Here is a 260,004-nt window from a genome sequence, read left to right as displayed (position 1 = left end):
GGAGGAGGATGTTGAGCACAGCTTTAATGCTGACTCTGGTGCTGCCAAAGCCTGGGAGCTGCTCGGTGAGCATTAACTGCACTCAGGTGTCCTGGGGAGCCCTTTGTCCCCTAAAAAACGCAGAGCTCTTCATTTCCCTGCAGCCCTTCCTCCACAGGAGCCAGCCCAGCCTGTCCTGCTGGAGGAGGTGACAGTGAGGCTCACAACTGACACCACAAATGCCTGGAATTTGTGCCTGAATTCAGGCTGAAAAGGAAATTTGATGTTGGCAAAGCAGCTTCCCCCAGCTGGGGCCGAGCCACAGTGGCAGGACAAGGCTGGGATAGGGGAAGGTGTCCCTGCCCATGGAATGAGATGGGCTTTAAGGTCCTGTCCAGCCCAAACCATTCTGGGATCCTGTGACAGCTTGGGCCTGAGCAATTCCATGCAATCCCTGAAATCCACTGGAGGGCAAGCTGTGCAGGAAATTCCAAGTTTACCAAATTTAAAGTATGAAAAAAGGCACTGCACACTCTCGTTGACCTCTCATGTCAGTGGAGTGTTCCAATGAATGGCCCAGGAAAGAGCCTGGATTTATTACAGAAATGAATCAAACGGACTCCAGGAATTCCTGTACATTTACCATAGGAAGAACGAGCAATTGAAGGAATTCCCAGCTGGAAGGAGGAACCTGCACCCCACACTGAGAGCTGTTCTCCTGCAGGTCAGTGTGTTCAGGGCTCTCAGGAAAACCAGGCTTGTGCCTTGAGTTTCAGCCACCAGAGCTGCCCAGAAACTGAAATTTCCTGCTCGTACAGATCCTTTGCCCACCAGCCCTTGGAGAAGTGAGCACAGCTCAGTGTGACGCCACCAGGAAATCACCCCTGACTGCAGGAGAAAAGCAGCTTTAAAAGAGAAAAAACACCCCATAACTGGCCTGAGAGCAAACTGCTTTATCTCTCCAGAGCCATCCCACAAGCACAGCCATTGTCCCAGCTCCACCAAAGCCTCTTTATCTCCCTTGTCAATTTAATAGTCTGCATTAATGGAGACTTGAATGGTTAGTTGAATTATCTCCCTTAATGGAGAAAAGCAGGTGAGAACGTCACCCAAAAGCCCCATCCTTCAGCCATGCCCCATCTTGGGTTTTTGGGAGCTGCTGCTGCTGTGGAACCAGCACTGGCACTGGGCAGGAGCGACGGTGCAGGTCTAATCCAGATCTCAGGGAGGCAGTGGAAGCATTCCCAGACTTTGTGGGATTTGGATTAGGTCATCACACAGCACAGCACCTCACACCCTGGATCCTTGCTTTGTTTAAATGGAGCCTGGCCAAGGCCTGCAATTTCCTTACTGAAATACGAGTCCTGAAGAAAATAAATAAACCTTTCCTTACCCTGAGCGAAATTCAGGCACTCTGGCCATGGCTGGGCTCAAGCTCAAACCTGCAGCAGTGTCTTGGTTTGATCCCAAACTTTCCCCAGGCAGGTCCAGGCTCACCCAGGGAACACCCCCCCCCCCCCCCCCCAGCCCTGGGCTGGTCCCAGCGTGGGCAGCAGGGCAGGGATTGGGATTCTGCCCCTGTGCCCAGGTGAGACCCCACCTGCAGAGCTGCCCTGGGCCCAGCACAGGAGGAGCTGGAGCTGCTGGAGGAGCCCAGAGGAGGCTCCAGGATGAGCAGAGGATGGAGCAGCTCTGCTGGGAGCAAAGGCTGGGAGAGCTGGGAATGTTCACCTGGACAGGAGGAGATTTGGGGTCACCTCATGGTGTCCTTGCAGGACCTGAAGAGAATCTGCAGGAAACCTGGAGAGAGACTTGGGACAGGGGATGGAGGGACAGGACAAGGGGGAATGGGATCAAACTGACAGAGAATAGGTTTAGGTTGGATATTGGGAAGGAATTGTTCCCTGGCACAGGTGCCCAGAGCAGCTGTGGCTGCCCCTGGATCCCTGGCAGTGCCCAAGGCCAGGCTGGACAGGGCTGGGAGCAGCCTGGGACAGTGGGAGGTGTCCCTGCCATGGCAGGGGGTGGAATGGGATGAGCTTTAAGGTCCCTTCCATCCCAAACCCTTCTGGGACTCTGTGGCCCTGCAGGCTGCCTTTGTTGCTATGATCTCACCCACTCCATTCTCCTCTTTCCTCATTAACATCTCTAGGAAGTCTTTGCTAATGCAAATCCAGAGGCAGTAATTTATTTGGGCCGAGCCAGTTAATCCTGGCAAGGCTCTCTCTTGTAAGTATAGACCAATATCATCTTGTTTTAATTGCTTCTTTCAGTGTTCCTCAACAAATCAAAAACATTTTAATTAAAAAATTCACCACGAGTATCTTCCGGATCTTTTCCCATTTGTTCTTCTTCCTACCAAAATTATCAGGACAATTGTGAAGTTCTAAAGAAAGTAATTACAGCAGATGTTGATCTCTGCTGTAGCACCAGGCTTGCTGAATGCTGCACATCAGTCCCCTGACTTCTACTTTTTTTGCAGCTTTGTGAAGCAGAAATTTCCATCCTTGGTCCTCCCTCAGAAACGAGGTTGACTGTGTAGGAACTGGGATTATTTAATTCCATCTTTCAGGCAGCTGCTAAAGCTAAGGGGAAATTTGGAGGGAAGAAAGGGGAAGAAAAGAGGAGCTAGGATTAAGGAACTGCCAGGGATACAGGGATTTGGGCACAGAACAGTAAGGGAAGGCTGACAGATGTTTTATTTTACTCTAATACCATTCCTGGGCAGAAAGGCCCTGCTCCACCATCACCTCCCCGAAAAGGAAGATGATAAACCCACTGGAAGTGGCAGCATCAGGCTAAGGATGCCAAGTGCCACGCCTGGCACGCTGCAATAAATCTCTTTTAACCCCAATTACTGTCTGAATTTCCCCTTGCCCATAATGAGCTGCTTTGGAATAAGCTGTCAGAAATAACTGCCCACGCAGTGACAGACAGCTGAGATGATCACAGGGGTGTCACTGCAGACAGGAATTAAATGCCAGCGTCAGCACATGGCCCACAACCTGCAGCAGGATGCTGGTGGCCTAGGAAAGCCAATTTTCAGCATCCTCAGTCTGCTCAGGGCCACAGAAGGAGCAGCTTTTAATTGAAGGAGCAAAGTCCCCCACCCACAGGGCAAGAAAAATTTAAATCCCTTTGTTGGAGGCAAAATGCCTCTAGGTCTGAGCTAAAAATATGAACAGAAAGAGACAAAACTATGGGAGTTTTCTGGGAGCTAAAGTTGTGCAAAAGCTCCAGCTCTTCTTTCTCTTTATCACGAGTTTCACAAAAAATTCAGGTGTGTGCCTCCAGCCTGGACCTGCCAGGGAGGTCTCTCTGCACTGGAGACTCTGGGCACATCCCCAGCAGGTGCAGGAATGGGCCCCACATGGTTGGGTTTGAGACATCAAAGATTGTAAAATCCCAGAGTGGCCTGCACTGGGAAGGACCTCAAAGCCCACCCAGTGCCCCCTGCCATGGCAGGGACACCTCCCACTGTCCCAGGCTGCTCCCAGCCCTGTCCAGCCTGGCCTTGGGCACTGCCAGGGATCCAGGGGCAGCCCCAGCTGCTCTGGGCACCTGTGCCAGGGCCTGCCCACCCTGCCAGGGAACAATTCCTAATTCCCAATATCCCATCCATCCCTGCCTCTGGCAGTGGGAGCCATTCCCTGTGTCCTGCCATGACAGCTGGGACAGCAGCAGCTGAATTTCACACACACAGATTGAAGGACAAGAGCACAAACACTGCAAATAAAACAATAACAAGCACCAGGGGTGCTGCAAACGCCCAGCACTGGGCTCTCTCTGCAGCTGGGGTCACCTTCTATCGTCAGGGGTGATCTGGACAAGGCTTCACTGATGTCTGCACTCCTGGCACTGCTCCAGGGGCAGAGCAGAGATCCCAGAGGCACCTCAGCCCCAAGGAGAACACGATGCCACCGAGCCACCTCCCCATCCAACGAGCTCCAGATCACAGAGTGCTTCACAGCAAAGCACCAGAACCTCCTTGAGGTGAAAGATGTCACCTGGAGGGGCTGAGAGCCCCCAGTGCTGGTGGAAGAAGGGTAATCACTGCATGTGAGGCAGGAGAACTCTCAAGTGATTGCTGTTTGCAGAGGCTGATTAAATAGAAATTAAACTCATCTGCATGTGAGAAATGTGAATGGAATAGCAAGAGCATCCTTCCCACTGGCCTTTGGGGAGCTCATCCCTGGCCTGGCATGTCCCACTCATGGAGCTGTGGAGCTTCCCGGCCTCCACCAGCAGACTGTTGAAACTGAACTTCCAGAGAGGTGGTTTCAGATAGAGAATAGCAAGGAATTCATCAGCCTCAGGTTGCTCGTGGGGAGGACACAGTTCCCTGTTTGCCACATTCCAGCTCCTGCTGCACTCAGCTTCCCCAAGCACTTCTCCAGCTTGGGATGGAACAGAACAGAAGAAGACAGTACAGGACAGGACAGGACAGGACAGAACAGTTCCATTTATTTCAGCTGAAATGACCTGCAATAATTTCTGATCAGTCCAGCTCTGACCACTTCAAGGCTGACCAAAATTTAAAGCAGGTTTTCAAGGGCAATTTCCAAAGCCTTCCTAAACACTGACTGGCTTGAGGCATTGACCATGAGGTGATCAGCCTGTCCTGGTGTCTGACCACCCTTTTGGTACAGAAAGGTTTCCTCAGGGTCCTGGCAATGCCCTGAGGCCTCCACAAGCCCTTGCCATGAAGTTATCACAAGGACCACGGGTGAGGAATTCTCCAAGCACCCCAGGTCTCATTAAGAAGAGATTTTTTTCATTTTCTCCCCCCAGTATGAGGGGATGGAGCCTCATTTCTAAATCTGAATTATCATCCAGAGCCCCCTGGGCTGGCACCGTGTTCCTGCCACCGTCTGTGCCTGGGGAGCAGCAGGGACCTCCCTGGTGCAGGAGGGACCAGCCTGGAGCATCCTGCACGTGGGAGGTGTCTGGGACACCTGTGGGCATCTCCTGCCTGGCTCAGGATGGGTCTGGAGACCTTGGGCTGAAGCCAAGCCTTGCCCTGGGGAGGGACAACTGGTTTCCTGAATTCAATGGTCAGGAATGGCAATCACCCCCCAGGGCTGTTCATTATCAGGATGCCAGGATGCAGCATTATCACAGAGCCCAGGATGCAGCATTTTTTTCTCACATTTCTAAGGGAGGCTTTTTGAGCACCAGCAGAAGCCTGGAAGGGCTGTGAACAGACGGATCCAGGAAGATGCGTGAAGAACCCAGTGACCAAAGCCCTGGGATCTGAGGGAGAGGGGATGCTGTTTCCTACCACACTGTGTGAGCTCCCACTGTGCTGCTGCCAATTTTAGTGTCTTCTCTCACTTTGAACTGGAGAGAACCTAAAAGCCTGAAAAATACTGAAAATGGGGATTGCTTCTTATGGTGAGAGAAATCTCCACATACTCCAATTTAGGACCTGTCAATGCAGACCTGTCAAAATTAAATCTATTTGAAAGTGCATAACCTATACTTTAATGCTAAAGATCTATGACATTCTGCTTTGAATATTTATTATTTCTTATATCCATTTCAGAGAGGATTTTTAAAATCAATTAACTCCTGTCCTATTCACGTGGAGAGTGATCACAGCGTTCACTCCCTCTTGGAGAAATTAACTTTGCAAGTAGTTTAAAATTATTGTCCCCTATAAGGAGGACAATCAAGCATCAGTTCAGAGGGCAGAAGGGAAGAAATGAGAGGGAAAAGACTGAGATTAAACTGAAAAATCTTTGAGGACATGGATTTGCTTGTGATGGTCTCAGTGACAGGCTCAGAGAAAGATGTGGTACATCAGGGGTGCTAGAAAGTATTGGCATTTCTTGGGAAAGCAGTTTCTGCCATGATAAACTGCTTAAACCATTCAGGGCATGTCAGGCATGAAGCTGGAGTTGAGTTCAAAATTGCAGTTATTGCAGCATTTTCAAACAAATCAGAGTCAATGTCCATGAATAAAGAGTCCTTTATGGAGAAGCTGGAGAAGATGAAACCATTTCAGGTGATCAAAGAATATGGGAAGGAACCTCCAGTTAAACATCATCTCTTCCAGACAGATTTATTAAAAAAATATGGATATTGATCTAGTACTGATACCAACTGTGATGGACAAAAACTCTGTAACAGTTTAAAGTTAGAAAGTGTGTGTTTACTAATTATTAAAGAAATGTGGATATTGATCTAGCACCAATATCCAGCTGTGATGGACAAAAACTCTCCAACATTTTAAAGTTAGAAAGTGTGTGTTTATTGTATTTTGGGTGTTCAATACTTGGATGGATAAAAGGCCTCTGTAATCACCCCCAAATACACACCGTGACTTCCAGGTGATGACAGAGCCCTTTTATCCATCCAAGTATTGAACACCCAAAATACAAATAGATTTCATAATTTTTCATATGCTAATCACTCCAAAAGCTATTAAGTATGCCTAGTTTGTCCCTTGAAATGGGTCAGTGGTCCCTTTCATGGGGAGGGGTCCCAAAATGAAGAAGTAAATGAAGTCTTCCTTGTTCTGACCTTTCTACCTTTTCAATGCAAATCTGACAAATGAACTCTTGGTAGAACTCCCATTCCTTGTCTTCAATTAGTTTCAGAACAGAGGAGGCCCACAATTGTCTGATGTTCCTAAAAGCAATTTGTCAGCTTGTATATTCTTCGTTATAAACCCAGCTAACTCAACATTGTGCTGACAAGCAATCAATTATTAGTTAACTACTAACTCCTAACTTCATCAAGGCCTACTCATTTATTTTAATTAACTCTAGTAAGGCTTTTCTCTAACTAAAATCTTAGCTCCTCTAAAACCTTTAAAATTTACATTTTTAAATCCTTAAAATTTATGTTTCAAGACAAAGTAGCAGGGTTTGGGAAGGGGCAGGGGAACCCAACACGTGAAAGTCTGCTTGTGCAGGTGGTGCTGAAGGTTTGGGATCTGAGGATCTCCCCTGGAGCAGCTGGATCTGGTGGGAGGTGATAGCATCCACCTGACCTCATACCACAGGCAAAACCAGGGTGTGTGTGGGATTTAGGAGGGGCAGGGAAATCCCTGCCCAGCAGCCGCTGACAGGAGCCCCGGTGGCCCCTTCTCAGTGGCACAGCAGCTGCTGGACACATCGATGGCTGCAGAGATGATTTTCCCTCCGCATTCCCAGGGCATGCCAGGCATTGCAGAGGGGCTGTGGGAGCTCTGGCTGGGCAGGACCAAGCAAGAGGCACCTCAGGTGAGTGTCCATGTGTCCACACAGGAGACTTGTCGGAATCTGTGATATTTAAATGATGTTGAGATTGTAAAAGTCTCTGTCTGTCAGCCCTGCTGCCAAAGCAGAAGCCATAATTGGTCTGTGCTGGTTTCAAGGTTGTTTATTCTGTTTATCTCTCACATGTTCTGCTGCCCTGCCCAGCTCTGTCCTGCAGGGCAGCGTGTGGGGCTCTGCCCTCAGTGGGATGTTACAAACATTAAATACCAGAAACTCCCTGGGCTGCATTTACAAGAACGTGCCAATATCTGTCACCTACGTTGGACAGTGTGTCCCCAGCCTGAACCAACAGAAAAATGCCAACAACACAGTGAAACATGGAGGGCATGAAGAAGGAGAAAAAGGACAAGACACACCCAATTTCCTGCATCTTGTCCCCTTTGAACCCCTAATCTAGAATCCTAAAATTTTACTTTTGCACCCGTGCTACACTTAATTATTACTGATATCAAACACTCAGAGCTTGTAATTCATCCTGTAAGATTGAAAACTCTTCCATGGACAGAGATCACAGCCAGTGTCTCTGGGGGCTCTGTCCAGGGGGGTTCCTGACTCCTGCCAGGGTCCCAGACCTGCCAGAGCAGCCAGAGGGAAGCTCTGGCCTGCATGATTGGGGAGTAGGTGATCTCCGGTAGTTTAGAGGAAAAAAACAGAGCAATTAGCTAATTAACATTTCAATATCAGTATTTAGCTAGAGCTAGCAACTGCTCCAGGGTTGGCATGGGATCTAGGAAGGCCCTGTCCCACTGGGGACCCCGGGGACACGGGGAACTTTGCTCATCCCTGTCCCAGCAGTGGGGGAATCCCTGTCCCAGCTCTGGTGGTGCAGAAGATCCCCAGGAGGACAGATCTGGACATGGTTTCTGAGGGCAGTCTCACAGGAGGGGATCTCCACGAGCACAGCATCCATGGCTCCTGCTCCTCAGCTCATCCCTGACCAGGAAATGAACTCCCTTGGACTCCTGGAGTGGGGACATGCCGGAGCCCACCTCTAGGTCAGGGGTGGCTCTGTGTGGTGGAAAAGTCTCTCCTCCAACCCAAGCTTCCAAAGAAAGGCTCACTAGTCTTCTGTTGTCTGGTCTCAAGGCAGTTTATTGCAAGTTATCTAAAAGATTTTCTCCTCGGGCTGCCGTGGTTTGCTCACAGCTCAGGCAGAGGCACACACACACCCTGACATCCTCTCTGGCTCCCAACTGCTTCTCCTCTCCCCACCCAGTTTTCCCCAATGCCTATTACCTATATTAAATGGTGCCTTTCTACTCTAATCCAATCTGTGAGTGCCAACATCACCAAGAACATGGAGGTAAGGAAGGAGAAAGAGGGAGGACAGGGCAGGCCCAAATCCCAAATCCATCTTAAAACTTCTGACCCCCATGTACAAGACCTAAAATCCCCCCTGTACAGGACTCAAAAATTCTTCCCTCTACTTTGTGACTACTTCTACTCTAATATCTAAACTTTTGTGACTTCTTGTTCTTCCTGCAAGGTTGGTAAATCATTCCATGGCTCAAACCCAAAATCACAGCTGCTTTCCAGCTGCCTGCCAGGGTCTCAAATGCTTCTGACCTGGGCCTGGAACCTCCAAAAATATCTGGGGGACATTTTGCGTTCCACAGGGACGGTGGCTTTAGCTCGGTGGGGCTGGAGTGCTCTGTGCCATCCTGGGGACATGTCCCAGTGGGGGCAGCTCCAAAGGGCCCCAGCAGGTCCCTGCAGCCTGTGCCAGTGCTGAGTGCTGGGGCAGGAACCCCACGCCAGAAGGCAACAGAAATTCCTGCACTCTGTTATTGCTGCAGTTCTACCACTGCCACCCTTCCAAAGCAGTATTAACATTTAATTCTTTTGAATCTTAGCTTAGGAGACACTGACATCTTGATGCCCTCACAGTAACTGATGGAGACATCCTTGACACCCTGGCAGAGGGAGCTCAGTGCTGTTTATACTCTTACCCTTTCCGCTGGGTTTGACTATGAGGATTCCTGATGGAATTGCTGGAGAACGCCCCTGGCTGAGCTGAGTTTCCAGCAGCAGGTAGAGCTAAAACCCAGTGTTAATAAAAATCAATGAAGCATCCTCACAAGGCAAACAGTTTCCCTTTACAGCTCACGGGCCCCTCACGCTGATAGAAGATGACAAGCACCAGATGTGGCAACATCAGCTGAGGGCAGCTCCAAAAAGCTGCCAATCCAACACATCCCTTTCCAGTTCCCACTAACTTATTTATACAGCCACAGACATTTTTTTAATGCTTTTGGGACACCTTATCTCACCGGCTACACAAATCCTCTTCTGTCTGCATCATGTCCAAGTGTGAAATAATGCATTATTAAAGTCACTGTGACCCCGGGGACAGAAGAGCCCTTCCATCCACAGTGACCTCATGAGTGAAAATCCTTTGTATCCAAAGGCTCCAGCTCTGCAAAGCTCTGGTTGCATGGCAAAGCAATCCTGGGCTAACAGCATCCTCCTGGCATTCCAAACACAGCCTGCTCCAAGACATGATCTCACCACAGGGCTTTAGTGCCTCTGGCTGAGACAATGCTGCTCTCTGTGTCCCAGGGAGTCGCTCCTTCCCTGGCATGCTGAGGTAGGCTCAGGAGCAGGGCTGGCTGCTCCCCCTCTGTCCTGATCCAAACCAGGAGCACTCTGCTGCCTTCCTGAGCCACTGCTCAGCAGGAGGGATCTGTCTGCCTGCTGCCTCTGGAAAAAGAGATGAGGAATTGCTTTTCCATTGCCATTTCCAGCAGGAATTAAGCTGCAGAAGTGTCCAGCCATGAGCACCTCACAGGCCACCACAGGCCCTGAGGTGTCCCCAGTGCCACTGAGGTGGGGAGGGCAAAAAACTGAGACAGTCCCTGGATTATTCCAACCACAGCACTAAACATCTTTCCTCCAAGATTTTATCCTAACCATGGTTACCCTGGAGCTGTCACTGGTTTTTGACAGTGGCAGTGAGACATGGGCAGTGCTAATCAGCAGTTTTAATCAGTTTAATGAGTTGCTTGTCCAGGCAGTGTCCTACACTCTGCTGGTCCAGGATAGCCCATCCATTCCTCCCTATCTTAAGGAAAAAAATGCTGGGAAAACTTAATGATTCTTCCCAGCCTGTGTGAACCTGTGAGTGTCCCAAGCACCAGGAGAAACGTCCCTGTTTAACAAACAGCTCAGTCCTCTCCACTCACCCTCATCTCTCTGGTAGAGCTGACAGCCACCAGAAGATTCAAAGGCCCATTTTGGGGAGGGATCCCCATTTGTCTTCTAATAGACCCAAACACTTTTTTCCCCCAGAAATCTGATGCACAACTTGGTACAAATTTGGCACAACCTTGGTTACCTTGGTGCTTAGCCAAGTTCTTATTTCCACAAATCTTTCACTGAATCAGAGGCAGAGCTGCCCTAAACATAAATAAAGAATTCCTGGTCACTCTGAGTCCCAAAAATTCCAGGTATCATTTCCTTTTGCAAAAGTAAATGAGTGTAAACAGCACAGTCTCCATCTCTTCTGGAGCAGGAGAACATCACATTCCTCTTATTTGGTTTGGTTTTCCTATTGCTCTCTGCATATAGAAGAGCTGTCTTAATTAATGTAAGCTTATTATGAAATTAGAGCACCAATATAATTAAAACATTGATTAAAAAGCCAATAAAACAAGCAGCTCAAGCTCTTTTGAAAGAGAAGCAGTATGAATCCTTCTTGATTAAATATTACAGCTCAGTCAATATTTAACCATTCCATTGTATTGACTTAATTTCTCCATCGAGCTGGGAATAAGCATCCCTTGGGACCTAATTATGGCAGGTTTGCTTCCCTTGTTGTTCTGAGTTTATGGGCTTGTTTGGTTTATTTTGATATTTCTGAAACTTCTGACAGAGCAGATCTTCCATCCTGGGGAACCACACTCCATGGAGATAATTCATGGGTAATGAACAGTTCAGATAATTGTGTTTATCTTGAGAAATTGACTCCAAGAAATCCATCCCCTCCATGGGAACCAGTCCTGCCTCCTTCAGCTGGCTCCCAGAATGAGGTTGTGAATGGACTTGGCAGCCAGGTCAGACCAACAGCCTTGCTGCACACCTCCTGAAGGTCTCTCTGGGGCTTAGTGGAGACAGTTCCTCTCCTCCTTTCCACATCCATCCACAGAAACACCCAGGGCAACCTTCAGCTCCTCAAGTCATTCATCTCCATCCATTTCAGAACTGACTCCCTAAAATGACAATTCCTTCTTCGTTACCACTCCAAAACTAAAATCCCACATGTGGGGCCAGGCTGTGCCCAGAGCCCTGCCTCAAGCCAGCCCCAGGAATGGGGTCAGGGACTGGAGCTGCTGCAGGACACAGATCCCGAGGCCACACCGAGGCCAGGGACACGCTGGGGACATGGATTAGGGGTGGCTTTGGCAGTGCTGGGTTCACAGCTGGACCTGAGGGAGCCTGAGGTCTTTTCCAGCCTTACTGAGCCTGTGGTTTTATGAGGAACTGTTGGTGCCTCCCTGGGAACACCAGCAAGCCCCGAGAGGTGACATCCCCAGAGCCTTCCTGCAGCTGTTTGGGATGAAGAGAAACCTGTCCAGGCTGTCAGGCACTCCTGAAGCTTTCCAGGTGGCTGTTCTGGAAGGACCAAGGTTGGATTTCAGTCCTTGCAGCCTGTTTGCTCTGAAGAAGCAGCACAACTTCATTTGCCTTTTTCTCCTCTTATATTCCTCAGTTCTTTTTCCTTAGGGAAATGGAACAGCTCTGAGGAAGCACCACAGATGAAAGAGCAGGAAGAGGTTTTTCTAGCCCTTAATTTTATAGCTCAGCATTTGTCTTGGATCCGTAATTGGGCCTTCAGGAATGTCTGATCTCTCCCAAGTGTGCAGGAGCTCACCTCACATACAAATATGTGTTTTTGCATCAGGGATCCAGAGATCTCCCAGAGACAATTCAGGTGGAGTCTTGGCTGTCTGTTAGGCCAGCTCAAAGCAGGGGATTTGCAGTGCCTGTCCTCTGACTAAACCAGGGTGAAGTGTGGGAATTGATTTGTCCTACTTAGTCAGCAAAGTTCCTCCAGCTCTGAAAAAGCTGGGACACTGAGAGAATCATGGAATGCTGTGGATTGCAGGGACATTAAATCCCACCCAGTGCCACCCCTGCCATGGCAGGGACACCTCCCACTGTCCCAGGCTGCTCCCAGCCCTGTCCAGCCTGGCCTTGGGCACTGCCAGGGATCCAGGGGCAGCCACAGCTGCTCTGGGAATTCCATCCCAGCCTCTGCCCATCTTCCCAGGGAACAATTCCTAATTCCCAATATCCCATCCATCCCTGCCCTCTGGCAGTGGCAAGCCACTCCCTGTGTCCTGTTCCTCCATCCTTTGTCCCCAGTCCCTCTCCAGCTCTCCTGGAGCCTCTTTAGCCTCTGGAAAGGGCTCTGAGCTCTCCCTGGAGCTTCTCCTCTCCAGGGGAGCACCCCCAGCTCTCCCATCCTGGCTCCAGAGCAGAGAGGCTTTTTTGGGCCACTCCCTGCCAGGAACCATCACCTCTGCACAAAATGCAGCTCCTCTGGGAGGGCTGGGCTGAGTTTTGCCTTCCCAGGCTCAGTACAGAGCAGACACACAGCCAGCTCTGAGCTGGACTTAATGGAGAAAAACTAAACCTCACCATTTTTTCCTGCTCAGCAACAGAACAGGAATGTCAGCACCACTTTCAGGGAAGATGCTGGAGCAGGCTGAAAGTTAAAAATGCAAATCAAAGCCCAAAAGAGCTCTGAGCCTGCAGCAGACGTGCCACAGTGTGGCATTTGCAGCATGGCAGCAAGAATGTGCTGGCACGTGTGTGCGAGGTGGGGAAAAAAAGCGTGAAGCTAAGCATGACTTAGAGGGAAAAAAATGCCCAAAAATCCAAAAAAGAGGAGTTTATTCAGGGATTATCAACGTGACTGCCTTCATCAAGTGATGGAGCAGCTGAAAGCACGGAAAGCAGGTTCTGAAAATGCAATAAAAAACCAGTTTATGACATCTAGTGGTAAGAGGAGATGTCCCCCTGCGTGCAGCCCTGGCTGTGCCAGTCAGGGCTGATTCCAGAGCAGGTTCAGTGCACTCCCACTGCACTCCTGACAATAATCTGTGTGCAAAGTGTGAGCCTTGCTGGGCAGGGCTTTACATGTGATGCCTGAGTGACTCCAGTTCCAGGCTGGGCACGGAGAGCAGCCCTTTGTGTGGGCTGCTATCACACCAGCAACAGCCCAGAGCTCCCAGCTTTTATCACAGCCCTTGGAGCTGCTCTCTCAGAAATGATTTCTGCCTGCATCCTGTGCTGCTTTGGAAAATGGCCAAGGCACGGTGAGAAAAGAGCCCCAAGGTGCCAGAAGTGAGCAGGATCACTGAAATAAGAATGGGGCACCCCCAGAGGCTCTGGGACATCCCCGAGCACTCAGTTCCTGCTGTAGCTGTGCTCTTCTCTGATTGCAGCATGAAGAGATGGCACCTTTGGGCAAAAACATTCCTTTTGTGCCCTCAGTTCCCACCTTGTCCTCCAAAGAGTCAATTCCTGGGATTCCTTCTGGGCTCTGCAGCCACAGGAGGCTGTTGATGCAGGATAATCTCAGCTTTCCTGGGTCATGCAGTGCTTCCCTCCACAGCAGAGCTGCCTCAGCCCTGCAGGAGCTGCAAGAAATCCTGTGGAGCTGCACAGGCTTTGTCCATAGGAAAAGGCTCTGCCCCAGCAGGGCCTCATCCCTGTCCAGATCCCCTCAGAAAGGGCTGATACAGAATTGAGGGGGTGGAGGGGACCATAAGGATGATCCCCTGCCATGGCAGGGACACCTCCCACTGTCCCAGGCTGCTCCCAGCCCTGTCCAGCCTGGCCTTGGGCACTGCCAGGGATCCAGGGGCAGCCACAGCTGCTCTGGGCACCTGTGCCAGGGCCTGCCCACCCTCCCAGGAACAATTCCTAATTCCCAACATCCCACCTAACCCACACTCTGTAAATTTGAAGCCACTCCCTGTGTCCTGTCCTTCCATCCCTTGTCCCCAGTCCTTCTCCAGCTCTCCTGGAGCCCCTTTCAACACTGGAAGCTCTCCCTGGAGACAGAGTGTGTTTTCCTTCAGGAATCCACTCCAGATCTGAGCTCTTCAACAGCCACCACCTAAATCCAGCTCTGCCTCTGTCCCCTCCCTGTCCTCAGGCTGTCACCCCTCCCTGCACCCAGCACCTTTGGTGGCTGAGCGCTGCTTCCCACAGCTCTGCTTGGATCCCAGAGTCCAGCAGGGATTCTGTGGGCTCTGAAAGTGAAAACCCCTCACTCAAGGAGCCTCAGGAGCTGAGGCCAGAGTTTTCCTGCTAATGATGGCATCCACGTCCATGGGATCACCGTGCCAGGGGTGCCAGCACCTTCTCCAGCCCAGGAGACGTGGGCTGAGTTCCCAGCTGGAGCACCCAGCCCAGCCTGCTCTTGCTGTGACACACGGAGAGAGCAGAGGGCAGGGGATCCCCACACCCTGGGCACCAGGGACTCGTGAAGCCAAGGAAATGCCCAAAGAGGGGAAGAGGGGCTGAAAAGGGGAGGGAAATGCTGCAGTGCACTGCTGGCCACCTCACAGAGCCTTGGTGAGGTTGAAATGCCACTGGTGCCCCAGTCCTCAGCACAAACCACAGCACTGCACTGGGTCAATGAACTTTTAGGACAATGGGGATTAACTGGATGGGTTTCATCTTTAGTTAAATGTTCTTTATGGATTTTTATTGTGATTCTTATTGTGTTATGTTCTCATGCCTTTTATGTTGCTTTAAAAGAACTGTTGGTGATGCCTTTTTATTAAATATGGGAGAAGCTGTGGAGACACAGAAGCATGCCAGACCTCTGCCTTAGAGAGATATCCCTTGAGAGGGCAGTGATAAAATCACCTCAGCCCTCCTGGACTGAGAAATCCTCCTTGGCCATGGTGAGTTCGAACTCCAGCCCTTTTCCCTGGGAAAGAAAACACACCAGTCCAGGTCCCTGATGTCACTTTGTAGGGCTCCCTTGGGTCTATCAGGGCAGCACAAGTTTGAGGTGGGGGCAGCTGGCGTCTGGGATATATCCTTGGATATTCGGAGTTTTTGCAGGCAGCCACCAGCTCAGGGCCAGGGGTCCCATGTAGATTCTGTGTAACCCATTGGTTTTTCCCCTTTGTAGCACCCTTGCTTTCCCCATAAAAATCCAATTTCTGCTCTGTTCAGGGGCGAGCTGTCATCTCTGGGTGCTGAATAAAGGAACTCTGTGGAGCTGCCAAACCCTGCTCCTGTCTGATGCTGTTGAGGCAGGATGGGAATGAGCAGACTCTGCTCAGAAGGCTGCTGAGAGTAAAACTCTGATTTTATTCAAAATCCATCGCTCTTTATACAGAGCTTCGTGCAGACCAACTCCATTGGTCCTGAAGTAAAAACAACCCACACCACTGGGGCAGAGTGTTTGATGCACAGTGATAGAACTATAAACAATATGAACAACAAGAGAGATAAAGAATTATTTACATTATTTTCCAACAGATTCCCAGGCTTCTGCCTGGTTAGAAACTCTCAGTTTCTCTCTTTGACTGAATCTGAGAGCTATTGTAAATGCAGGCGAACCCAATGGGCAGAAATGCTGATGTCTGACTCAATTCAGAAGGCTGAATTATTTCTTTATTATAACTATGCTAAAATACACCAATGTACTATATAAAAGGAGGATACTAAAACTACATGCTACTTTCTCTAACTCTCACACAACTCGTGACCCTCTCTGAGTCCAGCCCCAGGTGGGTTGGATTGGCCATCAGGCTCCAACAATCCTCACCAGAATCCAACCAAGCCATCACCCCAGGTAAACAATTCTTCAAACACATTCCACATAGAAAAAACAAGGAGCAGAAATAGAAATTGTTTTCTCTTTCATTTCTCTCTGTGCACCTCTATGAAAATCCTGAGAGGGAGAGAAATGTGCTTACACAGAGACCGATGCCCGTCTCTTGGGCCCTGTGCTGGGCACACCTGAGATCACAGCTCAGAGCTGAGCTGGCCCAGGCTGAAGGACTGCCTGGAAAGTTGTCTCCTGTGGCTCGGAGGTGTCCAGGTGGATTAATGAGGTTCAGAGTAGGACAATAGCAGTGTTTACATGGACTAAGCTCTGTCCCTCGAAGCCCTTTAAAGCAATTCTTTCAGCTGCTGAAGTATTGATTACAAAGGTCGGGAATGACTTCCACTGCTACAAACGCTCTCTAAAGAGTTTCAGACAAAGATCAGCACAAATCCAGAGTTTCTGCTTTGGACTCCCAGCCAGTATCTGTGGGAGCCAGGGGAGCGTGGAGATGCCAGGGGAAGGACAGGGTGACCCATCCACAGCCCTTGGCACAGAGGGACTTTCTCAAATGCCATTTCCACCAGGGCAGGTTGGGGCCGGATGTGAGGAAAAATTTCTTCAGTGGTCTTCAGTTTCTAGAGGAAAGAAAGCAACGACTGCCCACAGCACCAGAAAGATGTGGAATTAATTCTGTTGGAATGAATCCAGGAGAGGCCATGGAGATGCTCCAGGAGCTGGAGCCCCTCTGGAGCCAGGCTGGGAGAGCTGGGACTCTTCAGAAGAGACATGAAAAGGTTTTAGAGAGACCTCAGAGCCCCTTCCAGTGCTGAAAGGGGCTCCAGGAGAGCTGGAGAGGGACTGGGGACAGGGGATGGAGGGACAGGACACAGGGAATGGCTCCCACTGCCAGAGGGCAGGGATGGATGGGAGATTGGGCAGGAATTGTTCCCTGGGAAGGTGGGGAGGGGCTGGGATGGAATTCCCAGAGCAGCTGTGGCTGCCCCTGGATCCCTGGCAGTGCCCAAGGCCAGGCTGGACAGGGCTGGGAGCAGCCTGGGACAGTGGGAGGTGTCCCTGCCATGGCAGGGGTGGCACTGGGTGGGATTTAAGATCCCTCCAATCCAAACCACCCCATCCCAGGATCCTGTGTTAGCAGGAATGTGTTTATCCTCCTAAGGAGGTTGTGGGCACAGAATGAGCTCCTCTTGGCTGGGAAAGGGGAAAAAGCTGAAAATTGGACACTTGATCCCAGCCACTGGAGACACCCTGAGCACTGAGGAGGAACAACCTCACCACAGCTGCGTTGGTGCATCCCTGAAAAATTTGGTTTCCCCCTAGTTTGAAGAGTTCCCACAGCACCTCAGCTTTCCCACAGCTGCTGGGAAATTTGGGGATTTCACCCCAAAGAGCCCATCCCAGCAGCCAGGGGTGTGTTGATGATCTCACCTGGGAGAGGACGAGACCTTTCCTCCCCAGCTCCCTCCTGGATGCATTTTCCAACTGGATCTTGGGTTTTTTTTTCCTTCGGTTCCTGGGGACCTCTCGTGGTGGGAAGTAAAACCACGTTTATTTGGGAAGGGCAGGAGAGGTCCCGGCTGGATGAACGGCTCCAAGAAAGAAAGTTTGGGATCAGAAAGCAGGAGAGGAGATATTCCCAGAGAGCAGCGGCTGAGCCCCCCTGTGCCAGGTGAGCTCCCTGCAGGTGCCAGGGGGTGACTCCTGGTTTTGCAGCACAAATGCACAAGGCTGGAGCTGCAGGGGTGCCAGGCCAGCTGTGCCATCCTTGGAAGCCAGCAGGAACCCCCAGGAATTGGATTCTGATGTTGTTTCCTTGCAGGAGCCTCCCTGGGGAAGCAGAGCCTGTGGCTGTGCACAGCTGGAATTCTTTGTGCTGCTTGCTGGTGTTTTTGACCCTCCTGTCCCGTAAATCCCATAAACATCTCTGCTGGATGTTTAATTTGAAGCTTTTTTTCAGCAGGGAAAAGCTCCAGACCTTGTGGGAAATGGATTTGTAGAGAATTTTAAAAGTTTAATAGAAGGTTCACGTAGTGTGCATTTGTATGTAAACCTTGAGATTAGAAATCCTGACTCAGAAATATTATAAAATAGGAGAAATATTTTAAAAATAGGAGAAATATTATAAAAATAGGAGAAATATTATAAAATATTATCGAGAGAAATGGAATTAGAAATAAGTTTCAGAAGACAGTTTTATAAATACGACTAGATATTTTAGAGAAATAGAGCTATAAAAGATGTATTGTAGTAAGACTTATAAACAGTAATTTTAGATAATTAGTTTTAAAGTATTTACAACACAGTGTAACAAAAGTTGATAGGCTGAGAAACACTTATAATGTATTATAATTGAGAAATAGTTTTTGATTGTGATAGTGTAAATTATAACATTTGTTTTATTTTATTTCTATGAGACTAAAAATAGAAAAGAAGTTTTTAAAACACACTTTTTGTTGTTGTTGTTGTTATGAAGTGTTATTTTTAACACTTTAATTACCTTTATTTTTTGTTTTTTGGCTTAATCTGACAGAGCTGAGCTGTCAGTGAGTGGGGGCTGCTCCACCTCTCCTGCGGCTCCCAGTTCCTGAGCCTGGAGTTGGGCGAGGTCAGGCCTGAGACCCCAGATCAGGCAGCTGCTCCCCACAGGCACTAGGGGGGCAGGCTGGACATGGCAGGAATTGCTTCCTGGAAAGGCTCTGGAAGGGGCTGCCCAGGGAAAGGTTCTTCCCCAGAGGGTGCTGGCACTGCCCAGGGAATGGGCACAGCCCCGAGGCTGCCAGAGCTCCAGGGATGCCCAGGCTGGGATTGCTGGGGTGTCCTGAGGCCAGGAGCTGCACTGATGATCCCTGGGGATCCCACCCAGCTCAGGAAATTCTGTGATCTACAAGGACTTTCTGACTATGAAAAAGTTCTAAAGTGATTGAAAGGTGTTTTGGTTTTTTTTTTTTTTCCAAATGGATGCTCCTGCTCAGCACCTCCAGCACAGCTCAGGTTGGGGATGCCCCTTCCTTGCCCCTGGAATTGCCCACCTTGGCCCCAAGCGGGTCCCAGCACCGGGAGGTGCTGCTGAAGGCAAAGCCCCTTCAAGCAGCCCCAAGACCCCTCCCTGCCATGCAAAGCTTTCAAAGTGAAGCTCCAACCCCAGCCCAGCCCCACGCCCTCTGCTCCTCTCTCATTCCCAAGGGTTGGATAATTACCAGCTGCAGAGGAAATCCAGATTTTCCTGGGGTTTGTCCCTGAGCCACAGGACAGGATCATCCCTCTGCATGCTCCAGAGGTGTTTGTTTTGGGATTTCCAGGCCTTTTGCCCCAGGGGCTCTTCCCAAAGGGCAGATTCATAATTCCTCCCTTCTTGTTCCTCCTCCTGGGTTCCTTTTCCCCCTTTTTGAAGCCCTCCCTTGTCACTTGTGGTGTGCAGAGATGTCTCTAATAAAGAGTTACCAAGAGTTCAGGCAGAGTTCTGGAAATTCACAGCATTTCCATGCTGGAAAAGTCCAAGGCTCTCAAGACCCAGGAATTCCCAGTGCTGATGATTTTGCAGCTTGCACAGCACCGGGTCACCTCTGGCTGCCCAGATTCCTGTTTTCCTGTCCCTCGTGTCCCACCACTGAGTTCTCAGAGGTCAGGCTTTCCTCCTTTCCCATTATTGCAGATGAGACAGGCAGGACACGGAGATTTTGGAATCCTGAGGAAACCATGAGGATGCTCTGAGCCTGCTGGCAGGGCTGGGGCTGGAGTGGGGAAGGCTCCAGAGAGACCTCAGAGCCTGTTCCAGGGCCTAAAGGGGGTTCATAAAAAAGAGAGAAAAGGACTTTTGACATGGACAGATACTGACAGGACAAAGGGGAACAGATTTAAATGAAAAAAGGAGAGATTTAAATTAGATCTTGGGAAGAAATTGATCTGGTGAGACAGGGAAGGCCCTGGCACAGGATGCCTGGGCACAGCCTCCAGCTCTGTGCCCCCTCCAGCTGGGTTGGACAAAAACATTTTGAAACCTTTAGCAAAGGTTTAAAAGCTCAGCCTGCCCTGGTAAAGCTGCACCTAAAGCCACGCTCCCAGCAGGGGCTGCTCTGGGGGGAGCCTCATCCAAAAGTCATTTTTGGCCCCATTTGGGAATTGCCAGCCCCATAGGGATGTCCTGGGCTTTGCCATCCCCCTGTGACAGCCCTGCAGACCTGCCGGGCTGTTTGGTTTTCAGGCACAAGGTGGCAGTGAGGGAGCAGCTGTCCTTTCCCTTTCCCTTTTCCCTTTTCCCTTTTCCCTTTTCCCTTTTCCCTTTTCCCTTTCCCCTTTCCCCTTTCCCCTTTCCCCTTTCCCTTTTCCCTTTCCCTTTCCCTTTCCCTTTCCCTTTCCCTTTCCCTTTCCCTTTCCCCTTTCCCTTTCCCTTTCCCTTTCCCTTTCCCTTTCCCCTTCCCCTTTCCCCTTTCCCTTTCCCCTTTCCCTTTCCCTTTCCCTTTCCCTTTCCCTTTCCCTTTCCCTTTCCCTTTCCCTTTCCCTTTCCCTTTCCCTTTCCCTTTCCCCTTCCCCTTTCCCCTTTCCCCTTTCCCTTTCCCTTTCCCTTTCCCTTTCCCTTTCCCTTTCCCTTTCCCCTTTCCCCTTGCCCCTTTCCCCTTGCCTCATCCCTGGCCAGCACAGCCCAGCCTGGGCAGGCTCCCGGTGTCCCCCATCCTTAAACCCCAAATCCCACCGCACAGGTTCAACTCTTGCAGCTGGCGTTTCTGACTGGTTTGGGGGAGGTTTCACTGGTTTAAACTGAGTTATTTTCTGCCTGCCAGCACCTCAGTGTTTCCCTCTAGCAGGGTTGCAGTGCTCTGAGCACTGTCCTGGGGCACGGGCCACCAGCACCTGCCCGGGGCCACCTGGGAGAGGGAACAGCCCTGGGGCCCTGGCAGGGATGGGGACACTCAGGAGCCTCCTGCAGAGAGGACAGAGAGTGGATTTGGGAGGACAGCAGTACCTGTGCAACCTCCCAGGTGAGAGTTTGGCAGAGGTGAGGGCTGTAGAGGGAATATGAAGCACAGCAGGTGTTTAGAGATCCCCGTGGCTCAAGGGGATGCAGGGCAAGGGGACAACCCCAAATGCAGCAAGGAATAAAGCACCCACCTCCTCCCTGGCTCTCCAGGGGACTCCAGGGTGGGAAGTGAGGTGAACACGTTGCTCACAGGCTTCTCCTTGGGGCAGGACCAGCTCTGCCCTGCTCCAGGAGCATTCCCAAATGCCCTTCCCAGCTCCCATCCCTCCCTTCAGGTGCTGCCGCTCCATCACTCCCAGCCTGTCAGAATCTGAGGTATTGATGATCCCTGGATTGTAAAAAGTCTCTGTCTGTCAGCCCCGCTGCCAAAGCAGAAGTCATAACTCATCTGTGCTGGTTTCAGGGTTGTTTATTCTGTTTATCTCTCACATGTTCTGCTGCCCTGCCCAGCTCTGTCCTGCAGGGCAGCGTGTGGGGCTCTGCCCTCAGTGGGATGTTACAAACATTAAATACCAGAAACTCCCTGGGCTGCATTTACAAGAACGTGCCAATATCTGTCACCTACGTTGGGCAGTGTGTCCCCAGCCTGAACCAACAGAAAAATGCCAACACCACAGTGAGACATGGAGGGCATGAAGAAGGAGAAAAAGGACAGGGCACACCCAATTTCCTCCATCTTGTCCCCTTTGAATCCCTAATCTAGAATCCTAAAATTTTACTTTTGCACCGGTGCCACACTTAATTATTACTGATATCAAACACTCAGAGCTGGTAATTCATCCTGTAAGATTGAAAACTCTTTTCCATGGACAGAGATCACAGCCAGTGTCTCTGGGGGCTCTGTCCAGGGGGTTCCTGACTCCTGCCAGGATCCCAGAGCTTCCAGGGCAGCCAGAGGGAAGCCCTGGATTCCCACACCAGCCCAGGAGCACCCGCCCAGCCCAGGTCTGTCGTGATAAACACCCGGAGCTGAGGCAGGCAGGGGAGCTGGGAAATAACACTCCTGAACTGTTTTAAACACTGCTGAGAGGAGCAGGAGCCTCGCAGGCAGTTTTCCAGCCCAGTGGTTCCAACAAGCTCGTGGTGTGTTTACACACAAATAACAATAATTAAAGCAAACTCAGCAGAACCCTGGGTGCTCCCACCGCATCACAAGCAGGAAAATAAAACTCTCTGGAAAACAATCACACCTTTCCCGTGCTGCTCAGAGTCTCACACGGGTCCAGGCATTGAGCGAGGCGTTCTAGGATGCAGTTACACAGCTGAACTGACCCCACATCTCCAAGGAGCAGGCTGCCCATGGAATGGGCACAGCCCTGATGCTGCCACAGCTCCAGGGATGCCCAGGCTGGGATTGTTGGGGTGTCTGTTGAAGGCTGGGAGCTGCACTGCTGATCCCTGGGGGTCCCTTCCAGGGTACTCTGTGGTTCCAGGAAAACTTCATCCCTCTTGCCCAGGATGGGAGCAGGAGGAAATTTGGCTGGGTCTCCTCAAGGAGCAGGAGCAGCATTTTTGGCTGGATGTGTCCCAGTGCAGCCCAACAGCAAAATCACAGAGAAACAGGGGAGTGGATTACTTTCCATCATTTCCTACACAAACTCGTGGGGTGGGGGAAACCCCTCCATAAAACATGAAAAGCAGCTGGTTGATCCCCAGGTTTTAAGGTTTAAAGGCTCAGGTAATAAATATGTTTTACTTCCTGCCTCTTCCTGGGGAAATTTGGAACACTATGGGCCCCTCATTCCATGGGCCATCAAATACCAGAATAAATCTCACAGACTCCATTTTCTTCATGGTGGAAAAAGCCCCTCCTTTATTCACATAACTGGTTTTTATACAGTTTTACAGACCTCGAGTGGGACTCCAATTAGTCAGGAGCTTTCTCACTAATTACTTTATTGGTCAGTAACAAGTTGTTGCCCTGAATTGATTGGTCACTCCAAGCCCCAGTGTGTACGTGCAGGAAAAGTTGTTTGTGAGAGATAGTTTTCATTTTCCTATCTGACAGTGTAAAACCAGTTTCTACAGGTGCTGTTCCTGGTTTTTACCCAGGAACAGATTGTTGTGTCAATGAACTGCTCACACCAGGATTGCTTTAACACGGGAACTTGCAAAGCCTGACAAGGCCAGCCACTGAAATAACAGAGCAGACCTGATTTTTATGAGGTCTTTTTCTTATAATTTTTCTACCTTACTGCAACAATCAAATATTAAAGTAAATTTTAAACAGCATTTTTCCCTCCTCACCCTGCAACTCCAACTCTTCTGTAATTCCTGTCAGACTGAGAAGTGAATCCCCCTCTCTGCCTGCTGCTGTTGCTGTTCCCTGGAAAAGGAAATTGGTGCTAACAGGGATGGGTGAGAGTTGGGAGAAGATTTCAGGCTGCATTTCCTTCTCCCTGGCAGGACTGGTGAGCAGCCAGCTCCACATCCTGCCCCCAGCACGCTCCCCACGTTCTGGTTTTGGGATGTGCATCTCGGGAACGTCACGTTGTGAAAAACACGTTCACTCTCCGTTGAAAATGTAAAAAGTTATAATAAAGGACAATAGGAAACAAGGACCACAGAGCAAAGGTTATTATGACCAGGTGCATCTTGGCGTCCTGTTATCTTAAATACCTTTTAATTCCATCAGCCTGCTGCATATTCATAGACTCTTATGCATATCCATAAGCTAGTTTGCATTTTCCAGGAATATGTATTTACATGGCCCCTCCTCGGGTCTGCCTTGTTAGAGTATTTGTGTTTTTTGGTTGGGGTTTTGGCTCCTCTTTAGCACTTCCAGCTTGGTCCTGGCCCACGCTGCCTTCAGTCAGTGAGTGCTGATGGGTGGCACATCTGTCCAGGTGTTCTCATCCTGTGTCCATTGGATGTTATCCCATTCCAGCAGCATTTTAACACAAGTATATTTATATCAGCTATTGCACTAATCTTAATTAACAAGAGAAATAAAAGCGATATCTTTAGAACAAAGTTACTTTAGTATCACACATATAAAATCCATTTTAACGTTTGTGAAAAGCCAATATTATCGTGTGTATCTATAACAATGTTCTGCCGTTGTCGGCGCTCGCTCAGCCAGCAGCTGATTAATCTGCAATCACTGTTAGATATCCATCAAAGGCCCGAGGAGAGGGCCCGGCGCTATTGAAGCAGTTTAACCACTGATGGCATTGCAATTATCTCGCTATCAACTGCAACAAAGCAGCTCGGCAGGAGCTGCTCCGCTTAAACACGGGAGGTCAAGGGAATTACCCGAGCAGCGGGAGAGGAGTGCCGATAATTAATGGCATTTATAATTGATCCTGGGGCCACTGGGTCACACACTCAGCAGCTGGATGGGCTCTTCCCAGAGAGGGTTTGGGATGGGTGAAGGCTCTGCACCAAACGTGGAGGCTTCCTGGCTCCAGGGGCTGAGGAATGATACTCCCAAAAAATTTAGAAGGTTTATTAAAACCTTATCAAAACTACAACAGAAGAGGGAATAGAGAAAATATTAAAGCAGATTTTTCCCACCATGTGCTCACCCACACAATGGAGGTTTCACCTTTTAACCCTTTACCCCTCCCAAAGTTCTGTCCATGGACTCCTTCTCTGTCCAGTGCTGGGATCACTTCTGACATCCTGACTGGGGCTCAGCTGTTGCCATGATAACAAGCCAACCTTCCCAAATATCCCAAACCCAGAGCACCCCTGATAACAACACAAGGGGGGTAAAACATAACTCTAAATCTATAAAACTTCTCCTAACATATATACAGGATATTTGCCTTTTAACTGTGAGTCAACCGTTGGCGTTTCTCATCTATCACAAGAGGTTGTGGATTTATTTCACATATATTGGAATGAAATTCCTCCCTTTGAGGGTGGTGAGGTGCTGGAATGGATTTCCCAGAGCAGCTGTGGCTGCCCCTGGATGCCTGGCAGAGCCCAAGGCCAGGCTGTGGGACAGTGGGAGGTGTCCCTGCCCGTGGCAGAGGGTGGCACTGGATGGGCTTTGAGGTCTCTGCCAGCCCAAACCACTCTGGGATTCTGTGATTCCACGATGACCAGAGGGTTCTGCTGGTTTGGGGCTGGGAAACACAGAGTTGTGGCTTGATCTTTTCTGGATCAGAAGAAACACAACACGGGAAAGAAGAACAGAAGGAAAGAACCCATCCAGCCTCCCTGTCAGGGCTGGGGAAGGGAGAAGGACTCAGGACCCACAAACCCCATTTCTGCCAGGGAGGACGGGGTGCCTGAGAAAGCAGTTCAGGACCAGATGGGATGAAAATCCCCCAGGAAGGGGCTGTGTTTGGGCATCCTGGGGACCGAGCAGCTGCCCAGCACCTCCCAACCCAGCCATGGTGGCAGGGCTGACCCTTCCCAGTTCCCTGTGCCGGGTCCAGCACCTTCCTCTGGCCAAAGCCAGCCCCATCCCAGAGGCAGCAGCCCAGGGATGAGCCCAGTGCTCATCTCCACCAAATCTGGCCTGATCCCTTCATTTCCCTTTCTTGATTCCCCCTTTACTGCCCCACATTTCCTGGTTTTTCCCCTGGAAGTCCCACCACCCCAGGGCACACCTGGGCAGGCATTTCTTCTGCTCATTCAGCTCAACAAGAACAGCATAAAAACCAATGGAACTTTGAGTTTGGTTTTTTTTTTTTCCTCATTAGAAAAAGAGACTATCCCAGCTTGTAGCAAATCCAGGTTGTAGCAAATCCACTTTGTCCCATCCCACGACCCAAAGGGATCATCCCTTTGTCTCCTGGATCTCCATGGGTGATCCAGACCCTGCACAGGCTCACCCCACACCTCAGAGAGACCTGTCCCCAAGCACCAGGGATTTCTGCTGCTTGAAACCAGGATCCACCCACTGTCTGCACCTACCCATGGCAGGGAGGGCTTGGAATCTGGAAAATCCAGGGCTTTGGCCATGGCATCCCCACTTGCCAGCCTGTGCCAAGGCACTGCAGCAGGATGGGCACCAGTTGCTGTCACGAGCTGTGCTAATGTTTCCTTCTTAGCAATAAAAAGAGAAAGAAAAAAGATCTGGATTTGGATTTTAGGCAGTTTGGTTAAAATTTAATCAAAGGCTGGTTTTCCACCCAAAGTGAGAATTCGGGGAGGGAAGCAGGAGGGGAGGAATCAAAGCACATACAAAGAACAAAACCATCAGGAGAGAGAAGAAAAAGGGGGAAACAAAGCAAGAAGAAAAGAAGAAGAGAGATGAAAAACAGGAAAGAATGAGAGAGTGTGAAAAAAAATCTGGAGTGGAAATAAGCAATCAAAAGGAATAACAAGGGAAAAGGAGCAAACAAAGGAAAACACACAGAGAATAAAGGAGCAAGAGGGGACAGGGATGGAGCAGACTCCTGCAGAGAACAAAGAGGGGATGTGAGGCAGCCCAAGACACAAAACTGAGACAAGACAGCACTGAAGACAAGGGGAAAGTGGAACAAAAATAGCACCAAAGTGGAAACATGAAGGGAGTGAAGGTCCCTGGGAGCTGACACTGGGCAGGGGGCAAAGCTGAGCCCGGGGCACCCACGGCTCCAGGGCTGCCCCTGCACTCCCAGCCAGGGGTGGGAGGGCATGGCCGGGGGGCAGAGGGAGCAGAGGACAGCAGAGCCCCACTGGGGCTGTCCCCTCCCCTCCCAGGCTTTCGGATGTTTAAAGGATTGTTTAAGTTTGGCAGTGCCAGGGGAGAGACCTCAGTCCTTCATCAAGTCAAGGGAAACTCAGGTTGGATATTAGGAAGAAGTTTTTTACAGAAAGGTGATAAAGTTCTGGAATGACTGCCTGGGGAGGTGGTGGAGTCCCCATCCCTGGGTGTGTTAACAAAGCCTGGATGTGGCACTGGGTGCCAGGGGTGAGTTGAGGTGTTGGGGCTGGGTTGGACTCAATGATCTTGAAGGTTTCTCCCAACCCAGTGATTCTGTGATTCTGTGAAATCATCCCAGTGTCCTTGGAAATCCAGCTGAGACTCCTTGTGGCCACAGAGCTGCAGGCACAACTTTCCCAGGCATTGCCCTGGGGAAGGCTCTGAGGAGATCAGAGAAAAGAATGAGAAATAATTCTTATCTTCACTTGTTGCGCCTGTTGCTGTGCACATGTGGAATGTGTTATGGAGATTTGTTTACCAAAGGGTGATTTCATAACTGGCGATGCTGTTTGGATTGAAGGATCAGTCTGGTCTGACTGTACTGAACTGGCTGTAAGGGTGTCCTGGTTTGTAAGATCAGCATGGATTCTATTTGCCATCTGTTGGAGGTGGGGCAGTTTTCTTATCTCTCCCAAGAACAATGTCTCCCTCCGGGGAGATATCTTCTGTTAATGGGCCATGGAATGACTCCCTGCGTGACTGGTAAAGTTCCATCAGCCCATGGTGAGATGCTCCACCCAGAGGGAGGAGCCAAGCATTCCTACCTGCATAAAATCAGCATTTTTGGGACACCAGGGCAGCCCTTCACTGGATTCCCAGAGGAGCAGCTTCTTCCCTGCTGGATCCCCAGAGGAAGACCAGGCCCAGCTACTCCATCCCCAGACCTCCAGAGAAAACTCCACCCTTCTACAGATCCCTGCTCCAGCAGCATTTCATCTGCCCCTCCAGGAGGAGCAGCCACCATTGAACTGGACTATCACCAACCCCCTGACTCCTCAGGGTGTCAGGTTTCTGACTCTATCACTAGTTTTGTTTGTACTAATTACAGTTTTTTTAATTTAGTTTTTCTCCTAGTAAAGAATGGTTACTCCCATTCCCATATCTTTGCCTGAGAGCCTTTTAATTTTGAAATTGTGGTAATTCGAAGGGAGGGGGTTTTACCTTTTCCATTTCACAGGAGGCTCTTGCCTTCCTTCACAGACTCCTGTCTTTTCAAACTAAGACAAAGGGTGATGAGTTTCTCAATTAGTACAGTATAATACAGCACAGTGCAATAAAGTGATGGATCAGCCTGCTGGAATCATGCAGTCAATGCCAATTATTCCCACGTTGGGGATGTCACATTAGGGTAACTCCTGATGGCCACAGATGTTTTTCCAGTCCCAGCCCAAGCAAGGATGGCTTCCCACCTGCGAGGAGGAGCTGCAGAGTTCCCAGGGCCTCCTTCCACCCTGGAGTGCTCAGCTCCGTGGCCATGAGCAGTGGATTTGTGCCCAAGCAGAGGCTTTGCCGTTGGGAGTCCATCAGTTCAACTTTCCATGTTGAAATGAGAGTTTTGTGTGATTTGAGGGCTTAGAGAGAACCTTCTGGACGTTCTGCTCTCTGCCCTGGGCAGCACAAAGCTCCTGCAGAGGAGGAGTCCCTGCTGCCTCCAGAGGGCTGTGGTCAATGGCTCAGAGTCCTGCTGGACATCAGTGACCAGTGGTGTCCTCAGGGTCAGATCTGGGGCCAGTGGTATTTAAATATCTTCATCAATGACACACGAAGGATCAAGGGCACCCTCAGCAGGTGACACCAAGCTGAGGGTGCAGTGACACCCCTGGAGGATGGGGCCATCCAGAGGGACCTGGACAGCTCCAGGAGTGGCCCTTGGGAATCTCAGGAAGTTTAAGAAGGCCAAGTTCAAGCTGGGGCAGCTCCCAGGATCCATCCAGGCAGGGATGAGCAGCCCTGGGAGAAAACCCTGGGGTTGCTGTGGGTGACACTGGACATGGCCCAGCCCTGAACCCCCGGCCCTGGGCTGGTCCCAGTGTGGGCAGCAGGGCAGGGATTGGGATTCTGCCCCTGTGCCCAGGTGAGACCCCACCTGCAGAGCTGCCCTGGCCCAGCACAGGAGGAGCTGGAGCTGCTGGAGGAGCCCAGAGGAGGCCCCAGGATGAGCAAGGATGGAGCAGCTCTGCTGGGAGCAAAGGCTGGGAGAGCTGGGAATGTTCACCTGGACAGGAGGAGATTTGGGGTCACCTTAACTGTGGTCTTGCAGGACCTGAATGAGCTACAGGAAAGATGGAGAGAGACTTGGGACAGGGGATGGAGGGACAGGACACAGGGAATGGCTCCCACTGCCCGAGGGCAGGGATAGGTGGGATATTGGGAAGGAATTGTTCCCTGGGAGGGTGGGCAGCCCTGGCACAGGTGCCCAGAGCAGCTGTGGCTGCCCCTGGATCCCTGGCAGTGCCCAAGGCCAGGCTGGACAGGGCTGGGAGCAGCCTGGGACAGTGGAAAGGCACTGGATGGGCTCTGATGTCCTTTCCAACCCCAACCACTCTGGGATTCCACGATTCCATCTGTTCTAAAGCAGATTGAGCCATTTTCCAACATGAATCTTACCCCTGGGGAAGCCCTGAGGGTGGGAAATGCCCCCCACAAGGGTTCCACAAGGTTTCCATCCCGTTCCATCCTGCCAGAGCCCAGCAGGGTTGGATGTGCCCCTGCCCAGGTGATGCCCACCTGGGTGCCCTCACCTGCCGTGCCCCACAGAGACCCTTCCCTCCACCAGGAAAGCACCAACCCGGTGCTCGGAACAGGGGTGGAAGGAATGGGTTCAAGGGGTGCCCCAAGCTCCAGAGCTCCAGGTGTCATTCAGGAACATTTAGGGACAGCCAGCCTGGGCTTGGGAATGCAAGTATTGCTTTATTGACCACATTACATCTCCTTCCAGCTTGTGGGGTGTAACTCTTACCCTGGTGAGTGGCAGCAGCAGGGGTGGATGGAATTACAGTTAATCTGTGCCCACCATCTCTCTTGAACTCTCCTTCATTTCCATTTCTTTTAAAGATGGAAGTTTTATTAAAACAGCAGCGCTTTGCTATTAAATGAGTTACAGAGAGGAATGGCTGCCTCTGTATCTCAGCAGCAGAGAATCTTTTGAAAATCACTCAAGAGGCAAGGCTCAAACCAGATATTTAATAAGAATCACTTGGAGATCACTTCTTAAAGCAATTAACAGATGATTAGAGATAAGCGAGATGCAACAACGAGACCCAGATCTCAGACAAGATTTCTCCCGGGGTCACTAACAGCGTCAGGACAGAACAGCAGAGCCAATTCCCACTTTTCAGCCTGATTTTGCTCCTGTTCCCAGCGGTTTGGAAGCTGGAGCAGGGAGAAGGGGCCAACGCCTCCCCAGGGCTCTGCCCCAGCTGAGGGTCCTGGAGCCAAGAGTTCATCTGCACCTTCCCTTCCCTGTGCCGAGCCAGGGGCTGCTGCTCCTCCTGGAGCACGAAGGAAAGGCAGAGCCTGAACTTTCCAAAGGATCCCAGAGCTCAGCAGCAGCAGGATCCTCGTGCCACCTGGCACAGGGACCACAGTGGCACCAGGGACAGCAGGGACTGGGACAGAGCCAGGCCCTCCTGGCCAGGGGCTCAGCACAGCCAGGATGGAGCCAGGGAGCAGCCACTGGTCCCATCCAGCCCTGCTGTGGGACCTCACCCACCACTGTGACATGGGACAAAAGCCATCTGCTGCCACCCTGGGCACTGGCAGGGCCTGAGCTGGGCTGAATTACAGCACAGGTGACATCCAGGGGCTGTCTGGCTGCTTATCCTGACCCACACAGTCTCTCCCTCCAGTATTTGCTCAGTTTAAGGGCGTTTCACCAGCTGGACCAGAGCTGTGGGGTCTCAAAACCCTCAGGGTGTCCTGGAGTCACCAGGAAATTGCTTCTCTTAGAAGGCAGCAACAAAGGCAAGGGGAGCTGGCTCATGCATCCACAGAGCTGTGGTCATTTTGGGTTTGGAAGTGCTCAAATTTATTACACAAGGGATGATGCAACAGCGAAAAAGAGAGCAAAATTCTACATTGACTCTCTACTCTGCAGGTCAGGACAACTAAGAGGTTTTACTTCATTAAGGGAGGCAAGGGAAAAAAAAATCAGAGACAGCCCCAGTGGTTGAGGGAGCCTTGTAAAGCCTAAATGAACAATCAGTCCTAGGTGATGCTAGCTGCTGCAGAAGGAACAATGAAATATCTGCTTCTGTTCAATAAATTACTAAAACATCAGTTATAAACCTGCTGCATGGCATTGGAACTTCAGCTCGTTAAACATCCAGGGAGCTTCATCCTGATGCAAATGGAAGACAGGCATGAGTGCTCTGCAGCAAAGGACTCTGTGCACATCCCAGCTTGGGAAACATATTTACACATCCATCTCATATATTAATCTATTTTAGTGCACCCTAGCCAGAGGGCAGCCAAAGAGGATTATTCTGGGAGAAGGACAGGAGATGGGCTGGTTTCTCCTCCCTGCTGAGCAAAGCCTGCGTCCACCCACCTACAGAATTCTGCAGGATCCTGTTTCCTGTCTCCAGGCAGGGCCCCAGGCAGAGGACTCCCAGGTGGATTTGGCAGCCAGGATTACTGTGAGCCAAAAATAAATCAGGTGAGATCCCTCCACCAGAGCAACAAACCTGAAGTGGCTTCAGGGCCAAGAATTTCAGCCAAGCTGCCATTTGTTGGTGCCTTGGCTTCCCTCCCTGTCCCTTCCCCAGCCCAGGAAGGGCTGCAGTGACTCTGGGGGGACCTTGGCCACGCCTGAGCAGGCAGGACAGGGGTGCTCAAGCCTCAGAGAACATTCCTGCTGTCACCCAGAAGGGCAGGCAGACACCCCAGGCCATTCCCAAGGTGCCCTTTGGGCTCTCCAAGGAGGGAGGTGCTTGGCCAGCAGTGCGTGGGTGATGGAGAGGGGGGCAACGGGAGGTCAGGGGGTTTATTCCACTGCATTGTTTTGGGTAACTTCTGTGATTAAGGGTTGGAAAGATCCCTGGGAGCTGCTGGGGGGGTGTTTTGCTTCTCCAAAACTCAGGGAAGGGGCTGCTGGATGCAGGGGCAGGAAAGGGAAAAGGGAACAAGGACCCAGCAAAACACCACATCCTTCAAACTCGGCTCCTCTGGGGGCTTGGAACCTTTTCCTCTCCCAAGTTCCTCAGTTTCCACACTTGCCAGGCAGGTCTGTCCAGGGTCGTGGTGCAAGCCTCCCCAGCCCTTTGGGAGAGCTTGGAGTTGTGTGGGAAAGCAGAAATTCCCTGTCAGTAAATGCTCGCAGACTGCTCCAGCAGGGAATGCGGCACCTCTTGGAGTGCTGGCCAGAGGGAACAGCTCTGAGGCAGCTCCACACAGCTGGGATCAGCTGGGGGAGACTCAAATACAGTAAAAATAAAGCCACAATTGCCCATCTCCCCCAGGTCCTCTCCCAGGAACACAAATAAAGCTGTGGTTGATATTCCATCCTTTCCAAAGGAGTCCAGGCGGATCAGTCCCCGTCAGCCGTGGCTCAAGTCACACTTCCCTGACTCTTTCAGCCTCTACTTGATGAAGTTTTTAATTGTCCACCTCTGCCCCGTGCAGCTGCGAAGGATCAGGTCAATGCCAGCCATGCCCCTGTTCTCCACCTCCAGGCACCGGCCCGTGCCCTTGTTCAGGATGGCTCCATTCTGCAGTGAGGGCAGGTGGGGAAAGATGGAAAAATGAAGATATTCATTGCCTGTGAAGCAAACCAGGACCAGGAGGGCACTGCTGGAAGGGGCACCCAGCTGGGTGGGAATGCAATGCAAACAATAAAAGAATCCCCCAAATAAATGGGCTGAGCATCCACTGTCCCTGACAGCCCCCAAGGGACACCTGTAACCTTTAAATCCTGCTGAGAAGAGGGACCCTTCTGTAAAAGCTGTATTATTCACACTCTGCTTTGGGACACAAGTGTCTGAATGAATTTCACTCTGCCTCCACAAGACACAAAGGAATCTGGAAGTCATTAGACATAACCAGATCCACCTTTCTGCTACCAGAGAGGAAAACTTTGATTAGAAATTATCCTGGTAATGATGCCCTGATCCCTCTTAACCCCCTCCCTCTGCCCCAGGACCTGGAATTCGCTGTGCCGTGGCACCGTTTCCCCTTTGTCCCAGGCTGGGCTGGGACAAAGGGCTCCAGGCTTGGGGACCCAGCAGAGGAGCCCCGAGGGCAGCCCCAGACACACCTGGATGAAGCTCCAGCGCTTGTGGAGGCTGCTCTTGACCTTGTCACAGTCCAGCAGCTGCGGGAAGCGGCTCTTGCCCGTGTCCACCAGGCAGCGCGTGTCGGGCAGCAGTGTGGTGGTGCCCAGGGCCCCCAGGTGCAGGAAGCCCTCCTTGGTGTATCGAGCCAGCTGGGGACAGAAAGGGGACAGCAGGGACACCCTCAGCACCTCAGAGCATCAGCACAGAGAGACAGGACGACACAGAGCCCCTGGGAGCTTTCTGTGGGGATGCACGGGGAAAGCAGAGCTGGATGTGGGGTTTTTCCCATCCTTTTATCCCTGCTTGGGTTTGTTTTTTTCCCAGCCTTTTATTCCCTGCTTGGGTTTGTTTTTTTCCAGATGCATATGAGGAATTGAGACAAGGGGTAGGAATAATCCCAAGCCTTAAAGCCCTGCTGGAGCAGACTCCTGCAGCCTCCTGGAGCGAGGTGGGATGGGGCAATGGATGGTTTTCCCTGGCTGGTCCTGCTGGCCCAGCTCCTGGCGTGCTGGGTGAGCCAGCCTTGGCTGGGCTGGTGCCTCTGGGTGCCTGGCACAGCCTCCAGGGCTCCAAGCAGGCAGCAGCACCAGAACTGGGATGGGAGCCTGGATCTGCTCTTAGGAAAGGTCCAGGATTCCAGGGCCATTCCCACAGGATCCAACTGCCCAGGGCTGCCAGGGGCTGCCAGGGGAGGCAGGATGGCAGCAGCAGGCAGGGGTGATGCCCTTGGGGACAGCAGGCACACAAAGGACTCCTCCATTTCATGGAATGACACCAAAATATTTCCCTAAACACATTGAAATTCTGGAGTGAGGAGAAAGGCACGCCAGTGTCCTGCCTTCTATAGTTCAAGGGAGAGATCTCCACAGCTGCTTGTTTAAATTATGAATCAGGCCATTATCCAGCAGACAAATAAGGAGGATTCAGCACGTTAATTAACTGAGCATATCTGTGACCCAGATGCCAGGGAAGAGGCAGTAAATCCCACTGGGAGTTTGGGTTATCTGGGCTGTAATAATTAAACACTGGAAATCAAGTTAAAACAATGTAACAGGGTTGGACTGCAGCTCATGACCCCAGACCCAGTCAGGGCTCCCTTGGGCTGGGCCTGGCTCTGCTCCCAGGTGCTGCTGGAGTTACACCTGGAGTGAAAATGCTGTGTACCAGAGCAGAAAATGTTCTGTATCTCCCTGACGTTCATTCTCCAGTTGCTCCCCACAGGAGGGGTCAGGAGCAGCCCAGACCTTGATCATAGAATCCCAGACTGGTTTGGGTTGGAATGGACATTAAATCCCACCCAGTGCCACCCCTGCCATGGCAGGGACACCTCCCACTGTCCCAGGCTGCTCCCAGCCCTGTCCAGCCTGGCCTTGGGCACTGCCAGGGATCCAGGGGCAGCCACAGCTGCTCTGGGCACCTGTGCCAGGGCCTGCCCACCCTCCCAGGAACAATTCCTGCCCAATATCCGACCCATCCCTGCCCTCTGGCAGTGGGAGCCATTCCCTTGTCCTGTTCCTCCATCCCTTGTCCCCAGTCCCTCTCCAGCTCTCCTGGAGCCCCTTTAGGTTCTGGAAAGGGCTCTGAGCTCTCCCTGGAGCTTCTCCTCTCCAGGGGAGCACCCCCAGCTCTGCCAGCCTTTCCTCACTGGAGAGGTTAATTCCAAGCCCTAATTCCTCTTCTGTTATTCTGCTCCTCTCCTGGCCCTAACACACCCTGGGACAGGACAAGAAGCAAGGGAAAGACCATGATAAAGGACCAAAGGAAAATGGTTTAAAACTATTCCCAAGCCAAGCATTTCAAAGTGGCTCAAACTGACGAGTTCTTTAACCAAAGCCACATCCCCAGGCAGAGGCACTGACTGACAGCCCCTGGAACAGCCTTCCATAAAACCTTCCATAAAATCCAGGAAACTGCAGCTGGCCACATTCCCACCTTCAGCTGTCCCTGGGGGGAATCCCGGGATCCCTGGGGCTGGAAAATCCCTCCCAGCCCATCCAGTCCCAGCTGTGCCTGATGCCCACCTTGTCCCCAGCCCAGAGCACTCAGTGCCACCTCCATTCATTCACTGGGCACCTCCAGGGATGGAGACTCCACTTCCAATGCCTGGCCACCCTTTCCAGGGAGGAATTTCCCCAAATCCACCCTGATCCTCCCCTGGCCCAGCCTGAGGCTGTTCCCTCTCCTCCTGTCCCTGTTCCCTGGAGCAGAGCCCGACCCCCCGGCTGTCCCCTCCTGTCAGGAGCTGTGCAGAGCCACAAGGTCCCCCTGAGCCTCCTTTTCTCCAGGCTGAGCCCCTTCCCAGCTGCCTCAGCTGCCTCAGGGCTGGGGCTGATCCCCCCTGGCAAAGCTGCACCTCCAATCCATCTCCCGTGGCTGTGATTTCTGGCTGGCTGCATCTCAGGGATGGCAGAAAGTTAATTAGACATCCCAGCACCTGGGAAATAAAAGCCTTGATGACCTTCATTGACTCTATTGGAAAATAATTTCAGGTTGTTTAGCTTCCCTTCTGCTCTGAGCAGAGCATCAATTAGCAGCCATGAGTTAAATGTTCAGGATTTGCCTTTTGCCACAATTTGATCTGATTAAAGGGTGCTGTTTCGTCACCCCTGCTCCTGCTGTGTCCCCCATGAGCTCAGTATTGATGGCTTTGTCCTCAGCTTCTACTGCTTAAATGGGCAAAACATATTTTATCCTATAATTAAATGAAATGCTCTGCTGGGTGAACATTATCTTAAGTTTTATAGCATTATAGTGCTTTCTATCACCTTAATATATCACCATAGCTGTGTCACTGCAATGAGCTATGGCTGCATTATTAGTGTAATACATCATTACAGCAAGGTGCTTCCATGAGGGATTGCCTCAAAGATGAAGCCATCAAGCAGGGGAAAAAATCCATCAGCAGCCTCAAGATAATTACAGGATAAAAGGATGATGATGGAATCTCATCATGATTTGACCTGGAAGTGAATGGAAGCAGAGAGAATGGAAAGATGAAGGGAAAATAAGAGAATAATCCCTAAATTTTTATTCGGTGGGGGATGAGTGAGTAAAGGCAAGATCTCACCTGCCTTCAGAGCCACCACTGAACTGCATCCAGGCTGAGCTGAAATCCATGGGCAGTCACAGGAGAGCAGAAATTTGGGACAGGACACGAAGTGTCCTTGAATGGCACCGATCCCTCCTGGCACACCCAACACTCCTTCTGGGGATCCACAGCCAGAGGGATGGGCTGGGACTGGATTTAGGAGGAGGGAGGGCTTCCAAGAAGACCCCTGGTGTGGCAGGAGCAGGAGGCATGGCCCTGCTGTCCCCAGGATGTGCCAGTGCCAGCAGGGAGCCCACAGCTGCCCCTCTCTCATTCCTGCCAAGGCTGGCAGTGAAACCATTCCTGTATTCTGGAATAAGGAGTGTCTGGGATGTCACAATGTCTGGGGTGGGCCCAGGATCAAGGAGAGAAGGGGGGATTTTAGGACACCACGTGTGCTTTGGGGTGTGAGCAACTCCAAAGGAGCTCAACAGTTCATTGTGGGGTTGCATGCACGTAAAAATAAATAAAAATTAAACATATATATGTGTATATATATATATATATATATATATATATATATCCAAACCAGAGTTTCCATTGCTTCTAATTCCATTCCCAGCCCTAAATTACAACCTGCAGCCCATTAATTAAACAGTTGTAGGGAAAGTCCAATTTCCTTCATGGTGCCATTTCAAAGCTTCTGCACGCACTGATAGCTCCTTAAAACCAGCATTTCCCAGGAGTTTCAACAATTGGATGTATCAGGAAACAAAGGAGCTGCCAAGAATTGGCTCTCAGCTGAAGAGGGAAGGGCTGATATGGAGAGGGAAGACCAAGAAGGATGAAATGGGCAAGCTCCAGGCAGCCAGAAAAATTTGACTTCAGAACCTCACGTAGGGAAAGAAAACATTGTTAAACTTAATCCCAATAACACCGAGGGGAAAATAAATAACCTGTTCTCAGCCATTCACCCTAAAGCCCAGGGTGAGCAGCTGTGGCAGCCCAATCCAGTTTCTCACACAATAATGCACTTTAGAGGCTCAGATTTCCAGCCACAAGGTGCAAAAGGCAGTTGGTGCCATTTAAAAAGAAAAAGAGAAAAATGGGGTTTTTGGGCAAGAGCAGGTTCTGTGTAGCAGGGACTCCATCAGCCCCAGGGACTGATCTTTGTTTAAGGCCGGGGTAACCCAAGGTGGGATTTTCTCCACCCCACAGCTGCTTCCCAGCTCCTCAAGTTCCCAGCTCAGGCTCAGATGAACTCTGGGATCACTTAGTCCAGGGTGACTGTGGAGTGAGAACAGGATTTTTATGCTTTCCCATTCCTTGAACTGTACATTTTGTTTTTAGCTGAAAATGAACCTCCTCGAGCCTGCTGGGCCCCAGATGCTCCAAAACTTTTAGTGAGGCAAAAGAAGTGCTGGAAAACCAATTCCAGCCAAGCTGAAATGGCTCATTACCACAGCACTGTTTTCTTTACCCCATTAGTCTGGGTTTATTCTGCTGGGTGGAAGAGAAGTAATCCTACAATGGGTTGGGTTGGAAGGAACGTTAAAGATAATCTTATTCCAACCTTCCATCCAACCTGGCCTTGGGAAGGAAATTCTCAGATTTATCCCTGCTTGGTTTTGTTTTTTTCCAGCCTTTTGTTCCCTGTTTGGGTTTGTTTTTTTTTTTATTCCCTTTTTGATTTGGTGTCCATCCATGATTATTGTTATCTTCCTTTGTCTGGAAGATTTGATTTTAAACTACAAATTTCATTTTTTTTTGCTGCAAATTGCAAAAATTTCAGCTTTCCAACGTTTTCAATTCACAAAGGTGAATTGAAAGCTTCCCTCAAGGCTTTTCCCTGCAGCTCTGGCAGGATGATGGGAATCCAGCAAACACTGCAGGGAAAAGCCCCGAGGTGTGTTTAACACTGCAGAGCCAAGGGCACAGCCCCAGGCTGTCCCCTCTGGTGCCACCTGGCCCTGGCAGTGCCAGCCTCACCTGGGGGCCCCAGCCATGGCACGGGTACAGGATTGCTGTGTGGTTCTCCTGCGGGCCCTGGTCCAGGCACACGTCCTTGGCCTTGTTGTTCCGCAGCTGGGAGGGGAAAAAGGGGCAGAGTTAAGGCACAAAAAGTGGCAGAATTATGGCAGAAAAAGGGGCAGAATTAAGGGACAAAGGGGGAGACTTGTGGCACAGAGGGGGCAGAGTTAAGGCACAAAAATGGTAGGATTATGGCAGAAAAAGGGCAGAGTTATGTCAGGAAAAGGGAAGAGTTAAGGGACAAAAGGGGCAGAGATGGCATAGAAGGGGCAGAATTAAGGCACAAAAAGTGGCAGAATTATGGCAGAAAAGGGGGCAGAATTAAGGGACAAAGGGGGAGACTTGTGGCACAGAATGGGGCAGAGTTAAGGCACAAAAATGGCAGGATTATGGCAGAAAAAGGACAGAGTTATGGCAGGAAAAGGGAAGAGTTAAGGGACAAAAGGGGCAGAGTTAAGGCAAAAAAAATTGGCACAATTATGGCAGAAAAAAGGCAGAGTTAGGGCACAAAAATGGCAGAAAAAGGGTGGAAAAAAAGGCAGAGTTATGGCATAAAAGGGGCAGAGTTTTGGCATAAAAGGGGGAGAGCTGCGACAGAAAAAGGGCAGAGTTAAGGCAAAAAAAATGGCACAATTATGGCAGAAAAAGGGAAGAGTTAAGGGACAAAAGGGGCGGAGATGGCATAGAAGGGGCAGAATTAAGGCACAAAAAGTGGCAGAATTATGGCAGAAAAAGGGCAGAGTTAAGGCACAAAAAATTGCAGAAAAAAGGTGGGGAAAGGGCAGAATCATGGCATAAAAGGGGCAGAGTTATGGCACAGAAGGGGCAGAGTTAAGGCACAAAAAAAGGCACAATTACGGCAGAAAAAGGGCAGAGTTAGGGCACAAAAAATGGCAGAATTATGGCACAAAAGGGGCAGAGTTATGGCACAAAAGGGGCAGAGTTATGGCACAAAAGAGGCAGAGTTATGGCACAAAAGGGACAGAGTTATGGCCCTCTCTTATCAGAAAGAAGCAGGAAATGGATGCTCAGCCCTCTCTACCCTCTGTAGCTCTCACTGCTGTATCACCAGGAATAATCAGGAAAAGAAAACTTGCAGATCACTAAACCTTTCTGTAAATCCAAGGCTAATGATGACTGGTTTTGTATCATAATCCCCATTCCAAGGAGCAGCATCCCTGGCCACAGCTGGTTCTGTGTTTGGTCATGGTGGTGGGGACAAAGGCAGGTTTAGGCTGCCAGAAATCAATGTAGAACCCCTCAGATTTCAGTGAAATCTCAAAGTGCTCAACAAGGAAGGGAAAAAAGCCCAACTCGAACAAAGATCACCTTGGAATCATCAGATCCTTGTTCCAGCTGGGCTTTTTTTTACCCCAAACCATCCTGAAATTTCATTTTCTATGAAAACAGGATTTTTTTGGGAGGTTTTAGCTTGAAGGCCCTAAGTAACTTTGGTAACAAATCTTTCCTAAAATGAATAACCCATCTGGAGTGCCCAGGCTTTGAGAAGCTTACTCCAAGTGCCACTAGTCCATCAATTCCATTGCAGCAGAGTATTTGTTATTAAAAGTTCCCATAAATGACTCTTTTCTGTATTCCCAGAATGGTTTGAAAGCCAACAGAGATTGAATTAAGTCCCCTCATGTTATCTTGTCCTTAAGCTGTTGTGACAAGGCACTGAATCCTCCAGAGACCTTGTCAGGAATCAGGCTGAGTTCAAGTCACAGGGTTTTAGAAGATGCCTGTGTATTAAAAATACAAATAGAGCTGCTTAATCCAATGGAGTCGATAGGAAATATGGATAATTTCTGTCAATTCACTAAATGATGTATTAACATCTTTTACTTTATACAGTCAAGATCAGCAACAAATCCCCAAACTGGTTTTTAGAAGAAACTGGGAGCAAATTTATGCAAATTTAGGTAATTACACATAAAAAGTCAATTTTGATTCAGACTCCTCTCCTTTGAGGCTGTTTCTCATCAGGGACTGTAAATATTAGCAGGCTGAGCTAAGGGACTAAATTACCTCTCCATAAGCAATGGTGTTGTTGTATCTCCTCATTTCTGGATAAACATGGTCCAGGTACCACTGGAAATTTTTACACTTCAGGCTCTTCCTCAAGGCTTTCCTCTCAGAAACATCCCCAATGTCAATCCCTGGATTCTGAAAAACAACAACAGGACATCACTGAACGGTCACATTTCCAAAAAAAGGTACAATGAAAGTATTTCCCAGAGCTTTGAGATCCTTTTCAAACTGCCTGTGGCTGAGTAATTCCAGGAATTCTGGGATGTGTGTCCGGGGCCAAAATCATCAGAAGGAAGATGTGGGTTCCAGAGGGGGGACACCAACTTCTCTGCTGGTGCTGGACAGGCCCCTGGGGATAATTGACAAAAGAGGAGCCAAAGGGAGAAGAAAAGGTTTGGAGGAAGGTTGGGAAGTGCAGTGAAACTGGGAGTCTTCTCCCGATTCTCCTGGGTTTGGATCCATCTGATCTGTATTTTTAGACAAGGTATTTTTAAAAGATTGCTCCTCCTGTTTGGGTTCCTGAGGCACAGGTTTAGCAGCAAGTGGATATCAGGATTTAAAAGATGGAAATGCAGACCCTTCCTGGGCACTGAGCACCAAACCTTTTCCCTGAGCCCACTGAGACACAGCCCAGAGGAAGGGAGGGGTAAAAGGTGTAAAATAAATGGGAAAAGAATGAAGGAAAAAGAGAAAAGTTTAAGATTCAAATATAGCAGAGGCACACAGCTGAGAATAAAGGATAAAAATTGCATGAGAAGAAAAGCTGAGGCTGAACCTCAGCAAAAGCTCTTGGCAATTTGGGCAGTTCCAGGGTGGAATGGTCTCCCTGGAGACATGGCAGAGCCCCACTGCTCTGCAGACAAAGCTGTCCCTGAGGAACAGCCCAGCAGGAGCTGGGAGCAGGGCTGGAGAGCTGCCCCCCTTTGTTCCACCAGGGCATTTGGGGAGCTAAGGGAAGCCAAAGGGAGCAGCTCCTTCTTCCTACAGGCCTGGGCTTCCACTCTGGTCAGCTCCTGCTCTTGTCTTTCCCAGAGATCATTAAGCACAACTGGGAAAGCAATTTTCCATTACAATGCTTGTAATGATCTCCTAATGAATTATTCACTCTGCTTTAGAAGAGACAGCGTTTCAATGTGCCCCTGGTAGCTGAGAGGTAAAAATAAAGATGATTATTCAGTGGAGAGGGGCAGGACAGGCTGAGATCTGAGATGGGAGTGGGTGAGGTGGGGCCCAGAGCTGCCAGGCAGCACCTGGGATGGGCAGGGCAGGGCTTTGCCTTGACATCACAAAATAATCCAGTGCACAGCCATAAAACCTCCCCCTCCCAACAAGGCTTCCCTCAAATTAAATCTTGATTTGATTGGGCAAAGACCAGTATGAAAATCTCAAATGGATTTTGGGGGACCCAGACCTGCTGGAAAGACTACATAAAAATCTCAAGCTGATTTTGGGTCACCCAGGCCTGTTCCCACCCCGTGTGCTGATCCACGTGATGCTGCCTTTTGCAAGCACAGGATGGATTTTAATTCTTTCTGCAATGCTCCCAGTCTGTTCCTGAGCAGGAGAATGATGCCTCACCTCTAAAAAGGAATCAGCCCAAGGATCAGGACTTCTCATCCCTGCCCATGAGCACTTGGATCTTGAAGCCTCTTTTTAAGATCCCCAAATTCCCTCAGTCCTGGAGGCAGCTCCCGCTCTCCCAGCCCCTGGAGTGGTGCCTGTCAGAGCCAGAGCCCTCCTGCAGCTCCCTGGGAAAGCAGCTTTCCTTTCCATCTCTATTCCTGTATTTCCTGCTATTTTTGTACCACCTGGCTCTGGTCTCCCACCCCCAGGACCACAAACCTGCAGCTCCTGCCCCTTCCCAGGCTGTTCCCAATGCAGCACAAAGCTGTGACTGCTGTCCCCAGGTGTCACCTTCCCTCTGCAAGCTGCAGCAGCAGCTCAGGATTTTGTGCTTTCCAGTTTTTCCAGAGGCCTGCAGCAGACTCCAGCTGGGGGTGCTCCCTCAGCAGCTCCAGGACTCAGCAGCTCTTTGAGCCTTGGCCAAGCAGGAATATTTTGTGCTCATTTGTAGCACCCAGTGGGGCTGGACACTTGTGGCACCAGTCTGACCTCCCAGGGAAAGGAGCAGCCCCCAGTGCTCATTCAGCTGCTCATCCCACCCATGACCCAGGGGCATCCCTGCCTCCCCTGCCCACCTCCCTGGCAGTGCCAGTGCAGGAATGGGGCATGGATCCTGCCAGCGCTGCTCCAGGCAGGGCTTGGAGCCAGGAACCAGGAGATGCTCTTGGCTTCCAAGATCAGACACAACCTGCAGGGAGGGCAGAGCCCCAGCAGCAGCAGAAATCCCTCCTGGAGCCTGAGGAGCTTTCCCAAAAGTGCAGGCAGTGATTCCTGTGCAGGATGTGTCCCTGGACATGCTCACCTGGTGGAACCTTGTGGTTTTCCAGAGTTTCACCGAGCTGTGACGTGGCAGGATTTACACCAAAATTAATGTGTCAGATCTGAGAAAACCTGACCATTTCTGGGCAGAAATCAAAGGAACCACCAAAACTTTTTAAGGAGAAGGTTTAAGAGCAAGGGAATCCCTCCTGTGAGCCACCAACCTCCAATCCTTTACCTTTAAACTTTCCAGCACTGGGAAAACAAACAGCCCCAGCCCCTGGGGAGCCCTGGGAGGGATCTGTGTCCATGAGCTGGGAACCTGAGCTGGGCTGGAAGGGACACAGGAGCAAAGCTGAGGCACCAAGGATGCTGTAATCTGTCTGCAGACAGACTCCACCTGCAGAGCAGCGTCAGGACATCCCCCACGCTGGGTGAACACTCAGGAACAGGGGAGATGGACACCACAGTTGTCGTGGTTTGACGTGGAAGTGAATTTTCTCAAGAAGCTGGGGTCAAACCAAGCAGTGTCACGCTTGGATATTGGCACCTGGAGTGACCACTGAAGGCTGGACACATTTCTGAGAACACAGGGGTTAAAAGCAGAACTCCCTGAGATCTGTGTCTTTGGAGAGACCTCCCTGCCCAGCCACGGGCTGGGTGGGAGAGGGGAAGCCATGCAGCCTGGAGAAAGACTGAATTTTTAGGAGGATACAATAGTGAGCCAAGAGACCTGCTTCAGCAACTACCAGCACAGGAATGGGGTGAGCAGAGAAAGCTGAGGAGGGTGTGATGATGCCCTGCCAGAGCTCACCCCTAGGTTGGGGGTGGCTCTGTGTGGTGGGAAAGTTTCTTTTTTAACTTGTGCTTTTAAAAAAAGACTTAGTAGTTTTTAGTTGTCTGCTTTCAAGGTAGTTTATTGCATGTTATTTAAAGAGGTTTTTTTTGAGCTGCTGTGATCTGTTCAGCAGCTCAGGTGAAGGCACACATGCACCCTGACATCCTCTCTGACTCTTGTTTTTTCTTGTCCCCTCTTGTTTAGGGTTGGTGCTATCTTTTATATTATATGTTATGTGTTAGATGTTTATAGTTTTTCTTTAATGCTTATTATTTATATTAAATGATGCCTTTTTACTTTAAACTAATTTGTGAGTGCTAATATCATTAAGAATATGGAGGTAAGGAAGAAGAGAGAGGAAGGACAGGGCAGGCCTAATTTTTTTTTATTTTAAAACTTCTGATTCTTATGTATAAGATTTAAAACCCCTCTGTATAGCACTTAAATTTTTTTTCTCTTTATTTTGTGACTACTTTTACTGTAATATTTAAACTTTTGTGACTTTTTGTTTTTCTTGTAAGGTTGGTAAATTGTTCTATGGTTTAAATCTAAAATCACAGCTGTTTTCAGCTGCCTGCCAGGGTTTCAAATGTTTCTGACTTGGGCCTGGAACATCCAAAAATGTCTGAGGGATATTTTGAGTTCTGACAATGCCCTGTCTTCAGGAAGATGAAGATCTCTGTTTTCACCCTCGGCCCCAGGGTGGGAGGAAAATGGGGGCGACTGTGGTCCCAAAAGGAGACACTGGACACTGTTCCTGTTGGTCCTTGGCAAAGCATCCTTAAAGGGGTCTGTCCATGCACGGTGGTGAGAGCACTGTGACATGGAGAGTGTCACCATGGCAGATTCTCTCCGGGCAGTGCCACGTGTGACATGGAAACACAAGAGGTGGCAGCTGTGTTTTCTGGGGGTTTGTGGTGCAAGGGAGACTCCTCTCTCCCCTGATGGACTCAGTATTGCTTATCTGAAGGGTGATGACTTAATTAAAGGTCCAAATTGTGTCTCACTGTAGGAGTTTGGGTGAGGGGAGGAGGAATGTTTTACAGAGTTTTCATTCTAATGAATTTAGTGTGTGTCCTTCATCATAGTCGTAGTTTAATAAAGTTCTTCCTCCTTTATTTCTAAGCTGGGCTCTGCTCTGCTCTGACAGCACTTATTTAGGAAGGTGCACTTTCATGAGGACACTGGCATCAAACCATGACAACAGTCCAACTCTAATTCTTAGAACCACACTAGGAAGGCTGTGGGAGCAGCAGGAACCCCTCCACACCCTGCAGCTTTTGGAGCCTGTCCCTCAGAGCCTGGGGAGCTCTGCTGGGGCTGACACCGGGTGGGGGTTAAGGCTGAGCTTAGGGACGTGAGCTGCTCCTTGAATCAGGCTTCAGAAGTGCCCAGCAGGCCAGGCTGTACCTCCAGGGGCAGGTTCCAGGCGATGTAGACGTGCCACTTGTAGTCGTCCATCCAGACCTCGGCCACGCGCAGCGCGTTGCGCTTGGTGTAGAAGCCGATGTTGTTGTTGTAGGGCTTCTTCTTGCGCTCGATGTGGGCCACCCTGGAGCAGGGCAGCACCTCCATGCTGCCCCCGCACAGCCACACCTGCAGCACAGCGGGAAACACGCCAACCGCTTGGCTTTTAACATGTTCAATAGCAATAAAGTGGCTGTGAAAATAGCGACGCAATTAGAGTATTAAAATTTAGAGTTAGGACACTTACAAGGCAATAAAAAGCAAAGAATTACGGATGTCCGGATGCTCTGGGACACTAAGTCATGAAAAGCATGCCTTCTGAACAAAGGAATAACATTAAAAGCAATAACAAAGGAATAACCTTAGGAGTTCCTTCTATACTTTTTAACAAAAACTAAATATAAGTGTGTGGGTCTCAGATTCAGTCAAAGAGAGAAACGGAGAGTTTCTATCCAGGCAGACACCTCGGAAAGAGTTGGAAAAGAGTGTAAATAATTCTTTATATCTCTTGTTTTTCACATTGTTTATAGTTAAGTTCTGTCACTGTGCATCAAGCACTCTGCACCAATGCTGTGGGTTGTTTTCACTTCAGGACGAATGGAGTTGGTCCTCTGTATAAAGAGTGTTGTATTTTGAATAAATCGGAGTTTTACTCTCACAGCCTTCTGAGTCAGTCTGCTCATTCCCGTCCTGCCTCGACAGTGATGTAAGTGTAACTAGCTGTAAGTATAATGTAAAATCAGCACAATTAATATGCATTAACCTATTGTAAAATCCTATGTATCTAGAAATTAATACAAGTAATAAAAAAAAAGATCAAAGGTTATCAAAAGTACGCATGTCCATCAAAAGGCAGTAAGTCCCGACATGCTTCCACAAGGATATAAATAAACATACCCATAAATAAACATACCCAGCTTCTTCCCCTTAATCCTGGTGGTTCCATAAAGATGGAGAGAAGGTGGAAGAATGTTTGTCTTTCCTGATGAGGAGGCAGTAACTATGGGCCCCATCTCTGTGTGAAGAACTTTTTGATTATCTCATCTCTTGCTTGAGCTAGTAAAATAATGCTGCATCACAGATTTCTATTTCAACATTATGTTGTAACCTAAAACTACATTTAACACACTACTTTAGAGAATTAATACAGCATAACTTTCTAGCATTACACATATAATATTCATTGTAACATTTGCGAAAAGCCAATCATAAAATAAGCATTTTTCACACCAGCCACGGCTCCCTCAGCACGGGTAGGAGCCGTGGGAGTGAGAGAAAGGATTCTGAGCATTCTGTGAGACACACAGGGGGCATTTGTGGGGTTGGAACTGCAGGATCTTTATGGCCCTTCCAACCCAAACCACTCTTGGGTTAACCTGTGCCCAAAGCTTTAGAGGGATCAGGTCTCTTCCTCACCCCGTGAAGGATCCAGTGCTGTGTTCCCCCCCAAAATAAAAAGCATTAGTGGCTGCAAGAGTTCAAACAATTCCAAGATCCCTTCCTGCAGAAGGGATGAGTCAGTCAAACATATGGCAGGGACAGATTTCTCCCACTTGAAAATATTTGTTCATTATTGTTCCTTCATGTGCTGCTTCAAATTCCCTTAAATCACAGTTTACAACTTAAGAACATCTTGTCGGAGCCTCTTTTGATCTCACACACAGGGGATTTGCAGGAGGACATGCCATACCTGGCTTCTTCCCTGCCTGTTGGTCACCAGCAAGAAGTTTTTTCCCTTCCAGACAGGACTCCAGGCCCTGGGCGATCACTCCAAACCCACATTCCAAGCAGGCCTTTAAGCAGGCTGCTCTGCATGATCATTGTGCACAATTATTGTAGCACCCAGAGTTTCTGGGGTCCCTTCCAGGCTCACCACCCTTTCCTCCCACCTCTGGGCCCTAATTTTCGTGGAGCCTGCTCAATTTTCTCTTCCAGCAGCACCAGGAGTCCCCAGCCTGGAGCAGTGCCCGGTGTCACCTCCCAGGGGTGGCTTTGGCCCCTCCAGCCCAGGTGACAGCAGAGAGGTGACAAATCCCATTGTGCTGCTGCCCATTTGACCTTTCAGAACACTTTAAAGACAATTTCATGCCCCAGAGTGGATTCAGAGCTGGTCTCAAACAGGGACCTGCCTGTCCCTCCCCTCGTCCTCCCACCCCAGCCAACTCAAGGTCCACTCAAGGTTTGCCACAGGCCACAGGCAAAGCAAAACAGAGCTGAACCAGGCAACCCCACAGAAAAACAGATCTATATTTTTAAAGGAATATTCCTAAGGCAGAAACTGCCTGTGTTTCTTTGCCTGCTCAATTCTTTAAATTCTCAATATCTTGGTGAAATACAGGAATGAGCTCTGCCCCCAGGTGCTCCCAAGGTTACTGGGCTCAACCAGAATGCTGAACAAATGTTCCAGCCCAAAGTGACCCCCAGCATCTCCTGTTTTTGTACTTTTTGGGATTTGTTAGGTTTTGTCCTGATTTAAAATCAGAATAATTCTTTTGAAACCACTAAAATCATAATTAACATGATTTTCCAGCAGCCTGCCCCGAGTCACTGTTACCCTTCTGAGTTTCAGGTAAATAATTCATGTCAGCTTCCTTACATTTCAGGAATATCTGTACAAGCCACCTGGAAATCCCCACGTTGGAATAACCTGGGTGAGGCAGAGAGCTGGGCACTGAGCAAAGGGCACTGCCTGGGGGCACATCCACAGCCTGGTCCAGAGAGATCAATACAAACTTAATTCAGGAATTATCCAAGGAAAGATCATCCATAGATCTACTTCCTAAACAGAGTCCGAATTTTGAGGATTTTAAATGTATACTATATTTTTATTATATAATATTTATAACTGCTTAGGATTTTTAAAAGTCATAAATTTTTAGAACTTTTGTTTTTATAATGTATTTATAAATATTTCTGCTAGGAACAACAGCACCAAAGAGAGCCGTGACCCAGGAATGGCCAAGTCACACTGGAATCTCTTTCCAAGGAAGTTGTTTGCTCCTGCATGGCCCCACAAGGAATTTCTGCCCCTCCTGCACCCAAAATGCAGGAGAAGATTTGCACAGGGAGCTGCCACCCGAGTGACCCCCCATGGCTGTGGAGCTGTGCCTGCCCCACAAGCTCAGAGTGAGGTCTCAGCCCTTACCACGGCTCAAGGGCAGAATTCCTTCTCCTGCTGCCCACAGGACCTGCCTGGTGTGCCAGCCCTGACTTCACCCCGTGGCACCCAGCCTGGAGGGTCCTTGGAACCTTCTGTGTCCCAGCTGAGCAGCCACTGATCCCAGCAAATCCCTTTAACAGAGCCCCTTCTTGCTAAGGAATCCTACTGGATTTGTTATAGATACACACGATAATATTGGCTTTTCACAAATGTTAAAATGGATTTTGTATGCGTGACGTTCAAGTAACTTTGTTATAAAGATATAGTTTTTATTTCTCTTGTTAATTAAGCTTAGGCATAGTAGTGCAATAGCTGATATCAGTGTGCTTGTGTTAAAATGCTGCTGGAATGGGACAACACCCAATGGACACAGGATGAGGACACCTGGACAGATCTGCCACCCATCAGCACTCACTGACTGAAGGCAGCCAAAACTGAGGTGATGATAAAAAAGGACAAAAACCACAACCAAGGAATGTGCATGCTCTAAAAAAGTGAACCCAAGGAGGAGCCAGGCTAAAGAGTTCTTGGAAAATGTAAAATAGTTTGGGGAAAAGTTTACTGCGCATAAGGGTCTATGAATATGCAACAGGCTGATGGAATTAGGAGGTATTTAAGGAGTATCCCTGAAGATAACAGGGTGCCAAGATGCACCCAGCTGTAATAACCTTTCCTCTGTGGTCCTTGTCTCCTGTTGTCCTTTATTATAACTTTTTACATTTTCACAGGAGAGTGAACTTCTTTATCACAGATTTTTCATGGAATCACAGAATCCTGGAATGGTTTGGGTTGGAAAGGACCTTAAAGCCCACCCAGTGCCACCCCTGTCATGGCAGGGACACCTCCCACTGTCCCAGGCTGCTCCAGCCCTGTCCAGCCTGGCCTTGGGCACTGCCAGGGATCCAGGAGCAGCCACAGCTGCTCTGGGCACCTGTGCCAGGGCTGCCCACCCTCCCAGGGAACAACTCCCAATTCCCAATATCCCATCCATCCCTGCCTCTGGCAGTGGGAGCCATTCCCTGTGTCCTGTCCCTCCATCCCTTGGAAATTGTCCCACTCACACAAAGCCCTGCTCAGAGGCTCAGGGTGCAGTAACTCAGCAGGTTAAATATGATGAGCAAGGCTCCAGTTTTCCCTGTTGTCTGACATTCCCATTCCTACACAACAATTAAATTGCCACTCATTCACCCATGAAATGATACAGAACTAAAAATAAACCCGCTCCCCTCAGAAAATGAGTGTGAGTCAATAACATCTCCATCAATGCACACACAGGAGGAATCAAACCCATGGGAAATGCTGGGATTTATAAATAACAGTTAACACCAAATCCTAGTGAAGGAATCCCGGAGAAGCAAACAGCAAACAAATCCATCACCCAGAGATCTTTGATGTGTATTGTGAAAGCTGCTGGGGCATACACTTACAAGTCTTTTCCAAGGAAAACATGACAGTCCTGAGGATTCAGCACAGAAAACCAGTGACTTGTCTTGGGGAGTGAAGCACAGCTGACACTGCACTGCTGAATCTGCTTCCCTGGAGCTTTGGCACGTGGGAGGAGGCTCAGGGGGACCTTCTTGTTTTCTGCCTGAAAGGAGTTTTGTTTTGGGCTACAAGATGTGGCTGGGTGTGCGTTCTGTCACCATCTGTCAGAGCTGGGACAGTTCTCTGCTGTCCATGGGGCAGTTTTCTTTATCTCTCCCACAGCCAATCCTCCCTCCAGAAGATCTGTTAATAGGCTATTAATTATTAATTATCTTCTGTTCATGGCCACTGAGTGTCCCTGCATGGCCGAGAAAATTCCATCATCCATGGGGAGATGCTCCACCCAGGGGAGGAGCCAAGCATTCCTACCTGGATCCAATCTGACCTGGGAACAGCACAGCAGCCTTTGCCCCCTGCATTCCCAGAGGAGCAGCTTTCTTCCCCCTGCATTCCCAGAGGAGCAGCTTCCTTCCCCCTGCATTCCCAGAGGAGCAGCTTTCTTCCCCCTGCATTCCCAGAGGAGCAGCTTTCTTCCCCCTGCATTCCCAGAGGAGCAGCTTTCTTCCCCCTGCATTCCCAGAGGAGCAGCTTTCTTCCCCCTGCATTCCCAGAGGAGCAGCTTTTTTCCCCCTGCATTCCCAGAGGAGCCCAGGCCCATCTCCCCCAGCCCTGGAGCTCCAGAGGAAAACTCCCCCCTTGTGCAGATCCTGCTCCAGCAGAAGCACAGCTGGCACTGCAGGAGGGCTGAGCCCCCCTGGGATGGGGCTGTGTCACCTCCCTGACACACGGGGGGACAGGGCATGTTCTGACTCTGGCAGTGGTTTGTTTTTGTTTGTACTATTGCATTTGTATTTTAAATTTTCCTCATAAAGAACTGTTATTCCTATTCCCATATCTCTTCCTGAGAGCCCCTTAATTTCAGAATTGTAATAATTCAGAAGGAGGGGGGTTACATTTTCCATTTCAGGGGAGGCTCCTCCTTCCTTAGCACACACCTGTCTGTTCAAACCCAGACAAGTTTAGAGACAGCTGGAGGGGGGTTGGTCTCTTCTCCCAGCCGACAAGTGACAGGACAAGAAGGAAAGGTTTCAGCTTGTGCCAGGGGAGGCTTAGGGGGCACCCTGGGAAAATTCCTTCCCTGAAAAGAATTGGAATTGGCTGCCCAGGGCAGTGGTGCAATCTCAATCCCTGACATCGTTGTGCTTGAAAATGTTCAAAGCCCAGTGGACGTGGCACTTGGGGACAGGCTCAGTGGTGGCCTTGGCAGTGCTGGGGAATGGTTGGACTCAGAGGCCTTCTCCCAATTCCTGTTTCCCTGTGGGAGGCAAACTTTGGTTACCACGAGGTGTCCTTGTGCCAGGCTGTGCTCCAGGGCTGGGATGAGCCATCTTTGGCTCCCAGCAGCCTCTGGCAACAGCGACAGAGCTGCTGTGGGTGTTTGTGACACGGGGGACCTGCCGGGGCCAGCCCAGCTGGGACAGGGCTCAGCACTGATGCCGTGGGGCAGCAGAGCCCCAGGTGGCTCCCACCAGCACCAGCAGCTCCTGTGCCAGCTGCCAGGCCTCAGCTGCAAAGGGAAAATTGCTTTTTTCCAGTGCTCTGGCAGAGCTGGGGGTGCTCATCTGGAGAAGGGAAGGCTCTGCAGAAAGCTTAAAGCTTCTCCCAGAGACTGAAGAGGCTCCTGGAGAGCTGGAGAGGGACTTGGGATGAGGAATGGAGGGACAGGACACAGGGAATGGCTTAAAAATGACAGAGGGCATGGATGGATGGGATATTGGGAAGGAATTCCTGGCTGTGAAGGTGGGGAGGCCCAGACAACAGTGGGGACAGTGACCGTCCTGGGTCCTGGCCATGGTGTCCTGGCTGGAGCATGGTGTGACATCCCTGAGGAGCACTGGCAGCTCCCATGAAACCCTGCCTTTATTTGCTCAGAGCTTGGCCAAATTTTAACTGTTCCGACTGAAATCTATCCTGGAGTAGCTCGAGCTCTGCAGTTAATGCAAAGAGACAACATCTAATGGTGTCAGGACATGTCTGAAAGGGAAACTTTGAATCTCTCAATGCATTGTGACAGAAGGAATTGGGGGAAAACCCTTCCCTAACTTTCATTCCACCCACTGCAGGCTTTTCAGCTAATAACTTTATTTCTAAGGTGATTAGCAACCCTCTGCCTTAATTAGCCATAGATTTCCCATTTAGCAGCTTTGCCTTATCTTTGCTCCCCTCTCTCCTTTGAAAAGTAACTTCCAAAGTTAAGGGGACAACAGAATTACTGGGCAGCAGAAATCATTCAGAATGGACCAGCACAAAGAGCTAAATAATCGAAGCCAGAAACAGCAGAAAAGGCAAAGAAAGAATAATTTCTCCTGTAAAGTTCTGAGAGACTTTACTTCTCCAGACTATTGCTTTTGTGGGAACAAACAACATGCACAGCCACATTGCCAGCATTCCCATCCTTCCTGTTCCCACCTGGGCCGTGCCCATCCCACATCCCCACAGGACACCAGGGAGGAGGTCCCCAAGCCAAGCTCGTGCTGCCAGCAATGGGATGGAGAAGCTGCTCCCCAAAGCTCTGGGCTCCCCTTGTTCCCCTGGCACAAGGCGTGTGGAATGCAGCAGTGGGACGCCCCATCCCAGCCAGCCTGCTCAACCCCAGTTTTGGCAGGTAACACCTCCCACCATCAGCTGGTGGCCCTGATGGGTGACAATCCCATTCCATAACCCTCAAGCCCAGCAGGCTGGCTGGTATTTGGCATTTTTCACGGATATGTTTATACAGAGAGAGGTGTTGGACCCTAAATCAGCACTGGAGTGCCCCTCCAGGCTCTGGGAGTGCCACTGGCTCCTGTCCCACCCCAGCAGAGCTGCAGCAGTGCTGAAGGGGAGCTGAGGGGAACAAGGGGAAGGAAATCAGCTGCCTTTGGGAACTCTGGAACTCTTGATCTCTGCAGTGGATGAGAAAAATCTGGATTTTCACAGATCACATCAGGCCTGGGGGCGTGGGGTTGATCCAAAGCAGGGACTGTGCCACCTCTGAGGCTCAGCAAGGTCACACCCAGCAGGAGCACAAGGACCAAACCCTGTGGCAGGTCCTGGCAGAGGCAGCAGCCCTGGCTGGACCCCCCGAGCATCCTGCTGGAAATCCCTGCACAGCTCCACCCTGAACAACTGAGCAATTGTCCTGGAGACCTGCAGGGAGAACTCAGGGAGACCCCACGTCCTGCCGATGGAACAGGAAAAGGAATTTCACTGCTGCACCTGCAGACTTCTTTCCTCTGTCCTGAGGCCAAAGAAAACCTTTCAGGGAGTGAAACATGGAGAAAAATTAAAACTCTAAAATTCTAATAAAGATTTGAAGGGAACAGTGTGTTTATTTACAGTGCTGTGGACGCATGTGGGGACTCATTGCTTTTCAATGGACATGCACACTCCTGAGAACTTTTGATTTTTTTATTACCTTGACTAATTTCTATATGCATAGAATTTTACAATAGGTTAATGTATATTAATTTTGCTGACTTATTGTTATACTTACATCTAGTTACACTTGTACTTACTTTTTGTCAGAAAGTACAGAAAGAACTCTTGGGTTACTCTGCCCTGTCTGTTTTAAGGTTTGAGGAGTCTTATCTCTTATCTTTTTAGTGTGAAAATTTGCATTTTTCTCTTTAGCTGTGGTAGTTTTGCTAGTGCTGCAGTTACTAGACTAAACAGCATATTTAGCAAGCTCAAAGTAGCACATTTAACTTAAATCTAAATGGATTTTTACCCTGTTAAATTTTCACTCTGTCTCAGGAGGATCAGAAGAAGCCAGATCAGGCCCAGTATCCATGGGCCATCTCCCCAAAATGGGATTTTCAAATAGACCTGCCCATCCAGACTACATCCATTCCAGCAGGGAATGCTGGAGGACAGGGTTAGAACACATATTAAAAACTTAATTATTTTTCTTCTTTGTCTCTCCTTTTCTTGTGTTTTATCCTCATGGATGATACACTTTGGACAGGTTCCTGTCTATCTTGTGCCACACCAATAACAGAAATGCCCAAATTGTTCAGTGTCCCAATGGCCAACCTTTCCTAAATTAATTCCTTTTGTAATGGTAACTAAAAATGCCAAAGGAGAGTGGAATCAGAGGCACTCCACAATCCCTAACCTGCAGCAAAAATGGGCAATAACCAGTTTTCACCCTCAAGCAACACAAAGACTTTAACATCTGACGTATTGAGAGGGCAGAATAAAGCCATATTGCCATCCTTGCAGAACAGGGATTCTCCAGGAGAAGCATTCCCACACACTGCAGTGCAGTTTGCTCACACTGCAGGCTTTTCCAAGGAAAAATCTGTTCTGTGCTTCCCCAACAAATGCAACCCAAGCTGCTCTGACCAGCCATCACTGCTGGCTGCAAAAGGGACTGACCTGACCTCATCACCTGGTAAGATGCATCAGAAGCTTGGTGGGAAGCTGCATGTCAAAGATGGCAATCCCAAAGCCCAGCTTGGGGAGGATCCTCTGCAGTGACAAATGTCCACATCCCCTTGGCTGGGAAAACTGCTGGGAAACTGCAATTTCACTTCCCTGGGCACCTGGAGTGAAACCTCAATTTCTGCAGCTACAGCACCCACAGCTACTGCAGCTTTGTCACTGTAGTGCTGCCAGAAGTTAATTTTCTAAAGAAGAGGAGCAGGGTGTTTTTAAATCCCATCTTGGAGAGAAACTCTCCCAGCTGAACCGCCAGGCTCTGCTGGAGCCCAAATCTGCCTCCTGACCCCCAGCTGGCTGAGGAGGCACATCCCTGCAGAGCACAGAGCTCCAGAGAGGTTTGGAGCTATCCTGGAACAAATCTGGGTCTTCCTAATGAGTTTAGAGCTGAAATTCCTCAGTGCTCTGATGTTATCTGCTCAGCCTTGGCAGCGTGACAAGGACCTGATTATGTTGTAATAGCATAATGCAAAGATTATTACAGACTCATAAAAGACAAGTGCCTCAAAAACAGCATCCACAATACCTGGAGGCCCTGAGAAGGAGCTGAACATGCTGGGCTTTGTGCACTCCTAGCACAGAAATTACCTGCAGGATCTGACCCTGATCTGCTTGGAGGTTGCTCTTTTTTTATTATTTTATTGCCAGTAATGCACCAAAAGCATCTTGATCTCATTTTCCTATTACCATTTCTGTCAGAGCTGTAAAAATAAACCAGCATAAATAGCTCCCAGGATTTTGATCTATTTTTCATGCACAAAAAGCCTTTGGAGGAAACAATCTACAGCTGGTTCTTCAGCCTAACAGATTCCATGTGGGGAGTGGCAGGAGGAGGGGGAAGGTGCCAGGGAGCACAGGAACCATGAGAGGTGGTTCTGGAACAGAATTGTTGATGCACAAAGAGGCAGCTGAGGGATGGAGCAGCTCCTGAGCTGACAGCACCCAGCTCCAAGGAGCTGCTTCCAGCCTCTGTGACTCCAGCACATCCCCTGATCTGTAATCACAGATACTCCACCATTCCTGATGGGAGGTGCTGGGAGGGAGCAAAGCCCCACCATGGATGTTCCTGCATGGATTGGCTGCGACTCTGCCCATCCTGCTGGAAAACTGCTCCAGGAATTTCTCACAAGAGCAGCTCCTGAGTTTAGAGCAGGAAAATGCAGAGGGAGGGACAGAGGCAGGGTCTGGGTGATGTGACTGAGCAGGGACACGCAGGGACACACACAGGGACACACACGAGGTATTTTGCTTCTTGTTTGTGCTCAAAGCCACATTATGATGCTCCCTAAACTTGTCCCACTCCCCTGCCATGGCAGGGACCCCTCCCACTGTCCCAGGCTGCTCCCAGCCCTGTCCAGCCTGGCCTTGGGCACTGCCACTGCCAGCTGCTCTGGGCACCTGTGCCAGGGCCTGCCCACCCTCCCAGGGAACAATTCCCAACTCCCAATATCCCATCCAGCCCTGTCCTCTGGCAGTGGGAGCCATTCCCTGTGTCCTGTCCCTCCATCCCTTGTCTCCAGTCCCTCTCCAACTCTCCTGGATCCCCTTTAGGCCCTGGAAAGCTTCTCCTCTCCAGGTGAACATTCCCAGCTCTCCCAGCCTTTGCTCCCAGCAGAGCTGCTCCATCCTCTGCTCATCCTGGAGCCTCCTCTGGGCTCCTCCAGCAGCTCCAGCTCCTTGCTGTGACAGAGCCTTGGACATTGTGAATCCCATTCAGCCAGGAGGGAATGTCCAGAGCTGATGTCCAGCAGAGTTAGCTAAAACCAAACCTGCTTTTGTGTCTTGCCCAAGCCCCAGGGACACTGCACTGCCACCAGCTGTCCCTGCAGGGATGGCCAGGCAGGGCCAGCAGGATTTGGGAGCCCTCATTAGGGAGGGGCAGCAGGCTGTGCCCATTTCTGCAGGACAGAGCCACAGCCCTGGGCTGTTCCTGGCACTGCCCAGCTGCAGGATGGAAAGGTCCAGCCAAGCTCCAAAGCAGATGGTTGGAGACCAGGAACTCTGCCACGATTCTGCCACTCTCTCCACCATCTCCTTCTTTTCCCTGGCAGAGTTAAAATCCCCTCTCCAGTGGAGCCATCCTGTCCTTGGAAATAGCAAACACTTTGCAAGCAGGAACGTTTAGAGTATGGGAGTTTAAAGCCTGAGAAATCTCTGAAAGTGCCATCAGCAAACTCCCTGATAAGTGACTATCACAGAGCTCCCAAAAAGGATGTTAAAATTCCCCTAAATCCCTGGAAGAGCCTCTCTTGGGTTAATGACTTCCTAACTGCTGCTCCTCCCATCCTGGTGGCACCAGCAGCTCCTTCAGGTGTGGCCAGCTCTTGAAACATCTCCCAGCAGGACAGAGCAGCCTCTGAGTGGGGTTCTGATGGGAAATTTGGGAGCAGCGTTCAGCTGATCTGTCCATGGAACACTCCAAGACCTTGGTGGCCATCTGGTGTCTTTCCTCTCCTGATGTTCCTGGTGAGTGGCCAGGGCCTGTGCTCACCGTGACAAGTCAATTTAACAAAACCCACAGCATTTCCTTGGTGGAGACAAACTCTGGGTGAATGGCCACTGATTCCTGAGCCCCTGAACTTCTCACAGCAGCCAGAAATGCAACCTTTCCACCAGCACAGCCAGGGAACAGCCCAGAGACAGATTTGGAAAGGATGGAAGCAGAAATGTATCAGATTCAAAATTATTTTCTTCCTCTTGTTCTGCACAGAACCGATTAAAACCAGAGCTGAGTCCCATTTTTTTTTTTTTTTAATAATGGTATTAACACTCAGTCTGATCTGCTTCTGAGCCTTGTTTGGATGTGAATTCCTGCCTGCCCTGAGCCCAGCAGCACAACTCCCAGGTCTCTCTCAGGGATGAAAGTTTGACAAAAAAGTTTCAGAGATACGTGCTTGGCAGAAAGCTCTCTGAATGTAGAACCTGAGAATGGAATGGAGATGGAAGCAAGTTTTGATATAGAAGAACAAGAGATGTGTAAATTGACAATTGCTGAGCCAGTCTTGCTGGACAGCTGAGAAAGCAAAGGTTTAGTCCAGTTGGGAGGAGGTTTTATGACTAGAGCAAAGGATATGCTGACCACAAACAAAAGGATGTTTTTCCCAAGCAGAAATAGGTCTTAGGAAAAGCAGAAAGGTACCATGGGCAAACTAACATGCCAATGTGGCAAGGAGAAAAAAGGTCTAAGAATTTTCCACTGCAAAAAACTGAAAAACAACTTTAAGCTTAAACTGTAACATACGAACTTTTAGTGATTGGATAGTAATGATCATAATATGGAAATGATAGCAGTTATGATAGGCTGTAGGCAATATTAAAGGTATTGATTGGTTGTTATGTATTAAGATGCCCAGCAAATAAAATTATATAATGCATTGTGACCAACATTAAAGGGTCTTCAGGCTTGTCTGCAGCTGGAGCTGACAGCTGTAGGTGCAGGCTGTGTCCCACACGACCCTGGCCTGCTGTGACATCTTGGAGACAATAAACTGCAATTCTGAAGAGCCACCTGGAGTCCCACAGCTCTGTCTCAGGCTCTTACTGGCTGTGGTGGATGCAGGTGTTACATCCCCCCCTTTAATGGACCTTGTGTGGGCAGATGGAAACACAAAGGGAACTTGGTCACTTCATCCCCTGCTCGACCTCTGGTGAAGTTATGTCTTTGCATTATTTATTGCAGCTAAAGAATCACAGAGCTCAACAAACAGCCCAGGTTTTCTGGCAGAGCAGCCTCAGGGGCCCTCCCTGAGCAAACCCCACCCCAGCCACGGCCGGAGCCCACCCTGGGTCGGGGGTGGCTCCGTGTGGTGGAAAAGTCTCTCCTCCAACCCGTGCTTCCAAAGAAAGGCTCAGCAGTCTCTGTTGTTGGGTCTCAAGGCAGTTTATTGCAAGTTATCTAAAAGATTTTCTCCTCGGGCTGCTGTGGTTTGCTCACAGCTCAGGCAGAGGCACACACACACCCTGACATCCTCTCTGACTCCCGACTGCTTCTTCTCTCCCTGCCCAGGGCTGCTGCTCTCTTTTATATGGTACATTACGTGTTACATGTTTGCAGCTTTTCCCCAATGCCTATTACCTATATTAAATGGGGATTTTCTATATTTTATACGGTACATTACGTGTTACATGGTTACAGCTTTTCCCCAATTCCTATTACCTATATTAAATGGTGTCTTTCTACTCTAAACCAATCTGTGAGTGCCAACATCACCAAGAACATGGAGGTGAGGAAGGAGAAAGAGGGAGGACAGGGTAGGCCCAAATCCCAAATCCATCTTAAAACCTCTGACCCCCATGTACAAAACCAAAACTCCCCTGTACAGCACTAAAAAATTCTTCCTTCTACTTTGTGACTACTTCTACTATAACGTCTAAAGGTTTGTGTCTTCTTGTTCTTCCTGCAAGGTTGGTAAATCATTCCATGGCTCAAACCCAAAATCACAGCTGTTTCCAGCTGCCTGCCAGGGTCTCAAATGCTTCTGACCTGGATCCGGAACATCAAAAAATGTCTGAGGGACATTTTGAGTTCCGACAGCAGAACACATTTGAAATTGCAGTTGGGGTGGCCCAACCCCGGGGACAAGAGCACCTCCAGCCCCAGCTCCATGAGGAGGTCTGAGGTGACAGCAGAGCCACCCCCTGCACTGCCACAGCCACCTCTGCCACCTCCAGCCCCATTCCCACCCATGTGTCCCCACACAGGGCAGGGAAGGGCTGGCACAGCTGATCCAGTGCTGGGCTTTGGGCTGGAAGGGACTCCAGAGCTCCCTTCCAGCCTGAATTATCCTAAATTCTGAAAAGAGATGCCTGACACGGATGTGTGGAGGTCCCAGCCAGGACACAGCTGGGTCAGGGAGGGAAGGTGTGAAATTCTGTCTTGGTTCTTCCCCTGAGCAGCCTGACAAGTTCTTTCTGTGCTGTTTGACTTTGTCTCCTCCTTTTCCAGCCCCTGGCTGGGGCACAGTCAGCAGCACAGAGCTCTCACAGCACAGGGGTGGTGTCAGCACTCCCACCCAGCTGGGGCCTGCTCAACATCCTGGAATAGCAGGAATTTTTCTTTTAGGGACATTTTACACTTCAATGTCTATTGCAATGTTTTCCAGATATTCTAATATCCATCCACATCCTGTGAATTATCCCAGGTGAGACAATCCCTTCAGAAACTTCTCCAGGTTGGATTACTGTGCATCACTGAAGAACTCTTTTCCCTCTTCCCAAACACTGTGAGGTAACTCGTGGACAGTCACTGCCCCCAGGTACCAGAGTGAACATCTGCTCTGGGATGTTTGCCATGCTCCTTAGGGCACAGAGGAGATGGGATCATCCACTGTGTGATGCTGAGATGGATCAGCAGACAAATTCCTTTTGGTCACAGCAGCAAGGACCTGAACTGTGCCTGAGGTCTCAAAGAACAAAGGTTGGTGACAAGCTGGAGGCTTTTAAAGCTCAACCTCTGCTTTTACTGATCAAAGACTTCCAATAAAGTTCCACCAGAGGAGCTGAATTGGGAGAGCTGAGCAGCACAGGCACACTGCCAAGAGTGGAGGGATAACCCTTAAGGAATCCTGACAGGCAATAAAAGCCCTGTTTTCCTGAGCAGTCAAATCCCTGGGGTGAATTAAACTGTGCTGGATATTGGTGCAAACAGTCATTTCTGCACGAGCTGCATCCCAAGGCTTTGGATCAAAGCAAGGCAAAGCAGCTCTGCAGGAGTCATGGCCTCGGCTCATTGATTTATTTACAAAGTTTAGGACCTGGTATTACTTATTTTGTGTGAAATGTACAGAACAGAGATTGTGGGGAAACCAGACAGGAAAACTTGCCCGCATGTATTGGACAAGATTCTGTTTACTCCTTGGATACTGCTGGGCTTTCCCTCTTTCTGTTCTATATGAAAGTCTCCCTAAATATCAAATAAATTTTAAGAATTTCAGTTCAAAGTCCACAACTTCATAGTCATTATTTAAGGTTACCCAACATCCATTTGTTTCTATATCCATAACACAACCCTTTTTAAAAATCACTCATTAATGTATCCCTCAACAAATAGCAATAAACAACTATAAATAGATTAATAAATAGATATAAATAATAAATAAGCATCCCTCTGCAGAATAACAATGCTCTGACTCCCTGGAAAGGCCCTGCCAGCCCAGTCAGCAGCACTAAATCTCAGCCAGCACTGGGCAATTCCAAAGATTACATTTTAATAACAGCAGCCCAGTCCTTATCTTTTCCCTGCCTCCACTTGTGCTTGATCTCCCAATTAGGGATAAGAGAAGTGGAAGTGATCCAGCCCCACCATGCAATCAGATTTTACCCAGATTTCTATTACAGGGCCATAAAAGAGCTCCTATGGAATTCTTTTTCTCAAGGGAGCCTGTTGATAAAAACAGTGACTGTTTCCATTTATTTCTCTGGGTACATTCACTGAGACTTGATTCTAACAGGAGGAATCCATTGCCATTCCCTGGAAAAGAGCCTCAACCCCTCCCACCAAGGAGAGGAAAGTGATTATTCTCTAATCAGACATTTCCAGGAAGATCATTCTTGCAGTTTATTACACACCCTGCTGTGGACTCAGGGTCCTGCTCCTCCAGCCCTTCCTCCTCCTACAGGGAGGAAAAGGGGAGGGCTGAGCAGCAGGCAGGGCAAGAACTCAGGCTGCTGAGGAGAACTGTTCTCCCTTCCTTCAATCAGAGCCAGGGAGCAGAGTCCAGGGAAAACCATGGATTTTTATCATGGATTCCTCATCCAGGCAGCCTGGACGGGGCTGGGAGCAGCCTGGGATAGTGGAAGGAGTCCCTAGCCATGGCAGGGGGTAGAACCAGGTGGTTTTCAGGTCCCTCTCAACCCAAACCAGTCTGGGATTCTGGGATTCTCCCACATCAGCAGCTCTCTGAGGCACTGGAGTCCCTGGGCTGATAGACAGGGACCTTCAGCTGTCACAATCCACCCTGGGCTGCAGACATCTCACTGGTCAGGAGCTGGGCTGGGGGAGGATCACACCACTGAGCTGCCTAGTCCTGGCAGTTGTGAACTGCCCATAAAAGAAAGCTCTGAACAACAAACCCCAGTTTGTCACCAGGGCCTTGGAGAGTGGTGTGGTTTGTGTGTCTCTGATGAACAACCAGCGCCATAGCAGCTCTCAGTGCCCCAGCAGCTCCTGGAGAGCAGCTGAGGGCTGGGCAGTGAGCTGCCTGGCAAGAGGAGGGAGCCCATGGGGTGTGGTGGGGCTGTACAGCACGCTGGCACAGCACCCTGGCACAGCATCCTGGTACAGCATCCTGGTACAGCACCCCTGCCACAACATCACTGGCACAGCATCACTGGCACAACATCACTGGTACAGCATCCTGGTACTGCATCCTGGTACAACATCCTGGTACTGCATCCCTGGTACAGCACCCCTGCCACAACATCACTGGCACAGCATCACTGGCACAACATCACTGGTACAGCACCCCTGGTACAGCATCATTGGTAACATCATCCCTGGCACAGCATCCCTGGTAGAACACCCCTGGCACCCCATTGTGATAAATGAGCAATGCCATGGTTGATTCTCACAGTTAAATGGCAAATACCACATGTATATGCTAAGAGATGTTTTATACATTTATAGTTGTGTTTTACCCCCCTTGTGCTGTAATCAGGGGTGCTCTGGGTTTGGGATATTTGGGAGGGTCGGCTCCTTACTATGGCAACAGCTGAGCCCCAGTCAGGATGTCAGAAGTGATCCCAGCACTGGACAGGGAAGGAGTCCATGGACAGAACTTTGGGAGGGGTAAAGGGTTAAAAAAACTCCATTGTGTGGGTGAACACATGGTGGGAAAGATCCTCTGCTCCCAGTGCTGTGATATTTTCTCTATTCAGTCTTCTGTTGTATTTTTGATAGGGTTTAATAAACCTTTTAAAATTTTGGAAGTGAGTATCATCTCTCACACCAGCCCTGGCAGCTCAGCCCTGGCACAGCCCCCAGAGCTCCTGGGCTGTCTGGGCAGGCTCTGCCCCCACTGAAGCCATTCACACGGAGTCCCCAGCCCATCTGCAGGACCCTGGTGACACCAACACCCAGAGGCAACAAGTGCTGGGTTCTGCACCTGGACTCAAAGCCAGCAGGGCACTGCTGCTCCTCCAGGGCTCCTGGCATCTCCAGCAAGGGGACGTGGGACATCCTTCCCAGGGACAACAGCCTGGACTGACTGTCCCATCCCGTGGGACAGAGTGGCTCTGCCAGCAGATGTGATGGGCTCAGAAAGCAGCGAGTCTGAAGCTCCTTGTGATGCCACCCACCCACCTGGCCACGTTCCTGGTGCAAACCTGTTTAGAGGTTTCTCCATGTGAAGCCCATGGAGGTGACATTCCTGTCTGGACTAATATTTTGGAAGTCACCTGGTAGCTCTTGGGGATGGGCAAGGCTGTGTGGGGCACTTTTTTTTGTGGGCACCAATGAAAGACAAGATCAAGGCCCAGAAGATCCTCCTGCCCCGGGGGATGCTCTGCACACCCCCAGCCTATTCCACCTCTGCACCAGGGGAAAGGCTGTGGGAAAAGGCACTGCCAAAAGGAGCAGGGCTGGAGGCTGAAGCACATCCCCACCAACAAGGCCAGACTGTTATTATAATATTAATATATTATTATATTATTATATTATTATATTATTATATTATTATATTATTATATTATTATATTATTATATGCCATGTTATTTTGGTCTGAGAGGCTGGAAAAGGTGGGAGCCCCTGATGCTCCTGTCCCCAGTTTAATTCATTCTGCCACGTTTGTCATCTTGGGTATGGAAATCCCTTCCAGTATAAACGGTGTGAGAGATGATACTCACTTCCAAAGATTTAAAATATTGATTAAACCTTATGAAAAATACAACAGAAGACTGAATAGAGAAAATATTTTGGCATTGGGAGCAGAGGATTTTTCCCACCATGTGCTCACCCACACAATGGAGGTTTTTAACCCTTTACCCCTCCCAAAGTTCTGTCCATGGACTCCTCCTTCCCTGCCCAGTGCTGGGATCACTTCTGACATCCTGACTGGGGCTCAGCTGTTGCCATAGTAATGAGCCGACCCTCCCAAATATCCCAAACCCAGAGCACCCCTGATAACAGCACAAGGGGGGTAAAACACAACTATAAATCTATAAAACTTCTCCTAACCATATATACAGGAAATTTACCTTTTAATTGAGAGAGTCAGCTACCACGTTACTCAGCTATCACAACAGCTTGGAATCCCCCAATGAATAATGAAATTAAAAATGAAGCATCAGGTCTTTTCAAACAGGAGGATGGTGGTTACCCTTCCAAATTCTGTCTCATCTCAGGGAGAATTTCATCTTGCTCTGAGCCCCCCTCAAGCTTTGCTCCTGTCTCTCCCAAGCCCTCCCAGTCACTCCCACATCTTGAGCCGAATTTCATTAAATTGAGATTAAAAGGACTTTCTCCACAGACAAAATCATAACATGGAAAATGTCTCATTTCAGCTTTTCCCTCCAAATCCAAGCCTTGCCATTCAAGGGCACCCAGCACTAATAACTTCCCTGCTGAAGCAGCTCCTTCTATTTGATCCTTTCAAACAACAGCAGAGGCTCCAAAACCCAGAGCAGCAGCACAGGACACGTCCTCAGGCACAGATTTACAGCCAGACCCCAGGGAAGGGCTGGGGATGGGTCAGGGCAGGTGTAGGTTGGATTTTAGGGAAAGGCTCTTCCCTCAGAGGGTGCTGGGCACTGACATGGATTTGCTGGGAATTCACTCTGCCCATGTCTGAGAAACATGAGAGATGAATCCAAAGCATCTAAAATCTTTACCTTTTAAAATCTGGAATGTGATTCCAGTGAAATTCTGCCAAAAAGGAAATGGAGCATTTCAGTAGATTGGATGGAGCCTCATTTAGAGCTCATCAGGATGGAGGGTGTCTGCATTTCTGGGTTTGCATGAAGTTCAAAACCCTCAAAAATTGATAATAAAAGTGAAATTGAGCAAAATTTCAGATTTAGTGCAACCAAACATCCTCATCACCTCTACATTGCTGAACTTCAGTTTTGGAAACTTTTCAGGCTTTTTTTTCTGAAATGCATCTGCAAACCCAAATAGAAATGATGAATTTTGGAAAGCAGAATGTAGGAAGTGGACAAGGCAGAAGGAACAATGAGCAGTGCTGTGTCCTCACACCAACACTATGACTCATTCCTTGCTCATTTGTTTAGATTTCAACACTAATTGTTATTAGTCCCTAATTCATCAGCATCCCTGGGCTTGGCATGAGTGTAAAACAACAAATATAGAAATTTCCTGTGAACATACAAAACCAAAAGAGATGGAAACAAAGCAGAAAATCAGAAGACCCCACTTTGATTCCTCACAGATTTATCCCTAAGTTTTTTTGTTTTTTTTTTTTTTTTTTTTTTTTTGTTTTTTTGTTTTTTTTTTTCTGGAGAAAGTGCTCATTGCTGCAGCCTTGGGGATGATTGTGGTGCATCCCTTTGCTCCTGCAAAGTCACACAGGAAAAGAACTTCTCCAACACTGCTCACATTTTGCAAGTCATGCCTGCATGTTGAGGCTATTTTATTTATTTTATTTTATTTTATTTTCCCAATGAATCACCAGGCAGCTTTAAAGTCACTGCAGGACTTAAAGCAATGAAAAGCCTTCAACCAAATTCCCTTTAAAGTGAGACTTGGGCCACATTCAAATTACACTTGGAAAGTGTGAGCCAAGTCCCTAAAGGAAAATGGAAACATTTCCATGCACTCCAAAGGCCCTGGGCACGATCCCAGCCCCTGAACCCAGCAGTGCCAAGGCCATCAGCAGTGCCCACCAGCAATGGCACTCCTGGCTCAAAATGCTGGCAAAACTTTTTGTTTCATTAAAAAGCTGCAAAAGGAGCTGCTGGAAACCCCTCTCAGCTCCTCTCTGGTTTAACTGGAAGCTGCTCACTGACCTGCCCTGGAAAGGAGCTCTGCCAAGCACAGTTATCCACATCCTGCTGCAGCAGGGATAAATCCTGCCTGCAACTCACACCTTCCTCACTGCCCAGCCCAGACAGGCTCAGGCTGGGGCTCTCCTGCTCCTCCCTGCAGTTTTGGGCTGTTCCAAGCCTCCTGTTGGAGGGTACAGGCTCCTTGCACCAGCCAGAGGTTCCCCTGCATTTTTAATGAAGGACTTCTTGCTGAAAGCACCAGGGCAGAGTAGCTGAATTTCTGTTTCCAGCCCAGCTCAGAGCCCAGGCAGCTGCTGGAAAATTCCCAGAATCACTGGGTTGGAAGAGACCTTCAGGACCATCGAGTCCAACCCAGCCCCAGCACCTCAACTCACCCCTGGCACCCAGTGCCACATCCAGGCTTTGTTAAACACACCCAGGGATGGGGACTCCACCACATCCCCGGGCAGCCATTCCAGAACTTTATCACCTTCCTGTAAAAAACTTCTTCCTAATATCCAACCTGAGTTTCCTTTGGTGCAGCTTGAGGCTGTGTGCTCTGGTTCTGTCAGTTCCTGGAGAAAGAGCCCAACCCCACTGAGCACAGCCACCTTTCAGGAGCTGTAGAGTGACAAGGTCACCTCTGAGTCTCCTTTTCTCCAGGCTGAGCACCCCCAGCTCCCTCAGCCGTTCCTCACAGGGTTTGTGTTCCCAGCCCCTCTCCAGCCTCGTTTCCCCCTCTGGATGTGCTGAAAAGAAAGGCTCAGGTGTGGTGTCCCCAAAGCTGCCCCAGCCCTGGGAGCAGAGCACAGCTCCTGTATCAGTGTTCAGTGATAATGGGGTTTTGTGTGTGCTCAGCAGGCATTTAATAACTCACCTTGTTCTCATTTGCTCTGTGCTGTCTGTCATGGTTTGGGTGCTTTTAAACGTCTTCACAGCTATTTAGAATTACTCATCCTTCTGCAGCATGAAATGAGAATCTGAGCTCCAACTGCTGGGACAGAGCTTGTCACTGATGGGTTTCATCTCTAATTGCTGCTGAGACAGATGTCCCCAGCACAGAGCTGTGACTCAGCTTCCCAGGGATCCACATTCCACATGCTCTAGAAAAAGCTGGCAGGAAAAACTTCTCCTTGTGCTTTGAACTGCCAGAGGGCAGGGAATGGATGGGATATTGGGCAGGAATTGTTCCCTGGGAGGGTGGGCAGGCCCTGGCACAGGTGCCCAGAGCAGCTGTGGCTGCCCCTGGATCCCTGACAGTGCCCAGGGCTGGGCTGGACAGGGCTTGGAGCAGCCAGGGACAGTAAAAGGTGGGATAGGGTGATCTTTAAGGTCCCTTCAAACCCAAAGGACTCCAGGATTCCATGATGGTATTTGGGGGTGATCTGCCTAAACCCCAGCCTTGTCCTGGGCTTTATGTTGGCCAGGAATCCAAGCCCAGCCCTGAGAGAGAACGGGGCTGGCACAGAGGTCCCAGCAGCAATCCCATGGACAAGGCTCAGCCCAGACCACCCACCAGGCACCAGGAACTCCATTCCCATGAAAATACCATCTGGAAATTAATTTTCATCCTCACCAGTCCCAGATAAGGCATCAGAGCAGAGCAGAGGCACAGGCACTGCTCTCCTGGAGCTTATCCAGGCTGCCCACTGCCGTGATGAACTGGGAGCACTGGGAAGACACACAGCTTGACCTGTGGAGGCTGCTCAGCAGATCCAATGGACCCTCCATGGTGGCAGCCAGCCTCACACCAGCTGATTTAACTTCTCCCCAGCTCCACAGCAGAGCCAGGATTCCACTGCACCTGCCTTAAAGCCAGACTTTGCTGGGTCCCACCCGTGCTGCACAAAGCACAGCAATCCTTGGTGCTGCCAATGGCATCGTGTGATGGTGGCAGAGGGACTTGGGCCTAGTCCCAGACCTGTAAAATCCCTTAAAATGAACTAATAGCAGCTGTCAAACAAATGTGGGATTCGTAGGCAGGCAATAATTGCTGCATTGTCAGGGGTCACAGCCCACATCATCTGCAATCCACAATTAAGGGGTGTTCAACTCCCTCCAAAAGGCAGCAACAATTACTGAGGACAATGAAACTGTAGTTGCTGTTTTTCTCAGAAGTGCTTTGCTTTGTCCAAACCCCATTGTTGTATTTCATTTTCACACTGCTAGTGTTTCCCTTTCCTGTGTTTTCTAAATGAAAACCAAACCTCAGAGTTTTCACACCCCCCCCCAAAAAAAAGGAAAAGAAAGCTGAAAACTATTCTTTTTCTCATTTTCCCTTCCTGCTTTGGAGAGAAACTTTAACAGCCAGAGGGCAGGGATGGAGGGGATATTGGGAATTAGGAATTGTTCCCTGGCAGGGTGGGCAGGCCCTGGCACAAGGGCAGTGCCCAAGGCCAGGCTGGACAGGGCTGGGAGCACCTGGGGCAGTGGGAGGTGTCCCTGCCATGGCAGGGGTGGAATTTAAGGTCCTTCCAAGCCAAACCTGTCCTTCCACCTGTGTCCCTCCCACAGACAGCCCAGTGTGGGGGCAGACACAGAGAGATTTCCAGAGAGGTGAGATGGCTCTTACAGAGCTCAGCCACACATGGGATTGCTTAGGAAGAGCTTAGGCTGGGCATCCCCACACTCCTGGGTCGCTGGGGATGCTCCTGGCAGTGCCTGGTGGAAGAAGCATTTTTTAGGCTTAAGGCAATGCCTATCGAAATCAATACAAAATTCCTACAAACCTCACCAGACACTGAATAAGGACTAAAATATTCAGACACCAGCAAGAAGCTCAAGCTGTAGTTAAGTCCTTATTAAGCAGAATAAACAGATTAAAATAAAATAAAATAAAATAAAATAAAATAAAATAAAATAAAATGCTTTTGTCATTGCTGGCTGGCCCCATGCACAGAGGATGAGCAGCCTGTCCTGTGCAGGACCATCCTGGGAGGCAGGTGGGACAAGGAGAGTCAAACTCCTCCAAAAGCAGGGATGTCTTGGAACTGCTTTTAAGCCAGGCTCATCTGGTTTGCCTTGGCTGTGCACAGGAAAGGCCCCTGGTCCCTGCAGCCTCCCTGCTGGGAGGGAGAGGGATGCAGCATCCAGCTCCCTCCTGCACTAATGAGGTTCATTAAGTGTTGGAATTTGTGGTATTGATGATTTTGAGATTATAGAAAGTCTTTGTCTTTTTGCTTTGTTGCTCAAGAAGAAGCTATAATTTGTGCTGGCTTTTAAGGTTGTTTATTTTTGCTTATCTCTAACATGTTCTGCTGCCCTGCCATAGGTTTGTCTTGCAGGGCAGCATGTGGGGATCTCCCGTCAGTGGGATGCTATAAATATTATATACTAGAAACTATGTGTTTTATATTTATAATAATGCATTAATATTTTTATCTATGTTGAATACTGTGTCCTCAGGTTAAACCAATAGAAAAATGCTAACATTATATGAAATATGGAGAGCATGAAGAAGAAAAAGGACAAGACACACTGAATTTCTTCTATTTTGTCTCCTTTGGAACCCTAATTTAAAATCTTAAAATTTTACTTTTGCACCCGTGCCACACTTAATTATTACTTATATCAAACGCTCAGAGCTTGTAATTCATCCTGTAAGATTGAAAACTCTTTTCCATGGACAGAGATCACAGCCAGTGTCTCTGGGGGCTCTGTCCAGGGGGGTTCCTGACCCCTGCCAGGGTCCCAGGGCAGCCAGAGGGAAGCTCTGGATTCCCACAATTAAGAATAAAGAGCTGATTTTGTCACAACTCTGTTCCAACAGCTGCCACGGCAGAGACTCTGCCTGCCCTGAACCCGGGGAACTGAGCTGTGAATGCAGACCCAGGGCTGCCCTACCCTTTGGCACCTGCAGGAAACACCCCAAACTGCACAGACACAGCCACAGTGTCACAGCCACAGTGTCACAGCCACAGTGTCACAGTCACACTGACACAGTCACACTGACAGTCACACTGACAGTCACACTGTCACAGTCACACTGTCACAGCCACAGTGTCACAGCCACAGTGTCACAGCCACACTGTCACAGTCACACTGTCACAGCCACACTGACACAGTCACACTGACACAGTCACACTGACAGTCACACTGACAGTCACACTGTCACAGCCACACTGTCACAGCCACACTGTCACAGTCACACTGACACAGTCACACTGACAGTCACACTGACAGTCACACTGTCACAGTCACACTGTCACAGCCACAGTGTCACAGCCACAGTGTCACAGCCACACTGTCACAGTCACACTGACACAGTCACAGTGTCACAGCCACACTGACACAGCCACACTGTCACAGTCACACTGACACAGTCACAGTGTCACAGCCACACTGACACAGCCACACTGACACAGTCACAGTGTCACAGTCACAGTGTCACAGTCACACTGACAGTCACACTGACAGTCACACTGTCACAGCCACACTGTCACAGCCACAGTGTCACAGCCACACTGACACAGTCACACTGACACAGCCACAGTGTCACAGTCACAGTGTCACAGACACAGTGTCACAGCCACAGTGTCACAGTCACACTGTCACAGTCACACTGACACAGTCACAGTGTCACAGCCATACTGTCACAGCCACACTGTCACAGTCACACTGTCACAGTCACACTGACACAGTCACAGTGTCACAGTCACACTGTCACAGTCACACTGTCACAGCCACACTGTCAGTCACACTGTCACAGTCACACTGACACAGCCACACTGTCACAGTCACAGTGTCACAGTGTCAGTGTCACAGTCACACTGTCACAGCCACAGTGTCACAGCCACACTGTCACAGTCACACTGACACAGTCACATTGACACAGTCACAGTGTCACAGTCACACTGTCACAGTCACACAGTCACAGTCACACTGACACAGTCACACTGACACAGCCACACTGTCACAGTCACAGTGTCACAGTCACAGTGTCACAGTCACACTGTCACAGCCAGACTGTCACAGCCAGACTGTCACAGCCGCACTGTCACAGCAACTGCTGGCTGAACAATTACAGGTTTCTGAGCTCATCCACACCATAACATCAAATCAAATCTCTAAAACAGCAAGAAACCTGCAGGGAATCATGGGGAGAAAAAAATCTTTGAAAGCTCAAATGGTGACTCACTCGAGGGCTGGTGAGAACTGGGATGCTGAGAGGATTTAAAAAGCAGAATAATGAGCCCCAAATCTCTGAGGCTCAGCCATGAATCCATGATTCACATGACTGGGGGGTTCCCTCAGGCAGCACCCACTGACATCCCTGAGAAGGACAGGTCCAGGGACCCCTGGGCACTCCTGAGACTCTCCATGGGAAGAGCCACCAAAGGGAAGGAGGGGTGAAAATCCAGAGCTGGGCAGATCAATTCTGGCAGTCTCTGATCAGCCTCATGTGATTTCACTCTGACTCTTAAATCTGCTGGCTTCAACCCACGGTAAAAAGGCACATTCCAAGGAAAGGCTTATTCTTACAGGGCTCTACTCTGCCATCTGCAAATCATTATTCCTCCTTCATAAAAATAATTAAGTGCAAAGGGCTATAAGAGGAGGAAGAAATTCCTCAGCTTCTTCCAACAAGAATTTTTTACCAGCAGCCAAAAAGGGGGAGAAAAGACCTGGGTGCAATGTGTCCACTTCCAAAGCTGAGGGAAAAGGGGAGCAGAAAAGGAGCAGAAAATATCTGCAGGAGTACAACACATCCCAAACCTCCCCAGGGCTCCAGCTGAACTGACAGAGGAGGGGATCAGATACTGGGGAGAAATTCTTCCCTGGGAGGGTGGGCAGCCCTGGCACAGGTGCCCAGAGCAGCTGTGGCTGCCCCTGGATCCCTGGCAGTGCCCAAGGCCAGGCTGGACAGGGCTGGGAGCAGCCTGGCACAGTGGGAGGGGTCCCTGCCCAAACAAGGGGGTTTTTAAGGTCCCTTCCACCCCCCAAACCATTCTGGGCTGCTGCTGACACAGCTCCATTCACACCAGGAGGAAGAGCCAGCAAGGAGCCAGCTCGAGGGGTGTGTGCCCCCAGCCCGTGCCCAGGCTGGCTCATTAACTCAGGCTCATTTGTGGCTTTGGCTTCATCCTGTCCTGAGAATGAGGGGGAGAAGCCTAGCCCAAAGAAAGCAGCTGTTCAGCTGCTATCTCATGATCTTTTAGATTAATATTTTTTTCTTTTCCAGTGTGAGTCATGAGATTGGAACAAGTGAGATTGTAAAATAAAAGTTATCAGCTTTCCATCACTGGAAACATAAAACCCCTTTTTTCTCTAGTGACAATTAACAAGGAGCAACAGAGATAAAGTGGAGCTGGCTTCTTCCATCCCCTTCAAATAACTCCAACCCCCCCCAGACCTGCTGCTCCTTATCTGCAGCACAGTCCCTGCAGATGAGGCTGTCTCCACAAGAAGGATAAGGATGTACAGGTAAAAAAGCAGATAAAGAGATGGGGGAAATGCTCAGCAGGCTAAAAAAAGAGGCCAAAATCTACAGAGCTCTTAGTGAGAAGCAGCACTAGAGGAGAGATGAGAGGGAAGGGAGGAACTCCTGGAGCTGGGGTTACGCAGGTGCCATGCACAGCCTGAGCTCCTGCGGCCTCTTCTGGGCCTCCTGTGGGAATGGAGAACCAGCAGCTGCAGCAGAGGGGGTTTGGGGTTCAATCTCTGCTCCTTGTAAAAGCTCCTTTGGCCATGTCCAGCCCTGCCCAGATGAAGGTGGCACTGGGGACCACCAGCAGCAGCCCCAAGCTTTCCCTGCCCTTCCTCCATCTCAGCCTGACACACAGCAGGTTTTCTTCTTGCCCTCCAGGTCTTCCACCAGATTCAAGTCCAGGTGGGCTTTGGTTTCCCAATCCCACCCTCACACACTTGGATCGTGTCTGGATTCTCCCTGAGGGATCTGACTCTGCTTTCACATTTGGATTTTTTTTTTTTTTTAAATGTGTCAGGAGCTCCTTCTTCACCCACACAGACTCCTACAGCCCTCCTTGACTTGGTGCATGTCCTAGTGAGCCACGGGCAGATGATCCTGGAAAATCAACCCATCCACCTGGACCTCGCTTCAGTTTGTGTTCTTTATTTCAAAGAAAGGTCAATATGAAGTAACTCAGAGCGTGTCCCACTCCTTTTGGATCTCCTTCCTGAGCTGAGAAGTCCCAGCAAGCTCTACCAAAGCTGCACTTAGACATCACACTGCTAAACTACTACAGATGAGACATCACAGAGAGATGATTTGGGCTTTGTTTTTCTTGAGCAAAAAAAGTGCTGGAAGCAATTTTACCTCTCTTTTATCCAAACCTGAAACATATTATTGAGCTCTCTAGACTCCATTAAGGCATCAAAGCTGTGTTCCACAACGTGGTTCTTTAAAAAAAAAAAAAAAATCCAAACTCCAAAGTCTGCTTTCAGCTTGAACTGTCAAAATATTTTCCAGATGCAGTGCAGGTACACAATGAGGACTGCCAATCATCCTCAATGCCTTCCCTGGAAAGGACAATTTTGCCTTCCTGCTTGCTAAGTTTGTAATTCTTTTTGTGGGCACACTTCATCCAAAGTTTCTGTGAAAGGTGAGTAAACAAGCTGTGATTTGCACAGGACGCCCACGGATGCGTGTGAGAGACGACACGGCAGACACGGCACCGCTGCTCCCACAGCCAGGCAGGAGAGCAGCAGACACTCCAGCAGGGCTCTCAGCAGGGGTCAGGACAGCTAAAATCTCTGCTGGTTCCCCTTGGAGCCCAAAGAAATCTGGTTTAATTCGATTTATTGGTCACCAATGCTGTCTCCCTGTCCCAGTGGCAGCCCCTGCTGTGATCCCACCCTTCTGCCTCCAGCTCTCCCCTCCTCCTGCTGCTCCCACCTGGGGTTCTCTTTCCCTGCCACTGCACCCCAAACAGCCCCAGATGAACAGACCGAAGCAATCAGAAGGTGTTTGATAAACCAGCCCAGCTCTTGGGAGCTGCTGGCAATTCCACACCCTCCGAGAGCTTCTTCTGCCTTTCAGATGAGGTGTCCAAGTCAGGCTGAGACAGCTCCTGGCCAATTCCATCCCTTTGGCAGTTTTTATATGAAAAAGAAACCAGGGAACTGTGACATCTTGGCCCCCTCAAGATCCACCTGAAGCCAGGCAACCTGAGCCCAACTTAGTGACAAAATGTCAGGATTATTAAAGCTGCTCAGGAGAGGAGCTGTTGCCACCAGGAACAGCCAGGCTCACCAGGCTGGCAGCAGGCTCATGGAATCAGAGAATCCCTGAGGGGTTTGGTATGGAAGGGACATTAATCCAGCCCTGGCACGGGCAGAGACAGCTTCCAGCAGGATGGAAAGGTGCATGGTGGCCATCAGGAACTGCAGCGAGTCACCCTGAGGAGAAGCAGCTCCTCCCCAGGGTGCTTCAGTTCCCAGGGGGATCTCCTCAGGAAGGTGGTGCCAGGTACCCCCTGCCCACCTGCTGCCTCCAGGAACACCCCTGGATCTGCTCCAGAACCGGGGGCACAGTAGGGTCACAACGGGATCACAGTGGGGTCACAATGGGATCATGATGGGATCATGATGGGATCACAATGGGATAATGAAGGCATCATGATGGGATTACAATGGGATCATGATGGGATCACAGCAGGATCACAATGGGGTCATGATGGGGCCATGACAGGGTCACAATGGGATCACAACAGGATCATGATGGGATCACAGTGGGATCATGATGGAATGACAATGGGATGACAATGGGGTCACAATGGGGTCATGATGGGGCCATGACAGGGTCACAATGGGATCACAATGGGATTGCAATGGGATCATGATGGGATCACAAGGGGATCACAATGAGGTCAAAATAGGATCATGATGGGATCACAATGGGATCACAGTGGGATCACAGTGGGATCATTATGGGGTCACTCTGGGATCACAATGGGATCATGATGGGATCACAATGGGGTCACAGTGGGATCATGACGGGATCATTATGGGATCACAAGGGGATCACAGTGGGGACACCATAGGGTCACAATGGGATCACAATGGGATAATTAAATGGGATCACAATGGGTTCATGATGGGATCATAATGGGATCATAATGGGATCATGAGGGGGATCACAGTGGGATCACAATGGGACCACAATGGGATCACAATGGGATCATGCTGGCATCACAACGGTTGGCTGCCCCAACCCAAACCCTGCACTGTGCCCTCCAGACAAAGGCCCTGTAGCCAATTCCCTGATGACTCTTTCACAAAGGGAGCTGCTTAATTAGCTCGGGGTGAGTTACTGCAGAATTAATGAGCAGCCCATGGAGCAGCACCGTGCTGTGCCTGGCTCGGCACGGGCTCCCCCACGCCAGCACCCTGCAAAGTCACACCAGTCAGGATCTCCAGGACTTGATCTCCAGTGTTTGACTTTTTACCTTGTTTCTTGCCCTGCCAAAGCTTCTCAGCTACTGGAACAGCAGCTCAAGCCTATTTTGTTCTATTTAAAACTTTTCTTGTTCAAAAGCATAGGATTTTGTGATATGGTTGTTCAGTGGTTCAGGTTAGATTTAAACACTGGAGGTCTTTTCCAACCTTAATGATTCTGTGATTTCCTTTAATATCAGTTTGATAACAACATGAATATTTAACAGTAAATGGCAAACAGGAGAGACCAGCCCCAGAAGCTGCCCCCACCACTGTACAGCCAGGGCTGTGGTGGTTTTTGGTGCAGCACTGGCTCCTGAGTCCTTCAAAAAACCCTCATTTTCAACAAAGCTCAAAGCTCAGACCAAAGAAAATACACCCAAGGTCCTCATGAATTGTAAGCTGTTCCTTTATCTATTAAACTCACAAAATCAGGATATTCTGAGATTCCATGACCATCCATTCAGGGTAACACGTGATTTTTATTCTTGGAATTAGTGGCAATTCACTGGGAGCTGGATTTGCAGAGCATTGTGGCCAAATATATTCTCTACTGCATAAAAAGGCACAAAAAAAGACTCCTTATTCCCATTTTAAAGATGGGGAATCAAAGTATAAAATAGTTGTTCAGAATTCCAGAAGGAACCTGGAACAGCCAGGCCACAACTCCAGTGCTGGCTTCTGCAAAGGACTGACCTTCCCAGTGCCCAGGAAATTGGTGAAATATTTGCTGCAGAGAATAAGTAAGGATGGGAGGAATTTAGGAGGAAAAAAATCTTCCTCTTTGCTTATTTATAGTCCCAGTCTGTGCTGCTGAAGACTCTGTGCTTGCTCACACCCAGGAGACTGCACAGAACCATGGCCAGATGGGCAAATTCCCTATAAAAAGCTCAGAAGGGACATGGAAATGGATCTTTTTCCCCAATCAGGAAGCTCAAACAGACAACATTCACTTTGCAGAAAAGTAATTTTGCAGCTTTGAGCCCTGCTTTGCAGCAAAGATGGTGAAATTCATGAAATCCCTGGAATGAATGCAAGCCTGGACCTGGCCAGGATGTTAAACCTGAATCTCATCAGGCAGGAGAAAAGGCTGGGGTTCAATTCATCCTCTGAATTTATCACAGCTGTGAGCACGAGGGAACCAGGGAAACAATACATTATGCTGCTTCAGCATTTCTGCCTTCAGGCTCCCAAATTTCAGCATTTTCAGCTGGTGTAAAGCTTGGTCCATGGAATCTTCGCCCTCAAAGAAACTCATGGCATTGAAATCAGTCATTAATGCTGCCACGCTTTATCTCTCCCAAAAACAAAGCAGCCCTGGCTTTTACAAGGAAGTTAATATAGACAATAATACCTGTAACAATACTTATCCCCAGTCTATAAGTACTGATGGATGATGCTGCTGGTGCAGGGCTGCTCAACCCCTCCTGTGTGATACCATCAGGCTCTGCAACCCCAGCATCCCAACGGTCCCTGCACGCAGGAATTCAATTAAGGCACTGAAAGGCAGCTTCTCCTAGCACTGTGCCCAGACAGGCACAGCAATTCCTGCCCACAATTAACCAGGCTGAGAAAACAAAATGAAATCTGAGAGCAGCCCTCATTCTCTATTGACTAAAATTCATACTCTGCTTTCAGATAAAGGCCACTGTCAATCTCCCCGTGTCAGAGCCACTGGGAGGGAACCAAGGGTAGGAAATGCTGGAGCTGCTTTTCAAACCAGGGGAAGCTTCAAAGTGACAGGAGAGAGGAACAGAAAGGCTGTGGGAAGCAGAGTGATGGGTGGTTACAGAGGCCCTGAGGAAAAACAGGATTATCTCAATAACCTTGAGGACAAACCCCTTCATTGTGATGGGGGAGGTCTGGAATTTGTTCCCTTTCTCTTTATACCCCCTTCAGCCATTTAAATCCTCTTTACTGTCCTGCTTGTCATGTTGTCCTTTTCTCCAGTCATTCTGACTTCACCACAGACTTGGGAAACACATTTCTGATTTCAGTGAGAGGACTGTGATCCCCCTCTGCCACTGCTGGGACAAACCCTGTCCTGTGCTCTCCTATTTGAGCTGCCTGCACTTAAAATTCATCAAATGTGATATTAGAATAAAAGGTAAAGCAGAGATAGGGTTTACTTACTGATCTTGATTCTTCACTTCTGAGACATCACCAGAGCCAAGGATGCTCATCAGAATGTCCTTTTATTGCAGTGACTTGTTTATAATGTAAGATGTTGATTATAAGCACATTTATAATGTGAAATTTTTATTATAATCACATCTATAGTGTGAGATGTTAAGATAAACATTTCACCCAGATCACAAAACTGATTTTATTTGCTGCTTCCAAGCAGTGTCAAAGTCTGGTGAGACTCTCCTACCTTTTCCCAGTCTTGCTGATACTGAGTGCCCTGGAGAGTCTGGACGTGAAGTCCTTCCCTGGGCTGGGCTCCAAGAATCCAGAGCTTCTGCTCCCATTGACAAATTCTCATTTTAAATTGTTGGAATTCACATAATCCCAGTGGGGTTTTGGGTGGAAGGAACCTTAATGCCCATCCAGTGCCACCCCTGCCATGGCAGGGACACCTCCCACTGTCCCAGGCTGCTCCAAGCCCTGTCCAGCCTGGCCTTGGGAACACCCACATCCTTCTCCAGGTGAACATTCCCAGCTCTCCCAGCCTTTGCTCCCAGCAGAGCTGCTCCATCCTTGCTCATCCTGGAGCCTCCTCTGGGCTCCTCCAGCAGCTCCAGCTCCTCCTGTGCTGGGCCAGGGCAGCTCTGCAGGTGGGGTCTCACCTGGGCACAGGGGCAGAATCCCAATCCCTGCCCTGCTGCAGACAACAAACTCAATTCAGTTTGGAACTAAACTTTGGAGCATCCACAGTGTTCCAAGCTCACACTTTAAACAGATAAAACCCACTGCCACATGGAATTTCATTCAAATTTATGGAACTGCCTGGAAATAGAGATCTTGAAATGGCTGTGTCCAGAAAATCCCAGCTCAGACAGCAGCTCCTCAGCACTGGGACAGGGTCACTCCAGGTCCTGGGCAGGCCCCACATCTCAGAAATACCATATTCATGTGTCCTCAGCTGTAAGATGTGAGTGGGGCTGTGTGTCCCACTGCCATCTGTCAGAGCTGGGGCAATTCTGTGCTGTCCATGGGCAGTTTTCTTTGTCTCTCCTAAAATCAGTCCTCCCTCCAGGAGATCTCTGCTGGTCATGGGCTATTAATTATTAATTATCTTCTGTTCATGGCCACTGAGTGTCCCTGCATGGCTGAGAAAATTCCATCATCCATGGGGAGATGCTCTGCCCAGGGGAGGAGCCAAGCATTCCTACCTGGATCCAATCTGACCTGGGAACAGCACAGCAGCCTTTGCCCCCTGCATTCCCAGAGGAGCAGCTTTCTTCCCCCTGCATTCCCAGAGGAGCAGCTTTCTTCCCCCTGCATTCCCAGAGGAGCAGCTTTCTTCCCCCTGCATTCCCAGAGGAGCAGCTTCCTTCCCCCTGCATTCCCAGAGGAGCAGCTTTCTTCCCCCTGCATTCCCAGAGGAGCAGCTTCCTTCCCCCTGCATTCCCAGAGGAGCCCAGGCCCATCTCCCCCAGCCCTGGAGCTCCAGAGGAAAACTCCCCCCTTGTGCAGGATCCTGCTCCAGCAGAAGCACAGCTGGCACTGCAGGAGGGCTGAGCCACCCTGGGATGGGGCTGTGGCACCTCCCTGACACACAGGGGGTCAGGGAATGTTCTCACTCTGGCACTGATGTTCTGTATTACTGTATTTTTAAATTTTAGTTTTATTTTCTTCCCTAATAAAGAACTGTTATTCCTATTCCCATATCTTTGCCTGAGAGCCCCTGAATTTCAGAATTACAACAATTCAGAGAGAGTGGGGTTACATTTTCCATTTCAGGAGAGGCTCCTGCCTTCCTGAGCAGACCCCTGTCTTTTCCAGCCGAGACATTATGACATGGGATGTGTGGATTTGCACAGGGATTCCTACAGGCTCCTTCCATGCCCTCAGCACACCAGGGACCAATTCAGCCTTGTCTCTTGGCCACTTTGCAGGGTGAGTTTTCCCTGAAAGAGCTGCACCAGGAGTAGATGTTCAGCCACAGCAGTGTGATGGAACAGCTCTGGTATCACCCCGCCTTTTTCAACAGCCATCCCAGGATTTTTCTTGGGCAAAGAAGAGACCACAAGGTGTTGAGGGCACCCTTAGAAGACAATGCTGAATGCTGAAGGTGACAAAATCTGCTCGTAGGCTCTACAAGCTCTTCAGAGCTTGCAGAAGAGCCGCGTTTAGCAAAAATGATAAAATAGAATATACTGCAACACATCCTCTCCCTGTCATGCTGAAAACAGAGCTGATAAAGGACGCTGGATTCCGATGTGATTTCATCCAGCAGGATAAACCCCCAGGACATGTTGGCTGGAGGGAGACAAGAGCAGTGTGAGGCCGAAGCCCTGAGCCATTCTTTCTTTACTCTTTTTAAGGAACAGAATGTGAGCCCTGTGGGCTCAGCCCTGCTCTGATCTGCTGTGCAGGAGGGAGGGAAAGAGAAGAGGGTGAATGAAACACTTTTTGTTCCTCTGGACAAAAGCCAGGCCAGGAAAGCAGAGGAGCAGCAGCCAGAGCTGGAGCAGCACTCCTGCACTAATGGGTCACGGGAAGAGCAAACGCAGGCACAGTCACCAATCCCTTGGAGTGTCCAAGGCCAGGCTGGAGCAGCCTGGGACAGTGCAAGGTGTCCCTGCCCATGGCAGGGGGTGGAATGAGATGGGTTTAAGGTCCCTTCTCACCCAAACGATTTGGGGAGTCTGTGATCACAACGACTGAAGCAGAAAACCCAACCCCAGCCCAGCAGCCCCACCTGCGGGGAGAGCTCACAGCCACGTGTGGCTTTGGGACATTGGACAACTGGGACTTGGATTGCCAAAACCTGAGCTGGGTCATCTAAAGCCCTTCCTTGGCCACACCTGCAGCACTCCAGCACCCTCCTGCCACTTCAGACGTGAGCCCAGAATCCCAGGATCCCCGAGGTTGGAAAATCCCTCCCAGCCCATCCAGTCCAAGCTGTGCCTGATGCTCACCTTGTCCCCAGCCCAGAGCACTCAGTGCCACCTCCAGGGATGGGGACTCCACTTCCAATGCCTGGCCACACTTTCCAGGAAATATTTTCCCCAAAATCATCCCTGATCCTCCCCTGGCCCAGCCTGAGGCCATTCCCTCTCCTCCTGTCCCTGTTCCTGGAGCAGAGCCCGACGCCCCGGCTGTCCCCTCCTGTCAGGAGCTGTGCAGAGCCACAAGGTCCCCCTGAGCCTCCTTTTCTCCAGGCTGAGCCCCTTCCCAGCTCCCTCAGCTGCTCCCCAGAGTCAGCAGTGAGCGAAGGGAGCTCAGTGGGGTACAGAAGGTCAGACTGAGGGGGTCCCACATCTCCAGGCCATCCTGCAGGGTCCCCACGAGCCCCAGTGACCACAGCCACCCATGGCCTTGCTGATGGTTTGTACCTCACCAGGGCTGTGGTGGGCTGGAAGATTTTTATTCCATGCCAAATCTAAAAGATTTACATCAGCCACAAAACCAGAGCTGGCTGCATCTTCTCCTCTGTAGCAGCTTCCAGCCATCCAAGAGCCCCCTCAAGAACCTTCCTTCTTCCTCACCTCTCCACAAGCTCAGTGGTCCAATGGGATGTGCCTGTTTCTCTGGCCAAAAGAAGCCTGGGAGTCAAGGGGAGTTCAGATCCATGACAGCAAAATGATGGAAAAAAATGGAATAGAAAGAGCCAGAAGATTTCTCCTTGGCTGCTGCTTGGGAAGGAATAAATTCTTGTAGACAGCTCAGAGTCACAAGTCAATAATTTTCTGTACTGGTTTAAACTCCATAAAGATCATGAGCAGCAATTGAACAGCACAAACATTTCAATTCTTCCCATGGAATTTTTTACATGAGGACAAATAGAAATTAATTGCTTTAATAAAAGTCTTTAAGGAAAACTAACTTGGAAAAACTGGGCAATAGCAGGCAGTTAATGACACCTTTTGTGTGGGCTGGGCAGCTGCCCAAAATTCCCTTTTTTTTCCCCTGATCAAGCAGGCAGCCATTCAAGCATCCCCAAAGCCCAGCCACAGGGGTGGGAAGTGATTAATCCTGCACCAGCTGCCCCCTGGCATCCTCCACGTGTTTTTCCAGACAAAATTAGAAAACACTTCATTCCCCCTTTAATTTGCAGGATATTCACCTGCACTCCCAACACTGATTACCACGTTCACGTCGGGATAACTCGGCTCCAGAGCCAGGGTGAAATTAAGTTTCATTTCCCAGGCCATGCATTATATTTTAATTAATTCTGCTCTTAGCTATTAACACAAGGCCAGGCTGAGCCTTGGATGTATGCAGGAAACTCCAGGAAAGCCATTTCTGCAGGGGTATTTTCACAGGGAAGCTTTTTCCTGGCTCCTGGGTTTCTGTAGAATTTGGGGGCAATGGGAGTTGTCCAGGTTGCCTGACTGAGAAGCCAAATCCACCAAAGCTGCAAGGGAAGTGTGGGAAAGGCTCTCCCAGCTTTGCATTTGTGACTTTTGCAGAGGAAATGAGAGCACGGCAGCTGGGTGGCACCTTCAGCCCATAATGGTAACTCCTCATCCAGCTGGATCAGAAATTCCACATCCATGAGGGTATTTGGGGCTGTTATATGGAAAAAGGAAATTTCATTGCACTTGGAGCTGCTGGAAACTCTTTGGGAGGGAAGGACAGGTGGATCCAGCCCCTTCTGCACTGGTGATGGGAAGCAGGGAGGGAGCACCAAGAATTCCCTGTATCCTGAGCTGTGGCATCATAGGAATCATCCCAAGGCACTCAAGGTGCCCTAAAAGCCTCTCCTATGTTTTCTGTTGAGGCAAATAATTTATCAGCAGCACAGTTGTCCATTAGCTGTGTGAAACCAGTGAAAACATTCCCACAGGGAGGAAATTCCAGGATTTTTTCCACAAGGAATTTTACAGCCAATTCAGGGCAACACACAGAACCTGCACCACAAAAGCTCTGCCTCCCTGTGCCTTCCTTCTTCTTAAACAGGAAATAATATTCCAAGTCCTCTCTCCTGGATAAAACTGTTTCACATCATTCCTGCAGCATCTGGTTTCATTTCAGGAATTTTCTGTCTGGCAAGTGTCACAAGTGAGGTGCAGGATGGGAACTAAAATGGGGATAAGAATTTGCAGTATGTTTGTTCTGACTTCTGGAAAGCTTCAATAAGGTCCAAATGATCCTTTTGGACAGGGAATGTGACTTCTGCTGCCAGTGGTTTCCCCCTGAATTCAACCCAAAGACACAAATACCTGGAAAAACGAACAGCTTTAGAGTCCCTATTTTTTATTGAGCCTTAAATAATACTGCATTTCTATGCATGGCACAATCTATATTTGAACAAGACAAGTGGAAAAGCACATGAAATCCAGTGATTTGTAACTGAGGACTGAGAAAAACCAGATATTTTATATGAGGTTTTAGTTTTTTACTGTGAAGGTGGCAGGGGGAGGAAATGCAAGTGAATTTATAACATGATGTTCCTTTAAATCCTTCCCAAAGAAGCGAGATATAATCAGGGCTGGGAAAAATTTGGATAAGCAGCTTTTCATCACAAAAATAATATTTTTTGTGGTAATGCTGGCCAGAAGAAAGTGGCTTTCCTGGAATTCCTTCTTTGAGGATCTGGTCAGAAACCTTCATCCAAAGCTGCAGCAGCCTGAAGTTCTCCAGCACTTCCACCCCAAATTGCTGGGTAACACATCCAGGGCACAGAGGGTTTGGTCACCAGTGATGAGGTTTTCCAGACTCTGCAGCACCAGATTTATGGAGCTTTGTCTGAGGAAGAGGATGCTGAATTTCAGCTTCTTTAAGGTTGGAAAAACCCTCTGAGATCACTGAGTCCAACGTTCTCCATCACTGCCAAGGCCACCACTGCCCCATGTCCCCAGGTGCCACAGGGCTGTTAAACCCCTCCAGGGGTGGGGACTCCACCACTGCCCTGGGCAGCTGTGCCAGGGCTGGACAATGAATTCCAGGAAGGAATTTCCCCAAAATTCACCCTGAGCCTCCCCTGGCCCAGCCTGAGCTGTTCCCTCTCCTCCTGTCCCTGTTCCCTGGAGCACAGCCCGACCCCCCGGCTGTCCCCTCCTGTCAGGAGCTGTGCAGAGCCACAAGGTCCCCCTGAGCCTCCTTTTCTCCAGGCTGAGCCCCTTCCCAGCTCCCTCAGCCTCTCCTGGGGCTCAGCCCCTTCCCTGGACACACTCCAGCCCACCAGGGCTGCCCCCAGGACTGACCCCAGGGGACCACACCAGTGCCCTGCACAGGGGACAATCCCTGCCCTGGTCCTGCTGCCACCCTACAAAAGACAACCCTGTGTCAGGAGGCTTCTCTAGCTTCCTGATTTCCCCATCTGTTAATTTTAATTCCCAGGATTAACAATCCCTGGTGCCTGAGCAGCATTTGCCACTTCAGTCCAGGTGTGGGGGTCGCCCTGATCAGAATCGCACAGGGAGCCCTCGTGGAGCAGAGCCAGGCTGCAGCAGCTCGGGGGGCTTCTGCTGCCTTAGTGTAAATACAGAGCTTTAAACACAGCCACTTTTGATCTCCAATCAGAGGCAGAATAATAAAATAATCTACTAAAGATGGAGCTCGGGAAGATGCAGGCACTAAAAGCATCCTTTGTTGGGAGGCCCAGCTGGCTCTGGATCAGAGAGCTCTGCCTGGAGATGGAGAAAGCAGTTAATTTGTTCTGCTGCTAAAACACAGATTAAAGTACAAGGCTAAAGCACAGTAAATAACATCGTGTTCCTTATCAAAGCCAATTGAATGCCTGTATAAAACAAACAGAAACATTTTATAATTCAAGTGGAAAAGGGTTGGATTTGCACAGACAGACCCAGGCACGGTTTTTCAAAGGAATTTTCTCTCCAGGAGAGGAGCAGTCCCGACGTGCCTTCATTCAGGACACACTCAGCTGTGGACATAATCCATCACCTGGAGCTCTTTTTTTCCTTCAAGTAATTATTTGGAGTTCCCAGTGTATTAATGGAATGGCAGATCTCCTCTCCACAGCCTGCTGGGAGCTCCCATTCCAGCAGCACCAGCTCTCCCTGGGCTCTGCCTGCCCCTGGCACTGCTGGGGTTGGTGCTGGTGGGCACCAGCAATCATCCCCTGTGGGCAGGGACCCAGAGCCCAGAAACTCAATCCTCAGGGACATGGCCACTCCCGGGTGGAGCAGGTTATCCAGCTCAAACAGTGGATCTGATAAAGAAAGAGCTAAAAGAGCATGGATTAAAATTGGTTATCAGGAAAAAATCCTTCCTGGGAGGGTGGGGAGGCCCCTGGAAGCTGTGGCTGCCCCTGTATCCCTGGAAGTGTCTGAGGCCAGGCTGGATGGAACTTGGAGTAAGCTGGGACAGTGGAAGGTGTCCCTGAGATGAGCCTGAAGGTCACTCCAAACCCAACTATTCCAGAATTCTCTGGTGATGATGTCACAGAAGCCAGGAATGATCTGGGGATAAACCCAAGTGTGAATGACAGGGTCTCTCAGCATTTGTGAGTCCTCCACATCCCTTTCCAGGACACTGCTCCCTAAGGAATGCCCCCCTTTCCTCCCAGACTGATGCAGACCCAAAGCCACCACTTCACTTTTCATTCCAATCTCCAGAGACACTCCAGGAGGTAACAAACTGAAAGGATTCTCGCCTTGTGTATTTCCACAACAATAATTTGCTTTGCTTTATGCAAAACCTGTCATGAATATGTATTCCAGCAGCAGCAGACATAAACCAGAGCTGGGGGTGAACACACAGCATGCAGCTCCTCAATTAGAAACCATCCCTCCCTGGAGATAAGGCAAGCTTCACAGGAAAACACCAGGAGCCACCTTGCCCAGAGCAGCCAGGGTTTCAGGAAAAGCCCATTTCCCAGTGCTAGGATTGCTGCACTTCCCTCCTGGAATTATTTTATAATAAATAAAATATGCAGTGCTGGCCAGACCACGCAGCCCTAGCCATCCCCAGGTCCCAGAGGTCACCTGAGGCTCCCCCTCAGCAAAAAGCCCTCGTTTGAGGAGTTTGGTGGTGCTCTCCTGGCACGTGGGATAACAGAAGGATGTACAAAGGCACCAAGGCTCTGCTCACCTCCAGACTTTTCCAGATTGGAGCAGTCCAAGGGAGGAAGATGATTTTTTCATGTCACTTTTAAATGAAGAGGCAATATTCATTATTGCAGCTATTTTATCTGGTGCCAGGAATGGCGAGCTGGTGCAAGCCACGTTCAGCCAGGGAGGATTGGCACTGTGGCATTGACTAACCCAAGCCTGTAGCACACACCTGCTGCAGGCTGGGCAAACCCTGCCTGAAGGTCCAGCCTGGCTGGCCCAGGCTCACACAGCTCTGGGAGTGAAATCTCCTGTCACTGACACACCTGAGGTGACTGTCCCCTCACCTGCAGCTCTGGCTGTCCCCCCTCGTTTCAGAACTCCTGCCCAAGCCCATCCCCGCAGCCTGAAGAGCCTCACTGGCTCCTGGCCAGCCCCAAAGCACCAGGAGCAGGTGCTCCAGAGACACAGGGAGAACGGGAAGCAGGCTCAGATCCTGGGAAATGCAAACCCGGGAGCACAGACCCCCAGGCAAACCTCAGAGACCACCAGGAGCCCTCAGCAGGTGCCAAGCCTGAGCTCAAGCCCTGCTGTGTTCAGAGCACAGCTTTGGGAGGGGCTCAGCTGGCAGTGACAGCAGTGCCAAGTGTGACTGCTGTCCCCAGCATCAACCCCACAGCACGAGCAAGGTCCAGCCCCACCGGCACCGCTGCCGTCCTCCCACACCGGCCACCAGCAGCCCTCCAAAGCACATTACCCAGACACAAACTGATGGCACACTCAGGGAAAACACGTCTCCAAACCCTCCACTAAACCCCCAGCTGTGAGGGGACAGAGTCCCACATCCCCCAGAGTCCTTGAGAGCAGAGCAAGGATCATTCTCACAGTTCCACTGCCTGGAACACTGATTCCATCACGGGCAGGATGCCAGAACTGCCACAAGGATGAGCCCAGTGCATCACACAGGGCAGCCACATGCCTGCCCCTCATTCTGCCACCTGGTGAACCACCCTGAGAGGGCAACAGCAGAGCAAAACCAAGATGTTACTGCTGGAAGCCCTGAGAGTGATGCCTGTTAACATGCTGGGATGCTCCCAGGATTTCTGGCACAACCCAAGGCTCTGCATTCCCGTACTTAGGGGTACACTGTGCTCATCATCACTTCATCACCATTAATTTCATCATCAAACAGCAATAAACTTGGGTTCCTTAAATTTAGGAATATTCTACTCTGAGGATGTGCCAATAACAAAAAGAACAGTGATAATATATTTTAAAATCCCAACAAAGATCCCAGGGCTCCATTTACCACAGGCACTGCCACATCCCATTTTCAAAGGGAAAATTTCAACCTCCTCTGATGGTAACCAAGAGAAGCAGGAAAACGCCAGACTAAAGACTGCCTTTTTGTGCCTGCAAGACTCATAAATCCAGGTGAGTTGACTCTATTTCATGTTTTAAGATTTTCCCTTAGCAAACACCAAGGAGCTGCCACTCTCTGCCTCCAAGGGGATTCGTTATGGATCAATTCAAAAAGCAGGAGAGCAGAAAAATGGGCATTTTCTGGTAACTTTAGTAGTTACCTGCTGCCCTGCACATGTTCATGGGGAAATAATAACATCTGCTGTAAGATATGATCATGTAGCTGCCGGGACAGCTCCAGGACTGAGCCAGCAGCTCCCACGCAAGGAGCAGGAAGCACAAGGTGGAAGGTGGGGAGATGTGTTTGTGTTTGTACCTGCTCAGGAGAACATTTGCTGCCTTCCAAAGGAACTGAGACAGAGCAGGGGAGGCAGAGAGTGAATGGCAGCCTGGGGATGAGACCTCTGCAGGGAACAGGAGAGCCCAGAGCTCCGTGCCTGGCTGGAGCCTGATCCCTGAACAGGGGAGGCACCACAGAACATCCCGAGGTGGAAGGAGCTCCAAGGATGCTGGATCAGGAATGGTGTGGCCAGCAGGAGCAGGGAGGTCATTCTGCCCCTGACCTGGGCACTGCTGAGGTCCCACCTCGAGTGCTGGGTCCAGCTCTGGCCCCTCAATTTGGGAAGGACGTTGAGAGGCTCAAGCGCATCCAGAGGAGTCAACGGGACTGGAGAGGGGCTGGGAACACAAACCCTGTGAGGAACGGCTGAGGGAGCTGGGGGTGCTCAGCCTGGAGAAAAGGAGACCCAGGGGTGACCTTGTCACTCTACAGCTCCTGAAAGGTGGCTGTGCTCAGGTGGGGTTGGGCTCTTTCTCCAGGAACTGACAGAACCAGAGCACACAGCCTCAAACTGCACCAAAGGAAACTCAGGTTGGATATTAGGAAGAAGTTTTTTACAGGAAGGTGATAAAGTTCTGGAATGGCTGCCCAGAGAGGTAGTGGAGTCACCATCCCTGGGTGTGTTTAACAAAGCCTGGATGTGGCACTGGGTGCCAGGGGTGAGTTGAGGTGCTGGGGCTGGGTTGGACTCAATGATCTTGAAGGTCTCTTCCAACCCAGTGATTCTGTGATTCTGTGATCAAGTCCAGCTCCTGGTTCTGCACAGCCAGCTCAGCAATCAGCCACAACACAGGCTGGTGGGGCTTTGGGGAGCCAGACTGTGCAGTGATGAACAAGGGGCTTGCAGGCTCTGAGCTGTGGCTTGCTCAGGGTTCAGGAGTGCTGCAGAGCAGGGCACCCACCCAGGCCTGGCTGCAGGGCAGGAGCTGTCCCCCAGCAATGGCTCCAGCTCTGGTGACATCTCTGCTGCTCCAGACATGTGTGGCCCTGCTGAGGCCGTGCAGGTGTGTCTGTGCTGACCCAGCCCTGGGACAGGGACACACCAGCTGCTCCACTGTGCCTCAAGCATCCTCAATGCTTTTTCTTGCTCCTTTTTAAAAGCAGCTTTTCAATCACTCTTAGAAGAGGAACATATTTTCTGAGGTGGGACTCAAAGCTGCTTTTCTTGGCAGTATAAATGTGTCCTGCAGTCACTTTTTTTTATCTGAGCTTTGCTGTTGCATCGATTCTGTTCTAACCTGCTGTTCATGTGAAAGAACAAATCCTGGCAATAACAGCAGTGTCAGAAAAGCATTTTATAGAATCACAGAATACCCTGAGCTGGAAGAGCCCACAAGGACCATCCAGTCTGACTGCTGGCCTTGCCCAGGACAGAGATTTGAGCTCTGCATCTCCCCAGCTCACCCAGCCAGAGAGCACACCCCTGCCAGCTCGGGGTCCCTGCAGCCTCCCTGCCTCAGCTCTGAGCCCAGCCCAGGCTGCTGAGCCCAGCTGAACCTCCCTGAAGTGACCCAGTGGCAGTGCTGATGCCTCAGCCTCGCTGCAGGGCCCCGGTGCCAAACCCAGAGCCCAGGAAAGGAAACAGATTCCATCTGCCAGCATCTCCCTGAGACAGCCACAAAGGAAGGGTCAAATGAGGAGCAACAGCAGGAAAAAATCAAGCAGAAAAATCTCCAGCATCTGTCAATCCTGCCTTTTAACTGGCTCAGCTGGGCTGGCAGGGACTGCAGCGAGGAGAAGTCAGGCCCGCTAATCTGATTAATGGGTGATTAAAGGGCAGCCACTGTGAAAGGAAGGGGCTAAAGGGTTAACAAATACCACACTCCTCACTGGAGAAGAGAGAACACTGTCTGCCTTGATGATGAAATGAGTGCAGTTTTGACAGATCTGGGGCTGCTGTGCTTAACCTCTCCTGCAAGGAGATTTTGAGCTGATTTGCTCTGTCAGAAGAAATCCTTCCCACTGCCAAGCACTTCCCTCCATCCAAGGATTTAGCTGGCGGCAGGGAGCACAAACAACTTGGAAATCACTTGCTGTAAACTTGTGCACATGTTCTTTGCTCTCTGGCCTTGCAAGAGCTGTCCTGTAACACACCAGAGCTGTGAAGTGAGGTCGCCCAGGCAGAGTGGAACAAGGCCTGAGATCCATCCCTCCATCCTGAGATCCATCCCTCCATCATGAGATCCATCCTGAGATCCATCCTTCCATCCTGAGATCCATCCCTCCATCCTGAGATCCATCCCTCCATCCTGAGATCCATCCTGAGAGCCATCCTTCAATCCTGAGATCCATCCCTCCATCCTGAGGTCCATCCTGAGATCCATCCTTCCATCATGAGATCCATCCTTCAATCCTGAGATCCATCTCTCCATCCTGAGGTCCATCCTGAGAGCCATCCTTCCATCCTGAGATCCATCCTTCAATCCTGAGATCCATCTCTCCATCCTGAGGTCCATCCTGAGATCCATCCTTCCATCCTGCGATCCATCCCTCCATCCTGAGATCCATCCCTCCATCCATCCCTCCATCCTGAGAGCCATCCTTCCATCCTGAGATCCATCCCTCCATCCTGAGATCCATCCTGAGATCCTGAGATCCATCTTGAGATCCATCCTTCCATCCTGACGTCCATACCTCCATCCATCCCTCCTCAGCCATCCCCAGAGCTGGATCACCCCCAGGCCTTTATCCAAACTCTCAGAGAAGGACAGAGACATCAACAGGATGAACCACTCGATGTTCAACTTTCTTCTCCTTTTATAAAGCACAGGAATTGTCCAGAATTTTCCATGAGATTTGGGGAGACCCTTCAATAAGAAGCCAGAGCATGGCATGGCCACAGCCAGCACAATAAAACTGCTGTGCTCAGCAAAATGAGGGGAAACGGGGGTGGAAGAGACAGAGCAGAGGCAAAATCCAGGAGTTCTCTTTGCCCTCAGGCAGATCCAAGCCTGGGTCTCTGAGAGGGAGGTGGAGCTGGATGCAGCCAACAGCTGGTGCCTGGTGAAGAGGAGGGACATCCAGTTCTGCCATCCCTGAGCTCACCCCAGCCTTGGGCAGAGATGGGGGTGACCTTCAACCTTCTGCAAATCTGACAGCCTTCAGTGGGCTTTTCATCCTGTAATTAACCCAGAAACTTGCTGAACAAATGAACTTTTAGCAGCAGCCAAGTGTCCACACACAGAGCAAAGCAGCATCTTTGGTGTTTCCAAAGCCCTCTGTGCTTCCAGTGCAGGGCCCAGGGAAAAGCCTCTTTGCTTGCCCTGTCACTTCTGATTTAGAGCCTTGCCACATCCTGCTCCTCCCTCCAGGCTCCAGACTCTCTGCTGAGCACTCCCCCTTGATGAAGGAGCCCTTTGGTGCCCCCCATCCCCTCCTCTGAACCATTTCCAACTCGGAATCACTTGTGAGCTGCAGTCCCAGAGCAACCAGAGCAATTTATTCTCAGCTCCCTCCCTGATAAATCCCCGTGGCTCTGCTGTCAGTGGCTCAGAGGGGCTGTTTGCAGGAGGACAGAGTTTCATAAGGCACAGGAGGTGTTGGAATCTGAGGTACTGATGATCCCAAGATTGTAGAAAGTCTCTGTCTTTCAACCCCACTGCCAAAGCAGAAGCCATAATTGGTCTGTGCTGGTTTCCAGGTTGTTTATTCTGTTTATCTCTAACATGTTCTGCTGCCCTGCCCAGCTCTGTCCTGCAGGGCAGCGTGTGGGGCTCTGCCCTCAGTGGGATGTGACAAACATTAAATACCAGAAACTCCCTGGGCTGGATTTACAAGAACGTGCCAATATCTGTCACCTACGTTGGGCAGTGTGTCCCCAGCCTGAACCAACAGAAAAATGCCAACAGCACAGTGAAACATGGAGGGCATGAAGAAGGAGGAAAAGGACAAGGCACACCCAATTTCCTCCATCTTGTCCCCTTTGGATCCCTAATCTAGAATCCTAAAATTTTACTTTTGCACCCGTGCCACACTTAATTATTACTGATATCAAACACTCAGAGCAGGTAATTCATCCTGTAAGATTGAAAACTCTTTTCCATGGACAGAGATCACAGCCAGTGTCTCTGGGGGCTCTGTCCAGGGGGTTCCTGACCCCTGCCAGGGTCCCAGGGCAGCCAGGGCAGCCAGAGGGAATCTCTGGATTCCCACAAGGAGGGATGTGGGCAGGGAAATCTGTGGGGTTGCAGGACCCAGCATCAAACGTGGCTCAACCATGAGAAAACTTCCACCTCTGAGGGACTGACCACGTCTGGAGCAATCCTAACAGAGGAAGCTGCTCAGCTCTGAGAGCCATTCCAGGTGATCACCAGGAGCATTTGTGCAATGGCTGTTCATGCCTTTCAGCTGCCAGGATCAGGCACTCTGCTCTATTTACATGACTTGCAGGATCTAACTGCTTTCCCTGACAGCACTCAGATGCTTCTTTAGAACACACCTTTAACACAGCTTTCCTTTCTCCCTTCCTCTGATGCTTTCCAGCAATGAAAGCAGCCAGCCCCAACGGCCCAGGATCTGTTCTTAACTGGAATGGAAATATGGGAACCCAGGAAATGAAATCTGATTTGCACTTCCTGAAGATGTGCTGAGAAAAGCTCAGCAGGAGCATCCCCTGAGATCTCCAGCCCTGGGTCACGTTTCCTTGTAGCCATAAAGAATATTGCTTTTCTCCTTCCATAAACCCCTGGATTTACACCAGCAGGGTGGGAACTACCTGAGCATAACCTCCAGCAGATATAACTCCTCATTTATCTACAGCTCAGATAATGGACCCGGGGGTGTAGATCAGCTAGGGGAGCATGCACTGTGCACTGCCTTAAATGTTGCTATAAAATAAGGGGGTTTATGAATTCCTGTTGTTTAGTTAATCATCGATTTATTTCAGAACCCTGCACACCGTAAGGCAGCTCAACTTGAGGGGAAAAAGGAAAAGAGATACAATTTTATGGGAAGATAAAAAAAGAGGTTTATTATATATAACCATTAGAGTTCCCCCTTCAGATGTTTCAATGTCTAATGAAATTTAAAGCTCTGTCTGTGTTTTCCTCCCTCCTCTACAGTGATGATTGCCTTTAGATATACACCCCATTTACAGTAACATAACCAGAAATGATGGCATGCCATACGTATTTTATTATGCGTTCAGTTTTTTAGGGCTCAGATTCTATCTGCACCACAGAAACCTGGTCAGTAAAACTGCCAGAACTTCTGCAAAGACAGCAAAACTGACAATCCCCCATTTCATATCACATTTTCAAACATATCTCCCTCTTAAATGTTACAGGTCTTCTAAATTTGATGCCAATAAACACATTTTCTCCTTTAAATGTGTCCCAGAAAGCCAAGCAAATCCATTAAACACAGTGAGTGCTACTCCTGGAGCAAATGAAACCAGGCAGCCCAGGCTCACACTCCCCTGGCTGCTCATTTTTGGGAAGATACTTCTCAATTTTATTGGACGTAAAGGTGTGGGAATGGGGGAAGAGGATTCAGTGTCCTTGTGTCCCTTCCAAAAAATGAAAATACAGTTGCTGTAAATGTTTTCTGAATTTAAATGTAGCAGACATTTCAGAAGGATGAGGCACTTTGAAGCAGGACATTGGGCCAAGCTCCTTGGCCTGGGGTGCAAATTTCCACCAGAGGGTTTTGGAGGCAGGGATGACACAAATCCCACACCTCCTACCCCTTCTGTCAGAAGCTTTTCCCTCCCAAGGGAGTTGGCTCTTGCCCAGGTGCACCAGCTCCCAGCAGAGCAGCAGGACCTGCTCCAGACACTCCAAAAGAACTGAATCCAAACCTTTCCCAGCCCCTCACCTCACCTGGGGACACCAGACACCCCCTCCATGGGCTGTCCATCCACTGGGCACCCATCCACCCTGTGTGCAGCTTCAACTGTGCATCTGAGCTTGTACAGCAGGAAAAAAATTCTATTTGTTGGCTGTTCCACCTGAGGCAACCACCCTGCTCCTTGGATCATCCCAGTGCTAATCCCTGAACAACTGCTTGCTCCTGTAATTTAATCTAAACAGACAACAGAACTCTTGTAAAAATGAGACAAAAGACACAGCAAGACACACTCCTGTGTGCCTGACAAAAGCAGCAAGTGATGGAAGTGAACAGTTCTGAAGGGCTTTTAAAATGGCTCACTCGGCTGATTTTGGGCTGCCAGCAAAAATTACCAGTGAGGTGCCCTGCTGGGAAGGGTCTGTGCTGCTCCTGCTGCTCCTGCCTGCTTGCTGAGCCTCTTGTTACTGAATTTGGAAGCTTCTGCCCCACGGAGCAGGTGGAGATGCAGCTCCGGGCAGCCCAGGACACAAAGCCTTGGCCAGGAGGTGCAGCAGAGGGGTCAGGGAGGATGGGAGAGCCTTTGGCAAAGCCATGGAGAAGTGATCTCCCTGCCCTGATGGGATTTGGCTGTGGCTGAAGGAGCCTGGCTGGCACAGGGGCTTTGTCAGGGCAGCTGGAGGCAGGAGCTGCTGGGAACATCAGGAAACTGCATTTTTTAACAGCTCTGCTTTTTTTTTCAAGTGTGGAATGAAGACATCTGTGCTGGTCATTAAAGCAGGAACATCTCCTGTGACCCCCCACCTCTGAGCAGCCTCTGGAACAAGCACAGATAAGGAGAAAACCATTCCTGCCAAAATCTGAGCTCACCAGGCTGGTGAGATGTTCCAGGATCTGGAACTGGCTGAGCACAAACCAAAGCCACAGGAATTCTGGGTTTTAGTGTTCACAGCCAAAGGCCAGGTTCCTCATCCTGGAATAATCCAACAAGGAACATGAGCTTGTTGCAGACCCACAAAATGGCCAAAGCCAAAATGCTAAATAGAAACCAGATGTAATTCTGTACATTTAGATGGATTTAAACACAAAATCCCAGGAAGCAGAGGAGGAGCACTGAACTTCCAGTGCAATCTTTGTGTTTGTTTGCAGCTCTACAGCTGCAGAGTTGACCCAATCCAGCCTGATGGGGGGTGACAGCTGAGCCCCAGGTGTGGGTTTGGGTTCACTCTGCTGGAGCTCACACTGGCTGGAGGGAACTGGAAAGAGGAAAATGTGTCCTGACAGCACAGATTTCACAGAGGACCGGTTCAGCCCCAGGATTTGCATCAATTCCCTCTGTCCAGGGCTCCAGGAACAAAATGGGCAACACAGGAGGGACCCAGAGCAGCTGGGGTTCACACTCCTGTGCCACCTGAAAGGTGAAAATCAAACAGTTGCCTCCCTTTGGTGGGGGATCAACATCTGAGGATAGAAAAGACCAGAGAGCAAGAAGTTTCTCCAGCATTCACAGTCTTTGCCAGTTTTTCTTAAACATTGAAGGCTCCAGCACCTTCCCCCAGTCCTGGCTCACCAGTTAATACCCAGTATTTCCCTTGGGAAGGAAACAAGAAGCATCCTGCTAAGCAATCCTACAGGCACTGCTCTGCCCTCAGCACAACCAGGGCTTGAGCCATGCCACAGGTACCATCAGACAAGGGAGATGCTGGATGAGGTCAGCCCTGAGCCTGCTCCTCCTGCAGACAGGAGCCCCTCCCTGGCCTGGGAGATGTGCAGGACAGGGCTGTGCAAAGTGCTGGGCACAGACCTGAGGAATTTCCAAGCTGAGGAATTGCCAGGAGCACCCCCAGTGCCCCTGGCAGAGGCACCCAGGGGGCAGGGAAGGGACACTCCTCAAGGATCCCCTTCTGAGCACCTGCTCCTCCAGGGCAGATCCTGGCAGTCACCCCGTGCCTTGGAAAAGCAGAGCTGCAGACTCACAACTCCCATTTTCCATCTTAAATCTGATATATTTAGTCCAAATGAGGATTTATGCCTGATTGTCTCTCTCAGTTTAACTCTGCTGCTTTGACAGAATGAATCACCTCCTAGAAAAATAAACTGGGGTTCTCCGTGCCTGAGGCAGATCCAGACAGTTCTGTCCTCCCTGGGATTACAGAGGAATTCTTCATTATCAGCTGCATCATTTCCAGTGGGTTCTGCAGTGCTGGGAGATTCTGAGGCTCTTTGCAGGCTGAGCTTCAAGGCACAGATCTGATCTTAAAGGAACTGCAGTCAGCACAAAACTTACTATTTCTTAATAAAGGAAACTTAGTCTTTCTTAATAAAGGAAAAACTCAAAAAAGAAATAAAAAAGGGTGATCCTGGCCTGATTGATGCCACTTCATTTGCATATGCCCACTAGCAGCACTTTGGTTAATTAACACATATTTTGTGTCTGTAGATGAATATGAAACAGTGGGTTTGGTACTGAGGCTTCGGGTATAAATTCAAGCACTGAATAGGTTCACTTCCCTCCTTCTGTATTTTCTGTGTAAATAAGACATAATAACTCTTGAGACGGTGGTGACACATGACAAAAGCTAAGAAGAATGTACTTGTATTTTAGAGGCAGATGAGTTAATTAGCTCATCAAATGGAAGCAAGGAGGGGCAGGGATGAGGAACAGCACCTTCTTCCAGGGGAAAATTTAATTCTGGAAATATTAACCTTTATGGCTCAAGTTCAGCTCCAGAGGCCTCCATCCAGAACTGCACTTAAGCAGGTGGAACAGTACCACCAAAATGAAAAGGGCTGCCCAGGTGGCTGGAAGTGAAGTGCTCTGCTGGATCCCAGCCTGGGCAGTCAGAGCTGGAATTTCATCTCATTTTCTGATCTGCTTCCTGCACCAGCAGCTTCCAACAGAGGCAGGAAATGCTGCTCCAATCCTCGAGCACAAAAAACCCCATCAGATCCTTCAGCTCCACGGCATCCAGTGCCTCAGTGGCAGAACTTTTAGCCAAAGCCAAGGGAGGCTGAGATTCCCCTCTGGAGATTCCCCCTTGGACTCTGAGGCAGGATAGGGCTGGAGGTGAGCCCCAGCAGGAGGAGGTCGAGCAGCTGAGGGACTCCTGAGGAAACCCTGGATAAAAGAGGTTGAACACCTCTCAGGCCTGAGGCAGAGGTGCATCAGAGCCATCGGATGATCTCTGAGCCAAGAGCCTGGCTGTGAATAATAACTCACCTCAGAGGAGGCAGACAGCTCACTGCTGGGAGGGAATTCCCTCCCCAGGGGCTCCCAAGGGGCATGCTGCTCAGAAGGAGCCCCACAGAGCTCCTGGGATCACAAGGACACTGCAGGCAGGGATCAATGCACAGGAAAATGGAAATCCTGCCCAGCTGCTCCCAGTTATCTCAGGGATGCTCAGGGCAAGGCTCAGTGGTGTCACAGCGAGGGACACACGTGCAGTGCCAGGCTCCTCCTGCTCATGGAAGGAAAGGGGAGATTTTCCAGGATGGCTGGAGAGAGAAATGAGTTTGCCTGGCAATTTTCTCCGGAAGCAGTCCCACAGGTCTGCCAGTACTGGGAAAGCTGTGGCAGAAGGGACCCAGTGACTCTGAGAGGACCAAAGAGCTGCTGGGATCCTGGCAGAGCCCAAGGATGCCAACACCTTTCCTACACCCAGGAGGGGCTGAAATTCCCACCCCAACTTTCAGGCTCGCCAAATCCACCTGAACAGGGCACAGCAAGCACAGAGAACCCCAGGGTTTGTCTGGAGCAGAGGGAGCCACGGGCTGGACACGGCACGAGCCCACAGGGACCTTCCAGAGCCCTTCCCAAAGCCCTGGGGCCAGGCAGAATCCTGCAGCCAGAGCTGACATCCCTGCCCTGCACTGCACACGTGGGGAGGGTGGGAAAAGCAGAAACTTCTCCAGACACTGAAGGGTTTGATCTGCAGCCTCGGGGGAAGCTTGGATCGATGTAAAAATACAATACGCAGACATTTAAGCAGAAAAACTATAAATTTATGTTTCTATAGTTGTAAGTAAGAATATGCCAATGATGCCTCAGGTTTTAGCTTTTATGTTTTTCACATTCTGTGCTGCTTTAGTGTGTGGCTCTGGGCTTCATGTTAGGGGATGCTGAGCTCTCTGCACAGAGCAGGGAGACAAAACAATTCCTTCTCCAGCTGGGGACCAAGGACAAATAATCCAGATCTCAGCCCCAAGAGCACAAACAACGTGGAATGAAGAGAGAAAAACAAGCAGGATGGGATTTCATGGACTGGAGCTGGAATTGGACAATTAAATCCAATATGCAAATGGAGCAGAACTGATCAAAGTGGGAGACCCCATGACCTGTTGTCCATTTTGTGGCCATTTTAGGTTGTGCTGCCCAAGGTGGATCCATTGAGGCCTTTTAAAAAAATCCCTACCTTATTCTTTAGCTCCATCTAGCCTCTGTTCTAGGGCAGCCTTCACAAGGCATCACCTTAAGTAAGTGAGAAACTGCACTGATGAGAGGGTGAAGGGTGAATGTATTTATTTCTAATGTAAATAAATCCATTATAATGTGGGGGTGTGGTTGTACAGAGTAGCTGAGAGTTTAGAGGTTATAACAGAAGCACCTGTGTACATGAGAGACAGAAGCCCATTGGACAAAAGCATCCACAGTGCAGCAGAAGGGAGTAAAGGTCAGAAAAGCAAAATAAACCCTACTGGGTTAGAAAGTTCTATATTGCCTTGTAACAAAGCACTTGTGACTACTCTTGAGCTCTGGCTGGCTGCTTGCTCCTCTAAAATCTCACAGCCTCTGAGACTCATGTTTATCTGAACAATAAATCATTCTTGGCCCCAAAATAGTCCCATCCTTTCATTACAAGTGACAATGAAAGGGGAGCCAGCCCAGCCACAGGGGCAGGAGCAGGGACTGCCACAAAATTTGGGATTTGAGGGGGGTGGGAATGGCACCACCCATCCAGTCTGGCCCTGACACCAAACACAGGGCTCTCCAGTGACCCCAAAAGCAAGGATTGGGGTATCCAAGGGATTTGGGTGTCCAAGGGGCATCCAGGGGGGGATGCTGGGTGCTGCAGCCACGTGGGATGGAGGAGGAGGAGGCAGGAAGGTCTGAGGTTGTGGGATGAAAATCACAGGACTGCAACTGCATTGATTACATCTTGTCAGGATAATCCTCGAGCTTTGGGAAATCTGTAGTCAATGAAGGGAGAGTTTTATCCCTGGAAAAAGCCAACACTCAGTGAGACAGGGCTGCTCCTGCCCTGCCTGAGTCACCAGACACCAGAAGAGGGATAAAACCAACTCTGTGGCTCTGGCTGAGGTGGGAAGGGACCTGTTTCCCACAGCCCCAGCAGGTGCATTAGGAGTCTGCTCCTAAGAAAGGACAGATAAAAAGAAAAAAAAATCCCCTTGCTTTGCAGTCATGACAGGCAGGGAACTTTCCAAAGGCTTTAGGAAAATAACGGGATGAAAAATCTCCTCATTCCTCCCCTCAGTTCATGAGGAGCCTCTCCCTTGGTGTCACATTTTCCTTGGCATTTCCCAAGAGTGTTTTTGTTGTTGTTTTTTTTTTTTTTTTTTTGTCAGAAGACAAAGTTCTATTTTGCTGGGAGCTGGATTTTAGGGAGAGACAAGCCTGGTTTTTCTGGTTTATGGGGTAATTTATATCCCAGCCTCTGCAGCACAGGCACAGAGCAAATGTGCTGATGCTCACCTTGCCCAGGGAAGAGGGAGGGCAGATCTCAGTGCTTGTTCCAGGCACCCAGGAGTACTTTGGAGGACAGTGATCCTCCAGGGAGAGCTGCTATCAAACAGCTTCCAGAGGGCTTAACTGTGCTGCAGCTCAGCAGTTCCTGGCCAAATTGCAGCCTCCAGGCTGCTGCAGCTCATGCATCATCCCCACAGCAATGAGATCTCAGGGCTGGCAACGTGGCCATGGCCCAGGCAATGGGGACAGGAAGGGCTGGCCCAGGGGCCAATAAAGCAGGGGAGCCTTGCAGGATGCTGGCAAGATGGAATTTAAATGATTTCTTTCCCTGCTGGCAGCTCCTGCTGCAGGGAAGTCCCTGGATCCTCCCCACAGCAGCAAGGAGGGGCTGGGGACAAATCCTGGCTGGGGCAGCACTGAGGGGTCCCAGGATGCAGAGGAAGGGGCTCCTGAGCATCCCAGGGAACAAGGGACACAGCCCCAAGCTGCACCAGGGGAGGCCCAGCCTGGACACCAGGAGGAATTTCTCCCTGGAACTGCCCAGCAGGTTTGGAGTCCCCAGCCCTGGAGATGTCCCAGAGCACGTGGCACTCAGAGAAAGGGGCAAAATGCAGACTCAGGCACCTCCTTTGCCACCTCCTTCCCCGAGCTGGAAGCCCAGGAGAAGTTCAAGTGATGGAAGTCATGGCCAGGAAAAGCAGTGTGGGATGGAAAACCAAAAACCAGCTCTCCTGGGGACACTGAGGTGTCTCTGGTGTCCCCAGCTGGGCTGGGAGCACCTGTCTGAGGAGTCCCTGGAGCAGCCCCAGAGCACAGAGTCAGCGAGAGCCAGATCCTACAGCAGGGGAAGTTCAAACCTCACCAAAATGCAGTGGGAAGAGCACCACGGGTGTGTCCTGCTGAGGAGGAGCAGAGTCAGAGCACAGCTGAGCACAGCAGGAGCTCCCTCAGGGTTTCTGAAGCCCACTGGTGAAGGGCACAAAGAAAGCAAACTTGGCCAGATCCACGAACCTGCCCAGGCCCTTGTGCTGGCTCCACAGCCCAACAGCCCCAGGGATGCTGTTCCTGCTCCCACATCTGCATTTCACCATCCAGGCCCCTGGACAGGCTCTGTCAAACCAACCCCTGACAAATCCCAACCACTGCCTGCCAGAGGCCCCACGACAGTCAGTAAAGAGCTGACACCTGCCAGAGTTTCAAGTGACAACAAGGCATGGCTGAGTCCTGAAATGGATTTCTTCACCCACCAGTGACTCTCACAGGGTTCCTGCACGGGCAGAGCCATCACATTTCCCAGCCAAGATGAGCAGAGTCTTCCCAGCATAAAAATCAACTTGTCAAGGACAACAGGAGAATCAGCTGGGGTGGAAATATCAGTCCTGTCTCCCTGCTCTAGCTGTCCCACCTGCCAGCAGACAACCAGGTGACAAATCCTTGGCTCCCAGAGGGAAGCGAGCCAGAACCTCCTGCCACCCCTTCCCCAGGAGGGACAGCCACAACGGCAGCACCTCCTGCTCAGGAACAATCCAAACACTGCCCCAGCTCCATGAGGGAGGTTGGGATGGAGGCATTTTATCCTTTTAGAACACGAGAGCAGAGCTTCAGCTAAAGCACCCCTGTAAATCCTGAGCTGACAGCTCAAAAGCCAAAGCTCGGAGCTGAGCTCACACTTGTGCTGATTCCTGCTCTTCAAATAAATGCAGGCAGTGATTGGATATTGTTCAGGGGTGGAAATATTTCTTCAAGCCACGCCACAATCACTCTCAAGAGCAAAATCTCCTCTAACAGGGGTGCAGGTACAAATAAACAGATGGAGGGTGTGTATTCCTGGTGTATCAGTGTTTCTAAGAGCTTTTCCAAGGTCAGTCCTACTCTAATCGTATTTCCTTCCCAATTAAATTGATTTTTATTTTGAAACATCCTTAATCCCCAGTTTCCACTGGTTTTTGATGTCTAACAGATCAAATACTTATAAAACACTGGTCTTGAGTTTATATCGCTGGCAAGTTTGGGTTGTGGGGTTTTTTGTTTGATTGTTTCAACCTCTTTTAATGTTTTGGGGTTTTTTTTAATCTTTGCTGAACTGCAAAAGTCTCCAAGGTCCTCCCAGGCATCAGCAGGTCTGGAGTAGCTGCTCCATGCTCCTTGTGCCTGGAGATGGAGGAGGGAGAGCTGAGCCATCCCCACACAGCCCCATCCCACAGAGCAGAGTCAGATGCAACTCCCATGGCTGATAAACAAAATTTCTCCAGGTTTTAGTAGATTCCCTGTTGTTTTTTCCACATCTTGCTCTAACTCAAACATTTCTTTCCCTGGTAGGTGAGCAAAGAGTTTCATTCCCTGCTGGAGGGAGTGCAGCTCTGGGGTCCCAGCACAGGAAGGACATGGAGCAAGTCCTGAGGAGCTGCTCCAGGGCTGGAACCCCTCTGGAGCCAGACTGGGAGAGCTGGGGGTGCTCCCTGGAGAGCATGAGGCTCCAGGGAGAGCTCAGAGCCCTTCCAGGAGCTGAAGCGGCTCCAGGAGAGCTGGAGAGGGACTGGGGACAAGGGATGGAGGAACAGGACACAGGGAATGGCTCCCACTGCCAGAGGGCAGGGATGGATGGGATATTGGGAATTGGGAATTGTTCCCTGGGAGGGTGGGCAGCTCTGGCACAGGTGCCCAGAGCAGCTGGGGCTGCCCCTGGATCCCTGGCAGTGCCCAAGGCCAGGCTGGACAGGGCTGGGAGCAGCCTGGGACAGTGGGAGGTGTCCCTGCCATGGCAGGGGTGGCACTGGAGGAGCTTTAAGGTCCCTTCCAATCCAAACCATTCTGGGATTCTGTGATTCCCCACGTGAGCATCCCCTCCACTGGCTGTGCTTCATCTCAATCTGAGGGATTTTGGGAAGATCCCAGCTCCTCAGGGATGACAAAGAGTGGCTGTTCAACAGTACCCAATCCCCAGAGAATGACATCCTTGGGAATTCTACCCCAAAGCCTTCAGCTCGCCCAGGGCACATTTCCTCCCTCCCTGCAGGTGTGCACAGCCAGACCCTGGGAGGCACCTGCAGCAAGCCCTGCTGGTGCTCCCCCGAGGCCATTGCTCAGACATTGGGGCTGATCTGCTCCCACACCTCCCAGAAAGGGCCCTCCCTGCAGCAGAGTCACTCCATGGCTCATTCAGGCTCCTCAAAGCACTGTGAGCACAAAGCCCACAAGGATCTGGGTTCATCCCTGACTCCTGCGAATCCTAAAAGCCTAATACATTTATCAGGAATAAATTACAGGCTTTTCAGCCTCCTGGTTTCCAAACAATGCATCATCCCTGACTCCTGGATTCCACATCCTGCATCCCTGGGCGTGCAGGAGGGGTGGAATCCCTGGGGTCCTGGGTTGTAAGATCTGTGTGTGTTCTGTTCCCATCTGTCAGAGCTGGGGCAGTTCTCTGCTGTCCATGGGCAGTTTTCTTTATCTCTCCCACAGCCAATCCTCCCTCCAGGAGATCTCTGCTGTTCATGGCCACTGAGTGTCCCTGCATGGCTGAGAAAATTCCATCATCCATGGGGAGATGCTCCACCCAGGGGAGGAGCCAAGCATTCCTACCTGGATCCAATCTGACCTGGGAACAGCACAGCAGCTTTTGCCCCCTGCATTCCCAGAGGAGCAGCTTTCTTCCCCCTGCATTCCCAGAGGGGCAGCTTCCTTCCCCCTGCATTCCCAGAGGAGCAGCTTTCTTCCCCCTGCATTCCCAGAGGAGCAGCTTTCTGCCCCCTGCATTCCCAGAGGAGCAGCTTTCTTCCCCCTGCATTCCCAGAGGAGCAGCTTCCTTCCCCCTGCATTCCCAGAGGAGCCCAGCCCCATCTCCCCCAGCCCTGGAGCTCCAGAGGAAAACTCCCCCCTTGTGCAGGATCCTGCTCCAGCAGAAGCACAGCTGGCACTGCAGGAGGGCTGAGCCACCCTGGGATGGGGCTGTGGCACCTCCCTGACACACAGGGGGTCAGCTCCGTCCTCACTCTGGCAGTGGTTTGGAGTTTTTGTTTTGTACTATTGCATTTGTATTTTCAATTTTCCTGGTAAAGAACTGTTATTCCTATTCCCATATCTTTTCCTGAGAGACCCTTAATTTCAAAATCATAAAAATTCAGAAGGAGGGGGGTTACATTTTCAGTTTCAGGGGAGGTTCCTGCCTTCCCTAGCAGGCACCTGTGTGTTCAAACCCAGACACCTGGGGATGCTGGCACTCACAGCAGGGTGATGCACAGGGTGCTTAAGGAGGGATTTGGGGTGCTGCCTGCTCCCAGACTATAATTCATTAATCAGGAGCCTTGAGAGGGAGACAGAGACATTGGAGAATGATCAAAATCCCTGCAGACCTCATTTTCATGGACACATGGCAGAGGCAAAATGTGACATCATAAAACAAATTCCACCCTAACCAGGGATGCTTTTCCATTTTAATGACAAGCAGGAACTGTTTTTCAGATCTAACTTCCACTCAAGCACCAACCCAGCCAAACCTCCATCCAACAATGCGATCTGTGTGCCCCCAATTATACTCCCACTCACCACTCTCCCTGACAATTCCATGGAAAGCCACATGGAGCCTGTTCCCAGTGAGGCTGGCAAGGCCAGTCTGTGCTTGCAGTGTATTTATTTTTATATAACCAAAAAAAATCAAGCATCCTTCTCCCAGCTGGCAGCTCTGCCATCCCCCTTGTGCTCCCACCCACAAGGAGTGCTCTGCTCCTGTGGGATCCAGGCTGCCCAGCCCTCACCTCAGGCCCCACAGATGCTGAAAGACCTGCTTGCTGTCAACACCCTCACTGTTTGTTTCTTAACAGAAAGACACAACATAATTTTATGGAAAATGGATGCATGAAGAGAAGGATTTGATTCTCTGGATGTGGAGAATCAGGCTCCTGTGTGGAATTTAAACACATATTTTTGACAGTTTTCCTTTTATTCTTTGCCTGATCCTCTCAGTGTATCAGCATGTGAATAATCACACTCATAGCAACAAAACAGGTTCCTTCATGGCTGGAGATGTGTCCCATTGAAATGTCACTAAATCTCTTGGAGGGTTTTTGAAATAAAGGGGACACAGGGGGGTACCCCAGGAGGATTGATGTCCCTGCCAGGGCAGGGGGGTCAGTTTGTGCTGAACAGCCTCAGGAGGGGGCTCTGATTGCTAAAATCCCCTCTAACAACAACATGGCCTTGTTGTAGCCTTTTATTTTCAAAGCTCCACATGGAGCACTCAGGAAAGGCTGGGAAAATTGGGATTGTTCAGCCTGGAGAAGAGAAGCTTCGGGATGACTTCACTGTGGCTTTACAGGACCTGAAGAAGCCACAGGAGAGCTGGAGAGGGGCTGAAGACAAGGAATGGATGGACAGGACACAGGGAATGGTTTTCCACTGCCAGAGGGCAGGGATGGATGGGAGATTGGGCAGGAATTGTTCTTGGGAGGGTGGGGAGGGGCTGGGATGGAATTCCCAGAGCAGCTGGGGCTGCCCCTGGATCCCTGGCAGTGCCCCAGGCCAGGCTGGACAGGACTGGGAGCAGCCTGGGACAGTGGGAGGGGTCCCTGCCATGGCAGGGGTGGGATCAGATGGTTTTTAATATCCCTCCCAGCCCAACCATTCCACGATTCCATGATTCCCATACCATGGGAATGCCACTCCATATGCTCCATGCACATAAATCCTCTGGCTTGGCAGCACCAGTGATCTGCTTTGTTGGACTTAGAGGACAAATCTGGGGGGGGGGGAAATCTGGGATATGAAGAGGAGATGCCATGCTTTTCTTCTGGAAATACTCTGAAGGCTCCAAGCCGACCCTCAGCCAATTTAACAGCAGCAGTAAAAGCAGCTCAAGGCATGGTTAAACCTCAAAGGGATCCCTGAATTGTGCTTGACTTAATGAATCCAATAATCGATTCCTACAGCACAAATAAGGTGTGGGATGGATCAGCTAATAAGCATTCTCAGTTAATTGCTTTCTTCAAGTGACAATTTGTACAAATGATACCATCAAAGTAGTAATAATATCTCTATTGATTAAATTAATCTCAAAAAGACAACTCAAATAACTTTAATTAGCAATGCATGACACAAGCACAAAATACTCTGAAAACAACTTTACAGCCGATCCCAGACTTTTAAACTGTGGCAGCAGCCATGGCACAGACTTTGGCATCTTTATTCCAATAGATCCACACAATTTTATGGAGCATCTTTAGGGAATGTCTGTGACCAACCATGAAAAGCCATTAAGCCTGTCTGCAGAGCACAAGAGCACAGGCAGCCTCCCCACTCAGTCACACTCACTGAAACCCACAAACAGCCCCAAAAGAAATGAAAACTTTCCAGCAGGAGGAGCAGGGATGGGGAACGAAGTCTCTGTGCCAAAATTCCCACTTGGAGCCGCCAGGGACCTGCAGCAGCACTTTCAAACCACGAGAATTGGGCACCAGGTTGATGAAATCAGAGCAGAAACTCCTCCAGAAGAGGAAAGGGTTAAAGAGTTGGCCCAAAGCTTGTGCAGAGAGAGCTGAGCTGGGCCAGGAGGAGGGGACACAGCAGCCAGAGCTCCCCAGGATGAGGGAATTGCAGATGTGGAATGCCAGAGTGACACCCAGGAGCCCAGGGCCACCCTGAGAATGGTGACAGAGCTGGGTTTGGGGCTTTTAGGGGGTTTTAAGAGGCTCCTGCAGGACTTAATTCATTTTTTCTCTCTGAACTCAGCAGCTGAAAGAAACGTAAGGCGCAGATATTTCCCCACAACAGGCACAGTACAGCTCATTTTACAGCACCTGCAGAACCATGAAATTCTTTAGGTTGGGAAGTTTCTCTGAGATCTTTGAGTTCAACCATGCCCCCAGATCTGCCAAGGCCACCAGTGCCACCAGCACCATGTCCCCAAGTGCCACATCCCCACTGCTAAACCCCTCAGGGATGGGACTCCCCCAGCCTGCAGCACATTAATAAAACCAAACCCTTGTACATGGCTTTGGCCCTTCCAGGTTAGTCCAGCCCAATCTTCTTCACTCTTTATTTCCATTTGTTATTCAGATTCCTCAATTTAACTCCCCATGACAGGTTAGCCTGTGCTTTTGCCTGAAACACTGCACATTTTCCTTGTCCTTCTTGTAGCCTCAATGGATTTATTATTAATTTTTGTCCTTTGGGCAGTTCTAGCTTTGGATTTTTCAGATATTTTGGTGCCAAAACTGCTGCCAGGATTTGAGGTGAGGCTGTTCCAGTGCAGAGCAGAGAGGGACAATCACATCCATAAAGCATTTAAAAGTGCTCCAGGATTCTCAGAACAATGATGGAATTTGCACCATCATAAAAAACAAACACTTTCTGGATTTATTTTCATCCAGAAATCACTGAAACAATCAAGGAACCCCCAAGTTACTTTTGGGACTCCAGCCACTTATGAGGCAAAACAGCAAAACACCCACAAACAAATTTTTGGAGCTCAAGAATCTTTAACATTCTACTTTCTGTGCAGCCTCACGAGGCAAATTTCTAAGTATTTTGGCTCTCAAAATCACCAGTAATTTAAAAACCTTGACCAGAAAACACAGCACGAGTGTGAAAATGTATGGCTTGGAAACCCAAGCTTGGGAAAGTCACTTGGGGAAGAGAAGGTTGTTTTGTTTTGTTGGTTTTTTTCTTCCCCACAAGGATGTTTATTGGCCTTTCTAAAAAAAATCCAGCACGTGAACAAGAAGAAGACAAATGCTCACCACCTTCTCTGAGCCATCCATCTGATTTACCAGTTAAGAAGCCAATCTTCAATGAAATCACCGCAAACCAGACAAATTAGCTGAAATTATTGTGCTAAGAGCAGCTCCACAATGAGACCAAAAATCCCAAATCCAAACAACCCAGGAGAGGCACGAGAGAAGCTGGATTTGGAGAGGGATTTCTGCACCCCACTGCAGGATGAGCAGTAATTACTTCACAAGGAGAGGAGCTCTGTGGCCCATTGAAGGCCTTTAATTCTTTAATTTCCCCTCCCTTGTTTAAGTGAGATTATTGCTCCCCATAGCCAACAACAACAGATTTCCTAAGTTTCCTGTGCCTTGCCAGCAAAGCAAATATGCCCTTTGGTAAATCTCTGAGCTGAACAATGATTTTTCATTTTTACAACAGCACAATCAATGCAATTTTCCAGTTAGAAGTCTCCAGCCTCCCCCTATCAGCTTATTAATGCACAAGTGTACTCCAAACCATGCCTGGAAGAATTTCCACAGACTCTGCCATCCCAGGTTACTCTGAAAATGGAATTCATCACTTATGAATCACTTCAGTGTGTGTAAACACTTGAATCACTAAGCCAGATCTAATATTGTACACAGCAATCAAGGGATGTTGTCAGGGGGAGGCACTGAGGCAGCTCTGAAATCCTGCCTTGTAGAGTTTTACTGTTCAGAGCAGGTTTTGTGCTTGTGAACACATTTTGTTTGCAGATGCTCAATGCCTGGGAAATATTTGCAGGCTTTGTGTCTTCGTGAGACACTCACAGGAGCCCCAAACCCTGTTCACCCAACTGTGTTTTCCCTGCTATTAAAGATCCCTGTAACTTCCAGCGACACTGTGACAATGCAGACAGCTTCAAGCTGGAAATGCCATTTCATTCCAGCAGCTTTTTGCATCAGGTCACACAGATTGGAATCCGAGGGAAAAAAATTAAACTCATCCCCAAAACTGCATCATTTTTCTTCCGTACGGTGGAATTAAAATGCTGTGAATGCCAGCACCTCCCAGCTCCCCTGAAGGACCTCAGGAACTGTTCAACTCAGTGACAGCTCTGGGCTCCTGAGAACACCAGAGGTGACATTTTGCTGCCCAGTGGCACCCACCTTGATGCCCAGCTCGATGTTCTCCCCTCCGTACACGTCCATGCCCGGGTCCAGCAGCCCGATCTCCCCAAAGAACTTCCTGTTGACCACGAAGGAGCAGCCGATCATGGCCGGGGTCCTGCAGGGGACAGAAGCACAGGGATGACATTTAGGGACACTGCCCCATCCCTGCTGGCCCACGGGCTCATTGCTGCTCAGCTGCTGGGTTCAGCTGCCTCCCAGCACTGCTCATCCCAAAGATTTCATGGCAATGTGCCTCGGAAGACATTGTTTTAACACTGCAATAAATGGTCCAAAATGCAGGCTCATTTCAGGCTGTGCAGACTGGAGAAAGGTTTTCCTGGAGATAAATTGTGGAGGAGCTCTCAGGCTGTGCTTTACTGGAAATACCTCAGGGTGTCTGTGGGCAAGTGCACAATTCTGCCATAAATGAAGGAAATACAAAAATGGCCTTTCCCTTTGTCTTAGGTTAGAAATGGGGTTGTTATTCTATAGCCACCTGTCAGAGCTGGGGCAGTTCTCTGTTATTCATGGGGCAGTTTTCTTTATCTCTCCCACAGCCAATCCTCCCTCCAGGAGATCTCTGCTGTTCATGGGCTATTAATTATTAATTATTTTCTGTTCATGGCCACTGAGTGTCCCTGCATAGCTGAGAAAATTCCATCATCCATGGGGAGATGCTCCACCCAGGGGAGGAGCCAAGCATTCCTACCTGGATCCAATCTGACCTGGGAACAGCACAGCAGCCTCTGCCCCCTGCATTCCCAGAGGAGCAGCTTCCTTCCCCCTGCATTCCCAGAGGAGCAGCTTTCTTCCCCCTGCATTCCCAGAGGAGCCCAGGCCCATCTCCCCCAGCCCTGGAGCTCCAGAGGAAAACTCCCCCCTTGTGCACGATCCTGCTCCAGCAGAAGCACAGCTGGCACTGCAGGAGGGCTGAGCCACCCTGGGATGGGACTGTGGCACCTCCCTGACACACGGGGGGACAGGGCCTATTCTGACTCTGGCAGTGGTTTGGAGTATTTTTTTTGTACTATTGCATTTGTATTTTTAATTTTCCTAATAAAGAACTGTTATTCCTATTCCCATATCTTTGCCTGAGAGCCCCTTAATTTCAAAATTGTAATAATTCAGAGGGAGGGGGTTTGCATTTTCCATTTCAAGGGAGGCTCCTGCCTTCCTTAGCACACACCTGTCTGTTAAAATCAAGACAATTATGGAGGAGCTCTCAGGCTCTGCTTTGTTATTATTATGTTCTTTATTATTAATATTTGGAAATACCTTGGGGTGTCCGTGGACAAGGACACAACTCTGCCATAATTGAAGGAAATACAATAATGGAAACACAAGAATTGCCTTTCCCTTCTCTTACTTCCAGCACGTCTGGAATGGAGTAGACTTTAGGATGGGTATTTTTAGGGTATTCCAGGAAAGAGCGTTTCCAGTTGGAATCACAAAGGAGCCATGGCCACCAGCAACAAGCTCACTGCAAATATGTAGAAGCAAATCCTTTAAAAACTGTTTGGAGAAGCATCTGTGGGGTCATTTCCCAGTTCTCCCAGTATCTAGCAGGGCTCTGGGTGAGGGATCAAGCTGTCACATCCATCCTGCACCTTGTGCCCTCCAACCCAGAGCTCTCAAACAACCCAGAAAACTGAGAACATCAATGGAATAGCACAAGCAGAGAGGAAAAACACAGTGCCAGGAGTTAATTTGTCATAACTGTGCAATTCTAAGGGCATTATAGATGGTTGTGTTTACTAATGACCCTCATTACTCACAAACCCCTGGACCAGCTGCTCCAGCTGCCCTGAGATGAGGATGCAGCTCTGATTCACACGCTCTGAGATCACATTTCAGGGGATTTTTGAGTGCTTAGCCCTTCTGACCCTCTCCATACAACTGCACTTTGCCCAGAGCCCAGCACTGAGCAATCCCACGTGGTTCTGCTCGGGGACACTCTCAGCTGCTGCTGCCATGGTGTGTGCACAGTGTGCCCCTGGGATATTCCCTGTGCTGGAACAGAAACAGAAAAAGCATTCTCCCATTTGCCTGCTGCTGTTTGAATCCATGCTGTAAAGAAAAAACCCGGGACCCACCCAGTCCAGCAGGGTGAATTTTACAGCGAGGTCCTGCCAGAGTCTGATTTTTTGGGAGCTCCAGGTGATGCCTTGTGAAGGCTGACCTAGAACAGACACTAGACAGAGCTAAAGAATAAAGTAGGGATTTATTTTAAAGGCTTCCACAGATCCACCTTGGGCAGCACAACCCAAAATGGTCACAAAATCCCTGCCCGGTCACTCAATTTATAAGTTCTGCTCCATTTGCATATTGGAGTTAATTGTCCAATTCCAGCTCCAGTCCATGAAATCCCATCCTGCTTGTTTTTCTCTCTTCATTCCACGTTGTTTGTGCTCTTGGGGCTGAGATTTGGATCATTTGTCCTTGGTCCCCAGCTGGAGAAGGAATTGTTTTGTCTCCCTGCTCTGTGCAGAGAGCTCAGCATCCCCTAATGTGAAGCCCAGACCCACACAATAAAACAGCACAGAATTTGGAATTATAAAAGCTCAAACCTGAGGCATCACAGAACTCCCCTGCCCACCCTGAGCTCCAAGCTCTGAACAGGGGGTGGGATGCCCATCATTGTGGTAGTCCAGGGCTTCCCTCTGGCTGCCCTGGGACCCTGGCAGGGGTCAGGAACCCCCCTGGACAGAGCCCCCAGAGACACTGTCTGTGATTTCTGTCCATGGAAAAGATTTTTCAATCTTACAGGGTGAATTACAAGCTCTGAGTGTTTGATATAAGTAATAATTAAGTGTGGCACGGGTGCAAAAGTAAAATTTTAGGATTCTAGATTAGGGGTTCAAAGGGGAGAAGATGAAGGAAATTGGGTGTGCCTTGTCCTTTTTCTCCTTCTTCATGCCCTCCATGTCTCACTGTGGTGTTGGCATTTTTCTGTTGGTTAAGGCTGGGGACACACTGTCCAACGTAGGTGACAGATATTGGCACGTTCTTGTCAATCCAGCCCAGGGAGTTTCTGGTATTGAATGTTTGTAACATCCCACTGAGGGCAGAGCCCCACACGCTGCCCTGCAGGACAGAGCTGGGCAGGGCAGCAGAACATGTGAGAGATCAACAGAATAAACAACCTGGAAACCAGAACAGACGAGTTATGGCTTCTGCTTTGGCAGCGGGGCTGAAAGACAGAGACTTTCTACAATCCAGGGATCATCAATAGCACAATTCCAACACATCATCACCTCTGTGAGCCCATGGGCATCCCACAGGCCCCAGGAATGGAATTCCTGTTCTCCAGAGGGAAGCTGCTCTCCAGGCAGGAATGGAGTGACAGGGTCCTGTGTGAGAACAGCAGCCCCCAAATCCTGGCTCAGAGCCTGTTCCAGCCCTGTCCATGCCAGGGAGCACATGCAAGGCTGGACTGAGCAGGTTTGGCCTGCAGAGCCAAATTCCTGAATTCCCCCAGACCTGGTTCACAGACAGCAAAGCCAGGCCCCATCCACACCTCACAGGGTGCCCAAATCTGCCACAGGAGCTCCTGGCATCCCCAGGGCAGCTCAGGAATTTCAAGGATTTCACAGCTCAGCTCCACCAACAGCCACCAAACTCATCCTGATAAAAACCATGAGTTCCTTGGATGAAAGCTTCTGCCCGCTTTAATATTATTATTTATAGACATTTTAATATTTCTAATAGAAAGTAGAAGAGCTGGATGCTGCTGCCACATTAAATTAGTTCCATTTGGAATCCATCAGAGGGTTTTTCCAATAGATTTCTTCCCTGACAGCTGGCTCAGCCTTCCTTCCACAGAGCAGGATAATGTTTCATGGTTTGCTGCCACTCTGGTACTTAAGATTTCAATTCTCTTGCTTTATTTGTAGTAAGTTAACTGCCATTAACAGAAACAATTCCTTCTGAAATGATAACCACCTTACAGATGCCAAATCTAATAGTTCCATTATCTTAGATTACCTCCTGGAATTTAAGAGAAGTGAAAATTGCTCTGGTTTTATCCAGAGTATGAACAACCCAGTTCATCTCCTCCACTGGGAATAGGTGTGGAAACCTCTGACTTCTCCTGTCAAAAACTGTTAGAGGCACTCAGAGGAGAGGTAAAAGCCAAAAAAAAGAATCCAGGAGAAAGTTTCAGACAAAGGAAACTGCATTTTGGACCCAGTAATGTGGATCAGTGGGAACTCTCAATCAGGTAAATGAGGTTTTCTGGGCTGGAAGCAGCTCAGGAGCCACAAACAGGAGCTGTACCCTGAGAGCTTCTTTCATTGTTATTTATAAATAATGGAATGGGTTGGGTTGGAAGGACCTTAAATCCCATCCAGTGCCACCCCTGCCATGGCAGGGACACCTCCCACTGTCCCAGGCTGCTCCCAGCCCTGTCCAGCCTGGCCTTGGGCACTGCCAGGGATCCAGGGGCAGCCACAGCTGCTCTGGGCACCTGTGCCAGGGCTGCCCATCCTCCCAGGGAGGAATTTTTTCCTGAGACTTCACAACATGACTTCACTTTATAAATAAAGCACAGAACCATTAATCCTTCACAAAGTTCTCTTGGAAACAGCTTAACTGGGATTTAGCAACTTCACCTTCAAGTTTTCCCCTTCCCCACTGTGCTGCACCAGTTCCAGCCCAGGACCCCGGGCAGCTCCCAAGGCACCAGTCCTGCTCCCTCCAGCAATCCAAACAAAGTGTTCCATTCTCCTCTGTAACAATGCCTCCACATTTAATAAATGAGAAATCAAGCAGCACTCAACAATTTAAATAAAAACACCATTTGATTTGGGAGTAAATCCCTCAAAAAGGTGGCCGCTGACAATAATGGATTGCTCATCCCCAACGAAATAATGGCCTGCAGACAAAGAGCTGATAAAGCCTCTTGTTCCTCTGCCCCTTAATTAAATGCATTTACACAGTTTGTTTTTAAAAATCACCCAGCTCAGCTGAATGCATTTTTATTTGTCCGATAGCTATTCTCCCTTTAATGAGAAAGGAAAAGCAGAATTTGGCAGAAGGGAAGAGCAGAGATGCTGAGCAGAATTATTGGGTTTGTATCCAAAACTCCACAGTGTTACTTCCTTGCCATTCTTTTGGTTGGTTCTTCTGTAGAACAAGTGAAGAAAGGTCAAGAAGAGCAGCTTTTATGAAATATCCTCCTCATGGATCTCTAAATAAAGATGAAGGAGATACAGGGAAAAACATTTATCCTGCTCTATTAAGTTACTTTAATGGTCTGCCTTTCTTTAGCTCACAGTTATCATCTAATGATTAAAAAGTCTCAAGGAGATTGCCCCTTCAATTCAAGGAAATTAATTTCCCCCCACAATTGGATTTAACTTCCAATTTTACACTAAAGAGCAGGTTATGAAATATGTAGAAAAAAGATATTAAAAAAATAATTAGCGCATTTACCATCAACTGCAAGAGGCTCAGAACAGACTGGAAGCACTTCCAGGGTGTCCAATTCCTGCCAAGCTGCTGCTGGTTCTAAGAAACTTGGATCATGGAGTTGCTCACCTTCCACACCACAAGGACCCTGCCTTGCACTTGGAAAATTTGGGGCAGCCCTGTACCTGCCCAGAAGGAAATTCTTTGTCCCTCTCCCAACCTTGCCATTCCTATTTCAATACATTGAATCCACACTTCTTACATTCATGGATGGAATCATGGAATGGGTTAAAACTCATCCACTTCTACCCACCAGGGACACCTTCCACCATCCCAGGTTGCTCCAAACCCTGTCCAGCCTGGTCTCGGGCACTGCCAGGGATGGGGAATCCATGGAAGAACCTGTGCCAGGCCTCTCCCCCCTCACAGGGAAGGATTCCTTCCCAGTATCCCATCTGCTCTGCCAGTTTGACCCCACTCCCCTTGTCCTGTCCCTCCAGCTCCTGGTGCAGGATCCCTCTCTGCCTTACCTGTGTCCCCTCCAACCACCTCCTCTTCCCCAGGCTGAACAATCCCAAATATCCTCCCCTGGCCTTGCCTCCACAGCTCCACGTCCTCCCCGTGCTGGGGACACCACAAGTGTGCAGGGCTCCAGCTGGAGCTGATGGGAACAATCCCATTTTCCACTCTGGGATTTCCCAGCCCTGCTGCCTCTGTACCTCCACCACCCAGCTGGGGCTCACTGGTGGGATCCAGCATCTCAGCAGGAAACTCTGTGAGCCTCTGAGCTCCAGGGCTGAAATTTAACCACCTCCCAGTATGCAGAAAATGTCAGGTAAATTATCAAATGAAGGCCTGTGGCTTTAATTAGTGGCCTATCAATGATTTCCCTGATGACAGCAGGGAAGGGAAGAACACCACCTTTATTTTCATGTGACACCCTGTGATAAAACACTGCATTTTCTTTTGGCCAGAGGCAAGATTAAGGACCTGTCTGCAAAAGAAACAATTCAGTGCTGTCCCCTCGGTGCTCAGAGAATAAATAAAAAAAAAATATTCAAGCCTGGGATGAGTAACACAGGTTTAGACAAGGGAATGTTTGTGTGGAAATTTAATACAAGGATTGACCCTTCTGAACATCAAACAGGGACTGCCAGAGCCTGTCCTAGGACAGACCCCTGTGGGACAGAACCCATCCAAACCCTCTGCTCCAGTGGCAGTCAGGGATGCCAGGACAGAGCCTCCAGCCCAGTGCAGCACTACCCTGGGCCAGTGTGAGCTCACAGGATGGCTCAAGGGGCAGCATCCTTGCTGAGCGTCCCCAGGCCACCCTGGAGCTGCCAGCACCCCCAGGTGACATCCTGTTCTCAGGGCTCCTGCAGCCACCCCTCCACAAAGCCACGGAGGAAACCCCTGCACCATCCGAGAGATGGAGGAGCAGAGGAACTGGAGGAATGAAAAAGTCACAGGAAAGCAGCAGGTCTGGTTCCAGTGACATTCGGCTTCTGGGCCACCCACTCCCTTGGGAAGTGCCCTGTGGAGGCTGGCCTGTCCCCTGGTGTCCCTGGAGGGGCAGGCAGAGCCTGGAGCCCCTTCCCTGAAATGGGACTGCAGCGAGACAAGAGGAATCCCTGCACAGGGAAATGGGCTCAGGCAGAGCAAAGCAGAGACCCAGACAGAGCTGGCCCTGCCCTGTGTCCCTCAGCTCCATCCCACTCCCTGTCCTCAGACACCCAGGAGAGGGCTGAGCATGGGGCAGAACCTCCTGCCTGGCCCTGGCCCTCTCAGCCTTCTCCCCACGGGCTCCTCAGTGCTATGGATGGGCAATGAGATGGTGGCTCTCACAATTAAGGGGTAAACATTATATTTATGTTAAGGGAAGTTCTGTGGATGTGTGGTTATGATGCTGCAATGTGTCCTCCCCCTTGCATGGTTATCATGGATGGCCCTGGTACTCGGGGCCTTTGGGAGGGTTGGCTCGTTACTGTGGCAACACCTGACCCCAAATCAAGGTGTGAGACAGGGATCTGCACCCCTGGGCAGCACGGAAGGAGTCACTGACAGGACTTTGGGAGGGACTAGAGGTATAAAAGGTGGAGCATCCATTTTGAAGACCAGCACGTGGCTGGTAGTCACAGGGGCTCCCAGAGCTGTAATTTTTCCTTATTCAGTCTTTTTGTTGTATTTTTTGCTAAGCTTTAATAAACCCTTAAAATTTTAAAAGTGAGCAGTCGTTTCTCACATCAGCCACAACCCCAAGCACATGGTGCCTGTTTCTCACCCCTTCCTTACCCCATCCCAGCTCCTCCCCACCCCAAACACCCCAGGCAGGATGCAGCTGCATCCTTGGAGCGGGTTTGCTTTGTCAGGGACCTCAGCCCTGGATTTCTGCAGGAAGGGCTGAGGAGTGCCCGAGGCCAGGGCAGCCAGAGGAAGCACTGCCCAGGCAGGAGCCCGATGGCAAAAGCCCAAAATCTGGTGTCACCCACAAAGGGGAATCCCACATGCCTGTGGGACACCTGGGTGCAGAGCTCCCAGCTCCCCTTCACTGCCAGGGGGATGGAGAAAGCTGGATGTCTTTCCCAGGGATGTAACCAAATGTCCATGAAGGAATGGCATTTCAGTCCCCAGCAGCATCCCTTCCTTAATCTCATCCCCAGGGCAGCATCTCCAAGAGCTGTTCCTTGAACAATTCCGATTTCCCTGCCCCAGTGCCCTTGGTTAATTGTCTGTTTCCAATGGGTTTATTTCCCTGCTGTTGCTAAGTACCACAGAACCTGTGAAACAAATTAAAAATAAGAGATACCACATAAAAAGAGATGCTGGATTGAATGGATTTGCTGAATTTACTGGAGATTAATACCACTTAAACTTTAATGGCAAGGAGGCTGTGAAAACTGGATTTTTAAAAATACCTCTTACACAGGCATCTACCCCTCCCTGTGACCTTGCTGAACACACATTTGACTTTGTCACTGTTCTCTGCCTGCTCTAGAAGTTCAGTCAAAGCATTTAACTCCTTTGTAGCTCTGTTTCCTCCTCTGTCAGGTGAGTTTAACACCTGGATGCTCTTGAGAAAAACCATTTACAAATCAGTTTAGTGCTTTCCCCATTGGAGCTGCTGAATTGACTGCTGATATTGCCATGGGTGCCAGACCCCTCAGTCTCTGGTGAGAAAAGCACTGTGCTTAACAACATTTTGAGCAAGGCTTTGCTGTTTCCCAGCCTTGCTGCTAGAGCAGCATCAAAAGCTGGTGCCCACCCTGTGCCCAGACGCAGCCTGGGAACCACTGCTGATTTTGATTTCCTTGCCCAAGCTCCATGCCAAAACTTCCCCTCCAGGATGAAACTGCTGCCTTGGCCACTGCCTAAAAGCCTTTTCCTTCCTGGTGTCTTCTCAAAGCCCAAGGATGTCCCAGCACTGAAGATCCCTGGATGCTTGGACACCTCCTTCATGGCCCAGGCACTTTGTACATGAGCCCCCGGATGGATGTGCTGCTCCAGGCTGCCAAAATGCTCGTGTTCAGGGAGCAAGTGTCCCCAGCTGTGTTTTGTCACCTGATGTAAAACCTCAGCCCAAGGATCAGGGCTGATCCCATTCCCACAGCAGGAGCCCATCCAGCTCCCACACCCACCCTGCTGAGACCTCACAAAAGGCACCAACCTGGAAAACCCTTCCAGGCCAGGAGCCCTGAGCTGGGATGAGCCTTGCTCAGGGCCATGAGAACGTGCAGAAGGTGTCTGGGGCTGTTCCCCATCGCTGGAAATAACTGCAGGTGACCTCTCCAATGGCCCTGGTGCTCCTGTGCTCTGTCACAGCAGGGGCAGCATTTGGGGGCTACACTCTGCATCCCAGAGTACAAATCCCAAAGAAGGCACCTTGGCCACAGCTCATTTGATAATCACCTTCAAAAGGGACTGGGTGCTTTTGAGAGCACATCTGCATGCCCTCAACAGGCCTCATTTATCCAGGCAGAACTGAGGAATAATTGTGATCATTCTCTGTGATTGATTAGGACACTCAGTCTCAGGCTTGGGGCTGAGACAAAGCAGAGCAAGACTTTTCATTTGTGCACTTGGCTCATACTGGAAGCCACTGGAAAATGCATAAAAGATGCAAGAAAAACACTTTCCAGGCCTGGAAAGCCACTGCAAATCAAGGCATGGCCCAGAGGGACATGGGACACAAAGGGAACCCAGACCAGCAGAGATGAGGAGTCAGGAAGGTTCAGGGTCTGGTGAACCTGGTTTTATTTTCCCTCTGTGCTGCTCCCCTAAAGGTGTGACCCTCAAACAGCTCTGGAAATCTCTGTTCCACGTTCCCAGCACACCCTGGAAGCAGCCAGGAGCTGAGCCCAGCCTGGGCTCCAGCAGGGATGGGAAGTTTGCTGCTGTCCCATCAGTTACAGCATGGCCACCACCAGGAGATAAAGGACTGACAAAAGCAAGACGTTTGAAATTTCAACCTGAGCCTGGAGGTGAGGAAACCCAGGAGTCCTCACCTGTGGATCCCTGCTCCAGAATGGGGCAGGGAAGGAGAGCACAGCCCAAATTAACCCCAACCAGGGACCATCAGTCACCTCAGCCCAGCCTCCAGCAGCTCCCCAGGGCTCCCTGGGGTCCCACGGGAGTCTCCACTAACCTGGCACTGTTTGCCTGTGCAAGTCAGGGATTTATTTATTCCAGGGATGCACAATCCCCCAGGGCAAAGCCAGCCAGTGGCTTCAGACTTTAAAGTAGTTTAAAAGCTCATTTGTGCTAATTGGCAGGCACTGAAACCCATCTCATTGGCAGCTGGAGCAGAGCAGGAGGGGCCTCACTGTTGGAACCCCAGCTAGGCTTAGGGGCTCTGTGTGGTGGTAAAGTTTTTTTTCTAATTTGTGCCTTTAAAGAAAATTTAGTCATTTTTTTGTTGTTTAGTTTTAAGGTAGTTTATTGTAAGCTATTTAAAAGATTGTGTATTTTGGTTATTGTGGTTTGGTTAGTAGTTTAGGTAGAGGCACATATATTTTTGACACTTTTTTTGTTTGGTTTTTTTTTTTCTTTTGCTTTTGTTGTTGTTATTTTTTATATGGTATATTACATGATATATGTTTATAATGCTTTAAATATTTATTACTTATATTAAATGGTGCTTTTTTATTTTAAATTAATTTATAAGTGCTAACATTATTAAGAATATGGAGGTAAAAAAGAAGAAAGAGGAGGAATAGGATTGGCTTATAATCTTCTATTTTAAAATTTTTGACCCTCATGTATAAAGTAAGAACTCCCCTGTATAGGTGTTAAAACTCTCTTGTATAATACTAAAATTGTTTTTTTTTTTTTACTTTGTAATTATTTCTACTATAATATTTAAATTTTTGTGACTTTTTGTTTTACCTGTAAAATTGGTAAATCATTTTATGGCTTAAACTCAAAATTACAGCTGTTTTCAGCTGCTTGCTAGGGTTTCAAATGCTTCTGACTAGGGCTTGGAACCTCTAAAAATATCTGAGGGGCATTTTGAGTTCCAACACTTCACCAGATCCTGGGATTTAACACTTACATCACCTTCAAACCAGTCCTCAACTCCTCAAGAGGACAATAAAGTCTGATTATAAATCCCAGATTTAAGGATTTGCGTTTGCACCAGTTCAAAGCCCCCAGTGACAGCACATGGATGCAGAGATTTCACCCCTGTGAAGGGGGAAGATTTTGTGGCCTTTTATTTCAGAGGATGGAACCTTGCAGACCATTTCAACCCCTCCACCCCAAACCCTAAAGATCTGGTGGAATAAAAAGGAAATAACATATTGGTATTGAATAGAAAGATATTCAAAGAGGAATAACATGGATTTCTTTAACACCTGGTACTTTACAGCCTGACTGATAACACAATAAAGTGCAGGAAAAGGCAAAGAAAAAAGGAGCCAAACATTTCTCCTTAGAAACCCCTCGGATGGTGACCAGAGTTTGGGTGGCCAGGACTGCACTAATCCCAAATCTAATCCTAAATCCAGTCCCACTGCCTTGCAGGGAGGAACTCCTCATTCCTTGTGGCCACAGCAAAGGGAACCCTGCAGGGTTTGGGTCTCTGCTGCCCTGGGGGGTTTGGCTCCTGCTGCTGCTCACACTCCCTGAAGGGCCCTTGCAGGAATGCAGGAATTCCTCATCAGGAACAGGACTCTTCAGCAAGAACTGCACGGTAACTCCATCTCCTTCCACTGCTGCCAGAGTGCTAATTAAAGGATAATTACTCTGGGATGTAATATGTATAACTATCAGGCACTTAACAGGGATGTGTTATTTACTTTGCTGTTTTTAACATGAATATATTTTTTTTTTTCTCAAGGGCAGCCAAGCAGCTGACTTTGAGTCGTGTTCTTCCTTTCCACTGAGCATAAAAAATCACGATGAGCAAAATTCACAGGTAATCAAAGTTCTCTTTGTCTCAGGCACAACAACAACCATGCCCTGGTTAAAGCACTGGGCTGGGGCTGAAGGATCAGGATTAACACCCTGAGCTTGATCTTGCTACCCAAATTGGGACTTGGGCAGTGATTTCTGACCTATCTTCTACCAAAACACTGCTACATTTGCCCCAAGTGACACCAAATGAAAGAAACTACAATAAACTGACTTTACAAGGTGAAGATGGGCTCAGGTGAGCATCTCTGCAGAACAAACCTGCTCTGTTTACAGCTGAAACACCATTTTTCATCTCTGTACACTCAAGCCAAACAGCAAAAATCAGGAGAGAAATCTCCCTGAGCAAATCACTGCCTGGAACAAAGATGCTGCAAGCCCGAGCTGTGCATCTGGGGACGAACACACAAAGGGACCTGCCACAAAGCTGAGCTGAGAAGTAATTCCCTTGTCAAGCAGAGCAGAGCACAAGTCCCTGTCAGCTCCTAGGAAACAGCAGGAACAGCAGAGCAGGGGAAGGCTGAGGCCATGGCGAGGTCAGGCTGAGCTGGGGCAGCAGCCCCAGAGCCCCTCTGCCACCACAGGGTGACTTTGGGGTGATTTTGGGGTGATTCAGGCTGATTTTGCACAGTGACATTCAAACCTCCAGTACAAGCACAATTCACCCACTGGTCCCAATTCCCTGCAGTCCCTCAGCAGCAGCTCCCAAACACCAAAACCTCCTCAGCTCCACATTCCAGGCACTGCTGGAAGCCTGTGGTGGGTGATGCCATCAGCAGTGGGGTTTGCACAGCCCCTGGTGCCCTGTGCCAGATCCCTGCGATGGCTGGGAAAGATTCAGGAGCCTCCAGTCCTTGGGAATTGCAGGGATATTCCTGCAGCCAGAGTTTGGGTGAGTGGTTTCCATCCCCATCACGGGCTGTGAGGAATGGTTATTGACAGCTGGAGAAGTGAAACAGCCCCGTAAGCACCTGGAGGAGCTGAGGAATGCATTCATTGTAACCCCTCCTTGATAGCAGCTCTTGTGGGGAGGGAGCTCCCAGATTTATCCCCCCCTCACACATCCCTGGCACAGCTGCACAATTCCTGGGCAGGCAGCAGATCCATCCTGTGCCTTTAACAGCAAATGTCACTCATTACTCACTGCTGAGGTTTGCTTTGTTTCAAACACCAGGCAAAGCTGAGGGAAAAGAAAAATGAAAATGGGGAAAACTGCAGTGAAGTGTAAATGCAAGCTTGGTAAAGATGATTGCCAGGTAAGGGAATTCAAGGGTGGAAAGGATGGTTTGGGTTCACTTCCAACTGGATTAGTGCAGATCCACCAACCACCAAGCACAGAGGCTGATGCTGGCAGAGAGATTTATCCCAACTGCTTGTTGGCACCCTGAGCCAACAGCTCCCAAAGCTGCAACCCCATCCCAGGGACTGGGATCCCAAAGCTGCAACCCCATCCCAGGGACTGGGATCCCAAAGCTGCAACCCCATCCCAGGGACACTGATCACACCAAGGGACCCTGGAAATCTGTGTTTTCTCCCACAGCTGCACAAGCTGAGAAGCACAAAGAGATTCAAGAGCTCTTGAAAAGGCAGAGTGGAGCAATGCTGAGCACAGGGCAACCAGGGATGTGCTGCAGATCAGCTCCTGACTTCAAACCCTGAGCACCAGCACAGCCTTGACTGACTTCTGCTGGGATGGGGCACACTCACTGTGAGCCCCCTCTGGGACAGCTGCTTGTGGTTTATACATTCTTTTCTTTTTTTTTTTTTTTGAGTGGAGAAGGTGCTGGTGTCGGTTTTTTAGTTTGCTTTGGCTTGTTGTTAATGGGGGTTTTAAATCACCAAATGCAAAATGCATTGATTTTTCTTAAATCACAGAATCCCAGAATGGCTTGGATTTCAAGGGACTTTAGAGATCACCAGTTTCAAGCCCCTGCCATGGCAGGGACACCTCCCACTGTCCCAGGCTGCTCCCAGCCCTGTCCAGCCTGGCCTTGGGCACTGCCAGGGATCCAGGGGCAGCCACAGCTGCTCTGGGCACCTGTGCCACCCCCCAGGGAACAATTCCCAATATCCCATCCATCCCTGCCCTCTGGCAGTGGGAAGCCATTCCCTGTGTCCTGTTCCTCTATCCCTTGTCCCCAGTCCTCTCCAGCTCTCCTGGAGCCCCTTTAGGCTTTGGAAGGGGCTCTGAGGTTTCTCCAAATCCTTCTCATCTCTACCCTGAACACCCCCAGCTCTCCCAGCCTGGCTCCTGAGCAGAGGGGTTCCAGCCCTCTGGAGCCTCCTCTTGCAGGGGAGACTCAAGACCCACTCAAAGTCAGTGGCAAAACCCTCAGCAAGCTCCTGGCTGGCAGGAGTTCATCTTCCTGTATGAAATGTGTAAGGAAAAACTAAAAAAAACCAAGTTTGGTTCACAGGCTGAGCACCGGGGGCCGTCCCAGGCAGCTCCTGTGCTCTGTCACCTGGTAATGGGGTGACAAGCTGGGATGAAGGGCTCAGCCCTGTGTCCAGGTGGCATCAGCCCAGGGAGAGCTGGACCTGGAGAGCCAGGATTTCATTCTACACAGAAAGGTAAGGTAAAGTAAGTGTAAACCTTAAAAATGAAAATTTATTTACATTAACTAAAAGAAAAAGTAATAAGAATTAGAATAAAATTTTCAGAGCACTTCTCTTTCCTTCACAACTTCCTTTTTCTTACTGACAATGTAAAGAAACAAAACTTAAAATTTTAGTTCATTTACTATTTCTAGAATGGTTTTTTTCAGTTTACTTAGGGAGAGAAATCTTTCTTGTTAATGTTATGGAGACTTTTTTACAAGGAAAACAAAAGCTCTTTCGTGGCTCTCAATTTTGCCAGGGAAATCTGTAATTGTGAAGTCTCTCTTATTTTCTGCTTTTGTCTTTAACATGTGTTTTCCACAGAGGCGTGTCACAGTGGCTAGAAGCTTTCCATCACTTCCCTACATTTCTTTCATGTAAAACCATGACACTCCAGGTTCCCATTTGGCTCAGGAGGGATCTGTCTCCCACTCCAGAGTTCTGTGGCCTGGGGCTGAGCCTTCCTTGTGCTTTGCCTGGAAGCTGAGCAGTGTCACATTCCAGGGAGAGGATCTGCAGTTTGCCCTGGCACAGCTCCAGCAGCCTGCAGCCTTTAACAAATCCAGACTGATGGAATCTGCAGGCTGGGAAAGACTGGAGGGAGGGGATATCAGTGTCTGAAGCCCTAAAAAGAAGTTGGCTTAGCAAAAAACCTTTGCCAGGGGATCAGAGCCCTGCACATCCCAAGGCTGGGAAACCACACCAGGAGCTGCCATGAGTTCATTCCCTCAAGAAATGCTCCAAGAATTTCCAATCCAACTGCCCTCTGATTTTTGGACAAACCTACAGTGCATTTATGCTGTGTGTTTCCAGAGGCTTCCTGCTTGTGGAAAATCAGCAGTGGGAAGGAAAGAGAAAAATTCCAGTCCTGTGCCAGGAGCTGCTGCTGGCTTTACCCCAGGGAGGAACAACTCTGCCCTCTGTGCCCTTTTCTTACAGAGCCCCACGTGCCAGAAGAGCCAGGAGCACTTTCACTCCAGCTTTAATCAGGGATTTCAGTCAGAGAAAAGGTGCTGATTTAACAGCCCGAGCAGGGCAGGGAAGAGTGAGGAGCAGCTGCAACATCTGGGTGCCAGATGCAGGGGCAGGAGGTGCAAATGTTAAGGTGGGGATTGAAGACAGCTCCAAACCTTCCTTGAGCTCTGGGATAAGAGTGTACAAAACCTCCACGGGACAAGGGCTGCCATGGAAAGGTTCCCAATCCCCACCTGAAACACATCTGAGCACTTCAGTGCTGCAGCAGAGCTGCAGAACCTCCTGATCCCAGTCCCACTGCTCTGAGAGGTGACACTGACATTTTCACAGGTGGCACAAATTGTGGCTGGCAGGCTCTCACTGAGGAATTCACTGGGAATTCAGAGAACCATTCAACCCCAAATTGAGGGCTTGTGATGCATTTTAGAGATTCTTGCCTTGCAGTTTTAAAAAACCCAAGATTTCTGTCCTACAAAACATTGCCCAGATTCACATTCCCAGAAATTTTTGCTCCCTGCCTGCAGTTGGGCAGCACTAAAGGGCAGCAAAGGCACTGAAATAACCTATCCTGGGGCAAAATCTCCCAGACTGGGGGAAAACCAACCCAAAACTTTGCTCTCATCATTAACCCTGCACCCTCACAGAGTCCCAGAGTGGTTTGGGGTGGAAGGACCTCAAAACTCATCCAGTGCTGGGATCCTGGAGCTCTCTGTCCCTCAGCATTTAGAAACAGTTTGGCCAAATTTGGTCCTAATCCTGCAAACAGCACCTAATGCAATATTTGCAATTAGAAGATGTGAAAGAACCCCAAAATAGTTATTTTTCATAGGATCAGTGCTTACTCCTGATCTTCTCTTTTAACTCCAACTCAGCAAAACCCTAAACACATCCTTGGCATTGAACTCCCACAGCTTCACATCCCTGGTTTTACACATTCCACACTTCTCCTGCTCCAGAGATGGTTCCCCTGAGGCCAAACCAGCTCATTCTAATTAACACTGATTAACAAAACTGCTGCCTTCTACCTGGAGGTTTGGGAACTCCTCCCACCCTCCAACACCTTTGAGGAGACAAAGGAAATCCATGGTCAGGGCACCACTGATGCAGCACTCCTGAGGTCACCAGGAGATTCCAGCCCTTCATCTGGAACATTCATGGAAATGGAAATGAAAAGGGGAAAGGAGGAGCCATTGGAGTGGTGGCAGGACAAGATCTGAGCCAAACAAAAAGCCAAATTAAAGCCATTTACAGAAGGAAGGAAAGGCATTTACAGAAGAACCCGTTTACATGGGTTCTTTGACGTGGTTAAAGCCACAAATTCATTTTCTCTCCCCTCAGCTCGTGGTCCTTGGCAGGGCAAGGAGCAGGTAAAAGCAGCTGGCTGGTGCCCTGCTGGTCTGGAGCTGCTCTCCAGGTCCTGTGCTGGCTGCAAAGTGATGTTAGAAACATCCAACTGCCCCAAAAGAGTCTAATCTCCAAAGCACATGCACAGGGCTCTGGGCCACCTGCTGGGTTTCCATCCCTGCCCCTCCCAGGTGCTTTGCTGGGAGCTGCAGGTGCGGGAGGCACCTCCTTCACACACCCAGAAGATTCCCAGCTCTTCTTTTATACAACTATTTTAGCAGAAAAGCCCATCTGGCCAATGCAGGCATTGGAAAACCCCTGGAAAAGCAGAGGAAACCAGCCCATCACATGTGCACACACCCCCAGATCCCAGATTCCACAGCTCACCTTTCAGAGCTGGCTGAAAAAATTCAGCTCTCCCTTTAAACATGAAAATTGCTGGTTTTTTGCCTTTTCTGAGTGCCCCAAGTGCCTCCAGAGTTGCCTTTGAAGCACACTGAGAGTCAGATGCAAGAGCCAAAACTCTGCAGTTCCAGTCTGGGATTTGGAGCATCTGTGCGGTTGTTTTTTTCTCCCCATTAATTTAATTTGACAGAAACGAGCAGGAAAGCTTCTGGCTCCCGTGTGGGCAAAGTGGATAAACAGCAGGAATTTTAAGGGAAGCTGAAACTAAACTGAAGAGAAAGAGGCTGGTGCCCTGGCTAACAGCCTTGTGTGCTTCCTCTTCCCATCCCAGGCTCCGTGCCCTGCATGTTATAATGAGACTGTTTTCCTGCTTCCAACCTATCCTTTGCATTTCATTTGGACCATTTTGACTGGAAAAACAAAACATCCTCTCCCAGGATGCATCCCAGGATGCAGGAGCAGAGGCAGTGACCCGTTCTGGCTGCCCCCAAATCCACCAGATTTGGACTCCAGAGCAGTGAATTTTCATCCCACTGCTCTGGAAAAACCTGCAGGAGTGAGTAATTCCTTAATGGGAAAACGTTTGTGTAGCTCTGTAGTGAGAACTGCATGAATTTAATATCCCAATTATTCTCGCAGAGTTGATCTTCAAACCTCGTTTGGTTTTATGATTTCCCTGTTTGGTGTTTTATGATTTCCCTGTTTGCAGGTGTGGGCAGCACTTGGCCCTTTCCTCCTGGATCCAGCAGGACACCTTAGGGATGGCTGCTGGCTCCAGCTGCTTCCCAGCCTGTGCAGCAGCCACGGGGAACCTCTCTGACCTCTCTGAGCAGAAGCTTCTCCAGAAAAGAAAGAATTTCACAGACTGAAATGCATTCAAGGCTGAAGGAGGCTCAGGGTTCATCCCACTGCTGGACTGGGAGCTCTGCTCCCAAGGGGGAAGGGAAAGGGGGATTTTTGTGCAGGAACAGGCTGCCCTGCCCTCAGAGAGCTCTCACCACCATCAGTCACCCACCCTAAATCTGACCCACCCCTCTCAATCAATGGAAGATCTGGGCTCAAGAGGGTTTTGCAATCAGGTTCAGCTGGGAAAGGGGTTTTGGTCCAACCACGAGTCCCGGGGCAACCACAGCTTGTCTGTGCCAGAACAATTCCTTCCCTGTATCTGACCTAAATTCCCATTCCCCTTGTCCTGTCCCTCCAGTTCCTGGGGCAGGCTCCCTCTCTGCCTTCCCTGCTGGGAGCCCTGGGGGTTGGAAGGTGCTTCCAAGCACCTCCTGTTCCCCAGTACTCAGCACCAGCTGCTTTGGGATTTTCCACAGGGTTACCAGCCCCTCATGTGGACAATGTCAACAGGTAAAGACTGCTCTGAGAGATGGGCAGTGCTTTAGAGCTGGAAGAGGGCGATGCTGTGGGAGAAAAAGCCACAGCAACCCCCTCTGGCATGAGGGACAAACCCCACTGAGAGTCCAAGCACAGAGAGGGGACAGGGACACACAGGGCTGTGATCTCTGGTGGCTCTGTGGGAGTCAAGATCCAGAGACATCACAAACCCCTCATCAGCTCTTTAGCAACCAGTTTGGGTTTATTTTTTTTTTGTTTATTTTTTTTATTTATTTATCCACTGCACAACCACCACAACCCCTTGCCTGTTTTTCCTGCAGCCTTCTTAACTACCTTCTCTTAACAATTTTCTCTTTCTCTTAACTTCTGTTTTGAAAACTTTGATTAGATCAATCCCCCAAAAATCCCCAAACTAACATTTTCGTTTCAGGTGACACCAATGCCTGATTTCCATCCAGCTTCACAAAGACCAAATAGGGACCAAATCCTTCCCACCAAACAGGGATGGAAACCAAAATCCCGGACAAAAATCACTGAGAACTGAACAGCTGCCTCAGAAAGTGATGCAGGCTTCAAAATTGCCATTTCAGGAGCTGCCAGCAGCAATCTCCTGCCCACAGCAATCCAGGGAAAATAAAGAGCACTTGCCCAAGGCAGGGGAGTCCTGTCCCCAAGGTCACCCCAGCACAGCACCTGCTTGGGGCTCTCTCACTCAGCACAAAACAAGAAGAAACAGGGGTTGGAGGGCACTGCCTGTGGGGCTGGGTTATTTTCAACCCCAGTGCAGAGAATAATTCATTATGGGCATGATCAACACAGAGGGATCAGCTTCACAAAACAACCAGACAGCTTCAATTTAATTTTTAAAAGAAGGTTGTTTTCATTTGTACAAACATGGAAAGCACTTTAGTGCGTGCTTCAGAAAAGTGAAACTGGTGGTGTAAGAGTTGTTTCCATCAAGCAAAGAGGGTAAGAAAGGCAATACAGTTTCTAATACCTCTATTAATAAAATTTATACAGGTTTGAGACAGTGAGAATGGCTCTTATGAACAATAACCCTCTGCAGGAGCAGTGTGTTTTCCCTTAGTTTGCTGTTCCACATCTGCACTGCATCTCCCAGCTCAGGAAAGGGATTTAAAATCCTTTAAATTCTTTATGGAATGTGAGAACTGCTAGGAAATTCCACTCAGTTCTGTATTCCCAAGCAACAAAGAAAAGATAGAAAAATAGCAGGAAATATAAGCAGTGCTGGGGAAGCACTGCCACAGGACACAGGTTATTCTTATAAAATTTTATAATTTAGGTAACTAATTTCCTGATTTATTTTCATCTTAAATGGTTCATTCAGTGCCCTGGATGCCCTGACAATCAAAACATTCAGCATCACAGCTGAGAGACAGATCCAGGGTATTTTCCAGTACTGTTTTCTTGGGAAGGAACCTGCCTGAAATACATTTCAGGCAAAACCCAGCAGCCAAAATGTGCCTTCTGACATTCCCAGCCCCATGAGAGCCCTGTGCTGCTCCACTGGGACTGAACTGCACAGAACCCAGGAATGAGCATCAGAACAAGGAAATTTGGATATTGGGAAGGAATTGTTCCCTGGGAGGGTGGGCAGGCCCTGGCACAGGTGCCCAGAGCAGCTGTGGCTGCCCCTGGATCCCTGGCAGTGCCCAAGGCCAGGCTGGAGCAGCCTGGCACAGTGGGAGATGTCACTGCCCATGGAACAAGATGGGCTTTAAGGCCCTTTTCCCCCAAACCATTCCACCCTTCTGTGGAATTCAGCTCCAGAGATGACATTAATGTCAGAGTGCTGCCATCCCCATCACACCTCAGCTCTGCTTTCCCCTGACACCATTCCCTGTGCAGCAGCACAACAGCACCAGCTCCTCTCTGCTGCTTTAAATTCAAATTCAAGACCTCAAGACTGAAGAGGCAAAATTTTAACAGTAATTCATCTGCACCACAAGCCCTATCCCAGGCAGTCTGGATCCAATAAATTCCCTACACCTTCAGTGGGGAGCCTCAGAAGGAGGGATGACAATGAGAGGAGTGAGAAGATCTCAGAGCTGGTGTCCTGTGGAGCTCTCTGGTTCAGGGTAGTGTTCACTGGGACTGAGAGGAACCCTGCAGAGCTTCCCTTTTTTGGGAGCCCAGGGCATCCCTTTGGCTGCCCTGGAAGGCCTGGGACCCTGGCAGGGGTCAGGAACCCCCCTGGACAGAGCCCCCAGAGACACTGGCTGTGATCTCTGTCCATGGAAAAGAGTTTTCAATCTTACAGGATGAATTACCAGCTCTGAGTGTTTGATATCAGTAATAATTAAGTGTGGCACGGGTGCAAAAGTAAAATTTTAGGATTCTAGATGAGGGGTCCAAAGGGGACAAGATGAAGGAAATTGGGTGTGCCTTGTCCTTTTTCTCCTTCTTCATGCCCTCCATGTCTCACTGTGGTGTTGGCATTTTTCTGTTGGTTCAGGCTGGGGACACACTGTCCAACGTAGGTGACAGATATTGGCACGTTATTGTAAATCCAGCCCAGGGAGTTTCTGGTATTTAATGTTTGTCACATCCCACTGAGGGCAGAGCCCCACACGCTGCCCTGCAGGACAGAGCTGGGCAGGGCAGCAGAACATGTGAGAGATAAACAGAATAAACAACCTGGAACCAGCACAGACCAATTATGGCTTCTGCTTTGGCAGCGGGGCTGACAGACAGAGACTTTTACAGTGTCAGGATCATCAATAGCTCAGATTCTGACACCCTTTGCCCTGCCTGACACAGCTCTGCAGGGAGCATGGGCTGACAGAGCAGGGCAGGGCCCAGGGACCTGTGGGGTCAGAGCTGGGCTCATCCCCAGTCAGAGCTGGGTCATCCCCAGTTCAGAGCTGGGCTCATTCCCAGTTCAGAGCTGGGCTCATCCCAGTCAGAGCTGGGCTCATCCCCAGTTCAGAGCTGGGCTCATCCCCAGTTCAGAGCTGAGCTCATCCCCAGTTCAGAGCTGGGCTCATCCCCAGTTCAGAGCTGGGCTCATCCCCAGTTCAGAGCTGGGCTCATCCCCAGTCAGAGCTGGGCTCATCCCCAGTTCAGAGCTGGGCTCATCCCCAGTTCAGAGCTGGGCTCATCCCCAGTCAGAGCTGGGCTCATCCCCAGTCAGAGCTGGGCTCATCCCCATCCTGGCACACTCAGCAGCTCCCTGTGTGTGTTTGGCCTCACCCCTGCCCTGCTCAGTCCCTGAACACCCCTCAGCCCCCCCAGCACGCTCTGGCTGCCCATCCCAGCCTGGGTAACAGCCAGGAAAGGGTTTCTCCAGGAGCACCATCTCCTTCCTGGGGGACTGGGATGGGAGAGGGCCCAGCCCGGGGCAGTGGGGCCAGAGGTCCCTGAGCTGCAGGAGGAGGGGAGGCTTGGGGACAGGGGGGCCTGGGAGGGCAAGGCCTCAGGGACACACAGCTGCCAACACCCCCACACCCCCATGAGCACAGCCTCCTTCTCCCAAAGCCAATGTTCAAAGCTACCCTGATTAAATAAATCCTCAGCTCCTCAAAGAGCTCCATCCAGCCCCTGCTCACAAGCACAGCAGAACACAGTACAGACACATCCCTTTGTTATTTCCTGGCTGGAATCTCCTTCCTTTCCACTGCCCCCCCACCCCCGCCATATTTTCATGTTTCTAATTCCTCTGCTGTGTTTTTTGGAGCATCAAGTATTCCTTGACCTTCCCTGAGCATCAAATAACCCTGAGTTAGGGTTTTAATATAGGGAAAACTCTGAGTGCCATATGTGAGGGGGAGCAGAACATGCTGAGTGCACAAGTGGGTGGAAAAGTCCAGGGGGAGTTGCAGCAGAAGGAAGGGAAGACAGTGCATTAAATATTGGGGTTTGAAAGCTGCTGAGCCAAGGAGGAAGGCTGTGGCAGCCAGGTCTGAAATCCTCCCCTGCTCCATCACTCCAGTCCCCAGCAGCAAGGCACAGAGTGCAGAGCCTGATGCCCAAAGGGGAACATATGGTGAGTAATTCCAAAATCATCCATTTTCCTGCTGAAAACTCAGCAGATAAATATGCCAGTATCTGCCTGATCCTTTTTTTTCCTGCACAAAGGGACAAATCCTGCAAGGTGATGAGCACCAGCAAGTTTTTGGAGACAGATCCCAGAGCTGAATCTTGGAGGTGATGGGCACCTCATGTCCAGCAGTGCTGCAGCTCAGCTGTGGGACACTTGAGCTCTCCTTATCCTTGTCACCTGCACTTGCAACCCCAGTGCCTCACTTCTGCCCCCTTCTCTCCTCTCAGAGGCTGAATATTGAGCAGGTTGGATGAGAACAACCAATCCTGCTAAGAGCCCAAGGGATTCTGCTGTCTGTTTGGGAGCAGGAGCAGCTGTCCATCGAGAAGTTCATTCTTGTAAATGTTTCCTTGGCAGTGAGGGACAGTTACAGTAGTTTCTGAAGTTTTGGCTCATGAGGAAGAGTAATTGCATCCCAAAACCTCAACTCTTCACTGCAGCAAATCACTTAGAGTGCTTAGAGGTGCTCAGAACCAAAATCCAACCTCCACAGGTGACCTGGACACCCCCAATGCTGAACCTCATGGATTTGGGGCAGATCCCTGCTTTCTCTGACTGTTCTGAGGAAAATGGCTCTGAAATCCATCCCATTTGCTTCCCAAACACTGCAAGGGAAGCTCAAAATGAACAAGGTGCTATCACTAGTAATTCCCTCAGCTGGCCACCTGGCCAGCAATGCAGCAGGAAGCTGTCCCACCAAAAACACCTGGGGAGAGCTGGGCAGCAGCCTGGATTTTCAGGTGTCCTCCATGCTCTCAGTGCCCCTGACACAGCTCACTCCAAGCCCTGCTCCTCACCTTCCAGAGCTCCCAGTGGTGGCAGCGAGGCCACCCAGGCCACCCTGTCCTTAGGGCCATGGAGAAATCCAGCTCTGTCCCCTGCCACGTTCACTGAATCCTCCCAGCCCCTTCCAAAGCTGCTCTGAAATCCCTGAGCTGTGTTCACCCTGGCACTCGTGGCTGTGCCAGGAGTTTGGAGCTGCTTTGGGCACCCAGCAGCACAGCCCTGCCGTTGGGAAGTACAGTTATTCCAGAGCCTTCCCAAAGACAGACTTTTTTGGGAAGACAGTGTTGCTGCTCTCCCTCTTTCCAAAGCCAGCCTGTCCTTGTGACTCCCCTGATCTGGATGAAATCACCACAAACTCTTTATACTTTTCCACAACTCGAAATTTCTCCACACCTGACCTCCCTTGGTGCTTCAGGGGCAAAAGGTGGGAACACCAAAGTCCAACATCCCTGGAGGATCCCTGCTCACAGGTCCCTGCAGAGAATGTCCCACCTGGGCCATCTGCAGCTTCTCTTTAGCAGCAGCCAGAGCTGGGCTCTGCCAAGCCCCCGAGGCTCCCTGCAGTGCTGAGGGCTCCTGGGCATCACTCCCTGGGGCTGTTCAGGTTTTGGGACTCTGCAGGTGCTGCTCTGTCTGTGACAGGAAGGTTTTTGGGTGACACCTCCACCCCTGGCAGGTTTTCCAGGGGATGTCATGTAACACAGCAGGCTTTTCCCAGCAGGATCATTTGTTTCCTGTTCCTCACTGTGCCAGACTGAGAGCTCAGCCCAGGCCTGACATGAGCTGGGCCTAAAGGAGGCAGGAACAGAAAGAAAGGTGCTGAGAGAGGCTGGGAATTGGTGTTTGGCTGCAGCCCTGCCCTCCCAGCGTGGGGGGTGGCCTTGGGTGACTCCTGACACCTCCTGGGGTCACCTTCCTCCCGCTACTCCCACTCCATGGATTGCTCCTCTGTGGATTCCACCCACAGCTCCTCAATCTTTTGGGACCTTGGCGAGGAGCCCTGTGAAACAGAGAGAGACAAAACATCCACCATGCTATCAACAGGTCCAGAGGGAATGTGCTCATCTCAACCCTCCTTCCTCCCAGGGCAAAAAAGCAAACAAAGGAGGATGAGGAGATGGATCTTGTGGGCCAAAAGGAGCCTCCCCTGGCCAAGCTGATAACAAAGGGCTGCCACTGCCACCAGTAAATCAAACTGGTAACCTCTAGAGCTGCCAGGATGCTTTATTAACCATCTGCTCCCTTTGCTGCTGGCTGTAACTGATGCTTGCAGCTGGCAAACTTTGTCATTTTCAGACAGCTCCTCACTGCTATGAATTTATCTGAGCCTGGTGGCTCCCAGTGCTGGTAGAGGAGATCCTGGTAGCAGGACACTTCTCCAAGACAGAGGAGGCATCAGCCACCCCCTGGCATCCTTCTGCCTCCTCCCAGTCCCACCTTGCTCCTTGCCACATCTACAGACAGCTAAAGGCTCTTCTCACCCTGGTGAAAGCCCAGATCCTGTGGTGGGAAACCCCAAACCTTCCACAAACCTTCCAGGAGCTCACCCTTCCCATGACTTTTGAAAGAGCATTTGCAAGCAATTAATACTCCTTTGCCTTTTTTCTCTCCCACACAGAACTGGGGAAAAAAAAAATAAAATCTCTCCTTCAGAAAGCACAGGACACAAACCAAGCAGGGCATTTAATGACCCTCTGTAGTGATAGACTGGGAAGATTCCTCTTTTCAGGGAGCATCCTTGATGGGATGCTAATGAGAGACGATCTTTCAGAGCAGGAAAGCTCCTCAGAGATTTTAAATATCCATTTCTCAGGATTTTAGAACTTGAGTCAATATTTCACATCTACAAGGGATGAAAGGAAAGCTCGTGGGGCCTCTGCAAGCTGACTTCAGCTTCCTGCTCCTGTGCCCTGCCTTCTTAGAAACATTTCTGTGAGGCAAACCCCAGTGGCAACCTGCAGGGGGTTCACCACTCAGGATATAAATTCTCTACCATCCATTACCATTGTCCAGAGCCTCAGAGCACTCCCGAAGATTGTCCTTTTCTGTGTAGTGTCCTTCACCACCTGGGTGAGGAAGAACCCAGTGCCCACTCCATTTTTAGGCTCTCACATATGAAAGACAACAGAAAAGAGCTGAAAACTTCATTCAGCAGAAGCCCTGAAGAAGCCAGTCAGTAAAGTTTAGATCTCTCAGTGAGCTCCTCATCCAGCAGACCTTTGGAATGAGTTCCTTAAGGTGACTCAGAAGTTTGAAGGGAGCAGAGGCAGTTACAGATCCCAATGTGCAGGTGTGGGCAAGGGGAGCTGCAAGAGTTTAACAGGGACATCCTGCACTGCTGAAACTCAGGATTGCTGGCTCTAGGTAGTGCTGGTAGGCAAGGTCAGGATAAAATCATGGAGTTCTTTGGGTTGTAAAAGGCCATGGAGTCCAACTGTTCTCCATCACTGCCCCATGTCCCCAAGTGCCACATCCACAGGGCTGTTAAACCCCTCCAGGGGTGGGGACTCCACCACTGCCCTGGGCAGCTGTGCCAGGGCTGGACAAGGAATTCCAGGAAGGAATTTCCCCAAAATCCACCCTGAGCCTTCCCTGAGGTTCCCTCTCCTCCTGTCCCTGTCCCTGGAGCAGAGCCCGACCCCCCGGCTGTCCCCTCCTGTCAGGAGCTGTGCAGAGCCACAAGGTCCCCCTGAGCCTCCTTTTCTCCAGGCTGAGCCCCTTCCCAGCTGCCTCAGCTGCTCCTGGGGCTCAGCCCCTTCCCAGCTCTGTTGCCCTATTTACACCCAGCAGTTCTCCCATTCCAGTTTGACTCCTGGTGAACTCCCAGGTCAGCTCTGCCCTGCTCCAGGCCCTGCCCAGACCTCTGGATCTGACACTCAGCCACCCCCTCTGGGCTCTCTGTCCCTGCAGAGCAGCCCAGGCTGAGGATGTGCTGCAGCTCCAGGTGAGCACACAGGAGCTGCACACTCCATCATGTGCTTGGTCTTCTCTGACCTCTGTTTTTAACTCATCCCCAGAGGAGCAGAAGGCTGGAGAAAGAGCTCCTACCACACAAGGCAGAAAAGTTCTGCTCTGTCCCTGCTCACCCCAGCCCTGAGCTAAACTCCCTGCAGGGCTTCAGGCTGGCTCTGAGCAGGACAGCAGCAGGAAAGAGCTCTGCCCTCCATCCAACCAAACTGTGGGACAGCTCTTCCCTAAAAATCCACCTTGCAGCCTCAGCCAAGGGGGCCTGGCAAACCAAAGGGCTCCAGTAAACTGATGGAGAAATCCCCTTCTCTTCTGAGCCTGCTCACAGACTCAGAGTATCCCGGGCTGGAAAAACTCTGGATCATCCAGTCCAACTCCTGGCCCTGCACAGACACCCCAGCAATCCCCCCCTGGCCCTGAGAGTGTTGTCCAAACACTCCTTGAATCATGGCAGAGCTGCTCCTCACCAAGCCCTGAACTCTGCTTTATTCCAAGCCCCAACTCGCAGAGTTTGCTCTGGGGAAAATAAAGAAACAAATAAATAAAATTCCCTTTGCTTGTACACAGCAAGAAAGATAATGCCGGTTTGCTGTGGAATAAAAATGCCACCAGTTATTTATCCAGGTGAAGAATTAGGTACTGCATGAGCTAGGAAAGCTCAATGAGAAAGTAAATCCTCAGGATGGAGCACACAGGGAAAAAAAAGATTAATTGATTTGTGGGCACAAGGAGGTTTATTCAGAACCATATTTATCACTACAGTGTGCTTGAATTCAGCAGGAACTCCACTCAATTTTCTTCTGGAGCCTTTCTTTGCTGTTCAAGGAAATATATCATCAAGAAGAGAGAAATGACACTTAATTTTAAGGAGCATCACCTTGCTTCAGGGAATAAACTCTCCTGGGAGCTGCAGCTCTGGGACACCTGCCCAGCTGACCCCAAGGTGGGATCTGGCAGGGTTCCTCAGGGGACTCACCCAGAGCTTTGCTGCCACGCTGAAGGGACCTGAGATTTACATTCCAATTGGAGCCACCTTCCCCCTCAGTGTGCTGAAGGTGGAGTGGAAGAAGGGAGGGAAAGGGGAGATGCAGGAAGAGGGAGGATGTGCATTTTCCCCCCTGTGCCACCTCTGCCTCCCTGCCCTCCCTCCTGCAGCAGGAGCACCCCAGGGCTGTGCCAGGGAGCCTCTGGCTCTGCAGAACTCAGCCCCAGCAGAGTTTGTGTTTAAAATGCTCCTTGGAGACCTGGTGCAGCTGAGACTGAGGAGCCCCATCCCAACCCACCAGCCCCGTTTCTCCCTCAGCACCCCTCTGTGCACAGCAGCAGTGCTGCAGCAGCAGGGAAGAGCTGTCCAGCCCCTTCACCCCTCTCCACACAGAAATGGCTCTGTTTTTACAGAACCCCCAGTTCACACCTCAAAATTCACCTCCAGCACACCTGAACCTGGGCTGTGACAGCCACAGGGAAACTGGTACCAGAGATAACTGAACCTGGCAGGAGCTGAGCTGGGAATTCTCCTGGATTCTGGTTCCCTGATCCTCCTGACATTCCTCTATTGACTGTTCAAACACTCATTTGCTCCTATTTACCCACTACAGCCTTAAAATACATAGAGATTTCAATACTCTAAAGACAGGTTAATCATTTATTTATTGTTTGCTTCTTATTTCAGAGGCCTGAATTACACCATCATTACTTGGAGAGAGGCTCTAACAACCCAAGCTGTTTGTCTAGCAGCCTCATTTATTTTTGCATGGCAAAACTATTATTCCCCCCCTCCAAAATCAGGACAAAAGAAGAAAAATACCCTTGAGCATTCCATCCAATTTTAAAGAGCTGTGTTAGTCCCCAGAAGAGCCAGCAGCTGAGTTCTCAATTACAGGACAGATCAAGCAATAACTCTGGGCTCCCCACACTAAGCACTCCCAACATTTGTCCCCGCACAGGCCCGGCCCTGCCTTGCTGCAAACATTTAAAGATGCTTTCCCTTAATTCTCAGTTTTCCCCACTTCTTCTGGAAAATGAGCCATGACACATGAGCCATTTGCAACGCTGCCAGTGTGACATTGGCTGCATTTCCATGGCAACTCTCCCCTCTCCATGCCCAGCCTCTGGATGTGCATTCCCAGCAGACTCGGGCTGCAGACACACATCATTATATTTAATCTGAACAAGTGTGTACCTGAGTTGACTTTATTTCATGAAACTGCATAAGAAATTAAATTTCTCTCACTATTTCCTGCTCTCCCATCCCAGTGTCATTACTTGCAGGGCTCTGCCATTACTTGTTGGCATTTTGCATCAGTACATAATGATACAATATCAGATAATGTTAAGATGCACAAACCACTCCAAACAGCAGACAGCAATTTTCTGCTCACTTTCCCAATTTAACCTGAATTGATACTGCACTGTAAGTCTGCATGAGGTTCAGGGACTGCTCTAATTAGGGCAGCATCTTGGGCAGCAGCACTCACTTGCATCCTGCCTGTTTGGTCCTGGCCTTGATAGGGCAATTAAGAGGCAGAAGAGAGAATTCCTCTCCCAGATTTGTCCTCATCAACAGCACCAGCTCATCTTCCAATCCTCCAGCCTAGAGCAGCTCTCAGCCCTCATGAAATTATTGTGTTTTATAAATCCCACTCAAATGGACAAGTTTAACTTCCCCTGCCCAGGAAAATGCTGTGGGATGCTGAGCACACCCCGTGGGGCACAAGTCCCTCCAGCGAGGCTGGGGCAGCTCAGGAGTTCAAAAGTGCCCAGCAGTGGCACCAGAGCCACGGGCAGGGCTGAGCCCAGGAGCTGCCCCTGCACAGGAGGCACAACTTCTGCCCTGGGCAGTGCCAGCCCTGCCCAGGCTGCCCAGGGAGGGGCTGGAGTCTCCCTCAGCGGGGATCCTGCCCAGCCTCTGCACACAATGCTGTGCCCTGGGCTCTGGGATGGCCCTGCCTCGGCAGGGAGGTGGCACAGGCACCTCTGGGCTCCCTCCCTGCCTGAGCCAGTGCCTGGTTCCCCACCTCTCCTAACCACTGGCACAGCAAATCTTCTCCTGTTGACTCAGCTCTGGTCTTTTCCACCCTTGGATGGAAATGGTTTTTCCCTGCTGTCAGTCCAAAGAATCTGTGGGAGCTGTGCTGAACCCCCAGGAACCCCCGTGAGCAGGCAGAGGGACCCTGCCCACACTGTGGGATGGCAGCAGGTACTGAATCCCTGACTGAGGGAGGAGCTGCTCCAGGGTAAATCCTTCTTCCACAGGATCCCTAAGAGCTCCACCTCATGAGGAGCAGAGGCAGTGAAATACCCTCTTGAGTCCTCATTAACCCCTTTTCCCCACAAAACAGTGCAGGAACTCAGAAAACAGCACAGCTTGGACAACACTCTCAGGCATGGGGTGGCAACCTTGGGGCTGTCCAGTGCAGCTGGACTTGGATGATCCTCGTGAGTCCCTTCCAGCTCTGGATATTCTGTCCAGTGACTTTGATGGTGTTATGGAGAGGCCCCAGGTCCCTGTGGGGGAACACAAACACAGCCCCACTGCATCCATGGGGCTGGACCCCAACCCAGGGCAATCACTGAATGGGGTGTGATAAAAACCAAAAACAGCAGGGTAGGAAATGCCTGAAGGACACTTGGCAGCATTCCTCCCTCTTGGAAAGCCACTGGCAGGAGCTGCCTTCTGTGCAGCTCCAAGGCCAAATGCAGGAGGAAAGCATTCCTGAGCCTTTTGTGCTGCCTCCATCTGAACTCAGCTGGGGGGACTCCTGCAGCCCCAGAAACTCCTTTTAGCTGATGCCTGTGGCTAGAACTTCCTGCTTTTTTAGAGAAGCCTAGAAGGATAGAGCAAATGAACCCATCACTCTCAGTTCTGACTGCTCCATCTTGCAGAAAGGGAACTTAAATGAGGCAAAGCCAGGATGAGACAAAAACTAAATAAAGCCAGGATTTGCTAGTTTAAGCTATCAGAAATGCATCTTGCATCTCTCCTCAGGAACACTTCCCCACGTTCACAAAGATGCTCGTGGCAGATGGAAAACATGGAAGTTTAAATGGATATATTCAAACCAAAGCCACAGCAGCATTTTGTCACATATTTTGTGTGCTCACCTCTCACACCATAGTTTGAGTGTCACCTGCACAGACATGAGCTTGTGTTATGTCATTTATCAGATAAGGGGCAATCTGAGACTGAATCAGAAATTGCCCCATCACAGGTGTAAAAAAGTGTCAAATCCCAATAGGAACCAACAGCCAAACACAGAATTTAAGCCACCACACAGAAATGTCATCACACCCTCCATGACACCAATGGATGGTGAAGAAACAAAACTTTTCCAAAGAGGAGAAAAAAGAAGGATTTCAGCATTTGTTTCACTCTGACTGGATGTAAAATTTATTGTTTTTTCTTGCTAGGAAAGGGGGAAGATGAGAAAATCACAGAGTCATGAAGGTTGGAAAAGCTGTCCAAGTCCAAGCTGTGCCCCAGCCCCACCTTGTCCCCAGCCCAGAGCACTGAGTGCCACCTCCAGCCCTTCCCTGGGCACCTCCAGGGATGGGGACTCCAAACCTCCCTGGGCACTTCCAGTGCCTGAGCACCTTTCCATGGGGAAATTCCTGCTGGTGTCCACCCTGAGCTCCCCTGGCCCAGCCTGGGCTGTTCCCCCAACAGCCCTTTCCAAAGAACAGCACTACTCCAGAGCAAACACGTGGAGTGTTCAGGATGTTTATCCACACATCAGGAATGGGAAGCAGCAGCTGAATCCAGAGGAGCCCTGTGCACCCTCACCACAGGGACTGGGAGTGGATCTTGCTTCCAACACCCTCCCACCTCTGATGAATCCCACAGATCAGAAGAGCTCCATCCAAAGGCCTGGAAGCAAACCCTAAAATGCAGAACACTGGGACTACCCAAGCTTTGGTTTCCCTTTCTTCAGGCCTCTGCTCTGACCTGAACCAACCTGCAGGTTGGTTCAGGTTTCACACCTCTCCCAAAACCCCAACCCAAAGGCCCTGAGGCACCACTGAAACCCAATTTTGGAAAGAAATGGCAAAAAGAAAGAATTTAACCCAGGACTTTCCCACCTGTACTCTCAGGTCCCACCACTCTGGCTGAGGGTGAGCTCCTTTCTGGGGCCCCAGACCTCAGCTTCCAACTTTAACCCTCTGTAGTTCTCCCTCTCAAGAAGAAATCATTCTTCTCTAAAAGGAGCTGCTCCAGTGCAATGTTCACTCATGCACAGGAAATCAAGACTGTTACAAAACTGATTTATACACCCTGCTGGCCACAGAGCCCCTCTGGACACAAACTGGGGAAGCATTTCCACATTTGATCTGAGTTTTTCTAAACAGTGTTAGAAACAGCTGGAAAGTTCCAAACTTAATTTTTCCAAATGAAAAACATCATCAAAATGGGCATTTACACACTGCTGGGGCGGGGCATGGGAGGTACCACCAAATTTTCTATCCCTGCAAAATCTCCCATTTTTTTTTCATTTTTTAATACTGAGGGTGCAAATCAGCCCAATTTCCTTTCATTAGGACTTGTTATGTTATTCTTGCTTTCTCTGAAAAATTTCACAGGAGAAAAAGAATTCCCAACAAGCTTTAATTTTAATTGATTCCTATTCAACCCAATGAGGTCATGCATGTTTAATTATCATCATCCCTATTACAGATGGAAAATCAACTTCCTCTGATGTTGCTATGCTAATTATCATCTCATTTGTTTAGCAATGGCCTCACACAACCAATGGAGATTACAGAAAACAAAGAGCAAAAAGACCTGTACAGAACATTACAAACAATGGCCAGGACTCAGCAAAGTCCTGGATGGAGCATGTGGATCACACCCAGCACCATTCAGAGATTCCTTTTAGCTCTCCAAGGCAGGAACATGCTCAAGGATTTTGCCATGCTGAACTTCCAGTAAAATCAAGAGGAAAACCAGGACAAAAACATCATCCCATTCCTTGAAGTGCTGGGAATGGAGGGGAAGAGGAACTAAAAACGAGGCTTTGAAAACTTTTATGAAATTCAAGGCTGCTCCAAACACCAGCTCAGGTCTCTCAGACTGGGAATGAAACACAGAATCCCAGAATGGTTTGGGCTGGAAGGGACATTAAAGCCCATCCAATGCCACCCCTGCCATGGCAGGGACACCTCCCACTGTCCCAGGCGGCTCCCAGCCCTGTCCAGCCTGGCCTTGGGCACTGCCAGGGATCCAGGGACAGCCCCAGCTGCTCTCTGCCCACCCCTCCTCACCCTCCCCTGCTCTGGGCACATTTTTGTGGCAGCAGCAGCCTCTCCATCCTCTCCAGTCCATCCCTGGGACGTTCCCAGCTGCCTGTCAGTGATGGTCACTTCTCCTCCACTCTTCAGAAGTGAGCTGGGGTCAGGTCTGAGAGTAAACAAAGGCAACCCAAGACCTGCAGTAGACTGAAATGCTCCTTTTTCCTCATAGGGAGGGTAGGTAAACTTGATGTTAATCTCTGCTCCAAGCAAGCGTAATCCCTCTGCATCCAAATAAATTGTGGCATCTACAAGGACAGCTCCAGCACATCAGTGCAGTGATGTGTGTGACCCAAAATAAGAACATGAGGACCAGGAGACTGCTCTCCAAAGCAGCTGGGTGTGCAGAGCTCTGCAATGCTTATTGGGTTCGTTTAAGTACCAAATTAAGCAAAGAGTGGGAGGAAAGACTGATGAAACCATAATGTGATCTCCTGCTCTAAGTTTAACCTTAGCTTGGCAGCTCTGTCTGCTTCTGTGCTTATTTTTAATTTAGTAATGCTCTGATGATTTATTTCTGTATTAAAGCCTATTTCACAAAAGCTGAAACAGAAATGACTGCAGGAAAAGCAAATTCTCCCTCACAACTGAAACGAAGCCACTTCTGCAGGCACACAGGGAATTTGAACCAGCTTGGCCAAGGGAACCACTGCTCCCTGGAAAAAGCACTCAAGCTACACTGTCTTCCCTGCTAAAATGGAAAATGTGGCACTGCTAGGGCTGCACAGCCCCTTGGCTTGTGTCAAGGCCTCCCTGGAAATCTTGGACTGCACTGAGAGCCCCTTTGGATGGAAGACGTGAGGGACACCAGCCTGGTGCCACAGCCCACAAAAACTGCTAATCCTGTTCCCCTGGATTAACAGTATCCCTGTTCCCATGGATTTGCAAGTGATTTTTCCTGGAAATTACTGGAAGTCTCCCATCCCCAAATGAGATGGAACAATCCAGCAAGGCGGCCATCTGCTTCCCCCATCTCCTCATTCCTGTTCCAAAAGGAACTGGAATCTCTCCCCTCCTTCCTTCCCACTTTATTTTTAGAGCATCTTCAGCCAGAGCTCTTCAAGCTGCTCCAAACACCAGCTCAGGGCTCTCAGACTGGGAATGAAACATGGAATCCCAGAAGAGGATTTAATCCTTAACACTGCACCTTGTGTGCTTCTCTCTCCTTCCAAACATGTTTTCTTCCAGTAGGAACATTCTAGAGGACACCAGACATTTGTTGACCAGTGGACAGAGAGCTTTGTAACACAGAGAAAACAAAATATCTTGTGAACTAGACAGACGTAGATCCTGAAATTCACTCTGAGGAAAGGGAAAGAGCTTCAGCAGACTTTGTCATCTTAAAAAACGCCAGATTTTTCATTTTGTTCCCTCTCAGAAAAGTGACAAAGCCATGACTGCCCACATACAAGAGCAGCTGCCTACAGACAGAGAGAAAATACAGAACTCAGAGCTCCTGGAGTTGTTTATTTTCTGCTTTGGAGATGATACCCACACAGCTGTCAATTGAAGCAGAGAGATAAGCCTAAACACGGGGCTGATCCAGCTCTCAGGAAGTGTTCCCATCCCTTTCCTTTCCCAAGAAGGAGCAGGAAATGCACTGAGACATCCCAATTCTCTGGGAAGGAGAGGGAGCCTCAGGGGAGGTGCTGTATGGGGTTAAGGGGGGGACTGGAGCACCTCCCCATGCACACAGGCTGGGAAAGCTGGGATTGTTCAGCCTGGGGAACAGGAGGTGGTTGGAGACCTCCCAGCAGCTCCCAGGGTCTGGAGAGGACACGGGGAAGCCAGAGAGGGACCCTGCATCAGGAACTGGAGGGACAGGACAAGGGAAATGGGGTCAAACTGCCAGAGGAGAAATTGAGGTTATAGACAGGGAATAAATCCTTCCCTGGGAGGGTGGGCAGGCCCTGGCACAGACTGCCCAGAGAAGCTCTGGCTGTCTCTGGATCCCTGGACATGTCCAAGGCCAGGCTGGAAGGGGCTTGGAGCACCCTGGCACAGTGGAAGAACCAGTAACTTGATCTTGGAAGTGCCAACACATACAGGGAAGAGCAGTTTTTAACAGTCCCTTTTTCCTGCATCAACTACTCCATCCCAATCTGCCTTTATTGTCCTTTCCATGCACTTCCAATTCTTCCAAACTTAGAGCAGAAGGCATCAAGCTGCATCCCCAAAACCCTTCTCAATGCCAGCCTTTGCTTCTGCCTCTGTTTTGGCAGCAAATGTTCTTGACACATTTCATGGTTCAACTGCAGTCAGGACTGCCACAGTTTCAAAATCTGATGTGGCACCTTCCCTGGAGCCTGCAGTTCTCCAAGTTTTTAGTTCTGCCTGCATGGAGTTTGTACCATGAGGAATTCACAATTCCTTGGCGCCCTGCCTTTGCTGACTTCCCACACCTAAAGAAAAGTTCTGTCATTGCAATAGGAAAAAACCAGAACTTTCCTTTAAAAAAGAAGCCAGAACCACGGGATCACGTGGCCACTAAATCCCGTTTGTGGAGCATCTGGGAAACCTGTTTGCTCCCGGGGCCTGGCAGGAGCAGCAGTGTTAACCAGGGAGCCCAGGAAGGCATCGGGGCTGCACACCCGGCTGTGATTCAGGGCTTCTCTAATGGCCAGGAGAACAGAGCTGTGCTGGCACTGGCAGGGCTGGGGACAGCAGGGACCAGTGCCCTGCCCAGTGCCTCTGCAGGCATCAATCCCTGCTCGTTCCAGACAGTCCCAGCAGTGACTTTGGGAAGGACTGACAGAGCAAACCTGAGCCTCCCTCTCTGCAGGCAGTGGGGAACCTCTGTGGGGGCTGCTCTGGATGTGGGGCCCACCCTGTGCCACCTCCTCCCAGCACCAAACCCTCCTCCTAAGCCCAGCTCTCCCATTCAGACCAGTTTGCTGCAGCTACAGAACTCGGAGGTCTGATAGCAGCACACAAAAACGCTGACAGATGTTCACCTAAATATTTCATGGCTTTTTCTTTTCCCCTCCCAAAGTACATTTTCCTGAAGAGAAAGCACAGAGGGTGCAGAAAGGAAGGGGAAGGACATGGCAGGCTGGTGTCCAGCAGGGATGTCACCCTGCCAGCCAGAGCTGTGGGCTGTGCTGGGTTAATGCCATGCCAGACCAGGACTAAAACCCAAACAGCTGCAAATCTAAACCAGGCCTAAAGAAGGGAGGGGATGGGCTGCAGGGCTGCTCTCCCAGGGGCAGAGGAGCAGCCCCAGCCCCCTCACACAGCCCAAATTTCTGTGCTCCCTGTGCCAGGCTCAGAGCAGCCCTGTGAGTGTGCCCAGGCATTAATCCCAGCAAATCCAGCAGGAGTCAGATCCAGCTGAGGACAGCCCCGACCTGAGTGCTCATTAGCAAGGACCTGCTCGTTTTCTGAGCAGCAGAGCAGCTACAAGGCAGCAGGGATGTGAGCACGGTGTTCATTAAGCAGCACAGCACCCACCCAGGCTCTGGAGCTGCCTCAGTGTCACGGCACAGCTTGGCCAGAGCTGCTGCCAGCCTGCTCCCCTGGACAGACATTGCCTCTGCCCAGCTCCTCTCAGCACTGCAAGCACAGAGGGTGTCTGGTTTGGAGAGCCCAGAAATCCTAAGGAGCTAAAAGGACTCCCCCCAACCTCCTGGCGTATCCAGGTAGGGTTCACACCCCTTAGGGGTTCATGGTGGGGAAGGTGGGAGTAGGGATGAGCCAGCACCTCACCAAGCCCTTCAGGATGAGCAGGGATGATAGTGCTCCTACAAATGGGCTAGACAGCCCAGAGCCAGCCCCAGGTATGGCATTTCCAGGCACTGACAGGATCCAGAGCTTCAGAAAACAGCAAGTAAAACATGTTCCTGGGTGACCTCACTTCCATAGGAATGCCAGAACTCCCCTGGCAGCAGTGCAGCCCTCCAGTGCTCAAGCTGTGCTTTGCAGGAGCCCAGCAGTAACTCCACCAAGGGCCAGTCTAGCTGCAGAAAGCAGCAAATCCCAACTTTGGAGTTCTCTGTCCCCAAAGTGAGGAGGGGAAAGGGTGGGTTCCCCACAGGCGTCACAGAGTTACAGAATGGTTTGGGCTGGGAGGAACCTGAAAGATCATCTCGTTCCACATCCTCCCACTGTCCCAGGCTGCTCCCAGCCCTGTCCAGCCTGGCCTTGGGCACTGCCAGGGATCCAGGGGCAGCCACAGCTGCTCTGGGCACCTGTGCCAGGGCCTCACCTCCTTCACACACAGAATTCCATCCCAATATCCCATCTAAAGCCACTCTCAGTTTAATGCCACCTGCCTTGTCCTCTCACTCCATGTCCTTGTCCCCAGTCCCTCTCCAGCTCTCCCGGAGCTCCTTCAGGCACTGGAAGGTCACCCTGAGGTCATCCCAAATTTTCTCCTCTCCCAGCAGAGCTGCTCCATCCTCTGCTCATCCTGGAGCCTCCTCTGGGCTCCTCCAGCAGTTCCAGCTCCTCCTGTGCTGGGCCCAGGGTAGCTCTGCAGGTGGGGTCCCAGGGACCACCAGGACCTTGCCAACTGCTGTTCCCCAGATTTCCCACGTGCAGATTCCCAAACCTGTGCTGTGATGAAGGAAGGTGGCTCTGGCTGGCTGGGTTTGCTCACAGCCCTGGGCAGACACTCCAGGAGAGCATCCCAAGGTGGAACCTCAGCAGGATTTAGTTCAGACTCTCCAGGAGAAAGCAGCAGGTCTGCACTCAGGGCAGGGAGGGAGTGGGAGTTTATAAAAGCCACTGTGCTCCAAGGCAGAGCCAGCTGGGAGCTCCCAGGACATCCAGCACTGAGGATGAGAGATCCATTTTTCCTTTAATTCAATCTAGGCCTATTTATGCACCACTGACTGCAAAGGACAGTGAATGAAAGCGCAGATGAAAGGAAATCATCGCCCTCAGCGCTGGCTCTCAAACACTCTCTGAAGTCTGTTTGATGAAGGGCTGCTCTGCTGTGTCACCCAGCTCGATTATCACTTCGTTGTTTTCAGTCCCCACCCCCAAAGTCATTAAATACTTGCTTTCTAATGAAAAGTGATTGGTTTCGGCCGATAAATAACTTAAAAACCATCTGCCAATGAAAAAAAAATTCAAAGAGCTAAATTCCCCCAACTCCTCCTCGCATATTTTTCACCTCTGCTTTGGATTTTGAGGGAAAATATATTTGGATAATCCATCAATGGCAGCTTTCTCCTGGGGAGTGTGAACAGACCACAGAAAAGGCTCAGCTTGGCTTTGACTTCCAAAATCACTTCATGGACCACTCAGAAACAATTCAGCAGCAGGGCATGAGCTCCGAATATTGGTGCTGCCCCAGATTGTTTTGTTTTCATTAATAAGATTATTGCAGTGAAAACAGGCTCTCTGAAGCTTAATTTTCCTAGCAATTGTTAAATAATTCAATACCCATCTTTTCTGTCTCTTTAATGCCTCTGAAAAATCAAAACGCTTCACAAATTAAAGGCCAAATCCTGTTTACTTTTTCCATTTCTAAAGCAACTCTGACATCAATAAAGGCTGTTTTTGTGACTTGGGCTCAGATTAAAGTTCTGTGAGTGCGAGCATTTTTTATTTTTTCAACCAGAAGCATAATTTTTTTTGTCCTTTTTTAATCAAAATAATTTTCTTATGCAAAGCTCTAAAAATACAAAAGCAGATGCTTCCACTATGGCCAGCATGGTTTTCTTCATAAAAATGGATTACATTAGCATTTTCTACCAATAAACTACGGCTCCCTTCAGGAAGGAGAATTGGATCCCTTGCCTGTAACTCCTGGGCTGTGAGCTCCTTGTCTCCTGAAGGGACAAGCCAGAGGCTCAAAGTCCCTGCCCAGTTTTCAAGGCCCTTCAGGGAAAAGCTGGGCTTGACTGGTGCTTGAAGGCCTTTAAGGTTTAATTTTAGGAATAACACTTGATCTGGCCAAGAATAATGGTCTTGTAGGATCATAGAATATGCTGGGCTGGAAGGGACTCACGAGATCATGGATCCAGCTCCTGGCCCTGCACAGACACCCCAACAACCCCCTCCAGGCCCTTCCCCATCTCCCTGTCCCTCCTTTGGATGGGCTGCAGCCACTCTGGATCTGTCTTACACTGCCCCAAAGTGCCCCCAGGGCAGAGCAGAGCAGGACAACCACACTCATAAAACCTTCAAAAAGTGCCCCCTGATTCCCAGAACGATGATGGCATTTGCACCATCATCAAAAAGCAGAGGAAGACTGCCTGCATTTATTTTCATCCAGGAATCACTGGAACAGCCAAGGAACCCCCAAATGACTCTCCTGACTCCAGGCAGCCCCTTCTCAGGCAAAGCAGGGAAATGTTTTGGTGACCACAAGTCCCACCCAAGGCTGGGCAGGGCTCTAGGGGTTCCATCTGCACCAAGCTGGACTGAAGGCTCAGCATCCAAGTGTCCTGGCTTGTAAGATCAGCATGGATTCTATTTGCCATCTGTTGGAGGCTGGGCAGTTTTCTTATCTCTCCCAAGAACAATGTCTCCCTCTGGGGAGATATCTTCTGTTAATGGGCCATGGAATGACTCCCTGCGTGACTGGTAGAGTTCCATCATCCCACGGTGAGATGCTCCACCCAGAGAGAGGAGCCAAGCACTCCTACCTGCATAAAATCAGCATTTTTGGGACACCAGGGCAGCCCTTCACTGGATTCCCAGAGGAGCAGCTTCTTCCCTGCTGGATCCCCAGAGGAAGACCAGGCCCAGCTACTCCATCCCCAGAGCTTCAGAGAAAACTCCACCCTTCTCCAGATCCCTGCTCCAGCAGCATTTCATCTGCCACTCCAGGAGGAGCAGCCACCATTTAACTGGACTGTGACCAACACCCTGACTCCTCAGGGTGTCAGGTTTCTGCCTCTATCACTAGTTTTGTTTGTACTAATTACATTTTTTTAAAGTTTTTTTTCTAGTAAAGACCTGTTATTCCCATTCCCATATCTTTGCCTGAGAGCCTTTTAATTTTGAAATTGTGGTAATTGGGAGGGAGGGGGTTTACCTTTTCCATTTCACAGGAGGCTCTTGCCTTCCTTCACAGACTCCTGTCTTTTCAAACCAAGACACCAAGTTCTCTCCCGTTCCAGGAAAGGCACAGCCTTCTCTGGGGCAGGTATTTAATACCAAACCCCAATTCCACTCCATGCCCCAAATGTCCCACCCAAAGAGGCTCAAACACTGCTTTTTCAAGGTCTCTTGGCCAAAGAGGCCAGGCACGATCCCATGAGGGTCCCTCTGCTGTGTCCCTGTGACACCACCCTGGTGGCTCTGGTGACAACCCTGCCCATGGCACTGGGAAGCTGCACAAACACAGATCCTCCACTCCACAAGCTTTTCCCTAATTCACAGAAGAATCACACAGCTTTGGGCCCTCTCCCAAACCCTGGGGCTGGGTGAGGACCTTGCCAGGTTTCAGCAAGTTTTGGATCTTCTGGCTCTGGATGCAGCCAATCCCCAGGGGAATCCTCCAAGGATACAGAGACCTGAAATGAGATCCAGCACTGACATCCACGGGGAGCTTCCTCATCCCTGGGCTGCTGCCAGCCAGCTCCAGGGGCACCAGCCTCAGGTGCACCCTCAGCACCAGCTCCCCAGGCAGTGACATCCATCTGCCCATCTTGTAAAACTTGACACCATCACAAATTATTACAGAGCCTTCTTTTACACTTGGCACTAAATTAGATGACATTAAAAACCAGCAGATGAAGAATTCCTCATAAAGAGGCCCAACAGCAGCAACCTGAGCTCCAACATGTCCATGGCAGCTTTCTCACACCACAGGGAATCTCTGGGAAGTTTAAGAGCTTCAAATTAGCACACCAGGAGTGAAAGTCACTTTGTGCAGCCAGTTGAGGATCACTCCTCCCAGTACCGTTAACATAAAAATCGAGAAAGTCAATTAAAATTCTTACTATATGGCCTCAAATCATCCCCAAAAACCCCTCAGCACTAAAAGGAAAACCCAAACTGAGAACACTGAAGAGGTTCTTACTGGAGTACTTTAGAAGCTGATAAAGCTCTTGATGGTTTTAATTTAATCTGAAGCTGGATAACAAAGTTATTGAGGTCGTGATTCTGACCTAAATCTTCCCTCTCCTACATTCTGAGCTCAAACAAGACTGACACTAATTAAACAAAAAGAAAAAATCCCTCCATTTCTTCTCTACAAGGCCAGGTTGGACAGGACTTGGAGAAGCCTGGGATAGTGGAAGGTGTCCTTGCCCATGGCAGGGGGTGGAATGAGATGAGCTTTAAGGTCCCATCCAACCCAAAATATTCTGTGATTCTGCAATTCTTCTGTTATTTGTTTTCAAGTTTTCAGAAACGTTCATTGCCCATGCCAGCCAGGAGTGATCAAACCTTAGGTTTCAGCTTCACATCCCTGGAAGCACAAGACTCCAGGAGCAAGGGATGGATGGGTCTGATTTCTTGAGGTGTCTGCATAACAAGATGTTTGCAGCAGCTTCTTCCAGAAGCACCAACCAAACCTCGCCTGGGGAAGAGCCACAGAATCCCAGAAGGCTTTGGGTTGGAAGGCACTTAAAATCCACCCAGTGCCACCCCTGCCATGGGCAGGGACACTTCCACTGTCCCAGGCTGCTCCAGGCCCTGTCCAGCCTGGCCTTGGACAAATCCATGTTGTTCCCATGCTGGACCAAGGTCTGGACTGAAGTCCTCTGGGGCTCCATGGATTTTGGTGGAAATTATGCTGAGCCCTGACATGGAACTGCAGCCAGTGCAGGGATGGAGGAGAACCTGACTTAAAGGGAGATCAAGCATCTGAGTGGCCAACACAGAGCTTTGGTCTCCTTGACCTGCTCAAGGGGAGAGCAGCTTCAGAGCCTGGGGAGGATCACCACTGCCAACAATTTATCTTCCTGTTAAATTTAAATTTTATCTGTTTAAGTTTTATATGTAGCCATTGAAGAGCTCCATGAGCCTTCTGCAGCTGTTGGGACATTCCCATCCCATCCCATCCCATCCCATCCCATCCCATCCCATCCCATCCCATCCCATCCCATCCCATCCCATCCCATCCCATCCCATCCCTCTAAGCAAACACCCGACACCAGCATCTTCTCACACATTCCAGGTGAGGTTTCCAAAAACAAATTCTCATTTCACCCCCCCCCCCCCACATTTGGCTCCTATGGAAATTTTCCCCTCATCTTCCAAATGCCAGAAGAGTGAGAACATTTTAAACCATCTTCACACAGAATCAGGAATCTTCCTGCAGTCTGGAGATGTTAAAGCCAGAAAGAACAAATTCAAAAAATAGTCAGCATTTTGTACAAATGCCTCAAGATTTTTTTCAAAACAAACCCACAGAGACCCAGGAATTATCCTTAAAATTCTGCCTTTTCCTCACACTTGTGTCCAACAGTTTGCACCATCCCTGATTGCCTCCTTCCACCTTGAGCACTCCTGTGGTGGTGAAATTATTTAGAAGAGTTTAAGCAAACCTGTCTAAATCTGTTATTGAGGGTCTCATGTGCACCTTGCTAACCCTGCAAGGGTGGGGATGTGCTACAGGAACGTCCCAGCCATGGAAATCCTCTTCCATCATTTTATGGCAGTAGAGTTTATTCCCAAGAGCCCTACTCCTCTGGCTTTTCCAGAGTTTGTGCAAATCCTGTGTGCACAGAAGTTTCAGGCTGTTAACAGTGGCCTGAAAGAAGTCTCAGAGGTTGGACTAAAAGAGGAAAGAAACAGCATTTATTTAATGAAAATAAAGGAAGCACTGAGTGTCTGGGCGTTTGAACACCATCATGGGATGAGGGCTGCAGGAAGCCCCATGGAAAAATCAGTAGCTAATATTTATTTATTCATTTCTGGAATGAATAAATAAATATAATAATGATCCCACCCCAAATCCCTAAGATCCCACCCAAATAAAAGCCCAGCCACCGGAGAGGGACAGCTCAGCACCTCCTGAGCTCTGTGCCTGAGGAACACTTTAATTGAACACAAATATCTCGTTAGCAGCAGAGCCTTCACTCCTGGGCCATATTCAGTAACCTAAAACCCCTCTGGTTTTCCCATCTCCACCCCTGCAGCATTCCCACAGCTGGGATGAAGTTTGCTCTTTCCTACGTACACTGCAAGAGCAAATTCATTAACATTTGTGAGGCTGAGGCAGCAGGTAATTGGGTGGGTTAATTAACATTATTCTCATCTTTACAAAAAAAGCCCAAACCTATCAGCCCTTCTATTCTTTCACAATCCATAACTCTCAAACCCCATTTCCTCCTCACAATGATCTTGATTCTAATTAAATGAGCTTTTGTCTTCCAGCAGCAGTAAAAATTAAGAGCCACATAAAACATCTGCAGCCTAGCCCTGTCCAAAGTCCACTTTAACCTAAAAGCTGATGTTGGCTTTTTAACATTAGTTTTTTTTTTGGAGTTGGGATTGATGGTGTTTGACACGGTATTTTGTGTTTAGATTTAGATGTTCATTGTTTTTATTTATATTATAGTTTCGGAAGTTGTGAGTTTTATAGTATTTTATTAATAAGTTATAAAATAGCTTTGTATTTTTATAAGGTTTTTTAAGGAAAAACTAATTAAGAAATTACATTTAAATTATTTTTCTTTTTATATTAATAATTAATTATTTATGTTTTGTAACATAGACTTTGTTTAATTATATACTATAATTTAAACTTATGAAGAGGAAGGTGAAGAAGAAGGATTAGGTTTTGTTTTTATTTTGCTTTACATATATACTATTATATTTTCAAACTATAAATTTTAAAGTTTTAAGTTTAAAGTTTTTTATTATGTGATGTTACACATTTTTAGCTATATTACATAGTTATAATTTTGGTTTTATTATTTAATTTCAGCAGGTTTCTTTATGGTTTTAGGTTAAATATAGTGGGTTTTTTGGGGGTTAGAATTTGTTAGTGCAGAAAGTTTAAAATTTTTAGTATTTAGACTGGCTCCCAGCTGCATCCATGCCTGGCAGGCTTGGGAAGAGGCTTCCTGTCACCTCTGGAGCCACCTGAGGGCTCCTCCAGCCCCTGCACCTTCTGGGGGTTGCTCACTAAAGGGAGCCATTCAAGTTTTTATTTTAAATTTTATATTTCGCTTTACATATATATCATTATATTTGAAAACTTTAAATTTTAAGGGTTTTATTATGTGATATATTTTTAATTACATTACATTGTTATAATTTTAGGTTTATTATTTAATTTCAGAAGGTTTTAGATTAAATATAGTGGGGTTTGTGGGGGGTTAGAATTTCTTAGTACAGAAAGTTTAAAATTTTTAGTATTTAGGGTTCTAACAAGCTCCCAGCTGCACCTATGCCTGGCAGGCTTGGGAAGAGGCTTCCTGTCACCTCTGGAGCCACCTGATGTAGGTCTCACATTCAGTCAGAGAGAAAATGGAACATTTCTAACCAGGCAGAAGCCTGAGAAAGTGTTGTGAGAATGTAAATAAGTTCTTTATATCTCTTGTTGTTTAGTTGGGTTTTGTTACTGTACATCATTCACTGCACACCAATGGTTTGAGGTGTTTTCACTTCAGGACCAATGGAATTGGTCTACACGAAGCTCTGTATAAAAAAGTGATGTATTTTGAAATAAATCAGAGTTTTATTCTCAGCCTTTGGAACAAAATCTATTCATTCCCATCCTGCCTCAACAGCATCAACCTGAGAGCTCCTCCAGCCCCGGCACCTTCTGGGGGCTGCTCACTGGGGGAGCCACTCAGCCTCTGCCCCACTGCTCTGCACAGCCACATGTCAAAAACAACAAGAAAGTCAGGAAATTCAATCTATTGTAAATAGCCCAGTGATCCAGGGCGGTGGTGGAGTCACCACCCCGGAGGTGTTCAGAGAAGGAGTGGAAGTGGCTCCATATTCACTCCCTGGAAGTGTTGAAATCAGACTGGCTGTGCCATGATTTGGCTGAATTGTTTGGGATGGGTTGGATTTGATGATCCTGAAGGTCTCTTCCAACCCCTCCAACCAGTGGTTCTGTGATTCTGGGAATTCTGTGGTTCCTGGGTGAGACCCAGGGCAGGAGGGCATTCATGGTTTTCCTGGACCACACCCCTGGAGCCACCAAGACCTCACAGCTGTAATTACAAATCCTGGTGCTGCCACTGAAGCACCATCAGCACATGGAGCGAGAAATCTCCCAGATTCCAGCAGCTTTTTGACCAAAGCTGATGTGACACAACCAAACCAGGTCAGGCAGGAGGAACTGCTGGCTCTGGGGTTCATGCCAGGGAAACAACAGGCTCCAGACCTCAATGAACCTCAAAGAAGTGGATGTTCTGTCAGTAGGAAATAAATGATTGCTGAAGATGCTAAAAAGCAGGATCCCACCATGGGAAATCCCAGGACCAGGTCATCAATCTGCTCTTTCACAGCATCTCCAAAGATCTCACTTGGATTTCCCACAGGACCCTGAAAGCATCAGCTTTCTTCCATTTTTTTGTGGCCTCAAAGGTTTTCTGGACTGTCAGCAAACTCTGACCAATTCCTATCATTAATATCTGGATAAATCCTGGCTACATCTCCACAGCAAAGCCCATCCAGGCATGGAATGCAGGCCCAGATCCCCTCCTAACACAGCTCAGCACCAGGAAATCCCACCAGCTCTGCAGGAGCTCGCTCTGCTGGACATGAGGATCTCTGTGATGACCATTCGAAATGTCATTTTCTGTCTGCCTCTTCTGGCAGAGCTAATTCAGACATGATCCATTACCCTGTAATCACAATTTTATCTCCTGCACAGAGGTAGGCAGAGCCTGGCAAGGAAAGCCTGGCTGTGAAACCAGGCCCAGCTAGGGCTGAGACTGAGGGTATCTTTGGTATATCAGCATTTTAAATGTTAAGGTGACAAAAATACAACAGCTGATGTATTGCAGACCCCAGGTATTACAGCAGCATTTCTCCCAGAGATTAAGGGAGGCTATTTCTTGCAGGATATTAGTGGATAAAGCAGGAGCCTGGAGCCAGATTGAGACTGGGCCATATTTTAGACAAATTTCATTTCAAAGAGGCCATCAGCTCTCTGCCTGGATAATCATATCTGGGAATTAGCCAGGAGACAAAATTGCCCCAAAACATTCCCATATTCTGTCTCCAGTCCCCACTGAATGAGCCCCCTGGGCTCACAGGGCTGGATAGTTCTGGTGGGCAGGGCATTCCTCGTGGCACTGCCACCGTCCTCATGCACCAAGAGTAAACCCAAAACCAGGAAATAAACTGCTTTACTTCACTCCCACCCTTTTATCCTAAAGTATCTCTTAAAAACTAATGTACCTCTGTAGGCTATAATTTCCACATTTCCTCTAATCCCGTGCATAATTACATGGAGCACTGCACTGTATCCCTGCCATGCAAACATTGCTACAAAGTGCAGGGTTTTCAGAGCACGATGTGACAAAGAAATAACTGCAGTCATTATTTCTGATCTGGATGTGGGTACACAAAGGGACAGCACGTGTCATTAGCTTCCTGTTGGGGACACTGCCCATTTATCTTCCTCCTCATCCTCCCCCAGTGCCTGCTAGCAATGTTATTTCAGTGGTTTAACATGAAAATGTTATTTCAGTGCTATTACATGTTTTTTATTTAACGTGGCTAGGAGGTTCCTGGGTGTCTCAGGGCTGTGTCCTTCCCCCAGGCTCCCTCAAACTCCTGGGGCCTCAGCAGCAGAATCCACATTTTGGATGCTTTAACAAAGGTTAAGAACCCTGAACCCTGCTCTGATCTCTTTTTCAAGTTCCCTCCACTCAGCAGTGCTCAGAGCTGAGGGGCAGATCCCTGGGATTGCCTGGCTGGGGAAAATGGGGCATCCCCTGCTCCAGGGCTGTCTCCAAAAGGGATGTGAGGGGTGCACCAAGGCTGTAGCAACCCCAGATAAACACCTCTCCCAGCTCCTCCTGCCAGTGTTTGCAATCAGCTGAAATGCAGAGATGTGATGCTCAATGCCCTGCACAGATTATAGCCCAATCCCTGTATTTTTTAACATAAAACAAGCACCAGAACAGCCTAACAGGACCTGCTGGCCAGCAGGAGCCAACTCCCAGAGCAGACCCTTCATTTCTACTGCAGATCAGCAGCAGATCCACCCCCAGGCAGCACCTCTGGCTCTCACCACCAGAGCAAGGAAAAATGTGAGAAGTGTCCAACATCCCTGTGACCCCATTTGCTCCTGGCTCATTGGTAACCCCTGAACTGGTTCATACTGGGGAGCCTATGGAAAGACATCCTAAAGAACCAAAATCCTCCTGGTGTAGGTCCTGACCTCCCCACTCCATCTCTTCATGAGCACCCAACCCTCCAGCTCCCCACAGGAGTTTTCTCAGCTCAGAAACTCCTCAGCTCTCCATTCTCTGCCTTCTCACCTGCCCTCACATCAAACACTTCCAAAAACCAACCAACCAAACCTCACATCCCCTGCCATCAAACACCTCCCACAAACCAACCAACCAAACCTCCCTTGCCATCAAACACCTTCCAAAAAACTCCCTTGCCATCGAACACCTCCCAAAAACCAACCAACCAAACTTCACCTCCCCTGCCATCAAACACCTCCCAAAAACCACTAAACACCTTCCAAAAATCAACATCAAATCCCAGGGTGGTGTCACAATCACAGGGGACACTCCCTGTGCCAAAGCTTTCCTGTATCTCCCAATTGCACCACTTCAGTTTAATAAAAGAGTTTGTTCTTTCTTGCCCTTTATATTTACTGGCTGAGAACGTATTCCAGTAGTGTTGATCCACTTTTATTACCCTCCAGAGGCTCCAGCAGGAGCTGCTAGCACCACACTGCTCACACCTTACTTGCAAAGGCTCTTGGATTCCTCAGCTTTGCTTCTGCATGTCCCAGCCCTCCTCTAAGAAGTCCAGCAGCCTGAATTTGGTTAAAATAATTGTTTATTTGTCAAAGTCCTGACTCCTGTCCAGAATAAACTGACTCCAAACTAAACTAACTCCTTCAGTGAGGGCTGAATGTGCTGCCTGGGACAAGGGAGCCAAAGGAGTAACAAGAGGTCTCTGTGTGAATGGGAACAGACCTAATTCCAGCTTCCAGGGATTATGTCAGTGACCAAAACAGAGTTGTTTGGGTTCAGGATTCCCACCAGGCAGGGATCTGCACTCATGCAGCTGCTCTGGGCCTGAGGACAAAGCTTCTCCAGACAGAGCTTGTCAGGATCCAGGTGGATCCCACCCACCTGGCCAGACACCACTCCTGATCAGAGCTTCACTGTGATATTTGGGGGCTGTGAAAGGAAAACCTCTGAGCTGTGCACACAGAGCAGCCCCAGCTCCCACCCAGCTCTTCCCTCCCCTCCTGCTCTTGTTTTGGGCTCATCCCACCCCTGAAGCCTGGCAGGGCTGGAGCACAGTGCAGAGCTGCCAACCCTTCGGCTGGAGTGTTACAAAAGCCTGAGACACATCTTCCCAAAGCTTGCCCTGGGAGGAGAGGGACTCTCCACTGAGCAAACACAGGGCTGTGTTCCACACATCCCCACTCAGCCCATCACACAGGAACCAGCTCCTTGCTCCTCATGGTTTGCACAAGCTGAACACTGGAACTGAGGCAAAGCAACTTTGCCACTGCACTTCACACAAACCTGGACAAACCTGCACAGCTCCTGCACCTCCCCAGTGCTTTGTTACCAACACCCTTTTCCAAATCCCTGCACCCTTCCAAACCCTCCCTAGCTCATGTCACAGAGCTGGTGGGGGTTATGACATTGTCCTGACCTCTCCAAGTGGATTCCTCACTTCATCTTCCTGCATTTTCATGGAACCATGGAATGGTTTGGGTGGGAGGGACTTCAAAGCCCACCCAGTGCCACCCCTGCCATGGCAGGGACACCTCCCACTGTCCCAGGCTGCTCCAAGCTCCATCTAACCCAGCCTTGGACACTGCCAGGGATCCAGGGGCAGCCACAGCTGCTGTGGGCACCTGTACCAGGGCCTGCCCACCCTCCCAGGGAACAATTCCTTCCAGTATCCCACCTAACCCTGCTCTGTCTGAAGCCATTCCTCTTTCCCCTGCCACTCCAGGGGGCTGTGTGTCCCTGTCCAGCTCTCACACAGGCTTCCTCAGCAGCTGGATGCCTGCCTGCCCTCCTTGGTGCTGTTCAGTGAATGTCCCCAGCTGTGGCAGTGAATGTCCCCAGTATGGGCAGTGAGTGCCCAGCCCTGGCAGTAAATGTCCCCAGCCCTGGCAGTGAATGTCCCCAGCTCTGGGCAGTGACTGTCATGGGGACAGTCACTCCCTGGCAGTGAATGTCCCCAGCCCTGCAGTGAATGTCCCCAGCCCTGGCAGTGAATGTCCCGTGCTCTGGCAGTGAATGTCCCCAGCCTGGCAGTGAATGTCCCCAGCCCTGGGCAGTGAATGTCCCCAGCTCTGGGCAGTGAATATCCTCAGCCTGGCAGTGAATGAACCCAGCCTGGCAGTGAATGTCCCCAGCCTGGCAGTGAATGTCCCCAGCCCTGGGCAGTGAATGTCCCCAGCCTGGCAGTGAATGTCCCCAGCCCTGGGCAGTGAATGTCCCCAGCTCTGACAGTTAATGTCCTCAGCCTGGCAGTGAATGTCCCCATCCCTGGTCAGTGAATGTCCCCATCCCTGGTCAGTGAATGTCCCCAGCCCTGGGCAGTGAATGTCCCCAGCCTGGGCAGTGAATGTCCCCATCCCTGGTCAGTGAATGTCCCCAGCCCTGGCAGTGAATGTCCCCAGCTCTGGCAGTCACTCTCTCCAGCCCTGGCAGTGACTATCCCCAGCCTGGCAGTGAATGTCCCCAGCCCTGCAGTGAATGTCCCCATCCCTGGCAGTGACTGTCCCCAGCCCTGCAGTGAATGTCCCCAGCCCTGGTCAGTGAATGTCCCCAGCCTGGCAGTGACTGTCCCCAGCCCTGCAGTGACTGTCCCCAGCCCTGGTCAGTGAATGTCCCCAGCCTGGCAGTGACTGTCCCCAGCCCTGCAGTGACTGTCCCCAGCCTGGCAGTGACTGTCCCCAGCCCTGCAGTGAATGTCCCCAGCCCAGCCATACCTGATGGGCAGGGAAGGGTCCCCCGCGTCCCACCAGTCCTTGGGGGGGCTGATGTACATGCACCACAGCTCCCAGCTGTAGCCGTGTGCCGAGTTCTCGTAGCGCTGCACCTCGAAGTTGTCCTGCTTGATGTTGTCAATGGAGGGCAGGATCACCCTCTTCCTGTTCTCCTGGATCCGGGACAGCACCGGCTCCGCCCTGGGGGAAGGGGCAAGCACAGAGAGAGCCTCAGTTCACTGCAGCTCCATTCCATTCCATCCCCTATCCCATCTCTCCCTGCCCTCTGGCAGTGGGAGCCATTCCCTGTGTCCTGTCCCTCCATGCCTTGTCCCCAGTCCCTCTCCAGCTCTCCTGGGGGCTCCCTTTGGTACTGGAATCCACTCAGAGCCTTCTCCTCTCCAGCTGAACAACTCCAGCTCTCAGCCTGTCCTCACAGCACTGAAGTGCTCCAGCCCTTCGTGTCCTCCTTGTGATGGATACAAGCCTGGTCCACAGGCTGGGAAGCCTAGCTGGAAACCTTCTCTTCTGCAAAGCAAGGCCAGGAAGGCTGTGCTTGGTTCAACCACACCTGAACTACTCCAGGCTTCCCCCAGATCCCAAAACCCTGGGCAGAACAGGGTACATTCTTGAAAGCAGGACTGTTTGAAGGGTCTTTTTTCCCTTGGGATGCAGTTTGATGACTCTATGGCTAAAAAATTAATCTCTGGGACACACTCAGAGCAGGGGGTGTGCTCAGCCTCATCTCTGCAGATCCAGAGACACCGAGTGCCCTGGGGTCAGTGCCCACACCAGGGGGAGTTTGGGGGAACTGGCATTTCCAGTGGCCCCAGTAACAGCAGCAGGTGGGAAACACAGGGAGAATCAAGCCCACACTACAGAAATGTCTCCTCTCTACCACTATAAAAAAGCTTCAAGAGTTCAGTCGATGGGAGCTCCTCAGAGAATCAGGTGTGAGGCCTTAGTGACCAGAGAGAGGAATGTTCAACTGGGAATACAGATCCCAACATCACAAACAGCTCCTAAAGTAACCCCTTCAGCTGCACTGTCATTGAAAAGGATTCAATAGCTGTGCACAACTCTGCCTTTAACAGCTGCAAATAGGGCTTTTTGTGGCTGTTACTGTGTTCAAATTCAACACAAGTTTAGCTTCTTCCACCTCCACTTTTCTAAACATGGACCATTTACTTTTTACACTTGGTTAAAGGAAAAAAATTCCATTTCAGGCTCCTGTCATGACACGGATTCAAACTTAAGCCATTTGAGCTCAAATGTTCTAAACCTCTCTGAAAAAAATCCTTGTGAAACACCTTTTGCTGCTTCTGCACCTCTGCTCTTATTCCCAGCAGCAAAGGAAAGAAATCAATCCAGAGCATTTGAGCCTTCCCCTCTGGGATCCAGCGAGGGGCACAGAAGTGGGAAACACTTTCTCCTTCATTCCCTTGCTGCCTAGGTTTTTTTAAACTTGCAGGAATTACTTAAGGCTAAGGCAATGGGAAATCATCCTGGAAAACTAAGCAGGGAGCAGGGAAAATGCACGCACAAAGGGAAGGAATAGAGGATTACAAGGAACAAGGGCAATGAAAAGTTTTCCTTGTATGCTCCCACCGCGCCATCCAATCCAGAAGGAATCCAGAAGGACTCCTGGAGAAGGACTGACAAACCAGAGGACTTGCGTGTCGTTCTGTAGGGACACAAAAGGAGGGATGTTCCCCTGGTTAATGCCCCTGAGCACCTACCAGCCAGCAGTGAACTCCACGTGGGCATCAAAGAAGCCGGTGACCTGGCCTGTGGCAGCTTTCCAGCCCTCGATGCGGGCCCGGATCAGCCCTTCCCTCTTCTGGTTCCTCACCACCTTGACCAGCCCCGGGTAGCGTTTGTTGACGTACTCCTCCAGCGGCGCCTTCAGCTCCTCTGGGGACAAGGACACACAGCCCGTGGGACAGGGACACAGCTCCGAGGGACAGGGACACAGTTCCCACCTGGGACAAACCCCCCCTGCAGCAGGATCACTGGGGTGACACCCCTGCACCCACCGAGGGACGCGATCGCCTGGGCTTGAGCAGTGCTGCTCTGCACAAGATGGACCGAGCACAACCCACACACAGGAGGTTCAAGGTGGCCCAGAACTGCTGTTGGGCCACTGAGGAGCCCATGGGCCACCTCAGAGGTCAAGGGCAGGGAGGGGACACTTACAGTCTGCACTAGAAGAAATGGAAGTGAAACACAAAGATAGAATGATATCACCCATGGACAGCAAACAGCAGCGCTCTGAACTCCTGATGGAGGTTGGAGCTGAAAGCACTGCTAGAAATGCTGCAAAACCCACCCAAAGTGACTCAAACTACACCAAAACCACGTCTGAGCTTCACTGCCCTCTTCACTCAGACTAACCACTACAGCCTCGGCACCTGCTGTTTGTTTTGCCAGCAGAAAAGTTGACATTCCCCTTGCTTTTGTGAGGGGATGAAAGGAGATTCTGGCTTTGTTCAGGAGACCCTCCCACCACATATCTCGTGTTCACTGCAGCTCATTTCCTGTGTGTGCAGTGCCTGAGACCCTCAGGGACCTGCAGCCCTCAGCCACCACCAGCACACAAATCCTCCACAGTAGAAGACCTGAGCATAAAAGAGCCAGAGGGCTTTGAAGGTGGAAGCAGATGGAAGGTTACAATAAAGGATAAACACCAGTGTGTTCTTCCAACCCTTTGGAAAAGTTCTCTGCCAGTTCTCAGTCCTTTCAGTGCCTGTTGCACCAGCTCAATGCACAAAGGTCTGCTGGAGAGGAGCTCTGAAAGCTCAGCAAAGCCACTGGGCACCAACACAAATTCTCGACACCATGAAAGCAGCTCCTGAGAGTATCTTTCATCCCTACAAGGCTTCAGGAGAGCAGAAAATGAAGATATGATCCATGACCTCAAATTACAGTCTACTACCCTTCACTGCACACTCTCTCTCTCCTGGAATAAAGATGGAAAAAACATCACCATTAATCACCCACATGGTAAAATCCTCGAGACACACGAGCACACGTGGGGTCCCACATGAAGGAAGCACACAATGGAGAGCAAAGGACTAAACAGCAAATCTCATCTGCTTTGAAATCTTCAAAGGAAAAGGATTATCTGTTCCTTTCCCTGCCACGCCTCCTTCCAGGCACAGCAAATGTGCTTTCTCCAGACTGCCTTTCTGGGATGCTTCCCCTCACATCTCCATTTCCCCAGAGTCTCCTTTCTCTTTTATGCTGAAGTGGGAATAAAAAGAATAAAGCAAATGAGCCCCTTCCTCAATTCAAAGCATCTGCATCACACACATCCATAACTCAGCAACTTCCATTTCATGCTGAGCCACTCAGAGCAAAACCAGGATTTTATGGAAACAACTCTCCCGAATGGTTTGAAGGAGACAAAGACACATTTTTTTTGACAGATGAAACCCCCACAAGCACAGCACTTGGCATCTCATGTGGCTTTGGCAGCAGGTAAGTCATTAATGCAGCAAGGGGCTGCTGCCCACAGTGTGGGACACAGCTGTCCCCAAGGGCCCTGTCCTGCCCACAGGGGGACACAGGTGTCCCCTCACCCTCCCTGACTAGAGGAGCATCCCTTCAGGCCTGCACTCCTGAGGATTCCAGTGGAGGATCCACAGAGGCTGTACAACCAGGAGTTCACTGCAGTCCAACACTGCCCTGGAGCCTGGAGACCCTTCTCTCCTGCACCCCATGGCTCTCCTCCCTCACACACTCAGCATCCTCTGGGGAACTGGAGCCTCCCTCAGAGCACAGCATCCCTGTTTATTCAGGATGCAGCCTGGAAGGTTTGATCTCTGCCCAAGCTGCTCCCCAGCAAGATTTGCAGAGAGAAACGCTCCTGAAAATGCCAAAAGGTTCTATTTCAATCCCGCCTTTTGTTCTCCATCTGTCTCTATTGATCTTCACTGAAGGGCAAGTCCAAGGAACTCAAATCCAATGGACCTGTTGCTCCATTAAAAAGCTCAGCTGCCAGCTGCAATGACTTATGTTATCTGTTACAAACTGTTTTGTCACCTACACAAGCTGGGAAATGTGGCTGCAGAGAAACAGAACCACCTGATGCCAAGGAAAGTAATCCCACCATGGACATCAGCCCACCTGCAAGCACAGAAACACCCACTGCCCTGTCCTGTCTTAGGTTGGAAAATATAGCTGGGGGTGTGTGTTCCATTGCCATCTGTCAGAGCTGGGGCAGTTTTCTTTATCTCTCCCACAGCCAATCCTCCCTCCAGGAGATCTCTGCTGTTCATGGGCTATTAATTATTAATTATCTTCTGTTCATGGCCACTGAGTGTCCCTGCATGGCTGAGAAAATTCCATCATCCATGGGGAGATGCTCTGCCCAGGGGAGGAGCCAAGCATTCCTACCTGGATCCAATCTGACCTGGGAACAGCACAGCAGCCTTTGCCCCCTGCATTCCCAGAGGAGCAGCTTCCTTCCCCCTGCATTCCCAGAGGAACAGCTTCCTTCCCCCTGCATTCCCAGAGGAGCAGCTTTCTTCCCCCTGCATTCCCAGAGGAGCAGCTTCCTTCCCCCTGCATTCCCAGAGGAGCAGCTTTCTTCCCCCTGCATTCCCAGAGGAGCAGCTTCCTTCCCCCTGCATTCCCAGAGGAGCAGCTTCCTTCCCCCTGCATTCCCAGAGGAGCAGCTTTCTTCCCCCTGCATTCCCAGAGGAGCAGCTTCCTTCCCCCTGCATTCCCAGAGGAGCCCAGGCCCATCTCCCCCAGCCCTGGAGCTCCAGAGGAAAACTCCCCCCTTGTGCAGGATCCTGCTCCAGCAGAAGCACAGCTGGCACTGCAGGAGGGCTGAGCCCCCCTGGGATGGGGCTGTGTCACCTCCTTGACACACAGGGGGACAGGGCATGTTCTGAGTCTGGCACTGGTTTGGTTTTTTGTACTATTGCATTTATATTTTTAATTTTCCTAATAAAGAACTGTTATTCCTGCTCCTATATCTTTGCCTGAGAGCCCCTTAATTTCAAATTTGTAACAATTCAGAGGGAGGGGGTTTACATTCTCCATTTCAGGGGAGACCTCTGCCTTCCTTAAGCAGACACCTGTCTTTCCAAACCAAGACACATCCCCACCCCAAATCCTGCCCAAACCTCTCCATATCCTGTCTGTAGCCACAGAGAGAAGGGAGCAAAGACCAGCAGCACCAGGGAAGCTCAAGGAATTACCAAGAGCAGGGAATTCCTTGTGCAGCACTGGCCAGGTGTCCTTGGGAGAGGACCACACCTCCACACCCCTAAGGAAAACATCCTTGTGTTTGCCAGGCTCAGCTGGGTGGGAAAAGCCTCCAGAGGCCAAGGTGTTATCAGAAACACTGGAGGGGTCAGGGCTGGGAGTGCTCCAGTGCCATGGGAGAGCCCAGGCACCCCTGTCCCACATTCTCACCTGCCTGAAACTCCAAAGCCATCAGGGCTGGGATTTCTGCAGGAAATCATTAAAGCAGCTCCTTCAGCAGGCAGTAAATAAATATGAACACTTTTCAGGGAGACTCAGAGCCAGGGGAGTCTGAAGTTTTTACCTGCAGCTGGACAAGAGGAAAATGTGACATGGGGAGCAGGGGGATGAATCAGTTCTCACAGAGAAAGCTGGTGCCAGTCAGGGCATGCAGCTCAAGCCTCTGCTCATTTGGTTCAGCAAAACCCAAAGAGAATCAAGAATACCCTGAGCTGGAAGGGACCCACAAGGATGATGGATCCCAGACACCCCAACAAAGCCACCCCGTGCTGCTCTGCTGCTCTTCCCCAGAGCCTCGGAGTTGAGCAGCAGTGGGACAGCCCAGGCAGCTCCAGTGGAACTCCCCATGCTCAGGCTGCACTCTGCAGCCCTGGGACAGGCTGGGATTGTTATGAACAAAACAGCCTGGCCGGGACACTTGGCTCGAACTAAGTACTGACATTGAAATGTTAATTAGCTAATTGTTCCTGGGAATCACCTACACCCCCACCCAAACTAGGACCAAGATGCAAAATAATCCAGTGGAATCATGGGAGGGGGTTTGGGGATGAAAACACCCATAAATGGAAGGCTGGGCACAGTGGAGGGGGCTCAATGGGTGCACTGGTTGGGGAAAAGGGAACCACATCCCTAGTCTGTGTTTGACCTGTCACCATAACCCTCAGAGGACCAGACTGGACTGAGCTGTGGGAAGCAGGAACAAAGGAATAACTATTTCTGGTGTTATGAGGAGGAAAGGAGAGAGGACAGCTGCTGCTGGACTTCAGCAACAGGCTCTGCACATCCCCTCACCCTGCGGCTACCGGTGTGCCACGAGGAAAGGAGAGAGGATGGTCTGCTGGGACTTCAGATACAGACTGCACACCTCTTCATCTCTGGCTACCAGTGTGCCACAGAGACTCCAAGGACAGATTCTGCACGCTTTCTCACCCTTCGGCTACCAGGAAAAAGCTACAACAGCGGGGGCGAGCTCCGTGTCGAGCCCCCTGCCCAGCTGATCTTTTTAATAAAGAGCTGAACATTAATGAAGGCATAAACCCTGCTCATTTCAGGATGAGACTGAGCTCCCTGCAGCTGCCCTCTGAGCACAAACACCCCGCAGCTCCCGGGGGAACCAGGCACAGCTGGATCCAGCTGCTGCTGCCGCTGGAATCAGCAAAACAAGGAGGGGATCCCTCGGTGCCACCAGCGAGGCAAATTACAGCCCTGAGCTGTCTCTCCCCTGGTGTAGCCAAGCTCCTTTAAGCAGCCTTTTATCTGAAAGGTTTGCTTTTCAGAGAGATGTTATCCCAGATTAAAAACGCTAAAAGACACAACAACAACAACTAAAAAAAAAAAAAAAAAAAAAAAAAAAAAAAAAAAAAAAAAGCAGGTGATGATGAAGCAACAGAGTCAGACAACGTGTGCAGCTGTGAGATAACATAGCATCTCGGGGCACATGGCTGCACCCCCACAGCCCGGGAACCTCCTTATCACTCCCAAACACAACCTGCACACTGCCTTTGGAATTACAGCCCTGCAACAAGCACAAACAAAAGCAACCTCCAAAAGAGTCTTTATGAAGTGTAATGTGCAGCTCAAGGGGAAGGGGGCTCAAACTACAACTCCCCAAGCTTGCTCCTTCCAGGAGGGATTTCCCCCCCCCCCCCCCCCCGTTACAATACATTTGCATCTTTTATCTATTTACAGCTCAGACATAAAGCTTCAGAATGCCAGCGTTCATTAACTTTAATCTCTCACTGCACACTTTTGTGTTGTGCCGTGCTGTTGTACAACAAAGCTGAGAGCAGGGAGTGTCTAATGAGGCTTCAGCTCTTTGTTCCAACCTAAAAACCTCACACCAGCATCAGGCTTTGCCCCTGGCTGTGTCACAGCTCTACCTGGAGGGCACAGAGCCAGGTGGGGAGGGCAGGTAGCTCTTGACTCTACCCCTGGGGCTAATCTTAAAATTTGATTTGGAAATCTCTGTTAGTATTTGGTGCTTTATTCTTCAGTTTCCCAGATCTGCTGTGGTTCCTCTTCCCCCCTGACAAGCCCCACACAAACCCCAGTCAGGGACTGTCCTGAGCCTTCAGCCACATCCACAGAAATTGTCCCTCACTCCCACACAGCTGCTCCCACAGAGACTGAAAAAAATCCTTCTTGTTCAATCACAGCCTCCAAAGTCACACCCACACAGCCCCATCCTCTGCTTGATCCTCCAGGATTCATCTCTAAATCTGAGAGCTCATGAGGAACTATTTTCCTGTAATTATTTTCCTGTAGAAGCCAAATCTATTTATTATGATGACTTTGTTTGTAATATCCAAAGCATCAACTCTGCACTGCTGCTGTTGCTGCTCAAAATGATTGCCGACCATTAGTGGGAACTCTGTGACAATGTTATTGCCATTAATAATTCCTGCCTGTCACTGCAGCTCCTCGAGGATGCTGAGAGGGAGCACATGGTCCCAGAGATACGTTCTGGTTTGTATCATTGCTTTTACATGAGAAAAGTAGATTATTACACGCTTGGGAGGAGCTCTTCATAAACATCTGCCAAGTTACCTCATTATCTTCCTTCAAATCCCTCCTTAAAAATCTCGTTTGTCAGGAGGCCTGCAAACCTCAGCAGCAGAACATTGGTATTATTAACTCACCCTCCCAGCTGATGGCACCACCTCAGTCCCCAACCCACTCTCCTTGTGCACCCAATGTTTCTGAGGACAGAACTCAGGGATGTCCAACCCTCAGCACAGCCCTGGGTCACCATGAGGAACCCTGCACACTCCTGATTCCAACCAAAACACCCTTGGGGTGGGACGCAGCCTAGCTGTGCCAGGAGACAGGAATTTTCCCACCTTGTGCCCAGGATGTTTGAACTTGTCCATCAGCTAGGGTCATCTCCCTGCCTCTCCCTCCCTGGTGCTGTACAACACCCCAACACAACCCTGGCAGGGGCCAGGGCCAGGCTGGGCAGAGCTGGGACAGTGGGAGGTGTCCCTGTCCATGGCAGGGGTGGCACTGGTTGGGTTTTAAGGTGCTTTCAACCCAAACTTTCTGGGATTCTGTGAAACCCCAGAGCTGGAAGTGCTTGAACACAGTCCAAGCTTTGGGCACCCCTCTGCCTGCCCTGCCATCCCCCAGCCCCAACCCTGCCCACCCCAGTGGTGCCCCATGATCCCACAGTGGGTGCAGGGATCCCACCCTGATCCTCACTGCCAGCTGCAGCCCTGGCCTTGCAGACACTTTAGCAAGGATTTGTTTTGCTGTCCTGTGCCCTTCCAGTGTCTGCAGAGCACCTGGCTCACCATCAGCCTCACAGTGAGGAAGAGGCTGTTCAGAAACACATCCCTTGTGCACAGCAACGAGGGGAGAAGCTCAGTGATTATCACCAATGGCTTCTCTTTGAAAGAGTTCTTCTCTTTGCCCCATTAATAGGATAAAATTTGGAGAAGGAGCCTCTCATTGTGGTATTTCAAGCCCTCCTGGGAATACTGTGGGATACCCCAGCAGCACCTCACCTGCAGTTCCCCTTCACCTGCTCTGAAATCCCACAGCTTCACTGTAGACACCATCCAAGCTCCTGCCCTGGAGCTGCTGTGATTCCCACCAGCTGAGGAGCTGCCCTCCTGATTCTCTTACTGGTAATTAGAACTCATCAACTTTCTGTGGTGCTCATTACTGTGGTGTTTGAGTGCCTATTTTTACAGCCTGAACAGCTCACTGTGCACCAGCTCCTCTCCTCACAGACAGAGCAGCCCCTCAGCTCCCTCTGGAAATGAGCTCTCCACACCCTGCACCCTGCCCTGCTCTTCCCTCTAATCACAGCATCCATGGCACTCCTGGATTATTTTTTTTTTTTTTAAATAGCATTAAAAGGATGAAAACACAGCACAACTGAAGAAGGCAGTAAACAAAGTCACTTAACTGTCCTTTTTTTTTTTTTTTTTTTTTTTTTTGCTGTCCTTCACAAGGATTTTAACTGCCCTGATTACATTGTCCAAGTGGATATTGGGAGAAAAAAGACCTTGGAAGAATTTGAGAGGTCTGTAGAGTCTGAAAATGCTTCCTGCAGTTCTGTGTTATCAAAAGCCAGAAGGGAAGGAATGACAGCAGTGACTGAGAGCAGGTTGAACCAAAGGACACTCGTGTGTAATGTGGGAAACCAAACATCCCCTCCAGGCTGCAGCAGGGCCTGACCTGGACAGGTGAGCTGGAATTATTTCCTCCTCTTCCTCTTTCCTGTTCCAAAACCAGAACTCAGGGAACAAGGGTCTCTGCCGAGCACCAGCCACCTATAAAGCCTGGGATGGTATTTTACAACAGGGAAACCGAGGCACACACAGAGGAAACATCTCAGTTAACACCATGGGAGGTGCCCAAGCAGAAATCCCTCTGGGCTCCAGGCTCTTGTCCTGGCAGATATTTAGAGGTGCATATCTGCAACAACCAAAGGTATTATCAGAAACAAGGATACCCTGAAACCAGAGCTCCTGGATGGTACTGAAAGGAAAGGTCAGGTGGCTCTTTGGTTTCCTTCACCTTCCAGCTCTCAGCTACATTTTCAAACAACAACTCTCTCGGATTTAACTGCAGTTTGACCCTGTTCCTCACCAGAGAAGTGGCAGAGAACTTTGTGCCAGCAGCACACCCACCCCCTTGCCTTCTGTGCCCTTCCCCAAGTGTTGGAGAATGGTTGCAGAAGAGGGGTCATGGATCAATGGAACAGTTGTTCACTGATACCTCTAAGACCCCAGAATCAGAATCAGGCTGTGTCTGGCCTGGGAACAGAGCTTGGGAAACCGGCTCTGTGTCTAGGCCTGGGAAACTGTACAAGGTCTGTCTAGGCCTGGGAAATAGAACAAGGTCGGAATGAGATAAGAAGGACAGGCACAGCCTCGAAGATATGCTCTGTCCTTGGAAGGCATGACTTAGCAATGAGAACTTGGCTTGGAGAACTTAGCTACACCTGTAACCCCACGTAGGAGAAGTAAAACAAAGACCTTTGTAAACTTGACCAACGAGAGCTGCTGCTGACTTTGCTGGTAGCAAACCCTATATAAACTGACAGGATTTTTGAATAAACTAAGCTTGCTTATCAATCAATGATTGTGCTTGTCTTCCCTCCGCCTGCAGCATCACCCAAGCGCCCTCCAGGAGATCCCCAGAAACCCAGCTCCTCCAGGTGGGGCTGGAGCTGCCAGTGCTGCTCACCCTCGTCGCTGTTGTCGTCCACCAGGATGATCTCCTTGAGCAGGGGGGCGGGGGTGTGGTTGACGGCGCTGTGCACCGAGCGCAGGATCACCGACAGCGCCTCGTTCACAAAGATGAAGATGATGGAGATCTGGGGCAGGTCCTTTCCGTATTTCAGCTCTTTGCACCTGCAACACCAAGGGCAGAAGGGTCAGCAGAGCTCACGGGGCAGCACTTCCAGACAGGCACGTGGCAAAGCCCAGGGCTGCCACCTCCCAGCTGTGTGCAGCTGGGGATCCCCACTGCCTGCAAACCCAGCCTTGAATCACTGCTGCTGGGAAGAGAACACAGCAAAGCAGAGCATCCCCGGGCTCAGAGAGCACATCCAGAGCTCACCCCACCCGTGTGTGGGGGCAGATAAGCAAGAGTGGCCTCCAGAACACAGCAAGCACCTCCAGCAGTTCAAGGGAAACTCCTCAGCTCCACTCTGCCCCAGCCTTGTTCTTAAACAGCACTTGGGAATTTTCTTCCCATTTGCTTTGTAAAGAAATGAACATAAAATGAGCCTTGGTTAAATAGTCTGAATAAATGTTTTTGCTCTCTCAGCAGATACTCCTGAGCACACTCCTGTCTCTGAAGCAGTGTTGCACTCCATAGACATGATGGTCAAACCCAAACCCTTGTGATCACCTCCCTGGTTTCAAGAATCATTCCTTAACTCAGGCAGGGTTTGGGGCTGGGTCTCTGCTCACACAGACTTCAGAGCAGGACAAAAGCAGGAGCTCCCAGGTTTCAACAAGCACAAACCCTGGCAAGCAGCAGGTCCATGTTCCATGGACACACCAGAGCTGGAGAGAGGGACACCCATGGAGCAGGGCTGGGGCAGCTCTGAGGGAAGAGGTGTTCCAGGTGACCCCCAGCTCTTCAGGAAGCAAAGGGACACAGATGTTGTTTCCCTGCCATGTTTCATCTCAGCTAGACACCTCCTCTTAACAGAGCAACTGTGGAAAGCAATCAGGAGATCTTAAACCACTTCCAACAATTTAATTCACAGAACCACAGAATCACTGGGTTGGAAGAGACCTTCAAGATCATTGAGTCCAACTCATGCCCTAGCACCTCAACTCACCCCTGGCACCCAGTGCCACATCCAGGCTTTGTTAAACACACCCAGGGATGGGGACTCCACCACCTCCCCGGGCAGCCATTCCAGAACTTTATCACCTTCCTGTAAAAAACTTCTTCCTAATATCCAACCTGAGTTTCCTTTGGTGCAGTTTGAGGCTGTGTGCTCTGGTTCTGTCAGTTCCTGGAGAAAGAGCCCAACCCCACCTGAGCACAGCCACCTTTCAGGAGTTGTAGAGAGTGATAAGGTCACCCCTGGGTCTCCTTTTCTCCAGGCTGAGCACCCCCAGCTCCCTCAGCCGTTCCTCACAGGGTTTGTGATCCCAGCCCCTCTCCAGTCCCGTTGACTCCTCTGGATGCACTTGAGCCTCTCAACGTCCTTCCCACATTGAGGGGTCAGAGCTGGACCCAGCACTCGAGGTGGGACCTCAGCAGTGCCAAGGTCAGGGGCAGAATGAGCTCCCTGCTCCTGCTGGCCACACCATTCCTGATCCAGGCCAAGATGCCATTGGCCTTTTGGCCACCAGGGCACACTGCTGGCTCATGTTCAGCTGGCTGTTGGCCAGTGCCCCCAGGTCCCTTTCTGCCTGGCACTGTCCAGCCACACTGTCCCCAGCCTAGTGTTGCAGGGGGTGATTGTGGCCAAAATGCAGGATTGGACACTTGGACTTATTAAACTTCATCTTGTTAGACTCTGCCCATCCCTCCAACCATTCCAGGTCTCCCTGCAGAGCCCTCCTACCTTCCAACAGATGGACACATGCTCCCAGCTTGGTGTCATCTGCAGATTTACTAATGAAAGGCTCAATCCCCTCATCCATGTGGTCAATAAAAACATTGAACAGAGCTGGCCCAGCACAGAGCCCATGGGGACACCACTGGTGCCTGTCCCCAGCTGGATGCAGCACCGCTCACCACCACTCTCTGGGCTGGCCATGCAGCCAGCTCTGAGCCCAGCAACTCTCCAGCTTCCCCTACAAAAAATCCAGGTGGGGCAAGGACAGAAGGAGCCTCTCTGCCCCCTCCCCACATCCATCACAGATTAGGCACAGAACATGAGCAGAGTTCCCAGAATTACAATGAGTGTGCATGGAGCAAACTCTGCCCAGATAAGCAGAGAAAGACCAAAGGCAGAGTGACATCCCAGCAGCTCCTCAACTCCCCAGCAATGCCTCTGCATTTAATTGTCCTGGGTGTTTCTTAGGCAACAGCAGGCATTCTTCAGACTCCACAATGAGACTTAGAAGACAAAGATTTCTACAGAAACAGTTTTCTTTATGAATCTTCTGTAGTTAAACGAGTTTGCTTGGTGAAAACACAGTTGTGTTTCTTGATTTAATTATTGCCTGCCCTACAGCAAGCCAAGAGCTCAACAGAAGGGAACCAAACACTGAAAAGGATATTCCAAAGGGAAAATCTTTCTTTAAAATGAATGAAAGAACGGTCATGATGGGGCAAAGTGACAAGTGACCCTGAAATCCTGCCAAGAAAGTCAAACTAACTTGACTCAGACATTAAAAACAGCTTTTGGTAGATGTTGATACTTGCTCTGGTGAAGTCAAGGTTGTCACAGGAGCAGGAGCGTTTCCTTTTAATCATTGCTCACCTCTGGGCAGCCTTCCCCCAAGGAATGCTGCAGGGGATAAAGAGCTCAGCCTGTGATCAAAGAGCTTTGGAGGCAAATCCAAACCCAGCTCTTTGAGGTTCATCTCCTGTTCATTGGCATTCTCCCTGCACCACTCCTACCAGGGTTCCCCCTCCCCAGTGCCAGAGAGAGATCCAGGGAGAGGAGATGGGCCGGGAGGGGGGAGTGGGAAAGGCCAGCCCACACTGCTGGGGCACAAAGCTCCAGTTCTCCAGAAGCAGGAGAGGCTTTGCACCAACACCCTGCTCCGGTGGCTTTGGCTTCCACCACAGAGCTGGGAAGGTAGCAACTTAAAACCAAATTAACATCAAGTTTGTTGTGTGCCTCCCACGGGATCCCTTCAGTGCTGGTGCCAAAAGCTGTGGGGTGAGTGATGCTCTGCCACAGCCTGCAGCTTCACAAGGCTTCTTCCAGTGGACAAACCAGTAAATATCCCTGCAAGTGTGCAGGAAAACACCTGGAGCTGCTGGGCTGTCCTGGGACAGAGAGGGGAAAGGGCAGAGCAACACTTGAGCTCAAACATCACTGGAAAGGCCAGGGAGAAGCTGCAGGAAACAGCGGGAATGGTGAGGGCATGGGGTGGGAAGTGCTGGGCTTTGGGTGGTTCGGTGGTTTGGGCTTTTTCTTTTAAATGTTTGCGATAGAAAAAGGGCTGATTTGGATTATTTATCCTTCAGCCCTTGTGCAGGCAGAGGCGCAGGTGTGACTGCTTCACTGGGAGCACGCAGGCCCTGCAGGGAGGACTCACTGCAGGTCAGCAGTCCTGGGACAGCTGAGGCTGCCCATCACTGCAGCCCCCACACGTCCTCACCTGCATCCTCAGGAACAACACCTTGCCCACCCAAGAGGCTGTATTTCCTGCAGGGGTGGGGAGGCACAAGATGGGAAATCCCTGCTGCCTTCAGAACTTCAATGACAGCCCTGAGGAAGAGCACAGAGAATCCAGCACTGACCCCAGGTCCCAGCAGGAGCTCCAGGGGCTCAGGGAGAGTCCCAGGCAATGCACCAAGCCTCAGCTGAGACTCCTGACACCCTCTGCCCACAGGTATCCCCCTCAGCCTTTGGCTGTGTGCCAGCCAAGGCACTTGGAATTCAGAACCCAGGCCAAAATACTTCACAATCCAGCGAGACCTTAGAGCCCCTTCCAGTGCCTAAAGAGGGCCTACAAGAAGGCTGGAGAGGGAATTTTTGCAAGGACAAGCAGTGATAGGATATGGGGAAATGGTTTTAAGTTCAAAGACAGTAATATTGGGAAAGAATTGTTCCTGGGAGGGCCCAAAGCAGCTGTGGCTGCCCCTGGATCCCTGGCAGTGCCCAAGGCCAGGCTGGACAGGGCTGGGAGCAGCCTGGGACAGTGGGAGGTGTCCCTACCTGGGACAAAATGGGCTTTAAGGTCCCGCAACCCAAAGCACTTGGGATTGTATGAATCTCAGGTTTTATTTCTAACACCCAGCTTGTGCTCTATCTGGCCAGCCCAAGGCAAGTCTTGTTCCAGGGAGCTGAATATTCAGGAGAACACACCCTACGCTTGAAAACTTCTACATTTAAATAAATTACAAGGGCCAGACCACCACAACACATTCCAGTGTCAGTGATTACTACCCAGCCAAAGCCCAGCCCATCATTTGTTGTTTAATTTAGCCAACATTCTTCATTCTATCCAAATGTCTCAGAAAGCTCTCCCTGCCCATGGTGCAGGTCTCCAGCCATGTGCACATCTGCAGGTGACCCCAGGGCAGAGACCCTGACACATCTGCAGAACAGATGTGTGGAGGCCAGTGCAGAGAAAGAGTCCAGGGAACACCCCCCAAGGGATAACGCCCACCTTAGGGTGAGGAAAAGGCTTCTCCCAGCATGCCTTGCTGTGCCATGCAGATTCCATGCATCCCATTGGCCCTTCCCCCTCGCTCCACCCCTGTGCCCTCATCCCATTGGCCCTGGTGTTCTGCCCCGCCCCTCGAGATCCCCATATAAGTAAATCCCTGCTTGCCCTGCTGAGTGGCTCTCTCCTGCACCCCTCCGGGGAAGGAGCTCAGTGAAGGCTCTCCTTGGAACCCTACAAAAATCCTCCATCTCTCCTCCTGCCCCATCCAGATCCCGGAGGAGCTGAAATCACCCGGTGTGAGCACAGATGTGCCAGTGCCCCCCAGGTGTCTTCTTCAGGACACTTCTTCACAAAGGCCACAGCACCCTGAACAACGCCCACCCTGACACAGAGGCACTGGGCCAGCTTGCAAGTCCTGAGAGGAGGAAACTGAGGGAGGCTGCAGGTGATCCCTCCCCAGCCCTGCTCTGCTAGGTGGGAAACACTCCCCTGCAGCACAGAGCACCTGCAACAGCTGGAAATGAATCGCTGCAGGTCGCACAATTACATTTTGTCCCCCTAAATCCTGCTCTCTCCAATTAAACCTAGGCTGGCACCTGCTTGTAGGATTTATATCAAAATATCATGAATCAGTAGCAGAAAGAAAGAGCCACCTCACAGTTTTGTCTCTCCTTTAGATCAATGAGGTATCAAAGAGGCATTTTATGTCCTATTAAATCATGCTTGAATATGTTTCATTAAATCATGTTCACAAAACTCTCCAAGTCTGACGAGGTTCCCCGTGTTCAGCACTGGATTTAATTTAAGGACCTTGCTGAGGTCTCATTGAGAAATGCTCTTGGCCTTCAGCAGGGGGGAAAAGGGGTTTTCTCTGCACTGGTCCAAGGCTCAGCCATGAAGGTAGAGGTTCTTCCCCAGGGAGCCTCCCAAGGCTGCCAGAGCTCCAGGAGCTCCCAGGCTGGCATTGTTGGGGTGTCTGTGCAGGGCCAGGGGCTGGGCTGGATGATCCCTGGGGGTCCCTTCCAGCTCAGGACATTCCAGGACATCTTTTCTCACTTCAGAACAGACTGAGGAGCTGATGACTGACAGCAGTCCCAGCATAAAACAACTCCCAGCATCCTCCCCAGCCCCTCCTGCAGGGACATGGGATCTGGATGGGTGCAGAGGTGACACAGCTCCTGCACTGTGACCACCACCACCTTTATTGGGTCCCAGATCTTTATTCCACATAAAGCCCAAGTCTGCAAACATGAGAACCTGCAAGGAAACCCACAAAACAAATGTATTTACAGAGAACATCTTTTTCACCTGAACCTTTGCAGTTCCTGGTTTATGTAAGAAACCATCCTGAAACAAAGAAAGGCTGAGAAGGGGAAAGAGGAAGCAGGGCTGAGTTTCTGCTGCACAGCTTGGCACACATCAGGCTGGATTAATCAAGTCAGCCAAATTCGAAAGACAAAAAGCATAAACCCCAGCTCTGCTCCAACGCGTGTTTGCCTGCTGCAGAGCCTGCTTTGAATCCTCTCATCGTTTGTTTTCTGCTCAGCACACAGCTGTAAATCCACTCTTCAGAGCAGCCAGTGAGATTAGGATGTTTATTGTCTGTCTCAGTAACAGAAAAGGGATATCCCAGCATTTACTGCCTCATGATCCCTAAGCAGAAAAATCACCTGGAAACACAGCAAACACTCCCAGAGCGCAGAGAGGCCACAAAGTGGCAGCTAACATTTACAAACCACCTCCTCCTGCCCAGTGATTTAACAGGATCCACTCTATCACTCAATTAACATCTCTCACCTGGGGCACAAAGCCATTTCCATCAACCACCTGGATGATGCCCTGTCTGGCATCAGCCAAACCCCAATGGTTTCTACACCTTCTCTTCCCAAGATAACCCATTGATCAACACCAATAAATGCAGATAATGGGCAGCCTGGAGTGTGGACTGTTCCAAGACAACAGAGGCACTCTTTGGCTTCAAGGACTCTTCACCCCTTAGCCTTCAGATCAGTCCCCACACAGGGGATGGGGACTCCCGCACTGCCCTGGGCAGCCCCTTCCAGTGCCTGACCCTCCTTTCAGTGAGAATTTTCCTCCTATATCCAATAGAAACCTCCCTGGCCCAGCCTGAGGCCCTTCCCTCTCCTCCTGTCCCTGTTCCCTGGGAGCAGAGCCAGGACAATTGTCCATCCATCAGACACAGGACACAAAGGACACCCTGTGCAGTGCCCACATTCCACACAGGCTGGAACAGGAGCCACTCAGGATGCTTTGGAAAACACACCCAGGAGAAAAGGTCAACAAAACAACAGCAGGAAGGCAGCAGCCTGCTCTGTGCAGCCCCTGGGACACAGGCTGCCCTGGCCTGACTGGTGCCTGGCACAGGTGGGGATGGCAGCACCCTGGAGATCACTTTGGAGCACACAGGACTGAGCTGTGCTCTTGGGAGCACACTTGAGGCTGCTGCAGGAGTGGGACCTGCTCTGTGCTGCTCACAGGGAGGCTCTGAGGAGCTGAGTCCGTGCTCAGACTGGCTGATGACCTGAGTTCTATCTCATAACCTCAGCACCATCAGCTCTGATGCTGCACCATCCCTCATCTTCCCAGGGCTGTTCAGGACACCAATGTCCTGAGTGGGGTTTGGTTGTAAGGGACCTTAAAGATCATCTCAGCCCATGCAGATCCTGTGTGCCTGTGGGAGAATATAGGGCAGACAAAGAATGTGGTGGTTCTGATTATGGACAGCACGCCTATTTATAAAAGTAGATCCTGATGATGGGTTCTCCAAGATTTCTTCCTCTCCTCCATATCTGAGTGCCAGATCTCCCTCCCTCCTGCCCCCTCACCTTTATTTTTAATTCTGAGCACCCAGGAGCTCCCCAGTCTGGATCCTGACTTATTAATGATTTCTCTTTTGGCCATCACACTAAATAAATCCAGCTAACGTGCTTATCAGGAGCTTATCCCTTCCTGACATTTCAGTCTTGTAGCAGGCTCAAGGGTGTGAATATTTAAACAGGCAAATATTCTTTTGATCAGCAGAATAAATGAATTACTTCCCATCCTTAAAACCATTGTGAACATTATAGAAGTGCTCAGCTATGTTGGCACATCTTCCACAGGGCTGTGGAGCTGCTCCTATTTCATTTTTTTCATGTTTTCATGGCTCAGGAGCAGAGAGTTCCACTCACACATATTTAAATGCCTTTTCTACAATGACCTATGGAACTGCCACTCTAGACCAAGGGTGTGTGAGACACAGCTGGGTCAGAATTAGTGCACAAGAAGTGGAATTCTCCCCCAGATTCCTATCCCAGAGATTGATGCTTCAGGAAAACATCAGCTTGCAACTGAAAGAGCCACCACTGCATCTCTCAGTGCTGAGGTTCCCAAAACTGAGAGCACTCCTCAGATGGGAAGTACCAGCAATTGTACCCCATTACAGGGACAGAGGTCAGGACTCCTGACCTCCTGTGTGGTGCAGGAGCCCACAGTGTGTCCCTGTCACCTGGCACTTTTCAGGACAGCACAAGGAATGACATCCACTGTACCCAGCTCTTGCACAGAGCCCCTGGCTCCTCGTCCCAGCAGGACAAGGCAGGGCTGGCCACAGCCTCTGCCCTGCATGAATGACCAAGCTCATGGCCACATCTGGCCACATCTGGCCATCCACAAGCTGGGGGCTCCCCATCTGACAGGTCCTCAGGAGAAGGAGGCTGCTGCCCCCTTAACCAAGGCAGGAGGGATTTAAACACAAGATGTTGAAGTTATGATGCTCAGGGATGAAGTGGTCAGCCCAAGGGGACAGAGGGTCAGCAGGGCTCAGGAGGGAAGCCTGCAGGTCCTGCTGCCTTTCTCTCCTCTCAGGCAAGGTAGCTTGGGCAGGGAGGAAGTTTAGGAGCATTATTTTCTCTGTTTGTTTAAAAACAGTGCCCTGCAAACAGAGCTGAACTCTGAATGATGTCCAAACAGGCAGGAACAGAAGGAGCAGGCTTTCAAAAGGCTGTCTGCAGCATTTGACATGATCACAGCAGAGGCAGCAGCACCCTGAGCTCCCTGCCATGAGGAGCCCAAGCTGGGAGACAAGGTCAGCTGTGGGTCCATCACCCCGTGCTGAGCAGCCCCTGTGTTTCCAGCATGGCAGGGCAGGCAGGGAACTCTCTGCTCCACAGGGACAACACCTGATCCTGGCCTCTGGCAAGGGCTGAGTGCTCACAGATGAAAGGCAGTACTGTAAAACAGTAAAGTGTAAATTAATAGTAAGTTGTAAATTAACAGGGCATGTTCTGAGAGCCTGTGTTCCAGGCAGCTGCTGCTCTGTAGCTGCTCATGTAGGCACAGTCCTGGACCAGGTAACTCACAGAATCTCACCTTAGGCAGAAGCCAAAGCTCCCTTCAAGGTCAATGAAGTGACACTGCTGCTGCCAAAGGACAGTTTATTCCAGCCCTCCATCCCAGGTATATTTCTGTCAGGTAAAACACACTGAAGCTGTTTTTTGGGAAGGTGAAAATACCTTCTTCCTCCCCTGATCAGAGGCAACCCCAGGCTGAAGGTTCAGACAAACATCAAGTGAGGGAAGGGAGCCCTTCATGTCCCAGCCAGGGACTCCAGGGTGACAGTCCCACCAGCAAACGTCACAGCTGTGCTCAGGCACACTGGGATGAAACTGGCACTGCTGGGGACCTTCCCTCTCAAACTGAAAATGAAATCCTTGGTGCAGAGCCTGAGGTAGGAGTGTTTTACTTGAACAGATCTCACAGGAACCCGGGAGTTTGACATCCCCAGGACAGATCTGGGGCAATGAAGAAGAAAAGTGGCCACCACTTTTGCTGCCTGGAACAAGGTGGAATGATGCCACTGCTGGAAGAGCTGGCATAAAAATGATGAACTTAAAAGGCACAATGGACTTTTAGAGACAGCTCTTCTTCTTTGTGATCACAGAGCCACGCTGCTGACGGCTTTATGAACTGGAAGATGAAGAGTTTTTAAACCTTTCCCATTACGTGCAGACATCACTGGATAAGCTTGTTTAACCTCTGCCAGAATTGGATCAGCCTCAGCAGAGGGGTGTCACTGAGCCCTGTCTGCCAAATTCCTGCATGGGGAATGTCACACAGGGAGAGCTCTGCCATCCCAATATCCTGGAGCTGGCAGCAGGAAGAGCTCTGCCATCCCAAAATCCAAGAACTGGCACCAGGGAGGGCTCTACCATCCCAAAATCCTGGAGCTGGTACTAGAGAGAGCTCTGCCATCCCAAAATCCTGGAGCTGGCATCACCACAGCCCAGCCCAGCTCAGGCTGCTCACCAGGGCACACTGACACACTGGTGAAACACTTGTACTGAAGTGGGTGGAAAAGAATAAAAGAGTCCCAAGCACTATCAAAAGGGTCAAAACCAGCAGATAGGGCTGATTTAGATCTGCTTTCCCCCTCATATTCCAGTGTCAGGTACCAGTTAACTGAATGCAATAAACTGCCCATAAATACTGGTGCCCCTTTCATGTATGGGACATTTAGGATGGAGAATTAACAAACCAAAGACCACACACAGGCCTTTATTCCAAAGTGCCAGAAGTTTCCCTTTATTCCACATAGAAAGCTCCACATCCACCCTGCTATTCTGTGGAGAGATTTTCTCCTATGTGGCTTTTCTGCTGTCACAGGTGACATCATCCACCTCTGCCAAACAAAATACACAACAGACAGAACTGGGGGACAAAGGTGACCAGCTCAGAGCCCGAGCACACAAAGCCACCCAGTTTAACCCAGTGCAAAACTGCAACACCATGAAATACAGCAGGGGGGATCCAACCCAGTACAGACAAAAGCTGAATTACCACAAGGTTAAGAAAAAAAAAAAATACCACAAATAAAAATACTCCAACTTTCCCCTGTCCCCGCATAAAACCCCAAACCAAAACACAATCAATTTTTAGGGACAGGCTGGAGATGCCCCACAAATGGGGTTTCACATCCTTTTTGTTGTTCCTGCCTTCTCCTGCTGAGATCCAAGGACAGCAGCCACAGCTCCCTCCCACAGACACTTCAGGAACCTTTCGGTGCTACTCCAGCCCAGAGATCAGAATTTGGGGCCAGAGATTTGTTTGGTGCCACACCAGAGATGCTGACAGGAGCAGCTGAAGCCTGACCCAGTGACACAGCTCCTCTGTCACCCTGCCCTCAGAGGAGCCAGGCGTGGCAGTGAGCACACCCTGCCTGCCTGGCTGTGTCTGGAGGACCACTGGCCATGGATGTGGCACCTGGGGACATGCTGGTGGCCTTGGCTGATAGTCCTGGATGGCTTCTCCAACCTAAATAATTCCATAACACACCTGACAAAACACAGCAAACTCGTATCAAAATATGTGCAGAGATACACAATGAGCTTTAAAGGCTCAAACGTGATTTCTGATGAGCTTAACTCCACACTTCCCAAGACATCCTCGTCACCTACACACACCAGAGGTTTGGATGCACACCTGAAAAGTGGGGAATTCTGGACTCTTCTTGTCTCTCATCCTCACCTTACCAAGGCCATTGGACTTTTACCTGCTTTTCACCAGCCCTAGCACCAAAGCTCCCCCCACCTGCACAACCAAACACATCCAGGCACACCCAAGGCTTGGCTTTGCTGCCTGCAGCTTCTCAGGTTCCCTCTGGCCCACAGAAAACTCCAGGAACTCAGCAGCTGAAGGTCTGGGAGGTAAATCCTGATGCATCCATGGGGCCCTGATGGGATTGAATGATTTCCCCATGCTGGGCTGCAAAGCACAGTGGCTGAAGGACAGAATGTTGTAAATCCCACTGCAAGGTTCTGCTGTGCCAGCACAGGCAAGTTCAAGCTCCCTGGATGCCTTAATCCATAGCCTCTGCTTCCCAGTTCTTCCTTACATATCTGTGCTGCTTCCTGCCTGAAAGCCTCAATGGCAGAGGAAAAACCTGCTGGGTTTGTCCTTCTGGTGACAAACAGCTCCACAAATGAAACCCCCTGGTACCAAACAAGCTTCATTTGTGCTGTCCTCTGAAATAAAGCTTCACCAGGAAATGAATTGATCTCCATTTGGCCTTTGGAAAGATTATGAGCAAGCTTAAAAGAAAGCAAATGCTCAGCCTGCTATTCATCCTGCCACTTCCTCATCATGCTCCATTCATTAATTGCTTATTCTACTCTGGATTTTGCTGATTCAATGCACATGTCTGCTTGCAAAAGGGACTGCCAGCATTAAATCTATTGTGTCTATCCTATGATGTACAGTTTTTGTGACCCAAGCATCTTAATGCACCTAATGCTGTCTGGTACAGTTCACTTTTTACATATCCAGGTTCTCAAACTATTTCTGACCACAAAGCCCTGAAACTTCCTCACATTTCCCTAGGAAACTCCATTTTAAAGCACCTACTTTATTCCCAGTAATTCTTCTTCAGAAATGTTCAGCTCTATTTTAGAATTAGGGTCTCAAAAATAGGCATTACAATTTAGGGACATACAGACATTTCTAAAGGCACACTACTTGGCAAGTCCTAAGAAGAAATCATCTGCAAAGTTGTAAAAACAGAATGTAGAAAATGGGATTTACTCTGGTGAGAGGCTCTTGTAATAAAGTTATTAGGCTCAGACAGATCTAAGGGAGATAAAAGCCAGAGCAATTCTGAGTGTCACATCCACTTACCCAGCTCTGTCCATGCCCAGCTCTTTCACACACACACACAATAAGTCATTGAGACCTCCTTGCTCTTGGATTTTCCTGCTGGAAAACTGCACAAAAGGACCAAGGCTGTCAAAGCAGTAGAGCTTGACTCTCCCTCTGCCTGATCTGGCTGGGCATGTGCTGGTTTGGAACAGAAAAGCTCTGGGCAGTCCAGGGGAGCAGGTTGGTGGCACAAACAAACACACAAGCCCTGATTTCCTTGGAAGCCAACTGTAGAGAAGTGTATCCAAAGCTTAAATTGCTTCATTTATTCTAATAAGCACAGTTTAGGCAGAAGTATTTATGATAACACAGGTATTTTTCAGCAAAGGAGTTCAGAGGAGCACAAAAGCAAGTTGTTAAATTACACTAATCCCATCCTCTGCCAAAGTGATCATTTAATACTTCTGTTTACATTAGGAACTGTTTTATAGCACACTTCTGCCACAGAAGTCTTCCCTGAAGCACCATGTTCCCAACTTACAAGAACAGGTAATAACTTTGCAGTCGGGAAGGGAAAATTGACAATTAGTGGAATGTACGGCATAAAGAACCCTGAGGTGCTGTGCTATAAATCCATGGTCACAGTGTTTGCAGGTGACACTGAGTAGCACAGTGGAAATAAGAAACTCTCTAACAGACACTAAACAACTCCATTTGCTTTCCCCAAAGCTCTTTCTTCCCAACTGGGTTTAAAGAAGATATTGGGATTTCAAGCACTAAAGGCTGCTGACACACTCCTGACCCCACACAAGCTGCCAAAGTGTGCTCCAGTGACCTCTGCTTCAAAAGGACAAGAAAGAAAATCTTGTCCTGTGTCCCCATCTAAACCCATGCAGGACAAATCCCTAAACTGTTCCACGGGGAGTCTGACAGCTCCAGTTCTAAGGGGAGCCAGCCCCAGCTGCCTGTGTGTCCAAGGAACCAGGCTGCTCCTGCAGGTCACAGGAACGGCCTTAAATAATAACCAACAAATGTAAAGCACAGCTGGAGAAGCGTGCTTTTAGAGCCTTTACTTGCCCAGTTTTCAAGAAAAAGCATTGCTGGAAGTCAGGAGCAGCATGTCCAAACACACAGAGGAATAAAGATCAATACTGGTATTTATTCAACAACCTGTTGGTTTGTATTAGTGCTGGGAAAGCAATGGAGCAGCAAAGAGGCTTTTTCCTCTCTGCAAATCATCCCAAAGGCAGCAGAAGTTGCAGCCCCATCCCTGGAGGGTACGAGGGGCACAAGGTACCAGCAGCCCCTGAACACACAGAGCAGCAGCAGCAGCTCCTCAGAGCTCAGGGCCCTGAGGATGCAGGAGAAATAAAACCTGCCTTTGTGTGGAGATGGGTTTGGAAGGATCTTCTACCCCCCTGACCTTCAGAGCAGGGAGGGGACAGCCTGGCCTTGAGTGCCAGCAGCAGAACCTGGCTGGGCTGCAGCTCCTCCTGAGGAGCAGCTCTGAGCTCTGCCCTGTGGGACAGGGACAGCAAGGGCTGGAGCTGGGCCAGGGCAGGTCAGGCTGGATTTCAGGAAAGGTTCTTCCCCCAGAGGGTGCTGGCACTGCCCAGGCTGCCCAGGGAATGGGCACGGCCCCGAGGCTGCCACAGCTCCAGGGATGCCCAGGCTGGCATTGTTGGAGTGTCTGTGCAGGGCCAGGGGCTGGGCTGGATGATCCCTGGGGGTCCCTTCCAGCTCAGGACATTCCAGGACATCTTTTCTCACTTCAGAACAGACTGAGGAGCTGATGACTGACAGCAGTCCCAGCATAAAACAACTCCCAGCATCCTCCCCAGCCCCTCCTGCAGGGACATGGGATCTGGATGGGTGCAGAGGTGACACAGCTCCTGCCCAGGCTCTCGTGGCCCCGAGCTGCAGGAGTGTTTGGACACTTCTCTCAGGGATGGGATTGTTGGGGTGCCTGTGCAGGGCAGGGGCTGGACTGGGTGATTTTGCTCTTCACTCCAAGACAGACCCTGAGGGGCTGGGGTGTGTCCAGGGCAGGGAACGGAGCTGGGAAGGGGCTGAGCCCCAGGAGCAGCTGAGGGAGCTGGGAAGGGGCTCAGCCTGGAGAAAAGGAGGCTCAGGGGGACCTTGTGGCTCTGCACAGCTCCTGACAGGAGGGGACAGCCGGGGGGTCGGGCTCTGCTCCAGGGAACAGGGACAGGAGGAGAGGGTACAGCTCAGGCTGGGCCAGGGCAGGGTCAGGGTGGACGCCAGCAGGAATTTCCCCATGGAAAGGTGCTCAGGCACTGGAAGTTCCCATCCCAGGAGGGGTTTGGAGTCCCCATCCCTGGAGGTGCCCAGGGAATGAATGGAGGTGGCACTGAGTGCTCTGGGCTGGGGACAATGTGGGGCTGGGGCACAGCTGGGACTGGATGGCCTTGGGGGGATTTTCCAACCCCACTGATTCTCATTCTCATTCTGGGTCCCTTCAAGCTCAGGAGGTTTCCATGACTTTTTGCAGCCTGGCAGATTAAAAGTGGCTGGAGCCACACAGAGATGGGACAGATTGGGCAGGAAAGAACAACACATGGACAGAAAATATCCAACAATCCATCCCTGAGCTGCAAATCTGCTCTGGCTTTGGTGAGCACTGTTCTGAGGCACAGCTCCTGCATGCCAGAGCTGTGACACTGATACTCACTGCTTGATTTCTCTACTTGCTCTCCCAGAAAATTTTCAGGTGGCACCTTTCCAAGTACTGAAAAATATTACTTTTCCTTTTTTTATGGCTGAAGCTATAAAAAGCCAAGGGCAGGAGTGTTTTTCATACAATGCTGGATCAAACCCACAACCATCTATTAAGAAAGAAGGTGCACATCCAGTCCTGGCTTTTTCCTAGGGCTGTAAGGATCTTTTAATACACTCCCACATGCAATTCAAAGTGAATTTCACATCTGAAAAAGTTTTTTTGTTCTTCCACTGTCTTAATTCCTCTCTAGTTTTCCCTTCAGTTATTTGACAAAGAAAAAGCCCTATATCTTGCCTCTGTTTTCCTGGCTGTTGTTTGGATGTAGGACTGAAACCCATCAAAGCACTCTTTGCAGACTGTAGTAGCACATTGTGCATGCAAGAGGGAAGGAGCTCTTCTGACCTCCTTTGTTTGCAATAAGCAGCAATCACAACAAATAAACAGGCATGAAACTCTATTTCCCAGCAAATATCACTCTCATAATTCCAAGTAGTTTGTTTTGTCTTCTTAAATGTTGTCCTTTTCTGCAGCCTCACTTCATCAAGTCTGGCTGAACAGCCCAGGGCAGGACACGAGTGACTGGCCCATCACCACATGTGTGTGCTCAGGAATGTTCCAGATCCCTGAGAAAGCATCCCTGAGCTCTCCCACTGGCTGCAGTAATATTTGCACATCTCAGACACTTCTGCCACAGCCAGTATGGTCCTGTGGGCAGAGGAAAAGGCAAAAAGCATTTTGTTTTATCAAAGGAGGCTGTGCAACCTCAGTTTCGGGGAGGAAATGAGGTAAGATATGGAGCTGTGACAGCGACATCTCCTGCCCAAGCTGTGGCAGGTGTTGAGAAAATACTTTCAGTTCCTTGGTCCCACAGAAATCTGAGACAAGGCACCTGCAAAGCCAGAGAGTTCAGTTACTCCCAAAGTGGACGAGATTTCTCTACTTTCACAGGAAAATAAATATGATGGCACATGGAACTTTCCCATTAGAGCCAAGCAGAGGGCACAGGCTGAGCCCCCTGGCACAAACCATGGCTACTGTGGGCTCTGCAGGAACATTTGGGATCCAGTACAAGAGATGGGAAGGCAGGAGTGGTTTCATGGGCAGGAGACTCAATTACAACCTCCAGATGCATCCTCCTGGGCATCCTAATGTGTCTCAGTTACATGCACATCCATCACTTCCCAAATATGCATTCTGTTGTGATTAAAAAGCCAGAATGGAATTCTTGGGCCCTGCAACATCCTGTAAGTCTGAGAGAGGCTGAGGCAGCCCCATGGCAGAGAGCAGGAGGCTCTCCAGGGATCGGGAGAGACCCCAAGGGAAACAGGGTCTCCCTCCACCCTACAAAGTGCTCAGCACCTAGCAGGGTACACACTGACAGCCCACAGAGGCCACACAAAACCACTTGAAATAAAAATGATTCATAACTTGATTTAGTTTCTTTACGTTAAGTTGTCCAACAACAACCCAAAGTCTACCCAGAAGCCAAAACTCTCCATCTTCTGCACCATATCCCAAAGAAAGGCTCTCAGCTTGCTGCTGCACGAGGTCCCTGGTAATAAAGCAGCTAAAGCCAGCTGGTGCTGAAATCCCAGGGCAGCAGCTCCAGAAATAAACGGGTGATTCAGGCACTGAGACCTGCAGAGGGATGGCTCTGCCTCAGCCCAAACACCACGGGAACAGTTCCAGCAGGCAGGGCTGTGGAACTCTTCAGCAGAGGTGAGGGGGGGCTCTGCCCAGGGCACCTCTCCACAGGGTCCCAGGGCAAACACAGACCAGGTGCTGTGAGAACACAGCAGTAAATCAGGCTCCCAGCACCTCCAAACCTTTTCCATCAGAGGATCCCAGAAGAGTTTGGGTTGGAAAGTCCATCCAGTGCCACCCCTGCCAGGGCAGGGACACCTCCCACTGTCCCAGGCTGCTCCCAGCCCTGTCCAGCCTGGCCTTGGGCACTGCCAGGGATCCAGGGGCAGCCCCAGCCTCCCTGGGTAACCTGTTCTTGAATTGAATTCCTTCCCAATATCCCATCTAACACTGCTCTCTGGCATTTTTAAGCCATTCCCCCTCATCTTACCTCTACATCCCCTTGTCCAGGGACCTTTCCATGCACTTTCTGACCCATTGCAGGAGCCCAAGGCAGACAGGAGAAGGGGTTGTGTCTCCTGGCTGGGAAGCCCTCAAAACATGTGAAAAATCAAGCTGTGGGAGCTGCTTATCTCTTACACCATCCTTGCTCTTCACTTTAATAGCTCGAGGCTCCCCTCCTGAGAACAGTTGTCCAGAGATTTGCAGCAGCAGGAATGTGTCATCTGCACCCAATGATCCAATAGTCCTAACAATTGTGGGTATTATTTCTCTTAAATCTACCCCTTAATCCTATAATGCCATAAAATACCACTGAATCAGAGCTTAGCAGGATTCTAGAAAAGAACAGACTTTTAAAGAGATAATGAGAACTCCACATTTAGGTTGGATAGGATTGAAAGGAGAGAATGGGGGAGGCAGAATGTACCAGATGGGCAGATTATTTCATAGTTTCCCTTAATATGATTTCTTCAACCTGAAGCATCTGGTAATTCCACTATCAGAGATTAGATACTGGATAAGATGGACAGGCAGGCTGATCTAACAAAGCAATTTTATTTTCTGGCTACACATAGGAGAGGTTCCCATTAAATCTTGTATCACAGGATAAAACAGAGGTGCATAAAATGTTGTATCCAAGCAGGGAATGTTTGCAGGCACTGGGATCCCATGTAAATATGCTTCACTTTCAATATAGAAAACAACACATCTCCCAAACCCCCCCATCCTCCCCAGGCAGGCAGCGAGTGCTGGGAATGGATAAACAATAAAATTCACACAGCAGCCTTGTCCTTCAGAGGCTTTTGCAGAAAATTGAGAAAAATTTCTTCATCTCATTTTTGTGAAGATTTGTGTAGAAGTCCTGCAGGCTGCAGGCAGCACCTTGGGTACTTCCAATCTGGAAGCAGAGACTGTTTTCCAGAATATGCAGGAATCTCATCTTAAAGCCAAAAAACCCAATCGAGCATGATAGGCATGTGGTCCCAGTGCCCTTCTCATTATGGCACTGCTTGGCACAAATTCTGGGATAACTCACCCCAAAACACCAGAAGAGCTTTCCCAGCCATCCCAGCTGGAATTTGTTACTTGCTTCACTGGAAAATGTTTTGCACACCCAGCACAACCTTTCCTGCCCTGCAGAGGGTTGGGACCAGGAACATCAGTAAGGTCCAGGTGTGGCAGGCACAGCTGCTGTTTGGAATCAGCTCCACACAGGTCATCCCAGACCTCTGGCACCACTGCTCTGGGAATCAGCCCAGGGCAACCCCAAATCCCTCAGTGGGGAATGGCAGGGAAGAACCTCCCAGCCCAGGTGAGCAGCCCCAGCAGCAAAGGAGAAAGGGGAGAGCAGAAAAGGGGAACGAGGAGAGGAAGAGAGGAGAGGGGAAAAGGGAACAGGAAAGGGAAAGGGAAAAGAGGAGAGGGGAAAGGGAACAGGAAAGGGGAAGGGGAAAGAGGAGAAGGGAAATGGGAAAAGGAAAGGGGAAGGGGAAAGAGGATGAGGGAAGGGGAAGTAAAAAAAGGAAAGGGGAAAGGAGGAAGGGGGGATGGGGAAGGGAAGGGGAAGAAGGAGAAAAGGGAAGGGATAAGGGAAGTGGAATAAGAAAGGGGAGAGGAGAAAAAGGAAAAGAGAAGGGGGAAAGGGGAGAGGAGGAGGAAGGGGGAAAGGGAAGGGGGAAAGGAAAGGGGAAGGAAATGGCTCAACTAAAACAAATATGGTAATCCAAATTACCAGAAAGTGACAGCACAATTCCCCAAATCAGGGCAAACAAGGTGTTCTGCCACAGCTCCTAGGGCTGGGAAAGACCTCACCTTCTCCTGAACATCATCCTCACACCTCTGGGGCCACTTTCCCAGGAGAACTTCCTCCTTTCTCTGCCTCTGGGCAGGACTGAGAGGCCCTGAGCTGTGAGCTGGACTCACCAACAGCTCCTGAAATCCCTCAGAGCAGGGATGTCTGAGTCCCTGAACCCTCAGTGGTGCTGACCACGAGGTGCAGGGAGGCTGGAGATACAAAAATATACACAAAATGTGGCAAACTTCCCCATAACTCTCCTTGCTTCACTTCCCTTTGGGCACAGGCACAAAAAAAGGAGCAGGAAAAGGCCTCAGAACTCTGATGCAGCTTTGCTCAGCACTCAGGGCAGTTGCATTTGACCACATGAATCTTTCCTTAAAAACAGGGAAAACTGAGAGGAAAGGCTGGGGTGTGCCAGCCTGTGCCAGGACCAGTGCCAGTCCATTGGCATTCCAGACACTCTGCAGCCTTTAGTGAACCACACAGCTTCACTATTATATTTAAAACTACTACATGCTTTGTAATGCTTATCAGCTGGAGGGTTTTCAACAGTTTTTCCCCACTAATGCTGCAATTTCAAAGCCATTTAGGCTAATTTCCCCTGACTTGAATCTATTTTAATCAGAGACCAGGATACTTGACTTAAATGGTTTGTGTTCAACCCTTCATAAAATCAGCCATAAAACTTTATGCACTAAATAGCAAGGGAACCTTGAAGCCAGAGGTAGGAAGAGGTGAAACTTTCCAAATTCTCCAGCAAACTCCAGCCTATTACACACCAGACCAATTGCTCTCTTACAATATCAAGACAACTGATCCCCAAAACAAAAAGAAAACCAATAAACAAAAGGCACTCCTGAAGTTCTTACACAGATAAAAGGCATTAAGCTGTGCAGCTGCACTCAGTACCCACAAATTCCCTCCCAAGCCTCAGCCCAACTCCAAACTGAAGCATTGTAAATGCAGTGCTGTGCCCTGTCCTCTCCCCCACTCTCCCATGGAATGATGGATAGTGGAACTGAGGAAAAATACAACGCAAACCTGAAAATGTCAGAATTAATCCTTTTCTTCCCCCCAAATCTGAAAAGAAACATTACTTCTCAAATTAATTCTCGCCAAGTAATGCTGGCTCTGCTGGAAGTCAGAGCTGTGGATGAGAAATGGAAATCAGCAGCTCAGCCTCAGGTAAGTGCTGGAGAAGGTCTCGCTCCAAGGATCCAGCATTGTGCTGAGATTTGCATATCACAGAGGCAAAGGTGCAGTTTGTACCTGCAAATCAGCATGCCTGGAGGGGCTGCAGCAGCACAATGCAGCCTGGGCCTCCATTCCTTTGAAAACTCATCCAGGGATTTCTGTTGTTAGTGGTTGACAGCCCTGGATGCTCCAAGGGGCTGCTCAGAATTCAGGGAGCACCCAGAGAGGTGAAGGAACAAGAGCTGCCCCTGCTGCCACAGCCTGGACACTCTGGAGCACCCAGAGAGGTGAAGGAACAAGAGCTGCCCCTGCTGCCACAGCCTGGACACTCTGCCACCACCTGACACACAGAGCTGCATCCCTGGCTGCATGGTTTTCAATGGTCTGAAGGTGCCAGGCAACAGCTTTGTCACTGCTCCAATGACACAGGCATTGGACATGGATCTTTCACAATCTAAACCTCTCTCAGCTCATTTTTTTAGCAGGGATTTCACTCCAGACCTGGACAAACTGACACTTTCCTATTTTGAGGAACACTCTGGCAGCCATATCTTAAATTAACCTTCACAAAGATAAACTTGCAGCATGTCTTTCCTCATCCTCTTAACAAAATGATGTGTCACCTCTTCTAAAGCCTGTTCTGTGCTGCTTGGCAGGTAAACATCACCAGTGTTTAAAAAGCTCAATCAGAAAATGAGAGGAAGGATACTGCCACTGTAGAAACTCCCTTTAAAGGCTCAGATTTCCAATGGGAGATCCCAGAATGTCCCTGGAGGATCCCTGTGCTGGGAGGAGCCTGAGGGCAGCCCAAGGGCCCTGGAGGCCCTGCAGGGACAGGAAGGAGCTGACAAGGAGGGAGAATCTCTGCACACTTTTACAGGGCATTAAACACCAAAAGCTTAGTGAAAGCAGAGCTGAGCTTCTGATGGCATCACTTCCACCCAAAATCATGGACTGCTTTAGGAAAACAGAGACAGACTGGGAAGAAATTAACTTTTTTCCCCCTGATAAATCATCTTGATGAACTCTCACTCTCTCCAACTACCTGGAACAAAGGTGGGGCCAGGTGGGGATCAGTTTCTTCTCCCAGGTATCAACTGACAGGACAAGCAGAAACAGCCTCAAGTTGTGCCAGGGGAAGTTTAGGTTGGATGTTAGGAATGATTTCCTGACAAAAAGGGTGGCCAGGCCCTGGCACAGCTGCCCAGGGCAGTGCATCCCCACCCCTGCAGAGGTTTAACAGCTCTGTTGATGTGGCACTTGAGGACACAGGTCACTGGTGGCCTTGGCAGTGCTGGGGAACAGTTGGACTCAATAACCTTTGAGGCTTTTCCAACATCAGTGGTTCTGCAATTCCGTGAGCTCATCCCAGCCCAGCCACTCCAGTTTCTCATCACTGAGCAGGGCCCTGTGAACGATGAGGGAAGAGCCAGCAGCACCAAAGCTGACTGGGAAAGCACCAGCACTCCTGAACACAAACATTCCCTCCTGGAGCCCCCGGCACTTACTTGGTGGGACGATAATCCGGGATGGAACGATCCAGGGAAATCTTCTCACTGAGGTAGGAGTTGTAGCCATATTTCTCATGGGGTCCCTTGGCTTTCTCCTCCTCCTCGGGGGACAGGGTGGCTGGGAGGCCACCCTTGCCACGGCCACCATAGCCCTCAATGAGACCAAGGGACTTGGAGAGACCTGGGGGGAAAACAAAAACAACATCTCTGGTAAAACCTATCCCTGGTAGATCCCATTTTTGGTAAAACTCATTCCTGGTAAAACCTATCCCTGGTAAAACTTATCATTGGTAAAACTCATCCCTGGTAAAACTCACCATTGGTAAAACTCATTATTTGTAAAACTCATCCCTGGTAAAATTCATTATTGGTAAAACTCATCCCTGGTAAATCTCATCATGGGTAAAACTCATCACTGGTAAAACCCATCTCTAGTAAAATATATCCTTGCTAAAATCCATCCTTGGTAAAACCCATTTTTGGTGAAACCCATCCTTGGTAACACCCATCCTTGGTAAAACCCATCACTGTTATTTCCAATTCCCATAGGAAAAAAAATACTCTAAAAATGCTGGTAGTTTTGGGCTCCTGGCTGGTTTGGGTTGGTTTTCTGCAGACATTCCATGTCCTCCCTCCTTCTTTGGCCCAATGCTGGAATAAAAATGACTCAAGTCTTGCAATTCCTCACGGCTCGGGCACGCTGCTCCTGCCAGCCCTGCCCCTGGCGTGCAGCTGATAACCTGTCCCAGGATCTGTGCATTTATTTAGTTGGTGGGGAGGTTATCCAGGCCTCCTTCCCACTCTCAGAGAGGTAATTACATGCAAGGTTAGATGTTCCCAGGAGAAGGATAGGTTGAACACAGAGCAAGAATAAAACAGGGTTGGTTAAGTGCCAGCTGAATGAATTTTTGCTCAGTGTGAACAGTGAACAGCATACAAATGGCAGGGATTTAAAAACAGTTTCCCCTCAAACCTTTCTTATCTTTTAAAGTACAGTGTTCCTAGACCCTTATCAAGGGGAATTATTTATTTATATCTGCATAGCTAAAGGAAATAGGCAAAGTTCAAAATGAGCTGCACATAAAGAGCTCCATGGATGATTTGGTGGTGGCTGTGGGAAGACAAGTCCATGCTCATGTTATTATTTATTAGATGGGACACCTGGAATTTTAATATTTTTAATTAGCAGAGATACACTCTCTTTCTGTCAGAAACACAAAAATAATAATGATGAATTTTGGTTTGCTTTTTTGTCTGTTTGGTTTTTTAATAATGAAAGACACCAGGGTATATTCCCATTGTTTCAATGGCAGAGCCCTGACTAAAAACAGGACAGATTTTGTCACCTCTGAAGCTTTTGAAGGGACAATAACCTTGAGGATGGTCCAGCTCCCAAACCTACCACTGACTTCCACTGTCCTGGACAAAACATTCCTGCCTGCTCAGAGATTTAAATAGTTTTTTCCTCAAAAAGTACCATTGAGAGACAGGAAAAAAATGAGCTGGGAATGTAAATGACAGTTGGATGCACAGTTTGAAGGATTCTGATTATTATTACTATTACTATTATCATCATCATTGTTGTTGGTATTATTATTATTATTACTATTATTATTATTCCTTCTGACAAGGAAGCTCTCAACATCCTTCCCTGCTGTATCAGAGCCCCTCTGACCACACTGGGCTTGATTAGATTTTATCTGAGGACGATAACAACAAATCAGCTGCCAGGAGCCCCAGGCTGTGATCACACATCCAGGCTGCCTTTCCCAGCTCCAGGCTGAGCAGGAGCCAGGGGATCGCTCAGGAAGGCTGGGATGGGGGGCACTTTGTGGCCTGCAGAAGCTCAGCAGATCACTCTGTGAACTTCCCAACCCCAAGTGGTTCCACTCTGGCAACCCTCAGTATCTCCCAGTTTGCTTTTAAAGCTAAATTTTGCTTTTCTTGATTCCTTTGAACACATTTCTCCCTGCTCCAGTACTTCTACTTTCTGTAAAAAAGCCACAGACCTGTGAGGAGGGAAGTGGGGACTTTCTGAGGGGGGCAGAGGCTCCAGGGATGGAGGACACTCAGTGGGACATGGGAGCCAGGGACATCCCAGCACCTGGCTCTGTTAGAAGCAGGCTTTAAAATGACAAACTTAGGTTATTACCAACAGCTAATAACAGATCAACAGCTCAGACACCAAGGCAGTGCTTGTCCCAGAGCTCCACACTCTAACCAGCAGGGAAGGATGATCCCTCCAAGGCTAATCCATCCCCAGCAAGATCCCAGCCAGTCTCCAGAGGTTCTTATCTCTGGCTCAGGTGAGGGAATTGTGCTCCCCAGCACAGTGAAGGACCTGGAATTCGAGGTGAGGAATTTCCCACAGTGCTCAGAACACCACCAACCACCGAGGCCATGCCAGCCTGGAGGACAGCACCCATTTCTCTCTGCTCATTCCATTCATTTCTGCACATTCTGTCTTTCTACTCCTTGAAGCTGGTAAATGCTGATAAACCAGAGGAATCAATCACATGGATCCATTTGTGGTGGGCAGGGCACCACCATGAGCCCACCATCCTGTCTTGCAGGAGAGCACCTGCAAGGAGAGCCATGGAGATGAAATTTGCCAGGTGGGGTGTGCCAGGCAGGATTCCCTGTCTGTCTCTGAGCTGGTTCAATGCTTCCTCTCCAGCCCAGGCTGTTGGGAGAATTCAGGAATGTCACTCTGGTGTGTGGCACTCCAAGCAAGGGTCAAGAATGTTTGGCAAGGAAGACAATTCATGTCCAAACAGAATTTGTTCCCAGCTGGCCGAAAAGGTGCCTCAGGAGGGGCAGAACTGAACACAAATGGTGACAGCACATCCTCAGCCAGTCAACCCATTCATTGGCTTTTATTCACCACTTTTTTGGGCACCTTTCTATGAACTTGGGGTGCCTTTGCTTTAATTTCAGGAATTATCCTGAGCCCAGCCCATGTGATTGCTCAGGATATTCTGTGATTCCATGAAACCTGCTTGGAATTGGCCTGCAAGGGCCAGAAGTGACACACAGAGACAGCCTGAGCAAAAAAGGAAAAGAGCATGGTGCTATCAGCTCGTTTCCCCTAAGAAAAGGATGAAAGCAAAGAGTCAGGACTGGTCTCAAGTCACAGAGCAAATCCTTCATCATTCTGAGCAGGCACAAAGCAGAAGTGCTGAACCTCTGCCAGAAAGTCTCTCCTGATGCCTGTTCCAGACTACCTGTAGTGATAAACAGCACTAATCCCCACCAAAAATCATCATCTTTGGAGTGAATTCATCCCCTAGGGAATTCTGCAAGCTCAGGAGATGGGAACAGGCTGCATGGAGATGAGGTGTTGGTGCAGATCAGAGTTCTGAGTAGCCACAAGCTTCACTCATCCCAGAGGCATACTCACCCAAAGCTAAAATGGGATTATTTTTTTTTTTTTCAGAGTCTCTTAAAAATTCTGAACTTTGGAACAAATGGAATCTATTGCTATTATACTGCAGAAATAGAAGAGAAAAGAAAAAGCAAGACACCACTTGGAGCTGCCAAGATCTGAGCCCCTCCTGTTGGAACAGTCAGACAGGGGATCCCTGGGGACTGGAAGGAGTTGGTTTTCTTCACGATGATATAAAAATTTAATCTCTACAGCAAAATTATTCCTAGACTGAGCACAGTTAGAGTAAATATATTAGTCTCTTCTTAAGCTGAGTGTATTTCAGGAGGAGGCAGGAGTTTTCTAGGACAGAGAAACCTTTAGTGAAATACAATCTAATGTGATTTGCAGCCTTCATTTCCAAAGGCTCCCCGGGAAAGGGGGGAAGGGGAGGAAAAGCTTTTTGCTCCACGTCAGCCTGGATGAAGGAAAACATTAACCCTCCCATACAACCCTCAGCTGAGGAGACTTGTGATGGGGGGCCTGGGGAAGGAGGAAGAGCTCTGAAGTGAAAAGACATTTCTGAGAAATGGGTGCTGAAGGAAAACATCAACCTTGCAGGGCCTAAAGGGGTCCCAGGGGGCTGGAGAGGGACTGGGGACAAGGGATGGAGGGACAGGGCACAGGGAATGGCTCCCACTGCCAGAGGGCAGGGATGGATGGGATATTGGGAATTAGGAATTGTTCCCTGGGAGGGTGCTGAGGCCCTGGCACAGGTGCCCAGAGCAGCTGTGGCTGCCCCTGGATCCCTGGCAGTGCCCAAGGCCAGGCTGGACAGGGCTTGGAGCAGCCTGGGACAGTGGGAGGTGTCCCTGCCATGGCAGGGGTGGGATGAGATGACATTCAAAGTCCCTTCCAACCTAAATCATTCTGGGATTCTAATACAGGAGAGGTTTCTGGAAAAGCAATTTTTTTAGCTGCATCTTTCCATATCTGTATCTCCTGCAGCATGAAGTACAGAACACACACAGCTCAGGGTGGAAGCCACATTCCAGCAGGGAAGAGGAACTTGAAGCCCCTCTTCTTCAGAAGGAATAATTAATACTGAACTGGTACTGGAAAACACGGGAACCATAAAGCAAAATTAAAGTAGATATCTCTGCAAAGCACAGCTCTTACTCAGTGAAGCACAGTGGATTTTTCAGCCCCAAGAGCTCTCACTGGGATGGTTGTCCCTGCCCTACATCAGCCAGAGAGCTGAAGGCCAGCAGGGAATTTCTGACCTGGGGAAAAGCCAAACCGAGAAGGTGAATGGCCAAGGTGGGGTGTGTGACCTGCAGGGGAGCCAGAGAGAGGGGACACCCAGAGAGGCTCTCAGGGCAGAGTGTGAGAAACCAGAGCTGCTACAAGGGGCAGAATGTCCCAGGGAATGCTGGAAATTATGGGGACTGCTGAAGCCTCTAGTGCTGTCCTGCTGATCACTGCAAACACAGGCTGCTAAAGGGAGGGCTCATTAACAATAATGGGGATTGGCAGAAGAACAGGCACCAATTCTCCTTTGCAGCCCTGGTGGAACCTGGGGCATGGGATTTTCTCTCCTTACACAATTTTAGCCAGATTTGCTGAGACCTGTTGTTATTAGGGTAAATAACTCCCATTCCTCTGGCTGTGGGTTACACCTGTGCTGCCACAGGGCTGTGGGAACTGTGCAGGGAATACAAACACAACTGTGCAAGGAACACCAAGTCAGCTTCCTTTGCTGTCACTGCCTCCCCAAAGCATCCTCTTTGATCTGGGAGCACAAAGGGATGAAGGGGATTTGCAGAAAAGGTAAAGAATGCAGTTTGTTGCAGCAATTTCACCTTCATGTTATGACACAAATACAGATTTATACCTCTGATTAACTCCTGCAGGGGAAATTAAAAGTAAAGGGATCAGAAAATGGGAGTTTTCTTTCTTCTGGGGAAAAATAGATATATAAAGTTTTAAAACAAGCTTAAACACTAGAGCCCAGTGAAAAACCAGTATTCCCCTGAACCCTATACAATTCTATTCACTGTACAGCCTACATTTATTTTCCTGGAGCTGACTACTTATCAAAAATTTATCCCCCAAATCAGATGCTGCAGCTAAAGGGTCAGTGCTTCCCCTTCCACTGGACAGTCCTTTTCCAGGAGCTGGATTTTAGCATATTAGGACATCTCCCCTAGTGCAGGAATGAACAGAGCTGCCTGGTGTCCTTTACCATGCAAATGAAGTGTTGGTTTACTGCAGAGATTACCATGAGCATGGTGACTTTCAGAAATGGGGGGTCACAAAAACTCCCACCCTCTGCCTTCACTCTGAATGACAAATGGGAACTCAGAAAAAGCAGCAGATGAATGGGCCCAGGCTTGGCAAGCAGGGATTGTAGCGGATACAAACTGAAAATAGAGCATATTTCACCTGTACTCCAACATATTGCATCTCTGAAAAAGCTCCTGCCTATGAAAAATTATGTGAATAATTCTGGCTGAAATGAATTTGTCCAACAGAGCATTAAGATTTCACTTAAACAATTGTGACAGGTAGGGGTGAGGGAATTGAACACATTTTCTTGTAGCCCAGCTAGGCAAGGACCAAAACCAGGATGGGCACAGCTCATTTTCAAATATATTTAATAATATAACCTTTTTAATGCCAGGCTGGATGGGGCTTGGAGCACTCTGGTCTGGTGGAAGGTGTCCCTGTCCATGGCAAGGGGGGATGAAATGAGCTTTAAGGTTCCTTCCAACAAAACCACTCTGTTTTAGGCTTAGATTAGGGATTCTCTGATTTAGGTTTAGATTAGATGATGACCTGTAGAAGAATGTTTTAAGCCCAGCTGTCCTTACATCATGTCCAGGTTCCTGCCCACCCTGCACTCCTTGGAAAGGATGGAGAAGGGAGCACAGTCACTGCACAGGTCTGCAGTCTTGTTTGAAATGTTTAAACACAAATCTACATTTACAGGTCCGTACACACAGGGATTCAAAAATTAAGTTTTCTTATCAATGTAAAAATGGAAACAGGGGGAAATTACTTTCAGAGCCAGAGGGAGGATCAGCACCCAGAGCAAGGACAACGCAGTCATCAGGACAATGTCAAAGCCTGTTTAGCCTATTACACTACCAGGTTATGCTTCCAAATGATGATTCCCCAATCAAGATTTTCCCCTGGCACAAAACAACAGAAATCGTTCCCCAGGCCAAGGCTGTTTAGTTCTGAGGAATGATTTATTTGGTTCCAACACCTGGGACTGGTGAAAGAGCTTGGACATCGCTCTGTCCTCCCTGAAAGTCCAAAAATAGTGGCATTTACCACTGTGCTCACATTGACAAAATAACTTGTTGAGAAACGCAGAACTTGGCAGCAGAGCTGGTGCAGAGCAGAAATCTGTGGGCTAAAGAAAGCTCTTTGCAGCTCTTTCCTCTTTGCAGGGAAAAAAAAAAAGCTCTTTGCAGGGAGAGCAGGCACTGCTGCCACGGGAGTCTCAGGAACAGAGACCTTGTTCAGACACAAGAGACAAGCCTGAAGGTGATTCATATCCCAGGGAAAACCTGGACACATGTGAAGCATTCCTGGCAATTTAACAATGAGAGGAATGCCCTTCCCTGTGGGTACAGCCCCCCTTCCCCAGGAGCTGTTCTGCTCTTCTCAAAGGTGAAACTCCACTCAAGAAGCCAATCCCTAACAGCTGTTACAGGTTTGTCCCAAAATTACCAGTTCCAGCCCACTGCCCATCATGTTTGTCCACATCCACAGCACCAGCAGCTGCCTGGGAATTCTGGCTAACAGCATGGGATCCAGGAGCACTAAGGGATGAAGGGGATTTGCAGAAAAAGGTAAAGAATGAAGTTTGTTGCAGCAATCTCACCTGCATGTTATGACACAAATACAGATTTGTACCTCTGACTAACACAGGGGACTGTCATATTCTGGAAGTACTGGAAACAAGGGAGAAAAAAGAGGCAAAAAGGATCACAGTGTGTATCAAATGGGAAAATCAGGATCAAAACCATCACCAAGATCATTTAGTGAGAGAGCTGAATCCAGTTACACCACACCTGAGATATCAGAGAACTCCAGAGAACTGGCTTTAGCAAGCCCAGCCTAAGAGCTGCTTTCAAGGATTCATATTCCTGGGATTCAGGCACAAACATTTCCCCAGCAACACACAGCAAGGTATTCATGAGCTGGTCAGAACTGTCCAGAGCAACCTTCCCAGCAGCTGCTCCCTGGTTCTATTTGCTATCAGAGCTGGGGCAGTTCTCTGCTGTCCATGGGGCAGTTTTCTTTATCTCTCCCACAAACAATCCTCCCTCCAGGAGATCTCTGCTGGTCATGGCCACTGAGTGTCCCTGCATGGCTGAGAAAATTCCATCATCCATGGGGAGATGCTCTGCCCAGGGGAGGAGCCCAGCATTCCTACCTGGATCCAATCTGACCTGGGAACAGCACAGCAGCCTTTGCCCCCTGCATTCCCAGAGGAGCAGCTTCCTTCCCCCTGCATTCCCAGAGGAGCAGCTTCCTTCCCCCTGCATTCCCAGAGGAGCAGCTTCCTTCCCCCTGCATTCCCAGAGGAGCAGCTTTCTTCCCCCTGCATTCCCAGAGGAGCAGCTTTCTTCCCCCTGCATTCCCAGAGGAGCAGCTTCCTTCCCCCTGCATTCCCAGAGGAGCAGCTTCCTTCCCCCTGCATTCCCAGAGGAGCCCAGGCCCATCTCCCCCAGCCCTGGAGCTCCAGAGGAAAACTCCCCCCTTGTGCAGGATCCTGCTCCAGCAGAAGCACAGCTGGCACTGCAGGAGGGCTGAGCCCCCCTGGGATGGGACTGTGTCACCTCCCTGACACATAGGAGTCAGGGCATGTTCTGAATCTGGCAGTGGTGGGGTTTTGGAGGGTTTTTTGGTTTTTTTTAAATTTTATTCTGTTTGTACTATTACATTTGTATTTTTAATTTCCCTAATAAAGAACTGTTATTCCTATTCCCATATCTTTTACTGAGAGCCCCTTAATTCCAAAATTATAATAATTCAGAGGGAGGGGGTTTACATTTTCCATTTCAGGGAAGGCTCCTGCCTTCCTTAGCAGACCCCTGTCTTTTCCACCCAAGACACCTCCTCAGGCACCAAGCCCCTGCCACGGAAGCTGCTCAGAATCCCCTGCTGAGGCTGCAGGACCAGAGGGGCTCTGGGCACGTGGCTGCTGCTGCTCTGAGAGGAGGATGGACGAGCTCTCCTCACCCTGACAGCAGCCTGGGGAAGGAGCCACACTGAGAGCTTTGCCCAGCCATCCATCTGCTGGGAGGGAACACACAGCGAGCTGAAGCCTGATGGAGTGTCCTAAGGGGAGTCTGTATCAGCAGCTCCCAAGGCCACATAGCCTAAACCACAGCAGGACCTGTTACAGCTCTGACACGGTTCAGTAACTTCAAAGATCAATGCAGGGCCTGTCACTGTTCCAAAGGCAGACAAGGTCCCTGCTCCACGCAGCTGATGGGGTATTGATTCTCCACACAAGTGCAAGCTCTGCACTTGGTGGACTTTGCTGAAACCCCAGAATGTTCCCAAACAGGCTCAGTGCCTGTGGGAGAGTTTGGGACACAAGAGCTCCAGGGAGCAAGGCCAAGGGCAAAAGCAGCCTTGCATATTTACACTGCTCAGCCAAGGGTCCATTTGGGTGATGAATTAAGCAATTACCTGCAGCTTTCTTTTTAGGAGGCAGGCTGCAATTCAAGCAAGGGAGAACTTATCTTGCTCTCCTCTCTGAGCTGCCAGGACATCGCTCTGGCAGGACACACTCCTACGTGCCAGGCTGCTCAGGGACCATGGCAGCAGCAGCTCTTTGCCCAGGAAAATCACAGATATGCCATTACTGGGAGTCTTCAAGGGTAGGCTGGATGGGGCTTTGAGTGACCATTGGAACAAGATGATCTTCACATGTCCTTTTCAACCCAAACCATTTTGCTGCTGAGGATGGAAGAGTCTGGAAACATCTTTAGTATGTCATTTTAAGGAATTCCCAAACTCTTTTATCCTCAGCAGCAAAACATCAGCCTTCATATTTGTGCTCAGGCAGTGATTTCTGAGGCCAAACTGCAAACTGGTCATCCCCAAGTAGTCACTCCTTCCACCAGTCCAGGCTCAGGCAAACTTTTTGTTGAGCTTTCATTGCTGCTTTTATCCTCCAGTGCAAAATTTCAGTTCTTTGGGTAACACAGTCCATTCCCACCTCCATCATGACACGTTTGCTTCCAGGCAGAGCTGTTGCTTGAGCACAGAGATGTCAAACTTCAGTGCCAACCCAAAACCACACAGCCAAAGGTGGGAAAACAAGGATTTCTTAAATCCATCTTGTCCCAGAGAAGCTGTGACTGGAGCAGCACCTGCAGTGTGATGAGAGTACTCCTGGGAGAGGAGCAGAACCACAGGAGCAAGTATGGAAGCAGAAAAAGAACAGAGCCCACAAAAACACAAGCAAACAGTTTTTGAACCCCATTCAAAGGTTATAATAATATTTAGCATTTTTATTTCCACAAGGAATCTGTTATTTCCAGACCGTGTCTCTATAGCAAGCTGTTAGTGTTTGTGGTTGCCTCTAGTGAACGCTCCTGTTTTCCTTCTGAAAACATTTCCTCTCTGTATAGATTGGCCTGTTGGAAAGGGAAAAAATGCTGCCATTTGGCAAGATAAGAAATGAAGAAATACCACAGTGTAAGTGCAGACACCATCAATACAAAAGTGGCTGCTCAGGTTTTGGGCTGACATTTGTGGGCATGTGGGAGGTTACACAGTTGTGTGAGCCCCGTGCACAGGGCACCTCCTCACAGAGTCCTGGGGGAGGCACAAACTGCACATGGTCACCAAAACACATCTCGGGCTGTAAAACCCTACAGAGGCCTCCCTGTTTCCCTCTCCTGAAGTCTGGGGAAGGGAGGAACTCGCTAGTGGTGTTTGTAATCCATGGCCGAAGCAGAGTTCCAGGTCACTGAGACAGGCTGGGCACCTCTGGACAAAAAGGGTCTGTGGGACTGAACCCTGAGCAGCACCACGCTGCAACAGGGACCCTCAGAACACTTCCAGGTTTCTCCAAAGGGGCCCTTTGATTCAAATAATCCCTCCCTGGGCTACCTTGAATGTGCTCAATCTGTAAAGACTAACAGATTAGAGAAGAGATGACACTGCCCAAAATTGGCATTCCCAGAAAAAGGATGTCATTATGATGTGAACATAGCTGCAGAGAGAGAAATTCTGAGTTTACAAGTGCATCTTTAGCAAGTATGTACAAGCCACATCCCAGCTAACTGCATTTTACTGAGCTGTGAACTCACTAATTACTTTTTAAAGTCAAGAAAGTCCATTTGGCAGGAGTTTGCTTGGTGCATTTAACTTCTGTGCTCAGACACTGTCCTCCCTCAGTGCCCAAGCCCATTTACTGCTGGTTTTGGGGTGTGCTCTCCATGCTCTCAGACACACAGGGCACCCCAGAGAGTGCTTGTGCTCTTCAAACTCCTTCCATCTGTTTGTGCTCTGCCAATGGGCCGTAGGGGTGACACAGCCAAAGCCAGAAATAAAGGAGCTAATTTGGTCATCAGAGAGAAATATTCTCCACTGCAATGCCTTTATTCCTGCACACAGCTGCACTCTCCTGACAAACACAGCAGCCATGGAGCCAGGGTGCTTTATGTAATGGATGCATTGTTGGAACAAGCACAGGAGCACAACAGACACCTCCTGGACAAAAACCTGGGATTGTCCCAGTGTGATTCAGTCTCTGTGTGGGGGAGGAAGAGCTCTGTGTGCATTCAAGGACTCTGCTACCAACCCCAGCTCACTGAAACCCCTCAAGTGCTCAAGGAAAGTGTGAGCTGAATGCTTTGCCTCAAGGAGTGAGCCTGGAGCTCACCCTGCACCATCCATGCACATCTGTGACTGGTTACACTGCTCTGCATTGGGAACAGTTCTGAAGAGGCCCCAGATCTGTGTCTGTTTAGCTCTGTGTTTCTATAGAGAGCTTCTGATGATAGGCACTAACTGCTTGAAAAACATAATTAAAGCTCAAAGCACTCCTGAGAGGCAGCTAAATATAGGATTGGGAGTTTCAGCTACCTGGAGTAGGACTGTCCTTGATCCTTTTGTAGAACATTTGGTACAACAGGGTACACAGTACAATAGGGTCTCAGTCCCATTGTGCTTGGGGCTCCCAGAGAGCTCAGGAGAAAACACACCTCACTCCTTATCTAGATGTCAAACACAGAAAATAACTTATCCAAGGTGACTTAGCTGAGGATTAGTGTTTACAGATAGAACCTGATTTCTTAGAAAATTAGTGAAAGGAAATTAGAGAACCTGCCATGGCAGGGGGTTTCCTCCAGAGGCCCTTCCCTGGGGAGTGACCACACCAAGTGACAGGTGATAGCTGAGCACTGACCACTGTGCTTTGGCCACCTCATTCTGAGAGCCAAGCCCTGCCTCCGTGGCTGATCTGGAAGGACCGGGTAAACCCAGAGAGCCTCAGCCACTGAAGCATTTCACAGGATCCCATTTTTAGCCAAAGAGGAGTGTCTGGAGACATTTCTTGAGAGCAAGGTGTTCAGTGATAAGAAGCTCCAGAGGTGGATCGCTCACACCCACATGTATGGTTGTCCCCATGGGCCTCCCTGAGCCTCCTGCCCTGTGGAAGAGATCCCCAGACATCCTGGGGAGTGCCACCAGTGTCAGGACAGTCACACTTGCCTCTGCATTTTTTCCTTTGCGGACCAGAAAGCAAAGAGGACTCACTTTGACAAATCTCTGGTCTAGAGGAGCTGCCCTGTATTTGCCACGCAGCAACCACCCACGGATTCCCAGGCCAGCACACTCGTCATCTCCATTCTCCTTCCCACCCTCCCAGCCCTCCAACACACACTTCCTTCTTTGTCCTTCCATTCTGCCTCCATCTGACTTCCATCCCTTTGAGTTCCAGTCTTTTCCACACCACATCCCCTGAACACTTCAGTCCTTGCTGCCCTCAGTCCCCTCCTGTCCCCAGCATTGCCCATCCTCTGACCTGCCCAGGGGCAGCCAAGATCAGGCCCAAGCCTGCCCTCAGATTCTCATGAATACTAATTAATTCTCCCCTAAAAACTGTGCTAATGAGTAAACCAGCAGCTCCCCAGCTCAAAGGCATTGATTGCTATTTAGTGTTGATACTTACAGTTAAAAAAACCTCTGAATGGTTTCCCATTGCTTGCCCTAGACAGGAAGGGAGAAACCCAAATTGTTAAGGCCACATTTTAATTAATTCCCAAACTGATAATCTTTAAGAATTTGGGAAGCATCTTGCAACAGCTCTAAGTGAGTTATATCCTCCCTTCCCTCTTGCACCTCCCTGAGGAACATAACTAACACCCACCTGCCAAAGCTGGCCCTCCTCACCCTTCAGCAAATTGAAGGAGTTAAGAGTGGAACAAAAAGTGTTGTTATACAATACCCAGGGTCAGCAACCTCATTTAGCAGCTCCCTGCTTTTGCAGGTCAGGTTTAGCAGGAATCTGCTGCTCTCTGGAAAATGCAGCCTCGGCAGACATCAAGCTGCCAAACCCTGAGCTCCATCCCCTCCCTGCTCACCAGTCCCTGCAGCTGCTGTGGAAAAGATGCCCTAAGAAGAGGAGGGTGGTGCTTAAAATCCCCAGGATGAGAACAAGTCCAAGCAGAGAATGGAAATCTGACCTCACTGGGAGCTTGGGGCAGACACCAGGAGCTGAGGATTCCTCCATGGGGACAGGGTCACGCTCTCCCCTGACTCACTCGAGGCCTGATGGGGATCATTTCTTTTCCCCCACTCTTTCCCTAGGACATCTTTCCAGGGCCTGCCACATTTTTTCTTCCCTCTTGCCATGGACAAGCCTTCCACACCCCCCAGTCTGCAGAAACTGCATTGTCTTTGGGGAAATTGTTCATTTCTGAGCAGAGCAGCTCCTGCTTCAGATCAAGAAGAGAAACCACAAGCATTACATCCACTTCTCCATGTTTAGGGATAAGGATATCCCATCTTTGGACAACACCTGAGAGCAACTGGGATCTGTAATTCAAAGAGAATTACAAATGTTGAGCAGGAAGTGAGGAAAGGCAATTTTGTGCTTAAATCTTGAGTTTCCAGTACACACTTCCACAGTGGAATACGACTGCAGGATTGCACTTGCACTTCAGTGCTGCTTTTCCAGTGTAAAGCTTCCCACCACACTAGAAATTCACATCCCACTTCTCCTTTCCCACAGTCACTGCTATGATAACCCTGTGCTCACAGCCCTCCTGCATCTCCACAGGCAATTGGCTTCCAGCTCATCCCCATCCCCATCCCCAAATCCTGCCCTGTGCACCAGCCAGCCCTTCCTTTTCCTTTCTTTTCCTTATTTTTCCTTCCTTTTCCTTCCTTTTCCTTCCCTCCCCTTCTCCTACACTTTCTGTACCATTGTTAGAGATGGGTAATGGGAAGGTTGACTGTCTCAATTAAAAGGCAAATATCCTGTTCATATGTTAGGAGAAGTTTTATAGATTTATAGTTATGTTTTACCCCTTGTGCTGTTATCATGGGATGGCCTGGGTAATCAGGCTCATTACTGTGGTAACAGCTGACCTCCAATAAAAGTGATCTCCAGCACTTGACAGCCAAGGAGGAGTCCATGGACAGAACTTTGGGAGGGGCTAAAGGGTTAAAAGGCAATCCTCCATTGTGTGGATGAGCCCATGGTGATAGAACCCATTGCTCCCAGTGCTGTATTATTTTCTCTATTCAGTCTTCTGTTGTATTTGTGATAAGGTTTTAATAAACCTACATTTTTTTTGGAAGTGAGCATCATTTTCTCACACAACAATCCACCCATCCTGTCTCAGCCATCTCACCCCTACACGTGCTCCCCACCTGCTGGAGTGCCTTATTCCTCTCAGAGAGGGAATATTGGTGTTTCTGGCTATTACAGCATCTAGTGGCAGCATTCACCCCCCTTTTCTTCAAAACTGACCCTTCTCACTTCAGCCTACCTTGGTACCAAACCCCTTTAACTCTACATATCCATGGTTAAGTGGAATACCAGGATGCTCTGGATTTATTTCTCTGGATACACCTGTCCTCAGTTTTCAAATGATTGATGGAAACATCACATCAGAAACCCAAACTACAAAGCTGAACATGCTCAGGGGCTGGTGCTGATTTGGCATCAACCACAATTCAGGCTTGAAACAAAAACTGCAGGACTTTGAAATCTGAAATTTGGAGTTTCTAAGTCTGTGTGAGGCTTCCCTGATGGAAAGGCAGGAAGAACCGTGACCCTGATGCACTGCTGTGCTCTGCAAGAACTTCAAAGTGAGCCATTAAGTTAGTTCAATTTAGTTAATTTGCATGAGTAAAAAAGTGAGTTCTGAGCTTCAGAAGCCACACTGGGGGCCCTGGGTGCATGCAGACAGCACCTGAAGGCACTGCAGCCTTGGCAATTACTGCCCACACCTTCTCTGGGGATTAAAACAAGAACTGAACTCCTGAACCCGAGGTGCTAAAATGGCTTTGGAGCAGTCTGACCCCCTGGGAGTCCTTCCCTCACTTCAGTGAGCCCTAAGACAGATCCCTTTTATCTAAAAGGGACCAGTGTGCTGCAGGTCAGGGCTTTTGGAAGGGAGCATTTACTGAATCTCATTTCTGACCCAGGGAAAGTTTTCTCTGTGGCACATCTCCCCTATTACCCACTTGTGTCCATCAACACTTTTCTAATTTCTTACCAGGCAGATAAGGATCAGTTGGAAATGGGTTTTTCCTCAGTTTTGCAGGGCAAAGGACAGAGCAAATAGAACACACAAAAGTAATAAATGTATTTGTGCTACTCAAGGTTTCAGCTCCAAACTGGGGTTGTCAGGAGTTTGTGGTACTAGAAATTATCTTGCTAAAAAAAAACAACAACAAAACATTCTTTCTAAAGGTCAGGTTCTCAGGAGGATACATTTAGTAGGACAGTATCACATCCTCTAGGCCAAATAATTTGTCATATTTTCAATACATGCTTGGAAGGGATGTGCTGCTCATTTCAACTAGACCAGCCTCAAATATCAATTGTTTTCAGACCAAGGCTTGTGAAATAGCCCATGTGCTACACCCCAAACCCCCCATTTGCCAGCACAGACAGACATCCTGCCAGCCCAAGGAGAGGCCTGGGAGGGGAGTGGACACTGGAAAATACTCTGCATAAATTAAGGCTAAATGGACATTTTTGGCTGTGCTTTGATGTCCCAGCACAGCTGTTCTTCTGTAACCCAGAGCAGAGATTAAAACCTCAGGATGAGAATATCTGACAAAAAAAAAGAACAATATATGTTTACTAATTTTTCCAAAGGTCCCAGGGCAAATTCCCCAATTTTGCACAGATTAATTAGAGTAATTAGTTAAGTCATTAACTGTGAGGTCTGTGAAGCACTGTGCTATTTTATTGTTCATTTGTACTCAATGAGATCTTGATATATGACTGGGTTTCCTAAACACCACAGGTAAAAATAACTAATGACAACAGCAATAAATGAATATATTTAAGGTGACTGCAAGACTCTGGGACAAGACTCAGTTAATCAGCACAAGTTTATCACCCTCAGGAGGGAGGTGAACCTGGCCTGAGGGCTCTGTGTGCTTGTGCCAAAGTAAAGAAGCCCCACAAAAATCTCCCCTGTGTTTGAGACTGGGATTATTGCATGGCTGAGACTGCAGGGACTGAACAGAATTTTTCCAAATCTGCTTTTATCTTTTGCAATGTCAAAACTCTGATCTGCAGCCAATGCTGGCTGCTGCTCCGCTGACTTATTTTTAAACACTTGCCAGCGTGTTATAAAATGAACATCCCTCCCCACCCTCCCCAGGCTGGGGAGATGAGCTGCTCCTCCTCCAGGAGCAAATCCCATCTGCTGCCTGCTCCTGGGACACGTGGGGAGAAGGCAGGAGCCTGGTGGATCCAACTGCACGAGGCACTCAGGGCTGCTGGGGATCAGCCAAAGGCTGGACTTGATCTTGGAGCCTTTTCCAACTTGGATAATTCTGTGAATCACCAGCAGGACACTTGCAGGAGCACAGGCCCATTTCTGGTTATCACTGTCTGAGAGCTCATGGAACCTCCTCATTTGAGGACATTTTGCTCTAATAAAACTTTGTGCTGTAATAAAACTTCCTCTTATTCTCCACCTTATGTCCTTTGTTGAAAGATATGGTTTGGGGGTGTATATTCTATTGTCATCTGTTTAGAGGTGGGACAGTTCTCTGCTGTCCATGGGGCAGTTTTCTTTATCTCTCCCACAGCCAATCCTCTCTCCAGGAGATCTCTGCTGTACATGGACTATTAATTATTAATTATCTTCTGTTCATGGCCACTGAGTGTCCCTGCATGGCTGAGAAAATTCCAGTATCACATTGGGAGATGCAGCCACCATTGAATGGGACTGCTGCCACCACCGTGACCCACAGGCTGTCAGCTCCTATTCTGACTTGTCAGTGTTGTTTGGATTACTGATTTGGGTTTGGGGTTTCTTTTGGTTTGGTTTGGGGTTTTTTGGTTTGTTTTTTTTTTGTTTGGTGTTTTTTTGGGGGTTTTGTTGTTGTTGTTGTTGCTGTTTTTGGTTTTTTAAAATTTCTTTCCTAACAAAGAACTGCTATTCCTACTCCCATATCTTTGCCTGAAAGCGCCTTAATTTCAAAATTATAATAATTCATAGTAACGGCATCTACATTTTCCATTTCAGGGGAGGCTCCTGCCTTCCCTTAGCAGGCACCTGTGTTTTCCAACTAAGACACCTTAATGCCTACAACCCCCAGCACTTCCATCAGCCTCTTACCTTAGAGAGGCAATGAAACCCCAAGCACTGGGGCTGTGTGTGGGCTGTGCCAGCCCTTCAGCACCACGGTGTTCCTGCTGCCCAGGAATGTCTGTCCACAGAGCAGCAGGAGAAATGCTTCCCATATGGACCCTGAAATAAATACAGGGCCATTGTGGCCCTCATCCCATAATTCCCCATATGTTACTTTCTGCAGATAATTATAGGCATGTAACTTCCTCTTTATGTTAAAAAAAAAAAAAACTCACCAAAACCGTGCTGCACATATTTCTGGCATTTATTCAGTTTGGCTTTGAATTCTGGGTTAGGCCGTGCATTAGTCACATGAAATAATAAACAGCTGAAAATCATTACACGAGGCCTAATCCTATCTTAAGGATAACTCTATATCCTAGACTTAGTAATCAGATACTAAGTCCTATTTCCTGCTATTAGTAACAGAAAAAAAAAATGCAATTCTGGAAAAAGTTTTCAAGGAATCACAATTTATGGCCAGGAAAAAAAAAAAAATCAGTAACTTTTCTTCTCAGGTTTGATCCCCTACTCAGAGTACCGTGGCCACTGCTGCCCTGCCTAAAATAAGCACATTATGTTTTCATTCACATGATTCTCTATTCTGTGAAATTTAAACAAAACCCATGTGTTGGCAGTAGCTACTAAATACCTCATGGCCCAAACCATCAACAGCAGCTCCATCAAGCCAGCTTTTCCCCCCTTCCAGCATGCCACTCTTCCAGGCCATCTGCTCTGCAAAGCCCCACTGGAGTAACAAAATTGGCTGCAATGTCCTGTCACTGGAGGAAGGAGGGAAATCAATCCCTAAGGAGGCTGTGCCCAGGGTTAGGTGCAAAAGTTGACATTTGGGTGCAGCCAGCTGAGATGAAAGAGCCCAAAGTTCTTTGGAATCACATGGATTAAAACTCTGGAAGTTCTGAGCTCAGTGTTACCCAGCCACAGGGCTGGCTGAGGAGGAGTCTGGTGGGCCCTTCCTTTTCATCAGGGCTGGATGGTACCTCTGGATGGATAACTCCAAATCCTGCCCAACAGCCTGGGATCTTTCATTTCCTTGGGCTGAGGTTATTTTTAATCCCCAACTGTCTAAGATGAAGGTAGAGAAGGAATTCCCCCCCTGCAGCACCACCAAAAATTAGAGGCAAGTGATCCATGACCATTTACGAGTCCTTTGTGAGTGTCACACATGCTACAGAAATATGGAGAAATTACCTAAATCACTTTTAGATTGGAGACTTGCTAAGACTGCTTAGGCCTGAAAAAACAGGGAGAATTTCCCCCTCAAAAGCTTTGGGAAGCTGTGCATGTGGGAATGCAGCCCCTTATGGAAACACTCTGGCCACACAAGTGTCACTCCCTAGTGTCCCCAAGCAGAGCAGTAGAACAGAAAACCAACTTATGAATCCCAAACATGAGATCAGTCACACCCCAAAAGTCCCCGCTAAGAAATCCATATTCAGTGCTCTCACTGCTGGGAAGGAGCACTTCCAGGAACCAGGAGCACACCCAGGAACAGGACAGGCTCAGAGGAATGGTCAGGCTGGACTGGAGGGTCCTTGTGGGTCCCTTCCAGCTCAGGACATTCCAGCATTCTGTGAGCACAGCCAGGTGGAGCAGCCACAAAGACAAATGGAGGAACCACAAATTTCTTGTTTCTTTCTGAGCTCCTGACTTGGGCTTGGGGACAAAACATTTACAGGTGTGAAGACACTGCACAGCAAAGGCAAGAGCAGTGCTGTTAATTGTCGCTATTGGACACAAAATGAGTGCACAGAAGCTTGGTAAGTTCAAAAGAGAAAAGACACAGTTTTATTCAAGCATCTGGTATTTATAGAATTCCAAAGGTGACCGTGGATTGGATGATGGAATTACCACCTCTCCAACCATACTGGTCCAAAGATCGATCAGTCATTTCTCTCCACCCACAGAGAAATATGTAAACTATTCTATTTATATATACATGGAATTGTGTGGGAACTCTGACTCTCAAATATGTAAACATTATCAGAAGGCTAAAGAAGTTTCATGAGAACTTTAAAACTTTCAAAAGAACTATAAAAGAAAACTTAACACTTTTAAAAATCAGGGCAACAGTCAATTCCTCTCTGTATTAAGTTTGGATTCTGCACCTTGTGCTGGAAAAGCAGCAGGCAGGCACACAGAACAGCCAGGGTGGAGGCTGAAGAGACTCTCCAAGCAGAGGGAGAACATATGCCTTCCACAGCTCACTGGCAATTTTCCCACTTTAATGTTATCCAGCAATAAAAGTGTGGTACCTCTCTCTGGGTTTTGTCTTTTGAGGCACAAATTCTTCAGGCCTTACAATGCAAGTATAAATAAAATGTAAGTAAATGGCAAAGGAGGAACAGTCCACCTATAAAACACACACAGCTAAATAATATTTTGAGGGAATCTGAAGGAAAATTAGTGATTTCATAGGATGAGTTTTCCCCTGGAAGTCCTGCTTGTTTTCTAACATCTCAATACATCTGTGCAACCCTTTTAAAAACCCAGCCATCCAACAGATCCAGCCAGGGCAATGCTATCACAATCACTAAATAAAAGCCCACTAATATTAGAGCAGTGCCTTTCACAGACAGCAAGACATGATTAAGATAAGAAAGGTGAAGAATGCCCAGAGACTGGGGGAAGGAGCAGCCACAGGGATGTTTGTTGGAAGGGATTCAGCAGCATCACACAGCCCTGCTATCTCCCATGTCATCGCCCCATCAGATTGCTGGAGCACATCACAGCCTGTCACACACCCCAGCACAGCCCCCACGTCTCTCCAGCTGCACATTTGTCACCCTGGGAGCTCTTCACTCATCTCTGCTCCATCTTATGCCTGTGCATGATGCTCACACGTGCCACAGCAACCTGCAGATGCTTAAGTCCTCCAAGCAACAGATTTTCCTTCCCACTGAGGCAGCACAAATGAGTTTGTTACGTTGACTGGAGCTCAGTGCAAAGAGCCTGGCTGCATATAAAACGAAGAGCCAGCTGGGGCTGAGGGGCTCTCTCTTACTGACCATCTCTGCCCAATTCTATCTCTGATAAAGAAAGACATTAAAAAGGTTTCCTTTCCTTGGGCCAAATGAGAGCTCTGCTCTAGGCATATCACACACTATTTACATACCGAGAAAGAATTTCCAGGCAAGCACCTGCAGCCAGGTGTTTAAGGGTATTTAGACTCCAATTTCCACCAATTTCACTGTAAGTTAAATCATATTTGACTTAAATCACAAGTACTCCCAAGTTCAGTAAGTGTTTGAACAACACTTTCAGGCACTGCATGGGATTCTTGGGGTGCCTGTGCAGGGCCAGGAGTCAGGCTTGGATGATCCTTGTGGGTCCCTTCCAGCTCAGGAGATTTCTGATTCTATAGCTGAAAAGAGAAGTGATCTATGAGGATCTCTTGCCTGAGCTCATAAGGAGACAAGTGGAAAGAGGCAGAACACTAATTTGTCCCACAGCAAACTTAACTGGTGACAGTCTTTCCTCCTGGTACATCTGGGACCTTGGGGGCCCTAAAGGAGCTATTTCACACACTATCAGTGTCCCATTGCCCGGGGATTCTAGCTGCACCTGATCCCCAAAGCTCTGGATGCATTTCCCATCCTGGTTTGGGTTGGGAAGGACTTCAAAACCCCTCCCATTCCACGCCCTGCCATGGCAGGGACACCTTCCACTCTCCCAGGGTGCTCCAAGCCTCATCCAACCCGGCATTAAACACTGAAATACATTTAATATGAACTGTGCCCATCCTGCCCAGCCTGTTTTGGTCCTTGCCTGGCTGGGCCATTTTCTGTACCAAGTCACAAAATCTCAGGCTGGGCCAGGCTGGAAGGGAGCCCAGAGGGTCACTGGTGCCACCTCCCTGCTCAGGCAGGGCCATCCCAGAGCACAGGGCACAGCAGAGGGCTCTGGAGTAAGAAAGGAAACCAAATGCTTGGCTAAAACACAGATCCTTGGATTGGTACCTCCTGCCAGTTGTACCTGGAAAGGACACCCCTTTTCAGTAAGGGATGACAGTATTTTTGTGAGAAAACATTATCCATTCCAGCCCTGCTTCCTGCTCACACCAAATGTACCTGCACACAGAACATTGCCTGGCACTGGGGGAAACTTCCTGTGCTCAGCATCCTCATAAATCAAGGCCAGGATCTGAGTGCTGGCAGGGAAATACCTGCAGCTCTGTGATCCACGGTGTCAGGCTGGAAATAGCTCATCCACTCCATTCATGTACTGAAGAGATGGATGCTGGAGGGGTTTAACTGTGTCCTTGATATTCTAGCCTGTAATGGGCTTTTGAAGTGACTGTAAGTCTGAGGGAAGGCACAGCAATGACACTCTTGGAAACCTGAATCCTGACAAGCACAGTCCCTGGAGCCCCTGCCAGGGTTGCAACCTGCACTTTGAAGAAGGCAGCTGGATAATTCAGGAATGGGGGAGCAAAGCAATGGACAGGAGAGCTGGGATGTGCTTACCCCAAATGACAAAATGTTGTCTTGTGTGGAAGGGCTGCACTGTATCTGCACTTTCTCCTGCTCTGCTCAAAGGGAAAGGGAAAAGTGGGGGAAAATAGAAAACAAGAGGAAAAAGGGAAAAGTTGGGGGGAAAAGAGATGGTGAAAAGGGGAGAGGTGAGGATATAAAACCCAGGAGCAGTGGTAAATTCTTTGAGGTTTGAAGTCTAAAAGGAGGCCAAGATTTCATGTGAGCTTCAGCGCTAAGGCCACACTGGGCTCTATCATGATCCAAGGTGTCACCACTGATTCTCTCTCCTTGCTTTTCCTCTCTGACTTAACTAAAACTACCTTTGCCCACACCCTGGACTCCAGCCCTGCCAGTCATGGTGGCACAGTCCCCCAGACTTTGTGTTGTCACCAAAGTCAGCATCCAAAGATCCTCTGCAGGACCAGAACTAGAAGCATTGGTCCAGCAGCTGCTTTTGGCTACTTATTTTTGTTTCATTTCAAAAACATAAGTGTTCCCATGGCATTCAACACAGCATCTGCCTCTGGACTTCAACTGCAAACAAAGAATCAAAATCCCTAAAAAGCCACCTGCCTGCTCCAGGGGATACAGATACCTTGTACAAAAGGCATGAATCACTTGTTTAACCTCAAACCCATCCTCAGGAGCGGTATTAAACCCAAACAATGAAACAAGAAAAAACATCAAACTGTAACAGGGTCAAAATGGAACAGCAAGTGCTGCTTTAATGGGAAGGGCAGTAAATGAAAAAAATGTGGCCTTTAACAAGATAGCATGGGTAAGACAGAAGGAAAAAATAAAGGCACCAGCATCACTGACTGCTGCTGGAAAATTGCCTTTTTGCTTCAGTGCTCTGTACAAACCACAGTATCTGTCCCAGGGCGGCAGATGTAATTTGGTACGAAAGCAGACATGAATATGCTTAAATAATTCAGGGCGAAAATCTAAAGAATATGGGCTGCCTTGGGTACTTCCTGACATTCATCTTCAAGACACAAAAGAGGCCAAACAACTCGTGACTGGTGTAGTTGGCCTTATCAAATCTCTCTCTCCCCTCACACAGATTAACGTCACAGCAGATCCAGCCTGCTGTGCGTTATCCTGCTCCTGGAGCTGGGGAAGGCTGTCACATCCCTGGTAAAATCTGTATCTGCCAGCTGAATATATGAACCTGCTCTGGGGGGAAGCCTGACACAGCAGCTTCTGCCTTGGAGCAACTCTATTAAAGATCCTTCTGAGGTAGGAAAGAGGAATAGGAAAGAAATCGCTGATACTATTTTTATTACTAATGATAATTACTATAACCTTTAGATGGGATGGAGAGAAGGGCAGAGAAGAACTGTCTGAAATTCAACAAAGACAGACATAGGTTGTGCATCTGGGGAGGAACAGCCCCAGGCACAGGCGCGGGCTGGGAGGGGCTGCTGGAGCAGCTCTGAGGAGAAGGAGCTGGGAGTTCATGGTGGATTTAGAGCTGCCCCTGAGGCAGCAGTGTCCTGGGGATGAGAGGCCAGTGGGTTCATGGGGAGCTTTGGGTTCATGAAGAGCATTCCCAGCAGGTCAGGGAGGGATCCCAGCCCTGGGGCAGCTCTGGGGTGCTGTGTCCAGCCCTGCATCCTCAGGGACAGCAGCTCCTGGAGCGGGGCCAGCTCAGGTGTGAGGATGAGGAGGGCCTGGAGCATCTCTGTGCCAGGAAAGGCTGAGGGAGCCGGGGCTGCTCGGGCTGGAGAGGAGCCCCAGCTGAGAGGGGCCCTCAGGCCTGGCTGTCCCTGTGTGCAGGGAGGGCAGAGCAGGGCCCAGGCTCTGCTCCGGGGCCCAGCAGTGGCACCAGAGCCACGGGCAGGGCTGAGCCCAGGAGCTGCCCCTGCACAGGAGGCACAACTTCTGCCCTGGGCAGTGCCAGCCCTGCCCAGGCTGCCCAGGGAGGGGCTGGAGTCTCCCTCAGCGGGGATCCTGCCCAGCCTCTGCACACAATGCTGTGCCCTGGGCTCTGGGATGGCCCTGCCTCGGCAGGGAGGTGGCACAGGCACCTCTGGGCTCCCTCCCTGCCTGGCCCAGCCCGGCATTCCGGGACTTGGTACAGTGAAGTCGCCCTGCTTTCTGCAGGAAGAGGAAGCCTCAGGCACAGAGGCCAGGAATTTTAGTACTGGATCCCTAAAACTGCGCTCCTTGAGCTTTGGTGTGAGAGCAGAGATTTCCAAAGACACCTGTCAATGTTAAGTGCTTAGATTTTTCCAAAGGTTGCTAGAATTGTAATCCTGCAGGAAAATTTGGGGATCTTTTTATCTCAATATGCTGCCAAACATCTCTACTGATGAATTTCGTTTAAGCAAATGCAACTGAGCCTAACTTCTGTAAAACAGTAAGTGTCACTGATTTCTGATAAAATCTGGCCTTCAGTCCACACAGATTCTTTGGAAAATACAGGCTTTGATTCCTCTTGATATCATCTAATGTTCTGCCCTTGAAAATCTCTTCCTTACATTGTCCAAACCAAGCACTTCCAAATCCTGCTTTCTGTGTATCTGAAAGACTGACACCGTTCTTCCTCCAGCATGAGTTATGTTATTCCTTATCAGCTGTACTTGCAAGATCGTTCTGTTTTTTTTAAACAGGAGTATTAGTGAAGATTAAAAGGTGTGTTATGAAAAAAATCCAATGTGTATGTGTGAGACAGGATAAGGAAAGCGATTTTTCCCTTGCAGTGACTTTAATATAAATATTTTGTTTATGTTAATGTAATTACATTAATGTAAACAGCAGAACATCAGCATCAACAAGAGGAAAAGAAATCAGGAGGGGTGCCACAGCCCCCGTGGGGCAGCAGGAGCTTTATGTGGCCCAAGTTCCTGAGCACAAATCAACTCCCCAGACACAGAGGGTCCCAAATGACCCCTGGGTGTGCAGCACAGTCCATGTGTGGCCATAAACAATCCCTTATCTAGTGTTCCTGAACATCAGGCAGCCCAGGCAGAATTTAAATTATGAGCCCAACAATTCAGTCCAGCTCCAGCCCCATCTGGAAGAGCACAAGCCTCACTCTGTGCACAACTTTAAAGTTCCCCAAGCTTTAAAAATTGTTAATGCAGTACCCTGGGAGTGTCCAAGGCCAGGCTGGACAGGGCTTGGAGCCACCTGGGATAGTGGAAGGTGTCCCTGCCATGGCAGGGGCTGGAAACCAGCTGAGCTTTAAGGTCCCTTCTAACACCAAGCAGTCTGAGGTTGATGATTCTGTGAAATTCAGCTCCAGAGAGGAGCTCACACCCCCACCATGGCACTGTCCTTACACAAGGTTGCCTCTCCAGCACTTCCCCTGGCTGAAGGTCTCTGCAGGCAGAGAGGGTCACCAGAGGAAAGCTCAGAGGGTTCACAGGGTACCAAGGGGCCAGAGCAGAGATGCCCACGGAGCATTGAGAAGAGCACTGGTGTGGCCAGCAGGAACCAAAGTGATGGGCTCTAACACAAAAACTGTTGATTGTTCCACTCATCAGCTTCCGTGGTGGAAAATCTTCCCCTCCTTCTTGGGATAAAGATGTGAGGCCATCACCCAGGGAAGGACACAGGGAGTTGGCTGAGCTCTGGGGGAGGTCAGCATGCAGCTTACTGTGCAGGTGGAGCCTTTGGGCAGCCACTGGCCCTGCCTGCCTCCTCCTCTCCTTCCCAGCCAGAGAGGAAGGCAGCTCAAATGCTGTGCTCCAGGAACAGGGGTGATTGGCACATTTCCCTCCTGAAAACAGAGACAAAACCAATTCCTAACAGCCCCAAACATCCTGGACATATCACAGAGAGCCAGCCAAGGTTCAGCTAGTGGCAGAGGGTGATATAAATCAGGATTGAGCCTCTCCTGTGACATTGCTGGCTCATCTCACCACCATACCTGCCTGGAACACCCTGCTGAACCACCCTCATTAACCATCCCCTTTGTGCAGTACTGGACTCATCCATGAGCTGTTAAATGGAAAGGAAATGCATTGATCTCCAGGATTTACAATTACAGCCCAACACACAGCTGGGTTGATTAGGTGAATCAAGCCTGCACACACACAGTAAAACGACCCTCTGTGAGCTACACTTATGAAAGACATCCATTTCCTTGGGAGGCCTGGGCAGTTACAGAGCACACAACACTCCTGTGCTTTAAGGAGCCTGCAAGCCTCCAGCACCATCAGTTTGCCCTGATGGAGATGTTCCTACCCAGTGTCACAAAATGAGGCTTATTGAATCATTCTACAGAACTCAGCACAGCCACGTCCCCTCCTCGGTTCAAACCCACACAGAGAGGCTCCCAGTCCCAGGCAGCTCTGCAGACTCCCAGACATGGTGGTTTCAACCACAACATTATTGTATTTCTCTATGAACACTGCTGGGTTACCACTGTTAAGTTCTGTGGTTGGATTTTAAAAGCAGATCATTAATTTTTCTATAAAACACGCATCTAAAACCCTTAGACTGTGATGAAAAGTCTCAGCCAAAGGCCCAGATTGACCTTTTTTATAAACATAAGCATGAAAGTGCTGAGTCCTGCACTGGGGTCACAACAACCACATGGAACACTCCAGGCTGGAAAATGCACAATGGGAAAGAACCTGGGGGTGCTGCTGACAGAGGCTGAATATGAGCCCAGGTGTGCCCAAGTAGCCAAAAAGGCCAATGCACCTGGGCTGTGCCAGCCCAAATGTGGCCACAGGACCAGGGCACTGACCATCCCCCTGTACCAGCACTACTGAAGCACTCTGAGGCAAAAAAACTCAAATTGAGGGGCTGGAGCATGTCCAGGGAAGGGAATGTAGCTGGGAAGGGGCTGAGCCCCAGGAGCAGCTGAGGGAGCTGGGAAGGGGCTCAGCCTGGAGAAAAGGAGGCTCAGGGGGACCTTGTGGCTCTGCACAGCTCCTGACAGGAGGGGACAGCCGGGGGGTCGGGCTCTGCTCCAGGGAACAGGGACAGGAGGAGAGGGAACAGCCTCAGGCTGGGCCAGGGGAGGCTCAGGGTGGACACCAGCAGGAATTTCCCCATGGAAAGGTGCTCAGGCACTGGAAGGGGCTGCCCAGGGAAGGGCTGGATGTGGCACTCAGTGCTCTGGGCTGGGGATAAGGTGGGGCTGGAGCACAGGTTTGATTTGATCTTGGGCTTTTCCAACCTTAATGATTCCATGAACAGCTCTGCTGCTGAGTGCCCTGGGGACAACCACAGCACTCCTGAAGATGCACCTGCTAGAGGCAGTGCTGCTGTGCTGGTGAAGGCTCCGCAGAGGCAACTGATCAAGGTTTAAAGTGGGTTTCATTCAAGAGGAGCAAAACAGGCATTGAAGCACAGAAAAAGCAGCTGGATGAGAAGCAAGTTTTAACATGCAAAGGCAGAGAAATCATCACAGAACCACAGAATGGGTTAGAAAGGACCTTAAACACCATCTCGTTCCACACCCTGCCATGGGTAAGGACACATTCCACTAAAATGTCAAGGCTGAAATGGTAACACAAAAATCTGAAGAGCAGCACTTGGCCCACAGAGAGCAACGCGCCTCCAGATGAACTTGCATGGAGACACTCCCGATGTTTTTAAAACATAAGAGCCACTCTTGAAGCTCTGAAGCAGTTCCTGGTTCAAGGTAAGATGCCAGGAAGATCCAAGTTAAAGAGTTTTCAGAGCCTGCAGAATGTCCCCAAACGAATGCTTGGTACAGCAATTTCCTCATCAGAATGATCCCACAGAACTGTGATTCAAAATGTAAAAGAACTCCCCACAAAGACTCCAGGTACCCCTGCTGCCCTTGTCTCACATGACCAGCCACGTTCTGCCAGTCACTGACAGAGCTCTTCCAGCTGACCAAACGTGCTGAAACCCCAGCAAAGCCAAAGGGCCACATCAGTGCTGCAAAAACACCACCTTTTCTCCATCTGTCCCCACTTCCTACCTTGGATTTATTTGACCCTGGCAGAGACATAGTGAGGGTGACACTTGAGGAGCTGATGGCACAGAACAACATCTCATTTCCCCACACCTGACAAATGCACCAAGAAACCAGGGCCAAAACCAGGGGTCAGGGTGTCTGCAGGACTGCAGGAAGTCAGCCATGGCTCACCTTATCCATATCTAAAGTTCTGATGCAGAAAAGTGCTGTTTAGAGGGCTTCTGATGCAGACTGAGGCACTCCAAGGGTTAATGTCACCGGTCTGTCACACGGGAAGTCTGAACCCGGGAAAGGCTCCTCTCAAATACCCTGGGGGGAAGAAGGGCCCACTGAGAGCAGCAGGGAGAGGCACAGTTAGTGCTGAACTGATAACTCATCCAGCCTGGACTAAATAGATGATGTGTTTTGTGAGTTCCAGGCAATCTCCCAGGAACACTGATGCAGCTCCTTGGTATGAATCCAAGGCAGTTATCTCTCAGTCATTCTGCCTCCTTGTTAAAGGTAGGAAGAAAAATGTCTTATATTATCAATTCCCAATTGTTCTCCAACTCAATTACCTGCAAGGAGGTGAGGTTATTTTAGAAAATAAAAAGAGTGGAGTCCTGTATTTTTAGCTCCATGAACTTGCCTTGTTAGAATCTATAATGTTGCTGATGCTTTCCAGTGTAAGGAGTTTGTGCCTTTTGGCTGATCCATCCACCTGAAGCGTAGAAAAGACTCTTTAACTAATTAAAGTTACAAAGTGGGATGTCTATTGACAGCCCCAGACACATGGGGAGTAGCCTCCCAAAGATGTGTGCAAAATTCACAGAGCCCCTGCTCTCTATTTATTCTTAAAAATCTTCTCTATTCATATAATTACCCAATACATCTATACATATACCTTACCTGACCCTGCATACCCCACTTCATATTAAAATTTAATTTTTTGTTCATACCTGTGCAGTCCTTTGCTCAAAATGGATTTTGAAATGCATCCATTGTCGCCTAAGATGAAGTCAGGGATGTTTACCATGAGTCTTCCTCATGATAAACTTTTTACCTTTATCTTGTTGGTAGGCTCTCTGGTCCCTTGGTCACAGTCCAAGGTCCCCAGCCTGGTCTGGCTGGTCTCGGGGCTCAGGTCCAGTTATGGTTTCTTTATCTTCACAATAGCCTAATCCTCCCAACCTACTTCTACAAATATGACAAAGTCAAGTAAATTATACATTGTCTTAGCTTTGTTTAGCTCCACCTGCTAATAATTAACCCTTTTACATTGCTTCTACTCTTCTTACTAAACTCTTAATCATTATATATTTTTTGTTTGTATCCTTCTAGCTAAACTCATAACTCTTTTAATTCTTTTATATGGAGACCCCGGGGAACATTGCCTAGTTTAGGGAGACAAAAGAAGCTTCCCTCAAAAAGCTGTTAGACCCCATCTGGACCTGATTGGCCCTCGTCTTTGTACTGCCCCAAGACCAGGTTCATCCCCCCACCCCTAGGGATGGAGAGACAGAGCTGGGAGATGTGTGTGTGTGCTGGGGGAACTCTGAACATCTCCTGTGTGCTGAATTAAACTTCTGTGGATACCATGCAAAGGCCCTTTCTGCTTCTTTACCCTGGGCTTCACCAGCAGCACTTCAGGCTGCTGCACTTTTAGACCCTCGATTCACACCCAAAGGTAAAGGAGGAGGGCAGGGGGCCCAAGGAAGGACAGAATGACAGTGGGCAGATTGAACCTCAGCCTTGGGCTTTATCCACATGTGGCAATAAAAACCAGAAAGCTGCACAACTTCCCAAGGCTCACCTGACTGCAAGTAACACCTGCCAGCTTCAGTGCGTCAAGCTTGGCTGCTTGGGGAAGGAGCTTCAAGGTGGGATGTCTACAGAAGGAAGTTTTATATAAGGGCTTTAATAAAGGACTCTGAAGGAACAAAAATTTCCTCCCAAGCTGAGGAGCATCCCTTCTTGACTACAAACTTCCAGGGAAACAGCCTCCTCACGTGCACACAGAGTGCTGTCCACACTGGGCAGGGACATCTCTCCCTGCAATGATCACTCAAGACTTGTGAGTGCACCAGGAAAAACATTAAACCAAACCTGCTGGAAGGTGTTTTACCAGAAGAGTCATGTTGGACACTTCAGGGATTTTTTTGGCTGCCTCCGAGCTGAAGGTTTTAGAGCCCCAGCTGTGCCTGCACACACGGAGCAGAGATTTCTCATTTCATACATCATTTACTCCTGCAGTGATTCCACAAAGTCACAACACGTCCCTAATGCACAGAAGGGGAGAAATCCATTCTTCTCATGATAACGGCTCAGGCTGGAGATCTTGAGCTGAGATTTCTCAGCACAGCAAAACCTCTCACTACAGGATAATCACATGTTCTTAATAGAGAAATACAAGGCAAGCCCAGGAAAACACCAACTCCTCACAGTCAGAGGATCCTGGCTACCACAGGATCTTTCCCTCAACTCTGAACAAGTTATTTAGTGCACAGCTCCAGCCCTAAGTGGAGCCTAATTCTCACTGGAATCTATCAGTGTTTCCAGAGAAGGAAAGATGCCTGGGCAGGGTCAGTAGATGGTAACATGAAGCATCCAGACCCCTTTCCATAACATGAGGCACCAGCAGCAGTTAAACCAATCAAAAGACTTATGACACATTTGCAAGTTCAGGTTTGCTTTAAGTGCCCTCCAGTCAGGATTGAGCTGGTTTTGACTTGAGCTCTGCCATCCCATTGCTCCCCTGCCAGCCCAGCAGAGTGAAACGCTGCAGGACAGGAATCCCCGGCCCTTTGCTGAAGTTTCAGCCATACTGAGCTACAGCATAACTTCAACAGATATACAATAATAACTTCAACAAATATAAAATAATGTATATATATAAGTTTTCAAAAATAGAAAGTGAGAGCAAGAGAACCAGGAAGGAAAAGAAAGATGACATGAAGAGTGAAGAGTAAAGATGTGAAAGGGGAACATTGCAGCTCAAGGCTGCAGGGTGTGACCAGGAGAGCTGCCAGGCTGGGTGAGCCCTGTGCTGGGAATCCACTGGAGCTGGAGCACCTAGGGAACAGCAGAGACAAGGGGCAAGCTCAGCTGGATGCCTCACCCACCCCAGCAATGACTGCACTGAGCCCCAGGGCCTCAGCAAGGTGTAAAACCTCAGCAGGTAAAGCCCCCAGGGGAAATTCAACACAAAAATGGGTCCAGGACAGCCATCATGAATAAAACCAGAGGTTACAGGGAATTTTACACCCCAGAAGGCAGCAGAGCCACAGGAATGAGTTGGTTCCTCTGCTGCAAGTCTCCCTAGAGGTGCCCTGGTGAGAGCTGGCAGGAAGGCAGCAAAGCAAAATACTTCAATGCTGTGGTAAATGAAGTTCACTGATTTGTAATAGAATTTTGTGTCCATCTTCTGAAAAAAGCCAGAATTTTCTTCTGAAGATACAGGGGGAAGAAAACAAACTTTAATCAGATGCCTAATGTTCCTTCCCAAATCCATTTGGAGAAGTCTGGCAAAGGAAGTATACCTTAAAATGTTACCAGAGGAAAGGGACTGGCAGTAGAACAGAGTATGTTAAAGTGAAAAATTAAATTAAAGGCTCAAGGGAGAACTTATTAAAAACCTAATACTGTGAGATTTTTCATGCCTCTGTTTGGTCTCCAAAACACTGATTTATTAGAGACCAGCAAAGACAGGAGAGGACATATGAAAGAATACATTGACTAATACATGTATTTTCTATAATTCATACAAAATCCCTCTGCCTGGTGTCCTGAGAGCCTGGGATCCTTCTGTGCTGCTTCAGCAAACAAACAAGACCCCAATTAACTCCAGCAGACACAGAGCACAACACAACTCCTGCACCTTGGCTTGCACTCACCCTGGATAAACACAGACACGGAGCAGCAATCTGCCTCTGCAGGCTTCCCTGACCCTCAAAAATGAGAAAATGTTTGCAACAGGTGAATTTTCCCAAGCTATGAGGGGCCCTCAGGAATCTCTGACTTCCTGCCCTGAACCTGCTTCCATGAGCCAAGTAATTGGTCTGGAACCTTCCTGGTGGCTGTGTGTGACAGCACCAGCCCTGTCTGGGTGTTCCATCTGTGTGACCTGAACATTCCCCATCCAATGCTCCAGGCTGGGGAAGAGTGGCTAGAAATGGATCTGGTGGGAGGTGGTGGTCAACAACAGCTGAACATAAGCCCAAGTGTACCCAGGTGGCCAAAAAAAGGCCAACGGCACCACGGCTGTGCCAGGAATAGAGTGGCAGCAGGACCAGGGCAGGGCCTGGCCCCTGTGCTGGGCACTGGTGGCACTCAGGACAATGCAGCCCCTGAGGGGCTGGAGCATGTCCAGGGAAGGGGCTGAGCCCCAGGAGAGGCTGAGGGAGCTGGGAAGGGGCTCAGCCTGGAGAAAAGGAGGCTCAGGGGGACCTTGTGGCTCTGCACAGCTCCTGACAGGAGGGGACAGCCGGGGGATCGGGCTCTGCTCCAGGGAACAGGGACAGGAGGAGAGGGAACGGCCTCAGGCTGGGCCAGGGCAGGCTCAGGGTGGATACTGGAAAAAAATTCTTTACTGAAGGAGTTGTAAAGCACTGAAAGGAGCTGCCTAAGGAAATGGCAGAGTCTCCTTCTCTGGCAGTGTTCAAACAATCCTATAGCTGTGGCACCTGAGGATGCTGTTCAGACATGGTGGTGCTCTGGGCTGAAGGCTGGGCTTGATGATGTTCAGGGTTTTTTCCAATCTGAACAATTCTATGATTCTGAAGCATTTGAGGGCAAAATCTCCCATGTGTGCTACGAAAGAGCATCCCTTAGTTAAGCTACTAGAAACAGTTCTCTGTACTTTGTACAAGAACACACAACACCTTTCCACATTTTACTGTCTCCAGCTGGGCCTGTCTGCACCTGGATCAAAACTGAGCCTCTGATCAGCTTTTACTTGGGTCCTGGAGCATTCCTGGGATTCCAGGGAAGGGCAAACACGGGGGCTCAGGCAGCACCAGCTGATCCAAACATAAGCAGCTCACACTGCGTGAACCCCTCTGCTACATCACCCTGCAGAGGCTTGAAACCAGCACCTCCAGACCCAGCCCTTCCAAAAGGCTCCCAAGGAACTCATTACAAATTCACAGCTGCAGCTGACCCCCATTAGGAAGTAGTTTATTAAATTAAAACATCAATCCCAGAAAGAGATGTTTGCTTAACAGACGTAAATAAACGATTTGGAGACCTCGTGCTGCAAGGCATGAAATAAAATCAAAGTGTGGCAAAGCCCAGGGAATTAAGCCATAAAGGGAAAGCAGTGGGAGGGATTCAGGGACCTCTTGCCAAAGGGAAGCTGCTTATCACAGGCTTGGTACAGAAAGATCCCAGAAATGCCACATGAAGACAACAAAAACCTCAGCAATTACCAAGGCAAACTTGGACAACAGGTACTAATGACATTTGAAAAGCTAAAAAGCTGATTTTACAGCCCCTAAGTGGCGATTTGCTGTCTGACAGCTTTCCTCGTTTGCTTCTGTGCAGAACTGGGTACACTGTTTACCATTATAAATTACTGGGTTATTTAAACACAGAGAGTGCATTTTTTTTTAAACAAGGAGGTTCCAAGATGTTCAAGCGGCAATAAAATCCTACCCCTGCTGACCACCACTCTGCCATCCTTTACCACTGCTACATGGCAACAAAACCAGCCAAAAACCCGAAACCTAACAAAAAATCAAACTCCACCCTAAATAATCAACATGCTCCTTATCACCTCACCTTCAAACCCAGAGAGGATTTTGGACACTGATGCATCCCTGATTTTTCACTTCAATTCCTCTTGGAGGTCTGCATGTTCCAGCTCTGTTTTTAGCCTTCAGGAAGACTCAGATACCTGTGCCCCTTTCCCTGCACAGGAGGCACTGAGTTGGTGTCAGTCCCCCCTGCTGGCTCTGGGATCTTTTGGGAACACCTGTCCCACTGTTTCTTTGGAAGGTCACATCAGCAAGGTCCCATCCAGCTGCACCAGGTGTAGTTCAGAAACACAATACAAGGATTTCTTCTCAAAATTGAAACCTACTCCTTCTCTTGCCCCTAAGAGAGATATTCTCTCTGACTCCAGTTTCTTCCAGAATGAAGCCTTCAAAACTGCCCTCCCTTCTTCCAGAGGTCCATGTGAAACACCCTGCCCAGCAGCCTTGCTCAGCTCAGGGAGATCCCAGTGGCTCTCAGCTTTTGGAAGTGGCTGCATCCAACCTTTCTCCTCACCAAGATAAGGTGTCTGGGTCATTCTGTGTCTCTTAATCCATCCCACAGCTTCAGAAGGTTGTGAAGTCTCACTCATATGTGCCCAAGGAAAGGCTGAGTGCTCTGGCAGGCAGCAGGGGCTGCAGGCAGCACTGCTCCCAGCCCAGGGGAACTGCAGGAGCTTTGCAGGAGCTTCACTGGAGCAAGAGGAAGGGAATCAAAAGGTTCAGTGATGCAGAAGCTCCATATGCAACAGCACAAATTGTCAGTCCACACGTATTAGGAAAAACATCTAGTTAATTAATTTCCCCAAGAAAAGATGATTTCCAGGGCTTTTCAGGGCCTGGCACTCTCGGAGCTCCACTCCCACAACAGACGGGCACGGAACACGCTCGGTTTGCACACAAGGGCCCATCTGTTCCACCTCCCACAGCTGCATCCAAGAGCTGCACTGGCTGGATTTGCACTGCTTCCCCATGGGAATGGCTTTATCCTATGGCTCAGACGAGCATGGACACTGTCATCATCACTGCTGAACTGTTTGTGCATTCTCCCTCCCTGAGGCTGAGCCCTGCCAGCTCCCCAGCCCTGAGCACAGGAGCTCTGGGCATTCAGCAACAGCTTCATTTGTCCAGTGCCATCCACATGGAGCAGCTGATAACAGAAATGATTTAGGTTTCAAAGCCCAGGCTTAATCCTTGTATGTTATAATCTCACCACAGAGCAGAACAACTGAAATGAGTGATGCTGAGAGGCAAACGACCTGCTGACCCACAGCGAGGGTTCAGATGTGGGAGTTCTTCATCCAGATGTGTGTCACACCCTAGGAGAGACCTCACCAGTACCACAGCTGCCTTCCAGCTGTGACATGGAAGCAGCTCCAGTGTCCCACAGTGTCCTGGTCACCTTTGATCCCAGATTGCAGTGCTGGCACTGCTGGCTGAGGGCCACAAACACTTGGAAAAGAGCTCCCACCCACCCAAAGTCATCATCCACAGCAAACTGCCTTCAGCTCCAGGCAAGAGGCTACAATGCTAAAATCTAAGCTCTCATTCACCACCTATTTGAAGACAGCTCTATAATAACAAAGGATAAACCAGCTTTCAGTTTTGCTTCTCTCTGTAGGTATTCCCCAGTCTGTACCAATCCCCAAATTCTGTTTTCAGGACAACCTTTTCCAGTTAATCCTGCCAAGGACCAGAGTCACTTCTTCACTCTCTCTTCTCAAGGGGTTTTCTGTTGAGTGGAAAACATCCTGTGTTGGGAACTGGCAAACTTTGGGTATTTGGGAATATCCTGCCTTTCCAAACCTCTCCTTGCCCCCACTGCCAGTGAACCTGAGCAGCTTTTTGGGCCCTTCTCTGGGCAGAGCAGACACTGGCAATGTAACAATATTTTGCCTGCAGATGTTTTCACCTGGTGCAAACTCATTGCATCCCAGCAGGACACTCCTGAATACACAGAGCTACAGAGAGTCCCTGCAGGAATTACTGCTTCCCACTCCATCTTCCTGCGGGCTCTGACAGCCCTGGCAGGTTAACACCAGACTGATGAGCAGACAAAAGCTCCACCCTGGGAGCAGCAGGGGTTATCTCTGCATCCTGGAGCATCAATCCTCTGCAGCTTAGGCTGGAGCTGGCTCATGCAGAGGCTCTGCTGCCCTGAGAGGGGCTCGGGGTGACAACCTGACCCTGACCATCACCTGACAGCACAAGGGCTGGGGCCAGCACTGAGGGCAGAGAGTCCCCAGTGCTGAATCCCACCCTGAAACTCCAGTCATGGACAGCAAACACCCCCCTGCACTTTACACCCTGCTAACAGACCACCCAGGGCTATGCCTGAATGACTTCATTGGTGTTTCTTATATAAGTCTCTAAGTGCTCTGCAAAAATTAGATTTTTAATAGAACTTACTTGTTTTACTGTTCAATCAAATGACAAAATGTCTAGGGAAGGCATTGTCTTGTTTGCTATCCAACAGTTGAACAGATTAAAGTGAGCTTTTTAAAATGTTAGATCAAAATAAATCTTTGTGAAAGGAATCATTAAATTTCTCCCATAGACAGCAGTTGTTTTAATGCCACAGAAGGAGGCTGTAAAAGGTTTTCCATTTCTGTTTGGGTTGTTTACACTCTCCAGCATCAGGACACGCAGATTTGAAGTGCATCCTATCGACACACACATTAAATACAACTGCTTCCAAAAATAAATCACAGCTTTGCTGTGTCTGGCATCAGCAGCAGAGTCCAGCACGTGGGACTGGAAAAGCTGCAAGGACCACTGAGCAAGAGGAAGAGCTGAGGATGGAGACTGGCATCAGGGCAGACCTGCAGAATTCTGCCCAGAGAGAGCTTCCAAACTTCCACACTCAGAGAAAAGGGGGGAAATCCCTCTGCAACCCCACTGACCACAGGTCAGACACATCCTTGGGGGTGCAGGGTCACATCAGCTCCTAAGAACTCCAGAAATCCTGATGGTGACAACATTAATAGCCTAGAGTTCCACAAGTGGCTCAAGTCTGTGTCATTCTGGGCTCAGGTTTCAGGGTTTACTTTGATTTTCTGACACACTGAGGCTCTACAGACCCTGTTAAGCAGCAGAAGGACTAGGAACAGCTTCCAGCCTTTCCTTCTGGACAGGGAAGGGACAAGGAGGCACTGGAGCCATTCAGGTTCATTTCCATGAGACACTGTCCTGTCCATCTGAGCCCTGGAGCACTTTAAGAGCAGGAATTAACAGCAATTCCTGCAGCACTAGCAGGAGTTACAGATGCAGGAATGTCTTTGCATGTCCAGCAATTACTGGTGCCACTTTGCTGATGTCTGGCCCAAACATCCCCCTCTTATTTCAGGCATCATTCCCACCAGACTGCTGGGTGCAGCTCTGGGCAGTTCCAGTTAAAACTAGAGAGAAACAGACAAAAAAATGTAGCAACACAAATCAAGAGGACAGCAAAGATTTTAAAGATGTGTTTTTATATATGAGAAAGTAAACTGGGACTCTCCACCCTGGGAAAAAGGCACGTGAGCTTGAGGACAGGTGAACTCTGCAATGCTGAATAGAAAAAAAACCCACCACCATGCAGTTCCTCATTGCACCTCCCCAGAAGTTCACACATTCTCACAGAATCCCAGAATAGCTGGGGTTGGAAGGGATTCTGGAGACCACCCAGAGCAGATGACACATCCAGGTGGGTTTGGAACATCTCCAAAGACTCCATAACCTTGCTGGGCAGCTGTTCCATGGTTCTGCCACCCTCCATGAAAAGAAGTTTTTCATCCTATTGAGGTTTCCTCTCTGCATTGAGTCAATAAACTTATTTTTTTATAAATGTCACTTAAAGCAGGCCACAGATTTCCTCCAGACTTCACAGATTTGCTGTTCCAAGTGAAGGATGAAAGTTCAGAGGAGCTGAGTTTTGACTCAGAGAAACAGAAATGTTATTAAAAAGCAACAGGGGACAGTAATTGCACAGAACAAAGTTGTTACAGGAGCACTAACACCCCGAGGTGGCTGTGAACAGGCTCTTTTCACCTACTCATCAGTGCTTAATTTTTAACTTAGTTCCCAGATCCTGCCGAATTCCTGAGGGGCTTTGTTAACTCAATATGACTCCAGTGAAGCCCAGCTACCCACAGGGCAGGTGTTTTCAGGCTAAGACAACCAGACACACATCGTTCTTACTAAATATTTGTCCCTCTGCAGGATAGGCAAAGAAAACGTTTTAGTGCCTTCTCTGCCTAAATGAACAAATCTTCATTTCTACATAAACACCTTCAGCTCAGCCCAGACTGTCCCAGCCAGCAGCTCCAGCCAGCAGCCTGGACACTCAGGACATTACCCTAGAAATGCAGGAGTGTCCATCAGTTCTGGGCCTGGGACAGCTCAGATCATCACAGGTTCTTGCAATGCCTGAGCTGCACCAACTCTGGATTTAGAAAGGATTTTGCAGGTGATGCAAGTGGAGCTAAGACACAAGCCCAGGAAGCAGCACTGGCAAGGCAGAGCAGCCCTCAGCACCTGAGTGAGGGGCAGTCACAAACCCACAGGGACAGGAACATCAGCTCTTAGGGTACAAAGGATGCATTTCCATGGCTGGTGTGACCATGGTCACTCTGATCCAGATGCACATCAGCCAACCAGTGGAAGGTGTCCCTGCCCACAGCAGGGTGACCCCAGGGCTGAGGGGTTTCGAGTCCCTTTGGCCCCAAACCCTGCTGTGATGATTCTGTGACACAATGACTTCAGCCCAAGGGCAATGGCCAGGGACAGCCCTGGCCTTGCAGACACTGTTCTGAGACATTAGGTCCCCTCCTAGGGGGGCACCTGACCCTAGTCAGACACTGGTTACCACTAGGAGAGTCCATTTTACAGAGAACAGACCACAAAGCCCACACCCAGGCCGTGTCCATTCCATGGCACACACGTGACTCTGTGTGTCACCTTGCTGCCAAACCAGGAGTGCGCAAAACCAGGAGCAAATACACCTCACCACCCACCTGCTGCTCCAACCCATCCCCTGGGGCATCCCTGCATTTCTAGATCCCTTTGGCAATTCCCCACAGGGATGATGTCTGGATTTCCAGATCCCTTTGGCAATTCCCCACAGGGATGGTGTGCTCTGAACATGGCACTCAAGACCCAGAAGCGAGGCACCTGCTCCCCCTTATTTAAGTGAGGCAACCTGGCAGATTTCCCACAATGTGAAGCCAAAAAGAACATTCCCAAAAGCCCCAAAAGTGTGAATGGTGTCACCTCCCCAGAGCCTCCAACGCCAGGCTGGTCAGACACAGGAGATCCTTGGAGGACAAACGGTGCTCACTCAGCTCCACGTGCTCCATCACTGCCAGGTGAGTGTCAGGAGAGGGCTCAGCCAGGGGAGCTGACACAGACACTTGGAGATTACATAAATAAATAAAGAGCCCACTTCCAGCCCCACTCACTCCCCGTCTCCCCTTAAGTAGGTCACTCTGCCTGCTATGGAAATCAGCTCATCTTCAAAGCAGGTTTGTTCCTCTCCTTATCGCCTTAATGTAAGAAAAGTGCAGAGCATTGTCAGAGCAAAGGGTGATTTCAGACTAATTTAATTTATTTCTGTCACGGGTATAAATATGAAAGTGTCTGTACTTGTGAGAAAAACCAACCTGAGGCACAGAAACGAAGGACAGCTGCAAGGTGTCTGCCCCCCAGGTAGATCTGAATGTGGCCCACAGCTACAAGCCCATGTCCCTGACAGGTAACACAATGCAAATGGAATACAAAGGCTCTTCATGACCTAGCAAGGGGAAGAAAGAAGAAGAAGAAAAAAAATCTCTCGAATTAGAATGAAAAAGCTCAAGGGACTCACATGAGAGAAGCCCAGCTTACATCAATTTCAGCCTGAAAATTAGGCCCAACCTTTTTATTCCATTAGCCTAGCACAGAGCATTCCAATTGGTACTGGCAATGAACAAAGCTCAGGAGCAAAGCCTGATCCTGGCCCTGCTGAAATCCCTGCAATGGTGGAACCAGAGTTACTTGGGTTTTCCCAGCCTCCCCACACAAAGAGATGCAGGCAGGGCCCACTCCTCAGAAAAATGTGCAGGTTGGACTGCAGGCTTTTAAACCCTACCAGTGGTTTCACAGAATCCCAGAATGGTTTGGGCTGGAAGGGACCTTAAAGCTCATCTCATTCCACCCCCTGCCATGGCAGGGACACCTCCCACTGTCCCAGGCTGCTCCCAGCCCTGTCCAGCCTGGCCTTGGGCACTGCCAGGGATCCAGGGGCAGCCACAGCTGCTCTGGGCACCTGTGCCAAGGCCTCTCCACCCTCACAGGGAACAATTCCTAATTCCCAATATCCCATCCATCCCTGCCCTCTGGCAGTGGGAGCCATTCCCTGTGTCCTGTCCCTCCATCCCTTGTCCCCAGTCCCTCTCCAGCTCTCCTGGAGCCCCTTCAAGCTCTGCAAGAACCTCTGAGTCTTCCTGGAGTCTTCTCCTCTCCAGGTGAGCACCCCCAGCTCTCCCAGGCTGGTTCCTCAGAACAGGAATATTCAAGGAACAAAGAAATTCTTCAGCTGTGCCCATGCACTCATGGAACATGTTCCTGCTGCTCCCAGTTCCAGCCCTGGTCACTGAACAGGTGACAAGTGACACCTGGGGAGGCAAGCTCTGCTCCAAGGCTGGGCACCCCAGGCTGCTCCTGCCCAGCTCCTTTTGGAAGCTCTGGGGGCCTGGCAGGATTGAGTGTGCAAAGGGCAGGAAATGCAACCAAAGGCAAGAAAAGGCATCCCAGTGCTCACAGGAGGCAAATACTGGAAAGGTTTTGTGTAGTGACATCTAAAAAAGAAGTCAAAGAAAATGAACCACAAAAAATTTCATTATTACTTGAATGCCCCTATCAGCAATTTGGTTATAAAAAATAAACTAAAAATCAGCATTTTAAAACTCATGTAAAAAGGAAGTTCCTTAGACTGGAAAAGCTTTTTGCCTTATGCACCTCTGAAGATAATCGCCTGTACAAGCTCCTGACACAGCACATGAGCAAACTTCTCCTGACTCCCAATTGTGCAACTTCAGCCTGTTCTTTTGCTTCATTGATCCAGGCAGAAGATTCATGGATCAGCTTTTTTTCCCCTCCCCAGTTTCTTAAGTTTCAACTCTTAAGGCTTTAAGCCAAGGCTCAGCATGGAGATGTGGAAAATGCCAAGGAAGGATCAGGCAAGAAAGGGAAAATTTCTCATTTTAATACTTTCAGAGAAGGGAGGGCTGCAGGTCAGATTCTGCCTCTAAGAGCAGCAGCAATGAACAAAGCTCATTGCTTTTGCTCATTGCCCTCCAGACTGCAGAAAGGGAGCCTGGAGCTAAAAGCAGCAGGAAATGAGCTCAGTTCAAGGTACCCACGGCAGGTGTGTGCAGGATCACACCCAACACTCAGCACGAGGCCCTGCAGCACATCCCACCCCTGGCACCACAGCCCCTTCTGCCAAGTCAAGGAATTATTTCACAGGATGTCAAGTAAAGAGAGTGCACTCCAAGTTTTCACTCACACTTCAGCTTCCTTAAGAGCTGAAAGTTTTAGTTCAAGACTTGAGTCCATCCAACCCCAAAGCTCCAGCCTAGGCCAAGCTCATAAGCCCAGTTACTGCCTGGGCACACCTGCCATTGCAATATTATGGAGGCTTCTGAATTTGGAAAAAACATGATTAATATTAATATGTATGATTTCATAGTAGGCAAAAATACAGAAATTAGGTAGCACTGTGCCTTAAGCCCCAGAATCAACTGGGATTTTGGCAGCACATGCTGGAGAAGACAGTAGCAGCTGTCAAGTCACAGCTGGAGTTGCCTCTGCTGAAGGTGATTGAGAAATAGGATTAAGAAAAAAACCAACACATGCAAAATACAAGGTAAAACAACATGCAAAGGGAACAGGCAGCTGAGCTAACAGGTTTGCCTTGCCTGCAGAACATCCCAATAATTCTGAGTTACTCATTTCTTTTTTCCTTCAATTGTAGCCCCAGCCTAATTCACACTTTATGAGCGGGGTTTTTTTTTACCACTTCTCTGGCTGAGAACGCTGTGCAGGGAGGTCACTCACACAACAAGGATGTGGTGGGGTGACCCTGGCTGGGCAAACTGGGCAAACAGACTCAGCTGGGGGAAATCACTTTATCACCCTTCAAATCAGAGTAGAAAACTGAGAAATAAACCCAACTCTTAAAACACCTTCTCCAAACCTCTCCTTTCTTCCCAGGCTCATCTTCACTCCTGATTTATTCTCCCTCCTCCTCAGCACCTCACAGGGATGGGAAAGGGGCTGTGGTCAGTCCATCACACATTTCCCTGCTGCTCCTTCCTCCAGAAGGCTTGGACTCCTCACCCTCTGCCCCTGCCCCAGCCTGGGATCCCTCCCAGGGGAGAATTCTGCAGAAACTGCCCCAGTGTGGGTCCCATTTCCCATGGGCTCAGTCCTTCAGGACCTGCCCCAGTGTGGGTCCCATTTCCCATGGGCTCAGTCCTTCAGGAGCTGCCCCAGTGTGGGTCCCATTTCCCATGGGCTCAGTCCTTCAGGACCTGCCCCAGTGGGGTCCCTCCCGTGGGGTCACGAGTCCTTCCAGCAAACCTGTTCTAGGTGGGCTCCTCTCTCCATGGATCCCCAGGGCCTGCCAGGACCCTGCTCCAGCAGGGGCTTCCCATGGGATCACAGCTCTCCCAGGCATCTCCTGCTCTGCCCTGGGCTCCTCCTGGGGCTGCAGGGGGGTCTCTGCTCCCCCTGGATCTCCCCAGGAGCTGCTGGCTGGTGTTGGCTCCCTTGGACATGGAGGAAGCTTCCAGCAATGCCCCACAGAATCCACTCCTGCAGCCCCCCTGCTTCCCCAGCCTTGCCCTGCAAACCAAAGGTCAGTGTCCTCACAACATCTGCAGGGCCCTAAATTAGGTCACCCGACCCATCCCACTGTCCCTTGGAGCAGCAAAATGGGCCATGGACAAACCACTCCAATCTTCTCATTTCCACTATCTCCTTGAGAAGCTGCTGCCCAGCCTGTGACCTCTCAAACAGACACATTTCCCCTCTAATAAAACTGCCAGAAAATCCCAAGTATTTAAAAGCACAAACAAACAGAGAAGTACATCACAAAGGGCCCCACAGCAGGCACCCCTGGGCACACCTTCGCTGACTCACAGGAGTTTACCCCACAAAACAATGCTCACGGAAAACTTCTGTTCTCTCCAGCACTGTTCCTCTGGCTCTTCTAGTTCAGCTTCCACTGGACATCAAAACCTCTTAATAAAGAACAGTCTGAGGTGAGCTCTTCCTGCCTACCTTCAAAAACCACCAATAATACACAATACTTCTTTAAAACAAAAAGTCACCAGCAGTTATCTTGAAAGTAAAACAGCTGCAGCATTTAAAACATCTACTGCAAATGCAAACTACTTTGTAACATCATAATTAGTAAATGGCAAATATTAGGAGTTATGGGAAAAGGGATCGTTAAACCAGACATTAATAGCCCAGCATCTCTTCCATTCCACGTGAAAACCCAGTCAGCACACACTTGCAGCACTTAAACCCACATTAAGAAACAAACTGCTTTATTTCTGGAGTTGTAAAAACAAAGGTTAAATATCTGCTTCAGCACAAACCCTGTAATTTTTCCACAGCAACTGTATTGTTTTGCTTTGCACAGCTAATCATACCTGCCCTGCTTTGCACCCACTCATCTCCTGAGCGAGGCTCACACTGGAATCACCAAAGCAGAACAAACTTCCAAAGACTACATTTGCCATTCAGGCTTCTGGAAGTACCTCTCCTTTTAGTTATCTTTCATGTACATAAAGTAGTGAGTTGAAAAGATACTTTTTTTTCAAGCTCCTTTCCCACTACTTGTAACAAAAAGAGCAGCTGCACACATTCAAATACTCCTGAAGCAAACCAGAGATGCCCCAGGACTGCTGCTCCTTGCCTGGACACCCTGTCCCATCCCATGCCCCATCCCTCAATTCCAAATGTCCCCACCCATCTCAGCCTCCTCATCTGCCCCCTTCTCTGCTACTGTGATTTATCAGCCCCATTTTTTTTTTTTTTTGAGCTGCCAGTTGAATCACTCCACTCATTTTCCCTTTATAGGCACTTTTGCCCCTCCATGAGGACAATGGTGCCAGTTCTTGGTACATGGAACAGGGAATGGGCACTACCCCAAGGCTGCCAAAGCTCCAGGAACTCCCAGGGATGCCCAGGCTGGGATTGTTGGGGTGTCTGTGCAGGGCCAGGGGCTGGGCTGGGATCCTTGAGGATCCCTTCCAGCTCAGGACATTCTGTGATTCTTCTCACATATCTTTCCCAGAAACATGTGGACCAGTTTGATGGCATTCCAGACAAACATGATCTTGACAATATCCGACCATCTCAGTCTAACTGGAAAAATTATAAACAAATTAAAGCAGCTTCTCATGCTGGAAAAGTCTGGGCAGCCTCAGAATAAAATGATACCAGAGATGTCTCCACCCAGGTCTGTAGCTTTGGAGTAAATCTGGATATCCAAATCAAATTTCTTTGGAATTTCTGGAAGTGCACCTGGGTGTTTCTGGATATGCAGAGCTGGACATTCAAGGGAATTCAGGGATTTTCCAACAGCTGCACAAAGACCATAAATTATGCTGACAACCTCCAATGGGGATGTGATGTCTAAGTTTTATTCCTTCCTGTTCTCTGTCCCCACTGCAGCCTGGCTGGCAGCCCTAATTTGCAAGCTCTGACGCTGCTCTCAGATCAGACAGCATCAGTAGGAAGAAAAATTTGTGGAAAGGACACAGCATTAATTAGTACTTGGAAGTTGAGCAACTTACTAAGAAAAAAGTGATAAAAGTGTAAAATCCCATTTTATGGCCTAGCCCCTTTCATGTCTGTCAGAACAGCGATTAAACTCCCCCAGAAAGTCAGTATTGACTCAGGGCTTGACCCAAAGGCAACTCAAGTCAATATGACCTGATCCCACAACTCCTCCCATGTCAGACACTGCAAGAGGCAGGAACTCCCTCCAGACACTCCTGACAGGAGGTTTGAGGGGCCTCAGCACCTCCATAAATCATCTGCATGATGCACTTCACTCACTGTCCCCTCCTAACAGCCCCGAGCAAACAGCCCCACATGTCAACCATTCCCCTTCATGGCAGATACAGCAGCTCCCTCACCCCATGGGTAAATCAGTCATTTATTTCTCCTGAGGCTGAAGGTTTGTTCCTGACTTCCAACCTGAGGGGCCTGAAAACCAGACTGGCAGGGTCCACCCTGTCCCTTGATCCAAAGAGCCCCCACCACATCAGCAGCACCTGCTCCTCCAAACTGAAACTTCTGGTTCCCCCAGCTTCCCACAGCCACGGTCCCTCTGTGTGTCCCTTTAATAATTGCTTTATTAATTGTTGGGGTGTCCAGTGCATGGCCATGGGCTGGGCTGGATGATCCTTGTGGGCCTCTTCCAGCTCAGGATATTCTATGATTCTATTATTTCATTTTCTAACATATCTTCCCTTCACCAAAATCATAATGCAATTAATAAAAAGATTTAAACCAAGAGGAGTCTGAAATCCAAAAGTGACAGGGAATTAATACAACTTTAGGTCTAATTTTCCCTCTACCTAATCTTTTGCTCTATTCTGCATGATTTTTATTAAGTGGTTTGGGAACAGCCACTGGTTTACAGAACCAAATATTGGGGACAGGAAGAGGGAGAGGGAATTGCTTCATCCAGGTTCCAGCCCAGCCCTTGGAACGGATGCCCAGGAGCTGCCCCTGCACAGGAGGCACAACTTCTGCCCTGGGCAGTGCCAGCCCTGCCCAGGCTGCCCAGGGAGGGGCTGGAGTCTCCCTCAGCGGGGATCCTGCCCAGCCTCTGCACACAATGCTGTGCCCTGGGCTCTGGGATGCCACCCAGGGAGGTGGCACAGGCACCTCTGGGCTCCCTCCCAGCCCGAGCCAGTCCATGGGATTCCCTAAGGAGGAAGAAACACACCCAGCATCTCTCCTGCCTGACTTTTGCTGTTCCCACCTCTTTGATGCCAGTTCCAAATATCTTCAAATAACCAAAACTCATCTGCAAGGTTTTCTTTGTTCTCGCATCATCCCCCACATAAAAACCTCATGTCTTCCTGTCCTTGAACATCCCTTCAGTACTATATAAGGAAACATAAATCCCTAATTTATGTATTTTTTCTAATATTATTCTGTGCGACTGGTGGAACATCGCACAAAACATCAGAGTTAAAACCGAGCCCCAAACCTTTCCTGCTGGATCCTGCTGCACTCAGTGCTGACACCAGTCCCTCCTGATGACAAGAGCAACAACTTCCAGGAAACTGAAATCCCACATTATGGTGCTTGGGCTACACTTAGCAAAGGGTAAGATACAACATGGTTTACACCAGGATAATGGTTATTACTGTTATTGTCTTGTCAATGCAAAGAGGAAATACTGCAATGAAATCCAGCAGAACAGGGGGTTTATGTTCCCAGCTATTTAAAGCATTTGATGTTCCAGCCCACCTCTCTGAAGTCAGCAAATACTAAAAACACACAAAGGTCAACAAAAATTTGAAATCCAATAATGAAATACAAGCGAGCTTTAAAATTCATTAAATGGCTTTTCACTTTTTTATTCTCCTCCTCTGCTTTGTGTTTGTAAAGTGTGATCAAGCAACTGCTTTGGAAGAATTAGCAGTAATTTGGTGCAAACGTGAGTGCCCTCATGATTTAATTTAAAGTGTAATATAGGCAAAGACCCAGGAAGAGATTTTAATTGTCATTTAAAAATTAACCTTCTCACTTTACGCTCTGAGAACAGGCACAACCACAACAAGCCATTACCCTGCCCAAAACACTGAATAAGCTAATAAAGATTAAAACTAAGGTTCAGTAAATTCTGACAACCAGCAGGTAAGAAACCTTGCACGGCTCTCTGAGGCTCTGCAGCTCAAGGAAACACTCAGAATAACTTGGCTGGGGCTCTGCTGGTGTCTGTTAATCCACTGCTGATTTCTCTCTTGTGATGGCTTTCTGCTTTCTGTGTCAGCACTTAGACACCAAGGAACAGCAATCTGGATTTCCAGGGCCCACCAACACAGAAAGGCTCTGCTGTTCCATGGAAGAGATGGGAGCAAAGGAAGCCCTGTATTCCCTCTGGGTGCTGGGGAATGCAGTCAGAGGGATCAAGGATGCTCAGACGCAGCACATGGCACAGCCCAGCTCTTCCCAGCCTGAGCCTTCCCCATCCAGAGCCACAGAGGTTCTGGGGACACTCACACCTCAAACCATGGCAAGTGACACAAACCAAAGGGCTTCAAACTGACAAAGGGCAGGGCTACATGGGATATTGGGAAGGAATTCTTCACTCTCACCCAGAGTCAAGGTTACCCAGAGAGGCTGTGGCTGCCCCTGGATCTCTGGGAGTGCCCAAGGCCAGGTTGCATGGGGCCTGGAGCAGCGTGGGACAGTGGAAGGTGTCCTGCCTATGGTAGAGGTGGAATAGGATGGGCTTTAAGGTCCTTTCCAACCCAACCCAGTCTGTGATTCTAGGTCATTTCCACTTGCACATAATAAGGGTATTAAAGGGGAGAGGGACCAAGGATTCCAGTTCTCTCCTTCCTTCCTAATCATCCCATGGTGGTTTTACTGCTCTGGAATTAAATCCCCCTGTGCACCACGGCCCACCAGCTGCGAGGGAAGATGTGCTGACTGACTGTGTGTGAGACGTCCCCAGAGCTCCAGAGATCTCTCATTTTCCCTGTCAGCAGGAAGAACGGCGCTCCTCACAGCAGCCTGGGTCGCAGAGCCCATGGAGATCCCTTCTTTTAACAAACCCATTAAAGCAGAGCTCTCAGATTACTCCCACAGCAGAGACCCGGTGATGCTGTCGGTGTTTCCTGTTCCAAAGCAGAACAAGTGCTGGGACATGGCAGACAGCCCTTGGCATTGCTCTCTGGGGTATCAGGGATCAGAGTGACTCCCAGGATCACAGAACTGGGATTCATTACACAGCAAGCGCTGTGCCGGTGCCAAGTATCAGATTTTAAAAAGGAAAACGCAAACTGTGATTTTTATCCAACTCACCAGGAATCTTCTTCCTTTTTCAGGCAACAACTTTGCATCCCCCCAAGGACCTGAGCAGCAGAGCCCTGAGCTGCAGCCAGAACAGGCTGTGATGGCTCAGCACAGCCCTCTCCTCACAGTTTTACGTCTCATTGCATCATTCCTGCACTATTTTTAGATAACCGTCAGGGGATGTCAGCATGTGGGTCGATAGCTATTAGATTTATAGGCAGAAATAGCAAGGCTTGTAGCTCTAAGGTGTAAAGCATTCAACAATTTCTAGAACAAATCTGACCGTGGGGACTGGGAGCTGGAAAATACAGTTGCTTTTACTCCCAGAACTGTTTAGGAAATATAATCTCCATGCTGCTCCAATACATTTCTGGAGTTGAATCACTGCTGTTGACTCACGGGAGGGTCAATACTTCGGAGTATTCAGCTTGAACAGCCCTTTGCAGACTTTGATAAGGACATCTTACCAAAAATAAGCCTCTCTTTTAAATGTAATCTATCAGCATGCAGAATGGCCTCAGCTACACCCCACAGCTCAGGCATGTCTGAGGAGCTGGGAAGTGGCAGCCTGCCAGCAACATCTGGAGCAGATGTTCCATTTTAGGCAAAGATTAGTGGCGTGAGTCACAAAATTAGTAAATCCTCCTTGGTCACCTGAGCAGGCTCATTTCCCTTTGCTGTTGTTAACAGGTGGGTTTCTCACAGGCTGCATTTTCTGATCAGCAACACTCGTGTTCTCTGCCAGGAGAGGATAAGGAGGGACGATGGCCTGGAATGGACCAGAAGAGTCCCCAAAATCCAAGCACATGGACAGCACATGCCTAAAGCCAACTTCATCCATCGGTCCTGCCTGGTCAGGAGGGGAGATCTCCAAGACAGCAAGCACAGGACTGCTCCTCAGCAATTCCTGCTGCCACCCCAAAGGGCTTGGGGTATCCAGGATGCTTTGGGAGCCCAGCAGGGGAGAACACCATGGGCAGAGTCCTGCCCTCTGGAGTGGCAGCTGGAAGCCTCCAGGCACTGAAACATCTCTAGGTGCCCATGCTTCTCCAAATAAATCCAACTCCGAGTGTCTCTCCCTGGAGACACAATAGGACACTCCTGATCCAGACTGAGGCTTGCAAGCAGCACTATTATTCACATAATTACAGCACCTTCCTGGGTGTTTTGTATCCCTGGGGAGATATTTCTCATAGTTGCTCAGCTAAATAGGCAGTGCAAATCTAATGTACCTTTGTGAATTCTACCAGCCCGGAAAGGTTGCTTCCCCATTCAGGGAGGCCTCAATTAATATGCAAAACTAAAACACCACTGTTGTCACTGTATTCTGGTCACTGCTGTTGCATCCCATGAATCCTGTGTTGTCTCTGCACGACAAATGTGTTACTGGCTTATTACTCATTCATTGTCAATGTCAGGGAATATTTGGATCGTGATGCCAAACAACCATCAAACCCCAAAATTATCTACCTGTTCCTTGTCAGATGGGTTGCAAACTAAATGTCACATTAATGTCTGAGCTTCCAGATGCTTCCAAATGTCTGTATCAAGCTTCACCTTTTAACTCTATTATTTGTCTAAGAAGTACTTCCTTTTTTCATTCCTTTATCAGTATCAAACCCAATTCTCAGGAACCTGCTAAGAATAATTTACAGGCAGCAGCTCTCAGGTGCCTTGAGCCTGTGCAGACCTCTCTCCTGCTGTGAGAAAGTTTAGGCTGAGAACTTCTAAAAGCAGGTACTGAATGCATAATTTTCATGATTCTTAATAAAGAATATGAAAACTAAATCTGTTTGGTATATCCTAAGTGTTAAAGTGGCAATTTTATCAAGTTCCTATATAATATGTAAAGGCCATCCTACATAATACAGTTATTTTCTACTTCAGAAACATCCAGGCAGTGGGACAGGCAGGGAAACAGCATCCCAGCTGCTGTGTGACAATGATCAGTTAACACAGCAGCTACATCCCCATCGTGTTATCCCTTATCTCCACATCATCATTTCTTGTAGCAAAGGATTTCACCCATCAAGGCTCTGATCATATAAAGAACTATTTTAGCTCAATAACATCATTAAAGTTTGGGCCCTTCTGCCTACAAACAGCTTTTCCCTCCTCTCAGTTATTTACACTTCGTTATTTTTCTTAATCGGGGAATTTCTTAGCATTTAAGTTAATATATTATCTACCTGTTAAAACCTTAATATTACCAGTCTGTGGGTGTAGTGCTATTACATTTGCCTAGATACTGATAAAACCACTTTTAGTCTGCCTTATTTACATATATAATTTCTATACTGAGTGGTTAGCTAAGTTTGTAATGTGTTTGGAGGATGATAAGTGTTAGAGCAGATAAGCATTATCTTATCCTTATGGGAAACAAATCCATGTATCTCCAAAATGTTTTAAGTTAATTAAGTGCCACTTTACAAGGATAGCAACACCGTGCTGAGGCTGTGGTTCAGTGTCAGCCTCCATGTCCATATGCAACCCTCCCAAAGTTAATTTCCTAATTGGATAAGCAGATGAGAGCACAGCCAGAACACAGGAGGCTGCTGGCATGCATTTGGCCATACCTCAACATGTTCACATTATTCCACGTGCAAAAGCACAGATGCAGGCTGCTTTAAAAAATGAACACAGGCTTATTTCACCTCCAAGGAATGTAAAGTTCCTTTTCAACATTAACATTTGGTAAAAGCAGCTGTTTAATCTGTGCATTTCTTTAGCACAGGGGAAGAAACCCTCTCTGTTCGCCCCTCTTCTGGCCAGCTTCCCTTCAGCATTCCTTCATCACTGCTCTCTCTTTTACAACAATTTGCAAATAGCTTTAATTCTCCCTGATCTTATATATCAAGTTGAATGGGGCTTGAAGCACCCTGGGATAGTGGAAGTTGTCCTTGCCCATGGCAGAGGGCTGGAACTGGGTGGTCTTTGGGTCCCTTCCAACCCAAACCATTCTGTGATTCTATGACCTGTTGAGCGACCACAAAATAAAATTTAACAGAAGAGCTCTGGATGAGCCAGTCATGCCCTTCTGTTCTCTGTCTTTCCAGTATTTATCCTGAAGTTCAGACTTTCTGTACTATTTTTCCACACTGCTCAGGTAGTGCCACACCATTCCTGTCACGTTGGCTTCCAGGCAGCCGAGCGTTTACTGGAGTCAGCTGCTGCTGTGAATCCACCCCTACCCACCACTATCCAAAGCACCAGAGAGGGAGTTTCCAGCCTTCACACTGCTTGGAGGCTTTAGTCCAAGAGCCAGACCTCTGCTGGACACAGAGGCTGGAAGGTGGCTGCCTGGGAGGCTCCTCAGGTCCCCAGTGAGCAGCACAGGTGACCTGCTGACATCTTTTCCAGATGCTCAGACAGGGCAGGTACAGGGGATGGCTGTACCCAGGGTTTGTTGAGAGTTTTCTCCCTCCTGCAATCCCTGTTTTCCAATGGCAGCACCATTTACTGGCCCATCCCCCTGAGAGGGTCCCACAGTACCTTTGGACACTGGGCACAAACACGAGCTTTCCTCAAGACAGGTCACTCACCCTCCAGCCACTGGGATGTTCAAAGCTTGGACCACCTTTGCTGTCTCTGGGTCCTATAAATGCCCAATATCTCATATTCCTCATAGACATCAATGGGTTCCTACATTAGCCCCAGAGGAATGGGATGAGCTAATGGGAAGACTTTGCCCAGCACTTCCCAGGAAGCAGCACATGGTTCCTGAAAATGCTGAGTGCTCCCTTCTGAGTCTCTGCTCCCTTCAGCTCCTCACCTGGTCACACAGCACAGAAACCCACTCTTTGTAAACACAAACTGGAAAGTTCATTTGTGCAAATCTCCATAAAGTTGGAAATAAGCTGGATCACAATTTGTACTCGTGTAAATGTCAGCACATAAAAAAACAGGCTTGGATCAAAAAGACAAGTTTTAGTTAATACCAAGAGTAAAATACACACATTCCTTTCTGACCTTCATTAGCTTTCTCTGGATATTTGCTGGACAAGAGAATTCTATCCATAAAAGGGACTGCAGAAATTAAAAATCCTCTGAACAACCAGATCAGTGCCTACACGTACAAAGCCCTCCATTCCAAAGGGCACCCTCAGACCTCTGTGTGGGAGACTCAATTAGAGATCAGCAAAGAGCAAACCGCACACTACCTGTCCAACAAGTTAAAGAGCAATAACCAACTTTTAGAAAGAACAAAGCAAATGTACAGATTGGGCCACCTTTGGGACAGTTTGGGACAGTTTTTCTTGCTCAGTGAGGAGTAAGAGGGAGCCTGCTGTTATTTCCAGAACAGCATGGCAAACAAGCGCCATTCAGAAAGAAGGATTGTGTCAAATCTCTCCTTTCCCAGAGCCAAAGCAGTGATGTTTACCTTGTTTTTATGGCCAACCTTTACAGAGATAAATAAATACACACACACAAAACATGAGGGCTGCTGTACCACTGAGAGCTGTTATTTCAAATACGCTTTACACTATGTGACTCACAAACCAAACCCACAGCAATGATATGATCAGATTGCTCATTTTATCTGTACAGAATTGAGCTTTTGAAGACATTCAGGTTTTTAAAGATGGTTTCAAGTCCCCCTGAAATCCAGCCAAGTCCTATAATGCAGGAGAAATCCATAGCTGGCTGCACCTAGACTGGGCTGTAGCTTCTCTCTTTGGACAAACACTTCTCAATGCTCTGTGAGATGCAGGCTTTCCCCTTGCAGCCCTATATATAATACTTTTGTCTTAGGTTGGAAGATATAGCTGGGGGTGTGTGTTCTGTCACCATCTGTCAGAGCTGGGGCAGTTCTCTGCTGTCCATGGGCGGTTTTCTTTATCTCTCCCACAGCCAATCCTCCCTCCAGGAGATCTCTGCTGTTCATGGCCACTGAGTGTCCCTGCATGGCTGAGAAAATTCCATCATCCATGGGGAGATGCTCTGCCCAGGGGAGGAGCCAAGCATTCCTACCTGGATCCAATCTGACCTGGGAACAGCACAGCAGCCTTTGCTCCCTGCATTCCCAGAGGAGCAGCTTCCTTCCCCCTGCATTCCCAGAGGAGCAGCTTTCTTCCCCCTGCATTCCCAGAGGAGCCCAGGCCCATCTCCCCCAGCCCTGGAGCTCCAGAGGAAAACTCCCCCCTTGTGCAGGATCCTGCTCCAGCAGAAGCACAGCTGCCACTGCAGGAGGGCTGAGCCCCCCTGGGATGGGACTGTGGCACCTCCCTGACACACAGGGGGTCAGGGCCTATTCTGACTCTGGCAGTGGTTTGGGTTTTTTTGTACTATTGTGTTTGAATTTTATTTTTCCTGGTAAAGAACTGTTATTCCTATTCCCGTATCTTTGCCTGAGAGCCCCTTAATTTCAAAATTGTAATAATTCAGAAGGAGGGGATTTATATTTTCCATTTCAAGGGAGGCTCCTGCCTTCCTTAGCACACACCTGTCTTTTCAAACTGAGACAACTTTATTCCATTATTTTGTAGCTGCTTAACCATATGTCAGATTTTAAGTGAAACATGACCTTTGAGAACTAAGAGAGAATTCTCATCTCTCAGTGTGTCGTTGTGCAGTGTGTCTGAGCTTGGCCCAGAGCTGAAGTGGGGTTTCTGAGGCACCAGCACAAAACTACCCACACAAAAATCAAAGAGAAGTAGTGAGCTCCTATTTGCACACTTCCAGCAGGCAGGAGATTTTAGGTGTTCCTCAAGTGCCCAGGGTGAATGCTTATCTAGGCACAGAAGATTCCTGGCAGGAAATCCAATCCAGCTGCTCCTCATTCTTAGTCCCGGGGGCTGTCCCAGTGCCCCTGACTGTTTCCTTTCAGTGCTGGAGGGTGGGGATGGCCCCCCTACATCTTACTGCAAAGCCCAGCCTTGCTGAAGCACAGCCCACAGCCACCCCTCAGAGCACTGAGCTTCTCTCAAAACCACATGTACCAAATATACACTTGACCCAAAGTTACATAAGTGCTGTGCCAGAGCTATTTTTTAGCCAGACTGATCAGCGCTGCTATAAATCACCCCAGGATGCAGAGGCCAGACAAGATGTCACACTTATGTGCTCAGCTTTCTGCCTGCCCTGAGAAAACGTTTGTGATATGCCAACATATCTATTCCCTCTCTGCCTCCCCTGGTGTGTAGGTGCACGACTGCTGCTCAGCACTGAGCAGGCTCCAGACAGCGCTGCCCATGCCCACAGCAGCCTGGGGACAGCACTGACCTGCTCCTGCCCCTGCAGCTCCTCTCACCAGCAGGGCAGGGCAGAGTGGGGAGCCCCAGGTTAACCTGCACAGAAGGGCAGTAAGTGATAACCCCAGCTCACCCTGTGTCTGCAGGGATGGCAGACTGCTGCATGATCTTGTCCTATCCTGATCCAGAGTCCTGGAATAAGGGCTCTTATCTTGAGCTGCAGTTATTGCCCAAGTAACTGTCTAAATCCTCCTGGAAACTTCTGCCCTGGCAGGATCCAGGAGCAGGCAATTTCACAGTTTGATTGCAAATAACATTCAACTTCCTACCTTATTCCTCACGCTTCTCCTCTGTTTATCGCTCACCAGTGCTGTTTCAGCATCTCATGGTGCCAGGCACAGGCAGGACAGGTGTCTCATGCAAGCGTGTAAGGTAGGAATATCAGTAACACTTTCCTCCTCCTCTGAGTACTCCAGTGCTGTCCCCAAAGCCACTGCCCGAGCCAAGTGCTCCAGGAAAGCCACGCTGCCTCCCTGCACCTGCTTCTCCTCCTGGGTGCACAGTGACACCAGCTACAGCTCAGGCTCAGCACCGAGACACAGCACACACCAGTTCCTGGCTCAGCACAGCACCATATTCCAAACTCGGAGAGGGAATCACACTGACACTGCCAGGAACACCAACTCTGCTCGTTCCAACACACAGAAACTTGCAGGGATTAAAGCTTCGGAGATTGGAAGCAATAAGCAAGACCCTTGATTGAAATTACACCCCCAGTTGTGAATCTGTGGGAAACAGCTTTAAAAAAATCAGCTTCCACTGTGAGTGTTTTAATTAGATACCTCACCTAGATTTCTTACATCTTTACAATGTGTTTCTCTATCCTGCACAGCATCTTTAAAATTCCCTTTCTACGTCTCTGAGCTACTGAACCTGGTGAGATTTTAATAGAAATCCCTTTTCTGTGCTATAAAGAGAAGCATTACTTGAGATTTTAATTAGCAGCTGTCAGTGCTGAGCCATAGGAAATACTAAATAGTTTGCTTAACTTCTTAGAGAAAGTGCTTTTTGCTTTCTGACCTTCTGCACTGAAATGATGCAACACACTTGAGCCATTTGAAAACTCCTTTTCCAAACCCAGCTCTGTGGGAGTAAAAGCCATTCCCCCGATCAATACACCCTGCGCTGCTCCAACCCGTGTTCACCCGCCGCACACCCGGCTCGTTTGATGCAGAAATCGTGCCGCTGTCATTTTCTGACCACTGCTATAAATCTGAAAGGCAGCATTCTGTTATTACCATTTCCTTCCATCCTGTGCAAGGTACCCCGAGCTTTAGACACACACAGAACTTGGAAATCAGATGCTAAATCGATTCAGTCTGTTGAGACTCCGTTTGCACACCAGCAGAGGGGAGAGCAGGGGTCCGTCATGCAAACTTCAGGCAAGGCGGGCACCTGCTCCGAGCCTCGATGCACCATCACCCTACCCCGAAGGCATTAAAGAGCAAGAGAACTGCTCCTACCATTCAGCTGCCTGTAGACTATGTCTTCTAGGAGCGAGAGCCTCTTCAGCACTGCATCCTGGATGGAGCTGACGCCGCGGGCTGTCAAGTTGGCCACTTCTGCCCTGGGATGGATGTCATGGTAGGAGTCGCCGCTCTTGGTAGTGATGGGTCTGCACTTGGCCAGGAAGAGGACGAAGCCAGCCACGGCGATCAGGTTTAACACCAGCAGGACTTTGACTCTCCTCAAAGAAGCCATCAAACTTCCCGAGGGGCCCCGCCAGCCGCCGCGCTGCCGGCAGGGCTATGGGAGCGGGCCGGCGGCCGCCCGCCGCTGCGCGCACATCGCGGGGAGCGCGCCCCGGCCGGCCGAGCTGCAGCGGAGCGGCGAGCGGAGCGGGAGGGCTGGCGAGCAGCGGCACCGCGAGCCCGGGCGCGGCGAGCCCGCTCGGGACTACGACCCCGCAGAGGAGGCGCGGCCGGGGCCGCCCGCCCCGCTCCGCCCGCCGCGCTGCCGCCGCCGCCGCAACTTCATGCCCCGCGCAGGGCGGCCGCGCCGGGGCTGCGGAGCGGCCGCGGGGCCGAGGAGCCCTGCGGCAGCAGCGGCGGCGGCGCCGGCATCAGCGCCCGGCCCCCGCCCGCCTCCCGCCTCCGCCGGCCCGCGGGGGGAGCGCGGCCGCTGCTGCGCGGCGCGGGCCGAGCCGGCGCCCCCTGCGCGGGCGGAGGGGGCCGGGGCGGGCGGGGGCGCGGGGCGCCCGCCCCTCACGGCGCCCGGGGAGGGGGCGGCACGGCGGCCGCGGCGGAGCCCCCGCCCCGCGCAGCGGCCGCGCAGGGCCGGCGGCTGCGGCAGAGCCCCCGCGCCTGCGGAGAGCGGCCCCGCCGCCGCCACAGCCCGGCATGGCGGCCCGAGCGCGCCGCGGGTCCCGGGGCTGCGGCGGCGCCGAGCGGGCAGCGCGGCCGGGCACCGAACCCCGGCCCTGAGGGACGGGGAGCGCGGGCGCGGAGTGCCGGGGCGCCCGGGCCGTGCGGGGATGGGGAGCGCTGGGTGCCGGGGCCGTGAGGGGATGGGGAGCGCTGGGTGCCGGGGCTGTGAGGGGATGGAGAGTATTGGGTGCCGGGGCCGTGAGGGGATGGGGAGCGCTGGGTGCCGGGGCCGTGCGGGGATCGGAGCGCTGGGCGCTGTAGCCGTGAGGGGATGGGGAGCGCGGAGCTGTAGCGGGCAGAGATGGGGCCGGTTGCGGTAACGCGCTCCGTGTCACAGAAAGTTTGAGCCCCCGGGGCGGTGCGTGGGCCTCTCCTGCACTCTTCTCCCGGTTTTCCCGGATGGCACCTCTGTCGTCTCCCTCGGAACGCTGGCTTTCCCTGCCCTAGCACGGAATGACAAAGGAAGCTTCCCCAGGCTCCTCCGTGCTGGAGCAAGGGAATGACTTCAGAGCTGTCACGGCTGTCATTAGCAAGGATCGCCTGTACCTCAAACCCTGACATGAGGTAAAGTGATAAACATCATAAACTGCAGTTCACATCCAACGTTTTAATGCCAGAATGCTGAATCTTCTCATGAGGGTACAGCCACTACTGAACAACCCATAACCCTGTTTTCCTAGCTTTATCCACGTGCTTTTATGTTCACTCTGCTTTTCAGAAAGATGGCACCAACAGGCATGAGAAATTCAAACAACCTTGAGCCATTGTATCCTACAAGGCAACTTTTCAAAAGGTAAGAATAACCCCTCTCATCCTAAAGCCATAATTAAAAAGGAAAAAAAAAAAAAAAACCAACAAAAAATCAATGCCATGGAAACAAACCTAAAATTGCCTCGGAGGATTTGGAGTTTTAATGTCCTAACTGCACATGAAGTCTTTCATGGCTTGTATGTTCAGACCCAGGATCCTGCTACAGATCTGGAGAAGAGACAGGCACATTACTCATAGTCAGACCCTAAAATACTCTGGTCAGTCCATCATCCACTAAGGTTCAATTTAAGAGGGTGAAAATGGGAATGATTTGCATGACATAGAGCTAGAAATACCAACTGCTGAAAATCAGCTTTTGGCAGGCACGGAGGGGAGGCTGGTTTGGGGGTTCTATAGGGGTGTTTTGGCACACAATAAACAGAAGGTTTGTTTCCAAAGCTGACAACTGAGATTTTTTCTTCTCTATAAATAAAAGCACTTTTTATTAAACAAATAAACAAACACCACCCAACTTGGCAGAGTAGTTTACCAAAAAGGGAAACCACATGGCTTTAATTGTCAGGAGCAGAAATATTTGTGCAAACAGAAAAGTACCTGCTGCTTATTCTGAAGCAGTCTGGGATAAAGACCCATTCCCGTTGTTCTCATTACCACTGCTCCCACTGAAGTCAGGCTGGTGTATTACACAGAAGCAGCAAGATCTATTTTAATTATAAACCAGTTTGGAAAAAGCTGGATTTACAGGCTTTTGGCACATGGCTGTTACAGATGATCCCAATGGAAAAAAAAAATAATCTCAGGATCTTAAAAAAGAGAATGCAAGGATTTGAAGCAGCTCCTTGCTGAAGGTGAAGGCGAGCATTTTTGCCACCATTTCCCCCAAAAAAGGAGTAGAATTAAATCTCAAAAAAAACAGGAGGGAGGGAGAAAGGCTCAAGTCCCCTTAGGGCGACACATGGCTACAGGGCACCTGGCACCCATGAGTGCGTGGTCCTGGGGGAGACAGCACAATAGGAGAAAATAAAGATGTCCAAAAAATGCAAGGAAAAAAATCTCTGTGTGGGAAATAACATGAGAGCTAAAAAGTCAGAATACACATGAGCCAAGAGCTCCCCTGCCCTGTCCACAAAGATTCACTTGTAAAAGCTCCCCAGGTTTCTGTTGCGGCTGCTGCTGTTGTATTAATCTGAGGAGAGGCAAGCAGCAGACTTTGAAGCTGTGCTGGCTGACAAGGATCCCATCACCTGGGACTGTCCCCAGCCCAGCTACACCTCCTCCAGGACAGCTGGCCCTGCTGCTGACCTCAGGGGCAGCTGGGCACTGCTTCCCTTTGCAGAACTGCTAAGGGAAGCAGGCTGAGGAGAAGCTGGTCCCCTTCCTGAACTGGTTTGCAGCATTCCATGTTCCACAGGCCCCTTCTGCTGTGCTGCTCTCAGCAGCAGCAACAACTTTCCCTTCATTTCTTTCACTTGGGAGAAGTTATTTCAGTTTTGTTCAGTTGTATTACAGTCACTTCTGGCCTGAGGAGACCAAGCAAACCCCAGAGTATTCACACCAAGCATCACACTCCCTTCAGTATGTCCTGACAACCACTCTCAGCACTTTCTGAACGAGGCTCAGCTCTCTGGGACTGCCAAGGAGCCAAGTGCCACCTGTGTCACCAGACCTGCAGAATTATCCACAAACACATCCCTCTGTACCTCCCCTGCAGTGACAAGGGAGAGCAGAATGCTTCAGATAACAACAAACATCGAAGGGTCCACTGAATCGGAGAATCACAGAATCACCAAGGTTGGGAAAGACCTCCAAGGTCATCCAAGTGCAGACATCAACCCAGCCCCACCACCCTGTTCAGCACTAACTCCTGTCCCCAGATCCTCACCCACATGTTTTTGGAACACTTCAGGGGTGGTGACTCCACCTTGCTGTGGGCAGCCTGTGCCAGGCCCTGACCACCCTCTCAGTGATGAAATTTTCCTAAAATCTCATTTCACTTCCTCTAGCATGACCTGGGTCTCTTTCCTGTCACCCTGCCCTGCAGAGGGACACCAACAGGACATGGCTGTAGGCGACCAGGAAAAGTTATGCTTTGTGGAATTCCAAGGCCTGAGAGCAGCTTCCCCACCCATATTTCCTTTGAGCTTTGCACCCCCAGAACACTGAACTAAATTTCAACAGCAAATACGAAATGATCCCTTGAAAAGGTCTGTCAAGACTCAACTCTCTAAATCAGAGTTCAACTGAGGCATAGCTCAGCTTCCACTGGAGATATTGAAGGTTTTTTCCTTCTATTTTTTCCCTTTTTTCCCAGTTTCATTACATTCCTATCGAGAAAAAAAAAAAAAAGATTGAAACATTGTTACTAAATGGAGAACAAGAACTAAAGGATATGTATCAGTATCAGGCAGAGGAGATCAGTTTGCATGTCTAATAGAAAAATTCTATTTTTGCCCATTCCAGTAGAGTTCTGTGAACAGCACACACACACACTTTTCAAGTGCTAGCCAAAATAATTACTTCTCTCCTTCTTGGGGGGGGGCAGGGGGGGGAATCCACTAAATCATGAATATTCAATGGATTGGTTAATGACACAGTAATGCTTTAGCTGAAATCTTTGCTCCTTAAAATACAACCAACACAAGCTGCCAGTCAGAAGAAGAATTAAAAATACAAAAATAACTGGATCTTCAGAAGCTATCACCCCCCAATTGCTTCAGGAGTGTGTGATGGTAGCATGATACCATGACAGATCTGGGGCAGACTGTCTTCACAATCTGGGAGATGTAAAACAGGCAGGAAAAAATAGTTTCTGCTACTCTCTGGAGCTTCTGCCAGTGCTGGGGGTTCTCCAGGGCAAAGGTGCCTTCCCTCAGCACCAGCTGGGTCCTCACCCAGATGATCCCTGGGTGCACCCAGTTACATTTCCAGCCTTGTACCACCAGCTCAAAGGAAAAAAAAAAAAGTTTGGGTCTATTAGCTAAATTTCTTTGAATTGCATAAATTATCGTTTCCATAACCAAACTCCTGTATGAAAACAGCGATCTGCAAAAGAAAAACAAAACAAAACCAAAAAAAAAAAAAAAACCAAACCAAAAAAACCCACCAAACAGCCAAACAAAAACCTACAGAAAAGGTTCCATTTAAAGCCATTTTTGTTTCCTCAAAGTCTGAGAGTTCTGGATGGAGTGCTGTGAGTGCAACTGTGTTATTTCTTTGCTTTCAGGTGGTACCTGGGAGTTGTATCTTCCCTTTTTTCTCTCAGGCTCTCAAGAATTCCTGATTATTCAGCCTCAGTTTTCTTGCTTTGCTACCAAAACCACCTTTGAGAAAGCCATATGTTCATCAGGTAGATGAATTTAAGACTCCATGTTGCCTATGAATTCTTTGGTTTTCCCACTGGAGTTTTCTCCGTGTGGAATCTGCTCCCTGCAAGGGTCACCAACATCACTGTGAGACCTGGGCTGGTGAAAGGAGTAAAACTTATATAGAAAGATGTTTTATTATTTTCAGAAGCTGATATTCTGAAATTAATGGTTCACTCTGCTCTCTCAGAGTCATTTCTGACATACTTCAGGCACGTATTTAACATCAAGGAGTGAACTCTTTATCCCCAGCCTTAACATTTTTCTCCACTATGGGAACAGCTAATGCCCAAAAGTAACTTTCCTCAGTGTTATCTTCAAAGTTGGGAACATATTTAGTTGCATATTACAATAACTCCATTCATATTTCATGAATTTTTTAAGTTCAGCCTGTGAACATGGACAGCTCATCACTGATACATCAGGGAAATGCTGTGAAAAAACAAGCAACTTATTGTGCTTTTAGCATATGAGATTGCTGCATGGTTCCCTCAAGGATATTAAAAAGATCTGTGCTATGGTTATCAATAAATATCTTTCAGGATCAGCATTTATAAAGGTTCTAGAATGGCTTCAGCTTTTGACTGACTTCAGAAATTAAAGAACTTACTTGCAAAAAGCAAAACCATAGCTTAAAGTCAACTACTCTTCAGTTTTGCTGCTTTGAACTTTAATATTCATCTCGATGACCAGAACCTACTTCTTAAATAATTTTATTATTAGAGCTGGTTTGAAAAGCTTCAGCCTATTTCTTGAAAAACAGGAGGGAAGGAAGAAGAGCAAGAGGAGCAAATTCATTGGAATTTTAATAAATCATTGAAAAAAACAGAAAATCCATTTTAAATATTGACTCCTTGTATCATTAGAAAATAAATTCTCACTTATTTCTTTTTTATTACAGAAGATACTTGCATGGTCTAAGTTATTTCAGCACCTGATCATCACCCAATAGTCCTTGAGCCAGGGCTTGCTGATTTGTTACACCAGCAAACAAAAAGATACTTGTAGACCTTTGGAAAAACAAAAACAAAAACAAAAACAAAAACAAAACAAAAACAAACAAACAAACAAACAAACAAACAAACAACAACAAAAAAAAAAACAAACAAAAAAAAAAACAGAATCCCAAAATGGTCTGGGTTGGAAAGGACCTTAAATCCCATCCAGTGCACCCCTGCCATGGCAGGGACACCTCCCACTGTCCCAGGCTGCTCCCAGCCCTGTCCAGCCTGGCCTTGGGCACTGCCAGGGATCCAGGGGCAGCCACAGCTGCTCTGGGCACCTGTGCCACCCTCCCAGGAACAATTCCTGCCCCATATCCCATCCATCCCTGCCCTCTGGCAGTGGGAGCCATTCCCTGGGGTTTAAATTCCTGAGGAAACCAAGAGGTGACACAAAGGACCCAGCCAGGACCGAAGCCTTGAGGAGCCTTCAGGACAAGAGGTGTTGGTCACCAGACCCTCGAGCCCCAGGCTGACACACTCAGCTGCTGGGCCCTGAGCAGCACCACAGTATGGCCACACCTGTGGGGAGCAGGGAAATGCTGAAAATCCCAAAGTCAAATTGCACCATCCGTGTTCCTGTTAAACTCCTGACTGCCTTTTCCATGACTGTCACAAGGGAAGGTCTGCCACTGCAGCCAAGACACAGCCCAGAAGTCAATATCCAGACAAAGCCCAGAAGTCAGTTTGTTTGGATGGAGGAATCTTTCGGGGCTCAGCTGTCTCCCCAAAAGCCTGCTCTTGCTTTCTGGAGCAATCTGGCCTCTCCCACCTCAGAGGAGAGCCCAGAAATGGCGTGTCCCTTCTTGGCTGCTGCTTGAACCTGGCTCTGAGGACCTGCTGGATGCTACAGCTCATGCTCAAGAGGGACAACTTATCCCCTGACTTACACCAAGTACTCAGCTTAAAGTCAAGGCTCAAAGCCTTTTCTGAACCCTCCATGGCTCTGCCCATGCTCCTGCTCCCCCCAGCAGGACCATGCTGGGCAGGACGAGAGTCCAAAGTCACAGAGACTGCACTGAAGGTACAAAGCCAAGGCTTGGCTATGGTAAAGCCATAGATGCCAATGGAAAACTGACCCCCTTCTTTTATTCCTTATCCATGAGAACCCTCTGTGTCAATGTCAAAATACAGAGTGTTATATTAAAGAAAGCAAATTAAATAAAACAAAACTAAACTAAACTAAACTAACTTTTACAAGCCACTGTGCACAAATCCTTGCCTGCTTATGTCTTTTCAAGTATTTCTACTTTTGCAGTACTCGGATGTCTCTTGCACTGTGCTTAAACTGTATCCCAGCCATGCCAGAGTAGTGTTTTTCCTGCTGTGGTTCTGAATGGTGGGCTGGCCATCTGCAAATAATACACTGCTTTAACCCAAAAAATTTAAACTTCCCAATAAAGAGGAACCACAGATGGCACAACTGCTTGAGAATTGCCAGTGTGAACTGCATCATACTGTTTAAACATCACTGATTGACACCAATTAATTCTTGCTACAGAATTTAGAAGATGCTTCTCATAAAAATTTCAAGAGGTCTGCATCGCAGCAAAAACAATAATTCAAATCAGTTCTTAAAATTTAGAAAAGCAAGTAGGTCAAGAAACAGACATATATGTGTTTACACTCTGAGTTAAACAACTGAACTTCCCTCTCAGGCAGACTTTTGTTTTATTTTGGGAATCTGTATATGAACTGCCTTAGTTCCCAAAACACACCAAGTGCCTGTCTCAGTAAAACTCCCAGGTGCTGTGTATCCATGTGGAGTTCAGTGAAAGGTACAGTGGGAAAACAAAACCAACTTGGATTTTAACTCAGATTTGCTGTTGATTCATTGGGTGTCTCCAAGCAAAATGCCCAGAGTTGAGTTTTCAGGGTAGTTATAGTGTCATAGCATGGCTTGGGTTGGAGAGGACCTTAAAGCTCTTCTCGTTTCGCCCCTGCCAGGGCAGGGACACCTTTCACTGTGCCAGGCTGCTCCCAGCCCCATGCAACCTGGCCTTGGGCACTGCCAGGGATCCAGGGGCAGCCACAGCTGCTCTGGGCACCTGTGCCAGGGCCTTGGAAATCCTCTCTGCCCACCTTCCCTGTCAGCTCTCTCAGCTTTTCCTAACAACCCTCCATCCCTCTGATCATCTTCTCCATCTTCTCATTGATAAATATGCAGACACTCAACTGAAGGCTGCAACTCCACCGTGGATGCACAGCCTCAACTCCTCAACTCAGCCCTGGTGCAGAAATAGTACCAGCCACAGGAGAGTGCTTGGTTTGGGAGGTGGGGTCCACAGAACTGCCAATCCCACTGGGGAAGCCCCCAGAAGAAGCTCTTTTGAGGTAGGAGTCTCCTTTTTACTGCAAATATTCTCATCAGGAGAGTTATTCACAGACAACCCTGTCTCCCTCGCTTGTTTAATATTTAGGAGGAACTGCAGTAGGAGATTAGGGATAAAACAAAGCAGAGTTTTGGCTGGGATGACAAACCAGGGGAGGCTGAGCTTGCTCCACTCCCACCAGGCACTGGATGGTGGAACTGCAAAGGAAAGCAGTTCCCAAGGCTCAGTCAAACCTGTGACTTCCTCCATCAAATGGAAACTGGTGCAGTTTCATTCAAAAAATATTCAAAAAATAGGCTGTGATTTCTCCCCCACTACAGAAACAGGCTTCAAGAACTATTCAGTGCCCAGACCCAGCCCACCATGTCCCAGTGACAGACGACTCCAGACTCCAGCCATTGCCAGGTACAAACATCTCCAGCCCCACTGAACAGCTGAGCCTTGATACCTCACAAGTACAAATTGGCTGTTTTGGTATAGCCTGAGCAGTTACTCAGCTACCCTGAAGGGATTGTTCTTAGCTTTGAAGATTGCTGCTTTCAGCCAGAAAGATTTTCCATTTTCTTTCCAACAATAGCATTTGTTGTGGGGGAAGGATATAACATCTTTAAGGAAGCAGGGAGAGAAAATGATGTGCTGGACCCTGCCTCTGAAATACTTCTCCTGGAAGGATATACATTTCCATCTAGGGCTGAAGGTCTCATAGAGTAGCTTTTAAAGGGAAAAAGCTGTGCTGAGCCCATCCAATACTCCATTCTCTGGTCTATCTCATCACAGCACTTGGGTGTTTCCCTTTTTCCCCATGCAAAAGAGGAATAAAGTATTATGGAGAGATTTGTCCCAGTTGTACCCACAGTTTGCAATGCTGCACAAAGCAGGGGTGTCCTTCCTGAGCCTGCCCTCCCCCAGCAGTTCTCTGCCTTTGCCTTGCCCTGCAGAAACCACCTGGGAGCAATGGATGCACTCCCAAAGTCCTGCTTTTGCACTGCCTCAAATCCCAGAATCATAGAAGAGAATCCCAAAATGGTTTGGATTGGAAGGAACCTCAAAGCCCATCCAGTGCCACCCCTCCCATGTCCCAGGCTGCTCCCAGCCCTGTCCAGCCTGGCCTTGGGCACTGCCAGGGATCCAGGGGCAGCCACAGCTGCTCTGGGCACCCTGTGCCAGGGGCTGCCCACCCTCCCAGGGAACAATTCCTTCCCAGTATCCCACCTATCCCTGCCCTCTGGCAGTGATGGAATGGCAGTGGGAGCCATTCCCTGTGTCCTGTCCCTCCATCCCCTGTCCCAAGTCTCTCTCCATCTTTCCTGTAGCTCATTCAGGTCCTGCAAGACCACAGTTAGGTGACACCAAATCTCCTCCTGTCCAGGTGAACATTCCCAGCTCTCCCAGCCTTTCCTCCCAGCAGAGCTGCTCCATCCTCTGCTCATCCTGGAGCCTCCTCTGGGCTCCTCCAGCAGCTCCAGCTCCTCCTGTGCTGGGCCAGGGCTGCTCTGCAGGTGGGGTCTCACCTGGGCACAGGGGCACAGGGGCAGAATCCCCCTCCTCCATCTGCTGCCCATGCTGGTTTTATTTCATCACATGAAAAAATCAGGATTGACTGACATCACTCCAATGGAACTCATTCTTCAGTGCTGCTGCTCCCAAGGACATGCTCAAGGTCTGGCAGTGGCTTGGGCTCCCCCACTCTGGCTGTTCATTGTCTTAAGGCAAATACTCTTCCAGTAAAGCAGTTCTGCAGCACTTAAAAACTTTGGCTGGCTGGCTCCTCAGTCTGCCCGGGCAAAGTGATTCCTCCTGCAGTCATTCCTGCAGTCATCCCTCCTCACTCCCCAGCACTTCAAAGGCCAATGGAACATCAGAGGGACACACTGCAGTGCTTTGTTTTCCTCTCTCCTTAACTGCATTTTTAGCATTTTAAAACACAATGCGCTCATGAAAGGTTGTAAAATTCCTCATAAAGTTGACTGTGCCACAGGATTATGGAATACCTCTTGGAACAATGGATAAAAGCTAATCTTGGATCTGTCACCAGAAAACACTAATATATTTCAAAAAGCTATTAGCCCTTAAACCAAAAGTAACACAGAATTTGATTTTGGGCAACAGGCTATAAACCACTGAAATTGTTTGGCAGTTCTGCATTGAAAGCAGGTGGAAAAAGCTGTAAGAGCCCTGGCATTTATTTTATTCAGCTATTTAAGGCACATTTTACATAGAATCCAAAACATGTGCATGAAAACTAACACTAAGTAAGGATACTTGAAAACAACAGCGGATCAGTTGATTTACCACACATTTTCAGGAAGCAGAACAACATTTGCTATGTTATGCAAGAAGGAACTGAAGGGCTGTAAATATTACAGATAAAAAATAATAAACTATCAATAGCCTTTACAATTTTTTACAGCATCATATCTTTAAGGAGCTTTAGACCCATCAGCTCTGACCATAACGTTCAGATGAGCAATATCCATTTTGTGGATGGAAACACTAAAGCTCAGCCATTAATCCTAAATGTCCTGGTCAGTTCTGAAGGGCTATGAGACAGGGATGGCCAAGATGTCCAAGCATGGTGGGACAGGGAGGAAACATTTGGGGAATGCAGTGGGGAAATAAGAGTTTGAGATTGCCACATGGAAAGCCAAAGCCTAAATGTGTTTCACACCTTGGTTCTTCCTCTGGTATTTATAATACTTGGTCTTATCTTTTCGTCTTGACAGGGATTCACAGAATGCCAGGCAGGGAGGGAGCCCAGAGGTGCCTGTGCCACCTCCCTGCCGAGGCAGGGCCATCCCAGAGCCCAGGGCACAGCATTGTGTGCAGAGGCTGGGCAGGATCCCCGCTGAGGGAGACTCCAGCCCCTCCCTGGGCAGCCTGGGCAGGGCTGGCACTGCCCAGGGCAGAAGTTGTGCCTCCTGTGCAGGGGCAGCTCCTGGGCTCAGCCCTGCCCGTGGCTCTGGTGCCACTGCTGGGCCCCGGAGCAGAGCCTGGGCCCTGCTCTGCCCTCCCTGCACACAGGGACAGCCAGGCCTGAGGGCCCCTCTCAGCTGGGGCTCCTCTCCAGCCCGAGCAGCCCCGGCTCCCTCAGCCTTTCCTGGCACAGAGATGCTCCAGGCCCTCCTCATCCTCACACCTGAGCTGGCCCCGCTCCAGGAGCTGCTGTCCCTGAGGATGCAGGGCTGGACACAGCACCCAGAGCTGCCCCAGGGCTGAGTAGGTCACAAATGAGTGAAATGCAGGTCATGAAACAAAAAAGAGGACAAAGGTGATTTTTTTCTGGGAAAAATAAAAAGCCATGAGAAGATCAGGTAGATAGTAAAATGCTTCAGATGAAGAGTGCAGGAGTTACCTTCTGCAGGTAAGAGATATTTTTGTCAAGTACTTTGAGAGAGGTGATCTTTAAGCTCTTCAAAGCCTCAAAGGAAAGGAAAACATGAGCAGCACTAAGGTGAGGAATTTCAGGCTTGTGGCTGACTGCTGGAGCTGGAAATGGTTGAAGAATCCCAGCAGCACAGCCAGGACTGTGCACCAGCAGTGATACAATTCCAGTGTGTGTTTATCCGGGGCCTGGACAGTGGATTTGCATTTTATGCGAGAAAGGCTAATTCTCAGCAGAAAGGTATTTTATATATTTCTCTGGAAAATAACCTACAGGATGCAAGACAATTTTTTTCCTCTAAAAGATGCACTCATCTCAGAGCCTCTTAAGGAAGGGAGGTATCAGAATAATTAACCAGAGTGTTGCTGCTCTTGTGCTCCTGCTTTGACAAAAGCTGGGACACACAATAATTTATCAGTCCAGTGATGCCTCTGACTGGCACACATTCAGGCCTGAGAGAAGGGAACGGAGCTGGGAAGGGGCTGAGCCCCAGGAGAGGCTGAGGGAGCTGGGAAGGGGCTCAGCCTGGAGAAAAGGAGGCTCAGGGGGACCTTGTGGCTCTGCACAGCTCCTGACAGGAGGGGACAGCCGGGGGGTCGGGCTCTGCTCCAGGAACAGGGACAGGAGGAGAGGGAACGGCCTCAGGCTGGGCCAGGGCAGGCTCAGGGTAGACATCAGCAGGAATTTCCCCATGGAAAGGTGCTCAGGCACTGGAAGGGGCTGCCCAGGGAGGTTTGGAGTCCCCATCCCTGGAGGTGCCCAAGGAATGAATGGATGTGGCACTCAGTGCTCTGGGCTGTGTCAGTCACAGGTTTGACTTGATGATCCTGGAGTTTTTTCTCCATCCTTAATGATTCTGGAATTCTGGTTCACACGAGGCTTTGGTGTTTTCTTTCTGTCAATTAGACACACATATCTATGAGAAAGCAGTCAGTTCTACAATTTTGTCAAACCCAGGCTTCAGTAATAAGGAAATTATGCCTCCAGAATCCTCTCATTCACCAGACTGAAAGCAGCACAGAGCTGACTCATTCCATGGGGCTGGCACCAGCAGTCTAAAAATTTCCTACAGGAAGTTCTTGAGGTACAGAGGAGACAATTCTAGGAAAAAAAAAAAAATATAAAAAATAAAGGTTATTATGAACCACAGAGGTGACAGGAAACAAAGAGGCACAACACCCCCAGGTCTGAGGCTGAACATATCCCAGCAGCAGCTTTCCAAATTGCTTTGATCTCCCTGGGAAACATTGCCTTATTTCCAGAAATCAGCCTGGAAAGTCTCAGGGTTTGGAGATGCTGTTCACAACTCCTCCAGGGCAAATCCCAGCAGCTCCACCAGCACAGCTCATAGAGGGTGTCTGTTCTACCTGCTCAGTATTCAGTGCTCTGGTGTTCAGACACAGAACAGCATTTTGGCCATCTCCACCTCTGACACTGTGCATCCTCTGCTGCAGCAGCTGGAGAGGGAAAAGGTGGATGAAGGCAGGAAAAGGCCCCTGGAGAGCGAGGTGAGCATGGCACAGCTCTGAGCACTCACACTCACCTGACTGGGGGAAGAAGCTTCCTTTCCAACTGAGCATTTGGCATCTTGCACAGGGAAATTCCACGGATGGATTATTTTCTTCCTGTACCTAAACTGCATGAAGTAAAAACTGAGTAGGTCACTTTGAAATGAGATATATGCATACACATTAAAAAATAAAACCAAAGAGAAAAGCCCTGAGCTCAGTTTAGCTGCCTGTGGTGGCTGAGTGTGGATGGAGGAGGAATCAGGGCTGGGATCACAAGGAGCCCCTCAATGGGCTCAGGACTGCACCCAGCACACTGCTCAGCATTAGCAGCCACTCAGGGGCCACACAGAAACTATTTTGCAGTCTGACTGGAGCACCTCTTGAGATAATTGAAATTAAGGACTTCAGGCCTGAAGCTTCCCAGTTACAGCTACCAGTTGAAATCACAATATTCTGAGAGAAAAGGGACCCTCAAGGATCATCCAGTCCAGCCCTGGCCCTGCACAGACACCCCAATAATCCCAGCCTGGCCATCCCTGGAGCTCCTGGAGCTGTGGCAGCCTCGGGGCCGTGCCCATTCCCTGGGCAGCCTGGGCAGTGCCCTGGACAGCCCTGGGGAAGTCAATGATGCTGCTCATTTAGACAAAATGTGCCCCACCAGGAAAGGCTGGGAGAACTGAGATCTCAAGACTTGGATTCTGGAATAAAGCTTTGGACCAGGGTTGGGGCAAATTATTCAGATGGAGCATAAAACATCATTTACTGGATTTAATTCTCACATTCATGTCTTAGATTTTATTTCCTTAGTGTGGAGAATCTCAGTAGTGCACTGGGAACCTGAAGGCACATTAGAGCCTGTTACCCATTCTTGTGCAAATGGCCAGGGCAACACCTGCCTCTGACTCAAACCCTTTTAAGCCCCATATTTTTAATTTCACTGCAGTAGCTCCCTGAGTTGGATCACATCAGTGACCAGTACAAACCTTGGAGCTGCCTTGCTCTTTATTCAGTTCCATCTTGGCTTAGGAGATCATTTGTGATCAACAACTACAAGGTCTCAACATCAATTTGGACTACAAGTCTTACAAGGAACAAAATAAATTTTGACAGAAACATGCAATTACCCAAAAAGGGTTAATTTTAATTATGTTAATGTTTAATAAATGGCTATTCAAATCCTACAATAATAACTTGATAGTCCTCCTTATAAAAATGACAATTCTCTACCTCATAATAACTAATTATATTTAAGCTATTCATGGCCATAATTTATCAATTATCTAGATACTAGATTTCATATCAAAACATACTCCTAATGCAAAACAGCTTTCTGGAAAAATTCTGAGTGAGCAATCAAATGGCCACTCATGGGAAGTACAGAGTCTCTGTACATGGCATAGAGGTCTCAGGGGCATCTGCAAATCACTGCAGAAAGGGTAAAATATTTCTGTATATTTGATTCTGCTGCCACTGCCTGAATCTCTCCTTTTTGATGCAGGGATGCTGGAAAGGATCTGTTTTTCAGCTCTGCCTTGGGTGGGATAATGAAGGGTCTTTCAGCAGCATTAGCAGGAGGAAGGTTTACTGGCAGAGCTTCCAGCTTTTCTTGTAGGTGTAGCTTTAATCACTGGGGACTGTGCTAGAGCTGTTGATGTGATATTTCTGAAGAAAAAGAGTTTTTGCTGATCCTTTAAAGAGCTGCCAGTGCTTGCAAGATGATTATATCATATATATATTTATGTGTGTATATGTAAGTATTCTGCTTAAAAGAGCATCTAGGTCATGTTTTCCATACTGATCCGCCTTCAATCTGCATCATCAAGGGCACTTTCAGAGAAGCAAGAGCCTTCTAAGGGATCTCTGCTGCTGCTGCTTATTCCCCAGGCTGAAGTTTAACCCTCAGTTGTGTTTTGGGTTTGATCTGGGGCATGCAGGGCCCACAGGGATGGGTTCTGGGAGAGGCTGCAAGGGTCTGATGGAGCCAATGGCAGCTGGCTCCAGGACAGACCCAGTGCTGGCCAAGGCTGAGCCCAGCAGGGACTGTGGTAGCACCCCTGGGTAACTGAGGTAAGAATGGGGGGAAAAAAACCCTCAAAACTGCTCCACTGCAGCTGGAGAAGGGAGGAGTGAGAATGTCTGAGAGAATGAACTCTGCAGAGACCAAGGGCAGGGCTGAAGAAGGGGCTGGAGCTGCTCCAGGTGATGGAACTGAGGTTCCTCAAAGATGCCAGGGTACAGCCCCTGGAGAGGCATCGGAGGGCACAGGGAGCAGAGACCCCCCTGCAGCCCCAGGAGGAGCCCAGGGCAGAGCAGGAGATGCCTGGCAGAGCTGTGATCCCATGGGAAGCCCCTGCTGGAGCAGGGTCCTGGCAGGGCCTGGGGATCCATGGAGAGAGGAGCCCACCTGGAACAGGTTTGCTGGAAGGACTCGTGACCCCACGGGAGGGACCCCACTGGGGCAGGTCCTGAAGGACTGAGCCCATGGGAAATGGGATCCACACTGGGGCAGGTCCTGAAGGACTGAGCCCATGGGAAATGGGATCCCTGGGGCAGCTCCTGAAGGACTGAGCCCATGGGAAATGGGATCCCTGGGGCAGCTCCTGAAGGACTGAGCCCATGGGAAATGGGACCCACACTGGGGCAGGTCCTGAAGGACTGAGCCCATGGGAAATGGGATCCACACTGGGGCAGTTTCTGCAGAACTCTCCCCTGGGAGGGATCCCAGGCTGGGGCAGGGGCAGAGGGTGAGGAGTCCAAGCCCTCTGGAGGAAGGAGCAGCAGGGAAATGTGTGATGGACTGACCACAGCCCCATTCCCATCCCTGTGAGGTGCTGAGGAGGAGGGAGAATAAATCAGGAGTGAAGATGAGCCTGGGAAGAAAGGAGAGGTTTGGAGAAGGTGTTTTAAGAGTTGGGTTTATTTCTCAGTTTTCTACTCTGATTTGAAGGGTGATAAAGTGATTTCCCCCAGCTGAGTCTGTTTGCCTGTGGCAGCACCTGGTGAGGGATCCCTCCCTGCCCTTATCCCACCCAGAGCCTTTCCCTGGGTCCTGTGTCCCCTGCCCAGCTGAGCAGGGCACTGACAGAGAGGCTTGGTGGGCCCAGGGTGCCCAGCCAGGGTCGCCCCACCACAGCAGGGGGATCTTTTTTCACTTCCCCAGAACTAAACAACAGCATCAGCTTGCCCAGGGGAGGGGAGTTGAATTTCAAGGGAAGGCAAGAACAGCCCTTGAAAGAAAAACAAACAAAATATTTCATAAGGTGCCATTAATAAATGACAGATCAAAGAGATATTTTTCCATATGTTTCCCATATGGACCTTCAATGAAAACCTTC

The 260,004-nt window shown here is 49.4% G+C and overlaps 1 protein-coding gene and 2 long non-coding RNA genes across 4 annotated transcripts; 2 read left to right on the top strand and 1 right to left on the bottom strand.

The window, feature by feature from the left end:
• Positions 1-29,571: 29,571 nt before the first annotated feature.
• On the bottom strand, positions 29,572-243,871 carry GALNT17 (polypeptide N-acetylgalactosaminyltransferase 17). 2 transcript variants are annotated; one of them, XM_077787478.2, is made up of 11 exons: positions 243,407-243,871; positions 188,249-188,432; positions 166,718-166,884; positions 157,765-157,939; positions 156,029-156,226; positions 106,422-106,539; positions 44,674-44,859; positions 40,041-40,178; positions 37,971-38,066; positions 32,935-33,102; positions 29,572-32,389 (listed from the first exon to the last, which is right to left on the bottom strand). In XM_077787478.2, the coding sequence occupies exons 1-11, from the start codon at positions 243,642-243,644 to the stop codon at positions 32,261-32,263; spliced, it is 1,797 nt and encodes a 598-aa protein (XP_077643604.1). In that variant the 5' UTR covers positions 243,645-243,871; the 3' UTR covers positions 29,572-32,260. The 2 variants fall into 2 exon arrangements, with proteins under 2 accessions (XP_077643604.1, XP_085413247.1); XM_085557121.1 differs by lacking the exon at positions 44,674-44,859 and having other exon boundaries at positions 243,407-243,806.
• On the top strand, positions 113,560-124,315 carry LOC146765798 (uncharacterized). Its single transcript, XR_014949440.1, has 5 exons — positions 113,560-116,692; positions 117,852-118,020; positions 118,168-118,245; positions 119,416-119,497; positions 119,782-124,315. It is a non-coding gene; the product is annotated as an uncharacterized LOC146765798 (long non-coding RNA).
• Positions 243,872-244,542: 671 nt separating the features above from the next.
• Positions 244,543-249,345, top strand: LOC110472028 (uncharacterized). The gene is made up of 3 exons (XR_013340968.2): positions 244,543-244,873; positions 245,028-245,102; positions 248,304-249,345. It is a non-coding gene; the product is annotated as an uncharacterized LOC110472028 (long non-coding RNA).
• Positions 249,346-260,004: the final 10,659 nt, after the last annotated feature.

This window comes from Lonchura striata, chromosome 19 (assembly GCF_050655825.1).
Source record: "Lonchura striata isolate lonStrDom1 chromosome 19, ASM5065582v1, whole genome shotgun sequence".
Lineage (NCBI taxonomy): Eukaryota > Metazoa > Chordata > Aves > Passeriformes > Estrildidae > Lonchura > Lonchura striata.
The sequence above is the reverse complement of the archived record's forward strand: the minus strand, read 5'-3'. Positions and strand labels throughout refer to the sequence as shown.

Excerpts from the sequence above, each read along its gene's own strand:
- GALNT17 (XM_077787478.2), bottom strand. The coding sequence starts at position 243,644 with ATGGCTTCTTTGAGGAGAGTCAAAGTCCTGCTGGTGTTAAACCTGATC. Across the intron at positions 33,103-37,970 it reads GCCATGGCTGGGGCCCCCAG|CTGGCTCGATACACCAAGGA; the intron begins GTGAGGCTGGCA and ends TTCTGTCCCCAG. Across the intron at positions 32,390-32,934 it reads AGCGCTGGAGCTTCATCCAG|AATGGAGCCATCCTGAACAA; the intron begins GTGTGTCTGGGG and ends CCCTCACTGCAG.